General features: G+C 37.6%; 1 long non-coding RNA gene and 1 pseudogene across 1 annotated transcript; both read left to right on the top strand.

Annotated features, from left to right (window-relative positions):
• Positions 1–51,850: 51,850 nt before the first annotated feature.
• LOC129018872 (uncharacterized) lies at positions 51,851–283,907 on the top strand. The gene is made up of 5 exons (XR_008495447.1): positions 51,851–52,093; positions 65,131–65,274; positions 280,867–281,099; positions 281,917–282,191; positions 282,739–283,907. It is a non-coding gene; the product is annotated as an uncharacterized LOC129018872 (long non-coding RNA).
• Positions 283,908–284,378: 471 nt separating this feature from the next.
• On the top strand, positions 284,379–286,546 carry LOC129018776 (keratin, type II cytoskeletal 8-like; annotated as a pseudogene).
• The last annotated feature ends 1,812 nt before the right edge of the window (positions 286,547–288,358 follow it).

The raw sequence follows: 288,358 nt of genomic DNA, 5'->3' as shown, positions 1-288,358 counted from the left end.
GGCCAGAACTATACACAAGATCGTAGGAAATGTAATCCTCTCTTGTACCAGAAGAATAGAGAAGCAGACAAATTTGATGGATAATAGAACCATTGACTACCACAGATGGGCAGCATTTAGGTAGGAGACAATGAGTGGGGAGGGTGAGAGCACCTAAGACCTATTGGAAAAAACCATTGAGAAAACTCAACATTTAGAGACATAAAATGAACTAATTTGTAAAGATGTGTGGGGCTAGATTGGGAAAGTTGTAATAGCAGGCTAAGGAGGTTTGCCTTTTACACACATACCAATGATTCCCAAACTTGTTTTTGCCAACAAAGACAATTTGAAAGCAAATTTGTGTAGATTCCTATACGTAAAATAGAGGAAAAGAATGATCATCTCTGGTGGAAGAGGAGACAAAAGAGCCTTGAGGTTCCCCTTAGCTTCCTCCCTCTATGGGACTCCCATGGATCTTTGCAACACAGATTAAAACCTACAGCTTTAGGATCCTAAAACACTGCCTGGCACATTTCACTACTGAAGAAATGGGAAGTCCTGAGTCAAAGCCATGGTTGGTAACTATCGATTAATTAAAAAGATAGATTAGAATGAGGGAGAAAGTGAGAATAAAGAATTTAATAAAAAGGTGATGAAATTGTAAGATCCTTGAATCTGGGTATTGACAACGGTGAATGTGTATCAAAGAAATATTTGAACAAACTGGTGATTAATTGACCTTGAGTTTCATGGAAAGGGCAGAATCAAAGACAGGAATGTGTTCAAGGCTTGTAAACGGAGGGAATAATGGAGCAATGGATGTTAATATCAAGATGAACAGAAGAGTTTTATGGGTTTAGCCAACAAGTATTCATTTAGTGGCTATTTCATAAAATGAAGTGCTTTGGAGAAAATATAAATTTAATGTTAAATATATTAGCTTTAGGGGGCAGCAGGTTATCCTCAAATGCCTAATACACAGTTGAAAAAATGACACTGGCACAATGGAGAATCCAGGGCTGAAGGTGTGTCTTGGGACAGTCACAGAGAAATGAAGTGGGGTTCACTGGCATTGATAATTATAAGCATAGGCTCATTATACATTTGATTCAAAAAGAGACTCAATGAATGGGATGAATCTTGTCTTTAGCGTCACTAAAAAGATGCTAGTCTCTGTAAAGTTTGGTATGAATACAGAAAACGAGGACAAACTCACAAACTCACAAAACTTCTCAAATGTACAAACTCACAAAGCTGAGGTATACTGAAAAATTTATTCCTCTGGTGGCTTGGATGGCAAGTTCAGCTTTATAGTTCTGAATAATTCAGAATTCAGATGACTTAAATTTTCCTCCTATTTGTGGTCCAAGATAGTTCCCCACATTGGAGCAAAGTGTCCTAGCTTGAAGCAGAAGAGTGGGTATGCCTTATAATGGCCAGTATAGCCCTTGGACTTGCAAGGGATAATAAATGAGCAAACAAATGAGGAAAAAGAACTCATTCTTATGTTTCCAGCGATTAAATTAACAAAGATCCTTCAGAAGTTGAACCTTCTTTTCAACTCTGAGAGTTGGACTGTGCTCCTTTCTCTGCCTGCTCAGCTTCTTAGCTGAGATTGGGGTACAGTTTTTTTTGACACCCTAGTCTTCTGGTCTCATGAAGATGGAGAGTAGAGGAACAAATCCAGGGACCCCTCGCATTTAAAATTTCTGACTCTTTGGTTGTAACCCCAAAACTTCTACTGACCTATCCAAGGTCATGATATCTCATTATAAAAATGAGAAAATGAGGCCTCAAAGAGATTGAATAACTAACATAAGGTTGTGTAGCTAATATAGAATAAAACTGGAATCTAACTCAGTTTTGACTCCAAGGTCCATGCCCTTAATTTTTAATATAGATTTCCCTATGAGAGTTCATGAATCTTTAAAAACCACAGCCCTAAGCAGTATATTCCTTGGTTCCGTCCCAGTCAGAGACTGGCTTGAGAAATTCTGTTCTTTTGGAGAAGAATGTTCTTAATGGTGACAAGTATGTATTTTGAATCTATGCCTATTCTTTGGTTCATCAAAATTTAGAATCCTTGTTTATAAATAGACTCTTAGATTACAATGCCACTGTGCCTTATTTTCAAAATTTCCTAGAGTGAACATTCTAGCCACAGAAAGGCCATCATCCCATCAGCTCTAAAATTACTCCAGGCCTTTATTCAACTTCTGCTCAGGGCCTGCAGGGAAGGTCAGGGAAGGCTGTTGCTGGCGCTCCCTCGCAAGTGCCCCCTAATGAGAAGGGAGTGGTGTCATCTAAGGGCCAAATCATCTCTCAAAAACTTATTAGCTTTCCAGCTGTGACTGCCTCTACAACCTTTGTGTGTATCTACCTGCCTCTCATAAACTGGGGCTTAGAGAATGCTTTGTGGGTTCACATAAAATGGTTTGCTAACCTGCTATTTCTTTGTCCTATAAACTATTTTCCTTAATGAAAAGATAGCACTATTTTATTCCTCGAGCTGTAGACCAGGCCCACCACAATCTGCTTTTCAAACTCATCAGCTGGAGATGAGAACACCTGGCTTCCACTCACATTCTGCCTAGGATGTTTATCACATTTCATGAGCCACTCATTAAGTCTCCCAGCATAATGGGATCTGGGATTGGAAAGAGCTTTGAAGGTCTTCTACCCCATCTTTCTGTCTATTGATTGACTATCCTCTACTTTAGAGATGCTCTTTTTCATCTTGCTATAAATGGAATGCAACCACCCCAGCCCCTCCCCAGGGGAGCTTTTGGGCTTCGAGTTGGGCTGCTGTTGAGTATTGGTGGCAGTGCCCAGGAGTATCCGATTTGGAAGGAAATGAATATGATTCAGCTGTGAAAATTACAAATTAGATTTTGGCTTTCAGGCCATTGTGTATTTTTAGAACCAGAGGAGAATAAAATAAACATTATTTTAGGCCTAGTACAGATTATTAATATTATGTTCAGGAAAAAAATGCCTTCCTGGTGATTGGTTGGAAAAATTTCTCCTAAATATAAATTTTCCCAACTGTGCTAATTTTCTCCAAGATAATACTACAAATCGTTTTGATTAATGCCCACCCCCTTTTTGTAACGATTTCTTTGAGATTGGGAGTAGGGAACTGAATGAGCTCACTTTATTATAGCTATTGGACCTAGCTTTGCCAACCGAAAGCCCCTTGAGAGGAGAGACATTTGTCTTCATTGTTGCGTCATCTCCTGTGTAGCACAGTGGCTGGCACCAGGTAGGAGGACAAATCATGCTTGTGGAGTGACTGAATAATCAGAAAGCATAGGTCCTGATAATACAAGTTAATGACTGAAGTATCTACACTTATTTATTCCCTAACATCCCTTGGGCACTTAACTCTTAGTTAGATACTGTTTAAAACACTTAAAAAGTATTACCTCACAATTACTCTATCCTAAGGTAGTAACTCTATGATCCCAGGTTTATCATTGTGCCACAGGCTTAGGAGGGAGGTCTGACCAAAAACGCAAGACAAAGGAACTTCTGTCCTCCAAGCCACGTCGTTGTAAAGATGCAGCATACCTCTCAGAAATTTAAGTTAACAGAAACATGCACTACATGCTAATGTACATGGAATGTGTGACTAACAGAGAAAAAGTGATACTGTGAGGATGTAAAAAGTGAGCTACCTTGAAAAGTCCTCAAGAAGTAGTGTTAATCGTGAGTACGTCTATGTGATAGCTCCTTCCGGACTTGCTGCACAAACAAAAAGGTATAATGATTTTGGTCCGGGTGGCTTTTTGGTGACCTTCTAATCTCATCATGCAGACTGATAGCCAAATCACCATTCATCCACCATCTGCTGAGCTGGGAATGCTGGTGAGGTTGAGTGAGGTTTGTCAAAAAGTTGCCCACACTATTGTAAATGAGAAAGCAGCCAGGAAGGCGGCAACAGGCAAGGAAGTAAATGGCAGCGATTAACTTCAGAACACAAAGGGAACCCCTAGTGGGCTAAGTGGGTTAATGCATTTTCCTGACTTGGCTGTTAGTAAAATCTAATTAAATCAGATGCTACTAATTTGAAACTCTTGCTTATTTGGACCGGCCTGAGCTAAATGTTGCTTCTACTCTAGCTAGGAAGAAAAAGGTTTTCTTAGCAAATTACTGGGGTAAACAAGATTGCAGATAATTAAAATGCTTAATAGAATAGTAGAGAATCAAATTTGCAAGAAAACAATCATTGTGTTATTTTTAAACTGTTCTTACCTGTTCATTAAAGCAGGCCATTAAAGGATTTCTGCTTCTTAACACTTTGTTAAGCTGGTTTGAATTGTTATGTTTACTAGACAGTGAAGAGAAAGGACTTCTCTAATTCCTACTGGCCTCTTCATAGCCGGGTTAAGTCTGAATTAATGACTTTTTTTAATGGGCAATCTAAGAGAGTCATTTTAGACAGATTGTTAGACTTGTACCTTTCTTACTGGAGGTTGAACTGGGAGTCTGCAGAAGCCACAGTGCACTACACACGTTTCTACATAGAGTCTTCTGAAGGAAACATTCATGGCCATGATTTCCCGAATAGAGACAAGTGGTTAGGACCCATGGTGGAGCATCATCTTCATGAGTGTTATTGACTCTTTGGTTCCTGGGAAGAGAATGGAAGAAAAGAGATGAGCTAGCCTCTGTAGAGGAATTTCAAGTTCATGTGGGAGAACTACAAACATCTGTAGTTGGCACTTTTAAAATGGGCTCTAAAAAATTAAAGATTAAAGAGATTTGCCAACTATCTCTTATTTTTATACTTGTTTTAAAGTGTCTTATTTTAGTCTAATGATCATGTGAATCTAAAGCAAAGACATTCTGGATATTTTGAATGGCTACTTAACTACCTACTCACAATATTCATAGCTTTCTTTCTATTCATGTTTATTATTGCAGTGATACAAAGAACTATCTAATGCTTACCAGTAATAAGAAAAAAAAACACAGAGGTATAAAACATATATAAATTGTGTGCTCCCACCATAAGAAGGCAAACGGCATCCCTAAGAGCTGTGCAAATAAACCCTTCCTGGAATTTGAATAGAAAAAAAATGGTGTGAGGATCGAGTCACCTGTGGCACAAGGTAATAAATTTGTTGAACTGCATTGGAACAGAGCATACCGTATGCACATTGTGAGCAATGATATAATTCCAACAAAATGATATCACATTAAATTAATGTTGTTAATTTTAATTTTATTGGTTTTCTTTGAATTCGTTTGCACATTTGTTTGGTTTTTATAGTTCTATGAGAGTCAGAAGCATAAGGGATTTATAGGTAGTTTTATGTTTATTCATATTTAAGTAACATTTTAATAAATATAATTTAAACCAATACTGGGAGTTCAAGAGTACTTTATTATTATTATTATTTTTATTATTTTTTTGAGACGGAGTCTCGCTCTGTTGCCTAGGCTGGAGTGCAGTGGCGCGATCTCGGCTCACTGCAAGCTCTGCCTCCCGGATTCACACCATTCTCCTGCCTCAGCCTCCCAAGTAGCTGGGACTACAGGTGCCTGCCACCACGCCCGGCTAATTTTTTTGTATTTTTATTAGAGATGGGGTTTCACCACGTTAGCCAGGATGGTCTCGATCTCCTGACCTTGTGATCTGCCCGCCTTGGCCTCCCAAAGTGTTGGGATTACAGGCGTGAGCCACCATGCCCGACCTAAGAGTACTTTATTTTTTAAAAGGAAGTTGGAGAACTAATGATCTATAGAACCACAGATTATTGGAAATTGAGAACTCCTTGGAGATCACTGATCTAGTCCAGTGTTTCTGAAACTGGGTTCCAGGGAACCCTGCATTGAGAGGTGTTCATAGGCGTGCCAAAAAAAAAAAAAAAAAAAAACCAGAGGGGGATTTCTATAATCAAATAAGCCCTGAAAAAACGGAGCAGTATCTTCCTCTTGAAGATCTGCAGTACTTCTTTATGAGATAAAGTCTCAGCAAGGGCTAGTGATAAAGAAACCAGACCAATTTTGTTCAAAGCAGCATTTCCCAATCTTATCAGCACCTGAAACCCCTTGCTATAGAGGACCTGCCCCCATCCCGCAGGTCCAGGCCCTCATTTCACAGGGAAGGCAACTGAGAGGGTATAGAGGGTGGAAGAGTGCCCCACCCTCCCAAATTCATGTTTACCTGGAATCTCAGATGTGACCTTATTTGGAAGTAGGATGCTTGCAGATAAAATTAGTTAAGATAAGGTTGTAATAATTAATTTTATGTGTCAACTTCCTTGGGCTTCAGGGTGCCCAGATATTTGGTCGAACATTATTCTGGGTATTTCTGTGAGGATGTTTTTGGATAAGCTTAACGTTTAAATGGATAGACTGAGTACAGCACATTGCTCTGCCTGATGTGAATGGGCCTCATCTATTCAGTTGAAGGCTGAACTAGAACAAAAAGGCTTACCATCCCTGGAAAAAGGGTGAGTTCCTCTTGCCTGACTGCCTTCCAGCTGAAGCACTGGTTTTTCCCTTTCTTTGGACTCAAACTGAAACATTGGCTTTTCCTGGCTCTGGAGCCTCTTGGCCTTTGGACTAGAACTACATTATCACCTCTCCTGGTTCTTTGACTTGCCCACTGCACATCTCGGGATTTGTCAGCCCTCATAATTAAGTGAGCCAATTCCTTAAACCTCTTTCTGTATGTAGATATATACATCCTAATGGATCTATTCCTCTGGAGATCCCTGACTGATAGAAGGGTCATATTGGATTAAAGCGGGCCCTAAATCCAATGCTTAGTGTCTTTATAAGAAGAGAAAACAGAGACACAGAAAAGACAATCAGGGAAGAGGTCCCATGTGATGACAGTCAAGGATTGGAGTGATGCACTTACAAGCAAAAGAATGCTGCAAACTGGACTGCTGCAACCAGCAGAAGCTAAGAGGAGGCATAAATTCCCCTTCTGAGGTTCCAGAAGGAACTAATGCTACTGACGCCTTAATCCTGTACTTCTGGCTTCCTGAACTGTGAGATAATTTCTGTTGTTTGAAGCCACTCAGTTTGTGGTAATTTGTTATGGCAGCACCAGGAAACTCACACACACACACACACACACACACACACACACAGAGAGAGAGAAACACAGAGATAGAGAAGTGAAGTGGCCTACCCACTAGCAAAGGCAGGACTAGAGACCAAGTCTCTCCGTTTGCAGCCAGTACTCCTTTCATTGCATCTATTCATTTATTTTTATCCCTATTTTGTTCCAGAAAAAAATACACATATCATTTTTTTTCCTTCAGGCAAATAAATACAAGAACTAAAACCAAAATACAAACAACTTACAACAGAGAAACAAGCTCATTTCTAGAAGCAACAGAGCCCTAATTATCTGTATAAAATCTAACTATACTGCCATACGAGAAACTAGATTTTCCCAAGAGTAAGACTATCTATAGAATGTCAGAACTGATGTTAGATGTGTAGATGTTTGTGACAATTATTTTATTTTAGAGAGATATTTTTATAGATCTAGTGTATTAGTTTCTAGTTATTGTTTTAACAAATTACTACACACTTAGCGGCTTAAAACAACATGAATTCATTCATTTATTCATTTAAATTCTGAAGGCCAGGAGTCAAAAATCAGGCTCTGTGTGCTAAAATCAAGGTGTCAGCAGGGCTGGCTGTTTCTTCTGGAGGCTGTAGGGAAAATCTGTGTCTTTGCCTTTTTGGCTGTCCACATTCCTTGACTCATGACCCTGCATCACTCTGACCACCACTTCTAGCATCAACACTTCCTTTACACCTGTGACTCGTCTGTCTCCCTCTTATAAGGATCCCAATGATTACTCAGCTGATTCTGGATAATATCCCTATGTCAAGATCCTTAACATAACCACACCTGCATACTCCTATTTGCTATGTAGGGTCACATATGGAATGCATAAGGTTCTGGGGATTAGGCTGTGAGTATCTTTGGTGGTAGGACTCTGATTAGAATTCAGAGTGGTATGAGCCCCATGCATTACGCCATTATGAAATAATCATAAAAGTAGCCTTATAAGGTATAATAAAAGTAGCCTTATAATTCAAGGTCCTTCTCAGATTTCCAGGTTATACAAAGTCCACATAGGCTTCAATTATGCTTTGAACTATACATAGTGACAAAAAATATAGAAAGCAGAAGTTTAGGAAATACATTATTGTAAATTGGGTTTTGTTATTGCTTTAGTTCCACAAGAAAACAATGGAGCTCAGTCGCATCACCATCTCCCTGTGATGGTCCTAGCCACTCTCCAGGCACAGCAATGGTTTTGTCTATAGAGATCTTGTGAATTTGAGAAGGAACCCAATCCGAGATTGCTCCTTGAGAATGAAATAAGGATATTTTTGTTTGCTCACAAACTTGTGAAGGACAAGGATGTCTATGCTATTTAAAAGTCTTTGCAGGCAGGGTGCGGTGGCTCATGCCTGTAATCCCAGCACTTTGGGAGGCTGAGGCAGGCAGATCATCTGAGGCCAGGAGTTCAAGACCAGCCTGGTCAACATGGCAAAACCCCATCTCTACTAAAAATACAAAAAATTAGCCAGGCGTGGTGATGGGCACCCATAATCCCAACTACACAGAAGGCTGAGGCAGGAGAATGGCGCGAACCCGGGAGGCAGGCAGAGGTTGCAGTGAGCTGAGATCGTGCCACTGCACTCCAGCCTGGGTTACAAGAGTGAAACTCCATCTCAAAAAAAAAAAAAGTCTTTACAGATTACTAAAGCGTATTCATATAGGATATCTCAGATAATTTTGCAATAAGCCAGAGAGGTAAAATGGGGTAATAATTTTATCTCCTTTTACATCTGAGAAAACTGGGGCGCAGAAGAGCTATGGGAATTGCCCAAAGGCCACACGTTTACGAAGTAGTGGATCTGGGACTAATACCCAGATTTCCTGATTACAACTCTCAGGTTGTTCTTTAGATCATCCTAAAGGATATGTCAGAAATCAGGTCCATCAGAGTCAACCAAAAGGGATGACGCATAGATAAGGCCATATTACCAAGGTGAATTAAATGACTGTTACAGAATGGCCATTTTGTGCTTTTTTTTTTTTTTGTCGTTAAAATTTTAAAAAACAAGTCGATGCTATGAAACTCTTTTAAATGTAACAGGAATTTCTGATTAGACTCAGGACTATATGAAATCTCTAAGCATGAACAAACAAATTTTACTCAACAAAGATATATTGAATACTGGAATTTAAGGTTTAAGAAAATATGGTTCTATTAAAAATTGTTATGTGTCCTTCACCCATCTTCCCTTATTTTGACCAAATTTTATTCCACAATGGTTTCTATATATGTATCTGTATATATTTTGCTGGCAGATGCTGAAACTGCACTATGTCTAACATTTATAATAGAAAAGAATAAAAAATATATGTGAGAAATTTCAAGATTTTTTTTTTTTCCAGTTAGGGAAATGAACACTTTTTTCATGCCCTGCCTTTCAGAGTTAGGTTAAGTTCGAAGTGGAATTTCACTGCAAAAGAGTCTGTTTAAAGCAAATTTGGACCAGGTGGTGACTGAGGAAACTTTCTGTGAAAGGGCAGGTGATGTGGTTTTAATAAAAAACCCTGATCTATTTAGGGAAAGGGACTGGCTCCAGCTGTGAGTTGAGAGGGCAACTTCCTCCCTTCTCCCCTCCCACTTTCTTCCCTCCTTCTATCCTCCATTCTTCCTTCCCTCCTTCCTTCTTCCCCTCCCTCCCTTCTTCCCCTGCCTCTCTTCTTCTACCATGAGTCAAGAACTACACTAGGCTTTGAAGTTGCAGAAAACAGTAAGTTATTTCTTTGTGAAATAGACTCTTCCATTTTTGTGTAGCTCTACTTACTTGAAAGCCCTTTCTTATATGCAGCAAAATAGATGTGTTCACAGTTCCTAACAAGTCGTCTCAATTCTGTCCTTTAGAGTCACCTCTCTTTTTTCTCTTTCTTTTCTTGAGGCAGAGTCTCACTCTGTCGCCCAGGTTGGAGTGCATTGGCTCGATCTCGGCTCACTGCAACCTCTGCCTCCCAGGTTCAAGCAATTCTCTGCGTCAGTCTCCCGAGTAGCTGGGATTACAGGTGCCTGCCACCACGCCCGGCTAATTTTTGTATTTTTAGTAGAGACAGGGTTTCACCATCTTGGCCAGGCTGGTCTTGAACTCCTGACCTCATGATCCACCCACCTCAGCCTCCCAAAGTGCTGGGATTACAGGCATGAGCCACTATGCCCAGCTTTTTTCTCTTTCTTATAACAGTCTCTTTATTTGTATTTTCTTTTAATCTTCTAGTCTTCTGGGTAAAGATGCCTATTTGCCTCAGGTTAATCTTATTTGACATGATATTTAGACCTTTCATTGTCTTCTTTTGGCAGGGTATCTTAAAATAGGTTATATTGTGTTCTACCTATAGTCCAGCCATCACAGTAGAACCAGCTATATTGTCTCATGATATTGATTTGATAGATGTGTAAATGTGACTGACCTAATTTTGTGTAAGCCTTTTAAACACCCCCAACTTGTAGTCAAATAATACTGTCACATTTTTGCATGTGAGTATTTCTAAAATAAGCACCATCCTCTATTTGTCAAGTGGATGTTTTGAATCTAAATGTAGGGCTTTACGTTTATTCTACTGAAATGCATTTTGTTGGCTTTGGTTCAGTTACAAGCTCATGATTAACCTACCACATAGTCACCTATGCAGAAGAAATTTTTAAAAATGTAATTATCCCCAAGCAATTAAACCCCAACTTTATCTCTTAATGGCTTTCTATCAGCATAGATTTATCAATTTAATAATGTTTAATAATGTTAAGATTAAAATCTATCGGGGTAAGATATCCAGAATTTTCTAGTTAAAAATGGGAATACTCCATCACAAATGTTCTACTAATACATTAGTCTGAAAAGGTATCTTACTAGTCAAATGCTGGGCCCTAAGAGGATGTCAAAGAGAAAGTTATGTTTTAATGGAATAATGGAATAAGACAGTTTTAGGACAAGAGTCTTTGCTGTGAAAAGCAGGTCTGTTTCCCTAGGAAAAAAAAATTATCAGATTGAATTTTGTTAATATTTACATAAAAACATACATACATGTATATATTTTATATACATTATATGTATATTATATACGTATATATTTATATACATTATATGTATATTATATACGTATATATTTTATATGTGTATATATGTACATATGTATAAAACTGATGTGCAAAAATGTTACTATAATGTACAAAAATGTAGTAGGCATTGGTATAATTTTACAGATTAAGAAACTGAGACCTAGAGAAGGTAACTTTTTCGGGATTAGTAAGTAGCAGAGACAATATTTGAGGTCAGGACTCTCTGACCAAGTCCTCTTCCTTTCTACCTCTTTCCACTCTTCTACAAAACTCAATTTTAATATGAACATCTTCTGAAGGATGAATTATAATTGATTTAAAGATATTCTAGTCAGAAAAAAAGGGGCTGAAACACTTTCAATAAAGTGTTTTCCAGGGATTGGGTGCAGTTTAAAAGTCTCTCTTAGTAAACTTTCTGTACAGTTCCATTTCAAGAGCATGACTGGGAATTGGAAATTGGCTACCAGTGTAGACTGGGAGTTTCTAAATAGCACTGGAAAAGTGAGATTGATTTAATGATAAATACCCTCTTTAGAAGAAAGTTCATTAAATGTCACTTTGTAGTGTCCGAGTTGAAGAAATGGTCACATTTCTTTGGCTCTTCTATGTGTGAGAGAGTCCAACATTGTGGCGAGCACCAGAATGTTGGCAAGGTGTGAAAAATCAATTCATCTCTGGGATGACTAGGCAGAGACTGGTTTATTCATTTGCTTATTTATTTTTCAATCAAGTATTATACATAGCTAAATCAGCTGAAGATATCAAGAAGAATAGGCTGAGAACCGTATTCTCACATGACTTGCAGTCTAATAAAGAAGCCAAAAAAATCATCGATGCTATTCAGAATGTTGTAAGTCTCTCTACAGCCAGCCTCAAGTTCTCATCCAGACTTTCTGGGCTCTTCTTAATTGGAACCTGCACTGCTCATTTTCCCCAATAGCCACTGCTCAACACAGATACACATTGTTCTCACTAGTTTGGTTTCCTCAGTATTACACAAACATGCCTGGACCACTTTGGCTTCCTTTCTCCCCTTCCTCTCTCCCCTCCTCCACATGTTCTTCCTTTCCTTCCTCTCTTTTTCCTTTGATAAATGCTTTTAGCCTCTATAATGTGCTAGCTACTGTGCTAACTGCTAAGGGTCCATCAGAAGATCAGACATATTTTTTACCCTTCCAGGCTGACAGTCAATGTTTTAGGATTTAGCTCCAGGTCACATTTTTCTTTCAAAGTCTTTTCTTGAGTATCCTCATTCTGAATGGTCATTGACTCTTCTGCAACCTGACAGCTCCTACAGTGCTTTTTTTGCAAGTAGGATGGTACCATATTGATTTTCAGAGAAGAGAAAAGTTTTGCAAGAGTTTGAGGAGAGAGTAGTGTCAAGGCCTGGGATGGCCCAGAGAAACTCTTTGTGGAGGTGGTGAGACTTGAAATGGCCACGAAGAAGGAATAGTTAAATTTGGCAACTGAAATAGAGAAAAGTTTTCAGACAGAGAATAGCATGATGACTTTAAAATAGATCAAACTCAGGAGAAGTATTCCCTTTCTCAATACACAGAATTAGTTTCTCGACTCTCATTTTAGGAGATTGTTCAGATTATCCTTGGTGTAAAATCACCATAGAAGGCCATGCTTGACAAGATGTTACTTATTCTTTATTGAGACCTGCTGGTCATAGACTTGTAAGATTTCAGAGTAGCTATGACTTTAGGAGCTTCCAAATGGAAATCCCCCCTCAGCATTGCAGCAATCCTTAACAGGTGGTCTCTGACAATCTCTTCTTAAACAATAATTTCTGCTTGCCACACTCACAAAATAGCTGTTTCCATTCATTGGACCACTTCCATGAAAACACAAGTCTTTCTTACAGTAAGCTGAAGTTGGGCTAGGTTTTTTCAGGCTTTGAGTCTCATTTTAACTTTTTTTTAAAAATTTCATTATTATTATACTTTAAGTTTTAGGGTATATGTGCACAACGTGCAGGTTTGTTACATATGTATACATGTGCCATGTTGGTGTGCTGCACCCATTAACTCGTCATTTAGCATTACGTATATCTCCTAATGCTATCCCTCCCCCCTACCCCCACCCCACGACAGTCCCCGGTGTGTGATGTTCCCCTTCCTGTGTCCATGTGTTCTCATTGTTCAATTCCCACCTATGAGTGAGAACATGCGGTGTTTGGTTTTTTGTCCTTGTGATAGTTTGCTGAGAATGATGGTTTCCAGTTTCATAAAGCTATATAGAATAAGGTTAATTTTTCATCAGTGTGAGAGCTTCTTAAATATCTGTTAAAACAAAAATTACTTGGAAAGTAACTCAAGAGATTCATTCCCTGGTGCAACTGTGTTGAAGTTATAGCTCAAGACAATGAAACAACCAAGATGGCAAAATTGCAGGGTATTAAAATTACAAACCCTAGGTTCAGACTGTCTTGGTTTCAGACTTGGCTACTCCACTTGCTGGTTCCTTTCTGGGCCTCAGGATATTTGCTTGGTAAATGAGTATTACATTAGCATCTCAAAAGCATTCAATGACTTACTTCATTGTGCTGTTGGGAGAGTTAAATAAGATAATACACACAAAGCACTCAGTGCGGGTTTGGGCTCATAATAAGCATTGGATGATAGCTAAGCAAAAAGTAGTTGCACAGTAAATGAGAACACCTGGGCCTAGATGCACCGTTATTTAAAAGTTGGCTGACTAAAGCCATCAGGGATGATCAGGTCATGTGGGACAATTGTGTCCAGGCTGAGGAGGAGACAGGACACATTAGCAGAAAGTCGGTGGGCTGAAAAACAGAAAGCCCAACTTAGGATACCTTTGCTTGCTTCTATGCTTATGGCAGATCACCCACCTGGTGCATCCTGAAGTGCTGTGTCTGGTGTGAGCTTGAATGATGCAAGCAGTACAGTGATCAATTTGTCTCTGCAGAGAAAATTTTGTGGTTTGCCAAGTTATTTTTTATGAGTTTCTTTTTCACCATCTTCTTAAAATTTCCCATTCCTGCATTCTATTCCTCTTAGTTCTAACTCATTGGTAGACCTTAAATGATGTTTATCTTCTTTTGAACTCCAAGTCTGTTTCTGGAGACCCTTAGGGCATTCTTGCTACAGTCTGTAGAAATGGGTTATCCAGTGAGAAGAAAAGTGTTACATTCTAAACCCCTCAGACCAGTGGCATTTGAATGGTATGAACTTTTAAAAATAACCTCATATATTACCTCATTTAGTCTTGTGTAATCACCTATAGCAGATGGTTAGAGTGTGTCAGGTTATTCCCATTATACAGATGAGAAAATCGATGCTCAGAATAATGAATAGCCTTAGGCTGGTAAAATGGCGTAGTGTGGACAGAAAGAAGGCCTGGGGATTCTGAATAGTTCAACTGAGGTTTGGCTGCACTTTGTTGGACCTCCATTTTCTCATCTGTAAAATCTGGAATTTCAAACTGATGATTCCTTTAGTACTAAAATCCTGTGGAGATTATAACGTTCAATGTTGTGCAGTAGTTTAGAGTCAGAGGCAGGACTGGAGCATGAGTGTCCCACATCTAGGCCAGTGCCTTCCCATGATTCCATGCCATTCTGCAACGCCCTGTAACCCCCAGCTTTCCCACCCACCATCACCCTCTTTTCTGCTTTGGCAACCATTTATCAAGTAGTCTCCCAGAATGATCAGTGGTGTAGATAGGAAACTATTTCTTTTCCTCTCTCCTGTGCTTTGGCACACATAGATTTGTTTGGGCAAGTTGTCCCTGTTGTGATCATTATGCACTTTGTTATTTTTGTTCTAGTGCCCAGAAGCCTGTAGGGCATAGATGCCTGGTAAAAGAATTTACAGCCAATTTAGTTCACCTGAGTTAAGTTACACAATCAGCCCACTTGCAGAAAGCTGGTTTCTGTTTCCCTAAAATTGGTCATTTCTGGGGATCAGGTTGGGCCATTTTGAGACTTAAAAGAAAACCACAGACATTGAAACTGAGATTAAAGGGGCTTCATCCATGACTTAGTGGCATTAAGTGTGTAGATTTAAGACCCTGGACTGACACTTACAAACTGTTGAAGCTTGGATGGATTATTAATGTCTCTGTGTTTCAATTGTCTCATCTGTAAGATGAGTTTAATAATAGGACACATGTCATAAGAGGATTGGATGAGATGACTGATGTGTTTAAAACAGTACTTGGTGCATTGTAGGTGTTCAATGAATACCAGCTATTACTATCTTTTAAATTATTTTGTTATTCTCACTTTATAATTACAAAAGATGAGGTCCCAAAAGAAGTCTCTTGCCCATGGTCATGACAAAATCCATAGTGTAGTCATGACTAAAACTTAGTTGTCCTTCCTAATTTCTTTCCACTCAGGTTTCCTTTCACTTTTTTTTTTTTTAAGAATAATGACTTCATAACTGAAATTCAAGAAATGCTTATAAACACTGAAAGATATACAAATGCTCTTCAACTTATGATGAGGTTATGTCCCAATAAACCCACCATAAGTTGAAAAAGCATTTATACACCTTACCTACCAAACATAATAGCTTAGCATAGCCTACCTCAAATGTGCTCAGAACACTTACATTAGCTTACAGTTTGGCACAATCACCTAACACAAGGCCTATTTTATAATAAAGTGTTGAATATGTTATGTAATTTATTGAATATTGTACTGAAAGTGAAAACAAATGGTTGTGTAGGTACTTGAAGTATGGTTTCTACTGAATGTGTATAGCATTTGTATCATCGAAATGTGTAAAAAGTTTAAATCAAACCATTGTATGTCAGGGACCATCTGTAGGTAAGCACTGCTACAATATGGTGTCTATTTCTAAGGAAAGCATGATCAATTAGTAATCTCCAGTGATCCATCTGAATTCTGTGTGCCATACTCCGGATGCCACTCTATTTTTCTTGCCTGTTATGATTGTGCCTACCTTGTCTGCTGCTATGTGGAGCTTGCCTCTCTGGGATCCCATCATTCCAACTGAAATTAGGGAGCACATATCAATGGCAATGCCTTCTACCATCACACCTGGCCTACAAAGGACAAAGATCACATAGCTTTCAACAGTCAGTGTCTCTCTCCCTGATACATTCCTCTATGCCTCCTCTGAACCCTTCTCAGCACATCATTAGTGAGGAATTGATATTTAGGTAGCATATGATGTAAAACTTTTACTGTCTGGCCCCTTACCTTTTGGCTATACTGATTAGAAGGTCTTGGTTCTCACTGGAGGCATGCCTTCACCAGATAAACAACAATAATTTAATGAAACTGAAAGTTAAGGCTGACACCTGGTACTTATGCCACAAAACCAACAGGTAGAGAAGGAATCAATCCACTTTCTGGTTGATTGATCCTGACTACCAAAAGGAAAAATAATTGCTTCGCCATAGTATAATAGAGGAAAATACATCTGAAACTCACGGGTTTCTGAGGGTATCTCAGTCCATATTCACCCATCTATACTCTGTTTCCATGCCCCAATTTAATGGATACATCAACAACCAAATATAGATAAGATTTATCCCCTTCAGAAATGACAGCTTGGTTTACTCCCAAATAAGGAATTCTAACAAATTATGGTAATGGTTCAGGGTAAGAAAAACATGGAATAGGGAGTGAGAGATGGAAGTTGTAATGGCTGCATATCTAGTTACAGTTACATACAATTTTCTCTTGTTTGTTAAGTATATATTAAATGTTTTTTCTTCTCCCTTCTCACTGTTTTATGTAAGAGGCACAGATTATGCTTATTTTTAAAATTTAGTCTTTAGGTGACAGAATAATTTGGGATTGTGACTTAACTACCAATAAAATAACATCATCTGAAGATAGAAACGATTTCCGAGACATTGTGTCATCTTTGGGAAAAGAAGTTGAGAGTATCATTTGCATAAAAGATGGTTGAATCTCATAGGGGGTAAACACATCGTTGTTATTGTCACTGTTTAGAAGCTTAAATAAGTGTAGAAAGGCATGAGTAGACAAAAGGGTAGACTGTGCTGGTTTTTAATTTGTTGTTTCTCGGTCCATATTTACCCATCTGTACTCTGTTCTGTACTATTGTGGTTAAAAGTCTAGAAACTCCATTTTCCAGTCTTCCTAGCCAGTCAGCTCCTTGTTGGTTTCTTGAGTAGCAGGGACTGGTGAGGGGATCAGGCAGTAGAGAAATAAGAAGTGTCACACAGCAATTGTTGACATTAATAGTTAGATTTACCTTGCTCATTTTTGGCTTGGGGCTTACCTTTGCATTAGCTATTCTTCTTATTTAAAATTTTATTCCCCTTAAACTTCAGATGGCTGCTGTCTTCCTCTCATTAGGATCTCAGCTTTAATATCATCTCTTCAGAAAGCCTTTTCCTACTCCCTATCCTCTTAATCTAAAGTAGTCATTTTACAGTCTCTACCTTATGTTAATTCTCTCAATAGCAGTTATCATTATCTTGTAAATTTTTACTTACCTACAATCTATTTGAATGTACTAGAATAAAAGATTCATGGGAGCAGAGGTGTTCTCCTTTCTCCCTCCTCTTTCTCTCTCTTCCTCCTTTCCTTGCCTCCCTTGCTTCCTTCCTTTTATTTTTTTTCTCTTTTACTAAACAATGCCTGTTACAAATTAATTACTCAATGAAGATTTGACAAGTAACTTTCTAAATCAGTTATTAATTTTCTTCTTTTACTGATTTTCCTTTCTCCAGGTTAAATTAACTTTAGATCTTCACGTGGGGTAAGCAAGGCAGAAATTACCATCTCCATTTTTATAGAATTCAGCAAAAACAGGAAACATTTCTGTTTCTGGCTATGATATTATTGCTGGTATTAGCTAAAACCTTCCACCAGGAAATTTATGAATTAGGTGTAGGGGTTGGGGGAGAGAAGCAAAGTGGTTATTTGAAAGCATTAGAAAGAAACTAAAGCAACCAGACATTAAGGTCCAAGATCCTGAAGACAAGTGAATTGTATTGAACTGAGCTTGGCATTTATGGCTGCTTTTTCCCCTCAGGTCCTTGACTGATTCACATATCATGGCAGCAAAGCCAAACAGAAAGTGGCAGCCTAGAGCCTTTGGCAGACTCACCAGGGGTAGGGAGACAAAACTTGGAGTTCAGAGCTATCAAGACAGACATCATTTGAGGAAGAAAGATCCCAAAGAAAAGGAAACCACAGAGAGGTGAACCTGAATGTTTGTTGCACAATTTCCCCTAGAGACATTGTTTACTCCAAAGCAGCACATGTGGCATGTACTCTCAGAAAGAATGCAAAAAGCTGCTGCTCAGAGGCCAAAAATTTCTGAGACTTTGGCAGTCTCCTGGTACCAGAGAGTCAAGGATTAGCATGCAGAGCCCATCAAGAGAGAGGAGCCTATGTGAATACCCCAGGCTTTATAATTAGAAACCTGAAAGGGCTGTACTCAAGAAGTAAAAGCTAACCTGAAATAGACCAGTCCCAACTTCATCAGGCTTATATGCCAATACTCTACCTGTCTACCTGAAGAAAGACAACATCATATCATGTCACTATAATTTTTTTGTAAGAATATTCAGCATTTAATCAAAAGTTTCCAGGAAGACAGGAAACAGGACTGAATGACTGAAAACCAAGAGGAAAAATAGACAATAGAAAGTGAATCACGAGTTGGAATTTTAAGATATAGACAAGATATGGACTTGAATATAATAATAATTAATATATTCAAAATAAAATTCTAGTTTAGCCAGGTAACTGGAATCTATAAAGTAGAATAGTATGGAAATCTGGAACTAAAAATTATAGTAACTAAAATTAAGAATTTAATAGATGGATATATTTTAACAGACATAACAGATTAGATAATTAGAAATAGATTATTAGAAAATACCCAGATTGAAGCACACAGAGAGCCAAAAAGAATGGAAAACACAGAATAAAGTAAGAGAGATATACAGGTCATGGTGAAGAGGCCTAAATCACACCAGCTTCTTAGAATGAGAGAAAAGAGAGAATAGAATAGAGGGAATATGTGAAGAGATAATGTCTGAAAATTTCCCCAGATTTGCCAGACATCAAGTTCTAAATCCCAAAATGCTATAGTCCCCAAGTAAGATAACTACCTAGCATTGATGGTACACTAGCAATCCTGGCCCTTGTAAGAGGCAAGAAAGATGTAAAGAAGTCTATACCTTTGTGTGTTAATTTGCTAGGGCTGCTGTAACAGAGTACCACAAACTGGATGGCTTTAACCATTATAAATTTCTTGTCTTAAAGTTTTGAAGGCCAACAATGTGAAATTAAGATGATGGCAGAGTCATGCTCCCTCTGTAGGCACCGGGGAAAGAATTGTTCCATAAGTCCTTCCTAGCTTCTAGTAGCCTCAACTGCTTCTTGACTTGTAATACATCACTCCAATCTTTCATCTTCGCATGGCATTCTCCCTGTGTGTCTTTATATCATCTTCTTTGTGTGTGTCTGTATATCATCTTCTTTGTGTGTGTCTGTCTCTGTGTTCAAATTTCCCCTTATAAGGACACAAGTCGTCCTAATCACCCTTGTCCTAATCACCTTACTTTTTAAAAAAACTTAATTTTGGATTCGGGGTTATATGTGCAGGTTTGTTATATAGGTAAATTTGTGTCATGGGGGTTTGGTGTACAGATTATTTCATCACCCAGGTACTAAGCCTAGTATCTGATAGTTATTTTTTTCTGATCTTCTCCCTCCTCTTACCCTCCTCCCTCAAGCAGGCCCCAGTGTCTATGTTCCCTACTTTGTGTCCATTTGTTCTCATTATTTAGCTCCTACTTATAAATGAGAATGTGTGGTATCTGGCTTTTTGTTCCTGTGTTAGTTTGCTAAGGGTAATGGCCTCTAGCTCCAACCAGGTTCCTCAAAGGACACAATCTCATTCTTTTTATGGGTACATAGTATTGCATGGTATATATGTATGACATTTTCTTTTTCCAGTCTACCACTGGTGGGCATTTACGTTGATTCCATGTCTTTGCTACTGTGAATAGCATTGTGATTAACATATGTGTGGATGTGTCTTTATGGTAGAACAATTTATATTCCTTTGGGTATATATATACCCAGTAATGGGATTGCTGGGTTGAATGGTAGTTCTGTTTTTAACTCTTTGAGGGATCATCACACTGCTTTCTGTAATGGTTGAACTGATTTACACTCCCACCAACATTGTGAAGCATTTCCTTTTCTCTGCAACCACACCAGCATCTGATATTTCTTGACTTTTTAGAAATAGCCATTCTGACTGATGTGAGATGATATTTCATTATAGTTTTCATTAGCATTTCTCTAATGATTAGTAATATTGAGTATTTTTTTCATATGCTTGTTGGCTGCATGTATGTCTTCTTTTGAAAACTGTTCATATGCTTTGGCCACTTTTAAATGGAGTTGTTTTTTGGTTGTAAATTTAAGTTCCTTATAGGTTCTGGATATTAGATGTATAGTTTGCAAGTATTTTTTCCCCATTCTGTAAGCTGTCTGTTTACTCTGTTGATTCTTTTGCTATGCAGAAGCTCTTTAGTTTAATTAGAACTCATTTGTCAATTTTCGCTTTTGTTGCAATTGCTTTTGGCATTTTCATCATTAAATCTTTGCCAGTTTCTATGTCCAGCATGATATTTCCTAGGTTATTTTCCAGGATTTTAATAGTTTTGGGTTATATATTTAACTCTTTAATCCAATTTAAGTTGATGTTTTTTATATGACATAAGGAAGGGGTCTAGTATCCATCATCTGCATATGGCTAGCCAGTTATCCCAGCACCATGTATTGAATAGGAAATAATGGCCTAATTTTGACTTTATTAATTCAGGAAAGATCATATTTACAAATGAGGTCACATTCTGATGTGCTGGGGGTTAGGTCTTTGCCATATATTTTATGGGGATACAATTAATGGTTGGTTTATCACAATAAAACTGCAGAAAACTAACAATAAGTAAAAGATACCCAAAATAGGCAAAGATTGAACACAGATGACCATCAAAGTAGGAATGATAAAACAGAAAACAGATTTCCAAAAACCTGTTGAATTGTATCTGAAAAACAACCAACTCTAAACCTAGAATTCTATACCCACCAAAAAATTCTTCGAAAATAAATGTGAAATAAACAATTTTTTAGTCAAACAAAACCTTACACAATTTATGGCCAGCAGACCTTTACTAAAGGAAAAACTAAAGGGAGATTTTCAGGCAGAAAAAGAAAAATGCTTATAATGAGCACTGAAAAGAGTAAGTAGAAAAATCTAACAAAATAGTATTATAATAGTATCTCATGAGGTGTGAAATATCTGTGGAGTGAAAATTCATGAAAACCATAATACAGGAGGGGGAAGGAGTACGTTATTGTTTTGCAAGGTCTTTTTATCTTATACACTAATCAGGGAATGGTGCGTATGGCAATCTCTAGAATAACCACTAACATAATAAAAATAAAATAATTAATAACCAGGTAAGAGTAGGGTATATGGAATAATTTAAATATGATGAGTTCAAAGGAAGCAAGAAAGAAGTAGAAAAAAAAAGGGAACAAATTGAGATGTCAATAACATTTAATGCAAGTATAACACATATATTAACAAAAGACTAAGATATTTGGACTAGGTAAAAATGAATAATTAAACAAAAATTAACAATAACCATACTTAAGACCAGATTTTAGTATCTACTTAACTAAAGGGAACCAGGATTCCTTGAAAAATGATAGATTCCAAGACTGGAAAAGAAAAGTGTAAAATAAGCCTGAAACATCTTGCTGCGCAGGAAAATAAATAAATGTTCAAAGAATGATGGTGACATACCAAACAAAACACAAGAAAGGACCATAGGTTCCAGTTTAAAGGAGCTCTCACTGGTCAAATCTGGGACAATTTAAGCCCAAAATCAATAATGATAATACATAATTATTGCCAATTGAATAAAATAAAAATTGACATGTCATATTGTCATACAAATAAGCAAATGATAAATAAAATGATAAAACCTTTCCTTACAGTAGAACACCAATGATTAAATGTAGAAAAAAACAGGAAATTACTGTTTGACAACCATTATTATAATAATATATTGAGGCCAGAATCATCAATGGATAATAAAGCTAATGGGTTAAACTTTGAGGATTAACAAGATTTTTCCATAATCTTAAAATTTAAGATATTTATTAATCACAAATATAAGTACAGTAACTTTTCAGTACAAAAACCTGGCAGACACCATCTTGGTTTAAATTGACATCACTAGTTGCATTTTTGTGTCTCCTAGTATGATGCATTAAAAAAATCACAATGTCATTTCTGTAGTATTCCTCCCAAAAAGCATAACCCAAACTTAATAAAATAGAAACCTTAGCCAACTCAAATTGAGGGGTATTTTGTTCTGTAGTTATAAAAATATCATGGAAAAGCAAAGAAATGCTAGTGAAGAGATAAGGATATTTTCTATACATGTTTTGATTCAATGCATGGAACACATAGCAAGTATAGAGCTTTGCTGATAGTTCTAGCCAGTGCAATAAGGTAAGAAAAAGAAATAAAAGATGTGAAAACTGAAAAGAAGACATGAAACTGTCCTTCTTGACAAGTGCTATGATATTGTTTCTTTAAAAAATCTGTTATCTGCTGTGCTGAAACTCTGCTAGTACTGTAGCCCTGATAGTTACTGGGGGTCCTGATTAAAAGCCTCCTCCCTGATTTTGGCTTAAAATGAAATCATGTCAGCTAGTATTGAGTGGCCACATAGGTTGCTCAAAGTTCATTGAATTTAAGAGAATTTATCTTCACTGATTACTATGAACAGCATGAAGAAATAATCGTAATTTTAATGATGGTACCTGAAGACAAATAATTTAAATAGTAGATTCTGTATTTATTAAAAAAGATTCCCATATATCAACTTAGTTGAATCTCATGGAAACATTGTAAAGTATATATGAAAGATACTACTAGTCTGCTTTCCAGACAAGAAACTGCCACTTAGAGAGCTTGAGAGACTTAAAAAATCATACGGTTGATAAGGGGTAAAACTGAAATCAGAATTCAGTATCATTTGTCAAGCGCTTTTTTTTTTCTGAAATCTTCACTTATTTGAGGTATGAATCAGTACCAATTTCCCCCCTCCACCCATCCTAAAATATAAAATTTAGATACTAAGTACAAAGAAAGACTCTTTGCTGAAGTTGTTTTATGTCTAGTTAGATTATCTGGGATCCAACATAATGTTGTTGATGGAGACATGAAGGTCTAGAAATAAAACATGAAATTATAAAATTACCCAAAGAATATTTGGGCTTCTTTATTTCCTAGACTCAGTATTCTTCATTCCCTTTTAAAAATAATTTCATTTTCCTAAAGCTATCTGAGGGGCCATTCCGTCGTTCGATAAACCAAAATTGAGAATTTTATATGTATTTTAAATAGTACATTATCAATTTTACATTCCAAAATGAACCAAGTGTCTTTATATCTAACAGACATATGAAAATTTAAAAATTTGCTATTTGTCATTTTTTCCCCAGATTTCAAGTTTTTACAATTTTATTTCCTTCACATTCTTGCAATTTTCAAAAGCTTTATATATTTAGGCATGCTTTGTGTGTAAGATGCTCAGCAACTGCTTGAACATGCTCTTTGATCAAAAGTCCAGCTGGGAGAATCTGGCTCAGGGGAGAAACATTATGATATGTGTTATCAGGACACACTAGTTCAGCACTGGATCAAGCCTCAAATCCTGCTTCACCACCTTAAGAGTCTGCTGCTGTTGGACACAGACATGAAGATGCCTTGTGTGGATGATGGGGTGGGAAAGATCCTCATTTGTGAAATGAGATGGGAGATTTGGCTGCTAAGGAAGGACTGAGCTGCTTCAAAGCAAAAGCTCAAGGCACGCTGGAGGGACCCAGAGGCTACTACCTCTGTTGTGTCAGATTCTGACCTTGATTTCGGATTGTCTCTGGTCTTACAGTTTGTGTGCTCTGACTTCTATTTTCCATCTATTTGGGTCATTTTCAATGAGTGAGGATTTTTAAATATTTACTAATATAAAACCACTTTTCATATGTTAACCCTAAATCACTAAATACCCTTGAAAATTCACACAAAGAGAATTGAGGTTCTATCACAACTTTGTGTGCATTCAGTAAATCTTTGACTAGGCTTATACTATACAGATGATGGTTGTTATTGTAACTGTAGACAGCACAGCTGGAGCTAGGCAGCTGACATTAAGTTAACCAGAATTTTTTTTGTCTTTTATAGCTCCTGGATAAAGAGTAAGATATTTTGAGGAATATCCTATTTGCACCTCTGCTGTGAGATACATGTTGTATTTTCTGGCACTGATGTGTACTGTTAAGGCTTGAAGAGTAATACAGAAATAAATTTAGTGATAAAGGAAATACTAAATTGGAATTCACCAACTCTCTAGATTATTGTAAACTCTGGGGACATGCATGAATCCAATAAATAAGTGAAATAAAGAACATTTGGCAAAAAGAAATGAGGAACTAACATAATGGGAGATTCCTGTTCTCAATTACTTCAGGAAGGAAGGGAACTAGCGCGAGAAGCCAAGAAGGAGAGAAAAGGTGAATGAATGTGAGAGAAATTCATAAAACCATCAAGAAGACTTTTGCTGGCAACGTGAATGGATAGAATGATGCCTGATTATTATTTTGTGCTTGTGATAGAAAGCATTAGAAACAAACACTTTAATTGTATATACATTTGAACTAGGCCAATGTTTTAGGCAGAGATAAGGTTAAAATGTGGGTAGCCTGAGGATGCTAAGAAGGTATTCAGTCAGACTCTTGGAAAAATAAATATTTTGGATTAAAATATAACAAGAAGAAATGTGAAGGCAATACAGAAATTTCTGCCTTTTTTCCCCCTGTCTTTACATGGGTGGATAAACTGGTTTCTAGCCAGAAATACAAAATAACAGGTTGCCTTCTCTGAAGTGTAAAGGAGATTATTTAGGACAAATTAAAGGAAAGCCCTTGGTATGAGTTACTATCTTTTTCATGCAAAGAACAACATTCTTCCTTTCTTCTGTAATAAGGTAATATGGAGCCATCCACTGGAAGGCATTTCTGGGCTGAGATCAGGTGTTTAAATCTCTGGCAAAATAATCTTTTCTACATCCCGTCACTGAACTCATGATTTTGCCCTATAAGGTCACTGCCAGCTACTCAGGACATGACAAATAAGGTTAGGAGAAATAAACAACATATCTGAAATCCAATGGAGAATTTGTCCTTGCTGTTGAGGGGAATAGAAGGCAAGATGTTGCCCTTAAGGATGTTAGAAAGGATGGTAAAATGGCAAATAAGCCTGAAAGTGCAGTGCATGCTAATATTTAACTGACACCGACTCCAACACTATGCCAGGCACTTAGATTACAGAAAAGGAAAACATAATTTTCCTTCCAAGAGACATAGGATCTGCTGAAGAATATAATCAAGAATCTGGAAATTCATGATGATATGGGAAAATACACAAGCTTGGGTTTTGGAGTTAGACACGGCTTGGGCTGATTCCCAGTTCTGCTCTTGATTATGAAGTTGGCCAAAGAACTTAACCTCTTCTAGTCTCATTTATCTCATCTGTACGTTTGAGTGTGCAAGTTTGAAAACCAAAGATGATCCCTATAAAGTGCTTTAAAAAGTGTCTAGCACAAAGGATTCTTAACAAATGGTAGTTCTAAGTGAGGAAAGGGTTCAGGTGCTTGTGAAAACATGGGGGCTATTTAGGAAGGAAGCCTCATTTTTTTATGTTGAACAGGCATTTTCATTAAAGGGGGAAAAGAACTTCTTGAGGTGGAACTCAAGATTGGTAGGCTCTGATGCATATGTATTGAGAATGGAAATGCTTCATTAATGGCACTGAAATCAAGTGAGTGGAAAAGAGACAGCATGTCTGTTTCTGTAGGCTCCATCAACATGAGGTGCATGTGTCTCAAAAGCTAGTAAGAAGACCACCAAGGGAAGGAAAAAGATGAGTAAAAAGAAATATCTTGTCACAAATTTGCATCATTATCGTTTATTAGAATAATAACAAAAATATAACTTTAGTAACTGTAGCTAGTATTTTATTTTTTAAAGCATTCTTCTTTGATTGCTTTGGTTTCTCACAGATCTCTGTGAGAGAATGAAGGTAGCCTAGAAATTATTAATCCCATTTTACAGATGAGGACACTGAGGCAGCTGTTGCAGAGAACACTAGACTAAGACTCAGAAGTGTGAGTCCCTACTAATTGTCACCACCTGATGCTGTGTAACCCGGGAAAACACATTTAACTTTACATGACCTCAGTTCTCCTATCTTTCAGTATGGAAATCAGACAATCTCCAAAAATTGTCTTAGACTGAAGATTCTATGAACTTTTTAAAATTTTTGTTTTAAGATCCTATGATCTTTATTAATCGTGATAAGCAGCTGCTACTGGCTTATAGTTAGTGATTGTGATTCCCGCCTCCAGATGTTCATGCCTTTCTAGTCCTCTCCTCTAATGAATGTAGCAAGTGGGATGGGAAGCCATTTCTGAGATTAGGTTATAGCTACTCTGATTTGCCCCTTGTTTTCTGTCTCTCTGGCTCTTCTTTTTTTTGTTTTAATTTTACTTTAAGTTCTGGGATACATGTGTAGAACGTGCAGGTTTGTTACATAGGTATACATGTGCCATGATGGTTTGCTGCATCTCTCTGGCTCTTCTAATGTGCTTGTTGTGATGGACCAAGCTGCAGAGGCCCACATGGAGAAGAACTGAGGGCAGCTTTCAACCACGAGCTGGTGAGACACTGAGGCTCTCAGTTCAACTTTCCAAAAGGAATCGAATCTGCTCATGCTCATGGCAGTGAACCTAGAAGCAGATATTTCTCCAGTGGAGTGTTGAGATGACTGTAACTCTAGCCAGTACCTTGACTGCAGCCTTGCAAGAGACCTGAGCTGTCAGACCTGTGTTGATGAATTCCCGCAGGCCTGAACCAGCCCCCTACTCCCCCTTATTTCTGCAGCAGCAAGAAAAGGTCTGCTCTAATCCAGATCCTCAAGATAGAGGGAGAAAGGGAGAGGTGAGAAATGAGTTGTTTTCCTGCCCAAGTGGATCTATTTCCTGCCAAGTCCATCTCTTTCTTGAGGGATTCCAAACTGTGGGGAACCAGTTACTGTAAAGTGCTGTGGTAATGTATTCCAAGATCAGGAGTATTTCCGGGGTGAAGGTTTGGGGAGTAAGTTAAAGGAGCTTTCACAATGGTCTGAACAGGGTCTGGACCCCTGATGAGCAGGAGTCTGTTTACAAGCCAGCCTGAATCTGTGGCCAAGTTGTGATCACAGGACAGTTGGTCTCAAGGCTCTTTGCCTTGCTGTTCAGATTTTCACCTCACCTCTACTCCACCAGCCACTTCTGAACTACTTCATATCCCACATCCTCTCCTGTGTTTTATTTTTTAGCATTATAAATCTTTTTATATCAAGGATCTGACTAGGATAAAACCTGACATCTTGTCTGTAGAAAAATGCATGTGTGAGTTTAATCTCCTATCACTCCCCACAGAGATGGGAAGGAGGAGTCTGGTGTTAAAACTGAAACTTCGTATGTATTTTCAGGGTTCCTATGTCCCTGGAAATTTATCATCGGCTTATTAAATGTCCAAAAGTCCTTGAGTTACGAATTTTTGCTGTAGAGCCCTGTTCTTAGCTGGGGATTTGGCTAGAACATGGCCTGTTAATGGTGTAGACCAGAAATAACCTCAGGTTGCATCTGTACCCTCTGAAGTTTAGCAGAAAAACTGAAGATTTTAAAACTCAAGGGAATGAATCTTAACTGGTAGGGTTGCAGGCTTTGAGGCATGTAGCTGGGGGAAGAAATCTTAGGTGAAGGGGCCTGTTTGATACCCCCTAAATCCCAGCCTAAAATCCCTCTGCAGATAAGGCTGGCTGGCTCTTAGAATATTCAGCTTCTTATCTGGAGAGCTACTAGGGACCAAGTCCATGGCAAGGGATACTGGGATCAGGCTTAAATTGTGTAGCACCGAGTGAACTGAGTGGCTCTTTACCTGATGCGTGGAAATCTTTGGTTAGCTGAGTTTTCATTATATTGGGGGTTGACTGACATCTATATTAAGAATAAAATTTTTTAGCTTTTACAAAAAAAAATTTTTCTGCTTATACAAGATGCTTTTCTTGCGTAAATATTTATCTTTGTGCTCGAAGAATATAAGACAAAGTGTTGTCCTCTATAATATATTCCATCCTACTTGCAATGATGCTCACATCTCTGTACCTATCACTCTTTAATGGAAAGCTTCGAAGGCTGCTAATAAACAGACAAATGCCACTGGAAGAGGTTAGCTTCCTAAAGCTATTTTCTCCTAGGACTTCCTCATTTAGATTAGTGTATTAGATTAGCCAGGGATAGGAAACACAGGCAAGAAAGCTAGGAGGCTAGAAGAAAAAGAACCAGAAAACACACACACGTATCATTTTTCTGATATTTTGAAATGTGGGAGGTTAGGGCTGAAAGGGCTTAAAAAGATGTTTAAATTTAGTCTAGAGCACTTGATCAACAATGTGCATTCAGGGGAAGGTGGTGGGGCGGCAAAGAGTAATGGAAGTTTTCAGTGAATGGAGGGAGTAGGTTTAGGGGCAGATGCCATGCTTATATCCCAGGCAGAGTGTGGAAAATCAGTTTGGCACTTGTCATATGGGCATATCAAGGATCCTTCTGGGAACAGCAAGCAGAAGGAGAAGTTGATTTTCACCACTTTATGTAAAAATTCCTCTGTAGGCATTATTGTCTTAATTTTTGGTGTGAAACTTCAGTCTCGGGGAAGTTTGATGCCTTTGACTAATTCTCATATTAGTTTTTAGTAGCGTCAAAAATGGAAACAAGACCATTGTATTATGTGTTCTTTTTTATTTAACTTAACGTTAAAAGATATTCCTCGGTAAGGCATAAAAAATGCTAATCTAGGACTTTTGGATTTCTGGAAGGAGTGGTGGAGAGGGCTTGTAGTCCAGGTGTTTGTAGATACAAGAATCAGAAGACAAAATAAGTTTTTGTTTTGTTTCGTTTTTGAGGCAGAGTCGCACTCTCTTGCCCAGGCTGGACTGCAGTGGCACGATCTTGACTCACTGCAACCTCCACCTCCTGGGTTCAAGCAATTCTTCTGCCTCAGCTTCCTGAGTAGCTGGGATTACAGGTGCCCACCCCATGACTGGCTAATTTTTTGTATTTTTAATAGAGACAGGGTTTCACCATGTTGGCCAGGCTGGTCTCGAACTCCTGACCTCAGGTGATCCACCCACCTCGGCCTCCCAAAGTGCTTGGATTACAGGCGTGAGCTGCTGCACCAAGCTGAAATAAGATCTTAAAATAAAAAGCGAGGCCTAGGCCTTGATTTCTTCTGAGTTGTATGTCTGGTCTTGGCCAGAGAGGAAATTCTTGACCATGTTTTAATTTTTATTTTATTTATATGTGATTATTTCCAAATCTGCCATCACAGGGTAGAGCATATTTTCCCTCTCCCTTGAACCCGGGCTGACCTTGTGATTTTCTTTGACCAAAAGAATACAGCACAGCAAAGCTATATGACTTCTGGGGTTAGACCTTAAGGAAATGTCCTATCATTTGCTTTCATTCTTGAAACTCTTAGGTCTCCATGTTCCAAATAAGTCTAGTCTAGTCCATCAAAGGATGATAAGTCTTATGAAAGAGGCACAACTGCTGTTAGCTGGAGCCAACTTCTGGATAAGCCACTGGGTATCTGCAGCCAGCTAAATTAGATGATAATTCCTTATACTTGCCCTAGTACTTTTCACAGTATTTTACATATACTATCTCATATAATCCTTATCTTCATCCTAGGGAGACAGGACAAAAATAACACCACTCAGATTGTTCACCCACAGAATTGAGAGAAAGGCTAAACCTTTGTTAAACAACTAAATGTTGGAGTAGTTCGTTGTACAACAATAGGTACTTGAGACAGCATAAGGTACTCATATAACAATGACATATGTGAGTACGTGTATAGTGTTTTATAGCTTACAAGGGTTTTTCACATGCGATTTTATTTCCCTGGATCCACAGGATAACCTTGCTTTCCAACTCTGTAGAGTAGCTGTGGGGGTTTTCTGCTTTGTTTGGGGATTTAATCTTTATTATATAAAATGAATGTTTTATTCACCTATATTACAAATGAAGAAGCTGAGATGTTGAAAGTTTCCAGGGTTCACTTACAATCACAGGGCTGGTAAGTGAGCAGGAAAGGGCTCCCAAAGAAGTTTTTCTTCTAGAAAGCCTATAAGGCTGTGCCTTAGGCCATGTTGTTGAAAAAGCCAGGGGTATAAGCCTGCTGTTGGAACACACAGCTGTGAGATGGGCTCCTGCAGGGAAGGAAGGCAGGTTTATCATGGACCTAGGCCACTGCAGAATCCACTGTGGGGCCCCGAAGAAGCTTCCCTTTGGTTGTCATGCCAACAGACCTCCTATAGTCTCCAGTAAAACTTCAGCCCAGCCTGCAGGAGTTTGTTAATTCGTGTGTACTTCTCACATGTTTTGTAACTGTTAGTTTAAAAAACAAATACAGTAAAATATACCCTAACTTACCACACTCCCAAATTAGCCCAGGAGAACAGGTCTGCTCTGTGAAAACAGGGGTGGAGGCTCATGTGCATGGTTTCTCAGGTAATGTCCATGCCAAGTAAAATAATTTCTTTTCCATACCCACCTCATTGCCTTCAGTTTAGGCCCTCATCACTTCTTTCCTGGGTTGCTGTGACAGCTTCCTTGTACTCCAGGTACCACAACTCCAGTACCACAACTGGTACTCCTGCTGTAACACAAGCCTCTTTTCCCATTCAACCACATGGCACATTGGCCCCAATTCCATGTCCTAGAGCCACCAGGAAGATTTAGGCTTCAGAATATAAGCTCCATTTCAGCAGCCTTTGTCATCATTTAAAACAAGTGTTGGGAAATAATAGAACTATCATTGATTAAATAACTGTGAGAGCCACCACGCCATAGCCACCACCTATTATCCCATTCTAACTATTGCCACATCTCTTCTCAGGGTAAATTGAGAAACATCTACTTCTTTGGAAGCATTATGACTATGACTCTCCTATCTCATAAACGTAGTTGTGCTTAAACTTTCCCCTTTGTTCTCTACTTCTTCACCAGTTTAACTTCTACCCATAGCCTAAAATGAGGCCCAAGTGTCAACCCTATTTAGAAGCCTTGCAATTTCTTTGAGATATAATATATACATAATAAGAATGAGTCACAAGCACTTAGATACTTGAAGCCTACATAAACAAGGATTCTGTAATGAGGAAGTCCAGTATAGTCATGGCATCAGAAGTTCATAAAACGCAAACTTGAGAGCTACTGGTTTAAACTTTTCATTTACAAGTGATACCACTGAGGCTGGGAGTGAGAAGTAATGTAGGGCATAGTGGTGGGGAGAGAAGGTGAAGTGTAAGGTTTATTTCCCAAGGTCAAGCAATTAGGCAATAGGAGAGGTGGGACTAGAAAGAATACAGATCTCTTGGCTCCTAAACCAATGTTCTTTATGTTTGCCTAGGCTGGAATAAAGAATTTAATTGTGTGGCTGGGCACGGTGGTTCATGCCTGTAATCCCAGCACTTTGAGAGGCCGAGGCAGGTGTGGATCACGAGGTCAAGAGATCCAGACCATCCTGGCCAACATGGTGAAACCCCGTCACTACTAAAAATACTAAAATTAGCTGGGCGTGGTGGCATGTGCCTGTAGTCCCAGCTCAGGAGGCTGAGGCAGGAGAGTCGCTTGAACCTGGGAGGCAGTTTGCAGTGAGCCAAAATCATGCTACTGCACTATGGCCTGGTGACAGAATGAGACTCTGTCTCAAAAAAAAAAAAAAAAAAAAAAAAATTAATTGTGTGAAGGTGATTAAAACTAATCATTAGTGTTTTCAAGTAAAGAAATACATATTTTTTCTTTAAAAAAGAGTTAGTCTCCAGAGCATTATTGGATTAACCAATTGAAGTTAATAAACTTTTCAATTTCATTAAACAACCAGAAATTCAGCCAAGCAATTGACACTTGCCACTGAGTCAATGAATTGTTTGGGTACACAAGCTAACAGCTCAGTGGTGTAGGTGTTGTATAGACAGACACAGTCTGGCTGTTTCTGAAGCAGTAATCCAGTAAACAAATCCAAGAGAACTATGTACACACAGGCTGGTTCCCCCGCATTGCCTACCAACTGAAGCAGATTAAATTAATAACTTTGCTCTGTTTATGGACATGCTAGTTATAAGCAATGTAGGCATCTCGACTGACAGTCAGCCAGGCAGAGAAACCAATTAACTAGTAGATCTAAATCACAAGAAAGAGGAGCCATTTTCGAAATGACCTGGATATATCTTTGGTATAAATTACTAAATTAATTAATGAATAAATCTCAAGTCTTTGTTGGTTAGCAACTTTACTCATTCATCAAATTTTATGAAACATCTCCTCTTTCTGTATGAGACATTGAAAAACAATGGCGAATAAAATATATTTCTTACAACATTAAAGAGAGACAATGTAGTTGCAAGGAAATAATTTTAAGTTCATTTTGTCAAGCATTCCTTGGATCCAAAATCCTGGAAGGTGAAAGAGAAAGGAAGGGGAGGAGAACCATCTTTTTTGAAACCTGATTACACCTGCCTGGTGCTTTCTCATAAAAAACTTTGGCCCTGGGTAAAAGAGAGTTGAAAGCAAGTGACTCAACGTGGATACCATATCCATCTTCAGATAACTATGTTCTCTTCCGCTGTCAGCAACTAAATTAGATGATAATTCCTTATACTTGCCCTAGTACTTTTCACAGTATTTTACATATACTATCTCATATAATCTTTATCTTCATCCTAGGGAGACAGGACAAACACCACTATTTTCATTTTAAAGATGTGGAAACCAAGGCCTACAAAAGTTAACTGATTTCCCAAAGCCACTCTGCTTTCTTTCAAAGCCGTGGTAATCCGTAACTTGAAACTCTTACCAAATGGAGGCAATTTCTTGATTGAACAATATTCATAGAATCACTGAACCTATGTAGGGTAGTGATGATGAAATATGCCTCAATTTTCTTGTTGATATATAATAGACAATGCATCAATATTTTTGCTTCATGCTTCTCCCCTCCTTCTTCCTCTACCTACCTATGTTTTACTATATTAAAGTGTACATCTGGTCTCTGGTAAGCCATGAAATCTTACTTGGCTTCTCAAATCCACACTGTTTAGTGTCTTCCCTGAATTTCTTTAGCAATGCAAAGAGAAAAAGATTTTTTTTTAAGTAGTTCATGGGTTGATTCTTGGATGTGTTAATTAAGATACTATGTGAGGGCTTGAGGCAAAGACAGAAGAGCAATGCCTGTTTACTGCTCCACCAGATCTCGTGGTCTGGTGGGGCAGCAAGAGTCATGGCAGCAGTCCACCACTGCATATATCAGAGGTGTGCTCTGTTGGAGTTCCCAATGCTATGGGGGCTCTAAAGAGGAAAGATCTGTTCTGCATAGAGCATGAAGAATGTAAAGACAGGCAACAATTGGTTAAATATGTATTTGAGCTGTTCTCTAATATTTCATTTGCCTTATCTTTTTAATCTCAACTAGAGTGCTTCAAGTTGGAAACAGTTTTCAACTGGAGAAATGTGCCCAGTCTATTGGTGAAGAGCAAGCACAGGAGTGGTCAAATTATTTAATATAGAATAAAATAAGCATCAGCTACCTACCCTCTAAAAGATGAACCTACTTGAGAGAGGAGAGAACATCAAAGGCTGCAATATGCTGAGCTTTCTAAGAAAACTGCTTTGAAGGGAACAGGTTTTGCTTGGATGGGTAAGTCCCAACATATTTATAAAAATCATTCACATTGTCATTTTTCACATGACCTCAATTCTGTGCCACATACTCATACTAGTTGAGGGTAGGAGTGGGTGAGAAGGGAAGTGAGTGGGGCAGAACTACAAGAAATAAAATGCACAGTCCCTGAACTTTTATTTTAATTGAGGAGACATAATTAACAGTGAAAGGCAGGATATGACTTGGGGCTATAAAAGAGTCATCAATAGCTTGAGGGATTCTATTAGGGTGGGAAATCAACTTGCATATTTGGGTAAATCTTCATGGAAAATGTGGAATTAATTGAATCTTGAAGAACAGGTTGAAATTTGAATGTTAAGAAATCAGGGAAAGATATCACGGAGAGTCTACACTTGGCCAGTTGTGCTTATAAACAAGAATCCTGGGCAGATTCCAATACAGCACTGAGATGGGATCCCCGTGCCCTGCCCCACCTCTGAAACCCAATTGACACCCTGGTGCTTGTTGGCACCAACTAAGCCAAGCAGTCTAGTTATATGGGACGTAGAAAATCCTGTCCCTGCCCTCAAAGTGTTTACCATACAATTAGTCAGAAAATACGAGGGTAAGAGAAAGAAGGAAATGCTTCTAAAGACAAAGTGATTTGAGGGGTTTAGGAAAAGTGGCTATCTACAGGGATCAACATAATAGGTAATTAACCAATCCTCTCTTCTATTTATTACAACAGATGGAGGCCTGGCCTCAAGTTGTAAATTGCCTGAAAGATGCTTCCTGTTGTCATTCTCTGCGGTTGTGCTTTTGCTTCTCTTTAGGGTTAAGAACAGCTGTTCACTAACCCACTCACATATCTGGAAAAACAGCTGTAGTTAATGTGTATCACTTTAATCTAGAAAAATGTTAGTCAAGCCTCATAGGCTCCTGTTTAGGAGAAAGAAGATGGATGGGCAGGATGTCTAGAGACCTGATTTGCCAATATCCAGTTTTGTGATTTTAGGCAACATTCTTGAACTTGGAACATCTGTGTGCAAAATGGGGATAGTAATACTTGCCTACTTATCCACTGGGGCTATTGTAAGGGCAAAATGTGGTCATAGATAAGAAAACATAAACACAAAGAAACCACTGTACGTGCTTCAGGGACATTTAACCACAGTTGGACGTAACAGGGAAAAACTAGAAACATTCGTTTTCTTCCTTGGCCATGAGCTTAAGAAAGAAAGGTACATTAGGGGGTGGGTGGATGGGAATAAAATATCAAGAATTTGTTCCCATTCTTAACTGCATATCTGAGATACCATGAGGAGTGCTTCTGTTTTCAACCGTACCATAAGAATTTTGACATTTTCCATTTGTAAAATGACCCTTATTGAGAAGAAAGGGATATTGCATTTATAAATTGATGATTTTCCAAAAGCAACAATGTGAGAATTAAGCCTTTATATGCTATAAACTTAAATATATACAAAAAGTTTTAAAAAATGATAAGGAGCAAAAATGAACTACAATTTAGTCTCTAAACTTGCGAACACTCTGCCAAACAATGGAAACAGCAACAATAATCTTACAAACTCTGTGCAATGCCTCTAATTCTTTTTGTTCCCTGTACTAAATTATATATACTAAAATGTTGTAACTTAGGTTTGCTAGCCAAACTCTCCACAAATATTCAACTAGAAAAGAAAAATACAATGATCTTTTACACTCAGTGGTGGAAAATTGTTTTGGGAAGATGCACAGGATATTTACAAAGATAATTTAGAGACAAATATGGTAAAATTGAGTTTGCTTAGAAGGCATATTATTAGAATGGTAGTTATCCAGAAAATTAACCTAAGGTACAAAGTAAATAAATGGAGAATAGACTCTCTTTTATTAGCTTCCTCTCTCACCCGTAAATGGCAACTCCCATTTTCTAGTGCCACAGGATTAAAAGCCTGCAATGATGTTGAGCTGCTTCTCTTGTACCCTCATATTTAAACATCAGTTCCCACACATGACTTTGAATTATTACTAATATTAATTAGTACCATTGTGATCCAACTTCTATGATTTTAGATACCACATAAGCTCTCTGAGATTCAAGTTCTCTGCCAGTACCATTGAAATAATGATTTGCTTTCTATTTTTTCAAGAATTAATATGAGATTATGTCTATAAAGCCTTCAGCAATACCTGACACTTTCATAAGCATATGTAGGCATTAAAATATCAGTTACCTTTAATTCTTCCTTATATGCAGATGATTATTTTGAAATAGTTTATTTCTGCCCTATCTGGTTTCAAAGTCTTCCAGTCAGTGAATCCTGAATGCTTCCTCCAAGTTAACACTTTCCTCAGGTGATTTGCCTATTCAGAAAAGCTCTCTGCATTGCCTGCAGGATGAAGGCCAATATTTTTTGAAGACCTTCATAACATAGCCTCGGCATATTTAGCCAAGCTTATCATTAAATTCTTCAGAAAAACTGCACCTTTAGAAAGTCTGAATTTTCTGCTTCTGCAAAGTACACTGTTATTCTGCCACATTTAAAACAAATTTAACACATCATACTTAGCCTTTTGCTTGTGGAGGAGTCTATAATAGTCAATCCATATTTGCTGAACTGAATAGTGGACACATCAGTGCTACTTTTTCATTATGAATTACTTTAAAAAAATTCAAAATGTAAAATATATATATGTCAAGCAGTATACCTAGTCCTGTAAAGAACCCCCTGCTACAACAAAAAGGAAAAAAAAAAAAAAAAGAAAAAGGACAAGTTCTATCCTTAGAGGGGATTACAAGTCTACTAGGGTGATGGATTAGGCCATTCTTGCACTACTGTAAAGAAATACTGGAGACTGGGTAATTTACAAAGAAAAGAAGTTTAATAGGTTCGTGGTTCTACAGGCTGTACAGGAAACACTGCTGGCATCAGCTTGTCATTGGGGAGGCCTCAGAAAGCTTTTACTCATAGCAGAAGGTGAAGCAGGAGTAGACACATCACATGGCCAAAGCAGAACCAAGAAAGAGAGCAGGAGGTGCCACACACTTTTAAACAACTATATCTTGCAAGAATTCACTCACTGTCCGGGGAACAGCACCAAAAGGATGGTGCTAAATCATTCATGAGAAATTTACACCATGATCCAATCACCTCCCACCAGGCCCCACCTCCAACATTGAGGATTATGTTTTAACATGAGATTGGGGTGGGGACACTTCCAAACTCTATCAGGGGATAAGCCTAAGGCAACTTCAGCACATGTGAAACTAGAAAATCATAAAAATTAGAATTCATGTATGCATTTACACATCAGATATTGTTGAAGGCCTACTGTGGTAATGTATTAGGTTGGTGCAAAAGTAATTACCATTATTGCCATCACTTTTTAATGACAAAAACCTCAATTACTTTTGCACCAACATAATATGTACATCAACACTCACTACACTGGGCAATTATACACTGAAGTAATCTCTGAGGATTAGAAGGAAAAGCCTGGAAGAAGATTCAAAACTTCAATAGAGTTTGTAACATATATAGATTTAAACTTAATATAATTTGGAAGTAAAAAAAGAAGAATGAAGGACGTATGTTCCAAACACACACTATTATTTCCATCTTCATAAACATAACTGTAGACCACATAATAAAACTGTCTCCCCTGGACCACTGCATAAACTACTTGTCTCCTGCCTTCCACTGTTGTTGCATCTACAGTCTATTCTCCATACAACAGCCAGAGTGTACTCTTAAAAAATGGAAAACCTGGCTCACCACCTCATATTGCTTGCCACCTCACCAAAGACCCAGCCAGGATCTTTACCTTGACTTTTAGGCTCCAGATATTCTATGTCCGGCCACACCTCCAACCTCATTTTTTCCCCTTTACCCACTACCCTTAGCCACACTCACCTGCTGGCTATAGTGGGGCCACGAGAAACTTATTCTCACCCTGGGGCACAGCTGTTCTCTCTGCCTGAAATCTTTCTTTCAAGCCTCTGCATGGCTGGCTCTTTCATTATTTAGGCCTTAGTGCAAATGGTACAGCTTCAGATAATCCATTCCTAATCACCCAGGCTAGAATAATCCCCTCCTTGCCCATGACACTTTCTATTGGCTTATCCTGTTTTATGTTCTTCATAGCACTTTTCATTTTTTAAATTTCTCATTTGCATGTTCACAAATTGTCAGTCTCTGCTACCAGAATCGAAACTCCTTAAGGGTAGGAGCTTTTTCTGCTTTGCTCACAGCTGTTTTCCTGAAATTAGTATATATAATAATATAATATAGTATTATATATATATAATATACTATATATAATATACATTATATATTATAATGTATATATATTATAATTATATACAATATAATATATAATATAATATGTACAATATAATAAATATAATATAATATGTACAATATAATTAATATATATGTTATATATAATATATATTATAATTATATATTATATAATGTAATTAATATATATGTTATATATATTTATATATTATATATTATATATTATTTATAATATATTATATATTTAATATTTTATATTTATATATAAATATGAAATATTTATATATATTTATATATAAATATGAAATATTTATATATATTTATATATAAATATGAAATATTTATATATATTTATATATAAATATGAAATATTTATATATATTTATATATAAATATGAAATATTTATATATATTTATATAATGTATAATATATAATTATAATATGTATTATATTATATGTAGTATTATATATTATATATAAAAATATATAATATATAATTATAATATATATATATCAAATACCTCATATACATGCACACAGAAAAAAGTTCAGTTGAAATGACTACTTAGTATAGCCAAAAAGATGATAGAGTAATAGCTGCGGGAGATGTTATGAACAAGTTTGAATTTCACCGGAAAGTGAGAATATGTTTCAACATAGAGGACCATTTTGAATTCTCTGAGATAGAAAAGGATTGAATTGAGAGAGGGGTTTGTACTTAAAAACCAACAAATGGATTAAGGGACATTTTATTTTTATTATTATTATTCTAAAGGCAATATAATATAATGATATCTATTCTTATTTTATATGATGCACCAATATTTTAAGGCATCTGCTATGGCACAGGAACTAAAGAGACAGTGTTTGAGCTAAGAGTAATTAGGAGTATTTTTCAGGAATTCAGATACGGGGTTTAAAGTTTATCTAGGATGTTGGATATTGAAATGGAACATAAATAACAACTCAGAGATAGTGTGAAGCCAGAAACAACTGGTTTCTATATCAAGATTCATATTAAAATGTGAAAACCTGGTGGTAATACTATTGACTGAAATGGAAACTTTGAGAGTATACTTTGAGCTACAAGTTACCGTGAAAGTGTTAGTTATTATTATGTTGCCTACTAAATTATGATCTTCTGGAAATAAGGAAGGGCTTGATTCTGGAATGTGTCACCCATTTCCAAGTAAGCGTACATATCACAAAATTATTGATGGGTCTCATTTCATGCACAGTTCTGCTGTGAGGAACTGAGAAGTAATTCTGTCTTCTTTGTCAAGGTCTGGAGGCTATAGAGACGGGTCACAGTTCCTTGATACCCCTGAATGAAAGTCTTTGATTACATCTTCAAGTTCTGGTTCTTTCTTTTGGCCAAGATTTACACTATCCAAATGGAATAAAGACTGGAGATATTGTTTATGTAATTTTTGCTTCAAATCTGATTTATTCCTAATGTGGCTTTGTCATTAAAAAAAGACTGAAGGAATTTTATTTGCATTACCTGAAAGCTTTTAGATTAAAAGATATTATATTCCTATTTATCAGGAATATAGTAATATTTTATTACTAGTAATTTTATACTGGTAAAATTATATTAATTTTATAGTAATGTGAATACAGAAATGTGTGGGTATTTCTTTTTTCTTGTAAAAATCATGCAAAATTAGGGGGAAAGGACAATATATATGCAATTAACAAATTATCCCCCCTCAATTTATATTATATTTATATAATTTTAAAAGAAAAATTTGGACTTTACAACAGTCTTGTAACATGGAAATTTTTTGCTGTTGCTGTTGGTTAGAATATGTTAAGCTGCAGTAAAAAATAGTACCTAAAATTTCAGTGGGTTGAATAATAATAACTGTCTAGGGCTGGTGCTTAGGTTGACACCAGCTTAAAAGAAAAGAGCTTAGGGTAGCTCTTTTCTACACAGAAATTCTGGGGCTCAGATCAATGGCAACTCTGACATTTTCCACCTGTCGGCTGCTAAGACTGTTCTAGTGTTGCCATCAGTTGAAAGGTGGGAGAACATGTAGGCAGTTTTCATTGACCAGGTGTGAAGGTGTAGGTGGCACAGATATCTATTCCCTTTCCATTGGCTTAGATTTCAGTCAAATGACCACAGATAACTGCAAGGGAAGTTTGAAAATGAGATTTCCCTGTGTTTCCGGGAAAGATAGGAAATGGAGAGTGATGAATTGCCAATAGGCACTACTAGTCTTTTCTGTATTTATCAGAAACATAATACTCATGAATGCTCAGACAATTGTCAGATTACTTACCTAACCAGTTTGACATGTAGCTGGGTTTAGGACCTTGGCAAACAGACTTATAATTTGGCTTATTTATTTATTTATTTATTTTGAAACAACATACACTGAGGAGAGCAGGAACTCACATGTCTTTTATGATATATTTCTCCAGAAGCAGATGGTTAGATGATATGGTCAGTAAATGTTTTTGAAGGTTTCCTTTTCATCTCATGAAATGACACCCCTTTTTCCATACCTTACTGTTTTTCCAGGTTCTTATTATAATACTTCAGTCACATTTTGTAGAAAGCACTGATGAATAGAAACAGTTTCCCAGGAGAACTATTGATTCTGAGTGGCTGTTGATTTGTTACAGCTTGTAAGACATTTAATAGCTACCCAGATGTTTTTGTTGGTTTAAGACAAATCACCGCAGATCTAAAGTGACTTTAATTTTTCATTAAACATGAAACGAAGACAAAATTTAGCACTTTAAAAATTATTCAGCATTGATTTTACATTGTTCTTTAGACTTTACAATTTTAAATCAGGGAACAAATATGCCAACGAACAATATTTATCAAACATCAGGACGAAATCTCTTCTGTGCCTGTGGAGGAATTGACAGACACTTAACAAGCTTTCAAGGAATGAATGACAGTCTCCTGGTGCAGACAAGACCAAGTTATGACAGAGCTGGGGTTGTGCAAAACCCCATGTCTGGTTCTAGTCTTGGTTGTGATGTATTATGCAAACTTGGACAAGTGATGTATTTTCTTTGGCTGCAGACTTCTTATTTATAAAAAGTGGAGTGTTGGTCAAGATGAACTTTAAGTATTTTTAAAGTTCTAACATTTTCCAAGTCAAGAATTAAAGAGACATGGGTTCTATAACATAATTGGACTTTGGTGAAAATAGGTCAATATAGTCAAGAATGGCCTAGGAAAATCTGTCAGGAGGATTTAGGATTTAAGCAGGGCCTTGAAAATTAAGAAAATACAGAGAAGAGAAAGAGCATTAATTTTAGAGCAAGAAGCATACGTACAAATTAATTTATAGTTGCAAGAAATATTAGGTATATACTAGATGCTAGGTGCTGTGGATATAGGGTAAATGTGACAAACTTTGGTGCCTGCTTTATGGAGATTATAGTCTAGCAAATAAAGTGATAAGACAGTGACCATCATGCACATTTAATAGTGATCCATTTTGCTTCTTTAAATAGATGTTAATGTGAGAACAATAGGAGATGGGGTTGGATGTATGGAGGGTACCTAGTGATGAAAGTCTTAAATCCCAGATGAAAGAGAGGTTTGGTCTTTCAGTATAGCCTGCCATAGAGGATTTCTGAATTGAGATGAGATATGATAACAGGAATATTAAGGTAAAATCGACATGTGAGATGAGTTGGAACACCTTTTCCTTGAATTTTTATTTAACATTTTGACCTGACATATGCAGGTCAAATTGTTGCATTAGAGCTTACATATGCAGAGTTACTCAGAGATATGTACAGTGCCTCCAATGGTCTCAAATCACCTCTTGTGTTCCCTCTTTACCCATCATCACTTAACCACCAACCCATGACTGATAATTTACAACTTGGTCAGTATTAGGCCTGCTGTTTGCAATCTACGGATGTGGCCCAGTAGACAATTGCAGTTGGCTAACACAAGCAGTTTGATCCATTTCACTGAGACTGCACATGTTTCACGGCAAAGATTAGAGAGTGATTCAGCATTCATGAGAAAACGTAGCAACAAAAGGTTAGTGGAACAGTCCTAGGAGTGGAGCCATATTGGGAGCAATTGCAGAAGGAAATGGTCTGGATTTATTATCTACATTAAAGATATTGTGGGTCCCATGGATACCAGGAGTGTCATGGAGACCCAGCTAATAGGTTTTTTATTGGATTATTGTCAGGCTGCTGCACCTGCTTTGAGAAGGAACGTTTGCTTCATTTTCTGGCAGAGGCTACAAGCTGCGAAGCAGAGAACAATCACTGGGGTTGGAAATGGAACTGATTGTTTTTTAGAACTTTTGCAAGGCTTGCTGGGCTGATCTCCCAACTGTGGAAGTAGATGAGAAAACTAAAATTCCAGAAAATAGAAAATTTAGTTTGGGAGCTCACATTTTGTTTTGGATTCATGATATTCACATAAAAGAAGATTGTCTGGATAAGACCCTGAGACACTAACTGTAGTCAGCCAACCGATTATGAGCCCTTAAGATTATTCTCCAGGCCTCTTCATCTAACTCACTCACATGCTGACTTTTTTTTTCCTTGGACTAAATTTGGTCACTGTTTTCATGTTTTATAGACAGTCAAGGTGCAGTGTAGGCATGATTTATTTTTGGAATTTTGGGGTTAATATGAATGGAGGTTCTGTGCAGTTGGAAGTCTGAAGCATGTTCGGTAATTCTTGCTTTGATCTAGAACAATTACAAAAGTAATTCTAGTTTTTGGTCTACTTTAGTAATTCTAAGAGGTACTCATCTAAATTCTGTAATCACCTCAGTGAAGTGATGGTTCAAGTATCACATACTTTTTTTCTCTACTAATTAAAGAATTATTATTATAATCCATTGACTGAATGAATGAATAAGAAAGTCTGTGATAAGCCACAGTGCAACTGAGATTGGCAGCTCCAGATCATTACAATGTAAAATATATCTATATAGTAATGATAAACAGACACTGATTGCTTTTTAATCATTTTGATGTCTAGCCACAAACCAGTGACTTGTGCCTGAAAGTGGCTAATTTCGAATAAGGCATTAATACACTCATATTCATGGCTTCCATGGGTTATCACATAACAGTAGGTAGTCTCTCAGATTTCTAGCTCCTGAGGCTCTTTTTGCTTTTGGGGAAGGCTTCAGATAACTTGTGCATAAAAGATATGTACTCTTGGAATTACTGTTCTATGGAATGATCTGTTGTTCCGGCAGGTGATTCTACCTCACTTTGCTCTTTGCTCTAAATGTCCCAAGACATTTAGAATGATGGAGCTATTGAGCTTGAAATTATACCAGAGCTTCCTTGCCCAAGTAGCCATTAGAAAAGTGATTCCAAATGGGATCTAATTAAACTAAAGAGCTTCTGCACAGCAAAAGAAACTACCATCAGAGTGAACAGGCAACCTACAAAATGGGAGAAAATTTTCGCAACCTACTCATCTGACAAAGGGCTAATATCCAGAATCTACAATGAACTCCAACAAATTTACAAGAAAAAAACAAACAATCCCATCAAAAAGTGGGCGAAGGACATGAACAGACACTTCTCAAAAGAAGACATTTATGCAGCCAAAAAACACATGAAAAAATGCTCACCATCACTGGCCATCAGAGAAATGCAAATCAAAACCACAATGAGATACCATCTCACACCAGTTAGAATGGCAATCATTAAAAAGTCAGGAAACAACAGGTGCTGGAGAGGATGTGGAGAAATAGGAACACTTTTACACTGTTGGTGGGACTGTAAACTAGTTCAACCCTTGTGGAAGTCAGTGTGGCGATTCCTCAGGGATCTAGAACTAGAAATTCCATTTGACCCAGCCATCCCATTACTGGGTATATACCCAAAGGACCATAAATCATAGTGCTATAAAGACACATGCACACGTATGTTTATTGCAGCATTATTCACAATAGCAAAGACTTGGAACCAACCCAAATGTCCAACAATGATAGACTAGATTAAGGAAATGTGGCACATATACACCATGGAATACTATGCAGCCATAAAAAATGATGAGTTCATGTCCTTTGTAGGGACATGGATGAAATTGGAAATCATCATTCTCAGTAAACTATCGCAAGAACAAAAAACCAAACACCGCATATTCTCACTCATAGGTGGGAATTGAACAATGAGAACACATGGACACAGGAAGGGGAACATCACACTTTGGGGACTGTTGTGGGGTGGGGGGGGGAGGGATAGCATTGGGAGATATACCTAATGCTAGATGACGAGTTAGTGGGTGCAGCGCACCAGCATGGCACAGGTATACATATGTAACTTACCTGCACATTGCGCACATGTACCATAAAACCTAAAGTATAATAATAAAAAAAAAAAAAAAAGTGATTCCAAGAAGGCTCCTTGTAATGACAAAGCCAAGTTCAACTTCAGGGCTTCTAACTCCTGGTTCAGTATGGTTTCTACTATGCAATTTGCTTTGCTCCTTTTTCCCAAACATAAACGTCTTTTTCCTCATGGCCAGCTATGGGGTGACCAACTCATTTCAGTTTACTCGGGACTTTCCTGGTTTTAGCATTAAAAGTCCCATGCCCCAGGACTCACCTTAGACCAAGGCAAACTGGAATGGCTAGTCACCCTAAAAATGGGTGTGTGTGATGTCACCATTACATTTATTCCAAATTGCTTGTTATTCCTTAGGGTAAAGTATCTATTTTGTTTCTGTGCCTTTGTGCATATTGCTTCTTCAGCTTCAAATGCCCTCTTTGTTTCATGATGAGCTTCTCCTTATTTATAAATAGTCTGAGCATCACTTCCTCGGCAAATATAATCTATTTTTTGGAAATTTTCAGGTAGCCCTCATCTGTTTTTTTCATAATTAAAACACTTTTAATATCACCATTAAAACACTTCATTGTGTAATGTTGCGATTATTCACATTTCTTTCCTTTGCTTGTCTAAGATACTCTTGAACTTGAGAACAGAGACCACACCTTATTCATCTTTGTCCTCCCAGCACCTAGCTCAGGCCTGATATATATTAAGTGCTCAGAAAAAGTTAATGACAGATGAAGCATCTTAATTTGAATTCTGATACTTCCATATTCCCCTTTTTCTTTCTCATGTTTCCTAGTAACAAGTGGTCTCCTAAGTTAATCTCATTTCCCTTCCCCAAAGATTTACATTTTATTCTTTACATTTTATTAAATGTAAATAAGGTGGTTCTTAAAATACAAAAGGGCTTTTAAGGATCACAGTAATACATTATTTTAAGTTTAAAATTTTAGAAACTTTGAATTGACACTAGTGGGGATATCTTGGAGCAAGATACCTACTGCTCAAGTCACTCTAGGATAGGCAGTTACCTAACCCGACTTCTTCTGAAGCAGGTACAGGTGAGTAGAAGGAATATATATAACTCATGACAGGTAACCACTTTCAGCATCCCCAGACAAGCGTACAGGAGCAGGCTTTCTGGCTTATGGTCTGCATGGAGCCCGTCTGTCTGCTTATTTGGCATCGCTCCTACAAATACAGTGAGATACCCAGGGGGCCAGCATTGCAATGTGACTCATTGGAATGACTCTGACTCAGAACTTGGGATCACAGGCTCCTAGACTGGCAGACCAGCTTTGGAGTGGTGCCTTGAGGGCTGTTTCCAATTTGTTATTTGTTAAACCTGAGTTTTCCTGCTGACGTGACTAGTGAGAAATTAACGCAGTTACTTTGGTGTATTCTTTGCAATTATATGCTATTCAATGTGTAGAAACATTACTGGACTGGGAGTTAAGAGGTTTGCATTCTTCTACCAAACCTGCTACTGATTAGTTCTGTGGCTTGTGGCAAGTGGCTTCATTTTCCTAGGTCTAAGTTTTTTATAAATGTAAGTGATTGACACTGCTTTACTTTTGTCCCTAGTATCTTCATATATATACGTACACACACACACACAAATTGTAGTAAGAGGATTTAACAGAAGATCTACTCCTTTGACAAAATTTTAAGTACACAGTACAGTATTGTTAACTTTAGTCACAATATTGTACAGCAGATCTCTACAACTTCTTCATCTTCCATAAACTATATATGGAAACTATATATCCATTGAGCAACAACTCCCATTTCTCCCTACTTCTAATTCCTGGAAACTACCATTTAACTCTGTTTCTATGAGTTTGATTTTAGATGTCTCATATAAGGAGAACCATGTAGTATTTGTCCTTCCATGGCTGGCTTATTTCACTTAGCCTTATGTCCTGCAGGTTCAAGTTGTCACATACGAGCAGGATGCAAAACCTCTCTCATTTCATCACTTGATATATCTCTGGGTCACAGACACTTTTAAAGATGAGTATCATGAACACAAATCTGCAATGCTCCCAGAGGTCGCCTCACATCCTTGAGCATGTTACCCTATCAAACTGAAAAACTCTAAGAGGAAGGAAAGAGCCTCCACCTGATTATTGCTCCGCTAAGCTCTCCAGCCACATGTCGACAAGTGACCTTTGTAATCAGTGCTGCCTGAGCTGTTCAGTATATTCTCTGGACAAGTGAGTAGGTGGATGTTAAGAGCCTCCTCACTGATTGCACTGCCTGTTAGCATGGTGTATGCTCTGGTGAGTGCCTGCTCTTAGGGAAGGGAAGGCTCCCAGCAAACTCATGGAAGAGATGCATGGGAAGGAGACTGCACTAAGGGTCAAGAGCACCAGTGTCTAACTCCTTCGAACCTGTGCAATCGTTGTGTGCCTTCAGGGAAATCATCCAGCCTAGGGGACACTCTATTCCAAATGAAGCATGTAATGCATGTGGCATAAGCTTATCAGGAGATTAAAGAGATATAAAATTCATCAGGAGAAAAGTTAGAATGCACAGGGAAACATTCATTTCTATTATAAGAAATCCAGAAATCTTTTAACTTCCCCCCAAATTCCCCAGCTGAAATTTAAACAAGCAGATGTTGTGAGATCTGAAATACATCATAAGTAAGAAAAAAATTACTCTTTGGGCTTAGTAACAGTTCCAATTCAACTCCTCCGTTCTTTATGATTCATCATTGTGTGCGGAGTGCCGAGATTGGACTGGACTCTGTAAGCCACAGAAGGATTCAGGTCCTTCTGACTAGTTTTAGGAGACTTGGAAACTATCTATCCCAGAAACCCCAGGTGTTCAGGGGGAAATGCTTTCCAGGCATTAAAAATTCCTTGAGGGCTTGTTCATTGTTGCTGTTTTAATTGCTTCCTCTCTCTTTCCTTTTGAAAATACTTTAGTAGGGACATCCTCAGATGGGAGATTTTCACAGGGATTTAAATAAAGAGAACATGCCTTAGGAAGGATAGTGTGGATAAAGGATTTGAAGAAAAGAGTAAGCTAGTTTATATCAGAGCAGGTCAGAAGACTTGGTACCCATCGTCAATCCAAAACTCAGTGCCCCAGAACAAAAACTCCTGCTCTGGCCATTCGGATCACATATACAATGTCAAGGCATGGGAAGGCCAGTGTCAGCAGTTCCACCACCTGTGGAATGTCTTTTGCCACCCAAACCCAACATGAAGCCATAGTTGACATAGTTAACGCTCGACATCACCAAACCACTTCCTCTTTCCCTCAAAACCCACCTTTCCCATTTTGAAGAATAATGCCAATATCTACCTAATCTCTTACATCGGACACCTGGAAAGGTTTTAAGACTCTTTCTTTATACTTCATAACTACCTGTTCACCTTAATGCCTCTTTTCTTTTTGCTTCTTTCTATTCTCAGTGCAGTCAACTTAGGTCAGGAGCTATTTGTAATTATTTTGACTTAGATTACTGCATGACTGGGAACAGAAGTGGGGAACAAATTAGAAACATTCTACTCTACACCATCCCCTTCACATCCCTGATTTCATGGAGTTCTCAGACAAGCCTACAAAGGGAGAAGGTACTTATGCCTCCCCTTTCTATGATTATAATGATAATGAAATTAATGCTCATTAAGCATTAATCACGTGCTAAGCACTGTGCACCATTCTACACTTAGAACCTCACTGCCTCATGATGTGCCCCTTTACACTGCTGCCACACTGAGTCTTGTATTCCATTTTTCTGTGTTTCCTCTTGTCATCTTTCCCACACCTTTGCCATTCCATGGGTTCCTTCTACAATCTGGCTTCTATTCCTTCCCCACTTTGGTGCCACGTCCCAAAGCATCTCTATTTACTATCCTCAGGACTTCCTTTTTCTTCTTCTTTCTTCCTCTTTCTCTTACACCACTAACTCTTGCTTTTTGTTAACATTTTTGTTCTTGTTCATTTCCTCCCAGGAGTCTTCCCCATCCTCTCTGTCTCTGTCTCTCTCTCTCTCTCTCTCTCTATATATATATATATATACACACACACACACACACATATATATATGTATTTATACATATAAAATTTTTTTTTGAGACAGAGTCTTGCTCTGTTGTCCAGGCTGGAGTGCAGTGGCACAATCTCAGAGTGCAACCTCTACCTCCACAGTTCAAGCAATTCTTGTGCCTCAGCCTCCCAAGTAGCTGGGATTACAGTAGTGCACCTCCATGCCCAGTTAATTTTTGTGCTTTTAGTAGAGACGAGGTTTCATCATGGTGCCCAGGCTGGTCTCAGATTCCTGGACTCAAGCAATCCACCCACCTTGGCCTCCCAAAGTGCTGGAATTACAGGCATAAGCCACCACGCCTGGCCTCCTCCCTCTATATTCTCATGGTTATTATAGACATCTGTTATTTGCTCTACCTGACAGCCACCTTGATTTAGTGTCATCACCTTGATGTTTTTGTTTTTGAGGAACTGCCTATTCCCTAATAGAAGCAGTCTGAACAGGGTATCTGTAAGGTGAGTTGGTCTTCTTGGAAAAGGAGTCAGCCTAGGACAGAGATTGAGCAGCCAGGGCCTTCTCTTTGGTATTTGTCTTGAAATGGCACATGGAACCAGGAATGATTGGAGCTTGTTCTAATAATTCCTGCTTTTTGGATCCCAGAAACAGACTTTGCTCCTAGTTTTCTGAGGCCTGTTTTGGATCTCCTGAGGCTTCTTTCAGCCATTCAAATAATCCAACCTCTCCCTCTTTGTGTCTATGTAAGCCAGAACTCACTTATGCTGTTTTCAAAGAACTCTGATCAGCACAGGGGCCCTCTTGTGAGCAAAACCCACATGCTCTGCTTATTCTACCATATCCCACATTACATTCTGGTCAGCTGAGCTCAGTCCAACTCGCTCTCCCACTCGACTGCAATTCTGCCCCTAGAGAGTGAACTCTGTGAGGACATGAACAGTGCTTTGTTCATCTTTGGGCCAGCAACTTGCATAAAGAAAATGCTTAAAATTTAATTGATGAGTGAACCCATGGAAAAGAAAGATTATGTGACTATGAGATTGAATGGGAGTTTGAAGAGGAAGACTTTGGAGAAACCGGATACAAATCAGAAACTCATTCAGGGGATGGAGAAGGAGGTCTTGTCCATGACATGTGGAATATGAGGAGTAGAGGAATCACTTTGAGATCATGAGACAGAGTGAGGCAAGTTTAGGATAGATCAGTAGTCATTCCACTAATGACTACTTCATTAATTACCTGTTTACCTTAATGCCTCTTTTCTTTTTGCTTCTTTCTATTCTCAGTGCAGTCAACTTAGGCCAGGAGCTATTTGTAATTATTTTGACTTAGATTACTGCATGAATGGGAATGGAAGTGGGGAAAAAATTAGAAACATTCTACTCTACACCATCCTCTTCACATACCTGATTTCATGGAGTTCTCAGACAAGCCTACAAAGGAAGGAGGTACTAATGCCTCCCCTTTCTATGAAATACAAAAATTAGGGAAGTCTTATCTTCTTATTTCTAGAGAGGAAATGCATTGAATATATGAAAGATCGTTGAAAGACTAGATAAATACCCAGGTGATGAATCAATAAGGGATTTCTAAGGAAGATTTGAGAAATTGGAAGATTTTCTGCCTTTTGAGATTGCAGTGATGCAATCAACCCCTTGTTTGCAGAGGTTTAACCCTGGGCTGCTGCCATTCAGATGGTAGGTTAGAGCCTTGTGTGCAGAGGCTGTGGCCACATAGTCCCAGGAGCTCTGCTTGGGGAGACCAATGCCAGCAGGCCTGGTGTGGCCCTCTCTTGAGTTTATTCATGTATACTAGATCCAGAGGGTATATTGGAAGCTCTATTCTACTGCCTTTCAAACAGTGCAGGGAGTCCTTGTATTCCTCAGGGGTCTCTCAGTTCGTTCACTCCACCATCCCTTCCCAGGCCACCTTCCTAGATGTGCTTGCATCAATCAAGCAGCAAGGATTCAGAACCCTCAGGAATTTAATGAAATTTAATGGCTCCTTTTTTATTTTTGTAACTATGTTCTTACACAAATTCTCCATGGAAAGCATTTTCTTCAAGCATGGTTTCCTAGAAAGAGCATTGGCCGAGCTGTGGCCTGAACTGATTGAATAATTCATTTTACTTCTTAGAGTCTCAGCTTCCCTTTCTGCAAAAATGGGTAATAATCAGTGGGCTACTATCTCATATATTTGAAGGTAAAGTTCAAAGAGATAGATAATGGGAAAACTTTCTGGAAGCAAAGATGTTGTTATTGTCATTGTTATTTCTACTCCCACACTCCCACTCTGATCTGAGTTTATAGCACCCATCTCCTTCAACATTTTATTGTTGAAGATGCATTGCTAACCTGGTGAAACAGACAGGAGAGAACAGAGACTATCTAGGCGTCATAGTCTTCTTCTCCTTTCCGGTTCTTTTCACCAATATAGGCCAGGGACTAATGTCACAGAATCTGCAGAAAGTCGGTTCTGAAACACCTTTCTAGCCTCAGCTTTTTTTATTGCCTTTGAGTGTAAGCTGAGAGTAAGTCCCATCACTTCCATCAGCTCCTTTAAAACAAAAATCTCTGACCTATGTCTTTCTTGACTTGGGGAAATAATCTTGAAAGAGCTCTATGATATATGCTCATGTTATTAGAGGTTTATGGTTTTAATTAGTATCTTTGTCTGTATTAGGGCTGCTATAACAAAAGTACCACATTGGATGGCGTGAGCAACAGGAATGTGTTGCCTCACAGTTCTAGGATTCAGAAGTCCAACATCAAAGTGCCAGCAGGGATGGTTCCTTCTGAGGCTGTGAGGGAGAATCTGTTTCATCCCTCTCTTAGCTTTTGATGGTTTGCTGGTAATCTTTGGCATTCCTTGGCTTATAGATCTTTGCCTTCACCTTCACCTGCATTCTCTGTGTGTGCATGTTTGTGTTCACATTTCCAATTATATAAGGACATCAGTCGTATTGGATTAGGACCCACTCTACTTCAATATGACTTCCTTTGAACTAGTTATATCTGCAATGGCCCTATTTCCAAATAATATCACGTTATGAGATCCTGGGGCTGAACTTCAATATATGAAGCTTGGAGGGACACAAATAGACCGATAACATTACCTACCATCATAATTATCATGTTTGTGAGAAGTGGATTTGCAGAGGTGCTTGGACTCCCAGGGTCTAGCTTTGACATGGCCTCTCTAGTGTTCAGAGGAAAGAGAATCAAAGCTGCTCCATTGTGACATCACAATGCACTTTTCTTTGTGCATTCACACAATACATTTTCTTTTCTTATCACTGAACTGTTTTGAAAGATAAAAGTTACTTCCTGAATATGTGGATGGTGAGCCACGTGAATGGAAGACATGGAGATACGGACTGTTAACACCTTGTCAAACATTTATTGTCCCTTCCACCTCTAAACTTCTGTGATAATAGGTGAACAGGACCCACGTGGTGCAGAATACTGCGATACACACTGCGGAATAATTCAGGTGAAGTTTACAAGCCATGTTTAAACTGGCTTTCATAACTTCTAAAATGAAAACTATAAAGAGTACTGTTGTGTTTTTATGCTAACATGCATTGGGAAGCTGTGAGAGTTAATCTCTTCTTTTTCCCCTTTCTTTTTAGAATATTGTAGTTATCTCCTACGTAGAAGTCTCTGTAGCCCCAAGATGCCAGAGATTGCATCTGCAGAAAGGAAAAGTGAAATCGACACGCCCAGTGGGTCCAGAACCTGACAGCCTGACAGCAAATTGTACCCTGTAGCTTTTGCCTTTGAGTTATTGTAGGCAGGAACATCAGCGAGAGAGTGTGTGTGTTTTCTCTTTCACAACACAATTTACAGAGGTAGTGTGATTGCCACAATGAGCATGTTTGAATGGGTGATTTAAACAATTTTCCATATGAGAATGATGCCTGTGAGTGTTAAGCATGTTGATGATTGCATATTTTGTTTGCTTTCATCAAAAGTTCTTTACAAATTCACTAGAGAAGGAGCATCGACAGGATGCAGGATAGGAAACAGATTGTATATATTATCAAGGTAATGATTACCAACACATACTTCAAAAAATAAAAGTGTAAAAAGCACTAAATATGTCACAAATAACTCTTGCCTAAGTATTTTGTGGAATGGGTCAGAGCAAAAACAAAGCAAAAGAACAAATACATGAGCAAATAAATAAAATGAAACATTACAAACACTTGCAAAACACACCCACGGATTCATAGTCATGTTCGTTTCTCCCTTTCTTCTATTTCACATCTCTCATACCCTTCCCTGTATAATCTTTGGTCTAACGTTGGCAAGAGCAGTCTGGAAACCCAGGACATTGCTAAACCTTAGACAGTTCCATTACTCTGTAAATCATTCTGATTTTCCATTAAGAAAACAATTTCCAGGACCTCACACTATGGGATTTTCTTTGACCATTCAAATTCTGTGGGGAAGGCATTTTTGTCCCGCTATTGTCTAAAAGCAGCCTCCAGGATGCTCTGTGTTTTGTTGGCACCCAAGTGTTTCTGTGCATTTCTGCTGCATTATGCTGGCACTGGCCCCTGTGGCCCTGGCTGACAAGCAAGGCAGGCACTGTATCCAATGGCTCAATCCCATGTTTCCTGTTTGTGACAATGTCCAAAACATGTACACAGACCATTTGAATTCATCTAAACTGTCATGGAACTGCTTTCCAAGGAATCTTTCTGTTTTCAGCAATCATGTTGGAAGCTCTCTCCTCCTAACAGGGTGCTGCCTGCTTCCAAAGGCTTCCTGATAATTCAGGTTACTCAGGGCTTCTGTGTTCAAGTCCCAGGGTGTGTGTTTATTGATATTTGCTTGTTGCTTTGTGGATATACTGAAGTTTTTCAATCCTGTTTTGGCTCTGCTTCCCTCTTGTCATACTGCCTATTTCAATTTCTCCATAAGGCAAGAAAATGTCTTCTGTTTCTCTTTCAGGCTCTATCCTCTTCTCATCTTCCTTACTTTTTCTTTCTTGTGTGTCCACCACTGTTCCAGTCCCTCAGGTTCGAATCCAGAAATAGTTATTTATCTCCCACAGTTCAGTTCTAAAAAACAGAACCTACCCTGGCTAATTTAAGCCATAAGGAGCCAATTATGAGAATATTAAATAACTTATAAAATTTCTCAGAGGGTGGAAGAAACAAAATGTATGTTAAACTTTCAGAAATAACTCCCAAGTCTGCCATACTGTATCTTGCCACCAAGGAAGCTGCGGATTCTTCATGGTAGACAAAGCTACCAAACAGAAAGTGGTCAACACCAGCAAGGTGCTGTAATTAAGAAGCCATTATTGTTGTCAGTCGTATGAACCTGCTATAATCTGCATCAGCAAAATGGGAGCCTGCTTTCTGAATTTCTTTTTCTTTCTTTTCTTTTTTTTTTTTTTTTGAGATGGAGTCTAGCTGTGTCGCCTAGGCTGGAGTGCAGTGGCACGATCTTGGCTCACTGCAAGCTCCACCTCCCGGGCTCACCCCATTCTGCCTCAGCCTCTGCCTCCCGAGTAGCTGGGACTACAGGCGCCTGCCACCATGCCTGGCTAGTTTTTTGTGTTTTTAGGAGAGACGGGGTTTCACCGTGTTAGCTAGGATGGTCTCGATCTGCTGACCTCGTGATCCGCCCACCTTGACCTCCCAAAATGCAGGGATTACAGGCGTAAGCAACCGCGCCGGCCTGACTGGACCCTTTCATCTGCTAAATGCTACCATTAAAACCTGAACATCTCAATGGCCGTGCTTGCCAGCAAAATAGCAGTGGCAGGTAGTTCAGTCTCCACTTCAATTCTTCCTTTAAATAGCATGCAAATGGGTTAGGCATGGGGGTTCACACCTGTAATCTCAGTACTTTGGGAGGCCCAGACGGGTTGATCACTTGAGGTCAGGAGTTGAAGACCAGTCTGGCCAACATGATGAAATCCCATCTGTACTACAAAAATACAAAAATTAGGTGGGTATGGTGGTGCACACCTATAAGCCCAGCTACTTGGGAGACTGAGGCAGGAGAATTGCTTGAGCCAGGGAGACGGAGGTTGCAGTCAGCCGAGATGGTGCCACTGCACTCCAGCCTGGGTGACAGAGTGAGACTCTGTCTCAAAAACAAACAAACAAACTACATAAAATAAAAAAATGAAATATGAATATGCATAAAATTGTCCAAACCTATATCACATCAAGAATCCTAACTGCAAGAGTCCCTGGGAAATGTGTTTTTCATTTTTCCCAACTTTGCAAATGAGGTTAGCACACTGGACAGGAGATGCTAATTGAGGGTGAAATAGATGTGACATACTAATCTATCATATTTTATTTCTTTCTCAATTTTATCCTTTATGATCAATAGGCCACCACTATTACCACATTATTGATTTCCTTAAAAATGCAGATTGCATTTCTCTTTCATTCCTTCTTTCCTTAGTATAGTCTCTTAATTTCAAATCTGTATTATTGTAGCAACTTCATTGCTTGTTATTCTTCTAATATCTTTCCATTAAATCTTATTTCATCGAATACATTGTTCTTCCACTTATATGCTCATTACATTCATTAATCCCTTATTGAGCATACTGTATGCTAATAACTGTGTTCAAAGTGAAATTAGCATGGTGTTTGCCTTCAGGATGCTTAATTTTCTTGTGGTGATGGTAGTAAAGTTGATGGGGTCCTGAAGAGTAAGACCAAATTCCTCATGAAGTTTATGGAGAAAAACAGGTGATAAACAACTAAGAAAATAAATTATTCTTCTACTGTCACATCAGTCCTATGGTCAGGAATCTCAGTGCTCTCTTTAAAATTGGATTAATTTGCCTCCAACTTTCAATATACTATATTTCATGGTCGTTTCTTATTTATCAGCTTCAGCTTCAATACTTGGAGCAACTCAGCACTGCTAAACACCACTTGAGACACTTTAATGTCTTGCCTGCTCTATCGCATTCACTTTTTTTTTTTTTTTTTTTTGAGACAGAGTCTTGCTCTGTTGCCCAGGCTGGAGTGCAGTGGTGCAATCTCAGCTCACTGCAGTTTCTGCCTCCCAGGTTCCCAGGTTCAAGCAATTCTCCTGCCTCAGCCTCCTGAGTAGCTGGGATTACAGGCATGCACCACCACGCCTGGCTAATTTTTTTGTATTTTTAGTAGAGATGGGATTTCACCATATTGGCCAGGCTGGTCTCAAACTCCTGACCTTGTTATCTGCCCGACTTCGCCTCCCAAAGTGCTGGGATTATAGGCGTGAGCCGCTACACCCGGCCTGCATTCACTTTCTAGAAGGTCTATGCCCTTCTATTCTTTGTCCTTAAATTCTCTTTTTCACATACTGGCCAGGGTGATCTTTAAAGGTACTGTCCATATCATATTATTCTCCTGCCTAAAACGCTCCAATGGCTGCATATTAAAAATACAACAAAATTGAAATCCTTTCCCTGTGTCTAGAATCTGCAAGACCCTTGCCAACTATCTCTCATCTCATGGCACTACCTCCATCCAGCCTCTTTCTTGAACACACTAGGCTCATTACCACCATATATAACTTACTCTCTTGAACACGCTAGGCTCATTGCCACCATATGCCTCTTATTGTCTCTGCCTGAGATGCTTTCTCCTGACACCTTTATCTATCTGGCTCCTTTCTGTCTATCAGGATATAGATCAGGTGCCATCTCTGAAGAGATGCCCAACTCCTAACCACACTAGTCTTCATGTCTTATTTCCCTCTTTTATTTTCTAACTAGCAGTAATTATTTGTCAACCAGAATAAGCTGCATCAGGGTCATTGCTTTCTTTTCTGTTGTATCCCCAATGCCAATGTTTAAAACCATGCCTAGCATTCTATAAACATTTGTTGAATTAATGAAGTAATAAAAACTTCATCAATCTATTCTTTATCTCATGTCCTGCCTTCTCTCTAAAACCTTTTTTGATAACACCTACCCACTCTCTTCCTCTCTGAGATTCTGAACTTCCCCTTTGCTGATTGAATATGCCTCTGATCTGGGGTTTGCTTCAGGTACTTTTTAGTGTATTATCTCCAACTGAATTAAGTCCATGTCTTATTTCCCCAATGCTACAGGTTATTTTTGGGAATAATCACCAAGAAGTATACTTTTGCACCCCACTCAGTAAGGCTATGCTCTCTATGAACCAGAAGCCCACTCAGACCTCTGAAGAGATGGATGTTGTTTTGAGCATTTAGCCAACAGTATGTTCTTACTCCTTCTGCATTCTGTTGCCTCTTCATACATAAATACAGAAGATGAAATTGTCTAGTTAGAGACCATACATGGTAAGGCAATCTTATAAGCCTGGCTTGTTGCTTCAGAAAGTTACTGAGGCATCAATAGCCCTATGGACCTCTCTGCTGTGGTTACATAGCACGGGTTCTAGTGAGCTTTCCTGTCTTAATCTCTTATCCTCAGTCTTTGAGGCACCTCTTTAGACTGCACAGATATAAGTTTAGCCCTTTGATCTGGCCATTTGCTTCTCATAACACTCATTGCATTTGGTACAGTTTTAACCCCTATGTCAGCAATCATGAGATAACTTTATCTGACACCAATTCTAGACTGGCCTTATCCCTATCCCAGAGGAGGCCAGTTGGCAGCTAGTAGACAGAACACTTATGTGGATACATTTTGCTTAGCATGACTATATTTTATAAATTTGATCCAACATTTAAAATTAGATTTCACATAAAATTTAGATATCCACGTTGTGTTTAAAAATTAGTTCTAGCAATGATGGGTTCATAATTTCACATGGCAACACATGAAAAGGGGAAGCAGCAACAGTGCTCTTTAAATTCACACATACTTGCGTTCTGTGAGGCCCCTCTAATCTAATAATGCGTTTTTAACACTTACAATCTAGTCCCTCTAGACTTTTGAGTTTGAGACCTCTGCACTACAGTAATCATAGAGCTATACTATGGGGAGCCATTGGGGAGTTTTACACAGGAGAATGATACAATCTGAATTGTATTTAAAAAATATCACTCTGGATGTTTTATGCATAATAGGCTCTACTGTGGCAAGAATGGAAAAAGAGAAACAATATTTAACACTTATTAAGATCCTCTAGGATGATTGCCCAAAAGCCCCAGTCTTGTATTTGATCTGCAGTGATTGCCTGCTCCATGCTGGGCCCTAGGTAGTATTAGGGGCAGTAAATTGGTCAAGCAAGAAGCTTTCATAAATGCTTTCTCCACTTGTGCATATGAAAAAGCTGTAAGTGTTCTAACCTCTGTTTTCCTTTTCTCCTCCTCAACTCTAACCTCTTTGCTTCTGCTCCATTATTGGGCATAGCTTTGCTGCGGGAAATGATGCTACCTCCTCTGCATTGGAGTTCACTGCTCTTCAGACTTCTCCTGGCCTAAGAGTCTTGAATTCATTTTAGCCTTTATTCAGCTGAGGTGAGGTTGGCCTTTTACAACCTGGGGCAGTTTGATCATTGATGATCTGGCTGGCAGAGATGCTCACACATACAGGTGTGTTTCTACTCTTCACCCTGTTGGGTCCATTGGGTCTGAAGCACACTCACCAGTTGCTATGGCTACTCATAGTTTCCTCCCCGGATTCCATCATCAAGTCAGGAACCCATATATTTTTTGCCACACTTGTTGGAAGACCTCTTTCTGATTTTATTTCTGCCTCTGCTATGTGAGAAACTCCGCACTGGATTCCCAGTTCCTTCTAGGGAATTCCCTATATTTCCCAACATCGCAAGTCCTCTCCAACATTCTTCCAGGTGTAATCTCTTGATAAGTATCTTTCTAGAATTCTGCTTCAGGTTCATATAGACAGTGTCACAAAATAATTTACTAGAAGTAAGAACAGGGTTATTCTCTGATACTACTATTTACCTTAGGGCTAGAAACTTAGGCACCCAGAACATTTAACAATGAACCAAATTGCTATCTAAGAAATGCATTTAATGATGATTAAAGCAATAGTAATTAAAGTGAAAAGAGGGCTGTACCCATGCATATGGAACATGAGTGCCCTCAGTTAATCAGCTCATTATTATTAAATATTTATTTGAACACCCACCGTGCAGGAGGCATGAAGTTCTGAGAGAATACACCAAAGACATGGACTTTACCCTTTGGGAACCTGTGATCTAAAGCAATTTATACTTCAACTTGTGACAATATGCTCTGGCTGTGACTCTCTGTAGATAAAACAAAGGTTGAAATTCAAAGCATCTCTAAGCTCCAATTTAATCTACTGTTCCCTACACTACTCATATTTCAAATCCTCTGCTTTACTCTCTGCTAGCTGAAGAGTGAGTCCTCCCCCTATCCTTTAAGATTCAGCAAAGAGCTCACCTCCTCTGTGAAGCCTGCCCTGACCCTCCCAGCAGTGTTGATGCCCCCTTTCATGCTTTTGATAGCACCATATGTGTCTATTAAACTCTTCATAACATTACCTTGTCATTCCTTTTATGCAAGCCTTTTCTTACCAACACTAGGTCCTGAAATGGAGAGCTTGAACCATGTTATTTCATCTTGTATCAGTAATGTTACTCCTTGAAGCCAGATCTCATTCTCAAGAATCTGATAATCATTTAATTAATTTAAAATTTACTCTGTGCTAGGCACTGTTTGGGATATATGCCTGTAGAAATGGCAGACATAAGGTTTAGCATAAGGTTTAGGACAGATTTTTTAAGTGCATCTTGGAGGAGTATATGATGACTGTTATATACAAGCATAAAAGGGCCATCCTGGTTGAAGTATTCTAGGAAGCCTCCCTGCCAGCATGACATGGATATGGGAGTGAGAGGGAACAAGACAAGAGGGAAAGGAGTCAGAAGCCTGGAGTCCAGAAATTAGAGACTGTACCCCCAAAGATTATACCCTGAAAGAAAGGAGATCATTTTGGCTACTATTCTCTGACAAAGATGAAACTCATTCCGTCTTTACAGCTTTGCTTAAGCTGGAAAACTGTTCTCCTCACTGGAAATGTCCTCATACATGCTCTCATGCTCTCAATTTATTATACTCTTTCTCATCCTTCAAAACTGCATTTTAGTCTCTCTTTTCCTCTATGGAACTTTATCTTTTGATTCCAGATCATGTCACTATTGCATTTTTGGGACACCTTTGAACACGCATTATTATTATTTTTTTTTTTGGTAATTTTTTTTTTATACTTTAAGTTCTAGGGTACATGTGCACAATGTGCAGGTTTGTTACATATGTATACATGCGCCATATTGGTGTGCTCGACCCATTAACTCGTCATTTACATTAGGTATATCTCCTAATGCTATCCCTCCCCCCTCCCCCCACCCCATGACAGGCCCCAGTGTGTGATGTTCCCCTTCCTGTGTCCAAGTGTTCCATTGTTCAATTCCCACCTATAAGTGAGAACACGTGGTGTCTGGTTTTTTGTCCTTGCGATAGTTTGCTCAGAAGGATGGTTTCCACCTTCATCCATGTCCCTACAAAGGACATGAACTCATCCTTTTTTATGGCTGCATAGTATTCCATGGTGTATATGTGCCACATCTTCTTAATCCAGTCTATCATTGATGGACATTTGGGTTGGTTCCAAGCCTTTGCTATTGTGAATAGTGCCACAATAAACATACGGAAAATGCGTTATTTAATCTTCTCATTGAATAATCACATTTTGTCATTCATATAATAATATTCATATAACAACTTCCTTTAATTGCCTTTGTTTGCTTTTTGTTGTTGTTTTGTTAATCATCATGAAAATCCCTAATCAACCATGCTTGGTTTCTTTCCCATACCACCCACCCCATTCAGGAAGATTCTTTGCTCTCACAACAAGCAGAGTCAAAAGAAGGAGGAAATGGAGACACCGAAGGCCGTGAGGATAGAAAAAATGAGGCTATTCTTGTCCAAAGCATAGAGGTTGAGCGTGGAGGGAGGGTCAACTAAAGTGGATTCTTATTGGTCTGCCCTTTGAGATCAGACCCTTCAGCACAATCTGTCCTCTTTTTTCTTTTTTCTCCAATTCTGGAGAATTATCATTTATCCTCCCTGCCATGATGTAGATTGTACAGGGTTTGGGACTACTATAGTGCCCCTTTCATAAACCTGAAGTAGAGTTTCTCAGTAACAGAGAATACCTGCCTCTTTCTTTCTCTAATGCTCATAGGGATGATATCATTATGGGCTGTGCTGTACCCGCGTACCATTAAAGATATTAAGTCTTTCACCATGATATGGCAATTTAGTTACACATTAAACAGTTGACATTGTGCAAAGGAGACCTCAGAAACTTTCAAAAAGAGTGAGAAGTTCTCTTGATGGGTACTTCACAGCAAGGACACCTTGTGATGACTCTCCATCCGGCCTTCTCTGATCTGGAGCACAAGATTGAAGCCTGGGATTGCAGATCAAGCCGTAGTCTGTGGCTTGGCTCACCTGACCTTCCAATGCATTCTTGAGGAAATGAGTCCCTTTACATGTCTAAATCTACTTTACTACCTGCTTGAGACCCCAAGTGATGCTCTTTGGCAGCCTGGCCCCTAGCACAATACCAGGGTGCCACCACCCAGGAGCTATCATCACTGCCCTTTCCTGCCAGGTCACCCTCAACTCAGGAAAACAACATCACAGGTCTGTCCCAGCTACAGTGGAAATGAAGCTCTCAGGTCTCCTTCCAAATGCTGCTTATATTTTTATTTACATATTTTATTTGTGCTACCTTTTTCTCTTCTTACTGTATCCTGACTGTATTATGAATTGCCGTATATACAGAGATTGTGTCCCGTCATTTGCTTACATTTTATTGAACATTAAACACTGGTTTTAGCACACTTTAGATGTCTGGTAAATATTTTTCATTGATTTAATACATACAAATTATAACAGGAGACAGAATAAATCTAATCACAGATAAAGACTCTTGTTCAATCTCTTTTAATAGGGATGTACTTTTGAGATAACATATTTCATGAAATGTCTATATCTTTTCAACACCATCTAGTCACATAGAATAGACCAAGCACGTTACAACCCAAAGGTGAGGTCATTCATGAAGCAATCTTAGAATTGTGATCTAGTTTCTAAGAGAAGGCATATGCCCCATTTTGTTGAGACAAATGCTTCTGGTCTCCTGGCTCAGATTACAGAAATATTTTTTTCTAAAGAGAGTCAGGACTTATTTGGATCTGTCCTTGTAGGAGGGAGGCCTGAAGAGACATAAACAACCCAAGTGACAAGATTTTTATTTCCTATGTATGACTAGTTATGGTGTACTTTATAATATGAGTAGCATATCTGCTTCAAATTGAGAAAGACAAAGTTCAAAAAGGTTAAATGACTTGCTTAAAGTCACACAGCAACACATGGCCAGGCTTTGCACATTCTCCAGGTTTGATCAATCCTGTGCATGGATGCCAGCTATTAGACAAAAGGAACCTATGCTCCCCAGAGGGCTTGGGGGAAGAACTTCCCTCTTGTCTGAGTCCTACTTGAGGTTGCACGCATTGTTCCATCTTGCCTTGGAAGGTGATTGTTAGTGAAGCCCCTTCCAAACTATTCTTGTAATAATTTCCATCCTGAATCCCAGAAAAATTGAGAACACCGGGTGGGGTTCTGTCCCTCCTGTAAATCTCCTGGCTTGTTGCTATTTATTTAATGATTAATCCTTCAGCACTGCCTTGTTAAATAGAAGGGTAATATTTTCCTTCTGACTGGGCTGGGTGGGCTCCCAGTTCCAGTCAGGTACCTTTGGGCCATGTAGCTGAAGATGTATAATGTGCCTTTTGTTTTGGCCTCTGGAAACTGAGCTTGTGTGGTGGTGAAGGATGTTCCTAGTAGTGGATTTTCTTCTGTTTTTCAAGTTTATGGTTAAGAGGAGAACTTATTATAAAGGTTAAGCTTTTATAACTGAGAGAACCAAGAAAGAATTAGAGTATCTACAGCCTCATATGCATGTGTTGTTCCTTTAAATATCTGAGATCACTAAAAACATCAAATCTCCCTAATTAGTACTTTTGTAGCTCTGAAATTTGCAAAAAATATTTTTAATGTGATAATCATGGGTGAATTGTCAATATCTATAGTGTGTTTGCATTTGTTCAAAATAATTCAAATGTAACTTAATATTTTCTAATTTACAGTTAATTGACTGCTAACAGGAAGAGGGGGAAGAATAAAAAAAATGATGCCACAAACAATTGGAGAAATGACTTTAAGCTGAGACCCTTAGTGACCTTAGAGACAAAAATCTGAAATTAGGTTGAAGTGAAATAAGAGATTTTCTAATGAGAAACATTAACTTTTTAGGGGATATTGCAGTTTCCCACCTCGCACAAGAATGGCAAACAGTTTGGCTTTGGAGTATTTATATGCATGCATTGGTTTGTGTGTGAGAGTTTGTGTGTCTGGATGCCATGGGCCTGTGTAGTTTTTGTGTGAGTGTGTGATAGGTTTTCCTGAGTTTGTGTCACTATGGCCCTCCTAATCACTTTCTGTGGTCACTCTCACCTTGACAGGCTTGGGTGCTGTTAATTAAATCTTCATATTTTTAAAATCATTTCCTTTTTATATCTTGATTATCAGACTCAGATGGTGATGTTGATGGAAGATTTTCACAAAACAAAAATGCAAACAAAGCAGAAATTTACCACCAAATAAGAAATCTAAAGGTGGAGCTATGTTGTGCAAAACAATCCTATTTGCCATCAAATAAGCCCAGGCTTATCACCTCAGTCAGGGGATATACACCTCCAGGCTGCAGATGGCTGATAAGGAATGTAGCTTGAGGGCAATAGCCTTGATGTAGCATCCTTTTTGATGAGTCTCAAGCTTCGCCTTTTCAATGAAGACCTGCCTACTGTACTATGTGAATCTTTTTTTCCTGAACTCCTATAATCTTTTTAAGCCATACCTGTACTTATTTTTTCATCTTTTATTTTTTAACATGATTTAACAAGAAAGCACCGAGAGAAAATACTTTGTATAAAGATCTTTTATCTCATATAGAACCCAGTGCAAAACCATGCTCATTTTCTTTGCCCAGAAATTATTTATAGTTTTATGATTTGATTGAATTCTATGTCATTAAGAGAATAGTGTTCAGAATCCCAAATACAGTGGCCTAAAACTTCTTTTGTCCTAAATATTTGCAGAAGTTTGTGCAATGTGTTGAGATACAGAAAGAAGTAGATGACATGATTCCTATTCTTGGGGAAATCTGTAAAGGGAATATATTCTGTGTATTTTACCCATCCTTAGAGAAATAGTTGTAGACTTAGTCAGGGAATGAATAAGTTTTTGAAATAAAGTTACCTATTATTACTGTTGGGTCAATATTTCTCTTGGTAGCCCTTGGGTTTATATAATACAGTGAAATTGAGTCTGTTCATTTCAGCAAAGGTGAGAATAACAAGAACAGCTCAAGGAAGCAGATAATATAGTATTTCATTCTGTTTAGTTTGATATATTTAGATATTTGATATCTCATTTAGTGAGTATCCCATGCCAGGTATTGGGTTAGATGCTGAGAATACAGAGATTATTCGGTTACAATCCCTGCCTGTATAGTTATCAAGATATTTTAGTAGGTAGTGAATTTTCCTGTTGTGTTTTGATTGTAGAAGTGGAAACTGAGATCACAGGGATTGTGATAAAGCATGATGGAAATCATGAGAGGATTTACTTATGAGTTTCTGTGCCTCAGTTATTTATTTATAAAATGGGGCTTATGATATCTACCTCTCCCAACCAGCTGGATTATTGTTAGAAGGAAATGAGATAGAGAGATGCCAAAGCTTGCTAAGAGGTTATAAGTTTTCTCACTCATAAGGCATTGTTTTTAGTGTTTTCGGATTTCCACCATTTCAGCAGCCCCTCTCTACAGAAGAATGAGTGGTGTCTGAGACACTGACATTGGGAACTGAATTGGTCCCAGGACCCACAGAAGACTTGAGTCTAACTTGTGGACTAGGAATGAACAAGAGGAAACAGCACCCCTCCTTTAAAGGCCCATGGCCTGTCTGCTTCTCAGAAGTTTCTTGGCATGGTTTCCTGGTGGGATGGGTAAAAGCGCAGACGGCCCCAGAGCAGACAAAGGATACATCTGTGTGTAATGTGATGTAATTCTCCAACATACATACCTATCAGGGATGCATAAGTGTTTCCAAACCACACTGAGGAAAGCCCCATAGGTTTTAAATAAAAATTATGAGAGACATTTTCTAGAAAGTAAAGCCATGTAAATGTGTGTTAAAAACTTACCCCTTATCCTCTCCCTCTGTTAACTACACACTGTGTACTATACATTTGACAAAAAGGGGCAAGTGTCAAGTTATGGCAGCTCATTTTCTGGATCTGATGAGTTGGCATGCCTATTGCATTTATGGATCGGGGAGGACCTAAATGCTGAAAAGATGTCTGGTCCAGGAGTAAGATCAGCAGCAAAGTCTCTCTTACTTGGGATGAGACCAAAGTGGTTACTACATATCCCAGCAAAGTTTGTAAAATTCCTTCTCTCTGCAGTTCAGCCCCTAGACAGTCCCCTACTCCCTCTCCCAGTGCAGAACAACATGTGGATTACTCAGTACAACCTGTTCATCACATCTTCCTGTTCACTGCAGAATTATGGAAATATTCTCTGAGCTGCTTTCCTCCCTGCCCAACGAGTCATCTCTGTGTGAAAGGCCAACCTTATAAATCCTGGTATGTATTGTCCTCTCCCTGTCTCACAGATCTACCGTTGCTAAATTTTCTTCTCTCTTTTCCATTTTAAAACTTATCTTCTTATTTAAAAACGTATGTCTTTAAATAAGATTTTGTCTTTCATAATGTGGAAAAAAGAAAGAAATTACCCTTTGGAACTAATGCTTGCTGATGTCTTACTGATTTACTGGCTCTCTCAGAAGTGCTTTAGATATACAGACTCATTTAATCGTCACTGGGACAGATACTATTAGCTCTATTTTAGAGATGAAGAAGTGGAGGCAGGGAGAGGTAATATTTGAATGCCTAAGGTCGGGGAACTGGTGGGATATAATGGCTCTGAGATGTGAATCTAGGCCGTTTGGTTCTAATTGTCATGTTTTGTAATAACTACATACGTACAGCTTTCTCCCACACCTATTGCCCCTTCCTGCTATTGCTTTCTCTTCAGATTCTCAAGAAACCATCTGCTTTTACAGACCTGACTTTCATCCCACCCTTTTACAAACACTTACTGTCTCATATTCATTACCACAACTCTACTGAGATCTCTTTTTCAAGGTCATCTTTGAAACTCAAGTTGTCTCTTCTCATGGTCAGTTCTAATCCTTCTACAGATATGCAGTATTAGCCTAAGTCCTTCTCTTTAGTTACTTTTGCTTTTACCTAATCACTCCTGGACATCCCCCTAGGGCAACCTAGAAAGAATAATTGCCAGAAGAATATAAGAATTGTAAAGTGAAGGAGACTGACATTCCAACCTAGGATTTTAGTGATATTAATAAGTTCCTGAACTATAATTTAGTTGGAAGTGGTGAGAGGCCACGAGGAGAAAAAGGGGTCAAAGTATGTGTGTAGGGAGGGGTGGGGAGGGGGTGGGTGTGTGTGGGGATATCCAAGGCTGTGGACCTTGTTATAAAGTTAAGAAAAATAAGAAAGTTTAAAAAAGGAGCTGATTTGGGATATAAGTTAAAAATTTTAATTTTTAAATGATATGCTTGAAGTGCTGGCAGTGTATCCAAATGAAAATATTCATTAAGAAGTTGAAATGTGAACTGTAACCTTAGAACCCATGGAAATAGGTGAGATTTTAAGAGGGAGAATACTGAGAATGACATTAACAAAATTTTTTTCACACCAGTCCTTTGCATAAAAGACAAAATCATCAACTTAAAACTTAAAGCCTTTCAAAATCTGGCAACGGACATTTCAATTCCATTCAGGCCAACAATTGAGTGCTTATTATGTCAATAAAAGAGAACAAGAAAAAAAGACACATTTTTTTAGTCAGAGTCCTTGGTTGCAAACAACAGAGACAAAGCCTGAATAAATTAAGCAGAAAAGGAATTTATTGGAAGAATACTGGATAACTCCAAGAATAATTGGGAAGAGTAAAGAACTGGCCTCAGAAAATGAGCAGAAGCTGAAGTAGGCTAGTGTGTGTGCCTGAATTACATCTAAGAAGATGCTACAAAAAGAATCTGACCTACAATACTAGGTCTGGGTATTAGAAGTCACCACTGACATGGTTGCTGGGAGATGCATGCCGTCACCACAGTTAGAGGCATTCCAATTTGCTTCCTGTGTCTTTGCTTTATTTGCTCCCAATTAAAGTCCCAGGGAAAATATGCAATTGATTGAGTTTCAAAGAAGTGCCTGTTGTCTAGCTGCCAGGAGCTAGGGAAAACATATCTGTCCTCCAAGGGAGTGAGTTCCAATACTGAGTAGCCCGAAAAGGCAAATATGCAATTCAGTTGCTATCTTCTTAAGAACTTATAGATCAATTGAATCAGACAGACATATAGTAAAATGTACTAAATTAAATACATTCCATATAGTACAAGTAAAGAAAACATTTAAAAAAAATCTGGCACCTTTACAATTTGACCAATTGATTATAGTTATACTTTTTTCAGTAAATATGAAGAAATTTATCCCTCACTTCTGTCTGTTGGAAATCCATCCATCTCTCTTAAGTTACAACACATATATCATGCCCTCTCTGAAAACTTTCCAGACAGTCCCAGTGACCAATGATCTCCTTCTTTGGTGAAATTTTTGTTTCACTTTTGTGGCACTCATCCTGAAGAGAATATCTGTCTCTTAGATACATTGAACTAACACAGTGTATGCATAACACAAATATTCAATAGACATCAGTTAGGTGACAGAAGGATGCAAAATTTTAAATTGTCAAAAACCAATTAATCACACAATTCTTAATCCTCCCACACATGCAAAAATTACAAAAGATTTGGGAGTTGATGATTTGAGGGTAGATTTTTCAAGATAGGTATTGGTGTCTCTCCACTTGAGCTAAGTGAGAAGAGGTTTGAGGAGACCCACTGCAAAGCTAAAGAAGCTGATCACATCTGCTTCCTCAACTTCAAGATTCATATCTGAAGCACTCTGGAATGGAAGGGAAAGTTTTCATTTTAAAGCCAGTTTTGAGTTTTTTTTTTAAATATCAGATTGGGGATTGTAATTAGTAAATGAAGACTATTTTGTGTTGTATAATTTTTATGACATAAGAATAATCAGTAAAGCCCCTTCCCCCAGACAGATTTAAAGAGACTGGATGAGAGTGATGGAGTGAGGGTGGGGCTGGGGATGGGAGAGAAAAAAGTACCTTGACTTCCAATTACACTTTGTACATCTTGTTTCGTTAATGTAATGGTTACCTTTGTCATAAAGAATTTAATAATCGTGGTTGCAGAACTGTAGTTGAAGCTTGAACAGAAAATAGCCTTTCTGGGGTTATATACCTTATGATTCTTCTCCCTCACCAGTTCCATCCCATGTAACTCTCACTGTCACTATCATACTGTTCATGGGGAACACCATAGCTGATTCTTTGATCTAGGGGCATATTGTATCACTCTTTTGTGGTTTACCATGTTGGACAAAGAGACTGAGCTTAGTCTGGTATCCTTCATTTCTCTGAGCTGTGATCCTAGCCCAAGAGATCCTGTCTACAAGGAGGGACTTCTAAGATTCTGGCAATCTTTTTGTTTCCTCTCTTGATACCGATTTCTGTTTTCATTTTGCTACCAAGAAATTCTTCAATTTTCAAATGCCTTCATGAGCTAATGAATGCTCAATTCTAAAAGGCAATAGTGAAGTCTGTCTCAACTATTCTCTATATAAATGACTTTACATGGCATGTTCATAGAATCAAGCATCTAATCAACATTTGATCTAAGATTTAGGGAATGCTCAAAGTAGAAGAATTGTTAGAGGTCATTAGGCCAGCTGATCTTAACCACAATGTTGACGCAGGTAGGGGAACTATGAGGTGTGTCATAAGTCAACTGTCACTGAAAAGAGTTAAATTCTTAAGTATGTGGATGATATTTCTTTTACACAATAGAGCATTTCAGGGTTGCTTCTGTAAAAACAACTATCGTACTTTTTACAATTTGTTGTGTGCTTTCTTGACTAGCAGAAAAAGGGATAAATGGCAGCCCAACTTTCTGTAATATATGTGGGTTACACCTCATCTTTTCTGTTTTAGACATAATGATGACTGCTGCTGATGAACTATTCAATATTGTGGTGCCAAATCTACTGTGAAATATTTCCAAGTCACATTGCACCTGCTTTCTCCTGATTTCTAGCTCTCCTTGCATGTATAACACATTTAATTTACTGTATACTTCCAGGTGGTAACTGTTATTTTCCTATGTTCTTTAATATGAGTAAGCATTTAATGTTTCTGTATCAGGTCCATTGGACTGAAAACCTTTTAGTGATAAGGTCTATAAATTACAGTATTTCCAGCCCTATAAGTATATAATTGGTTCTTGATAAAATTAGGCATTGGCTAAGTCCTTTGGAAATCTAGTGTAAATATATTTTTCCTCTTCAATTATTTTAATGAGTCAGGCTAGCATCAATGTCTTGAACTAATTATAGAAGTAAATATCTAAGGAATGATGAGACAGAAAACAGTCTTTTTAACCCCCGGCATGCATGACCTAGCCCAATGGAGAAGACAAGATGTATTATGTTCTAAAAAAATTAATCCTTCAAGAGAAGGGTTTGTTTGAAAGAATTTGATTTACATTAATCACTTAAATGTTTCTCTTTTCTGGTCCTTTCCTTCAGATATATCTTTCCTGTTGGCTTCTTATTCTCATAACAATAGCACTCAGCCCCTTTTTTGAACAAACTGTCCACACAGACAGAATGCCAATGCAGCTACCTGTTTAGTGACCTGGAATCAGCTAACTGGATACCTTAGTAGTATAACACTGGTTCTTCCAGCTTTAAGTTTTAAGAAAATTGAAAATGTTCCAGTAAACTAAGCTATGAGTTACTTTCATACTCTTACATTATATCAAACCTAAGTTTGATACACTGACTCTGCCACTTAGATGTTTGACCCAAGACATTGCTGATTCTCTAACCCTCAGAGTCTTCATTTGTCAAAAGGTTTCAGCAATATTTACCTTATTGAGTTATTATAAGAATTAAATAAAATCACAACAATCATATTTAAAACCCTTATATACCCAAACGGCAGGTACATAGGGTGTACTCAGTGCAGAGTGATTACAAATAATAATAGCAAAAACACATTATAGTAAAGGAAAACTATGTTCTTGTTTTAACAACACTACTAATTAGCTGTCACTTTTGTTGTATATTTCCTTTATGTATTTCAATTTATGTTCATATTTAACCCGCTCTATGTATGTTCATATTTAATTCTTTGTTTTCTTTTCCCTTCCCTTTTCTTCCCTTCCCTTTCCTTCCCTTTCCTTCCCTTTCCTTTCCTTCCCTTTCCTTTCCTTCTCTCTTTCTCTCTTTCTCTTTCTCTTTTGCTTTCTCTTCCTTTCCTTTCCTTCTGTCTTTCTCTTTCTTTCTCTCTCTCTCTTTCTCTTTCTCTTTTTCCTTCCTTTCCTTTCCTTTTTCTTTTTCTTTTTCTTTTTCTTTCATGCCAGGGTCTCACTCTATCACCAAGGCTAGAGTGCAGTGGCATGAACACATCTTACTACGGTGTCAACTGCCTGGGCTCAACTGATCCTCCCACCTCAGCCTCCTGAGTAGCTCAGACAACTGGTACGTGACACCACACCTGGCTAATTTTTAAATTTTTTTGTAGAGATGGGGTCTTGCCATGCTGCACAGGCTAGTCTTGATCTCCTAGGCTGAAGCAGTCCTCCTGTTTTGACCTCCTAAAGTGCTGAGATTACAGGCATGAGCCACAATGTCCAGTCTGATGTGTTTCTTCACAAATCATTCTGGACCAAGAGAATTCATGTTTAAAATAGTAATCGGGGGTTCTGGTTCTGGTAATGGTGGAATAGTTTATATGGAACTAATCCTTCAACAGATGATAAGTAGAACTTTTGGGGAAAGTATTTTTAAAAATCCTGGTAATAATGTGCTTAGATAAGAATCATCAATAAATGTTAATGTATGAAAGTTTGAAAATAAAAGGGTATTACTCATCATTTTAACTTTGTCATTATTTGTACTTTGTAGTTATTTGCACTTTAGGAAGTATACTCTGAATATATTTTGATTTCTTTGTACTTTAGAAAATGCATTCTCAATAAAGTATTTAGCACTAAAGCGGCATCATATCAGCAAATTTCTCTCATAAGATTTAGAAAAAAATTATATATGTGTATGTATATATATGTACACATATAAAATACTTATAAATGAATAAATACATGGTCTGGATTATGTATAAAAAAGGAAAGTAAGATGTCTACACTGAAGCCTATAAGATATGCCTTAGATGAATTAAAGAGCTAAACTAATGATGAGATATGCCATGTTCATCGATTGGAAGAGTCAATATTGTAGATATTTCCTGTAGTTGATTTATAGATTCAACAAAATTCTAATAGATCTTTAAAATTTTTTTACAAAATAAAAAGATGATTATACAATTTATATGGGATTGCAAAGACCTGGAATAACTCATAACACATATTGAGAAAGAATAACAGTGTATTTAAACCACTTGATTTAAAATGTTACTACAAAGCTACTGTAATTAAGAACATGTGGTATTTGTGTAAGAAGAGATATATATATATATTATATATATGTATATATATATTTTTTGTTATATATAAAATATGTATATATATTTTGTTTCTTTGTTTTATATATATATAAAACAAAGAAACAAAGTGGAGAATCTAGATGCAAACCCACATATCAATTGACCCATAGTCAATTGGGTACAAGTGGTTTGTTACATAGATAAATTATACAGCAATGAACTCTGAGGTTTTAGTAGATCTGTCAACAGAGTAGTGTACATTGTATCTAATGTGTAGTTTTTTTTTTTTTTTTTAATCACTAGTCCCCTGGCCATGCTCCCCCATCGGAGTCTCTAAGTCCAGTTGGATAAACTTATAGGAAAAAGTGAACATTGACCCCTATCTCACACTACACACAAAAATTAATTAGAGCTGGATCATAAATTGAGACATAAAACTATGTTTTTAAAATTAAAAATAAAACATATTTTGAAAACCAAACATATTTGAAAAAATCAAACACATTTAAAAAATATATTTAAGAAGCAAACATCTTTATGACCTTGAAGTAGACAAGAACTTTTTAGCAACGACACCAAGCAAACAAAACATAAAATAAAAAAATGATCAATTGAACTTCACCAAAATGAAGATCTTACACTCCCAAGGAATAATGATGGTTCATTTCAGAGAGAATGTAAAGGTAGAGAGTTGATTCCTTTGATACTGTGTTATAAACTGGAAGAGACTAGTTTTACTCAAGTTGCTCAGTTTTCCATAATTATTGGAAATGAGAATTGAGGTTTGGGTTAATTTCAATTATAAAGGAATAAAGTTCTAGTTTTACACAGTTTTACTTAGATTTCAAATCCATTATATGAGTTGGAAATAAGCATATTAAGGGGAATATTGTTCAAGGAATGCTGCTTTTGGGCTCAAGATGTGTAGTTGTTGTATATTGCTAGAGAAACACCTATTCCTCTGTAGCTGTTTTCTTGTCCAGTATTCTGGATTTATTGGCCAGTTTACCTAAATACTTGTTCCTTCTATGTTGATATGAAATGAGTCCCATTTCTGCCATTTATCTGGTAATAGATGTGTGCTAAAATGGTCCAAGAAATCCATTTTTATGGCTAAAATTTTCATATGACAGTCCATAATCAGTTAGTTGCAGTAGCATCATTTTCATAAGTTCTTTTTCAGCTATTCATGTTTTTGCAGCAATGTAATAATTTAAATTTAAGGCTTTCCCATGGAGCTCAACTGAAGACTGTGGTTATAAGAACTGTTTTAAAGAAAGTTTCTCTCGGTCATATCCCTGGGATCTGTGGAAAAATTGCTTAAACTTTTAAAAACATTTTTTCCTTACAGTGTGATGTTTTTTTTTTTTTGCCCTGGGCTGACACATTCACAGGGTTTTGGGGAGATTGAAATAAAATATAACTGTCAAGTTATTTTTTAAAAGTCTGAATCATATCAGTAATATCAACTGTTTGTTACATTTTGCTGTTATTGATGTTTCTGCACCCATTCTGCCTGACCCTGGTCCTGGGACCTGATTCTTTTAGGCTTGACTTCTTCCCTACATACCTCCTCCTACTAGTTGACAAGGATTGACTAATTGTTAACTCTTATTACCATTATGCTTTCCAGAACTGGAAAGAACTTGTTCCATGGTCATTGTTTCCCATTGTTTGGTCGTCTGTGTGGGAGATTTTTTTTTTTTTTTCCTTTCACACAAATCTGAAGTGTTTTATTTTAGGGACATAAAGCTTCCTCTGAGTCTTTGCTTTTGGTTACGTCCTTTCAGATTATTTTTCAGATCCAAACTGCTTTGTGATGGGTGTAATTACCTATTTCATTAAAGACTAAATATCACACTGATTTGTAGGACAATTAATTGAGACAATTATGTGAACTGCTTATCTTTATTTTGTGTGATGTAGGCACAGCTGATGTGTCCTCCAGTCTTGGGATGTAAGCAGCGAATTAGGTTTCAGAAGCAGCGAATTAGGTTCAATGATTTTGCTATTTCAGGTGGCAAAACAAAACATACCATCCATTTCTGAGGGAATGGATAGCCCTTTTACATCTCTGCTTTATCCCACACTGATCTTCCTTTTTCTCCAGGTATCAATTTGATTTCAATAGTATGGTGCATATTGAGACACTGCCAGCCTTGGGAAGACCAGGCAATCCACATCCAGTGTGCTCTCTGATTAATTCTCTCATTTGATATACACAATCTTCTGTAGCGTTGTCAATACAGATATTATTCTTCCAAATTTCAGGTGATAAAACTGAGGCTCCAAAGAATAATCTATTAAATGATAATGAATGAGGAAAATAAACAAGCTGGGTATTTGATTCCCGGTCTAGGACCAGTTTCTCCATAATCAACAGATTCCAGTCAAACAGCAAAACAGCAAATATAAGTAAATTAAAAAAAACAAAAACACGAAAATGGTAACACCTTAATTTGAATGCAAAGCCAAACAACAACATTTACAACAATGAAGTTAAGACTCTTAAAGCTTTTCCAGTAAATTGCCTGATTATATTTGATAACTTCTTTCATGCAAGTACATTTTATTTTTACCCTCTACTTAAGTGTCTTTCTAGCTTAATCTTACAAATAGCATATTCAGTTCATACATAGCTAGAAACACTTCTTGTGATTTTCTCCCTCCTTGCTCATGTTTTTTCTGTCTCTCCCTTTTTTTATGATTATGGCAACATTGACAGCTGTGTTCATTGCGATCTATGGCTGCCTATACCTTTAAGTACCTAGCTTGGAAATCATTTTTTCCCTCTAGATTTGAAAAATTACACCCCGTCTTCCAATTCAAGATACACTGAGACAGAGCTGTGCTGTCTGCAAGAATATTAGTTCTGAGAATAGGATTGCTGTTTGCACCACACACTCTGCTCTCTTGCCAGCAATAATCAAAGCGAGCTTGTATTTCTTTAATGACAAAGCCTCCCGGTGTGTTAATTTGGCTCTCAGTGACACTACATCTTGTCAGAGGAGTGAGAGAAATGGGAAAACATACACTAATATCACTGTCAGCCAAGTGGCACATTTTTCTATGTAATCCATCTCTGGAAAGCAAGGGTCTTTGGCTCCCATCTCTTGGTGATTCTCTAGGCTCTGTGAATGCTGCAGACTCAAACTTCTCATTATGTCCAAGGGTAGGACTTTTCCCCTGTGACGGCTCACTCTGGCCCAAAGAAAATTCTGTTTCTTTGCCATAAGAAATGATGATTTAGGGGGCATCATCTCTCTACTGTCCCCTAAATGGGTTTTATCCCATGGTACAGAAGAAAGAGGGGGTATATCATCAGATAGGCTTCGCTGTAACTGACTCCCTGATGGTGGGACAATTATCCTAGTGTCAGTACCCTTGTTTGTAAGATGATGACATTGTTGCTTAACTCTTAGACCATGGTAAGGATTAAGAATAATACCTGAATTGCTTTGTGGCCACAACATTTATCCACTTCTCTTCTCAGAACTGAGGTTGAGTTGTGAAGCAACAAAATAACAACTTAGCTTGGAGGCTATCTTGAGATATATTTCTAGGTATTTCAAATGTGGCTAAAATGGGGAGCTGAGGCCAAGAGTGTCATCCCACACAGTTCCTGGAATATCTGTCTGCTCATATCAAATATTTCAAAACTGGGGACTCATTGAGCCCAACCTGTAAACTTTTAAAGTTCCGATGATCATTCTTTGGCCAGTATAGTCACTTGTGTTGTCAATTAATTTTAAGTACCACCATTCTTCTGGGTTTTGTAGACAACTTTCTTCTACCTCCTATTCTTGGGCAATTCCTTACTCTTCAAGCTTGCATTTTAGCATCAGGTTTCTTTCTCAGATGTTAATGCTTACACTAATGGTTGTTGGTTCTAGAAATCATTATTATTCCTTTGAATTAGCAAATGTTTCCCAAATAGCTTGCTAAAGAGGAACTGGCACTTTCTTTTCCTCTTTCCTTTCTCGTCAAGAATGCTCTGGGTTCACAGCAACCACTGGAGCCTGTCAGCATGCCCATCAGACTGCAAACCAGCCCAGCTGAGGGGAGCACTTGCGGGAAGTTCTCAGGGTCTGCCTGTTTGGTTTGCCTCTTCCTGTTTGCCTTGTAGCTTTAAATAATGCGGTTGCTTCACAACCACTTGTTTTTTGAGTAGGGAACAGGGCATATTTTTCTAGCAGATAAAATGACTTCCCACCATTCACTCTTTGTTATTTCCCCTTTCTGAAGGGCAGTCTGATGAATGCAGGGCAATGTGTAATACACGTTTTCCTGTTTTCTGCTCTTTCTCCATTGGGCTTGTCAGTCAGTAGTGGGCTTGGTTCTGAGGAGGATGTGGCATTCATGAGAAAGAAGTCAAAGAGCGTTTGTGTGATTAACCTTCTCAGAGAGCACATATTCTGACTCTATGTGAAAATCAGGTTCCAGGGACAGTTAACAATACCCATGATGCTCAATATACAAGCCATGAGATGAGAAGTCAGTCATTAATAAAAGGGAGTCATAGAAACTCAGTATTACATCACTATTTCCTGAGATATCATATCAGACAACCTCTGTAGTAACCCACTGGTGAATTGTGATATGATATTGTTGATGAGACACTAATCAAGTGCTTAAATTTACTATGGAGAAAAATAGAGAAAATAATGTGTTTAGGGTCTAGGCCATTTTGGCAAAAATTCTTTGACCATTCATCATTTCTGATCTTACATCCCACAAAGAAAATTTCCCTCTGTATCATTACCCCCATCTTCTTCACTGAAGGCTCAGGATCTAGCCAGCTTTCTATCTCAGTTAAGCTTTACCCTTCTATTAGCAAATTTTGGAGCCCCTTTCTGCCTCTAGAGGTTGGTTAATGTCTACTAGTTCCAGGGGAGAAGATTGATGTTGCCCACCTATCTCATACCAGTGGTATTGAGTGGAAGTAGTTGTCTGTGTAGCAACTAGGAATATAAATTGGTTTTCAGCACTGCATTCATAATGCCAATTTTTCAAATTAAATTTTTATCAAAAAATATCAATTTAGCTTTAATTTATATTTCCTAAATACATTAAAAATAACGTATGGGTAGGTAATGGATTCAGGCCATGGGTAGTTCTAGTTTGTGAAATCATTCAGGGTCATACTGAATAAGAAAATTTTGTTTATGTGGTGGGATCTTAGAAGGCCTCTTAACTCAATATGTCAACAGCCTACCTAGTTTGCAATCATAGTTACCACTTAGTTTATTCTAAAACCTCTTTTAATAATAAAGCCTTTCTCACTGGATATGCAAATATCTTATTATAAATGAACATTTATTTTAGGACACAGGAATAGGACTAGATACGAAGTTGAGTAGTGAGGAAAACGACTAAGGGAAGGGTACTGAGTGTAAAGATGAGGTATATTGGGTGTACAGTTTTTGCTTAATACACATTTTTTTCCAAAAGCTGTCCCCTTGACATATCTTGGCAAGATAAATGCAATGTGGTAATCAAATCAGGTGCTGGGCTCCGAGGCCCCAGATGGAGGGTCATGAGTCAGCCATCATTCCTTGGTCACTCCTGTTGGCAACAAGCAATGAAAACCCATCTTCAAACCCCTTCAGAGGCACCAACTGTTCCCTTTACCTCTTCTAGTGTGAAGGAGCCACATCAGCCAAGTATGATTATCTCCTCCTACTGCTCTGTCATTCTGTTCAGTTGGGATGATCATGAAGGAAAAAGGAAAATCATCTGGGCCCTTGGATTAGCCAGAGCAGATCCCTGGATTTGAGAATCACGAGTTCACAATTTTGAAGTGAGGGATTATTCTGTAGAACCTCCAGTGTGTCAGAAGAAGGGAAAAGGTCTTATAGGAGAAAGAATGAGAGAGGCTAACGTGAGTCTGACTGGCAGCAACTCTTACATTGGAGGCTCAGTGGCCTCCAGCATTTCCCTTGCTCTTGCCTTAAGAGCTATACCTATCCATTGGGAGAGAATGATCCCTATTATCTCCCACTGAGAATTTCATGAAAGCCACAGTAGGGAGGAAGAAGAAGCTGTACAAGAGTTTGTCTACAACTGAAAGGAACATGGACAGACTTCAGCAATGACAACACTGCGACCCGATTCCTTCTCCTAGTATGACAATTAGGATAGGATGTAGGCCTTCATGTATGGCATAGGGTAAAAGTGTGATGCTATCTCAGAAAGACTAATCACCATATAATAATAACATTTGCTTAAGCCGAAACAATATTTTAGGCATGGTATGCATTCTTATGTGGTAAAGGGCATGGGAAGAGCTGATGAAGAAGTTAAAGATGTGTCATTGGCTATAAGCTGCTTGTAGCCTAACTGAGAATTTGAAACTTATATAAAGGAAATAGTTTAGGGACTAAACTATTGAAAAAAGTAACATTGTTAACACCATAAATAATGGCCACAAAACAATGGTTTGTTTAATTTTTTTTTTTTTGGCATTTCCCAAAGCAGCAAAGATTGCAAGAAGGCAGAAAGGGAGTGAAAATAATTTAAGAATGAATGTGAAGAAAGGCAAATTTAAATTCCCCTCTATTCCTTTTTTGAATTGAAAAGTTAACCATTAAGAGGAAACTTTCTCTCACTTTATAGAGCTTAGATTTCCCTCCTACTTCTTTGGTTATCAAAAATTCACAGATCTACAGCAAGTCCTGTCTTTTCTGTGAAGCCTGAGTTTATCATTCTCGCTCACAGAGATGTTTTCCTTTTCTTAAGTTTTTTTTTTTTTCATTTACCTTTTTTCCTATTCTGACTTGGTCCGCAGTTTCTAATGATGGGTGTCAAGCCTCTTAGGGGAGGTATCTGAAGGAGTTTGTCCTTGATGAGAGAGGATCTCAAGGCTAAAAGAGCCATAGATGAAGCCTTGGGGGTTGATATGTTTGTGAAGACAAGACCAGGATGGGAGACAATTGTTTCTTCCAAAATTGAGAGACTGTCACAGAAAGAAGTAAGTAGGTTTCTCCTCCACTGTTCCAGAGCACAGAACTAGGGCTAATAGGTAGAAAGTATTAAAAACAAATTAAAGATTCCAAAATAGAACATAGAATAGTGACCTTCACTTCATCTACAATATTCAAGACAAACAGTTTGTCATCAGTTAGAAACATTTGTGTAGGGAATCCTTAAACTGGTCTCTAGGTTGGAATAGATTAGATTATTTCAATGATTCCTTCTAAATTTAAGACTCTAGGCTGGGTGTGGTGGCTCATGCCTGTAATCCCAGCACGTTGGGAGGCCGAGGCAAGTGGATCACCTGAGGTCAGAAGTTCAAGATCAGCCTGACCAACATGGTGAAACCCCATCTCTACAAAAATACAAAAATTAGCCGGGCATGGTGGCAGGTGCCTATAATCCCAGCTACTCATGAGGCTGAGGCAGGAGAATTGCTTGAACCCGTGAGGTGGAGGCTGCAGTGAGCTGAGATTGTGCCATTGCACTCCAGCCTGGGCGACAGAGTGAGACTCCCTCTCAACAACAACAACAAAAAAGACCCTATTATGTCAAAACTATAGCATGAATTATATATACTTTATATATAGTCTGTATTTATGCTGAAAAATTCAAGTATTGGTAAGAGCAGAGAAAATCACAGGTAAATGACTCATTCAGACTTCAACTCCCTTATATTTTGTATAAATCTTTCCAGAAATTTATTTATATGTAAATTTCCTAAAAATAAATATTTCACATATTATTATCCAGTCTGTTTTTCCATTTCATTAGTATATCATGAGCATCTTCCTTTGCCAAAACATGTAGATCCAAGTCATTTTTATAGTTATGTATTAATCAACTTCCTATTATTGAACATTAAGATTATCTCTAATTGTTTGCTATTGTAAATAATGGCACAGTGCAAATGCTTATACACATATCTTTTAAAATTTGTCAAATCATTTCTTTAATAATTATTAAGTTCTTATTTAATTTAGTAAACCAACTTTATGTAAACTCTTAATATTTTTAAGATATAAAGAGAAATTGCCTTCCGAAAAAGTGTAATAAATTCTTTCAGTGGCTCTATGCGAGAGAGCCTGTTTATCTAAACTCCTGCCAAAAGTGAACAGTATCTGTTTTAGATCTTTGCCAATTTGACAGGTGAAAAATTATATTTTGTTTTAATTTGTTTTTCCTTCATGACTAGTAAAATTGAATGTTTTCTCATGCATTTAAAAGTCACTTATAATTATTCTTCTGTGAATTGCCTATTTATATTCTTTGCTCATTTTTCTCCTGGAGCATTCTTATTGATTTATGACAACTGTTTGTATATTAATGATATTAGTCTTTTTCATTTATGTTGCTCTTATTATTTTCCATTTTGTTACTTGTCTTTAACTTATATCATGCTTTAAAAAAAAAAGTTCTACATTTTTATTTAGTTGAATGTCTCAGTATCTTTTTTTTAAAACTTCTGGTTTCACACCATGGTTTGAAAGTTCTTTTCACATGAAGGTGTGAATATTAATTTTTAAAGGCTTGTTAAAAATATAATTTACTTTATTCTTTACCCTAGAATGTCTCACAGTTCTGGGCTTAATGTTCATTGATTGAGAATCGAGTCACTGGTAAAAATATGCGTATAGTTTAGGCAGAAAAATAGAGTCATTCCTTTTGCTTTTTCTGATCAGAGCGTTTCTTATATATTTCCTTTGTATTTACCTTCTAAAATATGGTTTTAGGTAGACTTATGAAATAAACCTCACTAAGAAATTTTGCATTGTTTGAAAAAGAGGGCTGAATATAGAGTAGTTTTATTATTACAAGATGGATTTTTTCATCTGTGTGTGTGTGTGTATACTTGCATAGGCACATAACAGATATACACATTCACACACAACTGAAACTTATCTATAATTGTTCTCTTAATGTTACTTCTAAGATCTTTGGATTTCTAAAAACATTGCAAGTTCATTTGTGGTAATCACATTCATTTATTCCTCTATAATTTGTAGGCTTTATAAGTATGCACTCATAGTTATTTTGATTATTTAATAAATCTTTATCATTGTAATTGTCAATGGCAAAGTAATTTATTAAGCATTTTCTCTTTGTAAGTCACTATGGAAGGCATTATGGAGATAAAAACTAAAAAAGAAATGTAACTCTCTGGAAGCAGAAGTAAAACACATTGAACAGGGAAGTGGCTAGAGGTTATGAAGCTCCTACAATGATCAGAGAAAGAGGTGACAGGGACCTGAACCATGCCAATGGCCATGGCCATGGGAAAGAGGAGAAAGTATAAACATGAGCTATATTGCAGAAAGAACACTGTCAGTATCATTAAAAAGTCAGTTTCAAGGCATAAGGAGTCAGGCCCATATGTCAGGGGAAGAAAAATCATGCTATCAACAAATAGTAAGGATCATAAAAGGAAAGGTATAGTGAAAGATGAGTTTGATTTTTGACACATTCAATCAAATGAGAACAATGTACATTTGGGAAGAGGATAATATGTGTGTGTTGGCCTGACTGTGAGTCTGGCTTTTGCCACTTAGCATCACACAAGAAGAACCAAATTTCCTACAGTCCTAGAAATGTATACAATAGTTAAAAAATTATTTGCAAGAGAAAGAATAGGAATTTGCTAAGAGGGAAGAAGGAAAAATCACTTTCAGATTAAACATGTAGTATGTATAAAGAGAGGATAAATGAAATAGTATGGCTATTCATAGAGCTACAACCAGGTCAGTATTTATGAAATGGGAAATGGGACTAAGAGCATTGTGAGGGATGAGACTTGATTCTCTGTCTTCTCTGCAAGAACCTGGAGGTTATGCATCTGAGATGACAAAGATGCAGTCGGCTGAACCTTGAGTTATCAATTGGCAGAAAGCTTCCAAATCTACACTACTAACATTTAGAACATTTGTTTCAGCAGCTAGAGTTAAGTACCAAACATGGTACCTACCTCATAATTATTTTAATTTTAAAAGCAGTAACACATGCTAAATGTTCATTATAATATCTAGCACCAGTACATAATTTCAGTAACCCTGTAACAATTACCACTAACAACTGTATTTTATATATATATATGTAATATGATGGTAATTTACTCTTTCTTGAACAATTGAGAAACGGAAAAGTAAATAAAATCCAATGTTCATTATTCACTTTCACCCCACAATCTGAATTAAGAATTCTTCAACTACCTCATCTTACCAGGAATCTTGCTTACAATACTCAACATTATGAATTACACTTATTTATTGTTTCATACAGTTTTTATACCAATTAGACTATATGCTTTGAGGCTGGATATACTGCATTTTATATATCATTACTTCTCTAGAGTCATCCAGCATAAAGTGTGGTACAAAAGAGCAGGCAATAAATATTAATTAGATTAATAAAAGATATAAGTTGGTAAACTTGGAAGAAAGCATAGAGATTATAGACTCAACTCTCTATTTCTTTTTTAAGATGAAAACCTGGGTCCAGAGATGTTAAATAATTTTCTCAGTATCATGCAGCCAGTTAGTGGAATGGCTTAAAATCACATTCAGTTTTCCTGAAATACTGTTTCCACTATATTGTACACTTCTTCCATTAAGTTGGACAACAAAGAATGCTTCCATAAAATAACTGGTGGGATTTTGATTACTCTGAAGGTTTCTGTGAGCTACTGAGTCTTCCCTGTAATAACTGCTAAAGTTAATAAGTTCCCAGGAAGATGAAAGGGCAGCTTACAGGAAACCATAGACAGGAATTGAGCATGGAACTTTTCTTGAAGCTCAGCAGCCTTATATACGCACCTGCAAAGGGGCATCAAAGAGACACTTATAAAACCACAATAAGATTCTTGCTTTTTTCCATTTTTTGAGAGTGTTAGCTTCTGCTGCCTGCAGCTATGAAAAATGAAATAGTTTCCAGGAGACATTGCTTGGGCTAATGAAACTTTAGAACCCAAAACCAAAATTTGCCACAGAGGGAGGGACTTGAGATAGTTTTGTCAGTGCACAGATGTGGCAGGAGTGTTCAAAGGAAGGAAACAAAATTAAGAAACAACAGCCCTCTCCCTTTACCACCAAGCCCCACTGATTTCAAATTTGCTGGGTGAGAGAGCAATTTAAGAAACATCTGGCACATTGGAGGGATATAAGACAGCCAGAACACCAGAGGAGTGAATCTGAGGATCCACCTGGTGGGGCCTACATATAAGTAGGTCATGATGCTTTCGTGTCCAAATAGACACAGCCTCCAAGGCAGATGCAGACATGAACTCCTAAGGCGTCTTAATCTCAAAGCCAGAATCCTAGAGGTGGAAGTGGGAAATCTGTACCTTCTCCTTCATTCACAAGGACACATACACATATACACTGACCAAGGGTACAAGGGCAAGAGAAAGAGGATAAGGAAGCAAGCTGATTCCATTATGTTAAAGACAGGAAGGACCTTATTTTTAAGTGAATTGCGATCCAAATAAAAATGATATTTTGAAATGAAAGAGGAGAGGGGTGAGATTTACATGGCATTAATGCATTGTTAATTTTGTCTTTTCAGATATCCAAGTGTCAAAATGTGCCTTGTGTTTTTTTGTTGCCAAATTCTGTATTTCATTGTTTAATAACTGGAGTGAAGGATGGATGTGTGGGAGTGACGTCTTTGAAGGAAATACACCTATGTTAGTGGTTTAGGCTCCAGGAAGATGGGATAAGAGTAGCTTCAGCTTTAAGTAATTATGTGGAAATACTTTGTTTCATAAGAAAATCAAGTGTGAACTATCACCTTGTCTTATCTATCATAATGGCTTTCTGTGTAGGTCAACTCGTATAGTAAATATAAGACTGTCTTGGAATTCCTAAATACTATATAGATGCTAAGCATAATGCTGAACTCAGAATATCTAAATTTTAAGCTCAGATGATCTAAATTATCTTTGTCATTTCAACTCCCTATTCTTATTCTCCCCTTCCTATTCTATCATCCAAGTAACTAATCATTGAATTAGACTTGTAATCTAAAACAAAGGAGGTGCCATTTTGCTTGGGTCTGTGCTACTCCAACCATATCTAAATAATTAAGTCAAGTTCTTAACAGCATCATTTTAAAGTACATTGCTACCACTAGCAACCTGAATGGTAGAAAATATAACTGTTCAGTCGGAATAAGAAAAGACTATCATTGGTTACTTAAATGACTTCTATAAAAGAGAATGCCAGGTGAAAAATAAACAATGTTTAAGAGAGAGTCCAGCAGTGGACTGGGTCTGACTGAAATGACTTTAAAGGATGTTTCTTTCTCCAGTCTTGACTTTCTATTTGGTTTCTGCAATTTTGAAATTCTACCTCTTGTTTGCAGTGAGGATGTCTATACAGAGGACCTTAATTGAGAAGTTTAACCTTATGATAGATCAGAATTCCAGTTCTTGGAGAAGACCACTTTATGAGTGAAGTGGGAAGACTGATAAATGTAGAGATGTGGGTGTCAATGCACAACAATAAAATGGAGCTTGGGTGAGTCAATAAGGTCTTATCTGAAGTAGTGGATCTTATTCATGAAAACAGTTACCCTGACAGCATCTGGGCTATTTTAGTGACATTCAGAGTAGTAGTACTGCCATTAGTGGTATCAATAGTAGTAATAGCGGAGAGGACAAGCCAATGAAAAGAAGCTCATGATCTCAGATGCACATCCTGTCTGCATTATTCCCACTTCTGTTTTAAATCTAGGTTAATGCTCTGAAAACAGAGACACCCTTTTGAGCTTCAGATTCCATGGAGGTATGTGACCCTACCTAGATCTGGCATGTTTTCTAGACAGCCAGATTCTTTTGTTTCTCAAAAGACCAATCATGTGTCTATGTTTTAGTATGTCTATGTCCTACTATAGCTATGTAGGACATAGGCAAATTGAAATAGACTAAAGTCTATTTAAAACTATAGTACCCTGATCTAGAATTTAGCACCACCAGTGGAGGTTTGAATGCCTAGGGATTCCAAAATCTGAGGCCTTCATAGACAGAATTATTTTGGAAATTGTTTTTGGAGCTTGCTTGGCTCTGTTTGTGTTTGTATGTGTGTATATTATGATCATGTTAATTTTCAGATTTCTGTCTGATGCTCCGTATGTCTATCTGGATCTTCTGCTACTTAAAAACTTCACTCATTGTTTTGTTCTGTTTTATTATTTGCTTCAGGTCTTGGCTGTGCTGACCTGCAACTCTGAATCTTGTTCATTTTTAGATTTATGACACACAATGTTCAATGGCCATTGAAACTCGCCGTTTTCTCTCTGGTAAAGATTATTCTTTGTTGTATTTCAATGAGAGAAGAGACAGTGAGAAAGTCAGGACCTAGGATCTCAAGTCCCTAACTCTCAATTTTGTCCAGTCACATAGCATGACAACAAGCAGATTTAAGAGAGAAAATGTTGAAGAGGAATAGGGAACACATCCATGGCTTATGTCTATACAGCTTTGGTACCAGACCTCACAACTAGGCTGGGCTGTGTCTGAGGGCTCAGTAGCAATGACTAAATACAGCCATCCTGGTTTCCTTCCCTGAACCTTGATGATTTAATATTCTGACAATGAGAAGCAGCAGCAAACACAAAACAGAGGAAAGCTCATCCAGGCATGTGTTTCTTCTCAAAGTATCAGCAGCTGGTTTAGATCTCCATTACCTGCCATTTTTTTATCAGTTCTCTTCCTGATCTGGTTAGATATTGCAAGTGTCAGGACTCCTCACTAGTGGAACACATCTCAGGCTAGATTTATATTAACCCCCAATATATTTCTGAGAAACAGATTTTCATAAAGATGACCAAAAAGCAGGTTCCATAGAAGAAACGATATCTAATAACACAAGAGTTTTTAACCTTCATGATATCATAAACTCTAGGGCCTGGCTGGCACCTAGATGGAAAAGTACAACTGGCCTTAAACCATGCCAGTGTTCCTCCTTCCCAGAGCTTAGCCTGGAATGAAATCTTGAACTACTGTTAGTGAGTGGCTTGTATTGGTTCTACTAACTAAGGCCAGATTCATATAACTGCGTAGTTTAAAGATGCTGTCTACTGAAGATTTTGTGCCATATTAGTCATGTTCTGTTTTATTTTGCTGGTCACATATTGTGAACATGTTTGAGTATGACCAGAGAGCAAGGGATATTTCAGAGGGGAGAGAGTGTCAAAAAAGAGTCAATATCTAAATACATGTTTTTGCAATCTGGAAAAACAATTTCTTTTGGAAAAAGAAACAAATAACTAAACCCCAGAATGTGCAAGTGGGTGATTCATATATTCCATAGAGTGAAAACATTAAATTCTGAAAGCCTTTAGGCTGTGATTTTCTTGTCTTTCCTTGTAACTTAAAATAGATGGAGGAAAAAGACAGCAGAGAGAAGGAGGGGGAGTTAAATGAATCAAGAGGGGGACTGTCAAAGCTGCTATGAAGTCTGCAGGAAGGCAATAGCAGTAAGGAAAAGGCTACAGTCATAAAGATGATGGCATTTGTGAAGCAGCGGAAAGAAATGTCAGGAGGGGTGCTCTCTAAATCTGAATAATATAGGACTTAGGCATTTCACATTCTAAATTATTTTATCACTTCAACCAATCCAGCTTCTACTACATTTTGCATGTGCAAATAATTGGCTTCAATAAAAAGCCTTAGGTAATTCATTTATTCTATTACATGATATTATCATCAAGTATTATCATCACTATTTTAGATTGGGCTAGGTATGTTTCATAAGATTAGCTTTTAAGTTTATCAAAATTTGGTAATCCTCTAAGACAGTGATTTTCTAACCTGGCTGTGCTTTTGGATTGCTTGCATTTTTAAAAAATATGAATTCTCAGGGGATACCCAAAATCTGCATTTAAAATTCAGAATATCGGAGTGATACATCTGGGAACTGGTGACATGATCTGCCACCTTTGGGAGCCATGATTCTAAAACAATGTAAAGAAATAAATCTATTAGTCAATATTTTGTCAACGCTATAAAAAGAGAAAATACATATTAAAATATTTACAATTTCAATATTTAAGGATTTAAACAAATGAGCATACAAAAGAATAATTATTTTGCTTCCCACATGTGCCTGATGATAAGGTATGTAAATTGTGATGAGGTCAGTTTTGGTTAACATAGGTTTCCAATAAATACCTATTGGAAAAAAGACAGTTATGAATATATTAAAAGAGGATAAAAATAGGACTTATAAGTTAAAATGAAAAGGAATAAGCAGCATCATTAGACTAGAAATCAGAAGAAATGTTCTCAATGTCATCTCTAAACTAGAAACTTGCTCAGCTGCTTCTTCTGTAAAATAAGTCAACTTGTTTAAAAAAAAACCTCTAAGTCTCTTCAACTTCTAACATTCTATAATTCCATGATTCTAGAGACCATTGTATTTTAGAGGCAGTATGTAATGAAATAATACATTCATTTGATATCTGAATATATTTTAATATATTTTAAATTACCTCTTGGCTTTTATCAATAATCAGCATTATCTTACTTCAGTGATAAAAATGTCATTTCTTTTCACTCCATCCAAGCTTTGAAGTAAAAGCCTCCTAGAGAGGTGAGCATGTTTTTCAGTTATAGGTGCTTAATGGCCAAGCTTGGTGGCTCATGCCTGTAATCCCAGCACTTTGGTAGGCCAAGGTGGTGGCTGGATCACTTGAGGTCAGGAGTCTGATACCAGCCTGGTCAAAAGGGCAAAATCCCGTTTCTACTAATAATACAAAAATTAGCCGGGCCTGGTGGTGTGCATCTGTAGTCCCAGCTACTCAGAAGCCTGATGCATGAGAATTGCTTGAGCCTGGAAGGCAGAGGTTGTAGTGAGCTGAGATCACGCCACAGCACTCCAGCTTGGGCAATAGAGCAAGACTCTGTCTCAAAAAAAAAAAAAAAAAAAGTCCTTAATGATTTTGCCCGTCTTCAATTTTCTGGATTTTCATGGTTTTTTTTTTTCGTGGTTTTTTTTTTCAAATTTTGTATATTTTAATTTACTTCTTATTTCATTCATACATTGATTCAACAATGTTGAGTGAATACCTAAAATGTGCCACAGTTGTGCTACGTACTAAAGAGATAAGGGAAAGTAAAATCAAGGGTAGTCTCCATTCCCTCAGAGCTTTATGGGCTAGTAGATAAAGAGATGTTAATTACATACTTTTACAATCCATATTAAATTTCCAGCCATTCTGAAGGAGGAAGGGCATTTAACCTATGAACTAAGAGTCAACTGTGTTTTCAGATGGGTAGAACTGGACTAGGCCAAGAGAGATAAGAAAACTCAAGGGAGAGGATCACTTATGTGAGAAAGTCCAGTGGTTGAAAGCAACATGGAAAGTATGAAGGATTTTTAAAAAAGGCTGAGAAGACCAAGGACGGGGAGCAAGAGGGAGATGTTTTACAATTAGGTGTGAGTAATTGTTAGAGGAAGGACCATGTAGAGCCCTGAAGGCCTTGTGAGATAGTCATCTGTGCTGTTGGCTAAATATTTACTGCACTCCTTTTGAGCATAGGCTAGGATCATACCTCCCTGCCCTTTTGGAGTTAGGTGAGGCCCTTTGACCTCCTGTGATTTGAGGCATTCTAACAGGTGTGTAGTGGTATGACACTGTGGTTTCCATTTGTGTTTCTCTAATGAGTAATGATGTTGAACATTTTTCACTTTTTTTTTTCCATCCATCTAATATATTTTTTGGTAGGGTCTATTTAAATATTTTGTCTGTTTTTTTAATTGAGATTTTTGCTTTATACATTAAATTATGGAAACTATATATTATGGGTACAAGTCCTTTAAAAGATATATGTTTTGTAAACTTTCTTTCCTAATCTGTGGCATGTCTTCTCATTTTCTAAACAGTGTTTTTTTGACAATCCAAAGTTACTAATTTCATTTTGTTTGCTTTTTTCAGTCAGCTCATTTATTTATTTATTTATTTGAGACAGAGTTTCACTCTTGTTGCTCAGGCTGGAGTACAATGGTGCTATCTTAGCTCACTGCAACCTCCACCTCCTGGGTTCAAGCGATTCTCCTTCCTCAGCCTCCCGAGTGGCTGGGATTACAGGTATCTGCCACCATGCCTGGCTAATTTTTATATTTTTGGTAGAGACAGGGCTTTGCCATGTTGACCAGGCTGGTCTTGAACTCCTGACCTCAGGTGATCTGCCCAGCTCAGCCTCCGAAAGTGCTGGGATTACAGGCATGAGCCACCGTGCCTGGTCAGTCAGCTCATTTAATAGTAGAAAAAATTTCATTCACATAACAAGAGATTGAATAGTTTGCTTTTTGATATCCTTATGCTTTTGAAAAATCTGTATGATTATCTATTTGCAAAATATGGAATTTCAAACTATTTCATAAATTAACATACTATATTAGTATTAAACTGGATTTTATTAATATTCAGATTAATCAGGCCACATATCAATAAGGAATATTATTCAACTGTATTATACTAGTTTATTAGTAAAATAGAAGTATAAGCTCTCTTCATCTAACTTATTATGGGACGTTTATTCGTGATTTTAGTTTGGACCTTTACATATCACAGAACCATGGGTTTTTCTCTAAATCTAGGTTAGTATTGATCTTCCTGAAATGATCTTAAACACACATCAAAATAATTAATTTTGATGAAGTCTAGTTTATTAAACTATTAGTAAATATCCCATTTATAATACAAATAAAACAATAAAATATCCAGGTATGATATTTAGTAAGAAATGTATAATATCTGTATGAGGAAATATTTAAATATCTTGAAAAGAGACAAAAATAAACCTGAACAAATAGATGCTCCATGTTGAATAATAGATTATTTTTTGGATGCTAGGCCTGTTGATTCTGATATTTATAGGAAAAGCAAGTAGGCAAGACCAGCCAGTAACATTTTGAATAGGTGCAATGATAATATTGATCCTCATTTTAAGTTAAAAATATACATTATCAATATCTCTATTTAAAACACTTTGGTATCAGGATAAGAAAAACTAAATCCATTCATGGAATAGAACAGAAGACTAAAAAAATGAACTTATGGATATATGGAAATTTGGTATATAATAAAGGTGAAATTTCAAATTACTATGGAAGAAATGGAGCTTTTGATAAACAGTTTAAAAAATGTTCAATGGCCATAACATTTTATTACTTACTTTGCACCCATACACAAATAAATTTTAAATAGATCTTAGATAAAAATATAAAAAGTAAGAACATACAAGTGTGTATTAGTCTGTTCTCACACTGCTAATAAAGACATACCCAAGACTGGGTAATTTATAAAGGGAAGAGTTTTAATGGACTCACAGTTCCACATGGCTGGGGAGGCTTCACAATCATGTGGGAAAGCAAAACGGAAGCAAAAGCATGTCTTACATGGCAGCAGGCAAAAACTTTGTGCAGGGGAACTCCCATTTATAAAACCATCAGATCTCCTGAGACTTACTCACTGTAATGAGAACAGTATGGGGAAAACCACCCCCATGATTCACCTGATTCAGTTATCTCCACCTGGCCCCGTTCTTGACACATGGGGATTATTACAATTCAAGATGAGATCTGAGTGGGGACACAGAGCTGATCCATATCAAGTGCAATATAAAAATGGAATTATTTTATAATTTCCAATTGTGGAAAGTTTTTTTCTCACAATGACTCAAAACCCAGAAGCAATAAAGGAAAAATCTTAATACAAAGAATAATGAGAAAAAACCGACATGAGCATAGTCAAAACACAAATAACAAATCAAAAAATAATTCTAAATTATATTAAAGAATATCTACTGAAATGTACAATGTTCTTAAAAAATAGAGATGACAAAACCTGAAAATGTGGCAGAAAAAAGAAACAGGAAAAAGATTTAAACATGGAGTTAATGGGGGTAGGGGGAGTGTGTGTGGGAAGTGGCTCTTAGATATATTAAAAAAGAAATGCAGAAAACTACTTGGAAATACTACTTTTCATCTATTAAATTAGCAAAACCCCTATTACCCACCTGTATTAGTCTGTTTTCATGCTGCTGCTAAAGACATACCAGAGACTGGGCAATTTACAAAAGAGAGAGGTTTAATTGGACTCACAGTTCCACGTTGCTGGGGAGGCCTCACAATCATGGCAGAAGGCAAGGAGGAACAAGTCACATCTTATGTGTTTGGTGGCAGGCAAAAGAGCTTGTGCAGGAAAACTCCCATTTTTAAAGCCATCAGATCTTGTGAGACTCATTCACTATCATAACAGCACGAGAAAGATCCACCCCCATGATTCGATTATCTCCCACCTGAAACCTCCCACAACACATGGGAATTACGGGAGCTACAAGATGAGATTTGGGTGGGGATGCAGAACCAAACCATATCACCACCCTCCAGCCCATTCTCCACTCCCCAGAAAATAAAATGTGTTGGCAAAACTGTTATGAAACGGGCATTGTCACACATTGCTGGATGAAATGAAAAACAGTACAAATGTTATGGAGGAAAATTTCATAACATAAAACAAAATTACACATGTACTTTGCTTTTTAATCAGAAATCTAATTCTTAGGAATCTTTCCTAAAGATATACCTCAATGCATATGAAGAACAAAGACACAAATTTATTCTCGGTCCAGAAGTAGGGAGTGTTTAAATGGATTTTCTGATACTGCTGCAAAATAGAGTACCATGAGGACTTAAGACATAATGAAGATTACCTATATGTGCTTATTTGGAGTCATCTTCAGTATGAATTATCAAAAGGACAAAATCAAGGCTTAGAAGAGTATTCATGTAATGCTTTCATTCCTGTAAGCCACAGGTTCTCAACTTGGGGTGATTTTGACCCTCAAGACGTATTTGGCAATGTCTGGAGATATTTCTAGTTTTTATAACTGGGAAGGTCCTACTGGTAAACAGTGGGAAGAGGCCAGCGATACTCAGAACAACCCCTACAACAAAGAATTAGCAATAAAAACATCTAGCAATCAGATTTTGGTTTCCTCATTAAAAGGAATCATGGATCTTTGGGGAAATGGCTGGTACTCGATCTAAGATAGGGAATATGTAAATTGAGTTTGGAGCATCTTCTTGTGCCAGAAAGCAACGATGCATCCAGAGTCTAGGGTAGGAATATCAAGAGAAATAAGATGCCAGTTTGCAGAGGTTTTCATTGACCAATATGGACAAATTTGAATGTAAAAAGTTGCGTACAAAAAAAAATACCTATAATTGATTGTAAAGATGAAAGAGAGTGAAAGAGTTTTCTCTGCTGCTTCTTATTAGGGCAGCATAATCCCATCATGACAGCTGCATCCTCATGATCTTACTTAACCCTAATTATCTCCCAAAGGCCCCATTTCCAAATACTATCACACTGCTGGCTAGGAGTTCAACATATACGTCTTTGCGGGAAACACAAAAAGTCAATATATAACAGTTGATAAAGGATTTTTGTTTTGTAGAAGAGTACCAGTTAACATAGTTGAAGAAACAATAGATTTAGAAATCAACATTCAGCAAACTTTAAAGAAATAACTGATTTAGGCAAGAATCACCAATGGATACTAAAATGATTAGGTGGAAGTTTGTGGGAAACAGAAAATTTCCAAACTGCTAGGGCCCCACTCTACCATTTATTTATAAGTTGCAAAAGAAAATGATATCTTTAGGATCAAGAGATCTGGTGGTTTTCTCTTAACCAAATAATCAAACTTAGTATTGCTAATAATTGGCGATTTGGTATGTGCATTCTGATGTGGTAACGTGTTGTACATAGCATCACCTCTAGAGGTTTTTTTTTTTGACAAAAATGTTTAATCTGAATTTTACAAAGCCTTTAGACCTAAATTCAGTTTTAAAGAGATACAGATCATATAATAACAGGTTAGCAACATACTGAGGAAACAATCGGGTAACTCTAAAATGTGGAACTGGTTATATAACAACTGACCTATTTTGATAAGGAAAATGAGATTGGCTTAGAAAGAAAAAAGTCATAATCACACTTTGGAGACAATTAGAGAAATTTGAATATCAATTAGATACACACATGTGGAAATGTAGATAAAGGAAATATGGCAAAATGTTAAAATTATCTCGCTTTTAAGATGATTATTTTGAATTTTCCATATATTTGAAAATTTTATAATAAAAATAGAATAAATACCAGAAAGTTGATAGAAAAATAAAGGGAATGAACTCCTGGTCAAGATAGAGTGGTATACACATGCGTTATCTCCCTACCACCCAACTCCCAACACATAAGAATTGTGTGTGTGTGTGTGTGTAAGATACATGATGATAAAATGTGTGTTCCAGTTAGAAGAGAAAACTCTAAATAGTAAGAGCAAAATCTAGTACCAAGAAGAAAGTGGAGGAAAATATAGGCAGAGTGGTTTAGGACTTTTAAAACCATGTGTAAATCATGGCAGAGAACACAGTCTGCATGTTAGAGTTAGGGGCTGGATTTAGTGCTAGTTAGTGAACTCCAGTTCAAATAAATTTTACAACTGTCTTGGGTATGGTCAGAGAAGCACCTCTTGCCAGTGGCCTAGGAAGAAAGAAATGCATCTAAATGCAAACAAACAAGAGAGAAGTGACAAAACAAAAACAGAGTAACAAAAAAGAAATACCAAAAGCTTGCAGAACAGCACTACCAGTTGAGGAGGAAAGGGCAAAATACAAATATAAAACCTGTTGTGGGCTGTACAGACAAGGGGACCAAGATAGTGGTACTAAATAAAAGTTACTGAACACATTATGAAAGATTCAACATACAGAACTCATATGGAAAGAAACATTAAAAATGATGTCATCCAAAAAAATAGTTATTATCTTTGAAAACAAGAGAGAAATTTTCTTTAAAAAGGAATATATGAAAATGAAATGATTGCAGGCATCAGAAACTAATATCATATTTATTAAAATAAAATTTAGGAGAAATATTTAACAGAATGGTACAACTGGAAAGAATTAGTGAATTAAATAGAACTGAATAAAAATTGTTAAAAATTTTTAAGAGGCAGGGAGGAAGGATAGAATGAAAAGTTTCAATATACATCTTATAAGAGATAGAGAAAGTGGGAATGGAGCAGAGGTGTAATAATGGGAGAGAGAAAATAATCGGATTTGAGTAAATATGTGAATGTTTAACAAAAAGTGCAAAATAAAGAGCAGGATATTTGTTCTTTCGTGTTTTGGTGACAACACCCCACAGAACTTTCTGGACCTGGCTGATGCCTCTTTCCAGAAAAAAAATTTGTAAATCTGTGAGTCAATTATTCTAATTACTTTTGATTTATCCAAATATAGTTCTTTCCTTGATTTTCATAATAAAGTCATATTTTCTGTATGAAATCTTATTTTTCATGATTCTTCTTCCCAGTGGTTCACATTTTACTAATGTTTTAAATAACCAACTTTGGATTTTTTGATTACATTAGTTTTGTTTGTTTTTATTATATTAACTTATGCTGTTAATTTTATTTCTTTTCTTATACTTTTAAGTTCTTGGGTATTTTTTTTAATAGTTTCTGAGATTGAATGCTGTATTTATTTGGTACAATTTAGCAACAAATAACCTTACATCAAATATCATACTTATTGTTGAAAATTTAGAAGAGAAATAAAAACGTGTCTGCTATCACTTTATTATTTCACATTTAGAAGAGATCTCAACCAATATAATAGGATAAGACAAATAAATGGGATGTGTGAATATTGCAAAGAAGAGAAGCTTTTCATTTAATTTCTTTCATTTTTTTTTGCTTTCTCTTTCTGTCTCAATTTTTGTATACATCATAATTGTCTACATATATACCCACATGCTGAATTAATAAGCTTAATAAAATAGATGATAAAAACAAATAGCAACCAGGCACGGTGGCTCACGCCTGTAGTCCCAGCACTTTGGGAGGCCAAAGCAGGCGGATCATAAGGTCAGGAGTTCGAGAACAGCCTGACCAACATGGTGAAAACCCATCTCTACTAAAAGTACAAAAATTAGCTGGGTGTGGTGGCGTGCACCTGTAATCCCAGCTACTCAGGAGTCTGAGGCAGGAGAATCACTTGAACCCAGGAGGCCAGTGAGCCGAGATTGCTCTGTTGCAATCCAGCTTGGGTGACAGAACAAGACTCTGTGTAAAAAAAAAAAAAAAAAAAAAAACCAGCACTTTTCTTTAATAGCAACAGTCATAACCATTCACAAAGCAATCAGTTTTTTAAAAATTTAAATAAGGTCATCCGGAACTTCAAGAGAAAATGCAACTGTATAAAAATAGATGTTTAGTTGGGTAAACAGAGTAGCAGTCCATGTTCTTAGATGGCATGACAATATTATAAAGGTATAAATATTCTTCAGTTATTTTATAAATTCAATTCAATACCAATAAAATCTCATTTGATATTTTGAGAAACTTAATAACTTAATTTTAGATTTTATATGGCAGAACTAAAACTCAGAAATACATGAGTAAACATTTGATAGGAAGCATAAAGCATAAAAATAGGGTTATACGTTCTCTGGTAATTTGATATATTATACTTCTCTAGAATTGAAAATAGTGACAATGATGCAAGGGTAAATGAACAGTCTAATGCAAGAGAAAAGAGCTCAGAGGCAGACCCATGTATACATAGGATCTTATTTTATTAAATTTTTACAATATATAGTACATGTATAGAGAAGTATATATAGACAGAGCTCACTTTTTTGCATTAGCTTCACTGTCTTATCATTTAAAAATGTCATTGTCCCCCTTTGTGTTAAGGAAATTGTCATTGAACACAGAATTACAGTTAGGCAGTTATTTTCTTCCTGCACTTCAACAATGTAACTCAGTCATTATTGTTTCTGGCTTGAAGTTAGCTGTAAGTTTTTACTGCTCCTTTTCAGGTACTCTGGGTGCTTTCAAAACTCTTTCTGTTTTTGGGTTTCAGCAATTTTCCTATGATGGGTCAAGTGTTATTTCCTTTATTCTTCTTGGGGTTTGTAGTACCTCTTGAGTTTGTGGCATTGTATATTAATGAGTTTTGAGAAACTTCTCAGATGATGGCTTTTCATTGTTGCTTATACCCCATTCTTTTTCTTCTTTTCTTCTTCCTTAATATAGTAATCACCCATTTATTAAATTATTTCATTTATATATATAAAAATATATAAAATGTAAGTGCATATGTGTATATATGTACCTGCATAAACAATCAGATATTAGATTTAATTTTATTTTTATTAATATATGTACATATTTCCAAGATACATGTGATAATTTAATATATTCACATAATTTATAAAGATCAAATCAGTGTAATTGAGATATCTATCACCTTAAATATTTTTCTTTCTTTAATGCTAAAAATATTCAAATTATTGTCTTCTAGCTATTTTAAAATATACGGGTATTGTAAACTATAGTCCCTCTACTAATTTATAAACACTACGTCTTATGTCTTCTGTCAAACTGTATTAGTCCATTCTCACACTGCTAAAAATAACTACCTGAGACTGGGTAATTTATAAAGAAAAGAAGGTTAATTGGCTCAGAGTTCCACAGGCTGTACAGGAAGCATAGCTGGGGAGGCCTCAGCAAACTTACAATTATGGCAGAAGGTGAAGGGGAAGCCAGCACGTCCTATATAGCTGGAGCCAGAGGAAGGGAGAGAGCAAAGGGGAAGATGCTACACACTTTCAAGGAACCAGGTCTCGTGAGAACTCCATTATGACACAGCACTTGGGAGATGGTGCTAAACTGTAAGAAACCACCCTGTGATGGTGGTTTCTTACCACCTCCCACCAGGCCCCACCTCCAACACCTGGGATCACAATTCAATATGAGATTTGGGTGGGGCACAGAGCCAAACCATATCACAAACTGTATGTTTGTACCCATTAATCATCCTTTTCATCTCTTCCATCCCCATCCTTCCTGGGCCCTAGTAACCACCAATCTACTCTTTATCTTCATGAGATCCACTTTTTTAGCTCCCACATATATGTGAGATTATGTGATATTTATCTTTCTGGCTGGGCTTGCCTTATTTTACTTAGCATAATATCATCCAGTTCCAAAAATATTACTGCAAATGACAGGACTTTATTTTTTTAAAGGCTAATACTCCATTGTCTGTGTGTGTGTGTGTGTGTGTGTGTGTGTGTGTGTGTGTGTGTGTATGTGTACGTATCTTATCACATTTTCTTAACCCATTCATTCATTGATGGGCACTTAGGTTGATTACATAGTTTTGCTATTAAGTTGATTACACATTTTGCTATTGTGATTAGTGCTGCAATAAACATGGGCATGAAGATACCTCTTCAATATATTGACTTCCTTTTTTGTCTGTGTACCTAGGAGTAGAATTGCTGAATTATATGATAGTTCAATTTTTAGTTTCTTGAGAAACCTCCATACAGCTTTTGATAGTGACTGCACTATTTTATATTTCCACCAATCGTATACAAGGTTTCCATTTTCTCTACACACTAACTGGCATTTGTTATTTCCTGTCTTTTTGATAAAAGTCATTTTAACTGGGGTGAGATGACATCCCTTTGTGGTTTTGATCTGCATTTCTCTGATGATAAGTTATGTTGAGCATTTTTTACATATCTGTTAGCCATTTAAATGTCTTCAGAAATATATATTCAGATCTATTATGCAGGTTTAAAATCAGATTTTTTTTCTTAGTTGGTTGAACTCCTTACATATTCTGGTTATTAATTCCTTGTCAGATGAATAGTTTGCAAATATATTCTCCCTTCCTGTGGGTTTTCTCTTCACTTTGTTGATTGTTTCTTTTGCTGTGCAGAAGCTTTTTAGCTTGATGTAATCCCGTTTGTCTATTTTTGCCTTGGTTGCCTGTGTTTTTGAGGTCTTATACACAAAAATCTTTGCCCAGATCAAAGTTGTGGAGTATTTCCCCAATACTTTCTTCTAGTAGTTTAGTAGTTTCAGCTCTTAGGTTTAAGTCTTTAATCCATTTTGATTTAATTTGTACATATGTTCAAAGATAGGGATTTAGTTTCTTCCTTCTGCATATCCAGTTTTCCCACCATCATCTATTGAAGAAACCATTCTTTCTTCATTGTATGTTCTTGAAAGTTTCATTAAAAATGAGTTAGCTGTAGCTGCAGGGATTTATATCTGGGTTCTCTATTCTGCTTCATTGGCCTATGTGTCTGTTTTTATGCCAGTTACCATGCTGAATTGGTTACTAGAGCTTTGTAGTTTATCTTGAAGTCAGGTAGTGTGATGCCTCCAGGTTTCTTCTTTTATCTCAGGATTGCTTTGGCTATTTGGGGTCTTTTGTGGTTCTATATTATTTTTAAGATTGTTTTTTCTAATTTTGTAAAGAATATCATTGGTAGGTAATTTGATAGAGATTGCACTGAGTCTGTAAATTAGTTTGTGTAGTATTGCCATTTTGACAATATTAATTCTTCCACTCGTGAACATAAGATATCTTTCCATTATTTTGGTATTCTCTTCAATTCCTCTTATCATTGTCTTATAGCTTTCCTTGTATAAATCTTCCTCTTCATTGGGTAAATTTAATCTTAGGTCTTTTACAGTCTTTGTAGCTATTGTAAATGGGATTTGCTTTCTCAATTTCTTTTTCACATTGTTTGCTGTTGGCACATATAAATGATGCTAATTTTTGCATTTTGTATCCTGCAACTTTATTGACTTTGTTTTTCAGTGGAGTTTTTAGGGTTTTCTAAGTATAAGAACATACTGTCTGTGAACAAGGATAATTTGGCTTCTTCCTTTTCAATTTAAATGCCCTTTATTTCTTTATCTTACCTAATTTCTATGGCCAAAACTTTCAGTATTATGTTGAATAAAAGTGGTGAAAGTGGGCATCCTTGACTTGTTCTAAATTTTTAGAGAAAAGGTTTTTAAGTTTTCCCCATTCAGTCTGATGTTTGCTATGAGTTTGTCATATTTGGCCTTTATTATTTTAAGGTTATGTTCCTTCTATGTCCAGTTTAAGTGTTTTTATCATACAGGGATATAGAATTTTATCAAATACTCTTTCAGCATCTATTGAAATGATCACATGGGCTTCGTTCTTGGTTCTGTTAATGTGTGTATCACATTGATTGTTTTGCATATGGTGAACCATGTTTTCATTCCAAGTGGAGAGTATCCAGTGGGATATTCCCACTTGCTTATAGTGATTTGGTTTTTTCACTATGTTGCTGAATCTTGTTTGCTAGGATTTTATTGAAGACTTTTGCATCTATCTTTATTAGAGATATTGTCCGTAGTTTTCTTTTTTTATTGTGTCTTTGTTTGGTTTTGGTATCAGGGAAATGCTTGCTTTGGAGAATGAGTTAAGAGGTATGGCCTTTTCTTTATTTTTCTGAAAAGTTTGAGTAGAATTGGTGTTAGTTTTTCTTTAGATGTCTGGTAGCATTCAGCAGTGAAGCTGTCGGGTCCTGGGCTTTCCTTTGATTGAAGAAACTTTATGTTGTTCTGGTTTTCTATTTGTTTGTGGTTCAATCTTGGAAGATTATATTTGTCTAGGAATGTATTTGTTTCTTCTAGGTTTCCCAATTTGTCAGTATATAGTTACTCATAGTAGTCTGTAATAAATTTTTTGTGTTTCTGAGGTTTCAGTTGTTATGTCACAATTTTTTTGTCTGATTTTCTGTATTTGGGTATTCTCTTTTCTTAGCCTAGCTAAAGGTTTGTCAATTTTATTTATCTTTTCAGAAAAACAAATGTTTATTTCTGCTGGCATGGTGGCTCATACCTGTAATGCCAGTACTTTGGGAGGCCAATGTGGGCAGATCACTTTAGGTCAGGAGTTTGAGGCCAGCCTGGTGAACATGGTGAAACCCCTTCTCTACTAAGAATACAAAATTTAGCTGGGTGTGGTGGCAGGTGCTACCTGGGAGCACAGCTACTTGGGAGGCTGAGGCAGGAAAATAGCTTGAACCTGGGAGTCAGAGGTTGCAGTGAGCTGAGATTGAACCACTGTACTGCAACCTGGGTGATAGAGTGAGACTCTGTCTCAAAAAAAACTTATTGCATTGATATACTGAATTTATTTTTGTCCTAATTCCCTTTATTTATGCTCTAATTCATTACTTATTTCCTTCTACTATTTTGGGTTTTGTTTGTTCTTGCTTTTCTAGTTTCTTGAGGTACATAATTAGTTTTTGTATTTGAAGTCTATATATTTTTTGTTATAGATACCTGTTGCTATAAATTTATCTTTTAGTACTGCTTTTGTGTGGTATCCCACAGAGTTTGGTATGTTGTATTTCCATTTTATTTATTTCAAGAAATTTTTGTTTCCCTCATAATTTCTTCGTTGACCAATTGATCATTCAAGAACATGTTGTTTAATTTTTATGTATTGAGTATTTTACAAGTTTTCTCTTGTTATTGATGTCTAGTTTTATTTCATTTTGTCAGAAATTATTTTTCGTGTAATTTCGAGATTTTTGAATTTGTTGAGACTTGTTTTATGGCCTAATATATGGTTTATTCTGGAGAATGTTCCATGTGCTGATGAGAATAACAGGTATTCTCCTAAGGAATCATCAGTTAGGCCTATCTGGCTTCAGGTGTAGTTTAAGTTTGATGTTTCTTTGTTGATTTTTGTCTGGATGATATGTCCATCACTGAGAATGGGGTGTTGAAGTCCCCTACTATTTTTGTATTTCAGTTTATCTCTCCCTTGACATCTATTAATGTTTGCTTTATATGTTCTAGGGCTTCAGTGTTATGTGTGTATATGTTTAGAGTTATTATATCCTCTTGCTAAATTGATCCCTTTATCATTATTTAATGACTTTGCCTATTTTTGCTGTTTTTGGTCTAAAGTCTGTTTTATCTGATGTAAGTATAGCTACTCCTGTTCGCTTTTGGTTTCTATTTGCATGAAATATCTTTTTTCATCTCTTTACTTTCAGTCTGTCTAGGTCTTTATAGGTTAAGTGGGTTTCTTGAAGGCAGCATATATTTGGCTCTTGTTCCTTTATTTGTTCAGCCATGCTATGCCTTTTAATTGGAAAATGGAATCCATTTATATTTAGTGTTTTTATTGATAACTAAGGACTTGCTATTGCCATTTTGTTACTGGTGTTCTGATTGTTTCATAACTCCTCTTTCCTTTTCTTGCCGTATTTTTTTGTGATTGAGTGATTTTGTTTTGTGGTTGTATGTTCTAAATTGTTGTTTTTCATTTTTATTAATTATGAAATATAATAGTTATTATAATTATATGTTCTCATATTGTGGTTTCCATGAGGCTTACCAAAAACATCATATAGGTATAACAAGTTATTATAAGGAGATGACAATTTATCTAAGATCACAAAAAAGGAATAGAAACAAAGAAAAAAAAACTTAGTACTTTAATTCCATCACCCCCACATTTTGACTTTATGTTTTCTCAAGTTAAAATATAAATTAATAAAAATATTGCATATCTTTCAATAGGTTGATGGAGCTATTATTTTGGATAAAGTTGCCTTTTGAGGTTTATATTAAAGTTACCAGTGGATTGGACACTAGAGTAATGTTATTGGAGTATTCTAGGTTTGTCTGTGTATTTAATTTTATCAGTGAATGTTATGTCTTCAAATGTTTTCTTGTTGCATATCAGTGTTTTGTTTTCTTTCATTTTCAGATTGAAGAATTCCCTTTAGCATTTCTTGTAAGATCATTCTGGTGGCAGTGAATTCTCTCAGCTTTTGTTTATCTGGGAAAGACTATCTCTCTTATTTAAAGGATAGCATTACTGGATACAGTGTTGTTGCATGGCAATTTTTTTCCTTCAAGACTGTGAAATTATTGTCTCACTTCCTCTTGACTTGTATGATTTCTATTGAGAAATCTGTTGCCAGAATAATTGGAATAAAATAATTATTAGATGCATTGGGGTGGTCTTATTTGGGTTGAATCTGTTTGGTGTTCTCTGACTCTCCTGTATCTAGGTTTTTATCTCTTTCTCAAGTTTTGGAAAGTTTTCTGTTATTATCTTTTTGAATAATAGCTTCCCATACCTTGCTCTCAATACTTCTTGAAGACTAATAATTCTTAAATTTTGTCTTTTGCAGTAATGTTTTAGGTAAAAAATTTTTAGGCAATTTTTTGTAGGCAATTTTTGTTCCTTTTCATTCTTTTTCTTCTCTGACTATGTATTTTCAAATTCCTTGTCATTGAGCTCATTGCTAACTTTCCTCTTCTTGAACCATTCTGCTGTTGAGTCTTTAATACATTTTCCAGTTCTGCACATGTATTTCTCGGTTGCAAGATTTTTGTTTGATTTTTAAATTATTTCAGTGTGTTTTAAAAATTTATCTGATAAATTTCAGAATTGCTTTTCTGTGTTATGGAGATCACTGCATTTCCTTAAAACTGTTAGTTTGTATTCTTGGTCAGCGTATTCACATACTACCATCTCATTAGGGTCAGTCTTTGGTTACTTATTTTGCCTGTTTGGGAAGGTCATGATTCTCTGCTGCTGTTTTTTGTGGATGTATATTAACGCCTTTGCATTGAAAGATTTGTTATTTTTTCCAGGCTTCTCTATCTGACTTGTTTTGATTATTATTAAATATGTTTCCTTAGAGAAACTTGGCAATTTACCTACTAATTTTCCTTTTTTTTTTTTTTTTTTTTTTGCCCACTAGGTCACTGCCTCCTTTTTGTCAATCGATGGTACCTTAAACCCAGGTTTGCCTTGGTTCTAGTAAACTATCAGAGTTCTGCCCATTCCAAATAGTTGAGGTCCCAAGGGGGAAATCCCAGAAGCATAGGAAGGTTGGATAGATATTTTTGCCCAGGGGACTTATGGACAAACCTCCTACAGTTGTGCTGCTGAGTATGATTTAGCATGTCCTTTGGCTGGGTTATAGAGCAGAATTTCCAGAGCTGAGGATGATAGTTAGCCTACCCCCTTGTCTCTGGCTGTCCTCAGGGATATACTCCCTTCAGGCACTCTCAGTGCTTACTGGAGGTTGAGGCAAAGGCAGGTATCCCACCAAGGAACCAAGATTGTGGTGAAGCTGGTTGTCTGCCTTAATCTTAGTTTTTTCAAGGTTGAACCTGAGTTCGAGGAAATTTTCTGCACTCTTGGTGCTGCAGATTTCTGGGAGGTGCATCTCAGATATGGATGTCCAATTCTCCTACCATCTTCTTAGGGTTTTTTTTTTTTCATTTCTCTGTGGCCCCAGGAAATGTCTCACTCTGACAGGGGAGTTCTGAGATATTGCTGGTAATAAATTCAGCAGTATGTATTTGTTTTTGATTTTCTGTTGAGGGAGAGTGAAGTTAGCTGCTTCTATGCTGCTATTTTGGAACTAGAAGTTCTCCCTTTTATTATATTAATTTGCCTCTTATGTTCTCTTTTACATGTCTGTTATTGTGTCTCTTGAACTTTATTCTTCAGATATTCTTTTGATCCACTTTCCAGATTACCAGTTCTCTTGTGAGCTTGGACTGTGTTTTAAAAAACCCTTTCACTGAATTCTTCATTTTGTTAATTATATTTTAGTATCTAGAATTGTAATTTTTTAATGAATAAATGAAACATGCAATATTTATTCAACAAAACACTATTTAGCATGTAAATAAAAGCTATATCTTTATAAATTATCACTGATATTTCTCAAAAATATGTCTAATAAAAGAGCACTGAATAAAATGTTTAGCATAATATCATTTATATACCATCTTAGACGCATTAGAAAACAATATTCTAAATCACACATGGATACAAGCATACAGACTGAATAGAATGAAATAGAGGCTGAAAATATATACATTGAATCACTATGATTTTGCAGTGGGCAGGAAGAGGATGCTGGGGGAGGTACGAAGGGGGAGACCCCAACTGCATGCTGTGTTTTAATTCCTCAGAAAGTAAAAAAGACTTGAAAGAAATGTAATCTATATTAGCATTTGTCAGTTCTATGTGGTGAATATACAAGTGCTTCTTATATTTGTAGTTTTCTGCAATTATAAGATTTCAATATTTAAATTTATCCCATTGAAGAGTTTGGAAGGAAGTATACAAAATATTAATGATGCTGTCCTCAGGGTGGTAATGTTATAAGTATTTTTTCTTCTTTAAATTTTAGAATTATAATTTTCAATACTTTGTTTTAATCTGCTGTAGTTATCTTGCCTTGGATCCTCTTGAATATTTTAGCATATGTTTTACTTTTATTCCCTTTTCTCCTTATGACTTCATAGAAAGTTAACTGAGATTGTGCTTCAGCAAAATAAAAGATTAAACAAAGTGAAAAAGATAGTGATCCAGAAAGTGAGGGAATTAATACATGAGAGAGGCAATTGAAGTCCCAGGAAGGCAGCCATACCATATGCTTATAAGATAACAGGACAAACAGAATAGGTAAATTGTGGCTTGACAGAAGGTCCTTAGGGAGAACACATTTAATTGGTAGAATTCTAATTGCCTTTGAGGAATTAGAATTTATTACTGATTAATTATTTTTAGGAAAAATGGTGTCAGTTACATAAAATAAAAGCAAATAAAAGATTGAGGCAAATAGATGAAACAAAATGTTAACAAGAAGAAATATGTAATCATAATGTGTTACTTGACTCAGCAGTGAAGGCAAATATTGGTTAACAAATTGTTAAAGGATTCTATTGGGAAGATAAGGAAAGAGGAGAAATACAAATACTTTTATAAGAGTAATAAACATGACTTATTTCCAGACAAGATGTAATCAAATAATGTCTAACACTGACAAATCAAGAAGAAATTTAGTGCCTTATTTAAATATGTGAGTGTTAAAATAATATAAGGAAAAACTTAGAGTTGAAAAGTGTTGCCTCTGTGTAACAGGACTAGCAGATAGCATGTATGAAGCACAGAGTGTTTCATTATATCTTTAATACTAGCAGTATTAATATAATGTAATAATTTTAAATTAAAAATAATGTGCATTTATTACTTTTATAGAAATTAACATTGATTGAAAAGTTGTGACATTGCATCTTATTGTATGCATTGAGGAAAATTACTACAATTCCCTTAGTTTACTCATGTTAAACATCAATGTTACCATCTGATCTTTTACAAACCTGACAAAAACAAACAATGGGGAAAGGATTCCCTATTTAATAATTGGTGCTGGGAAAACAAGCGGCAGTATGCAGAAAACAGAAACTGGACCCCTTCCTTACACCTTATACAATAATTAACTCAAGATAGACTGAAGACTTAAAAGTAAAACCTAAAACAATATAAACCCTAGAAGAAAACCTAGGCAATGCCATTCAGGACATAGGCATGGGCAACGACTTCATGACTAAAACACCAAAAGCAATGCAACAAAAACCAAAATTGACAAATGGGATCTAATTAAACTAAAGAGCTTCTGCACAGCAAAGGAAACTATCATCAGAGTAAACAGGCAACCTACAGAACGAGAGAAAATTTTTGCAATCTATCTATCTGACTAAGATCTAATATGCAGAATCTACAAGGACTTTAAAGAAATTTACAATAAAAAAACTCCATCAAAAAGTGGGTGAAGAATATTAGCAGACACTTCTCAAGAGAATACATTTATGTGGCCAAGAAACACATGATAAAAAGTTCATCATCACTGGTCATTAGAGAAATGCAAATCAAAACCACAATGAGATACTATTTCACACTAGTTAGAATGGCAATCATTAAAAAGTCAGGAAACAACAGATGCTGGCAAGGATGTGGAGAAATAGAAACACTTTTACACTGTTGATGGGAGTGTAAACTAGTTCAACCATTGTGGAAGACAGTGGTGATTCCTCAAGGATCCAGAACCAGAAATTCCATTTGACCCAGCAATCCCATTACTGGGTATATACCCAAAGGATTATAAATCATTCTATAAAGACACATGCACACGTATGTTTATTGCTGCACTGTTTACAATAGCAAAGACATGGAACCAACCCAAATGCCCATCAAATGATAGACTGGATAAAGAAAATGTGGCGCATATGCACCATGGAATACTATCCAGCCATAAAAAAGGATGAGTTCATGTCCTTGCAGGGACATGGATGAAGCTGGAAACCATCATCCTCAGCAAACTACCACAGGAACAGAAAACCAAACACTGCATGTTCTCACTCATAAGTGGGAGTTGAACAATGAGATCACATGGCAAGGGGAGGGAGAGCTTTAGGACAAATACCTAGTGCATGCAGGGCTTAAAACCTGAATGAAGGGTTTATAGGTGCAGCAAACCACCGTGGCACATATATACCTATGTAACAAACCTGCACGTTCTGCACATGTATCCCAGAATTTAAAGTAAAATTAAACAAATCAATGTTTACCAGTGCTTATAATTATTTAATAATTATAGTTATATATAATATTTACTTACATTATTTCTTAAATTTAATTATATGTAGTACATATTATTACATAATGTTGTTAATATCTACCCTTAGATATTAATATATATAAAGTCCTCAGCCATACATCTAGTACTTAATCAAAATTTATTTTCCTACTCATATTGATTTTTCATGTAAAGAATTCTAGGGAGTCATGTTAAAAACTGATAATAAAAACTTTTGGGTAGAGAATTTTTCATGGCATCTTGTCCTCTCCCCCTTCCCATAGTCACAACCTTTTCCCATTACAGTGAAAATTATCTCAAACAATTGGCTGTAATTCAATAGAAAAATCAATATTGCTAAAAGAATACAATATATATGGACATTACCAGACTAAGCACTCAACACATTATTTCTTATAAGGAAGCAATGGTTAGGAAAATATATTTTAAAACAGAATATGTCCTCACAGCAGAATTTCTTCACAACACTGAAAAATGAAATCAGATTAAGTGTTCAAATTGATCATCTGTTAGCTAAGCAGGAAAAATAATTTACTGATGTTGAGTTAATTAAATCATGTTTGATTTACAACATGCAAAGAAATGTATCCAGAAAAAATGGCTTGTTTAAGGTATTAGTATTTTGGTGAAAACAGCTTCTCAAAGAGTTGAAGATGTTTGGAGCAATATTAATAGTCAAATACCAAGACAAAAAGTTTGAGTGGTTGTCTTTGGTTCTTGAATAGTTTGAATAGTTGGCCAATGTTACTAGTAAAACTCAGTTATTTATTTCAGAAGTCAATGCCAAGTTTGAACTGACTGGCGAATTGGACTCTACGAATAATCTGTATGAAACATTTACAAGCAAGACTATTTCTAAAGAATATGAGAAAATAATAATTCAGTAAAACCTGAAGTGGAATCTGCTAAGATGTGTTACAAGTGATACTGCCAAAAATACATGTGAAACAAGAAAAGGCGTATATGGAAAAACTTACAAAGCTTGTGAAAATATAAGGCATTTAATGCCCAAGGTTATTTATCATATTACTCATCAGCAGGCATTTTGCTGAAACTATTTGTGTCTATCATGGCTTATTAAACTTGTAGTCTTGATGATGAATTGCATTGACTTTGTGTGGGCTTAACCATCATTAGTTTTATGGATTTCTGTTGGAAATAGCAGCTGACTATTCTGACTTACCCTGTCCTACAGTGGGTCTACAACTTAACAGTGGTAACATTTTATTGCAATTGGTTGAGTTCAGGGCTGAGATTGAGATTTTTTCTGAATGAGAATCATCCTCAACCATTATTATCAAATACTGTATGGCTTTGGAGATTAGTTTTTGCTTAAGACTTATAATGTTTTTAAATTCTAAAATTACAAATAAAACCGGCATGTATATGTGAAGTGTGTACTATGGTAAATAATTTTGACAACTACTGTTGCTTGAATCACAAGTAATGCCAGGCTGATTTGTAAATTTCTTTTACTGTTAAAAGTTAAGATGAGAAGTGAGATCTTTAATTCCACCCAAATTTGCAGCAAATCTAATTTCCAAGTTCAAGCTACAGTTCTAGCATCTTCTTTCAGACCTCAGTGCAAGTACAAATAAAAATTCCGTACTTCAAAATCCATTGAATGGTACAGTTGAGGAGCTTCCACATAACCTTCAATTAGAAGTGATTCATTTGTAATGTAATGACATGCTAAAAGCCAAATATCAAGAGAAAAATCTAATAGAATTCTATAACTTACTTCTAAATGATGAACATTTTAAATTAAAGTTACATGCTCATGGATTGATGTCTGTATTTAGCAGTACCTTTCTGTGTGAAAAGACATTTGTAAAGTTAAAATATGTAAACTCTCATTACAGATCACATTAACAGATGAACATTTGTAATTGATTTTAGTTAGAAAGAGTACTTTTAATTCTATTTGAGTACACTGTTATCTCCCTCAGAAAAAGAATTCTAGCCTGGGCAACATAGCAAGACAACAACAACAAAATTGCTGGGCATAGTGGTATGTGCCTGTAGTCCTAAGCAAGGAGGGAGAAGGGCTTGATACCAGGAGTTCGAGGCTCTAGTGAGCCATGAATATGCCACTGCCCTCCAGCCTGGGTGATAGAGCAAAACCCTTAAAAAATTCTATTCTCATTAATAGACCAGGAATATAAAAAATGTACTAAATTAGTTTACATTTTGAATTTCTTAGAAGGTTACAAAACATTTTCTTTTCTTGTTATATTATACCTACATAAAGTTCTCAATTTGCCTCTTGGTCCACAAAGCCTGGAAAGCCTAATGTGCCCTTTGCAGATAAGTTGCTGATCCTCACTACAGTTGATTTTTTCAATACCTGATTTGTACTGTACATGATTATCCTGATTCAGGTGGACTGAAATGGGTCTTAAGGGAGGAAGTCTCCTCAAATACAAATTAAGGGTCTTTCTAGAAGCAGAAAAATCTTGTGTGTAAGTAAATTAAAATGGCCACTACTCCAGTCATACCTAGGTTCACCTTATTTCCAGTGGTTCTGAGGGTAGTAATTTTACTTCCAAACAAGTTCTATCTGAAAACCAGACCAATTTCAGGACAGCCCCTAATATGGAGAAGTGGCAGCATAAGAAAAGTAAATATGAAAGAACTCTTTGAAGCTTCCAGCAAGAGGCAGTGATGATGGAGTGTGGCGCTACTCTAGGTACATGTCAAAGTATTGCAGCAGACCTGCAGCTTCCTTGCCATGTCCCCTCTGGCATTATAACCCTAGTGCTCAACTTCCCTAACTTCCAAATCTCTGAGAGTTCTATGTGGCAGCCAGAGCCTGCACATTCTAGGCCCTTGATGGTTGAAGTGTCAGAAAATTAATGTTTCTTGGATCAACCCTCAGCTAAATATCCCTCTGAAAGGATGACTGTGAGATACTTGTGCCACACTGACTTCCAGCTTAGTCCCACTAGGAACTAAGATCCAGTGAATCAACATGACAACATGTCCTTTTCTGTCTTACTTCCCAAATCTTCTACTGGTGCCTACTACTGGGATCAGCCCTCAAAGAAACCACTTGCCTTTGAGCACTTGTTTTCAGGTCTATGATTAATGATATAGAATCCTGGCATTTAAATATTTTTGTGCAAAATATCTGTCCTCTACCAAAGCATTAAAAATATCGATGCCATTTACATAATTCCTTTGTCTAAAAGTACACTTTTTCACATCTTCGATAAAAATTAAAACTGATATATACTTATATGGTTCCAACACATAAATAGTATAAGAAGTTAAAAATATAAAAACTGAGAATCTACACCTGATATCTCCTCCTTTCCACAATTAACTATTATTAATTCCCTTATGATCTCTTCCACGTAAAGGAGAGAGAAAGAGAATGAGAATATCAGTTTTTGTTGAAAAGCTACTAATAACATTAAATCATTAAGTTTCTTTAAAACTTACTCCAAATAATGTCTGTCTGTAAATAATTAACTGTCTTGTAGTAAAGTGATCTGCAATTCATACAGATAGTTTAAGTGGTGGTGTGATGATGTCGTCCTGGTCCCTTTATATGCCATGGATTAACTCACCAGTAAAAATACACATTAAGTCTCTGTTAATTGAGAATAGTGACTAGCACTGAAACTCCCACCCTCACTCCCAGGGGAAAATTTACATTCACAAAATAGCCAACATTTTTACAAATGAGTCTGTTAAAACTCATGTATTTGAGTTTGTCAATCAGTATTGTTGATGGCTTTGAGCCATTCTTACCGAAGTTTTCAACTCTGACGTTAGTATGAAAAAAATCATCTTATGTTTTACAATTTTCTTTTTTGGTATTTGAATCTTTAATTTTGCTGATACTTATTTTTTTGGAAGAAAGAGAGGCCTGATGTAGTTATAGCTGGATTCTGTAGCTTTTCAGGTAGACCACAGATTAATGGGAAAAAACAGCACATAAACAGAGAAGCCCACACAGTATTTTCAGAAGAGAGTTAGCTACCCGGGACAGGAGGAGACACAGTGCTGCTCACAGGCACATCCCTTGGCTTTCAGAGTCTTGAATGATGTCCAGGAGCTGTGAAACATTTGTTTCTCTCAACGGCAGGGCATGCTGAATCTGGAATGCTTAGATAGTGCCATGCCACAACATTTTTTGACTTGCTGTGTATGATCCCTCCAGAGAAATGCACACAACGACGTACAACACACACACAACATATACACACAACACAAACACACACACACACACACCCCCATCCCAACTAGGCATTTTTATTTATTGAAATATATAGAAATATCCAGTTATGCCGTAGAGGCTCTCTGTCAGCTGACCCATATTATCAACTGGGAGAGAACAGTGAGGCCCACATCCAGGTGCTGTTGAACAAACATCTCAGCTTCTCATATCCTATTATTCTGGAAATCTATTTCTTCCTAGCTACCCATTTGTCTCAACACAATATATTGACTGCAGCTTTCTCCTCAATTATTTGAAACACCTCCTCCTGTATCAAAGACAAAATTCCCATGGGCATTTAAATCAATTCTGGACTCTATTCTGTTTCATTTATTTTCCTGTCTAGCCCTGTATTGGTATCCACCTACTTGTGCTAAGGTTGTTATTATATTTTCTCTCTGATGGGCTAGTTTTTTTCCCCCTGACACTTTTGTTTTAGGTATCTTAGGTATCTTCTTGTTATGGATGCATAATTTTTTTCTACATAAACTAGTTTGCTGTGTTCTCTGTCAAGACTGGTTCATTAGTAGAGAAAACATGAGAAAAATCAAAGGAAGAGAATGATACAGTGCTTGATTTACACAATTTACAATCTTAATAATGAATCTGTCAGTACTACAACTCTGTTATATGCCCACTGAACATAGGAAGACAAATATTATCTGTAGGCATATAAAGTAGAGCCTTGGACAACACGAGAGTTAGGAGCACTGGCTACCCTGCCCCCATGCAGTTAAAAATCCACAAATAATTTTGACTTACCAAAAGCTTAACTACTGATAGCCTACTGTTGACCAGAAGCCTTACTGATAACATATTCAATTACCACATATTTTGTGTGTTATATTGATTGTATACTGAAGTATTCATATGATCAAGTAAGCTAGAGAAAAGAAAATATTTAAAAAATCATAAGAAATAGAAAATAGATTTACTATTAAGTGGAAGTGGATCAACATAAAGGTCTTTATCTTTCTCATCTTCATGTTGAGTAGATTGAGGAGGAGGAGGAAAAGGAGGGGTTGAGCTTGCAGTCTCAGGGGTGGCAGAGATGGAAGAAAATCTGCAAGAAAATTTGTGGACCCATGCAATTTAACACATGTTGTTTAAGAGTCACCTGTATACATATCTGAGACACACACACACACATACACACACATATATACATATACATATATGTATATATGTGTATGTGTAAAAGCTTACTAATTGTTTTTAGTAGTTATTGAGAGACCAGTAGAAATTTTGGCTAAAACTCAGGAAATACAATGTAAAAATCAGAAAAGCTTTCACAGGTAAGTAACCAGAGATGTAATTAAAAAAACAGCAAGTGTATTGTTTCTTAGAACTCTAGCTGCCCTCAAAGTGAAGGCCTCACTCAGGCTTCAAATCCAGCTGGGTTTAGGTGGGTAAGTTAGGGTAGAAACTTAGAAGAGCTGAACTACTCTGTACAATTATGAATAAAGTTATGGGGACCTTGAAGAAAGGGACCAGCAAGGTAGGCCACTATCTGGTCAGAGAGGAGAGATCTGAGATGCCTCAGAGACAGAGCAGCCCACAAGATACAAATATTACTAAATTTAAATTATCGCATTGTTTGCCCATGATATGTGCTATCACCGATTTCCCACTCTGTCCCCCTTATAGTAGCTTTATCAGGCTGCATTGCTCACTGTTGTTTTTTGTGAAAGTGGATTCCTTTGCAGAAACTTGAAATGGGAAGCTGAGTTCTATGCCTGGGATGTTACAATGCAAGACCAGATTATGTAGGAAAGCTGAATTTGAGGGCACAGGAAATCCTGAAAAGCCTAAAGATCTGAGAGTTAGCAAAAATCCATGGGACAACTTCAAACTTGGAGGGCTGCAGAATTAGTGACATCCGAGCTGAGAATAACAAAAGGTAAAGCTGGCTGATTTGTATTTGCATAATATAAAATTGCACTAAGCTATATATATGACATGCTATAAATTTGGAGTTGGAAAGTAGCAAAGCCCAGAGAAGGATGGAGGGATTTAGCCATCTAGTCTGTGCTGTGGGGTCTGGATGGTGGGGGCAGAGATGGGAGGTTCAACTTCCACGTTGTGGCCCCTCCCCCATCCTTGAGAGCCATTGTCGACTGTTCCATGGCTCTCTGATGCAAGCCTGAATCTCTAGGCCAAAATACACAGGCTCAGGGCCCAGTGCTCAGGGACCAATGCTCAGTGCTGCTCAAAGCAGCCACATTGTATTAGTCTGTACTTGCACTGCTATAAAGATACTCCCTGAGACTGGGTAATTTATAAAGAAAAGAGGTTTAATTGATTCACAGTTCCACATGACTGGGGAGGCCTCAGGAAACTTATAATCATGGTGGAAGGTGAAAGGGAAGCAAGGCATGTGTTCACAGGGCAGCAGGAGAGAGAGAAAGCACAGGGGCAACTGCCACTTTTAAACCATCATCTCTTGAGAGAACTCCTTATCATGAGAACAGCATGAGGGAAACTGTCCCCATGATCCAATCACCTCCTTTTATTTACACGTGGAGATTACAGGTCCCTCCCTCAACATGTGGGGATTACAATTTGAAATGAGGTCTGGGTGGAGACACAGAGCTAAACCATATCATTCCACCACTGGCCCTTCCCAAATCTCATGTTCTTTTCACATTTCTAAATCAATCATGCCTTCCCAACACTCCTTCAAAGTCTGAACTCATTCCAGCATTAACCAGAAAGTCTAAGTCCAAAGTTTTATCTGAGACAAGGCAAGTCCCTTCCATCTATGAGCCTGTAAAATAAAAAAAAGGAAGTTACTTCCAAGATACAATGGGGGTCCAGGCATTTGGTAAATGTTCCAGTTTCAGATGGGAGAAATTGGCCAAAACAAAGGGGCCACAGGCTCCATGCAAGTCTGAAACCTAGTCAGGCAGTCATTAAATCTTACAGCTCCCAAATCTCCTTTGACTCCATGTCTCACATCCAGGGCATGCTGATGCAAGGGGTGGGCTCCCACAGCCTTGGGGAGCTGTGCCTCTGTGGCTGCACAGGGTACAGCCCCTGTGGCTGCTTTCATGGGCTGGCATTGAGTGCCTGCAGCTTTTCTAAGCACACGGTGCAAGCTGTTGGTAGATATACTGTTCTGGGGTCTGGAGGATGGTAGCCCTAGGCAGTGCCCCATTGGAGACTCTGTGTGGGGGCTCCAACACCACATTTCCCCTCTCCGTTGCCCTGGTAGATGTTCTCCATAAGGGCTCCACCCTGGCAGCAGACTTCTGCCTGGATATCTAGGTGTTTCTATACATCCTCTGAAATCTAGGCAAAGGTCCCTAAATCTCAACTCTTGTCTTCTGCGCTCACAAAGACCTAACACCACATGGAAGATGCCAAGGCTTGGGGTGTGCACCCTCTGAAGCCACAGCCTGAGCTGTACATTGGCCTCTTTTAGCTGGAGCTGGAGCAGCTGGGATGTAATGCACCAAGGTCTGAGGCTGTACAGAGAAGCAGGGCCCTGGGGCCAGTCCACAAAACCATTTTTCCTTCCTAGGCCTCCAGGCCTGTGATGGGATGGGCTGCCATGAAGATCTCTGACATGCCCTGGAGACATTTTTCCCATTGTCTTGGGGATTAACATTTGGCTCCTCATTACTTATGCAAATTTCTGTAGTTGGCTTGAATTCCTCCTCAGAAAATAGGTTTTTCTTTTCCACCACATGGTCAAGTTGCAAATTTTCCAAACATTTATGCCCTGCTTCCTTTTAAACATAAGTTCCAATTTCAGACCATCTCTTTGTGAACACACATGACTGATCGTATGTTTCAGAAAAAGCCAGGTCACCTCTTGAATACTTTGCTGCTTAGAAATGTCTTCAGTCAGATACCCTAAATCATCTCTCAAGTTTAAAGTTCCACAGATCTCTAGGGCAGAGGCAAAATGGCACCAGTCTCTGCTAAAGCATAGTAGGAGTAACCTTTACTCCAGCTCCCAATGAGTTACTCATGTCCATCTGAGACCACCTCAGCCTGGACTTCATTGTCAATATTACTATCAGCCTTTTGGTGTAAACCATTTAACTAGTCTCTAGGAAGTTTCAAACTTTCCCACATCTTTGTGTCTTCCTTTGAGCCCTCCAAACTGTTCCAACCTTTGCCTGTTACCCAGTTCCAAAGCAGCTTCCACATTTTCAGGTTATATTTACAGCAGTACCCCACTCTGCTGATACCAATTCTATTAGTCTGTTCTCATGCTGCTATAAAGATACTATCTGAGACTGGGTAATTTATAAAGAAAAGAGGTTTAGTTGACTCAGAGTTCTGCATGGCAGAGGTGGCCTCAGGAAACTTTTAGTAATGGCAGAAGGTGAAGGGGAAGAAAGGCATGTCTTCACAAGGTGTCAGAAGAGACAGAGTGCAGGGAAAAGTGTCACCTTTAAACCTTCAGATCTCATGAGAACTCCCTCACTATTATGAGAACAGCATGAGGGAATCCCCACCCCTCATTGAGCCAACTGCTTCCCTCCCTGGGTGCTTGGGGATTGGAGGTCTCTCTCTTGACACATGGGGATTACAATTAGAGATGAGACTTGGGTGGGGACACAGAGCCAAACCATATCACAGGCCCTTCTGAAAATGAAGACGGATCTCTGTTTTCTGAATAGCCATGGAGTTCCATGGATGAGCTCAAGTGCAACCTAATGGGTCATTTTATCTATCCTTTTCTTCCTGTGTGATATGTGGCTCTTCCTTCTTTTTCTGCACTCCCTCTGGATAAATCCATTTTTGAAAAAACATGGAAATAAATAAGGTGAGGGAATCCTAGATCCAACCCCCTAGTGTAGATGGGCTGGTGTTTTTCTTATTCCTTTTCCCACTTAACTCAGTCAATTGTATTACTGCAGCAGACATCTGAGGTGGACCCTGTTGGGAAAGATTAGAACATCTTCCTTCTGGAAAACAGGGTGAGGACAGAGGTCTTCTATCCAAAACTCATAAATGAATTTACCTGGGAATGATAGAAGACTCCAGGGTAGAGGATAGAGTCTGAAACCCTGTGATTCTCTGACCCTGGAATGATTATTGAGTGAGTATAAAATGTAAAGTATGTCTAGAGGAACAGAGTCAGACAATGATAACTCATTACTTCTCTTATCTGATGTTTCTGGGCCAATGCTGTGTCTTAGGAATGATTCTTAAGAGCCAGCCTGAGACTCTGAAAGCCTCTGATTAGATGTTCAAAATGGCTCTGGCCTCAGGGAACGGACTTCTGTCTGATGGAGCATATATGCACCTAAGATCAGCAATTCTGTACCTGTCCTCAGCACTGATTGGAAAATTTTTGGAAGCCCATAAGCAGAAAGCCCTTCTTTCTGAGACTTTTGAATAATAAACAGTAGCAAATATTTTTACCTTCTGTGAAAGAATAGGAAGAATGAAACATAGTCTCTCATTCAAGCTAGAAAGTCATGTTATTCATGAATAATGATGGTCTCCAGTTTGTATAAAGAGATGAGAGTGATAACTGAATCCCAGACCCTCATTCTTTCAAGATCAATGCAGTCAAGGGAAGAATGTCCACACCTGACCCCATAACCTCTCAGGAAATCCCTCATCAGACTTGGTTTATCCAGGGACCCTACTGGTCACTTGCTCCCATCATCCACTACTGATCTCTCTACTTCAATACAGTACAGACCATCATAATGCTGACTCAATCTGACTTGCTTCCCTTTCTGTTGTGTACAGTCTCAGAGAGCTCATCTTCAGAGTTTTGGCCTCTTCTTTTGCAACATTCTTATGCCTGGGAATTTCATCACTTGCCATTTCAGCTTCCTACTAGAGGTGCTTGTCTGGTGAGAAATGACTCTCTTCATCTTCCTGCATTGGGTTTTTCACAAAGGCTGTCTTTCCTTGTATTGCCCACTGGCCTTTCTTTTGAAATACTCTGCAATGAGGTTTGAAGGAGGCTAATGGCTTCTTTATTATCTTAAACTTACTATACAGATGCTCCTGGAGATATGAGTCATAAGGAGAATGGATATTCAGATGTGGTTAGATAAATAAAAGCAGGAGAGATCATTTCCAAACAATTGAAGCAGGACTATGAACTGAATTATAAAAAAGCCTTAGAATTACTTGCTGGTGAGCAGGATGCCCCAGCTCCTTATACTTTCCTGAGCTTTGAAGGAAAACCAGACCAATTGTATCGGAAAACCATCAAGATGGAAGTCTACTGCTTGCAAATGCAAATTAAGAGAAAACCTGAGGGCTAGTGGCATTGGGAGTTCTCAAACTCAACATAGAGAAGCGAATAGTCTGGAAGGTCCAGTACTCATTTCCTATACCACTAAGAATTTTGGGAGGGCAAGATCTAAGGGAATCATGTCTGAAAGACCATCTTGGAGAATCAAAGCTCCAATTAAAGGTAGGAACAGAAGGCCATGGCTGCACCTCTGAAGAACCCCTGACCCAGATATTTTGTCTTTTGAGGACTCTGAGCCCCAGGCCCAGAGTGTGTAAAGAAGAGATATGTCCATTTCCAGGGGTACTACATCTACCTGGAGGACAGAGGGAGTGATCTGGTGTGGGAGGAGTACAGGAATTTAAAGGTTCAGGCTCCACAGTGGGGCCAGAACATCAATTTAGACCTAAGTTTAGAAAAGAGTACGCAATCTCCAATCAGAGACTTCAATCCAAAAAAGAATGCAATGTTGGGAACTTCCCTTGCTAGAGAGATGATGATCCATCCTGTCCTGGATGGGGGACCAAGAGGGATGCTATTGACCAAGACACTGTGTCACTATTCCAGAAGGGATAGGCTCCTCAAAAAAGTTAACCCCAGCAAAGGATGAGTCATTGGTTACAGTGGATTTGTCCCAAGAAAAAAGAGAAAAGTCGGCAAGTTCCCCGGAAACAAACTGGATCAGTGTTATTCTCCACAGTCGCCAACTGTGTCAGAGGTCTCCTCCCTCCACATCTTGCAGTGAGCCAGTGTGTTCCATCAAGCCCCACCTGGACAATGCCCAGGGTGCTAGGTCCCATAGGCTGCCATGAGTACTGTCCTCTGCTCTGTATCATTGCATCTGTTTCCACTCAGCCAAAAGCCCTCCCCTATCCATTTAGTATGGTCTGTTTTACCTATTCCTCATTTTTTTTCTTTAAAAATATATTTATATATATATTTTTTCAAATAGGAGAATTAGTGTCTTTTTCTTTGGAGGATTTGGGGCTGAGGTTTAGGGAGTCCCAGTGGCTTGGGCTTAGATTAAAAATGGAAAAACTTTAGCTCCAGTTGAATGCCTGCTTTGGCTTCTAAAAGAAGCTCTGTTTTGTGATGGGTATTCTTGGAAGCTTTATTTTTGCCAATAATTTTGGTTTGTTTGTTTCTGTCTCTATAAAATGTGCCATGGTGGCAGAAGTCTAGTTTTAAATCTTTTGCTGGACATTCTGTGTGGAACACAACTGAGTGTTTTCAAGTCTAGACCATTCCTCCTGGGGATGTTGGAGGGATCAGTAGCAGTGCCATGCCAAACCATATTGGAAACTAATTTTGACAAGATGTTTCAGATGGGCTATGCTAGCTTCTTCTCACTCTTATACCTTTCCTTACATAGTCCTGGAAACCAAAAGTCCAAAATCTTGTTAGCAGGGCAGCTCTCCTTCTGAAATCTCCAGGGGTAAATTCTTTCTTGCCTCTTATAACTTCTGGCAGCATCAAAAGTTCCTTGGCTTAGAGCTATACTACTCCAGTCTCTGCCTCCATCTTCACATGGTCTTCTCTTATGTCATTAAGCATTTAAGCAGTAGACATCTGTATCTATTGGAATGGAACTGCCTGGGAGTCTCTAGGTAAGCAGGCAGCTGAAGTCACCCTGGAGAGGCACAGCACCAATAGGGACTCCCATCACATTATAGAAAGTTTCAGAATTGCCATTGTGTAATCACAAATCTTGAGCCATGGAAAACAGATAATTTACTGACTATTTGCAAAGAAGTCAGCCTGGGCTAAAAATGTGGATAAAACTGATTCATTATTCACTGGAGTCTTTATTTCACATTCCAAGAATATACACATAGCCAAGATGTTTGTAGTAAAGCTGGCAAAATCACCTCTGCAATAAGTCCTCTTCCTCTGGGGTTGCAGGGCTGGTCTACATGAATGAATTCAGTTTTTCCCTTACATTCTAAAACTGCAGTTCCTACACCTTCTTTCAGTGAATGTTTTTTCTTTTCCTTCCTGCTAGCAACAACAACAGAGCAGTTTATCATTGAGTACTTGAGAATGGATCGAATTAATAAGCCATAAAAGCTAACACTGGCACCTACTGTGTGCTCCTCTTTTTCCCCTGATTACTTCCCAGAAGCAACACTCTAGAGCCTGTACTGTGTTTAGGATATGAAGCAATGGATCTGGCAGTTGGTGGAAATATTTCCAAGGGAGGGGAGGCAATTGCCAGCACCCCAACAGCTTGCAAAGCAGGTGGCTGCCTGGCCTGATGTGCTCCCCAGGGATGCTGGCTGTCTGTCCAGCTCTTATTGTGTTTGATGCAATTCAGTCTCCACTAAGCAGTCACGGATCAAAGGGCTTTCGACAACAAATGAAATCAGAAGAGGACAGCAATTTGTCATCCTTCCCTCTAAGCTGACCCCCATGACGCTGACTCATTAATATAAGAAACCACAAAGGTTTCTTATAGGGCCAAGCCTGGGCTAGATGGTGGAGGGGTGCTTGTAAGCAATACCCTGGCTGCTGCTTCTTAAACATAACCCATTGGCCTGCTGCAGCCTAAAATTTTGCCTTTAAGGGATCACTCTTTATCTCCCTAGACAAATAGTTCCTTATGAAAAAACAAACTTCCTTGGAGGGTTAGTACTACATTGTCCCTCACATTTTATCTTGGGTTATATTGTCAGATTTTTTTCAAGATAGCTGGGCAGCACACAGGCAATCAATGGGAATGAAAATATGGAGTGTTGCCTTTCCCAGCCAAGGCAAGAATGGAGTGCCATAGGTTCTGAGGATAGCAGAAGACACTGAGGCATCTGGGTCCCTGGGAGTAACACAGAACAAGAGATGTGTCTAGACAAATCAAATCTGCATGCTGGAAGGGTAACAGGGAGAAAATAAAGGTGAGAGAAAGTGAAAGGATGCAAGACAGAGAAAGAATGAGAACAAGAAAGGAAAATCCACTACTTCAAAGAGTATGGTTGTATCTATCACTGTGCCAGCCACTCCCATATGCATTTTATTTCACTGAGTCTTCACAACAGGTATGTCAGGGCTTTATTATCTTCCTGCTACACAGATGAGGATCTTAGACTGAAAGGAGATTAGGGGCTTGCCCAAGCCGGGGCATGGGATAAGTGGGATAGGTTGGAAGGCCAAACAGAGGTGCTCCCATACTGAGGCACAAGAGGTCCTGCTTACAGGCTGTGGCCATGGGGGTGGGTGGGTGTGTGTGGGGGGAAGTCCAGGAGCATAAAATCCTACCTAAAAAACCCACAGTGATGTGTTTTTCTAGATTACTATGTAAACATTACATACCTATAAATAGGTATGAGTAACACCTTAACTCAGATTATTGGATCAGGCTAGCTCATGTTAGCATAGAGGAACTTAACAATTCTAGAGCTGGGAAATAGAAGGAAAAGTAAGTTTTGATGGAAGGAGGGAGATGAAACAGTATGGAATAGGGGGTGTGGCAAAAAACAGACCTAAAGGGATGGCACAGAACTGGGAAGTCAACTGCTGCAAAGTGACTTGGTCTATACAGTGTCATTTCCTAGATAAGTGTTTTTCAAGTTTTGAATTGTGGTTTAAAATATATGAAAATAAAATAGAATATAAAACAGTAAATTACATATTGTAAAGATAAATATCTCATGAAACCTTGCTTTCAGTTATGAGTAGTTGTATGAATATGCATACTGGATTATGATACTAGGTATACTTTTTGGTCAGATTTTAATGTGTATAGATTTTTGGGGGGAGTTTATTAAAACTTCATGACTGAGCCCCACCTTTGCCAACATAGGAGCTGTGAGATGAGTCCCAGAAATTTGCATTTTTTTTTTGAAATGGAGTCTTGCCCTGTTGCCAGGCTGGAGTGCAGTGGCACGATCTCAGCTCACTGCAGTCTCTGCCTCCTGGGTTCAAGTGATTTTCCTGCCTCAGCCTCCCGAGTAGCTGGGATTACAGGCACACACCACCACGCCCAGCTAATCTTTTGTATTTTTAGTAGAGACACGGTTTCACCATGTTGGCCAGGATGGTCTCCATCTCCTGACCTCGTTATCCACCCGCCTGAGCCTCCCAAAGTGCTGGGATTACAGATGTGAGCCACCTTCGCAGCTGAGGCCAGAAATTTGTATTTTTAATAAGCTCCTCAAGAGCCACACTTTAAGAAATATTGGTCTTGGGACATCTTTGGAGGAAGGAATCTGCTTGAGGATACACTGCAACTCACAGCCAGAGTGGAAATAACTGAAAATATAACCATATGGCATTAAGTTTTGAAGAAATTTCATGTTGACTACTAACTCAACACGTTTCACAAAATATTCCAGGGAGATGAGTTTGGCGAAAGATTTTTTAATCTTTGATGAAGGGCAATTTGAAGGCCACCAGAAGGCTCTTTTCTAATATCCATCTACTAATTCATTAATCTATTCATCATTTATCCATCCAAGGGCTATTAATAGTTATGAATGTGGGCTCTGCAGTCATCCAGCCTGGGTCTAATCCAGCCTCTGTTCTTTATAAACTGTAATTTTAAATTACTTCACCCTTCTTTACCTCAGTTTTCTCATTTGCACATGGATGTAGTACTAGTAGTTTCCTCCTAGGATGGTGAGATTAGGTGAAATTGTATACGTGGAGTGTGGGGAGGCTTGCTGGGCATACAACAACCACTCAGGAAGTGTTATGATTGTTTTCCCTGGAACATTCATTCACTGTTTTCTGTGTGATGAGCCCTCGATTTGCATGCAAAGGGGTGACAGCATAGCCTGCCGACACATGGCTTGATCAGACACTCAGTGGCCCCACATTTCATAAGTTAGCCCTCAGCTCCTGAGCTTGCTCTTCTATCCTTTAGAGGCTGATGACCTGATCTTTCTGGCTTCATCCACTGTAGCCATATAGAGTGTCTATGTATCCTAAAATATACCATTTACTTCCTGGAAAATAAAAACTTACTATTGTAGGACAGGGGAGCCCCAAAATTGGGGTTTAGCCTGGGAGGGTTTTTGGCTTCACCCATGAAACAATTCAAGAGCAAGAAAGTGGTATAAGGTAGCAATCTTTTATTGAATGATACTGCTCCTTGAGAAGCCGGGCTAACTCATAGGCTGTGCACTCAGAGTCCACAATATATAGGCTCTTGGCAACTGTATTTAGACTTGCATAAACCCACTTTCAATTACATGCAAATTAAGAGGTGGGTTAGTGCAATTGAGGGACAGGTTATTTGTTAATAGAACATTCTAGGAAAGGGGTAGCAATTCAATGTCTTTGCCCTGGAAAGGATTAGTAACTTCCAAGTGGTTGCAGTGACATCTGTAAATTGTCATGGAGCTGGTGGAAGTGTCTTATGCCAATCAGTAATGAGGGCAGCCAGAAATCATAGTTGTTGCCATCTGTTGGTTCCTGCCAGTTTTTTAACTTTATCTTGTCTAGACCAGATTCTGTCTTGGTCAGCAGGGTTGTGACCACACAACAAGTCCTACCAATTTCCTCCTGACTACCTGTTATGGAAGGTGAACTCCTATTATGTCTTCAAGAGTTGTCTCAAAGATTATGGAAGGTGAACCACTATTATGTCTTCAAGAATTGGTTCAAAGAAGAGCTTTCCTAATCTTCCTTCCACTCTTCCCTTGGGTCCTTGGTAATCCCCCTCCCAAGGCATTTTCTTTACTCTGTTATAAAGCTTTCCGAATTGATATGATTTGTTTATATTTCAGGCTGAGCCTCCGTTTTCCCTGTAATAGGCATAAATTGTTCATGTGCAAACAAAACACTGGTTTTGTTATCTTGACTACAGTTCTTTTTTGAACTATGAAACCTCGGTTTACTTATATCTGATTACTTTTTCTGTTCTTGTGAATTCAATTTAATTCAGCAGAATTTCAGTTTAATTTGGTTAGTAATAACCAATTTATAATTTTAAACTTACTTTGGCCTTTATCCATTCTTCCTTTATCTTTCTCTCTCTTCTCATTCCCACTTCTAATCTTCACAGGGCCTTTTTCTTTCAGCATATGTGGACTTTGACAGCAAGAGAAAAAATGAAGAATTATGGCATTTTGGGGGTTTATTCAGGAAATATTCAACTTTATTCTGTCTCCCTAGCAAGGAGAACACCTGGAGGTAGTAGCTGGATCTTCCTTTTGTCTATATTAGGTCAATGGTTCCTTTACCTCCTGTCCTTTGACTAACCTCTTAGTACCTTCCCTTGGGGTTATAAGAGCCAGGATGTTCGTCTTTAAATCTCCCTAAGACCCATAGGCAACTAGTATGGGGATATCCTGCCCTCTTCATCCTCTCCTTCCTAACACACTACACTACAATTCCTTCGTGCTCCACTGACACAAGGTGCTCCCATGGCTTCACACTCTCTGAAAACTTCAGAAGAGAGGGAGTGCTGGTCTCTATGCTCACCTAATCTCCGACTTCAGAAGATATGTCCAACATGCTGCTACTTTCATGAGAACAGAGGAAATAGGTCCCTCACACTTTCTAAAATGTGCCATCCTAGTTGCAAAATCTACCCAACCAATTTTGATTTCCTTAGAACGTTGAAGCTGATTAAGGTTTAGTACCCCTCTTCCCCTAAAATAATGTCCCTTGGGAGTTGGCCATTTGTAATTGAGCATCATTTTTTAAATCATAAGATCCCATCATAGTGATCAATGTATCTTTTGCTAGTCATTGGATAGCTAGGTGATACAGGGGATGACAGGGTGAGGAAAAAAGGGTAATGATTAATGTTTTATATATTTATGTAAAATTCTAAGTATCTATAAAATAGGAAATGTAGAATATTTACCTGTGAATGTCACTATAGCTTGACCAGAATGCCTGGCAAACAATTGTAATGCAATAATTATTTACACAATGAAGGGATGCCCTGAACCCTTATAAGTGATGTCCCAAGAGAATGTGACTAGACTTTAAAGGATCTCAGTCAACTATATAAGCTTTGCCATCAGTAGTTGAAGCCAAGGATTCATGCAAAAGAACAGATCCCATAGTTGATGTTACGGGAATAACGATAGATTAGAAGCAAGAAGAACTGTGACCACTGATTAATTAGGGAATCAAGGAAGAGATGCCAACATTTCTCATCCTCAGTTTTCTTTGTCAAATGAATGGTGACATATGATAATTATAAGTTTCCCTTCAAATTTAAACATTTTATGATATACTCAGCTAAATAATGAAGATGCTGAACCTTGTATCTACTTAACCATTTTTTCACTTATTCACCAGCAAGGCTAGGGCTTCTTCTTTTTCTGAAAAAAAAAAAAAAAAAAAAAAAATTCTGGGTAGAGATGATGAGTTTTAGGATTATAATTACAAAGCTGGCATTAACCTACCATTTACATGGGTGAAACCTTTGTTCCAGAGTTAACAGTTGGGCTTTCTGATGCCTTCCTAGCCTAAAGGCAGTGAGTACTACTCTTCACTTGTCCAGGGAGTTAGAGGCCAGTGGAATTGTCTCAGAGGCACAGCTTTCACAAGATGAAAGGCTAGGTGTAGACTCTAGACTCTGTTCCATAATCTAGCCAAAATTGTTCTACTTTCTGTTGGCAGACCCTCATGCTTGGAGTAATCCCAGAGACAATGTAGTTGGAAGTTAGAGAAGGGCTCTCAGCAACATTGACATTAACTCGAGACCTGCTTGGTACAGCTTTTGTAGGTTGATGAATCAGTTTCTCCTCCAACAGGCACTGTGGGTCTTTGGGAGCTATTTTTCTGGCACTTCTCCTTTGGGGCCATGGGAAAACATGTCCACCTGACCCAGGCATTGAGTCTGGGGCATTCTCTTTCATACCACCTTTTCACAAGACTTTGTTATCAGCTCCTCCTGAATCTCCTCCATTGTGACTTGTGTTAATCAAACATTTACAGAACTCTATTATGTGCCAGGTATAGTGTACCATGGAGACAGCAGTAGATGTAAAAATTTTAAAAGACAGACTCCATTTCAAGAAGTCGACAGTCAGAAATAGAGAAAAATGCAAAAACAAGTAACTAAATTACAATAGGAGAGATGCTGTAGTAAATCTAAACAGAGGGTTATAATGATCTAGAGGGTAGATTTGCCAGAAAAGGTGAAAATTGAATGCCAGGTTTTATTTGCATTGGAACTTTCCAGGAAGATAATATGCGAAGGTCCATTCTGGGTTAGGTATAAAGGCAGAGCTGATCACCTGGGTCAGGTGGCCTAGCACACGGTGGCAGTGTCAGGACCTGAACTCGGGATCCAGTTCTAGTCTGTTAGTCTTGTTAATAATACTAATGTCACATTATATTTCACAATCTACTACATGAATTAGCATAATTTTAAATGCACCATTTTAATAAGAAACTGTGATAATTGCTAATTGGAATAAATATCAATAGCCACATTTTATTTTCATAGAATAAGGCTTGAAAAAATATATCAAACTAAAATTTCAGGTAACAATAAAATGTTACTGCTAAAAGAAGCTCTACAGATAGTCTTTACTAACTCCTTGATTTTATAGACAAGAGCTCTAAATAGGTCTAGTGGCTTGAAAAAAAATTAAAAAAAAAGAATCACAGAAAATCCTCAAGGTCATACTGTGAACCCAGTGTGTAGAATCCAGGTTTCCTGATCCTAAGGTTTGAGAGATTTTCACTAAACAACCTGTCTCTCTAGGCACAGGGCTAAACTGTTTCTATTCCTAGGCAGACACTCTTCAAGGATATGTGACAGCAGGTGAACAAATTAAATGCTGTAAAGTGTCTTCACATAGGTCCTTATTTGGAGGAAAGAAGAGGGCAGAGCAGAGGGGAGGAGGGAGAGCACAGAAAGGTAGCTCAGGCAGTCCCTCTACGGAGCTATGCCTGTTGATATCCCAGCTTTTGAGGTCAGCTGTGCTCATCTCCTACTCCAATAGAGGAGCCAGACAGTAAACTACTTCATTTAAATTATGTTCTAATTCCACTGAGCAATGGACACAATTCTCTTGTATTTTCTGATAAGGCTGATAATGAAGTGATCAGTCTATAGGATCCCCGAGTGGCAGTGAACCTGTATTTGCATAATGATATTATAGCATCTGTTGAACCCACTAAGGGTAATCCATCCATATGCAAGAAATATAGGTCAGCAAAGACACAGCAGCAATGAGAGAGGCAGGGCTATTCACTTATTGGAGTAAGGAAGGTCTTCTCTATCCTTTAGCTCAGCAGGACAGAAATAAATGGAATGGAATAGATCAAGGGATTCTATTGGCTTTTGAGCAATAAAAGGAGATGCATCAATTTTGTCTCATGGTTTAAATTCCATTTAAAATGTACTTAACCCTGTCATTTCCATTAGCAGAGTATTCCTCCTACACTTCTCTGCCTAACTCAGAAGAGGTAGTGTGCTCTAACAGCAAGTGTGCAGAGAGATCAGGAGTCATGGTGCCCCATTTAGTGGGGGTTGGGCAATAGGGGTTAAGGAAATTAAGTATCATGGTTCTCCCTTGTGTTACCAGACCCCTATCATCCTTCTTGTTTCAAAGATCTGTGAGATTTCCTGCCCAAACATGTCTTTCCATTTGGGGCCTTTTATTATTCTATTTATTGTCTTTATATTCATTTTAGAACCTCATGTGCTCTTCTATCATACTTTTCCCGTGCTCTTCTTCCCACTGGCTCTCTGAATCTTGTGTGTAAATAGTAGATCTTGCTTCTCTTAATACAACAATTGTGCGTTTGCCAAAGGCAAATCCCTGGCCTTGTTTTTCTTCTGGAACTCACTTACCAAAGCCCCTATTCAGGCTGGACACACATGGAAGGCCTTGTAAGACTCAACTGAATTGCTTTAGATTTATAGTATCACCATAGAATTAACTTCAAGGAGGCTAAGAGACCTTAAGAGATCACATAGATCATCTCAGAGCCAGGCAGTAGTACAACTACAACGTCTAGGGGAAATGGCTGGATGGTTTATTCTTAATTTTTTTTTTTTTTTTTTTTGAGACAGATTCTCACTCTTTCTTCCAGACTAGGGTGCAGTGGTATGATCTCGGCTCCCAGGTTCAAGTGATTCTCCTGCCTCAGCCTCCTAAGTAGCTGGAATTACAGGCGTGCACCACCACGCCCAGCTAATTTTTGTATTTTCAGTAGAGACAGGGTTTCACCATGTTGGCCAGGCTGGTCTTGAACTCCTGACCTCAAGTGACCCACCCTCTTTGGTCCTCTAAAGTGCTGAGATTACAGTTGTGAGCTACCATGCCTGGCCATCCTTAAAATTTTTAAATGATGTATACATTATCTCAACTAAAACCTAACTCTTGTAATAACTATTGTAACACATTTTATTTGGAAAGATGTTTTCAATCAGAATGGCAAGACACTATAATTGTCCTCTAATGATTCAGTGGTTATTAACAAAAAGAAATTGACTTTATATCACTATGTATATATAGATGAAGTGAGATAAAAATATATGTAAGAAAACATCTGTTTATTGGAATGTTCCTTGTGTTCATATTTTATTAAAATGAATGTGTTAAATTACTCTGAAGGAAAATATTTATGCAGTCTACACATATATAATGACCCCACACTTATTCATATACATACTCATACATCTTTTACACCAATTAGACTATGGCCATTTTTGTGTGTGTGATAACAGACATTTTGGGATAACTGGAAGGGAAAATTCCTTATTGCCTGGAAGTGAGTTCAATGTGATGATTTTATGGACAGACTGCAAGTGGCTATGTTGTTTAACACAGGGTTGATTTCAAAGTTAAAATGCTAAGCAAGAAAAGAATCAATCCTAATTCTTGGCTCAACGTGGTAGGGCTATTCAGCCCTTGCTAGCTCAATTTGTGGCAAAGGAAGGAACATGAGGTTTGTCTAGTTCCCAGGAACTCTGGAAGCTGTATTATCCCAAATGAAAGAGTTGGACTCAGATGGAAGACAAAAGTTTATTTCTTTTTTGGTTAGACCTCAGTCTTCTTTGTTCTTGATCTCTGATCTCTGGGCTGCCTTCCCACCATCTCCAGGCTCTGCAGCTCTTGCCAGTCTGGATCTTGTCCACAAACTGGAGTCAGTAAAAAAAAATGCCTGAACCTAAGAAAATCCAAAGCCAAAATATTATAAATCACTGCCACTGAAGGAGAAAGAAATTATATTTTCCCTTTGTGAACTGTGACTGAAGTTTTATGTTGCCTGCCCATCATATTAAACTATGAGATCATGCCTTGGAGTTAGGCATTTTGGCATGTCCTGCAGCTATTGTTTCCATGGTTGTGGTCAAAGCAATTCTGTGGACCCTAATTCACCTTGCTGACCTAGCATCTGGGGTGACTCTCTGCTGATAGGGGGCATTTTGTGAGATACAATACAATTTTAAATGCTACGGTTTTGTTTGGAAAAAGAAGCACACCACCCCTCTCCCCTTGCAAAACATCTTCAAGAAAAATACACATCAGATTATCATGCACACGACAACTATGTAAAACTGGAATGACTATTCCCTTAGTCTGATTGTCTTGTTTTATAGAGCAAATGGGGAAAAAATGGGACTTGAATGCTAGCGAAACCATCTGTTTATTGATTGCCTAAAAGACTAAAAGCACTTGCCCCAGAATCTTGGATAGAAATGAAACTTGGAACATCCTTGTTGTTATCTATTGTGTGTCAGAATTTTTGTGGCAACTGAAATGTCACAATTTTTCTTGGAAAAACATTCTGGCATCATCTGGTTTATTTATTTTAACTGATGATTTTCATTTCTCATTTTGCATCTAACGACTTCTGACAATGTTTCTTGCAGATAAGAACTTCGTGGGAAATTATTTGGTGTATGTGACTTTTTCTTATACAATATGCTCAGTTTATTTGGGGGTAGTGGAATGTGGGAGAAGAGGATGGATGTTTGACTTGTTTTTACTAATGATTGCCTTGGTATTTTACAAGATTGATGGCTTGCTTTCTTCAAAGGCATCGCTGTCCTACTTTCCACAAAGGCAGTTGAAGTCTGACTCAGGACTTTAAGAAATCTCAGTGACCTCATGACTTACCCTGCCTCATTCTTGATCTTTTTGCTGTTATGTTGATGTGGGTGTCACACATTAACATTGAACAAGAATTTTGTTATTGTTGCTGTAAGGTTAGCCCAAGCCAACTCCTTAATTTGTTCCCTTTTGATGCAATATTGACCCACTTTGGATACTTTCATTCTCCCTTTTTACTTTGATTTGATATTAGACAAAAAGTGACACCATTTTTCAAAGTCAATTTTGGGACCCAAAAATATACATTTATATTTGGTACTAAAAGGCATGCTTGCTTTATTTTATTTATTATTTTTGTGGTTTTTGTTTGAGGGGAGTGGGTAGTAGGGGTGGGAGAAACCTGTTAAATTTAAACTATCATGGGTTTCAGAACATGTTATATTAATTATACCATTCAGATTAGTAGCTTGATCACATTAAACAAACTTCTGAACTAATTTGCATGTGTAGACACTGCTTTTTTTGTTGTATTTCTACCGTATGTCCCTTTCCTTTTATGAAAAATAAAATGTAATTAAATAGTGTGGTAGATAAATTCCTGTCAGAACTGTTCTTTAAAAACAAAGAATTATTCAAGACACTTATAAAAATGATTGATTAGTACAAAATAGAAAAGGATACCTGGGACCAATATTTAGGCATGGATAGTGGCTTTGGTAGGTATAGAAGAGAGATCAGCAAATTCACTCATTAGCCTTATGAGTCAAAAGGCAAAATCAAAGCTATTATGTAGTTATTTATGTGACAACAGAATAATGTTTTATACATTATTATTAAAATTTTAAAAATAATTATAATAATTCAGTACAATTTTTAAATAAAATATACGTACTGTAGTGTGTTGAATAGTTAACACTTCCCCTTCCCCCAAAAAGGCACGTTCAATTCTTAATTATCCTAATTATCTGTTAATTGGTTTCTAAACAGTACAAAGAACTAGTTTTCAGATGGTTTATAAAATTCACCAGTTCTTCTGGATAGTGTTTAACTGAACATTCCACACTCCTTCTTTTCTTTTAAAGAGATCTACTTGCTTTAGTTATTTATCAATCATTCCCACTAAAATGAAGTTTTCTGGCCAATTCCAAAAGCTAAAACAGGTCATGATGACCATAAATTTGTAACTGGGGAGATAGTTTTTGGGAAACAGATGTAAAGAAGGCTAGGGGTTATTTCAGGAAAAGCCAGCATTTAATCTTAGAGTTGAATGCCAGGAAACCAAAAAAGATAGAAAAATAAAATATCTGGGCAGGGTGTTAGGGAGAATAATTTTTCAACTAAGAGCAATGCAGAAGTAGATTAGGAAGACTTGCTAGAATACAGCTTTGCTCATGCAATAGTGAGAACAGTTACATTTGAATTCCTAGATTATTGCTCCTGGATTTTCTCTCTAATCCAGAGACTAAAAAAGAGTGAAAGAAATATAGGAATGGGTGTTAAAGGACAGCAGAAAACAGGCTAATAAACAAGGTGACACTACTGGCTTGCTGTGCAGTGGAGGAAGGAGTGGGTTAGCAGCCTTCCCTCAAGGCAGAGTGGAAAAAAGGATCTACTACTCTCTGGTTAGAAATACTTCTGTGTCCCAATTTTTAAATTTATTATTTTACTTATGGAATCTATATATAAGTCCTTTATTTAAGTTGACTGAAATAGTCACCAAGAATACATTAAAAAAAGGCGATAGAGTATTTCAATAAGGGCATAAAATAATAACTTCAAGGACACCATTTGAATGTTATTCATGTCTACTGTTTATTTCTTCAGATTCTCTAAGTCAAACATCTGTACAAAGGTGTGGTACATTCCTATTCACTGTCTGACACCTTTTCTCTTCTCTATTTTCTTTCTTTTCTAAGATCAGTGGCAATAAATGCAAGAGTAAAAACTCTACATCAGGAGGGGTACCAGGGAAAAACGGTTTAACAACATCAGAATCACATGGTCATCATATCTGGAGACATTGTCAGTTATGATTTTTAGTGCTTCTCTGTCATTTATTAAATGCTTCCAAACTGTTTTTGATTAATGTAAAAATTAATTTAGATACTTTTTCATTTTTTTGAGGAGCCAGAAATTCAGGAAAAGGTCCACTGACATTTCTAAGCCACTAACAACCCCCAGCACATTGTAAACAAAACTTCACATTGAGATCTTGCATTAAAAGATTTTAAATTAATTTTCTTAAAAATTACACTTTTTATGGACCAATTAAATATCCTTATGTAATTACAAAGACTATATTTGGACAACTACTTGCTAAATCATCAAATAAATTTTAATATGTGCATGCACAGGATTCAATAGCTTCATTTTCCAGATGAGGCAACCAAGGCCAATGAATTTTAATGATTTTTCCAGATGCAGTTTTAGCCACTTGAAAGGCAAAACTAGAACTCAGGGACACCTTTGCTGCCAGACTTGTACTTTGTTGTACAGCTAGTGGAGGTAGAATTGGGATTTAGGTACAATTAGTGAGGTTTTAAATTCCATGCCCTTAGCCACCACCTTCCACTGCTGCTCTCAATGGAGCCCACCTCTCTCAAATCTGATCTCTTTCACCCCACTACAGACTACTTTCTTTTTGATTGATGGGTTGATTTTCAGCTTGTCTTTATAAAAAAACTATCAACAAAGAAAACACAAATATGAATTGTCAGTAGATAGCTAAATCAAATCTTCTATCAAGAATAGACACAGCTACTTAAGGGAGTTAAGATATAGGACAAAAATCCTAAATTTGAAATACTTTCTTTTTTGAAATTATATTGCTGGATGGTCTAATGAGCCTTTATATCAGTACATGGAGATATTTCAAAAGTGGATGACGCATGTCATTACAACAAATGAATCTGTCTCAGATACTGAACAAGTTCACAGGCTTCAATAAATTGCAGTGTTTTTCATCTCTCACCTGTATTGTGCACACATCACTCCAGTATTCTGGAAGAGAGCTAATTAGCATCTCAGAATAAGACTTTTGTTTTTAAGTTGAATAGTGTTTTTTTTCCTTTTACAAATAATACAGATTAATTTTTCATTAAGTACATATGGAGATATCTTGCAATGATGCTTCAGAAAGCCCCATAGACATAGGATAATTTGCCTCCACTTCATCATCAAATGAAAATGAAATACTTGTTTGGGGACCGAGAAAGATAGATCAGGACAGTTGAATTATTCACGTCTGAAGGTTTCCAGTTCAAATGTTTTGCAAGCTCATTTGCAGCTGGGTTGCAGCAGGCTCCATCCACGTCTGTCTAATGAAACTCATGCTGAAAATCTCAGTTGGAAGTTCAGGGATTCAGAGCCATTCATCAAACCTCGTCATAATTATTTAATAAGCAACATTAAATGTTCAGTCAAGTCTTTAACTCATCAGTTCAGTTATCACAGTTTAGTGCATGCAAACATCATTTACAAGGTTTCCCGCTGAACGATAGAGGATACAAATAAACCCCATAAATTAAACCAACCCTCAAAATGACCTTCTCCTGACTGCCTGCCCCCTGCCTCACCTTGTCAATGCTTGAAATGCTTGAAAAGGGTTTCTCAAACGGGCTCCCTCACTAGAAAGATGGGTAGATGAGTGTTTCTTTTAGCTGGTGTCAGTTTCTGTGTGTGTGCGCATATGCATGCTCTATTGGATCAGCAAAAGTTCACATTTTATCAAGGCTTCATGTGGCTTGCCCCACTCAGTCCTAGCTGATACAGGTATGTTCATCACTAATAAGTAAGCATTTTAAGCATTTAAATATGCATTTAAGAAGTGAACACTTGGCTCTATTTATTTTTCCCATGATAATCAGGACATAATCTAAATGATAGAATTTTATGTAGAGGTGGCACATGAGAGAAAAGAAAGCAAGGAAATTGAGGAGGAGGAGGAGGAGGAGAGGAAAAGGAAAAGTGAGAAGCAGTCATTAACACAGATATTCTCAACTGAGCTTGTAGGACAGATCAGTGTGCTGTTACATGTCATGAGTGTGCCACAGGAAATTTGCCAGTAATAAGAGGCTGCATGTTTTGTAATTTACTCCTAAAATATATTAGAATGGATTCAAGGTTATTCCTGTTACAATGTCACTGACTCATATGGATTCTGTTATGCTTTCTTAGGAGGGAGAGAAATGTTTTGATCACATTAGTGAAGATATTTTTTATAAAACTGTCTCTTTATCTAGGCTGCAGCCCTGGGTATGCTGGCTGTACAGATATCTTATTCCGGTGTGCGTGTATGTGTGTGTGATTGCATGCATGCACACACATGCTCACGCTAACACGTCTGTGCATGCGGATGAGATTTATTGCCTTGGGAAACATATGAAAAGGAAATTAGGTGCTCAGAACTTAGGTTCCTCCAGTGGTTCCACTCAAGTGACTGCAAAATTTCTGGACTGCTGTTTAGGCTGTCGGGGATCAGCAAGCTCCACAGCTTTCTGGGGCAGTGGAATGAATGATGGTTGAGGAGCCCTGAGTTCTAGGTTTTCACTCCACTTTTGTCATTAACTAGTTGTGTACCCATCTGTAAGTCTTGGTTTTTAAAATTGTAGTGGGTATGCCAGATTTCTGTAAAAATTTTATTAAATGAGTTCTTAAATAGGATATCTCCATATGTACTTTAAAAAAATAAAATGTCCTTCAAATTCTAAAGTTTCCAGTTTCTACCTCAAGCATGAATATACATGAATAGATATATATTTATATATACATTCTATATATTCTCTCTCTCTCTTTATATATATCTATATATATGCACACATTCATGCTTAAGGTAGAAACTAGAAACCTTAATATATATATGAATTTATAAATTGAAGAAGTTCTCATGAGCAGGAATGATTAATACTTTAAAACTATACTCATTATGATTTGGGATATACTCCAACTTTTGGGAGGTGCTCCACCCAAATGATGCCAATTCAACGATTATTCATGATCTTTCCGTGGATAAACATAGCACACTGAAATGAAATACTAATATTTTGCACATAATAGTGGACTTGGTGGATATATTGTATTACAAAAGTGCTCTTGAAATTGCTGTTCAAATAATTTCAAGACCTTACGAAGCATATCATATTTCCTTTGCATTTCGTGCACCCACTCACGATGTTACTGGGATTCCTGTAGCTGATCCTCAGGAGAAACTCTCTCAACTTACAAGGTCTTCTAATTATGCTGTTCCTCTCCCTGAGCCATTCTCTCTTTCTGATTCCTCTCAGAACACACATCTGGTCACCTTGCAGTTATAGTTCAGCTCTCACATACACTGACTTTTCTGAAGAAGTCAAATCTACTTCCAGTTCTCAGTATTCTGCAATTACAACACCGTGTTCTCTCCTTCTTTGCACTAATCACAATGGTAAACTTAGATTTATTTTACTACAGCTGTTGATTGTCTGCTCTACTCGTCTATTATAAATGCCCTAAGATCAGAGAGCAAATCTACTTTGCTCACTGCTATTTTCCCAGAGCCTCTCTCGGTGCTTATGATTGTAGATCAGTGAATGTTTGTGGAAAGGATGGTTTGTTCCTGCTCCCCTACTGGCTTAACCAGGGTTATCCAGAGCTAGGAAACAGTACAGTGCTCAAGGAGTGATTCATCACTCAGCTCATTCAGTGCACATGCATCTGTTATGTCTCTGTTCTAGGCCAGCCCATGGAATGTAGTCATTTAGTGAGAAATGAATCACTTTGGGGAAATTTAAATGAATAGGATTTAAATGACCAGAAAGAAAAATCAGAGGGCGGTCTAAGTCAAAGAGGAAGGAAAACATCAGAGAAATGGGAGAGTAAAACATAGTCAAGGGGTAACGCTTCAAGGGCAGTGATGTAAGGAAGACAGAAAATATATGTAAGAATCATATTGTGGGTTATCTACATAGTTACAAGATGATTAGTTGTAACCTTACGGGCATTTGGCAACAGTTGAAATTTTAGTCTTGGCCTAGTCCAGTTGCTTGGAGTTCTTTATAACTTTATTTGTGAAATCTTTCTATTCATAGTCTCACACACTTCATATGTAACATTTAATCCTCAGATCTGCCCTTTGCCTTTTCCAGAGGAGAAATCTGAAACATATAGATGCAAACTAACTTGACCTAGGTCCCTGTGTAGTAAATATTAGAGCTAGACGTTGAGTCCAGGCAGTCTGTCTCCAGAACCCATACCCTTAACTTGGATGTTGAGTTGTTAGATGTCATTTTCATAGGAGGGCCTGAGGTCTCATCATTTCACTTTGTGCCACAGTGCAGATTGTGGCTTCTGTGTGTGACAGACTTATAACAAACTTTTGCATCTCTGAAGGAATTGTAAATTTCATTTAATAAATTTAATTTCAAAAAGACATAGCCCAAGCTTGTGAAAATTATTGTTTTTCCAATCAGGAGAAAAGAGGCAACATATACTACCGGCTTAGGAGCAATTAACACCATTCTAGCTCTGTTGCCGTTCCTAATTATCATGGAAACTGCTCTTTGGCCTGCAGTTTCCTTACCCATAAAGTATCAGGTTCAGCTGGATTATCTCTAAGATCCTGTATCACACTACTTTTATGCTCCTCTTCAAATCCTCTTGGTCTCAATCAGTTCTGGCTTTGGCCTCTGAAACAGGCATTCACAGGCTTTGATCAGCTTCTTGCAGATGTACCTCCCTGGGGCCATGCTGTAGCCCTCTCTGTTTCTGCCCTGGAGCTGTGCTTATACTAGAATCTGCTAGCATGACCCTGCCTGGAACTCAGCATGCACAACTTGGAAGTCCCCTTTCATCCTCTGGAAGATGATTCTGAATGCAATTCATGAGCCTACTCCAAAGCTCTTGCAGAATTGAGAGTGAGCGAGTGGTTCTGTGGTAGCCAGCTTAACAAATCTTTTATTGACTACCCGTCTTTCATGTTTGATTCCCTCTCTTCCTCATTCCTCATAAATTACTCTCACGCAAGGCTTTGTCTTACATTCTCAGTTGAAGATCACACAAGCTAAGAGTGGCGCCTTCCACAGTCAGGTTGTTGACTCTATGATCTAGTAAAAGTGACTCTAAGAACATCTTGGTGGGGCTGAGTTGGCTGAATAAATTCCTCAAACCCTTTCCAGGCTTTCCAGTTTAACTTTCTGAAAGTTGCTAAGATAATTGTTGGATACTCCTTTAGGAAGTGTTGCATATTTACAAAAGTCAGGAAGAATAAAAACAGGCATTTAAAGGGTTATTCTAATCACCCATTAAGGACTACAATCTCACTTTTCTAAAATTAGTTGGAAAGAGATTTTGAACTAAAGAGCTCAAATTTCAAGGCATTGTAATCTTTATCGTGAGTTTTCCAAATACCTGAGAAATTATATGTTCATATTATCTTTCTTAAAGATCATTTCCCAGTAAATGTATATGAGTGTGAGTTTTCAGAAGGAAATATTAAAAATCTAGTGACTTTTGGTTAAGGGGTGATGAAGTTTAGGTGGGAAACATGTGAGGAGGGGAGGGAAGGAAAGGAGATTAAGGAGCCAGTAGGAAGACAGAGGAGACATGATGCTGTGCAGGATTTTAGGATCCCTTGAGACAAATCTTTTTAATGGAAGCTTCATTGACCCCAGTAAAGTATTATTATTTCCAAATTCCAGATAAAATCATCTTCATAAATAAGTCCTCAAATATATTCCACAGCAAAGCAGGAAAATGGAAAGAGCATTTGACTTGCGTGATATTGGGTAGTTCATGAACCTTTGTTTACTTATCCCTAAAATTAAAATGTTGAATCGCTCAGTTCTTCTGACTCCAGTCTAAAAACTAGGTGCTAGAAAACAAACGTCTTTGAGTTTAGACCACTGCTGTCTCTGCTGCTGGTATTTTTTGAATAACATCAACCATTCTTTGTACTTGCATAGCCTTAAGTTACTGGATCAAACCTTGCAGCTTGTGAAGTTGTTGTGAAGATCATATGTAAAGCACATAGAATGATACCTAGTGTACCATGAACCTTTTTGAATTTTAGCATTAAACATCCTTGGAAAAATTAAACATAAATTGCTACTGTCTAAGGTATTCTATTGTAATGAATACGAAAAGTAGAGTAGAATTGTCTAGTTATCAAAATTATTGGCTCAATAAACAAAACCAATGCTGAAAATTGTTTGAAGAAAATACAAAATGTCTTAGTTGTCACTACACTCAGGAAGACTTAAGAGTGTGATGTAGAGGGCAAAATGGCTATTTCATTGCAGGTTTTCTCTTAACTGCATAGTATTAATGATCAAGTACTCACAATGTTCTGGGCATTTCTATAGATACATTACATGAAATCCCACAACAACCTTACATGGTCACTTGCTGCTATCCTGTTCTTAGAGACAGTGAGCTGAGACACAGAGGTTAAGTGTCATGTCCAAAGTAACATAGCTACCAAGTCAGAGAGTTTGGGTTTGAACCTACACAGTCTGGCTTTGGGATAGGTGCACTTAACCAGTATTTTATATAGACTCTAAAGTTGGCCAAATGAAATTTATAAGCATACTCTAGAGAGTATTACTACTCTATAATCAAAGTTCAAGTCACCTTTCCATCCCCATTTTCTATTACACTACAGCCCTACTCCATGCTTCAAGAAATAGAAATGTCTTTCAAAATCTTTTTATTTATTTTTATTTTTTATTATTATTATACTTTAAGTTTTAGGGTACATGTGCACAATGTGCAGGTTAGTTACATATGTATACATGTGCCATGCTGGTGTGCTGCACCCATTAACTCGTCATTTAGCATTAGGTATATCTCCTAATGCTATCCCTCCCCCCTGCCCCCACCCCACAACAGTCCCCAGAGTGTGATGTTCCCCTTCCTGTGTCCATGTGTTCTCATTGTTCAATTCCCATCTATGAGTGAGAACATGCGGTGTTTGGTTTTTTGTCCTTGCGATAGTTTACTGAGAATGATGATTTCCAATTTCATCCATGTCCCTACAAAGGACATGAACTCATCATTTTTTATGGCTGCATAATATTCCATGGTGTATATGTGCCACATTTTCTTAATCCAGTCTATCATTGTTGGACATTTGGGTTGGTTCCAAGTCTTTGCTATTGTGAATAGTGCCACAATAAACATACGTGTGCATGTGTCTTTATAGCAGCATGATTTATAGTCCTTTGGGTATATACCCAGTAATGGGATGGCTGGGTGAAATGGTATTTCTAGTTCTAGATCCCTGAGGAATCGCCACACTGACTTCCACAAGGGTTGAACTAGTTTACAGTCCCACCAACACTGTAAAAGTGTTCCTATTTCTCCACAACCTCTCCAGCACCTGTTGTTTCCTGACTTTTTAATGATTGCCATTCTAACTAGTGTGAGATGGTATCTCACTGTGGTTTTGATTTGCATTTCTGTGATGGCCAGTGATGATGAGCATTTTTTCATAGGTCTTTTGGCTGCATAAATGTCTTCTTTTGAGAAGTGTCTGTTCATATCCTTTGCCCACTTTTTGATGGGGTTGTTTGTTTTTTTCTTGTAAATTTGTTTGAGTTCATTGTAGATTCTGGATATTAGCCCTTTGTCAGATGAGTAGATTGCAAAAATTTTCTCCAATTCTGTAGGTTTCCTGTTCACTCTGATGTTAGTTTCTTTTGCTGTGCAGAAGCGCTTTAGTTTAATTAGATCCCATTTGTCAATTTTGGCTTTTGTTGCCATTGCTTTTGGTGTTTTAGACATGAAGTCCTTGCCCATGCCTATGTCCTGAATGGTAATGCTTAAGTTTTCTTGTAGGGTTTCTATGGTTTTAGGTCTAACGTTTAAGTCTTTAATCCATTTTGAATTAATTTTTGTATAAGGTGTAAGGAAGGGATCCAGTTTCAGCTTTCTACATATGGCTAGCCAGTTTTCCCAGCACCATTTATTAAATAGGGAATCCTTTCCCCATTGCTTGTTTTTCTCAGGTTTGTCAAAGATCAGATAGTTGTAGATATGTGGCATTATTTCTGAGGGCTCTGTTCTGTTCCATTGATCTATATCTCACATGTACCACTCTATCTATCTCTTTTTAAAACATTGCCTCAAATATCCTTTGTAATTGTTTTGCTTAATCAAATTTTACCCATTCTTTAAGGCCTGTCATGTGGCTCAATTATTTCAAAAGACTTTCTTAAACTTTTTCAGCCCAAACTGACACACCACACCTCTCCACTGAACAAACACTACATTTCCAGTTTTTATTGATAATATTTTAAAAATCATCCTATGGGTTTTAATTTCTAGTAGGTCAAATATCAACTGCCATAATCCATATAAACTAAAAGTTGTCTGGCATTCACTTCTTTTGCTTTAAAGAATAAAGAATTCTTAGGACCAAAAAGTGAGAAAACCACTGTGTGAATTGGTCTCAGGCATGATAGGTCCATTTCTTACTGTAATTGTTATGAAATTCCAAGCACGTATATTATTTGTCCCTGGCTGGGCATAGGTTTGTGTTCTAGCTCTAGAAGGTAACTTTTGTTGCCTTGAAGGACTTGATCAAAATTAGCTTGTTCCTTCCTTGGCTTTTCTTCTATTTTGTCTACTTCGTTTTCCCTTTTTCTTTTCTAGTTCTTTTTTTTTTCATTTTTTAAAAATTGAATTCATTAGTATTTGTTTTGTTTATCTCATTTTTTGTCTAATATTGTATTTTGACAACACTGTAGTGATCAGTTCATTAGACAAACTTTGTATCTGGTTTTCTTCTGAGCCAATATGGACCTAGCTTCTTACCAGCTTTTCCCAATTTTAAGCTGTCCGTGGGATAACTTGCCTCTAGAGCCAACAGTAAGTCTAACATGCTAAATGGCCTTTCAGCCATCTCTGCTAAGGAGGAGACCCATATTAGCAACTACTGGCTCCTCAAAATCATTGGCAAGAATAAGTTCACAAAGATGAAGTTGTCCCTGACTACAGGACCTAGCAAAATCAATTAATGTCCCTGGGTTACAAAAGGGAAGATATGCAGGACTCACTGATGGGCCACAAAAACAATGAGGTACTGTCTACCCATCTGTTCTTGGGCTATAAGAAAGTTGAGTTGGAGGACTATATCATCACCTTGAAGTCCCTCCCTCACCTACCAGCATAATTTGTGGTATGGCATGACCCCAGCAATAGCCAGAGCCAGAAGGTGACACTGAAAGATTCTTCACCTTCATCTCCAGACACCCGTGTTTTGGGTCCACCAGAAAGAACTGGCATGAAGCTGAAAGCAGTGTGGAGATGATTGAAACTAATGTGAGGAGCCAAAGTGGCAACAAAAAACAAGAATTAATGTGGGAAGGTCAAGCCATGCTTCCTGAATTTTACATGGGACGTAAAGACCGTGAGAACCAAGGAACCTAGTGAGATAGTGCAAGCTTCTGTGCCCTCTCTGGACATGGCACCCTCAATCTTTTCCACACTTTCATGATTTTTATGTTCAGGAATTTTTTGTGTTCAGGGATTTCTACGGATACTTCATCATGTAGGCATGATCAATTATTAACTCAATCACTAGCATCTCTATTTTTTTCTGGAGGATGAGGCAGCTGAATGTTCTAAGCTTCTAATCATAGCTTGATCCTTTTGGTGACCAGTCCCATCCAGGTGCCCAATAACAGTCTCTTCATCAGAACAAAAGACACCCCAAATCACCTAGGAAATTCCAAAGGATAAGACACTTTGTGTCAGAAACTGGGATCACAGACAGTGTATCCGAAGAAAAGATGCACTTGGTACCCCATCACCCAGAAAATTACAAAGGTTTTAGGAGCTTGGTGGCAGATACTGGGGCAGAGACCATATACATATTTCTTATTATACTACAATAACACATATTTACAGCCAAAAATTATTAAATATGGTTTAGAAGGGATATTTGAAAAGAGATATTACAAGTTGTTTTGAAGGAGCTGGGTTGTGGGGAAGAAATGTAAGAAATTGGGAATTACCCTTCTATACAAATTTTCCTATCAGTTTTGGAAAACTCACAAGAATTTTGGTGCTGCTGACATGTTTTAATTATTGTCAAAAGGTCCACAATAGGATAACGAAGTCCTATAAACCAGACTGTTGGGAATTAGAAACAGTTTGGGTGATGTGATTATGATCACCCAAGTAGCTTGGGGAGTCACTTAACTGTGACCAGATTTTCTGACGGTATATAGCAAGAGTTAGGCCTTCACAGTGAGATTTTTTTTTCTCGTTATAATAGAAGTATGGAGTAGTCACTCTAAAAAAGCTTAATTGAGGCAGGAGCCAGCCTGGATTTCCAAGAGGTACTCCATGGTGAGTCAGATGCCCTGGGGTTCCCAGAGCTAAGATTTATGGCAAGAGACAGCAGCCCAGAGGGATGGAGTGGATGGCAAGAAAAGTGGCTTTTAAAAGCAAGTTCCAGGTTCTCAAGTTCTCATTTCCAATGTAGGCACTGAATTGATAATGTTAGAAACCCATAAGGGAGCTTTGCCAAGGGTTCCTTTGCAGCCTAAGGGGCATCCCACAAAGCCAGCAGGTACCCATCACCCTCAATCTGCCTCCTCCACAGTCTTCCCTGCGTTGATCATCTTGACATTACATAATGTTTTGCATTCTAAGTGCATTTTATGAGCTTTATTCTCTTCCCACACTTGGATCAAAAAGTTGTTGAGTTTAGAATCAAGCTTTATTCATCTTCTCTTCTGTGTACAAAGCCTTGTAAACTTATCTATAGTTAAGACTTAATAAATAAATATTAATAAATTGATGACGCTACTAAACCAAAGGTAAAATATTTTATAGTTATTTATTAAAGACTTGGACTGAGTCTTTGAAGAATGTAGGTTAAATACAAATAGGATGAAGGATGGGGTTGCAGTTTTATCAAAGGCAAAGAAGATGCACGTAAAATGGAAGAGTTGAAGTAGGGGAATTGGGCATGTGATTCAATGAACTTGCTCACACCTGAGTCATAAGGAATATAAAATATGTATAGTTTATTCATATATTGTAAGTCCTACTATAATATTGGTATTTGTGGAAGGTCACAGAGAATGTACATGATCTATTAAGTTGTTTACATTTATAGATATCTGCTGAATACTTGAAGAACATCAGTGAGTCAGGAAATTTATAGATTGAGGTACACTAAAACAACTATAAAACATAGAGGTTTTATAGAGTTGAAGGAAAAGTATAATTTGAAGAGTATCTAGATACCTATTGCTGCACCATCTGTTGCCCAAAACTTAGTAGCTTAAGACAATTCATCTTTCATGATTTTGTGGGTTGACTAGAATCAGCTAAAAGGCTATTATTGCTTGGGATCCATCATGCAATGTCATAAAATGGTGGCTGTACCTGGAGTTGTCTGAAGGTTTGACTCAGCTGTGCACCCAATATGGCTTACTCAGTTGATTTTTGCTGTCAGCTGGGAGCTCAACTGGTCTGCCAACTGGAGAATTTACATGTGGCCTTTTTTGGCAAATTGGCCTTCAGTATTTTGGCGAGCTTCCCGGTGGAGAGCCAAAGAATTTTTTCTAAGATATTTGGATGGAAACTCCAAGTCTTCTTATGACCTTCCAATGAAAGTCTCCAACTTCACTTCTACCACATTACATTGGCCAATACAAGTCACTAAGGTCAGCATAAATTTAAATGGATGGAGACTGAACTCCATTTGATGTGAATAGGAGCAGGCATATAAAGAGAGGGAAGAAATTGATGATGGTCATCTTTTACTATCTGCCACAGAGAATTAAAAAAACATTACTGAATAACTTATTTTTTAGTTTATTGATTTAAGAGGTATTTCTTGACCACCTGTAGTGTTCCAGATTTTAGGAATTGTAATAGAAATATTACAGTGGAAAAAATAAAGGTTTTGACTCCGTGAAGATTGTATCCAAGTACGGAGAATAATTAGAAGCAAATAATCCATGGTCAGAGAATGATGAATGCTATGAAAACAAATAAGATAGGGTAAAGAATAGAGAATAATGGGGATAGTAACTTAGAGGGAGTTGTCAAAAAGACCTCTCTTAGAAAGTGAAATAAGAATAGATTCTTGATTGAAGTAAGGGAGTGGGCTGTGTTATTATCTGGGGAAGGGCAATATAGGCAGAGAGGTAGGGATATGCTTGGCAGAGCATCAGGGCAGCCAGCATGGTTAGAATGATATGAGAAAGGAGAAAGAAGTTAAAAGTGAATTTGGTGAATTTGGCAGGAACCAGATAATTTAGCATCTTGTAATCCATGAAGAAAAATATATTTTGATTTTGATTTTATTCTGTGCAGAGAAGCCATTGAACGGGGGAGACCTATGGTCTGACTTTATATGATTTAATATAGCTGTTGTGTACAGACTAGACTATGGGGCTGAAAGGGGTGGGTGGGCATCAGGGCAAAAATGGAAGCCAAGAGAACAATTAGGAGGTTTGCAGTGGTTCAGGAAATAGTTGATGGTGGCTTGGCTTAGAATATTGGTAATGCAAAACTTAAAACATAATTTATTCAATTATATTTTGAAGGTATAGACAACATTATTTGTTGATAAACTGGAGTGGTAAGTCAAAGATGACTCTAAGATTTTGGCCCTGAGTGAATAAGTGAATAGTGGATTTTTTCTGAGACAGCATTGCTGAGGAAACAACAGCATTGAAGGGATAGAAAGCAATTGATTGCTTTTTTCTTCCTTTTTACTTTACATACAATGAAATGCACAGATCTTAAGTATACTTTCACTGAGTTTTGACAATTGCATACATCTGTTTAACCTAAACTCCTACAAAACATGAAACATGACCTTCACCTTAGACTGTTTCCTCACTCCTTCCCAGTTCATCTTCATTCTATCCACACAAACAACTACCTTGACTCTTTTTTCCACATTTGAAGCTCCTTTCACTTGTTCAAGAACTTTATATAAGTAGAATCACATGACTTCGCTTACTCAGGAGAAGGTAAGTGGCTTTTTGAAATACTATGTTCAATATCTTCATTAGATATCCATGTGAAGATGCCATGCAAGCAGGATCAAGTAAAGACACTCAGTAAGGAGACTTATTGACAAAGGTAGTAGGACAAGGTCTAAGTAAAAATGTAGGAGAGGAGTCTTGCAGGAGGTGAGTTTTGAGAATAGTTTTCTGAGATGGTGCTTTTTAATTGGTAGAATATTTGGGAAATGACACCAGGATGGCGACATGTTTTGTCAGAAATCTATATTAGGAGGAGCAAAAAATTGGGTGAGCCTTTCAATGACAGGTCTTATAAATTAAAAAAAAAAAAGGACAAAGAAGAGTAAATTAAATCTCTTAGGCAATGTCAGTAGATCAACAAAAGACTGTGTAGGGAAATTATTCCTGCAAACTTTTATTCCAGCATTGATTTGATAATCTCAGGCTAGTTGTGGAGTACAAAACTCAGCACATGGAACTTTGTGCTTTCAACATAGTCTTGTAAAACCATGGTGAGTGGCTGCAGTTTGACAGCACCCTTGTTATGTGAAAGAAATTGCAATTTTTAATCACTTGCCTTGGGTGATACAGTGGATAACCAACTCAGAAGAGACGGTTGTTATTTATTGCAGTTTGTGGGTGGTCTGTCTGCTTGGCACAGTCAATCTGACTGGAGCTCTGAACATAAGCCAGAGGAAGGTTTCATTTTGCTTTTTTTCTCTTTTCAAAGGCAATTGAAGAGTGGGTCCTAATCCTGGTACTGATATCACAGAAAGTCACAATGTTGCCCTTTTCTCTTAAGATATAAAACAGCAAAAGAAAGCCCATTTAAGAATATATTATCTATCAGACAGATGTCTGTAGAGAGTGATTTGATGGGTCCTGGAAAACTCTTCTGCCCCAAAATATCTCCTCCTCCTTGAAATCTGTCGTGCTTTACTTTGGAGTGTGAAGGCTTTGGGGATTCCGAGAGTCTCTGCTGCCTTTGTAAATACCTTGGGGAGGGAGAACATATTAAGTTCTCATCAGCTGGAGGATTTATTTCATTTATCTTGAGGGCAAAGCCCTGTGGTAACAGAAAGCAGAAGGGAGGTGGTGATGCTAAATGAAATAGAGCCTTGAAATGGGGGCGGTTTGTAAGGGCACACCCCAGGGAGGTCTTGTTGACTTCAGCATTTCACCAAGGTCTGGGTGTGCCCATCTCACTGCACTCGGATCCCCTTCTGAGGCTGTTCACTTATTTCTCTCCTTCCCCTCTTTAATATGTTGCAAACTCTACCTCTTAGCCATTATCCAAAGCACTTATGCATACTCATCCATCAGGAAGCGTACCTTTCTCTCTTTTGCCCTCTCTCTGTCCTTTTGGCTCGCCTTCTTTCTGCTCCATTTAGAAATGTTGACAAGGCATTGTTCGCTGCTGACTAGTTTGGTTTTTAAGTTTAGTTATTAAGCGGCTCTTTTGTTGTTATTGTTGTTTTCTGCAGCATTGGATCTTAATAGCTGCTGAGCTGCAAATAATGGAAAAAGCAAACAACTAGAAAAAGAATGTTGAGAAGTAATATTTCCCAAATAATGACACCTGAGCTGGCAGAGCAGGGGACATTTCAGTAGCTTGGGTTGTGGAGGAGATAACTGTTAAAATCGTTGAGGCTGGAATTCCATTAGGTGCAGTGGGGAATTAGGAAGTTTATGTGTCTCCTATTTTTAGTGGAGAAAACTGAGAGACAGTAATAGCACTAGCTTGCTACATGTTTGAAATATTCACAGGTATTAGTAGAGAAAAGGGTTTAAGTAAAGAATAATATTGGAAAAAGAGGGCAAAGTATGGTGTGCAAGTGTGGGGAGGTGTTTGGGCTCAGGGAAAAAAGGAGATGTTGGCAGTCTATAAATTACCTGATGATGGTGGTAAAAATGTGTACACAATCTTATACATTTCCCCATTTGACTGTGGTTAAAGACAAATAGGGGAATATAGAGAATGCAAGTAAGCCTTAACCAATTTAAGAATCAGTTTTCTATTCATCTTTCTCTAAAACTTTGTTTTTATGATCATGAAGAATCAATGATTTTGGGATTTCAAAAGTCATATATGTCCCATAGAGAGGGAAGGCTCATAGTTCAATCTTCTTATTAGGGTGTGGAGTAATTCGTCTAGCAAGCACAGGATATGTACAAACAGTTACTTTGCTAATTGTTCTTCCACAGCAGCTGAGAGTAACCAGCTTTCTTTAGCCTGGTATGGGACAGATGATAACTTGCCTCACTACACGAAGTAGTCTTGCTAGATTTAGAATTGTTCCTCAGTCAAGAATTAACGAAGCCTGGCCATGACCACTAGGCCAAGGACAACTGTGATACATCACTTCAGGATTTAGGATTATTGTAAGACAGGCCCATAATCACCCTGGTAAAGATAGATATGGTACTTTGATTTAACTTCAGAAAAAGAAATGACATTGGAAGCCCTGGAAATGGATGGCCTTGCTTTATTGATGCCTCCAGGTGTTCACAGCATCCAGAATCAGAGACCTACAGAACTACAACTAATCCTTATCTCTGTGAAACTTGAGACTGGTATATGATTTCTATTTGCTCAGGAACTTGTTCCAGCCTGGCTAATTAAACCCAGTGTTTCCTTAGCACATCTGGCTGGAAGGAAGAACCTTGGAATGCAGAGAGATGCAGATTCTGGGAAACATATTCTCATGGAGCATAACAGTGAAAAACAGAAATAAGAGCCAGTTATAAAGCACTTTTATGTACCAGACTCCATCCAAGTGCTTTTGTACATTTTCTCATTTAGTTCTTATAATCATTATGTGAGATACGCATCAAGAATCTCACTTTCATGTTAAGAAAACTGCATTCAAAGAAGTAGAACAACTTGTCTACTTAGAACACAATTTTTATATATATATATATTTTTATTATACTTTAAGTTCTAGGGTACATGTGCACAATGTACAGGTTTGTTACATATGTATACATGTGCCATGTTGGTGTGCTGCACCCATTAACTCATCATTTACATTAGGTATATCTCCTAATGCTATCCCTCCCCCCTACCCCCACCCCACAACAGGCCCCGGTGTGTGATGTTCCCCTGCCCGTGTCCAAGTGTTCTCATTGTTCAATTCCTACCTATGAGTGAGAACATGCGGTGTTTGGTTTTTTGTCCTTGTGATAGTTTGCTGAGAATGATGGTTTCCAGCTTCATCCATGTCCCTACAAAGGACATGAACTCCTCATTTTTTATGGCTGCATAGTATTCCATGGTGTATACGTGCCACATTTTCTTAATCCAGTCTATCATTGTGGGACATTTGGGTTGGTTCCAAGTCTTTGCTATTGTGAATAGTGCCACAATAAACATACGTGTGCATGTGTCTTCATAGCAGCATGTTTTATAATCCTTTGGGTATATACCCAGTAATGGGATGGCTGGGTCAAATGGTATTTCTAGTTCTAGATCCCTAAGGAATCGCCATCCTGACTTCCACTATGGTTAAACTAGTTTACAGTCCCACCAACAGTGTAAAAGTGTTCCTATTTCTCCACATCCTCCCCAGCACCTGTTGTTTCCTGACTTTTTAATGATTGCCATTCTAAATGGTGTGAGATGATATCTCATTGTGGTTTTGATTTGCATTTCTCTGATGGCCAGTGATGATGAGCATTTTTTCATGTGTCTGTTGGCTGCATAAATGTCTTCTTTTGAGAAGTGTCTGTTCTTATCCTTCACTTTTTGATGGGGTTGTTTGTTTTTTTCTTGTAAATTTGTTTGAGTTCATTGTAGATTCCGGATATTAGCCCTTTGTCAGATGAGTAGATTGCAAAAATTTTCTCCAATTCTGTAGGTTTCCTGTTCACTCTGATGGTAGTTTCTTTTGCTGTGCAGAAGCTCTTTAGTTTAATTAGATCCCATTTGTCAATTTTGGCTTTTGTTGCCATTGCTTTTGGTGTTTTAGACATGAAGTTCTTACTCATGCCTATGTCCTGAATGGTATTTCCTAGGTTTTCTTCTAGGGTTTTTATGGTTTTAGGTCTAACATTTAAGTCTTTAATCAATCTTAAATTAATTTTTGTATAAGGTGTAAGGAAGGGATCCAGTTTCAGCTTTCTACATATGGCTAGCCAGTTTTCCCAGCACCATTTGTTAAATAGGGAATCCTTTCCCCATTTCTTGTTTTAGTCAGGTTTGTCAAAGATCAGATAGTTGTAGATGTGCGGTATCATTTCTGAGGGCTCTGTTCTGTTCCATTGGTCTATATCTGTTTTGGTACCAGTACCATGCTGTTTTGGTTACTGTAGCCTTGTAGTATAGTTTGAAGTCAGGTAGCATGATGCCTCCAGCTTTGTTCTTTTGGCTTAGGATTGATTTGGCAATGGGGACACTCTTTTGGTTCCATACGAACTTTAAAGTAGTTTTTTCCAGTTCTGTGAAGAAAGTCATTGGTAGCTTAATGGGGATGGCATTGAGTCTATATATTACCTTGGGCAGTATGGCCATTTTCACGATATTGATTCTTCCTATCCATGAGCATGGAATGTTCTTCCATTTGTTTGTGTCCTCTTTTATTTCGTTGAGCAGTGGTTTATAGTTCTCCTTGAAGAGGTCCTTCACATTCCTTGTAAGTTGGATTCCTAGGTATTTTATTCTCTTTGGAGCAATTGTGAATGGGAGTTCACTCATGATTTGGCTCTCTGTTTGTCTGTTATTGGTGTATAAGAATGCTTGTGATTTTTGCACATTGATTTTGTATCCTGAGACTTTGCAGAAGTTGCTGATCAGCTTAAGGAGATTTTGGACTGAGACGATGGGGTTTTCTAGATATACAATCATGTCATCTGCAAACAGGGACAATTTGACTTCCTCTTTTCCTAATTGAATACACTTTATTTCTTTCTCCTGCCTGATTGCCCTGGCCAGAACTTCCAACACTATGTTGAATAGGAGTGGTGAGAGAGGTCATCCCTGTCTTGTGCCAGTTTTCAGAGGGAATGCTTCCAGTTTTTGCCCATTCTGTATGATATTGGCTGTGGGTTTTTCATAAATAGCTGTTATTATTTGGAGATACGTCCCATCAATACCTAATTTATTGAGAGTTTTTAGAATGAAGGGCTGTTGAATTTTGTTGAAGGCCTTTTCTGCTTCTATTGAGATAATCATGTGGTTTTTGTCTTTGGTTCTGTTTAAATGCTGGATTATGTTTATTGATTTTTGTATGTTGAACCAGCCTTGCATCCCAGGGATGAAGCCCACTTAATCATAGTGGATAAGCTTTTTGATGTGCTGCTGGATTCAGTTTGCCAGTATTTTTTTGAGGATTTTTGCATCAATGTTCATCAGGGATATTGGTCTAAAATTCTCTTTTTTGGTTGTGTCTCTGCCAGGCTTTGGTATCAGGATGATGCTGGCCTCATAAAATGAGTTAGGGAGGATTCCTTCTTTTTCTATTGATTGGAATCGTTTCAGAAGGAATGGTACCAGTTCCTCCTTGTACCTCTGGTAGAATTCGGCTGTGAATCCGTCTGGTCCTGGACTTTTTTTGGTTGGTAAGCTGTTAATTATTGCCTCAGTTTCAGAGCCTGTTATTGGTCTATTAAGAGATTCAACTTCTTCCTGGTTTAGTCTTGGGAGGGTGTATGGGTTGAGGAATTTATCCATTTCTTCTAGATTTTCTAGTTTATTTGCGTAGAGGCGTTTATAGTATTCTCTGATGGTAGTTCGTATTTCTTTTGGATTAGTGGTGATATCCCCTTTATCATTTTTTATTGCATCTATTTGATTCTTCCCTCTTTTCTTCTTTATTAGTTTTGCTAGCAGTCTATCAATTTTGTTGATCTTTTCAAAAAACTAGCTCCTGGATTCATTGATTTTTTGAAGGGTTTTTGTGTCTCTATTTCCTTCAGTTCTGCTCTGATCTTAGTTATTTGTTGCCTTCTGCTAGCTTTTGAGTGTGTTTGCTCTTGCTTCTCTAGTTCTTTTAATCGTGATGTTAGGGTGTCAATTTTAGATCTTTCCTGCTTTCTCTTGTGGGCATTTAGTGCTATAAATTTCCCTCTACACACTGCTTTGAATGTGTCCCAGAGATTCTGGTATGTTGTGTCTTTGTTCTCGTTGGTTTCAAAGAACATCTTTATTTCTGCCTTCATTTCGTTACATACCCAGTAGTCATTCAGGAGCAGGTTGTTCATTTTCCACGTAGTTGAGCAGTTTTGAGTGAGTTTCTTAATCCTGAGTTCTATTTTGATTGCACTGTGGTCTGAGAGACAGTTTGTTATAATTTCTAGAATATAACTTATAAGTAGTCAAACCAGGTCTCAAACCCATACCTGTCTGACCTGAAAGACCATGTTATTAATTGCAGAGTTTATTCTTTTATGAAGCAAAAGAATGAACGCAACATTTGTTTTAGTTTTTCACCCCAGATCAACACGTTTGAGAAATGTTTTACACTGTTATATTGCATGCTGCCTTGTATGCTTTGAACATTTATGCAATTTGAGCCAGTTATATTTTGATTCATCTATCCTAATCTTTCCTAGAGGAAAGAGGGAGGGGTGATTGGTAGGGGAAATCACACATTTACCATTAATTTGTGTAAAAAATTCAGTTTTAAATGTCTAACAAATTGAATTAAATTGAGAAAGGTCATAAGAGCTTATCAGTTGAGGTCGTCATGACAGCAGTAAAGAAAGTAGTTAGGAGGCTGATTTTATATTAGCTGGCAAGCCAGCCAGGTCACTTTATTAAAATTCTAAGAAAGCCTACATGGAAATGCTATTCAATGTGACAGTTAAATGTAATATGTAATTTACTCCACTACCCATTACACTGATGGGCTGGGGTAGCCACTAAAAATGAAAGCTACAGGAACGATTAATACAGTATAGTACAGCAGGCATATGGTGGGACCATGTGGTTTGTTTCATTAAAACATATTAGTCCATGCTATTTTCCTCTCTTTGGTGGCCAAGCCTTAACTTTCAGCTGTAAGCTCAGTCTTAATACATTTTTCCAACCTTGTTTATCATCCATATATAATCAGCGATTATAACTGGTTCCCCTGTTTTCTAGCATTGAAATGCCATCCAGTCATTCACATTTCAAGGGTATTGTGTATACAATTATGTTACTTGGCAGTTTAAAGTTACATATGCATGTATTTTTATCTTGAGCAAGCAAAGAAGCAGGCTGACTGGAAGCCCTCTTTGTGAACGTCCACTGGCTTGACTTGGAGTCAAGAGGGCTAGTGTTCATTGTCAGCTCTGTGGCTCACTGGCTGTAGCATGTAGAGGCAGTCACACCCTCTCCCTGGGCTTTAGTTTGCTGTCTCTGTAAGGCTTCTCTAATTCCAAAAGGCTCTTCTGCATGAACATCCAAATGGTCCTTGAGTCTAATAAGGGAGAATATAACCAAGGAGTGCCATTCAATCCCAGGTAATAAGAACTATATATCAGAAACAACATGAGCACTTCTCTGAATGAGAAAATTCAAACTTCTAAATTGGATGTGGCAATAAGAGATATGGGACTATTTTAAAGGAAACAAAATTATATTTGTACTTTTTTTTGCTAACAATAAGCAAGAGGAAATAATTTCTTTTTTTTTTTTTTTTTTTTTTCTTTTATTATTATTATTATTATTATCATTATTATACTTTAGGTTTTATGGTACATGTGCGCAATGTGCAGGTAAGTTACATATGTATACATGTGCCATGCTGGCGCGCTGCACCCACCAACTTGTCATCTAGCATTAGGTATATCTCCCAATGCTATCCCTCCCCCCTCCCCCCACCCCACAACAGTCCCCAAAGTGTGATGTTCCCCTTCCTGTGTCCATGTGTTCTCATTGTTCAATTCCCACCTATGAGTGAGAATATGCGGTGTTTGGTTTTTTGTTCTTGCGATAGTTTACTGAGAATGATGATTTCCAGTTTCATCCATGTCCCTACAAAGGACGTGAACTCATCATTTTTTATGGCTGCATAGTATTCCATGGTGTATATGTGCCACATTTTCTTAATCCAGTCTATCATTGCTGGACATTTGGGTTGGTTCCAAGTCTTTGCTATTGTGAATAATGCGGCAATAAACATACGTGTGCATGTGTCTTTATAGCAGCATGATTTATAGTCCTTTGGGTATATACCCAGTAATGGGATGGCTGGGTCGAATGGAATTTCTAGTTCTAGATCCCTGAGGAATCGCCACACTGACTTCCACAAGGGTTGAACTAGTTTACAGTCCCACCAACAGTGTAAAAGTGTTCCTATTTCTCCACATCCTCTCCAGCACCTGTTGTTTCCTGACTTTTTAATGATTGCCATTCTAACTGGTGTGAGATGGTATCTCATTGTGGTTTTGATTTGCATTTCTCTGATGGCCAGTGATGGTGAGCATTTTTTCATGTGTTTTTTGGCTGCATAAATGTCTTCTTTTGAGAAGTGTCTGTTCATGTCCTTCGCCCACTTTTTGATGGGGTTGTTTGTTTTTTTCTTGTAAATTTGTTGGAGTTCATTGTAGATTCTGGATATTAGCCCTTTGTCAGATGAGTAGGTTGCGAAAATTTTCTCCCATTTTGTAGGTTGCCTGTTCACTCTGATGGTAGTTTCCTTTGCTGTGCAGAAGCTCTTGAGTTTAATTAGATCCCATTTGTCAATTTTGGCTTTTGTTGCCATTGCTTTTGGTGTTTTAGACATGAAGTCCTTGCCCATGCCTATGTCCTGAATGGTAATGCCTAGGTTTTCTTCTAGGGTTTTTATGGTTTTAGGTCTAACATTTAAGTCTTTAATCCATCTTGAATTGATTTTTGTATAAGGTGTAAGGAAGGGATCCAGTTTCAGCTTTCTACATATGGCTAGCCAGTTTTCCCAGCACCATTTATTAAATAGGGAATCCTTTCCCCATTTCTTGTTTTTGTCAGGTTTGTCAAAGATCAGATACTTGTAGATATGTGGCATTATTTCTGATGGCTCTGTTCTGTTCCATTGATCTATATCTCTGTTTTGGTACCAGTACCATGCTGTTTTGGTTACTGTAGCCTTGTAGTATAGTTTGAAGTCAGGTAGTGTGATGCCTCCAGCTTTGTTCTTTTGGCTTAGGATTGACTTGGCGATGCGGGCTCTTTTTTGGTTCCATATGAACTTTAAAGTAGTTTTTTCCAATTCTGTGAAGAAAGTCATTGGTAGCTTGATGGGGATGGCATTGAATCTGTAAATTACCTTGGGAAGGATGGCCATTTTCATGATATTGATTCTTCCTACCCATGAGCATGGAATGCTCTTCCATTTGTTTGTGTCCTCTTTTATTTCCTTGAGCAGTGGTTTGTAGTTCTCCTTGAAGAGGTCTTTCACATCCCTTGTAAGTTGGATTCCTAGGTATTTTATTCTCTTTGAAGCAATTGTGAATGGGAGTTCACTCATGATTTGGCTCTCTGTTTGTCTGTTATTGATGTATAAGAATGCTTGTGATTTTTGCACATTGATTTTGTATCCTGAGACTTTGCTGAAGTTGCTTATCAGCTTAAGGAGATTTTGGGCTGAGACAATGGGGTTGTCTAGATATACTATCATGCCATCTGCAAACAAGGACAATTTGACTTCCTCTTTTCCTAATTGAATACCCTTGATTTCCTTCTCCTGCCTAATTGCCCTGGCCAGAACTTCCAACACTATGTTGAATAGAAGTGGCGAGAGAGGGCATCCCTGTCTTGTGCCAGTTTTCAAAGGGAATGCTTCCAGTTTTTGCCCATTCAGTATGATATTGGCTGTGGGTTTGTCATAAATAGCTCTTATTATTTTGAGATACGTCCCATCAATTCCTAATTTATTGAGAGTTTTTAGCATGAAGGGTTGTTGAATTTTGTCAAAGGCCTTTTCTGCATCTATTGAGATAATCATGTGGTTTTTGTCTTTGGTTCTGTTTATATGCTGGATTACATTTATTGATTTGCGTATATTGAACCAGCCTTGCATCCCAGGGATGAAGCCCACTTGATCATGGTGGATAAGCTTTTTGATGTGCTGCTGGATTCTGTTTGCCAGTATCTTATTGAGGATTTTTGCATCAATGTTCATCAAGGATATTGGTCTAAAATTCTCTTTTTTGGTTGTGTCTCTGCCAGGCTTTGGTATCAGGATGATGCTGGCCTCATAAAATGAGTTAGGGAGGATTCCCTCTTTTTCTATTGATTGGAATAGTTTCAGAAGGAATGGTACCAGCTCCTCCTTGTACCTCTGGTAGAATTCGGCTGTGAACCCATCTGGTCCTGGACTTTTTTTGGTTGGTAAGCTATTGATTATTGCCACAATTTCAGCTCCTGTTATTGGTCTATTCAGAGATTCAACTTCTTCCTGGTTTAGTCTTGGGAAGGTGTATGTGTTGAGGAATTTATCCATTTCTTCTAGATTTTCTAGTTTATTTGCATAGAGGTGTTTGTAATATTCTCTGATGGTAGTTTGTATTTCTGTGGGATCGGTGGTGATATCCCCTTTATCATTTTTTATTGCATCTATTTGATTCTTCTCTCTTTTTTTCTTTATTAATCTTGCTAGCAGTCTATCAATTTTGTTGATCCTTTCAAAAAACCAGCTCCTGGATTCATTTATTTTTTGAAGGGTTTTTTGTGTCTCTATTTCCTTCAGTTCTGCTCTGATTTTAGTTATTTCTTGCCTTCTGCTAGCTTTTGAATGTGTTTGCTCTTGCTTTTCTAGTTCTTTTAATTGTGATGTTAGGGTGTCAATTTTGGATCTTTCCTGCTTTCTCTTGTGGGCATTTAGTGCTATAAATTTCCCTCTACACACTGCTTTGAATGCATCCCAGAGATTCTGGTATGTTGTGTCTTGGTTCTCGTTGGTTTCAAAGAACATCTTTATTTCTGCCTTCATTTCGTTATGTACCCAGTAGTCATTCAGGAGCAGGTTGTTCAGTTTCCACGTAGTTGAGCGGTTTTGAGTGAGATTCTTAATCCTGAGTTCTAGCTTGATTGCACTGTGATCTGAGAGACAGTTTGTTACAATTTCTGTTCTTTTACATTTATTGAGGAGATCTTTACTTCCAAGTATATGGTCAATTTTGGAATAGGTGTGGTGTGGTGCTGAAAAAAATGTATATTCTGTTGATTTGGGGTGGAGAGTTCTGTAGATGTCTATTAGGTCTGCTTGGTGCAGAGCTGAGTTCAATTCCTGGGTATCCTTGTTGACTTTCTGTCTCGTTGATCTGTCTGATGTTGACAGTGGGGTGTTAAAGTCTCCCATTATTAATGTGTGGGAGTCTAAGTCTCTTTGTAGGTCACTCAGGACTTGCTTTATGAATCTGGGTGCTCCTGTATTGGGTGCATATATATTTAGGATAGTTAGCTCTTCTTGTTGAATTAATCCCTTTACCATTATGTAATGGCCTTCTTTGTCTCTTTTGATCTTTGTTGGTTTAAAGTCTGTTTTATCAGAGACTAGGATTGCAACCCCTGCCTTTTTTTGTTTTCCATTTGCTTGGTAGATCTTCCTCCATCCTTTTATTTTGAGCCTATGTGTGTCTCTGCACGTGAGATGGGTTTCCTGAATACAGCACACTGATGGGTCTTGAGTCTTTATCCAATTTGCCAGTCTGTGTCTTTTAATTGGAGCATTTAGTCCATTTACATTTAAAGTTAATATTGTTATGTGTGAATCTGATCCTGTCATTATGATGTTAGCTGGATATTTTTCTCGTTAGTTGATGCAGTCTCTTCCTAGTCTCGATGGTCTTTACATTTCGGTATGATTTTGCAGTGGCTGGTACCGGTTGTGCCTTTCCATGTTTAGCGCTTCCTTCAGGAGCTCTTTTAGGGCAGGCCTGGTGGTGACAAAATCTCTCAGCGTTTGCTTGTCTGTAAAGTATTTTATTTCTCCTTCACTTATGAAGCTTAGTTTGGCAGGATATGAAATTCTGGGTTGAAAATTCTTTTCTTTAAGAATGTTGAATATTGGCCCCCACTCTCTTCTGGCTTGTAGGGTTTCTGCCGAGAGATCCGCTGTTAGTCTGATGGGCTTCCCTTTGATGGTAACCCGACCTTTCTCTCTGGCTGCCCTTAACATTTTTTCCTTCATTTCAACTTTGGTGAATCTGACAATTATGTGTCTTGGAGTTGCTCTTCTCGAGGAGTATCTTTGTGGCATTCTCTGTATTTCCTGAATCTGAATGTTGGCCTGCCTTGCTAGATTGGGGAAGTTCTCCTGGATAATATCCTGCAGAGTGTTTTCCAACTTGTTTCCATTCTCCCCGTCACTTTCAGGTACACCAATCAGACGTAGATTTGGTCTCTTCACATAGTCCCACATTTCTTGGAGGCTTTGCTCGTTTCTTTTTATTCTTTTTTCTCTAAACTTCCCTTCTCGCTTCATTTCATTCATTTCATCTTCCAGGGCTGATACCCTTTCTTCCATTTGATCGCATCGGCTCCTGAGGCTTCTGCATTCTTCACGTAGTTCTCGAGCCTTGGTTTTCAGCTCCATCAGCTCCTTTAAGCACTTCTCTGTATTGGTTATTCTAGTTATACATTCTTCTAAATTTTTTTCAAAGTTTTCAACTTCTTTGCCTTTGGTTTGAATATCCTCCCGTAGCTCGGAGTAATTTGATCGTCTGAAGCCTTCTTCTCTCAGCTCGTCAAAGTCATTCTCCGTCCAGCTTTGTTCCGTTGCTGGTGAGGAACTGCGTTCCTTTGGAGGAGGAGAGGTACTCTGGTTTTTAGAGTTTCCAGTTTTTCTGCTCTGTTTTTTCCCCATCTTTGTGGTTTTATCTACTTTTGGTCTTTGATGATGGTGATATACAGATGGGTTTTTGGTGTGGATGTCCTTTCTGTTAGTTTTCCTTCTAACAGACAGAACCCTCAGCTGCAGGTCTGTTGGAGTACCTGGCCGGCCGTGTGAGGTGTCAGTCTGCCCCTGCTGGGGGGTGCCTCCCAGTTAGGCTGCTCGGGGGTCAGGGGTCAGGAACCCACTTGAGGAGGCAGTCAGCCGGTTCTCAGATCTCCAGCTGCGTGCTGGGAGAACCACTGCTCTCCTCACAGCTGTCAGACAGGGACATTTAAGTCTGCAGAGGTTACTGCTGTCTTTTTGTTTGTCTGTGCCCTGCCCTCAGAGGTGGAGCCTACAGAGGCAGGCAGGCCTCCTTGAGCTGTGGTGGGCTCCACCCAGTTCAAGCTTCCAGGCTGCTTTGTTTACCTAAGCGAGCCTGGGCAATGGCGGGCGCCCCTCCCCCAGCCTCGCTGCCGACTTGCTGTTTGATCTCAGACTGCTGTGCTAGCAATCAGCGAGACTCCGTGGGCGTAGGACCCTCTGAGCCAGGTGCGGGCTATACTCTCCTGGGGCACCGTTTCCTAAGCCCGTCGGAAAAGCACAGTATTCGGGTGGGAGTGGCCCGATTTTCCAGGTGCCGTCTGTCACCCCTGGAAGGGGAACTCCCTGACCCCTTGCGCTTCCCGAGTGAGGCAATGCCTCGCCCCTGCTTCGGCTGGCGCACGGTGCGCTCACCCACTGACCTGCGCCCACTGTCTGGCACTCCCTAGTGAGATGAACACGGTACCTCAGATGGAAATGCAGAAATCACCCGTCTTCTGCGTCGCTCGCGCTGGGAGCTGTAGACCGGAGCTGTTCCTATTCGGCCATCTTGGCTCCTCCCCCTCAAGAGGAAATAATTTCTAACACATTTTGTAGAGAAGAAATTATTATCCATGATATACAAAGAGCTATTAAAATAAATGGGAAAACCATGGTCAGCTCAACTGAAGAAAAGGCACAAATACGGTTATTAGTTGTAAAAAAAAAAAGAGAAAAATATCAATAATACATTTTATCAAAATTTCAGAGTTTACTAATGTGAAATATATCATACCTTTTAAGGAGTATATATTATTACAATTATTATTCAGTAGCACCACCTATCTTAAGAGTGAAACCAGTACATTCGAAACTTTAGTATACTCTTTTTAAAATTTTGTTTGCTAGAAGTAACCGCTACTTTCAATTTTATGTGAATCACCTACCTTGCTTTTGTGGATTATGTAGCTCCATGTGTACACATGGCTTAACAGTGTATTACCCAGGTTTGCCTGTGTTTTCACTCCATATGAATAGAACATACTGTGTGTATTCTTCAGTCACTTGTTTATGTCACTTAAATTTGTTTTTTTGATCCATCTGTGTTGTGAGTAAAGATGTATTCATTTTATTTTCTTTCTACGTAGGCTTCTAGTATAAAAACATATCCTCCTTTATCTAACCTTTCTATTGAACATTTAGTTGGATTTCAGGTTTCACAATTCCAAATAATGCTACCAAAAGCACTCACAGAGTTAATCTGTATACGTGAACAAGAGATTTTCTCAGATAAATGTATCCAGAAGGAGAATTGTTGGCCACAGATACGATGATCATTTAGTATATTATTCAAATTGGAATATTTTAAAAACTTGAAGAGGATAATGTTGGCAATTATTCTAAAGTAAGTAAAGTGGACATACTAGGATGCATGGTTACACAAGTACAGTATATGAGTATGTTCAAATTTGGTGGGTAATGCTAAATTATTTTCTTAAACTGTACCAATTTAAACTCCCATTTGCCATGTCTGAGAGTTATCATTGCTCTTCATCTTTACCAATGATTGGAAGTGGGTTATTTTCCTGACAATTACTAAGTTTAAATTTTTTTGTTTTGACATTTATTAACCATTCATTTTTACTCTTCTCTGAAATATTTATGTAAAACTTATTCGTATATTTTGGCCATTTCTTTATTAGAATGCTTACCTTATTCCTTATTATTTTATAGTAGTTCAATTATAAAGTTTCCCTGTATGTATAAATATATTTCTGAGCTCCTTATTCTATTTTATTGGTCCATTTGTCTATCTCTCCAACAATTCCACACTGCCTTAATTACTATATTATTGTAGAAAGCTTGATGTTCTGCAGGATTGCTATGACACATTTGGAAGCATATGTATGTATTTTTTTCTGTTTATCTTGCTAGGGATTCACCAACTTTGTGAGTTTAATGTTAGGTGCCATTACATAGTTATGAAAAAAATCTCAGTTAATATCTCTCCAAATGTTACTTATTCCTTACTCTGTTTCTCTGGAAATTCAATCAGATGCATGTAGGGTGTCTTCATCATTAAGTAATTTCTCATCCCTTGTTTCCCTCCCACCCTTCTACCTTTCCGAGTTTCCAATGTCTGTTATTCCACTCTCTGTGTTCATGTATGTACATTATTTACCTCTCATTTATAAGTGAGACATGCAGTAATCAACTTTCTGTTTCTGAGTCATTAAATTTAAGGTAATGGCCTCCAGTTTCATCCATGTTGCTGCAAAAGACATAATTTTATTCTATTTTTATATCTTGAGTGGTATTCTGTGGTATAGATATACCACAATTTCCTTATGTAATAATCCATCAATGGACACTTAGGTTAATTCCATAACTTTGCTATTGTGAACAGTGCTGCAATAAGCATGAAAGTGTAGGTAGCTTGTTGATATAATACTTTATTTTCCTTTAGGTAGATACCTAGTACTGGGACTGCTGGATCCAATGGTAGCCAGTACTGGGTCTGCTGGATTGAATGGTAGCTCTATTTTTAATTCTTTGAGAAATATCCATACTGTTTTCCACAGGGGTTTTACTGATTTATATTCCCACCAACAGTGTATAAGCATTTGATTTTCTCTGCATCCTTGCCAACATCTGATATTTTTAAAAAATCAACAACTATTTTGATTAAAACAAACAAAAATCTATTAGCATACCATTAATATAAAAGATACTACATGATTCCTATGGAAAGCATAATAGTTAATGATAAAATATATAAACAAATTATCTTATTGATTTGTTTAAGTTCTTTATAGATTCTGGATAGCAGACCTTTGTCGGATGTATAGTTTGTGAATATATTCTCCCACTGTGTAGGTTGTCTGTTTATTGCTTGGCTGTTTTGCTGTGCAGAATTCTTTAATTAATTAGGTCACACTTCTCAATTTTTGTTTTTCTTGCAATTGCTTTTGGGGGCTTAGCCAAAAACTCTTTGCCAAGGCCCATGTTGAGAAGGGTATCTCCTAGGGTTTCTTCCAGGGTGTTTATATTTTGAGGTCTTACATTTAAATCTTTAATGCATCTTGAGTTAAATTTCCTATATAGTGAAATATAAGGGTCCAGTTCCATTACTTTGTATATGGCTAGCAAGTTGTCCTAGCACCATTTATTGATTAGGGACTCCTTTCCCCATTGCTTGTTATTGTTGGCCTTGTTGAAGATCAGATGGTTCTAAGTGTGCAGCTTCATTTCTGAGTTTTTATTCTGTTCCATTGGTCTATTGGTCTGTTTTTGTACAGTACCATGTACCAGTACCATGCTGTTTTGGTTGCTGTAACCTTATAGTATAGTTTGAAGTAGGGTAGTGTGATGTTTCCAGCTTTGATCTTGCTGGTAATGATTGCTTTGACTGTTCTGAGTTTCTTTTGTTTTCATATGAATTTTAGAATACTTTTGTGTCATTCTGTGAAGAACGACATTGGTAGTTTGATAGGAATAGCATTTAATCTATAATTTGCTTTAGGCAATATGGTCATTTTAATGATATTGATTCTTCCAGTCCATGAGCATGGAATGTTTTTTGATTTATTTGTGGTGTCTCTGATTTCTGTTTTATAATTCTCATTGTTGAGATCTTTCACCTTCTTGGTTAGCTTTTTCCTAGGTATTTATTTTCTTTCTAGCTGTTGTGAATAGGATTGTGTTCTTGATTTGACTCTCAGCTTGGACATTATTGGGGTCTAGAAATGCTACTGATTTTTGTGCATTGATTTTTTATCATGAAACTTTACAAAAATAATCTCTCAGTTCTAGTAGCCTTTTGGCAGCCTTCAGCATTTTCTAGGTATAGAATCATATCAGTGAAGAGAGTTTAGTTTCTTCTTTTCCTTTTTGGATGCCCTTTTATTTCTTTCTCTTGCCTGATTTTTCTGGCTAGAACTTCTAGGACTATGTTAAATAGAAGTGGTGAGAGTGGGCATTTTTATCTTGTTCCAGTTCTCAAAGGCAATGGTTCCATCCTTTGCCTGTTTAGTATGATGTTGGCTGTTTTTTTGTCACAAATAATCCCATTTAAAAAATAGACAAAGGACACAAACAGGGAACAAGAAGACAAGACATACAAGCAGCCAAGAAACGTATGAAAAAACGCTCATCATCAGAAATCATGAGAGAAATGCAAATAAAAACCACAATGAGATATTCTCTCATTATCAGAATGGCTGTTTCTAAAAAGTCAAATATAACAGATGCTGGTGAGGTGGAAGAGAAAAGGCAACACTTATACATTGCTGTTGGGAATGTAAATTAGTTCAGTCACTGTATAGAAAGCACGTGTTAATTTCTCAAAGAACTTAAAAAAGAGCTACCATTTGACCCACCAATCCCATTACTGGGTATATACCCAAAGAAAAATAGATGATTATACCAGAAAGACACATGCACTCATATGTTCATGGCCATGCTATTCACAATAGCAAAGATATGGAATCAACCTAGGTGCCAAACAATGGTCAACTGGATAAAGAACATGTGGTACATATATACCACCAAATACTACACAGCCACAAAAAAGAATGAAATTGAGGCCAGACATGGTGGCTCACACCTGTAATCCCAGCACTTAGAGAGGCTGACGTAGGGGGATCATTTGAAGTCAGGAGTTCATGACTAGCATGACCAATATGATGAAACCCCCGTCTCTACTAAAAATACAAAAATTAACCAGGCATGGTGGTGCATGTCTGTAATCCCAGCTATTTGGGTGGCTGAGGCTGGAGAATCGCTTGAACCCATGAGGCGGAGGTTGCAGTGAGCCGGGTTTGCGCCACTGCACTCCAACCTGGGTGATAGAGCGAGACTTCCTTTGCAGCAATGTGGATGGAGCTGGAGGCTATAACTCTAAGCAAACTAATGTAGGAAGAGAAAACCAAATATCACATGTTCTCATTTATAAGTGATAGCTAAAAATTGAGTACACATGGATATAAACAAGGGTACAACAGACACTATGGACTATAAAGGGGGAAGGGAGGGAGGCAGGTGGGTGTTGATAAACTACTATTGTGTACTATGCTTACTGCCTAGGTGCAATATACCCATGTAACAAACCTGAACACATATCCCCCACATCTAAAATAAAAGTAGAAATTAAAACAAAACAAGAACAATGACAACAACAGCAAACATTCTCTGAAATTTAAGATGAGACAAAGGAATCTTATATCATCACTCCTATTCAATGTGTCCTGCAGTTCTAAAATTGTTGTTCACAGATGCCATATTGTGCATATACATATAATCTCAAAGAAGCTATAGATAAGGAATTAGATTTGAACTTAATTAAGTTTATTTTATATAAGATTAATAAAGAGAAATCAATTGTATTTCTATATACCAGAAATAAACATGTAGAAACAAAGTTAAAACCAGTACTCTTTATAGTAGTGCATACACACAAATTCAACTAACTAGAAATAAATCTAATTAAAGTAGCTCAAGAATTCTATACAGAAATCTAAGAAATGTTTTTGAGAGAATTAAAGTAAGTGAATAAAATATTCATGAATTGGAAGAATAACAATTATGAAACTGTCTGAAAAAGTTTTTTGTAGATTCTATGTAATCCCAGTAAACATTTCAGCATTTTGTCACTGTGATTCTACAATTTATCTACACACACTTTTGGTTTTCAGTTTGGCAGGTAAGGAGCTTGAAAGTTGACACTCCATCCTAACAAGGCATAAAAAGTTGAACAAACTGAAAAATCAATAATTCTTTTTAGATCCATAAGAGATAGGAGGTCACGGGGCAAACTGCTGCTCCACAAAATTGTAGAGACAGACAGACTAGATAGAGAGAATCACAACTTACCAGAGCAGAAGCCCACAAGAAGAAATCTCCATAGTAACCAGAGCCAGGAGAAGAAAACTTGAGTTGTAATTGATGAATTGCTGGAGGCTCAGTGTGGACAAGTCTGAGAGAAAAAAAACTCCAGGAGGACACAGTCATGGGGTGGTGAGGGCCCCACACTTTTGTGAATGTTACTTTCAGGAGCTTTTCCAGATTCTCATAGTGAAGATTGGAGAAAAATACCCTAGTGCTTCTGTCAAGGGGAGGGGAAAAGAACAATTTTAAAATATACTAGTGCATTCTGTTCATCTTAAGAAGGCCTGCCTCAGGAGAAGCTATTTTACCAGAGCTTCAAGTATTGCTTTTAAGACTCTAACTTACCTGAGGAAAGAAAACACTCAACTTTATTCACTCCCACCTAAGGGAGGCGATAAAAAACTGAGAAGCACTTGTGGAGTTACAGTCCTGAGGCACAGGCTCACGAAAAGACTGAGACCTAATCATGGCACTATGAAACATTTCCTCTCCCTCTACACCTCACCACATTATTGAAGTCCTATTTACATTAGAGAACTCAGAGAACCCCAAGCAAGAAAAATGCCAAAACCCCACTATTTCTTTTACCCAATATATCATGTCAACTATCAAGAAAAAATTGCAAGTCATACTAACAGGCAAAGAAACATAGTTTGAAGAGACAAAGAAAACATCAGAACCAGAATCAAATATGGCAGAGATGTTGGAGTTTTCAGACTGAGAATTTAAAACAATATGCCAAGGGCCATTATGAATAAAGTAGACAGCATGCAAGAACAGATGGGCCATGCAATCACAGGATGCAAATTCTAGAAATAATAAAAAAGAATTGCTAGAGATCAAAAGCACTATAAAAGAAATGAGTAATATATTTGATAGGCTTGTCAGTAGACTGGGCACAGCCACGGAAAAAAAAAAAAAAACTTTGAGCTTGAGAATATGTCAACAAAATCTTCTTAGAAAAGCAAAGAGAAAAAAACACTGAAAAAGAAAACCAAACAGAATATCCAAGGAATGTGGGACAACTACACAAGGTATAACATATACATAATGGGAATACAGAAGAGGAACAAAGAGACAAGGTAACAGAAGAAATATTTGAAGCAATAATCATGGACAGTTTTTTCAAATGAATGTCAGGCACTGCTATAGATTGAATGTGCCCTCCTCTGCCAACGTTGAAGCCTAACCCTAATAGGATGGTATTTGGTGGTAAAGCTTTTGGGACGCAATTAGATCTTAAGTGTAAAGCTCTCATGAATGAGACTGGTATTCTTATAAGAAGAGATACAAGAGAACTTGCCTTATTTCTCTTTTCTTTTTGCCATGTGAAGATACAGTAAAACATGACAGTCTTTAAACCCAGAAAAGGGCCTTCATAAGAAAGTGACATATTATTACCCTGATCTCAGATTTCTAGCCTCCAGAACTATGAGAAATAAATATTTGTTGTTTAAGCCACCCAGTCTATGGTAGTCTAACAGTCAAACTATGGAAGATACCAAACCACAGATCCAGGGAACTCAGGGAACACAAAGAAAAATAAATGCCAGAAAAATCACTATACCTATGCATATCACATTCAAACTATAGAGCATCAATGATAAAGAATAAATATCAAAAGAAGTCAAAGAAAGTAAACACCTTACAAACTGAGGAACAAAGATTAGAATTACATTTGATTTTTAGAAGCCATGCAAGCAAGAACAGATTGGAGGGAAATATTTAAAATGTTGAGAAAAAAAGAAATCACCAACCTAGAATTCTGTATCCTGAATCATGAGGAAATAGACAATCTGAATAGACCAATAACAGGTAACAAAATTGAATGAGTAACAAAAAGCCCCCCATCAAAGAAAAGCCTAAGACATGAAGTTTTCATTGCTGAATTCTACCAAACACTTAAAGAAGAACCAATATCAATCCTGTTCAAACTATTCAAAAAATTGAAGAGGAAGGAATTCTTAACTCTTTCTATGAGGTCAGCATTACCATGATACTAAACCAGCTAAAGACACAACAGAAAGGGAAAACTATAGGCCAATATCCCTGATGAACATGAATGCAAAAATCCTCAAAATATATTAGCACCCTGAAATCAACGGCACGTTATGAAGATCATTCACCATGGCCAGTTAGGATTCATTGCAGAGATACAAGAATTGTTCAACATCTGCAAATCAATAATACATCATATTACAGAATTAGAAGGAAAAAACCATGATCATTTTAATAGATATCCAAAAGGATTTGATAAAATTCATCATCCCTTTATGATTAAAAACTCAACAAATTATATATTGAAGGAATGTATCTCAACACAGTAAAGGTCATATATGACAAACCCACAGCTAACATCATATTTAATGGGTAAAAAACTAAAATTCTTTCCTCTAAGATCTGGAAAAAATGAAGGAAACCCACTTTCACTACTTCTATTCAACAGAATACTGGAAGTCCTTGCCAGAGCAATTGCACAAGTGAAAGAAATTAAGGGCATCAATATTGAAAAGGAGGAAATCAAATTATTCCTGTTTGCAGATTACATGATTATACATATAGAAAACCCTAAAGACTCTACTGAAGAGAGTTTAGTTCAATAAAATGGCAAAATACAAATCAACATACAAAAATCAGTAGCATTTCTTTTTTTTTTTTTTTTTTTTTGCAACCTATTTTTTTTTTTTTTTTTATTAAGTTCTGGGATACATGTGCAGGACGTGCAGGTTTGTTACATAGGTACGCACGTGTCATGGTGGTTTGCTGCACTCATCAACCCGTCATCTACATTAGGTATTCCTCCTAATGCTATCCCTCCCCTATCCCCCACCCCACGACAGGCCCCGGTGTGTGATGTTCCCCTCTGTGTCCATGTGTTCTCATTGTTCAACTTCCACTTATGAGTGAGAACATTCAGTGTGTGGTTTTCTGTTCCTGTATTAGTTTGCTGAGAATGATGGTTTCCAGCTTCATCCATGTCCCTGCAAAGGACATGAACTCATTCTTTTTTATGGCTACATAGTATTCCATGGTGTATATGTGCCACATTTTCTTTTTTTTTTTTTTAAGAGAAAAACATACAAATTTATTACTCCTATGCACACAGGGAAAATCGGAGAGATTGGCCATTTCTATAAGCCAATAGTGTCAAAAAAGAAATTAAAAAATGCAATGCCATTTACAAAGCTACAAAAAGTAAAATACCTAGGAATAAATTTAATTAAAAAGGTGAAATATCTTGACAATGAATAGAATATCTTTACAATGAAAACTATAAAACACTGATGAAATTAACTGAGGAAGACAAAAGTAAATGGAAAGATATTACATTCTTACGAATTGAAAGAATTTATTTTGCTATTAATAAAACCTCACTACTACCCAAAGTGATCTAATGCAATCACAATAAAAATACTAATGACATTCTTCACTGAAATAGAAAGAAAATCCTAAAATTAATATGGAACAGCAAAAGACCCTGAATAACCAAAGTAATCTTGAACAAAAAGAACAAAGCTGGAGGCATCACACTATTTGATGTCAAAATATACTACAAAGCTATAGTAACCAAAACAAGACAGTACTGGCATAAAAATAACACATAGATCAATGGAACTGAATAGAGAACACAGAAATAAACCCACATACTAACAACCAACTGACTTTCAAAAAATACACCAAGAACACACATCAGGGAAAGAACAGTCTCTTAAATAAATGGTGCTGCAAAAATGGATATCCAGATCCAGAAAAATGAAAATAGACTCCTATCTCTCAGCATATACAAAAATCAATGCAAGACAGATTGAAGACTTAAACATAAGACCTGAAACTTTAATACTAGTAAATAAAAATAGGGAAATGCCCCAATTAAAAGACACACAGACTGGCAAATTGGGTAAAGAAGACCCATCTGTGTGCTGTATTCAGGAGACCCATCTCACATGCAAAGACATGCATAGGCTCAAAATAAAGAGATGGAGGAGTAGTTTCCAAGCAAATGGAAAGCAAAAAAGAGCAGGGGTTGCAATCCTAGTCTCTGATAAAACAGGCTTTAAACCACAAAAGATAAAAAAAAAAAAATGAAGGGCATTACATAATGGTAAAGGGATCAGTGCAACAAGAAGAACTAACTATCCTAAATATATATGCACTCAATACAGGAGGACCCAGATTCATAAAGCAAGTTCTTAGAGACCTACAAAGAGACTTAGATTCCCACACAATAATAGTAGGAGACTTTAACACACCACTATCAATATTAGACAGATCAACAAGACAGAAAATTAACAAGGATATTCAGGACTTGAACTCAACTCTGGACCAAGTGGATGTGATAGACATCTACAGAACTCTCCACCCCAAATTAACAGAATATACATTCTTCTCAGCACCACATAACACTTATTATAAAATTGACCACATAATTGGAAGTAAAACATTCCTCAGCAAATGCAAAAGAATGGAAATCATAACAAACAGTCTCTCAGACCACAGTGAAATCAAACTAGAACTCAGGATTAAGAAACTCACTCAAAACCACACAACTACATGGAAATTGAACAACGTGCTCCCGAATGATTACTGGGTAAATAACAAAATGAAGGCAGAAATAAACATGTTCTTTGAAACCAATGAGAACAAAGACACAACATACCAGAATCTCTGGGACACATTCAAAGCAGTGTGTAGAGGGAAATTTATAGTACTAAAGGCCCACAAGAGAAAGCAGGAAATATCTAAAATCGACACCCTAAAATCACAATTAAAAGAACCAGAGAAGCAAGAGCACACACATTCAAAAGCTAGCAGAAGGCAAGAAATAACTAAGATCAGAGCAGAACTGAAGGAGATAGAGACACAAGAAAACCTTCAAAAAATCAATGAATCCAGGAGCTGGATTTTTTGAAAAGATCAACAAAATAGACTGCTAGCCAGGCTAATAAAGAAGAAAAGAGAGAAGAACCAAATAGATGCAATAAAAAATGATAAAGGGGATATCACCACTGGTCCCACAGAAATACAAATTATCATCAGAGAATACTATGAACACTTCTATACAAATAAACTAGAAACTCTAGAAGAAATCAATAAATTCCTGGACACATACACTCTTCCAAGACTAAACCAGGAAGAAGTCAAACTCCTGAATAGAACAATAGCAAGATGTGAAATTGAGGCAGGAATTAATAGCCTATCAACCGAAAAAAGTCCAGGACCAGACGAATTCACAGCCGAATTCTACTAGAGGTACAAAGAAGAGCTGGTACCATTCCTTCTGAAACTATTCCAATCAATAGAAAAAGAGGTGCTCATCCATAACTCATTTTATGAGGGCAGCATTATCCTGATACCCAAACCTGGTAGAGACACAACAAAAAAAGAAAATTTCAGGCCAATATCCCTGATAAGCATCAATGTGAAAACCCTCAATAAAATACTGGCAAACCGAATCCAGCAGCACATCAAAAAGTTTATCCACCACCATCAAGTCAGCTTCATCCCTGGGATGCAAGACTGGTTCAACATACAAAAATCAATAAGTGTAATCCATCATATAAACAGAACCAATGACAAAAACCACATGATTATTTCAATAGATGCAGAAAAGGCCTTTGAAAAAATTCAACAGCCTTCATGCTAAAAACTCTCAATAAACTAGGTATTGATGGAAAGTATCTCAAAATAATAAGAGCTGTTTATGACAAACCCACAGCCAATATCATACTGAATAGGTAAACACTGGAAGCATTCCTTTGAAAACCTGCACAAGACAAGGATGCCCTCTCTCACCACTCCTATTCAACATAGTATTGGAAGTTCTGGCAAGGGCAATCAGGCAAGAGAAAGAAAAAAAGAATATTCAAATAGGAAAAGAGAAGTCAAATTGTCTCTGTTTGATGATGACAGAATTGTATATTAAGAAAACCCCATAGTCTCAGCCCAAAATCTCCTTAAGCTGATCAGCAACTTCTGCAAACTCTCAGGATACAAAATCAATGTGCAAAAATCACAAGCATTCCTATACACCAATAACAGTCAAACAGAGAGCCAAATAATGAGTGAACTCCCGTTCACAATTGCTACAAAGAGAATAAAATACCTAGGAATCCAACTTACAAGGGATGTGAAGGACCTCTTCAAGGAGAACTACAAACCACTGCTCAAGGAAATAAGAGAGGAACCAAACAAAGGGAAAAACATTCCATGCTCATGGATAGGAAGAATCGATATTGTGAAAATGGCCATACTACCCAAAGTAATTTATAGATTCATTGCTATCCCCATCAAGCAACCGTTGACTTTCTTCACAGAATTGGAAAAAAACTTCTTCAAATTTCGTATACAACCAAAACAGAGCCCACATAGCCGAGACAATTCTAAGCCAAAAGAACAAAGCTGGAGGCATCAGGCTACCTGACTTCAAACTATACTACAAGGCTACAGTAAAAAAAACAGCATGCTACTGGTACCAAAACAGATATACAGACCAATGAAACAGAACAGAGGCCTCAGAAATAACACCACACATCTACAGCCATCTGATCTTTTACAAACCTGACAAAAAAAAGCAATGAGGAAAGGATTCTTTATTTAGTAAATGGTGCTGGGAAAACTGGCTAGCCATTTGCAGAAAACTGAAACTGGATCCCTTCCTTACATCTTATACAAAAATTAACTCAAGGTGGAATAAAGACTTAAATGTAATTCCTAAAGCCATAAAAACCCTGGCGAAAAACCTAGGCAATACCATTAAGGACATAGGCATGGAGAAAGACTTGATGACTAAAACACCAAAAGCAACGGCAACAAAAGCCAAAATTGACAAATGGGATCTAATTAAACTAAGGACTGCTGCACAGCAAAAGAAACTATCATCAGAGTGAACAGGCAACCTATAGAATGGGAAAAAATTTTTGCAATGTATCCATCTTTCAAAGGTCTAATATCCAGAATCTACAAAGAGCTTAAACAAATTTATAAGAGAAAAACAACCCCATCAAAAAGTGGCTGAAGAATATGAACAGACACTTCTCAAAAGAAGACATTTATGCAGCCAACAGACGTACGAAAAAATGCTCTTCACCACTGGTCATTAGAGAAATGCAAATCAAAACAATGAGATACCAGCTCATGCCAATGAGAATGGCAATCATTAAAAAGTCAGGAAACAACAGATGCTGGAGAGGATGTGGAGAAATAGGAAAGCTTTTACACTGTTGGTGGGAATGTAGATTAGTTCAACCATTGTGGAAGACAATGTGACAATTCCTCAACCATCTAGAAATAGAAATACCATTTCACCCAGCAATCCCATTGCTGGGTATACACCCAAAGGATTATAAATCATGCTACTATAAAGACACATGCTACTATAAAGAAACGTAATGTTTATTGAGGCACTATTCACAATAACAAAGATTTGGAACCAACCCAAATGCCCATCATTGTTAGACTGGATAAAGAAAATCTGGCACATATACACTATGGAATACTATGCAGCCATAAAAAAGGAGGAGTTCATGTCCTTTGCAGGGACATGGATGAAGCTGGTAACCATCATTCTCAGCAAACTAACACAAGATCAGAAAACAAAACACTGCATGTTCTCACTGATAAGTGGGAGTTGAACAATGAAAACACATGAACACAGGGAGGGGAACATCACACACTGGGGCCTGTTGGAGGGTGGGGGGACTACGGGAGAGATAGCATTAGGAGAAATACCTAATGTAGATGACAGGTTGATGGGTGCAGGAAACCACCATGGCACATGTATACCTATGTAACAGACCTGCATGTTCTGCACATGTACCCCAGAACTTAAAGTATAATAATAAAAAAAGAAATAAAACAAAAGAGCAAATAATATGTTTTTAAAATAAGCAAAGGACTAGATAGACATTTCTGAAAAAAGAAGACATACTAATGGCCAATTGGTATGAAAAATTGTTCAACATCACTAATCATCAGAACAACATGAATCAAAACCACAAGAAAAAGTAACAAGTGCTGGTGCAGATGTAGAGAAAAGAGAACACTTATACACTGTTGTCTGAAATATAAATTGATATATCGATTTTGAAAAAGATTATGGAGGTTTCTCAAAAAATTAAATCATAGCTACTATATGATCCAGTAATTTCTTTACTGGGTGTTTATAAAAAATGAAATCAGTATATCAAAAAGATATCTGCACTCTTTCATGTTTGTTATAGCACTATTCACAATAGCCAAGATATGGACGAAATCTAAGGATCTATCAATAAAGGAACTGATAATGGAAATGCAATATATATACACAATAGAATACTTCGACATAAAAATAAAACCCTGTCATTTGTAGCAACATGGATAAACCTGGAGGACATAATGTTAACTGAAGCAAGCCAGGAGTGTGCATGCACACACACATGCATATATTGCACAATCTCACTCATATGTGCGATGTAACAAAGATGGTCTCAGAGAAGGACAGAGTTGAATAATAGTTATGAGAAGCTGGAGAAGGCAGAAAAAATATGATGGGGAAGAGATTGGCCAATAGGTACAAAATTACAGTTAGATAAAAGAAATAATTTCTGGTGTTCCATAGCACAACAGGATTACTACGGTAAACAATAATACTGTGTGTATTTCATGAGAGGATTTTGAATGTTCTCACTACAAATAAAAGATAAAGGTTTGAGGTAATGGATGCACTACCTACCATGATTTGATCATTACATAATGTATACATGTATCAAAACATTATATTGTACCCCATAAAATATGTATAATTATGGTGACAATTGACAACAAAATAAAAATAATACAAATTAAAATGTGAAGAGGCTATGAAGACTTCTTCAGAGAAATAAAAATTGCAAGGATTTGCTACTAGTAAACCTGCTTTATAAGAAATGTTAAAAGAAGTACTTCACAGAGAAGGGGAAATATATAGGTCAAAGCTCAAATTTGCATAAAGAAAGGGAGAATATCAGAGAAGGAATAATTGAAGGCAAAATGAAAACTTTCATTTTTCTAATTCTAAATTGATTTAACAGATAAAGTTGTTCAAAATAATAGCAACATTAGGGTACCAAAACAGACATATAGACCAATGGAACAGAACAGAGGCCTCAGAAATAGCACCACACATCTACAACCATCTGACCTTCCATAAACCTGACAAAAACAAACAATGTGGAAAGGATCTGCTATTCAGTAAATGGTAGTGGGAAAACTGGCTAGCCATATGCAGAAAACTGAAACTGGACCCCTTCGTTACACCTTATACAAAAGGTAACTCAAGATGGATTAAAGACTTAAATGTAAGACCTAAAACAATAAAAACCCTAGAAGAAAACCTAGGCAATACCATTCAGGACATAGGCATGGGAAAAGTCTTCATGACAAAAACTCCAAAAGCAATGGCAACAAAAGCCAAAATAGACAAATGGGATCTAATTAAACTAAAGAGCTTTTGCACAGCAAAAGAAACTATCATCAGAGTGAACAGGCAACTTACAGAATAGGAGGAAATTTTTGCAATCCACCCATCTGACAAAGGTCTAATATTCAGAATTTACCAGGAATTTAATTTACAAGAAAAAACAACCTCATCAAAAACTGGGCAAAGGACATGAAAATACACTTCTCAAAAGAAGACATTTACATGGCCAAGAAACATATGAAAAAAAAGCTCAACATCACTGATCATCAAAGAAATGCAAATCAAAACTGCAATGAGATACCATCTCATGCCAGTCACAATGGAGATTATTAAAATGTCAGGAAACAGTAGATGCTGGCGAGGCTGTGGAGAAATAGGAATGCTTTTATACTGTTGGTGGGAATGTAAATTAGTTCAACCACTGTGGAAGACAGTGTGGCGATTCCTCAAGGATCTAGAACTAGAAATACCATTTGACCCAGCAATCCCATTACTGGGTATATACCCAAAGGATTATAAATCATTCTATAAAGACACATCCACACATATATTTATTGCAGCACTATTTACAATAGCAAAGACTTGGAACCAACCCAAATTCCCATCAATGATAGACTGGATAAAGAAAATGTGATACATATACACCATGGAATACTATGCAGCCATAAAAAGGAATGAGATCCTGTCCTTTGCAGGGACATGGATGAAGCTGGAAGCCATCATCCTCAGCAAACTAACACAAGAACAGAAAACCAAACACTGCGTGTTCTCACTTATAAATGGGAGTTGAATATTGAGAACACATGGACACGGGGCCGGGGTTGCGGGGGGCAGGGAACAACACACCAGGGCCTATTGGTGGGTGGGGGTTGGGGAGGGAACTTAGAGAATGTGTCAATAGGTGCAGCAAGTCACCATGGCACATGTATACCTATGTAACAAACCTTCACATTCTGCACATGTATCCCTTTTTTTTTTTAGAAAAAATAAAACAAAATAGCAACATTATGTATAAGTGAAATGAATGACAGCAATAATATAAGGGATAAGGAAATACTAAGAATATTTAGTTATTTTAAGCTACTTCCACTACCTTTAAAGTAGTATGGTGTTATTTGAAAGTGGACTTGAATTAACTGTAAATGTATATTACAAACTCTAAGGCAACCATTAAAAAAAGTAAAAAATAATAAAGTATAAGCTAACAATAAGCTGACAAAGAAGAGAAAATATGATCATATAAAATGCTCAATACCATAAAAAAGCATAAAAAAGGAGACAAAAATAAAAACAACAGCAGCAAATTTTGAAAGCAGTAATAAGTATGGTATTAATCCCAGTATATCAATATTAATTTGTGTCAATAGTTTAAATACATCAACTAAAAAAACAGAGATTGTTAAAGAACAAGACCCAACTGTATATTGTCTACAAGAAACCACTTTAACTATAAAGATGTATATATATTAAAAATAAATGGGTGAGGAATGATATGTAATGCAAACACATTCTCAAGCTCACATGGGACATTCACTAAAATAGATCACATTCTGGACCAGAAAACACACCTTAACAAATTTTAAAAACAGAAATCATACAATGTTTGATTTCAGATCACAATGGAATTAAACTAGAAATAAAAGAAACCTGGAAAATCCAAGAATACTTAAAAATTAAGCAACAGCTAAATAACACACAGGTCAAAGAAGAAACTTTAAGAAACATTTGTAAAATATTTTGAATTTAATGAAAATGCAAATGCAAGTTATCAAAGTTTGTGATATACAGCAAAATAAGTACTTTCAGAAAATTTTTAGCATGGGATGCATATAAAGAAAAAAAGAAAGATCTAGAATCAATAATCTAAACCTCTACTTTAGAAAATTAGAAAAAGGAAAGCAAATGAATTCCAAAGCAAGAATAAAGAAAATAAAAATAAGAGGGGAAATCAATGAATGTGAAACAGGAAATCAACAGAGAAAATCTACAAAACCAAAGCTATTCTTTGAGCAGATCAATTAAATTGATAATCCTCTAGCCGGCTGATTGAGATAAAAAAGAGAAAACACAAATTATGAAGTAAAAGTGGGGATATCACTACAAATTCCATGGACATTAAAAAGATAATAAAAAATAATATTAGGACTGGGTACCGTGGCTCATACCTTTAATACCAGTACATTGGGAGGCTGAGGTGGGTGGACTGCTTGAGCTCAGAAGCTTGAGACCAGTCTGGGAAACATGGCAAACCCTGTCCTTACAAAAACTACAAAAATCAGCTGGACAGGGTGGTGCATATCTGTAGTCCCAGCTACTTGGGAGGCTGAGGCAGGAGGATTGCTTGAGCCCAGGAGGTTGAGGCTGCAGTGAGCCATGATTGTGCCACTGCACTCCAACCTGGGTGATGGGGTGAGAACCTGTATCAGAAAAAAAAAAAAAAAAAAAGGATCGCTTCAAAGATGGCCGAATAGGAATGGCTCCAGTCTACAGCTCCCAGTAAGATTGACACAGAAGACAGGCAATTCCTGCTTTTCCAACTGAGGTAACTTGTTCATCTCATTGGGACTGGTAGGATGGTGGGTGCAGCCCACGAAAGGCAAGCCAAAACAGGGTGGGCATCGCCTCACCTGGGAAGTGCAAGGGGTCAGGGGATTTCCCTTTTCTTTCTTGTTTTAGTTTTTGTTTTTGAGACAGAGTCTCACTCTGTCACCCAGGCTGGAGTGCAGTGGCGTGACCTTGGCTCACTGCAAGCTCCGCCTCCCAGGTTCACACCATTCTCCTGCCTTAGCCTCCTGAGTAGCTGGGACCACAGGCACCAACCACCACAGGCACCCACCTGGCTAATTCTTTGTATTTTTAGTAGAGACGGGGTTTCACCATGTTAGCCAGGATGGTCTCAATCTCCTGATTTTGTGATCCACCTGCCTTGGCCTTCCAAACAGCTGGGATCACAGGCATGAGCCACCGCACCTGGCTGGGATTGCCCTTTTCTAACCAAGGGAAGCCATGAGTGACTGTACCTGGAGGAATGGTACACTCCTACCCAAATACTGTGCTTTTCTCACGGTCTTTGCAACCGGCAGACCAGGAGATTCCCTCCTGTGCCTGGCTCAGTGGGTCCCACACCCACAGAGCCTTGCTTGCTGCTACTGCAGCAGTCTGAGATCAAACTGGCATGCTGGAGCTTGGCAGGGGGAGGGGCGTCTGCCACTGCTGAGGCTTGAGTAGGCAGTTCTGTGCTCACAGTGTAAACAAAGTGTCAGGGAAGCTCGAACTGGGTAGAGCCCACTGCAGCTCAGCAAGGCCTACTGCCTCTCTAGATTCCACCTCTGGGGGCAGGGCATATCTGAATAAAAGGCAGCAGACAGTTGCTGCAGACTTAAATGTCACTGCCTGACAGCTCAGAAGACAGCAGTGATTCTCTCAGCATGGCGTTTGGGCTCCGATAACAAACAGACTGCCTCCTGAAATGGGTCCTTGCCCTCCGTGTAGCCTGACTGGGAGACACCTCCCAGTAGGGGCCAACAGACACCTCATATAGGCGAGTGCCCCTGTGGGACAAAGTTTCCAGAGGAAGGATCAGGCAGCAATATTTGCTGTTCTGTACCTCTGCTGGTGATACCCAGGTAAACAGGGCCTGGAGTGGACCTCCAGCAAACTCCAACAGACCTGCAGCTGAGAAACCTGTCTGTTAGAAGGAAAACTAACAAACAGAAAGGAATAGCAACAACATCAACAAAAAGGACATTCACACCAAAACTTCATCTCTAGGTCACCAACATCAAAGACCAAAGGTAGATAAAACCACAAAGATGGGAAAAACCAGAACAGAAAGGCTGAAAGTTCCAAAACCAGAACATTTCTTCTCCTCCAAAGGAACACAACTCCTCACTAGCAAGGGAGCAAAACTGGACAGAGAATGAGTTTGATGAGTTGACAGAAGTAGGCTTCAGAAGGTCGGTAATAATAAACTTCTCCAAGCTAAAAAAGCATGTTCCAACCCAATGCAAGGAAGCTAAATCTCCTCCAAGCTAAAGGAGCATGTTCTAACCCAACGCAAGGAAGATAGAAAAAGGTTAGACAAATGGCAAATTAGAATAACTAGTGTAGAGAAGAGCTTAGATGACCTGAAAACCACAGTACGAGAACTTCATGAAGCATACACAAGCTTTAATAGACAATTCGATCAAGGGGATGAAAGGATATCAGTGATTGAAGATCCAATTAATAAAGTGAGAAGAAAAGATTAAAGAAAAATCAGTGAAAAACAAAGAAAGCCTCCAAGAAATATGTGACAAGACCAAATCTACATCTGACTGGTGTACCTGAAAGTGATGGGGAGAATGGAACCAAGGTAGAAAACATTCTTCAGGATATTATCCAGGAGAAGTTCCCCAACCTAGCAAGGCAGGCCAACATTCAAATTCAGGAAATACAGAGAACACCACAAAGATACTCCTCTAGAATAGCAACCCCGAGACAAATAATTGTCAGATTCACCAAGGTTGAAATGAAGGAAAAAATGATAAGGGCAGCCAGTGAGAAAGGTCAGGTTACCCACAAAGGGGAAGACCATCAGACTGACAGCGGATCTCTCAGCAGAAACCCTACAAGCCAGGAGAGAGTGGGGGCCAAAATTCAACATTCTTAAATAAGAGTTCTCAACCCAGAATGTCATATCCAGCCAAACTAAGCTGCATAAGTGAAGGAGAAATAAATTCCTTTAAGATAAGCAAATGCTGAGATTTTATTACCACCACAGCTGCCTTACAAGAACTTCTGAAGGAAGCACTAAACATGGAAAGGAACAACCGGTACCAGCCACTGCAAAAACATATCAAATTGTAAAGAACATTGATGCTATGGAGGAACTGCATCAAATAATGGGCAAAATTACCAGCTAGCATCATAATGATAGGATCGAATTCACACATAACAATATTAACCTTAAATGTAAATGTGCTAAATGCCCCAATTAAAAGACACAAACCAGCAAATTGGATAAAAAGTCAAGATCCATTGGTGTGCTGTATTCAGGAGACCCATCTCACATGCAAAGACACACATAGGCTCAAAATAAAGGGATGGTGGAGTATCTACCAAGCAAATGGAAAGCAAAAACAAAACAAAACAAAACAAAACAAAAAAAAGCAGGGGTTGCAACCATGCTCTTGGATAAAACAGACTTTAAACCAATGAAGATCAAAATAGACAAGGCCATTACATAATGGTAAAGGGATCAATTCCTCAAGTAGAGCTAACTATCCTAAATATATATGCACCCAATATAGCGGAACCCAGATTCATAAAGCAAGTTCATAGAGACCTACAAAGAGACTTAGACTCCCACACAATAATAATGGGAGACTTTAACACCCCACTGTCAACATCAGACAGATCAACAAGATAGAAATTAACAAGGGTATTCAAGACTTGAACTCAGCTCTGGTCCAAGTGGACCTAATAGACGTCTATAGAACTCTCCATCCCAATCAACAGAATATACATTCTTCTCAGCACCACATCAAACTTATTCTAAAACTGACCTCAAAATTGGAAGTAAAACACTCCTCAGCAAATGTAAAAGAATAGAAATCACAACAAACTGTCTCTCAGACCACAGTGCAATCAAATTAGAACTTGGGATTAAGAAACTCACGCAAAACTGCACAACTACATAGAAACTGAACAACCTGCTCCTGAATGACTACTGGGTAAATAAGGAAAGGAACGCAGAAATAAACATGTTCTTTGAAACCAATGAGAACAAAGACACAACATACTAGAATCTCTGGGACACATTTAAGGCAGTGTATAGAGGGAAATTTATAGTACTAAATGCCCAAAGGAGGAAGCAGGAATGACCTAAAATCGACACCCTAAAATCACAATTAAAAGAACTAGAGAAGCAAGAGCAAACAAATTCAAAAGCTAGCAGAAGACAAGAAATAACTAAGATCAGATCAGAACTGAAGGAGATACAGACACAAGAAAACCTTCAAAAAATCAATGAATCCAGGAGCTGGTTTTTTGAAAAGATCAACAAAATAGATAGACTGCTAGAAAGACTAATAAGAAAAGAGAGAAGAATCAAATAGATGCAATAAAAAATGATAAAAGGCATATTGCCACCGATCCCAAGAAATACAAACTACCATCAGAGAATACTATAAACACCTCTGTACAAATAAACTAGAAAATCTAGAATAAATGGATAAATTCCTGGACACATACACTCTCCCAAGACTAAACCAGGAAGAAGTTGAATCTCTGAATAGACCAGTAACAGCTTCTGAAATTGAGGCAATAATTAATAGCCTACCAACCAGAAAAAGTCCAGGACCAGATGGATTCATAGCCGAATTCTACCACAGGTACAGATAGGAGCTGGTACCATTCCTTCTGCAACTATTCCAATCTATAGAAAAAGGGGGAATCCTCCCTAACTCATTTTATGAGGCCAACATCATCCTGATACCAAAGCCGGGCAAAAACACAACATAAAGAGAGAATTTGAGGCCAATATCCCTGATGAACATCGATGCAAAAATCCTCAATAAAATACTGGCAAACCGAATCCAGCAGTACATCAAAAAGCTTATCCACCATGATCAAGTGGGCTTCATCCTGGGATGCAAGGCTGGTTCAACATACACAAATGAATAAACATAATCAATCACATAAACAGAACCAATGACAAAAACCATATGATTATCAATAGATGCAGAAAAGGCCTTCAACAAAATTCAACATACTTTCATGCTAAAAACTCTCAATAAACTAGGTATTGCTGGAACATATCTCAAAATAATAAGAGCTATTTATGACAAACCCACAGCCAATATCATACTGAATGGGCAAAAACTGGAAGCATTCCTTTGAAAACCTGCACAAGACAAGGATGCCCTCTTACCACTCCTATTCAACATAGTATTGGAAGTTCTGACCAGGGCAATCTGGCAAGAGAAAGAAATCAAGAATATTCAATTAGGAAAAGAGGAAGTCAAACTGTCTCTGTTAGCAGATGACATGATTGTGTATTTAGAAAACCCCATCGTCTGAGCCCAAAATCATCTTAAGCTGATAAGCAACTTCATCAAAGTCTGAGGATATAAAATCAATATGCAAAAATCACAGGCATTCCTGTACACTGAGAACAAATAGCTAAATCATGAGTGAACTCCCATTCACAATTACTACAAAGAGAATAAAACACCCAGGAATCCAAGTTACATGGGATGTGAAGAACCTCTTCAAGGAGAACTACAAACCACTTCTCAACAAAATAAAAGAGGACATAAACAAATGGAAGAACATTGCATGCTCATGGATATAAAGATCATTATCATGAAAATGGCCATACTGCCCAAGGTAATTTATAGATTCAATGCTATCCCTATCAAGCTACCATTGACTTTCTTCATAGAATTAAAAAAAAGCTACTTAAAATTTCATATGGAACCAAAAAAGGCCCATATAGCCAAGACAATCCTGAGCAAAAAGAACAAAGCTGGAGGCATCATGCTACCTGACTTCAAACTATGCTATAAGGCTACGGTAACCAAAACAGCATGGTACTGTTACCAAAACAGATATATAGACCAATGAAACAGAACAGAGGCCTCAAAAATAACATCATACTTCTACAACCATCTGAACTTTGACAAACCTGACAAAAACAAGCAATGGGGAAAGGATTCTATATTTAATAAATGGCGCTGGGAAAACTGGCTAGCCATATGTAGAAAGCTGAAACTGGGCCCCTTCCTTACACCTTACACAAAAAATAAGATGGATTAAATACTTAAATGTAAGACCTAAATCTTTAAAGAGCCTAGAAGAAAACCTAGGCAATACCGTTCAGCATATAGGCATGTGAAAGACTTAATGACTAAAATACCAAAAGCAATGGCAACAAAAGCCAAAGTAGACAAATGGGATCTAATTAAACTAAAGAGCTTCTACACAGCAAAAGAAATTACCATCAGAGTGAAAAGGCAACCTCCCTATCTATCCATCAGACAAAGGGCTAATATCCAGAATCTACAAAGAACTTAAACAAATTTACAAGAAAAAACCCCGTCAAAGGATATGGGCAAAGGATAGGAACAGATACTTCTCAAAAGAAGACATTTATAACTGCCAACAGACATATGAAAAAATACTCTTCATCACTGGTCATTAGAGAAATGCAAATCAAAACTGCAGTGAGATACCATCCCATGACAGCTAGAATGGCAATCATTTAAAAGTCAAGAAACAACAGATGCTGGAGAGGATGTGGAGAAACAGGAATGCTTTTACACTGTTGGTGGGAGTGTAAAAAAACCATTGTGGAAGACAGTGTGGTGATTCTTCAAGGATCTAGAACTAGAAATACCATTTGACCCAGCGATCCCATTACTGGGTATATACCCAAAGGATTATAAATCATGCTACTATAAAGATACATGCACACGTATGTTTATTGTGGCACTATTCACAATAGCAAAGACTTGGAACCAACTCAAATGTCCATCAATAATAGACTGGATAAAGAAAATGTGGCACATCTACACCATGGAATACAATGCAGCCATAAAAAAGGATGAGTTCATGTCCTTTGCAGTGACATGGATGAAGCTGGAAACCATCATTGTCAGCAAAATGTCAGAAGAACAGAAAACCAATCACTACATATTCTCACTCATAAGTGGGAGTTGAACAATGAGAACACATGGACCCTGGGAAGGGAACATCACACACCGGGGCCTGTTGTGGGGTGGGAGGCTGGGGGAGGGATAGTGTCAGGAAAAATACCTAATGTAAATGACAAGTTAATGGGTGCAGCAAACCGACATGGCACATGTATAACTATGTAACAAACCTGCATGTTTTGTACACGTACCCTAGAATTTAAAGTATAATGAAAAGGGGATATTATGAACAACTCTATGCCCACAAATTTGATAACTGAGATAAAATGGATCAATTATTTGAAAGACACAATCTGCCAAAACTTACACATGCAGAAATAGACAATCTAAATTAGCCTGTATTAATAACCTTCCAAAACAGATATCACCAGACCCAGTTGGATCCACTAGTGAAGTCTACAAAACATTTAAGGGAGAAATAATGTTAATTATCTTAGAATCTTGTACAGAAGACAAAAGCACAGGAGATACTTCTTGTGTGGCCAGCATTATGCTAACATCAAAGACACACAAAGACTTTACAAGAACAGAAAACAAAAACTAATAACTCTCATATAAATAGATAGATATAAAAATCCTCAATAAAATATTAGCTAATCAAATTAAACAATGTATACAATATATACCATAACCAAGTGGGATTCATGTCTAGTATGTGGGGCTGGTTCAACATTTGAATATTGATTTATGTAATCTGTCATAATAATAGGCATATGAAAAAAATCACATGATCATACAAATAGATTCAGAAAAAGCATTTGACAGAATCCAACACCTATGCATGATAAAAACTCAGGAAACTAGGAGTGAAGGGGAACTTTCTCAATTTAATAAAGAACATCTATGAAAAACCTACAGTTAACATCACACTTACTGGTTAGAAACTGAAAACTTTCTCATCAAAATTAGGAACAAGGCACAGAGGTACCCTCTCAGCACTCCTTTGAAAATTGTACTGGAAGTCCTAGCTACAGCACTAAGACAAAAAATAAAATATATAAAATCTGGAAAGAAAGAAAACTTTGTGCACAAATGTCATAACTGTCTATGCAGAAAATCTGAAAGAATCAACAAAATACCTCCTGAAGGTGATAATGATTATAAAAAGGTTTCAGGACACAAAGTTAATATATAAAAGTCAATCACTTTTTTTTGCATACAGAAATGAACAAATGAATCTTGAAATTAAAAATCAATATTATCTATACAGCACCCCTCCCAAATGAATTACTTAAGTATAATCTAAGGAAATATGTAAAATATCTCTATAAGGAAAACTACAAAACTCTGATGAACAAAATTAAAGAAGCAGTAAATAAATGGTGAGATTGTCTGTGTTCATGGAGAGGAAGACTCAATAATGTCAAGATGTCAGTTCTTTTTAGCTTGATTTATAGGTTAAAGACAATTTCATTCAAAATTCCGGAAGTTATTTCGTGGATATTGATAAACAGATTCTAAAGTTTTTATGGAGGGGCAGAACACCCTGAGTAGATAAAATAATTTTAAAGAAGAAGAACAAAGTCATAGAACTTATACTACCTAGCCTCAAAGCTTACTATGAAGCTACAGTAACAAAGACAGTGTGATTATTAGCAAACTTATAGCCAAACAGGTTAATAGAAGAGAATAGAAAGACCAGAAATAGACCTACATACATACAGTCAACCGATCTTTGACAAATAAGTGAAAGCAATACAACGTAGCACAGATAATTTTTTTTTTCCCCTGGAGACAGAGTCTTGCTGTGTAGCCTAGGCTGGAGTGTAGTGGCATGATCTCAAATCACTGCAACTTCCGCCTTCCGGGTTCAAGCAATTCTCCCTGCCTCAGCCTCCTGAGTAAGTGGGATTACAGGTGGCCGCCATCATTCCCAGCTAATTTTTGTGTTTTTTAGTAGAGACAGGGTTGCGCCATGTTGGCCAGGCTGGTCTTGAACGTCTGACTTCAGGTGATCTGGCTGCCTCGGCCTCCCAAAGTACTGGGATTACAGGAGTGAGCTACTGCGGCCAGCCTTTTTTTGTTTGTTTGTTTTTGTTTTTGTTTTTGTTTTTGAGACAGGGTCTCACTTTTTCACCCTGGTTGGAGTACAGTGGTGCTATCTCATCTCACTGTAATGTCTACCTCCTGGGCTCAAGCCATCCTCCAGCCTCAGTTCCCAAATAATCTGGGACTACAGGTGCAATCTCACCACGCCTGACTGATTTTTGTAGAGACTAGGTTTCACCATGTTGCCCAGGCTGGTCTTGAACTCCTGCGGTCAAGCGATCCATTCACCTTGGCCTCCCAAAGTGCTGAGATTACAGGCATGAACCACCATTCCCGGCCAATAATCTTTTCAACAAATGGTATTCAAACAACTGGACATCCACATAAAAAAAAGAAAGCTGGACATAGAACTCATGCCCTTCACAAAAATTAGTTTAAATGGATCATAGACCTAAGTGTGAAATACAAAGCTATAAAACTCTTAGAAGACAATGTACAAAAAAAAACCAAGATGATTTTGGGTATAATGATTACTTTGTATATACAGAAAAAGCACAATTCATGAAAAAATATTTTATAGGCTGGATTTCATTAAAATTAAAAACTCTGCTCTGTGAAAGACAGTGTCAAGAGAATAAAAAGATGACGGAGACAAAGATGAAATACTTTCAAAAGAGATTTGATAAGAAGTATATAAAATATAACTTATTATAACTAAACAATTAAAAAATCTGATTAAAAAATGGGCAAAAGACCTGAATGAACCCTGACGCTTCACTGAAGAAGACACATAAATGGCAAATAAGCATATGAAACAATGCTCAACATAGTATGTCATTAAAGGATTGAAAATTAAAACAACAATGAGACACCATTGCACACCTATTAGAATGGCCAAAATCCAAAACATTGACAACACCAAAAACTGACAAAGATAGGGAACAACAGGAACTCCCATTCATTTCTGGTAGGAATGCAAAATGGTACAGTCACTTTGGAAGACAGTTTGGCAGTTTCTTATAAAACTAAAACATACTCTTACCACATGTTCTAGCATTTGTGCTTTTTGATATTTGCCCAAAGAAGTTAATAACTTGTGTGTACAAAAAAATGTTCATAGCACCTTTATTCATAATTACCAAAACTTGAAAGCAACCACGATGTACTTCAGTAGGTTAATGGATAAACTGTGGTACATCCAGACAATGAAATATTACTCAGCACTAAAAAGCAATGAGCTATCAAGCCGTGAAAAATCATGGAGGACTCAAATGCATATTATTAAGTGAAATAAACTATTATGAAAAGGCAACTTACTATAAAATTTTGATTATATGACATTCTGGAAAAGACAGTATTATGGACACAGTAAAAGGATCAGTAGTTGCCAGGGTTTAGAGGGAGAGAGAAAGATGAATAAGCAGAGCAGAGAGGAGTTTTAGCTTGGTGAAACTAGTCTGTATTTTTTCCATAATGGGGGATACATATGATTATATATTTGTCAAAACTCATAGCATATACAATACCAAGAGTGAACCATAAACTATGGACTTTGGATGATAATGATGTGTTGATGTAGGTTCACTGATTCTAACAAACATACAACTATCGTGTAGGATTTTGATGGTAGAAGACGCTGTGTATATGTGGGGGAAGGGAGTATACAAAAAAATCTCTGCACCTTCTGTTCAATTTTGCTGTGAATCTAAAACTTCTCCAAAAAATTCTATTACAAAAAAATTTATATGGACATAGGGTCAAGGAGAGTTAACACAGTGTTGAAAGTGAAAAAAAATACTCTATCACATATAGAAACACTATAAATTTTTAATAAGACTGCTGTTGGTAGAAGAATAGGTTATTAATATAAGTGGACATAATAAAAAGCTGAGAAACAACCTATTTATAAATTGACTTACAACATACAACTCATACAAGGAAAGTAGCACTGCAAAGAGTAGGAAAGACATTCCCTCCAATAGTGTTGGTTCAGCTAGGTTTCCCAACAAATAGAAATGGAAGAAAACCCAGAGACTTGAAAACTACTTCGTGCTAACAAATATCTGTCTTAGACTATTGTAAATCTAAATGTGAAATGTGAGACGTGCTAACAAATATGTCTTAGACTATTGTAAATCTAAATGTGAAATGTGAGACAAAGAAAAATATTTTATAATGTATGAGAATATTCTTATTAACTTGGAATAGGGAAAGGTTTATCAAACAGGTCACAATAAATGCCAATGATAAATGAAAATACTGCCAAAGTAAAATAAATTAAGATTGGGAATTTTTGATCATTGAAAGACAAGTTGAAGAAAGTGAAAAAGTCCTAAGAGCAGGGAAAGTTATTTTGCCACAAATGTATACAAAGTAGATAACTTCTTCCTACCAATAAGGAAAAGGCAGACAATAAAAAAAATGGACAAGAGAATCAGACACTTCACAAGAGAGGATATCTAAACAATCAGTAGAAATACAGTGCTTCTCATTAGTCAAGAGAAATGCAAACTAAAACTATAATGAGATGCTACTACACACCTATCAAGATGATTGGTGGAACTGTAATTGTGGAAGTGTAAACTCTTCTGTTTGATATTTGCTCAGGTACATACCCAACAGAAAACTGTCGTATGTGTTAAGAATAGGCAAGTAAAAGAATATTCATAGTAGTACAATGCTTCATAACCACAAATTGGAAACATCTCTAATATCTGTTGAGAATATAATAGATAAATATAACTGATATAATTTACAATTGACTCCTAAACAGCATTTAAAGTGAATAGATACATGCAATAAAGAATGAATCTCTTATCTACATAAAATTTTTAAAATGAGCAAAACTGATGTATGCAGATATAAGTCAAGACAGTGTTTAATTCTGGAGAGATGAGAGGAATTGTGACTGGTAGTGGCCAAGAAGCTCTGGATGTTGATAGATGTTAAATTTCTTAATCTGGGTGGTATTTTCACTTTATGAGAATTTATTAAGCTGTTCATATATAAATCCTGCACTTGTCTCTTTACATGTTATACTTCTACTGAAAAAAGTTAAATAAAACAAATCAATTTTTTTAAAGGTTATTTGTTCCCAGCTTAGTTGGTCCAGTATTGGATCAACTAATCAGTCACCACATGACTTAGTATATCATCAGCAGCAACATTATTAAAATATTGGTAATCTGGACAGGATCAATGCTTAATCTGAAAAATAAAAAAATTACAAATCTGATTTTCTGTCCTTGAGTAGTATAGTTAGGGACAAAATCATAATGTGATTTTAAAAATTTCCACTTAATTCTTATTATTTTCAAGTTTCTACTGTTGGATAGGAGTTGACATAATATAACCCAGTACTACATCTGTGATAAACTTTCTTATTGCTCTTTCCCATTTTTAAAAACTGATACATAAGAGGTGTACACATATTTTGATACGTTTATGCAATATTTAATGATCAAGTCAAGATAATTGGGATAGCCACCTCAAACATTTATCTTTATGCTGGGAACATTCGAACTTTTCTAGCCATTGAAATATACAATAGAACATTGTTTACTATAGTCACCCTATTGACATACTGAATACTACATCTTACTCCTTCTAACTGTATTGTATCCATTAATCAACCTCTTTATCCACCACTACTCTATACTCTTCCCAGCCTCTTATAATTACAAATATACTTTCTATCTTCATGAGATCCACTTTTTTAAGCTCCTACGTAGAAGTGAGAACATGTGATATTTGTCATTCTGTGCCTGGCTTATTTTATGTAGCATAATGACCTCCAATTCTATTTTTGCTGTTGCAACTAACAGAATTTCATTCGTTTTTAAGGCTAAGTAGTATTCCATTGTCTATATATACCACATTTAAGAAAACATTTATCTGTTCATAGAACTTAGGTTGATCCTATATGTTAGCTATTGTGAATAGTGCTGCAATAAGCATGTGAGTGCAAATATATCTCTTTGATATATTGATTTCCCTTCTTTTGGATATATATCCAGTAGTGGGATTGATGGATCATGGTCATTCTATTTTTAGCTTTGCTCGCACCCTTCCATCAATGCTGGCCTCACTGCTATTTCTCAACTGTTTCTGGTTTTACTTTCTGTCTGAAATGCACTTCACTCATATATCAGAATGCCTGGTTCTTTCATTTATTGCAGATTTCTGCTCCAATATCATCTCAGAGCAATGTTTTTGGCTACCCCATTCCGAAGTAGCATTCTTCTGGTTTCTGCCCTTTAAGCTCACTTCATTTGTGATAGTAACAGTTACTACAACATGACATTTTATTATGTATTCATGTGCTCTGTCTATAATTTGGCTTCTAATGTAAACTCCGGGGGGCAGGAACTTTTTTTGTACTTATTGTTACATCTTCAGCAACCAGAACAATTTCCAGCACATACTTAGGGCTCAATAATTGTTAAATGCATGAGTGCATGAATAGTTTGTGTTAATGGCCAATGACAAACCATATAGACAAATTATTTAGTTGATTGGTGATAATATATTTGAATTAACATCACCAGACTCTGGACAACTTTGTGATTAACCCACTTTTGGTTTATTTGGGAAATTTTAAACCCCCAAACCTAGGCTTAACCATCTTCCTCCTTTATCCTGTTGTACATATTCTACTGAGTTGCACAGTCCCTGGCAGGGAAACATTAAACAAACAGAACCCAGGGTTGCTATGCTGTTAAAGCCAGAAGTACATCATTCATTATGTGAATAAAATACGTAGAGAATAAAATAGCCACAGAGTAATGGGAGTTTTACTCTCTCTCTATTCCATTTCACTCCTTCTCTATTTTACTTACGTTATGAAATGATGCTCCCGCCGCTGGCTGATAAATGTTGATTAATCTGATGGAGAGTTGGATTTATCAGCAGGCAAAAGCAATGTAAATAAATCGAACAGGTGAACTGGAGTTCACAGTGTCATTTCTGAGATTAAAGAGCCTGTCTAGCCCTCCAAGCTCACTTATTACAATCAGGATGCATGTTCTTCTTGTAAACAGACCTAGTAAGCCCCTTTAAGCAGCTCAGCAGGCCTCCTTTTGTTTTTCCTACTGACTGTCCCTTCAGCAAGTTTCATCTCCTGGGAATTGCCTATGATGTTAATTTTTGTTTTTTTTCCAGGGACTGGGAGTTGGAGAGGGGGGACTGGAGAGGGTAGAAAGGGCAGTTTTTCTTTTTGGAAACCATTGCCATCAGCCAGTCAATAATTACACAGAACTTACAATATGCAAGGCTCTGAACGAAATGCTTGCAGATTAATAACAATAAAGACAATGATGATTTTTTGTTCTTGCGATAGTTTACTGAGAATGATGATTTCCAATTTCATCCATATTCTCACTCATAGATGGGAATTGAACAATGAGAACACATGGACACAGGAAGGGGAACATCACACTCTGGGGACTGTTGTGGGGTGGGGGGAGGTGGGAGGAATAGCATTGGGAGATATACCTAACGCTAGATGACGAGTTAGTGGGTGCAGTGCACCAGCATGGCACATGTTTACATATGTAACTAACCTGCACATTGTGCACATGTACCCTAAAACTTAAAGTATAATAATAATAAATTAAAAAAAGACAACCATGAAAGCAGCAATACTCATTAACACCTATATAGCAATTTACTGTTTATAAAGCACTTTAGGTAGTATTATATTGGTTGATGCTCAAGGTAATCCTAGGCGTAGGGATTATCGTTTTATCCAGGTCACCCAGATGTCAGCTGTGTCACCCTTCCTTGTAAATACATTTACGTACTTTAAAAAAAAAAATTTACTCTAAGTTCTGGGATACATGTGCAGAACTGCATGTTTGTTACATAGGTACACATGTGCCATGGTGGTTTGCTGACATTTATGCACTTTTGTAATGGATTGATCTCCCTGTTTTCAGCTCTGCAGGAGGTCCAATGTCTTCCTCAAATTTTGTTGTTAGTTCCCAGGCAGCTTATGGTCTTGTCATTTTTGGCTCTGGTATTGACTCTGCTAAAAAATTATCCTCCCTTTCACCTTCCCACTCCCCACAGTTCCATAGCTCTGTTCTGTGATTGTTTCCTTTTCTTCTCTTCCACATTGGCTTAGACACTGAACTGAGATCTGTTTCTGCATTTGTACTCCAGGTAATAAAACACAGCTCTTGAACACAGCTCTGGAGTGTATTCATGCCATATCTTAGAAGTCTTGGCTCCTACTTCCCTTGAAGGCTCCTAGCATAGCTTCTAAATACAGTTATGTTAATCCCAAGGCAAGAGATCCTGTCACCATATTAAAAAGAGGACTACCTGACTGCCACATGTTCTGCTTACAAAGCCACTTTTGTTGCTTTACATTGTTATGTAGACAGGTTTTAGTCCTAACTGTTGTTTGGCCTCTGATGTTCACAATTTGCCTCAGGTGAACTCGTATTAAAAATGATGGCTGTCATGTAATTGCTGTATACTGATAACTATAGTAGTGTGATGCAGCAGAAGTTTTAAAAGAAATTTTCCTGTTCCTAAGGCCAGATAACATTCTCAACCAGTGTACCCCCACTTTTTTTCTCCTGAACAACTTTAGAGTACAGCAACTGAAATTGGTTGGTTAAGAGGGTGCTTCTGGTGTCTTATCCTTCTGACAAAATTTGACTGTACTGGCTACCAGCCACGTGACCCAGGTCCCCAGTGTACAGTTGCTCAGTCTTTGTCCTGAGACTCCCAAGGAAACAATCCTAGAACAGAGCTCTGGGAATGTGGGAGGTGGGAAGGGGCAGGGGAGGATATGTTTTCAGCAGAGTCCATACCAGAGCCAGAAATGGCAAAGACTCCTGAGCTGCAAGTGCACATGAGAATAGAAATATAGCTTGATCCCTAGTCATTGAGACATCAGCCTTGAGGTAAGACTAGTTTGGCAAAAAGGAAGGTTCACCTTTTAGAAGTTGAGATACACTCTTTTGAATTTCAGCAATGGCACTATAACTACTAATAGTTGTCCTAAGGGTGGGCTTTGAAAAGTCACTTATTTGTTCTGTGCCTCAGTTTCTTTCTTTGCTTTACTTTTTTTATTATACTTTAAGTTCTGGGATACATGGGCAGAACATGCAGGTTTGTTACATAGGTATACACGTGCCATGGTGGTTTGCTGCACCCATCAATGTGTCATCTACATTAGGTATTTCTCCTAATGCTATCCTTTCCCTAGTCTCCCACCCTGCAACAGGCCCTGGTGTGTTATGTTCCCCTCCCTGTGTCCATGTGTTCTCATTGTTCAGCTCCCACTGATGAGTGAGAACATGCAGTGTTTGATTTTCTGTTCTTGTGTTAGTTTGCTGAGAATGATGGTTTCCAGCTTCATCTGTGTCCCTGCAGAGGACATGAACTCATCCTTTTTTATGGCTGCATAGTATTCCATGGTGTATACGTGCCAGATTTTCTTTATCCAGTCTACCATTTATGGGCATTTGGATTGGTTCCAAGTCTTTGCTATTGTGAACAGTGCTGCAATAAACATACGTGTGCATGTGTCTTTATAGTAGCATGATTTATAATCCTTTGGCTATATACCCAGTAATGGAATTGCTGGGTCAAACGGTATTTCTGGTGCTAGATCATTGAGAAATTGCCACGCTGTCTTCCACAATGGTTGAACTAATTTACACTTCCACCAACAGTGTAAAAGTGTTCCTGTTTCTCCACATTCTCTCCAGCATCTGTTGTTTCCTGACTTTTTAATGATCACCATCCTAACTGGTATGAGATGGTATGTCATGGTGGTTTTGATTTGCATTTCTCTAAAGACCAGTGATGAGGAGCTTTTTTTCATATGTTTGTTGGCTGCATAAATGTCTTCTTTTGAGAAGTGTCTGTGCATATACTTTGCCCACTTTTTGATGTTTTCTTTTTCTTTTTAATTTATTTAAGGTCTTTATAGATTCTGGATATTAGCCTTTTGTCAGATGGATAGATTGCAAAAATTTTATGCCATCCTGTAGGTTGCCTGTACACTCATGATAGTTTTTTTTTGCTGTGTAGAAGTTTTTAGTTTAATTAGATCCCATTTGTCCATTTTGGCTTTTGTTGCTATTGCTTTTGATGTTTTAGTCATGAAGTCTTTTCCATGCCTATGTCCTGAATGGTACTGTCTAGGTTTTCTTCTAAGGTTTTTTATGGTTTTAGGTCTTACATTTAAGTCTTTAATCCATTTGAGTTAATTTTTGTATAAGGTGTAAGGAAGGGGCCCAGTTTCAGTTTCCTGTACGTGGCTAGCCAGTTTTCCCAACACCATTTATTAAATAAGGAATCCTTTCCGCATTGCTTGCTTTTGTCAGGTTTGTCAAAGATCAGATGATTTTAGATGTGTGGTATTATTTCTGAGGCTTCTGTTCTGTTTCACTGGTCTATATATCTGTTTTGGTACCAGTACCATGCTGTTTTGGTTACTGTAGCCTTGTAGTATAGTTTGAAGTCAGGTAGTGTGATGCCTTCAGCTTTGTTCTTTTGGCTTAGGATTGTCTTGGCTATGTGGGCTCTGTTTTGGTTCCATATGAAATTTAAAGTAGTTTTTCTTTTTTTTAATTCTGTGAAGAAAGTCAATGGTAGCTTGATGGGGATAGCATTGAATCTATAAATTACTTTGGGCGTATGGCCATTTTCATGATACTGATCTTTCTATCCATGAGCATGGAATGTTTTTCCTTTTGTTTGTGTCCTCTCTGATGTACTTGAGCAATGATGTGTAGTTCTCCTTGAAGAGGTCCTTCACTTCCCTAGTACATTGTATTCCTAGGTATGTTATTCTCTTTGTAGCAATTATGAATGGGAGTTCACTCATGATTTGGTTTTCTGTTTGTCTATTATTTGTGTATAGGAATGCTTGTGATTTTTGCATATTGATTTTGTATTCTGAGACTTTGCAGAAGTTGCTGATCAGCTTAAGGAGATTTTGGGCTGAGACTATGGGGTTTTCTATATATACAATCATGTCATCTGCAATCAGATGCAATTTGACTTCCTCTCTTCCTATTTGAATACACTTTATTTCTTTCTCTTGCCTGATTGCCCTTGCCAGAACTTCCAATACTATGTTGAATAGGAGTGGTGAGAGAGGGCAGCCTTGTCTTGTGCTGGTTTTCAAAGGGAATGCTTCCAGCTTTTGCCCATTCAGTGTGATATTGGCTGTGGGTTTGTCATAAATAGCTCTTATTGAGATACATTCCATCAATACCTAGTTTATTGAGAGTTTTTAGCATGAAGGCTGTTGAATTTTATCAAAGGCCTTTTCTGCATCTATTGAGATAATTGTGTGGTTTTTGTCATTGGTTCTGTTTATGCGATGGATTACATTTATTGACTTATGTATGTTGAACCAGCCTTGCATGCCAGAGATGAAGCCTACGTGATTGTGGTGGATAAGCTTTTAGATGTGCTGCTGGATTCGGTTTACCAGTATTTTATTGAGGATTTTTGCATCAATGTTCATCAGGGATATTGGCCTGAAATTTTCTTTCTTTGTTGTGTCTCTTCCAGGTTTTGGTATCAGGATGATGCTGGCCTCATAAATTGAGGTAGGGAAGAGTCCCTCTTTTTCAATTATTTGGAGTTGTTTCAGAAGGAATGATACCAGCTCCTCTTTGTACCTCTGGTAGAATTCAGCTGTGAATCCGTCTGGTCCTGGGCTTTTTTTGGTTGGTAGCCTATTAATTACTGCCTCAATTTCAGAACTTGTTATTGGTCTATTCAGGGATTCAACTTCTTCCTGGTTTAGTCTTGGGAGGGTGTATGTGTCTAGGAATTTATCCATTTCTTCTAGATTTTCTAGTTTATTTGCTTAAAGGTATTTATAGTATTCTCTGATGGTAGTTTTTGTTTCTGTGGGATCAGTGGTGATATCCCCTTTATCATTTTTTATTACATCTATTTGATTCTTCTCTTTTCTTCTTTATTAGTCTGGCTAGCAGTTTATCTGTTTTGTCGATCTTTTAAAAAAACCACCTTCTGGATTCATTGATTTTTTTGAAGTGTTTTTCATGTTTTCATCTCCTTCAGTTCTGCTCTGATCTTAGTTATTTCTTGTCTTCTAATAGCTTTTGAATTTGTTTGCTCTTGCTTCTCTAGTTCTTTTAATTGTGATTTTAGGGTGTTGATTGTAGATCTTTCCTGCTTTCTCCTATGGGGATTTAGTGCTATAAATTTCCCTCTAAACACTGCTTTAGCTGTGTCCCAGAGATTCTGGTACGTTGGTCTTTGTTCTCATTGGTTTCAAAAAACTTCTGATTTCTGCCTTAATTTTTTTATTTGCCCAGTATCATTCAGGAGCAGATTGTTCAGTTTCTATGTAGCTATGCAGTTTTGAGTGAGTTTCTTAATCCTGAGTTCTAATTTCATTGCACTGTGGTCTGAGAGACTGCTATGATTTCTGTTCTTTTGCATTCACTGAGGAGTGTTTTACTTCCAATTATGTGGTCAATTTCAGAGTAAGTGTGATGTGGTGCTGAGAAAAATGTATATTCTGTTGACTGGGGTGGAGAGTTCTGTAGATATCTATTAGGTCTGCTTGGTCCAGAGCTGAGTTCAAGTCCTGAATATCCTTGTTAATTTTCTGTCTCATTGAGCTGTCTAATATTGACAGTGGGGTGTTAAAGTCTCCCACTATTATTGTGTGGCAGCCTAAGTCTCTTTGTAGGTTTCTAAGAACTTGCTTTATGAATCTTGGTGCTCCTATATTGGGTGCATATAAATGTAGGATAGTTAGCTCTTCTTGTTGCATTGATCCCTTTACCATTATGTAATGCCCTTCTTTGTCTTTTTTATATTTTGTGATTTAAAGCCTGTTTTATCAGAGACTAGGATTGCAACCCTGCTTTTTTTTTCCTTTCCATTTGCTTGGTAAATATTCCTTCATCCCTTTATTTTGAGCATATGTGTGTCTCTGCATGTGAGATGGGTCTCCTGAATACAGCACATTCAATTTGCCAGTTGACTCTTTATCCAATTTGCCAGTCTGTGTCTTTTAATTGGGGCATTTAGCCCATTTACATTTAAGGTTAATATTGTTATGTGTGAATTTGATCCTGTCATTATGATGCTAGCTGGTTATTTTGCCTGTTAGTTGATGCAGTTTCTTCATAGAGTCAATGGTTTTTACAATTTTGTATGCTTTTCCAGTGGCTGGTGCCAGTTTTTCCTTTCCATGTTTTGTGCTTCCTTCTGGAGTTCTTGTAAGGCAGGCCTAGCAGTGACAAAGTGTCTCAGTATTTGCTTGTCTTTATGGGATTTTATTTTCCTTTGCTTACGAAACTTAGTTTGTTGGATATGATATTCTGGGATGAAAATCCTTTCCTTTAAGAATGTTGAATATTGGCCCCCACTCTCTTCTGGCTTGTAGGGTTTCTGCAGACAGATCCACTTTTAGTCTGATGGGGTTCCCTTTGTGGGTAACCCAACCTTTCTCTCTGGCTGCCCTTAACATTTTTTCCTTCATTTATCCTTGGTGAATCTGACAATTATGTATCTTGGGGCTGCTCTTCTTGAGGAGTATCTTTGTGGTGTTCTCTGTATTTCCTGAATTTGAATGTTGGCCTGTCTTGCTATGTTGGGGAAGTTGTCCTGGTAATATACTGAACATTGTTTTCCAACTTGGTTCCATTCTGCACGTCTTTCAGGTAAACCAATTAAACGATGATTCGGTCTTTTCACATAGTCCCATATTTCTTGGAGGCTTTGTTTGTTCCTTTTCATTCTTTTTTCTCTAATTTTGTCTTCACACTTTATTTCATTAAGTTGATGTTCAATCTCTGATATCCTTTCTTCCGCTTGACTGATTTGCCTGTATATACTTTTGTATACTTCACGAAATTCGTGTGCAGTGTTTGTAAGCTCCATTAGCTATTTTATGTTCTTCTCTAAACTGGTTATTCTAGTTAGCAATTCCTCTAACCTTTTTTCAAGGTTCTTAGCTTCCTTGCATTGGGTTAGAACATGCTCCTTTAGCTTGGAGGAGTTTGTCATTACCCATCTTCTGAAGGCTACTTCTGTCAATTCGTCAAACTCATTCTCTGTCCAGTTTTGTTCCCTTGCTGGTGAGGAGTTGTGATACTTTGGAGGAAAAGAGGCGTTCTGGTTTTTGGAATTTTCAGCATTTTTGCAATGGTTTTTGTTCATCTTCATGGATTTATCTACCATTGGTCTTTGATGTTGGTGACCTTAGGATGGGGTTTTTGTGTGGACATCCTTTTTGTTGATGTTGATGCTATTCCTTTCTGTTTGTTATTTTTCCTTCTAACAGTCAGGCCCCTCTGCTGCAGTTCTACTGGAGTGTGCTGGTGGGCCAGTCCAGATCCTGTTTTCCAGGGTATCACCAGCAGAGGCTGTAGAACAGCAAAGATTGCTGCCTGTTTCTTCCTCTGGAAGCTTTGTCCCAGAGGGGCACCAGCCAGATGCCAGCCAGAGCTCTCCTGTATGAGGTGTCTGTCAACCCCTGCTGGGAGGTGTCTCCCAGTCAGGAGGCATGGGGGTCAGGGACCCACTTGAGGAGGCAGTCTGTCCTTTAGCAGAGCTTGAGTGCTGTTCTGGGAGATCTGCTGCTGTCTTTAGAGCCAGCAGGCAAGAATGTTAAATCTTCTGAAGCTGCGCCTACAGCCACCAATTCATCCACGTGCTTTGTCCCAGGGAGATGGGAGTTTTATCTATAAGCTCCTGACTGGGGCTCCTGCCTTTCTTTCAGAGTTGCCCTGCCCAGAGAGGAGGAATCTAGAGAGCCAGTCTGGCTACAGCAGCTTTGCCACACTGCAGTGGGCTCTGTCCAGTTTGAACTTCCTGGTGGCTCTGTTTACACTGTGGGGGAAAACCGCCTACTCAAGCCTCAGTAATGATGGGCACCTCTCCTCCCACTAAATTTGAGCATCCCAGGTCAACTTAGACTGCTGTGCTGGCAGCAAGAATTTCAAGCCAGTGGATCTTTGCTTGCTGGGCTCCATGGGGGCGGCATCTGCTGAGCTAGACCACTTGGCTCCCTGGCTTCAGCTCCCTTTCCAGGGAAGTGAAGGGTTCTGTCTTGCTGGCATTCCAGGTGCCACTGGGATATGAAAAAAAACTCCTGCAGCTAGCTCGGGGTCTTCCTAAATAGCCGCCCAGTTTTGTGCTTGAAACCCATGGCCCTGGTGGTGTACGCACCCAAGGGAATCTCCTGGTCTGTGGGTTGCAAAGACCACGGGAAAAGCATAGTATCTGGGCCCGAATGCACCATTCCTCCTGGCACAGTTCCTCACAGCTTCCCTTGGCTAGAGGAAGGAGTTCCCCAAACCCTTGCACTTCCCAGGTGAGGTGACACCCCACCCTGCTTCAGCTAGCCCTCCATGGGCTGCACCCACTGTCTAACCAGTCCCAATGACATGAGCTGGGTACCTCAGTTGGAAATGCAGAAATCACCTGCCTTCTGTGTTGATCTCACTGGAGCTGCAGACCAGAGCTTTTTCTATTTAGCCATCTTGCCAGACACCTCTTTTCTTTTCTTTTTTTTTCTTATATACCTGGAATCGATGTGATTTATTTTTCCAAAGAAGCCATGTTTAATTACATATTGTATTCTGAAGTAAGAAACTTGTACAAAATAAATTATAGGCATGCCAACATTAACAGGTGAAAAAATAAAGCTGTAGATATATACCCTAGGATCCTGGATATAATAAAATTATCCTCCAAGCCAAATAAGAAATATCCTTAAATACTGTAATTGTAGATACCTAAGAGACTGAAGCATATATAGCACATAATACTCTTCTGTGTTTTTTACCTACGATTAATATGCTGGCTATAATAAACAGTAAATTGCTCTTTAACAAGAATCACACTTATATCCTAAGAATTTAGAAATATTTATTTGGGTAATTTGGAATGCTTAGATTTTTTTTTCTGATATGGTATTTTTTAAAATTTTTATTGTACTTTAGGTTTCAGGTTACAGGTGCAGATTGTGCAGGTTTGTTACATAGGTCTATGTGTGCTATGGTGATTTGCTGTACCTGTTGACCCATTCTCTAAGATCCCTTCCCCTGTCCCCCAGTCTCCAACAGGCCCTGTTGTGTGTTGTTCCCCTCCCTGTGTCCATATGTTCTCATTGTTCAACTCCCACTTATGAGTGAGAACATGCGGTGTTTGATTTTCTGTTCCTGTGTTAGTTTGCTGAGGATGATGGCTTCCAGCTTCATCCATGTCCCTGCAAAGGACAGGATCTCATTTTTTATGGCTGAGTAGTATTCCATAGTGTGAATATGTGCCACGTCTTTATCCAGTCTATCACTGATGGGAATTTGGGTTGGTTCCCTGACTTTGTTATTGTAAATAGCATGGAAATAAACATACGTGTCCCTGTATTATTATAGTAGAATGATTTATATTCCTTTGGGTATATACCAGTAATGGGATTGCTGGGTCAAATGGTAGATCCTTGAGGAATCACCATACTGTCTTCCACATGGTTGAGCTTATTTACATTCTTAGCAACAGTGTTAAAGTGTTCCTATTTCTCCACAGCCTCACCAACATACAATGTTTCTTGATTTTTTAATGATCACCATTCTGACTGGTGTGAGATAGTATCTCATGATGGTTTTGATTTGCATTTCTGTAATGAACAGTAATGTTGAGCTCTTTTTCATATGTTTGTTGGCTGTGTAAATATCTTCTTTTGAGAATTGTTTTTCATATATTTTGCCCACTTTTGATGAGTTTGTTTTTCTTGTAAATTAGTTTAAGTTCCTGGTAAATTCTGGATATTAGACCTTTGTCAGATGAGTAGATTATGAAAATGTTCTCTCATCCTGTAGGTTGCCTGTTCACTCTAAAAATAGTTTCTTTTGCTGTGCAGAATCTCTATAGTTTAATTAGATCCCATTTGTCAATTTTGGTTTTGTTGCTATTGCTTTTGGCATTTTTGTCATGGAGTCTTTGCCCGTGCTTATGTCTTGAATGTTATTGCCTAGGTTTTCTTCTAGGGTTTATATGGTTTTGGGTTTTACATTTAAGTCTTTAATCCATTTTGAGTTAATGTTTGTATAAGGTGTAAGGAAGGGGTCCAGTTTCAGCTTTCTGCATATGGCTAGCCTGTTTTCCCAGCACTATCTACTGAATAGGAAATTTTTTCCCCATTGCTTGTTTTTGTAAGGTTTGTCAAAGATCAGATGGTTGTAGATGTGTGGTGTTATTTCTGAGGCCTCTGTTCTGTTCCATTGGTCTACATGTCTGTTTTGGTAACAGTACCATGCTGTTTTGGTTACTGTAGGCTTGTAGTATAGTTTGAAGTCAGGCAGTGTAATGCCTCCAACTTTGTTCTTTTTACTTAGAATTGTCTTGGCTATACAGGGTTTTCTTTGATTCCATATGAAATTTAAAGTAGTTTTTTTCTAATTCTGTGATGAATGTCAATGGTAGTTTGATGGAAATAGCATTGAATCTATAAATTACTTTTGGCAATATGGCCATTTTCACCATACTCATTCTTCCTATCCATGAGCATGAAATATTTTTCCATTTGTTTGTGTCCTCTCTTATTTCCTTGAGCAGTGGTTTGTAGTTGAAGAGATCCTTCACATCTCTTGTTAGCTGTATTCCTATGTATTTTATTCCTTTGTAGTGACTATGAATGGGAGTTCATTCATGATTTGGCTCTCTGCTTGTCTATTGTTTATGTAAAGGAATGCTTGTAATTTTTGCACATTATTTTGTATCCTGACACTTTGCTGAAGTTGCTTATCACTTGAAGGAGTTTTGGGGCTAAGACGATGAAGTTTTCTAAATACAAAATCATGTCATCTAGAAACAGAGACAATTTGACTTCCTCTCTTCCTACTCGAATACCCTATGTTTCTTTATCTTGCCTGATTGCCCTGGTCAGAACTTCCAACACAATGTTGAATAGGAGTGGTGCGAGGGCATCCTTGTCTTGTACCGGTTTTCTAAGGGAATACTTCCAATTTTTGCTCATTCGGTATGATATTGGCTGTGGGTTTGTCATAAATAGCTCTTATTATTTTGAGATTTGTTCTATCGATACCTAGTTTATTGAGAGTTTTTAGCATGAAGGGTTGTTGAATTTTGTCAAAGGCCTTTTTCTGCATCTATTGAGGTAATCATGTGTTTTTTGTTTTTGGTTCCATTTATGTGATGGATTATGTTTATTGATTTGCGTATGTTGAAGCAGCCTTGCATCCCAGGGATGAAGCTGATTTGATCATGGTGTATAAGCTTTTTGATGTGCTGCTTGATTTGTTTTGCTAGTATTTTATTGAAGATTTTTGAATTGATGTTCATCAGGGATATTGGTGTGAAATTTTTTGTATCTCTGCCAGGTTTTGGTATCAGGATGATGCTGGCCTCATAAAATGAGTTAGGGAGGAGTCCCTCTTTTTCAATTGTTTGGGATAGTTTCAGAAGCAATGGTACCAGCTTCTCTTTGTACCTCTGGTAGAATTCAACTGTAAGTCTGTCTGGCCCTGGGATTTTTTTGGTTGGTAAGCTATTGATTATTGCCTAAATTTCAGAACTTATTTGTCTATTTAGGTCTATTTGACTTCTTCCTGGTTTAGTCTTGGGAGTGTGTCTGTGTTCAGGAATTTATCCATTTCTTCTAGATTTTCTAGTTTATTTGCATAGAGGTGTTTATAGTATTCTCTGATGCTAGTTTGTATTTCTGTGGGGTCAGTGGTGATACTCCTTTATTATTTTTTGTTGTGTCATTTTTATGTGTAGCTCTCACGTGGGCCGCTGCGCCACACTGTTCTTCCCTTCTCCCAGTGGATCATACCAGCTGCCTGGTCTGTTCTGATGGGAGAACCTGGATACCTTGGTTGCTGGTGAAAGATTCACACACTTATTATGGTTCTTTTCCATGGAAGCCTCCAATTGCTGTTGTTTCTAGTTAGCCATCTTGGCCCTGCTCTGCCTTCCCTCAGTTTCCTCATTGGTAAATGGGGGTTGTTGAGAGGACTAAGTGAATTGATGTATGTAAAATGCCTCACACTGTCTAATACTGAAGCACTCCTTGCTCTCTGGCAGGTTCAACAGCTTTCTTTAAGCTCCCATGATCCTTGAGCCACCTTATACTAAGGAGCAGGATGACAACAGTTTTTGCCAGTGCACTGTGAGGGAATGCGGGGATTCTATGCCAGCCCTTTAAAATGGACAGTCCTGGCCGTCATGCTCCTCCCTTTGCTCTTCCCCTTTTTCTTGCCTGGGATGGAGATGTGATCCCTGGAAGCATAGCATGTAACCTCTGGCCTAGGGGAAAGCCACAAGAAGATAGGAGGAGCCTCTGTCTTTAACGACAGGATTGGGATACAGAACCATTTCTGGAAGGCCTGCCCTGAAATTTTTGTTCAGTGAAACAGATATGCATACAAGTTCCATGTTTTAGGCATTTTAGTGGATTTTTCTGTTATTTGTAGCTGAATGTATTTGTGACAGTACAGCTCCTCCTCCTCCTTTTCCTCCTATACTGTCATTATCATTATTTTCTGTGAGAAGGAAAGCAATTCTGTGTAAGCAACCTCCACAAATTGAGGGATGTAATTTGTTCTTCCAGTTACACCTAATTTACAGGTGAAAAATCTGAGTAAATTAAATTCCCCAGATTTCCCAATTTGTAACCAAGCAAGTCATAATACACATCCATACACTGCCAGCAAATTTGTTGCTTTTCTACTATTGCATGTTGTTGCCAAGTTTCCATCCTGTGACTGTACTATAAAAATACCACCTAATCCTCTTAATTTCAGACTTGTTTTAGGTCATCCAGTCTGTTGAGAACTAGTTGAACTTTGATGGTGTCATGTAATGTATTAATTACATGCTCTAGTTATATAGAATCTTTAAATTTAATCTAGGATCATTCTAATGCATAATGTAATAATTTAGAATTATTGAACAGTACAGGGCCAAATTCAGCCTGAGACATGTGATCAGAGGATAACATAGTTACATTGTAATTCACAGTTAGAGATGTATCATCCACTAGTCATCAACTGATTATTTATTACCTTTAACTAGTGTTGTTGGTTATAGGAGGAAAAACATTAACAAACAAAAGTTTTCTTTCCCCACATTGTTTCCCCTCCTCTTCCTTTCTTCTTCTTTTCTTTTTTTTTTTGTTTTTTAAGAGATGAGGACTGGGTATGTTGTCCTTGGCCTCCCAAAGTGCTGGAATCTCAGGCATGAGTGCCGGGCCACTTTCCATACTTTCAATTGGCTATGCACTCTTTCAAATTTTTTATATATATTATTTAAGTTAATCTTCACAGAAAGCCATGAAGTGACGCTATCATTATTTTCATGTTTTATTTGTGACAAGCACAAAGGTTGTTTTTTAGAGATAAACAATAGACTAGGTTATAATGCAGGCACACTTGGAATAGTTTTCAATAGCTACATGGAAAGATACATTACACTGGAAGATAGTACATGATACCTCCTCCCATTCTGATTGACTTGTTTTGGCAGGAAGGCATCCTGAGATGATAGTAAGATGCATTCCCTTGAATCTGGGGTAGGAGTTTCTTCTCTGTGTGTAAGGCATATGAGATCAAAGCTCCAGTATCAGATATGGAGAGGGCCTGGGGAGGGATATCCAAAACATATCTCAGAGAAAGAAGAGCTTCACATTAGCATCCCTCTAGTACTGGCCGCATGTACAGGGAACCTTGGGATGGGGGGCAGTTCTGATCTACAGGCCCTATAAACCACATTTACACACTATCTGGTCCTGCTTTACCTTCCTATTTCTGTGAATGTCCTGACATACTTCTAACAAGGACGTCAATTGAGCAACTCTCCACACTCACTCATCTTCCTTTTTTTAGCAACTTTATTGACTAATAATTCAGACCATACAATTCACCTTTCTAAAGTATAGAATTCAATGGTTTTTATTATATTTATTATTTGCAACCATCATCAGTCAATTTTAGAATATCAAATTTAGAATGTCACCTCAAATAGAAACTTCATACTATATACCTATCATTCCCCATCCTCTCATCCCTTCAGACCAAAACAATTACTAACCTACTTTCTGTCTCTTTATATAGTATTTACTTCTTCTGAACATTTCCAATAAATAAAATCATATAGTCTGTGGTCTTTTCTGACCTGATTTTGGTATCAGGGTATTACTGGCTTTAGAATTATTTGGAAAGTGTTCCCTCCTCTTCTTTTTTGGGAAAAATTTATGAAGAATTACTGTTAATTATTTTTAAATGTTAGAATTCACCAGTGAAACCATCTGGGCCTGAGATTTTCTTAGTGGGTAGTTTTTTTTTATAATAAATTCAATCTCTTTGTTATAGGCTGTGATGGTTAATTTTATGTGTTAATCAGATGGGGCCAAATGATGTCCAGGTATTTGGTCGAACATTATTTTTCTGTGAGAGTGTTTTTGGATGGGTTTGATATTTAAATTGATAGATTGAATAAAGCAGGTTGTCCTCTAAAGTGTGAGTGGATCTCCTCCAATCATTTGAAGGCCTGGATAGAACAAAAACCCTGGCCCTTCCCCGAGTAAGAGAGAATTCTTCCTGCCTAATGGTCTCTGGACTGGAATATTGCCTTTTTTTCCTGCTCTCAGACTTGAACTGAAACATCATCTCTGCTTGAGTCTTGAGCCTGTTCGCCTTGAATTGAAGCAAAACTATTGGCTCTTCTAAATCCCTGGTTGGACAAGTCACCCTGCATGCATATGTTGGGACTTGTCAGCTTTCAAAATTCCATGAGTCACTTCACACACATATACATGTATATTTTATTCATTCTGTTTCTCTAAAGAACGCTGATGAATACATATGTCTGTTAGATTGTGTATTTCTTTTTCAGTCAATTTTAATAGGTTTTGTGTTATGGACTGCATGTTTGTGTCCTCCTAAAATTTATATGTTGAACCCCCTAATCCCCAGTGTGATGGTGTTGGGAGATGAGGTTATAACCTCTGAGAGGTTATTAGGTTTAGGTGAGATGATAAGGGTGGAGACCCCATGATAGGATGACTGTCCTTTTAACATGAGAAAGAGAAACGAGTACTTCTTTCCCTGCCATGTGTGGATTCATCAAGAAAGTCTGCATATCAGGAAGAGGGCCTTCACCAAGAACTTCCCCATGCTGGCACCCTGATCTTGGACTTCCCAGCATTCAGTACTATGATAAACAAATGCATGTTATTTAAATCACCCAGTTTTTGGTATTTTGTTATAGAAGCACCAGCTGATTAAGAGATTTTTGTCTTCCTGGGAATTAGTTCATTTAACTTAGCTAATTGGTACATATTTTTTTACAGCATTTCTTCATAATCCTTTTTATTTCTGCAAAGAAGTCCATAGTGATATCTTTCTTTCATTTTTGATTCTCTTCTTCCTTTTTTGCTTGGCCAATATTTCCAAAGATTTGTGAATTTTGCTAATACTTTTCAAAGAAACAACTTTTGGTTTTGTTTTCGTGATTACTTTTCTAGACCGTATCAATTTCTGCTCAAATCTTTTTATTTTATTCCTTCTACTTCCATAGGTTTAGTTTGCTTTTTTTTTTTGTCAGTGCCTCAAGGTGGCAGTTTAGGTTATTATCTTGAGAATCTTAATATATAGTCTTACAGTTATCACTTCTTCTTGAAGCACTGCTTTACTTGGATTCCATAAGTTTTGGTAGATTATGTCTTCCTTTTCATTTATTTTAAATATTTTCTAGTCCTCCCTCTTGATTTCTTCTTTGATCCTTTCCCCCCCACCATTTAAGGGTGTGTTGTTTAATTTCCACATAATCTGTGATTCTCAAAACATTCTCATAGGTATTTACTTACGATTTCATTCCATTGTTGTATCAATCTTTTAAAATTTGTGGAGGTTTATTTTATGACCTAGCATATACCCTATCTTGGGAGATGTTCTGTAAGCACTTGAGAAGAATGCATATTCTGCTGTCGTTAGGTGTGGCATTCTGTAGGTATGTTAGGTCTAGTTGCGTTCTGTTATGGACGTGTTTCATTTCCTTCTTGTTCTTCTGCCTGGTTTCTTTCTCCATTATTGATAATACAGTATGAAAATTTTAAACTACTATTGTTAAATTTTCTATTTTCCCTTTCTGTAAAATTTTGATTTATATATTTCGGTGCTGTTATTAGGTATATATGTGTGTATAATTATTAGATCTTCCTGATGGATAGACCCTTTTATCACAATAAAATGTTTCTCTTTAACTCAGTAATTTTTTTTTTGTTTGTCTTAAAGTCTATTTTGTCTGACATTAATGTAGCTACTTGGGCATTCTTGTTGTTGCTATTGGCCTTATATGTTTTTTTTTCTCTTCTTTACTATCCATCTATATTGTCTTTGAATCTAAATTATGTCTCCTGTGGATAACATAGAACTGGATCTTCTTTTTTCATCCAGTTTGAAATTTTCCTGCCTTTTGTTTGGGTTTTGGAATCTATTCACGCTTAACACTATTATTGACGTAGCTGGATTTATACCTGCACTTTATTTTTTAAGATCTCATGTCTTATTTTTCCTTTTTTCCTCTTTTACTACTTTTTTTTTCATTAAGTGAACATTAATTAATTTCTTTAATGATTAAAAACATTGTAGGTTTTTCCTTAGTGATTGCTCAAGGGCTTACCTTATGCACCTTAATTTATAAGAATCAGCTTCAGATTTATGCTACTTCTAGTGAGATGTAAGAACATTACTCCTACATAGCTCTATTCTTGTCCTCCCTTTTTGTGATATTATTGTTATATACATTTATAAATGTTACAGATGTAACAATGCATTGTTAAAATTATTACTTTATATAATTTTATGACCATAAAGAAGAGAAGAAATATAAACAAGTAAATACTTGTAGATTTGTTACTATTAACTTTTTAAAATAACATTTCTTGGCTGGGTGCGGTGGCTCAGGCCTGTAATCCCAGCACTTTGGTAGGCTGAAAAGGGCAGATCACGAGGGCAGGAGATCGAGACCATCCTGGCTAACACGGTGAAACCCCGTCTCTACTAAAAATACAAAAAAAAAATTAGCTGGGCATGGTGGTGGGCGCCTGTAGTCCCAGCTACTTGAGAGGCTGAGGCAGGAGAATGGTGTGAACCCGGGAGGCGGAGCTTGCAGTGAACCGAGATCATGCCACTGCACTCCAGCCTGGGCGACAGGGTGAGACTTTGTTCTCAGTCACCTCTTTCTCTGTTATTGACAAATATATTACATTTCTATATATTATAGGCTCAGTGCATTATATACATATTGTTCAATACAATTGTTTTTTCAATTACTTGAGAGTAAAGGGAAAGAAATATGTATTTATGCTCTCTTTTATAATAATTTACATAATTACCTTTACTGATGTTCTTACACACTCTGTGTGTGTGCATGCACGTGTGTGTGTGTGTGTATTTGAATTACTGCTTGGGGTCACTTGCTTTTAACATGAAGAATTTTAGTATTTCTTGTAAGATAGATCAGCTAGAAAAAAATCCTGTCAGTTTTTGTTATTGGGAAATGTCTTTCTTACACCTTCATATTTGAAGGTTAGCCATACTGGATATAGAAATCATGGTTGGCTTTTTTTTTTATTGCACTTGAAATATTTTATCCCACTGCCTTTCAGTCTTCATTGTTTTTGACAAAAAGTTAGCTGCTAATCTTAATGGAGTTCCCTTGTGAATAAGTCATTTTTCTCTCACTGTTTGTAAGATTTTGTCCTTGTTTTTTGCATCCAGCATTTTTACTATGACATGGCTTTTTTATGAATGTGTGTTTATCCTTTTTAGAGTTTATTGATTTTTCCCAAATGAGGAAGGTCTTTTTCTTAAAATGTGTGTAATTTACAACAATTATTTTATTGAAAAAATATATATACATATAATTTGTCTTCTCCCCTCCTCATATTCCCAATATATGTTCTTGCACTGATTGATGTTTCACACTTCTCTGAGACTCTGCTCATTTTTCTTTATATTGTCCTCTCTGTTCTCTGGATTTTATAGTCTATTGCTCTGTTTTCAAGTTTTCTAATGCTTTCTTATGCCAATTGAAATCTATAGTCTCACTAGTAAATTATTTATTTCAATTTCTATACTGTCTAACTCTAGAATTTCCATTTGGTTCTTTACTATAATTTTTATTTATTGATATATTGTATTTGACCCAACATTTTTGTCATACCTTCTGTTACTTCTGTAACCATATTTTTTATTTCTTTGAACATATTTCTAATGGCTACTTTGAAGTATTTTCCTGTTAAATCTGACATCTGTACACTGTTACAGGCAGTTTCTGTTGCCTACTTTTATTCCCCAGTGTATGGGTCATACTTTCTTAAATTGGACATTTTAGATAATATATTATATCAATTTTAGGTACTAGACTCCCCTTCCTGGACTTGTCATTGTTATTCACCTTTTTGTTGTTGTTGTTATTGTTCAGTTACTATGTGTATAATTTTAATTTTAGTGAAGCCTATTTCACTCCAGAGAAAAAACCTTTGATGGTCCTCCTCAGAAGGCAACAACCTTGGGTGTGTCCACAGTTGCTCTGGAATTATAGTGTTTTTGGCAGAGCTGTCTCTTTTACTGTCACTTTCCCTGACCACACCTACTTGTTAAGCTCCATTAATTATCTGCCAAATGCCCTAGTGTGTTCAACAATGCTTTTGAGGCATAAATTGTTCTGTAGACTAATCTAATCAAATCTACAGTCCTTTGAAGAGATAGCTTCCAAGGTCAGTCTTTGATATTTTTCAAATAACAGTTAAACTTCTTGATGTCTCCTTCCTTGGTTCTCTCTGATAAACTAATCAGGCTACAGTTTAGCCTATATCTTCAATGAATCTACCAGTTTCCTCTCACTATGGTTCATTTTTTTAATCTATATTTATGTTTATATATTATTACCTCCACTTTTTTTTGTTTGTTTGTTTGTTTGTTTTTTGAGATGGAGTCTCGCCCTGTCACCCAGGCTGGAGTGCAATGGCGCGGTCTCAGCTTACTGCAACCTCTGCCTCCCAGGTTCAAGCAATTCTCCTGCCTTAGCTTCTTGAATAGCTGGGATTACAGGTATGCACCACCATGCCTGGCTAATTTTTTGTATCTTTAGTAGAGACAGGGTTTCACCATTTTGACCAGGCTGGTCTCGAACTCCTGACCATGTGATCTACCCGCCTTGGCCTCTCAAAGTGCTGGGATTACAGGCAAGCCACCATGCCTAGCCACCACACCCAGCCACCACCACTGTTTTTGATAGTTCCCTTAGGCTTGAACTTCTCTGTATTATGTTGCAAATTAAATTAGTTTCTTACAGAAAAGTTTAGGAGCTATTGGTGTTATGGCCTGCTTCTCACCCCAGGCAAAATTGTTGAGCCTCAGCTTTGGAGTTGGGGATGAGGACAATGGCATATTTCTCTCTAAATGATATGCCTTTATTAGGAGATGAACACTAGATGGGGGATGGCAGTAGTCTGAGATCCTCTTAGCCTGGCTTTCCTGGCATTCACCCTCCACCCTATGAACCACGGTAAGGATGATTAGGGTCCCAGTATTCTAGATTATGTTTTTATCTAACCTATATTTTATGAATTGGGGCTGGGCAGAAGAAGGGAAGCCCCCAAATTTGGCCACACCCATAATTTAGCCTCAAAAAGATAAGTGGTGGCAGGATGAAAACCGCTGACATTCTGTTCCTTCTTAGAGGTTATCCTCCCAACTAGAAGTTGGTGAGAGTAGGAGCCCTGTGTTTCTGACTGCACTAGTCTGAAATAGAGTCTCTACCTCCCTGAGTGAGGGGTAGGAGATTGAACAGTGTTAGTCAAAATACCACAGACTCTCAACTTTCTTACCGAATTTCAGTAGACATTCTTGAATAGATATTTCTTTATTTGCTGTATGCCCTTGAGACCATTTCTGGAGACTTTAAATGGTTGTTTTATTAAATTTTCTCTAGATTCTCTGTGGAGATTGCCTACAGAACTTCTCATACCGCCATGCTGGAAGTTAATCTCTTCTCCATTCTCTCATAATATCAATTTTTCCATTTTACTGAATCATTTTTTACCAGTATACACAGTAACTGTTTTCTTTTCTCACATTAAAAAATAAAATACAGTAAAACTTTTCAGCCCACTTTTCAGCTATTACCACAGTTTTCTTTTTTTCATGTGAACAGTTCCATAAAACAAACTTATACATGCTTGCCTCTAATTCTTCTCCCATTTTTCTTTTGAACCCATTGCTATAGTATGACAGGTCCCTGACCAGGTAACTTGAGCGTTTATGTCTCTTAGGTTGAGCCAAAGGCATAGTGCCCATCCAAGGACCAGGTGTCCCTGAGAACCCAAACATATCAGAGAGTATCTGAGAGGAAAACAGTCCTATAACACATACACAGCAGACAAAGAGCCAGAAAATTAGCTTAAAAGCCGCTTGGAGACAGGAGGCAGGGAGGATCTCTAAATTTGTTCTTCTGCCACCCAGGAGCGCCTTGTATATAAGTCCTAGTAAACTCATCTACTCACCAAACTGGACTTGCCCCAGTCACTCTTTGGTCTCTCATCTCCCTTCCAGTTTGGGGAAAGGATTTTTAAGATGATTCCAGGTTGTTCTCGTTACAATTATTATGAGGATTTTGTCTCTCCTCCTATTCCCCACTTCGTTATTTTAAAGCCCTTGGTGATGGCCATGTTATATTTAATGATGAATCATTGGTGTCATCTTAATTGACTTTTGTGAAGTACTCTCTTGTTTTCGCTATTCCACACCACATTCTCCATCTTAGCTTTGACTGCTAATTCTTTCCCATCTCCCTAACTTCTAAATATTGACTGGTTCAGAGCTCATTTCTTGGACTTTTTCCCTTTTTTCTTTACACTCATTCTTTGGTTATCAATTTAGTCTCATAGCTTTAAATATTAACTAAGTCTAGTGACTCTTAAATTTATATCTTCAGCCTAAACCTGTCTTCTCAATACCAGGCTAACATATACAACTGCCTTCTTTAAATCTCTACTTGGATGTTGTAGTATGCTTTCTTATTATTTTCATTACTATTACTGCCACCATTATTGTCATCATCATCATCATAATTGGCTTTCTCCCTAAGAGAAAATTACACCACTTCATCACTTTGATGATAGTTCTAACCTTATGACTTCTTTTGGCCAATTAAATGTGGCATGCACAGTTTAAGTAGGTTTTAAGATGCAGTGTGTGAACTCTCATATCTTTTTTACATCTACCACAGTGATTAGGAGCATTCTGGTTACAGAGGCTGACCATAAGCTTTGGTCCCAAAGACAAGAAAACAGAAGCAGAGTGGTATCCAATTCCATAGTGTGTATGTAACTTGATAAGTACATAAACTACATTGCTGTAAGTGATGAAAATTTGGGGATAAATTGTTACTTGGTGTACAGTTATCACCAGCTTAACATGTCCCAAAGGGAATGCCTCAGTCTCAAATCTGACTCTTAGTTATTCCCACTGAAGTAAAAATGTTTTATCCCTACAGTTTCTCATGATCCTTGACTCATTCCTTTCTGAAACATTATAGGAGATTTCACTGTCTCATCATTCAAAATATAACAATAATCAATCATTTTAATCACTGTATCTTTCATTATATCCCAGGACATCATTCTCTTTTGTTTCAGTTAGCTCAACAGCCTCCTTCCTGAGCAGTCTCTCAGCTTCCATCCTCACCTGTTTTGTCTTTCCTCAACTCAGTAGCAACTATCATCTTAAGATGTAAGAGAGATCATGTCATTTGTGTGATCAGTACTCTCTGATGGTTTTCTTCCTCAGCAGGAAAAAAAGCAAACAAAACAAACCCAAGGTCCAAACAATAATCAGTAAGTCCCATCCACTGCCCCTCACTTTCTGACCTCCTCTCCTAATACTCTGTTACTCACTGCTTGTCAGTTAAACTGGCTTCCTCACAGTTCATTGAACATAACAGGCATCCTTCTGCACCAGGGCCTTTGCATTTCATTCTTTCTCCTACCTAGAATGCTCTTTCCCTCAATATATATGGCTTACTCTCGCACTACTTTCTTGATATAAACCTTTCTCACATTCCTATGCAAATTCTAAAATTGCTTCTTCCCCCATTTTTTTTGTATTCCCAGTCCCTGTTTTGCATTCTGCCATAGCACTGTCTACTCTCTAACATAACACAAATTTACTTCTTTAGCTTAGTTATTGTTTGTTTCTCTCAGCAGAATACATGCTACATGAGGGCAAATATTTTTGTCTGTTTTTTTCTAGATTTAGTATCAAAAAGAATGCTTCACATGTGGTAGATACCACATAAATATTGGTTAACAATTAAATACCATGAAAATTGTATCATGTGATTCTAGAAAATGGACCTACTTCTCATAACTGGAATTTAGAATGTTCCTAGAGTCCATTTTATGAGTGGATTTGTTCTATTTAAGGGGATCATGCCTTATCAGACATCTACTGAGAATTTTCCTTTCTTTCTTTTCTTTTTCCTCCTCTTGTAACCAAATCCCCTTTATTTTTCTTCTTTCTGCTATACATACTTTTTATTTAACACCTATTTTTAGAATGTTATTTACAAAAAATTTTTCTGCTTCCTGTTGAATTACATATTCAAAACTTTGGGAGGGCTTCTTTTCATTACTCCCTGAATCTTTTAAGAAAAATTCCATCTTTCCAGGAGCTCCAGAAAATAACAGCTTTTAATATTGTATTATCTTCTTTCATAATTTATTTCTTTATCCATCTGTATTTATAGAAATAATGACAAACTATTTAGGCTTATTTATCTATAAAGATTCTTACCTAGAACTTCAATGGTCATGAATCCTATTTTTTCTGATGTATGCTATGATTTTCAAAAGACATCAGAAATTGGCAGGTTCAGTGGACTATATAAGTTGTCAAAATCTTGGTCATATTTCAGGTTTATTTTCTAAAAATAAAACTGATTTCAATTAGCTAGATCAGTAGAAAGTTACGAGCTCTCATTATAGGATTTAATATAGTTTATTTTAATCAGATTACTTTCCTTCTAAAAGCTGGCACAGTAGGGCAAGGAAGTAGAATAAGACTTTGATTGGTAGAAAGAAAGACGGGTAAGTGTTGAGTATACTGCTTAGCTTGAGGAGAATGGCTGGGTAGAACCCTTGTAATTAGGGTCTTGAGTTGGACTGATCAATGGGTTGCACAGGTGTCTGGACTCTTGGAGCATGCAGGATGTCAACTGTGAGAAGAAAATTGATATGAAAGGGAAGAAGAACTAAAAAGAAACTCTGTTAACTACACAGTTCTAGAAAGAGTCATCACTGCTCTGTGAGTTCTCTTAGAAATGGGCTTTTCCACAAAACCCAGCAGGGTCGTTGGATAGTTAGGATTAAGTTACTTAATTATAATCTTTTGTGTGTCATGCAGTTTACACATTCATGCAGGGACTGGGTGATTTTGCCTATGGCATCTTCACAAATGTTGAAATAATAGGCAGTAAAATAATAAACTTCAAGCTCCTTCTTTGTCACATTTGTTGCATTGTTTATCACATCTGTTGTTTTTCCCCCCGAACAGTGAGATGATCAATTATTCATGACAGAATGATAGCAGTTTCATAATAATCTCACTTGTGGATGAAACCACCATGTCCATTTAGGCACCCATAGAATCTGTATCACCAGAGGAATAAGTCACTATTAAGCACCCACCTGCTCTGAGCATTTCTCTTCATCTTATTTGTTCAGGCTTTAAAAAATTACTGCAGAAAATTCTGCAATAGTCACTTATGCAGATTACAGCAGTAGACACTATGCAGTGCCTAATAAATGACCCCATTACAATCTTTCAGTCAATAAATATAATGAATACTGAGAGAAACTGAAAATTCTTTTTATTTTTAAAAGAGGGTGTAAATGGGCCAGTTGCAGTGGCTCACACCTGTAATCCCAGCACTTTGGGAGGCTCAGGTGGGTTGATCACCTGAGGTTGGGAGTTCAAGACCAGCCTGAGCAACATGGAGAAACCCCATCTTTACTAAAAATAAAAAATTAGCCGGCTTGGTGGCTCATGCCTATAATCCCAGCTACTTGGGAGGCTGAGGCAGGAGAATCCGTTGAACCCAGCAGGCAGAGGTTGCAGTGAGCCAAGATTGTACCATCACACTCCAGCCTAGGCAACAAGAGTGAAACTCCCTCTCAAAAAAAAAAAAAAAAAAAAAAAAAGGGTGTAAATGTCATTTAATTGCCTATTCTTGATTGGTAGGTCAGGGATAAGGGAGAGGTTGGAATTCCATCTCTGAAGAACCAATGACTAACTGAAGTTCACAGGTGATAGATGTCTAATGAGCTAGTGGAAATAAAGCTGGTTTAAGTGACGCCAATGAGGTCTGGTGGAGTTCAGGGTAATTCTTCAGAGATCAGGAGAATCACCCTCACTGCTAAATTGAACTGAGGTCAGAAACAACACTGGTGATGAGGGATGAGGAGCAGTACTGTATTCTAAGGGAATAAGCTTGAGGCATTTTTAAATTTCTGGCTTGTGTTTGTGCTTGTGTTATTTGGCATAATTTTCCCAGCTCCAAAATTGACTATAGTAATTACCTAAACTAGTTTTCCCTGATATTTTTTTAAAAAATGATATTGTGTTTAAATTTACAGTAGTCTTTACAAATCTTTGAAATCAACATCAAAGTTTGGAAGCTAAATTTCTCTTTTTCTTTTTCTAATATGCTATGGACTTATTTCTGAGATTTCTGGTACTAGAATTCTTCAGGGTATTGGGGAAGTGCCAGCTTCCGGTAAAATGTGAAGCTGATAAAACTGTTTTGGTTTCTGAGTCCTCTGTTTTTATGTCATTTCTGTATCTGTTCATTAAATGTGTCTTGGGAACCAAGAAGCCCCAGATTCTATTTCTATAATCAGCACTTCTTCTCAGATACTTTTAACTAAGGTATAATAATATATTTATATAATTTCAAAATTATAAGGTATCATAAGATCATTTTATAATGGTCACAGATAACTACATAAAGTGTTACTTTTCCCCCTAGGGGCTTTTGTATTTAAATACTTAAATAACAAAATTGTCACAATAAAATTTTAACTTCATGAAACTTGGGAAGGCTATGTTTTTACATGTCACCTCCTGAAGCCTTTTCAGTAATACTACATAGGAAATCACCTGCTTACAAGCAGAATTGATGAAGGTTTTCAGTTATACAAACAGCCTCACATTTTTTTAAAATAGACTAACCACATCCTCTGTTTCTGGATTTTGTATTTCATTATGGAAGTTGTTTCTCCAGGGATTCTTTTTCTGAACTTCAGAAGATGTTTTCATACTATTTTTTATGCTGCAACATCTAATAAACTCAGTAATACCTTAAAGAGTGTTTGTTTCCAGGAGGGGAAACAAACAGATGTTTTATATGAGATATCAATTTCAGTTCAGTCACATGGAATTATTGAGCAATATGTTGGAATAGAGTGTCAAGGCATAGATAATAGAAAAAGAGGTGGTTAGAGATAAAGAGGACAAATCATGAGTTTTTTTTACACCTTGTCATGGGATGATTATGGTCTGTAAGGGTAAATATGTGAACAACCTTAAGTTTAGTTTCTTATATGAGAAGAACCTTGAAGGTTTATTTACTCACTTCACCCTTAATAAAATAGAATATTTTGAGCACTAAAGTGGAAACTAAAGTTTTGAAAAACATGGACTGATCTCTATAGTTGATTCATATCATCTACTGCATCTAATGCGAGGCAAATATCATCATCATCATCATCATCCTTGATTAAATAGCATGGAGAGATATGTTCAAAATTGATGGTTTAGTAAGGTCATTTAAATAATTTCAAATACTCTTTTAATTCTTTCTGGTAATATTGGATAATATTGAATTTAAAAGTTAGAAATAAGACCTTGTATTTGATAGCACAACAGGGCAACTATAACCAATAATAATTTAATCATACATTTAAAAATAACTAGAAGGATATAATTATATTGTGTGCAACACAAAGGGTAAGTACTTGAAGGGAAGAATTCCCCACTTACCATGATGTGGTTATTACGTATTGCATGTCTGTTTCAAAGTAGCTCATGTACCTCATAAACATATACACCTACTACGTACCAACAAAAATTAAAAATTAAAAAAGAAAGTTTACAGTCACAGATGACTGGAAAATGATGCAAATGTATCCCTGAGGGTGTATTAACATGTGGGTCTATTAACTTTAGAGAAATGGGGTGAGGGTGGAGCTTTATAACTCATATGAAACTCTCCTGGGCTGTTTGGAGTCTGGGAACAAAAACCAAAGTCAGATTAAATACAGATCATAAATGTCTCAAAATTAAATGAGAAAGAGAATTAATTGCACTAGTCACACATTTCAATCTGAAGTTTCCTTCTGCAAAAATAATTTTCTATTTAGTTATTTTAATAGATTAGTTTTGAAATCTAATTGAAGAGGGGGATAAACTCTCATTTGCAGATTAATTTTTCAAACAATACAGCCAAGATATCAGTGCTCATTCAGATGTATCTGACTTGCAAATAGAAATGTACAAAGTGATAATTATAATGTCCTTTCAGAATTCTTCACAAATTTCAGTGAAATCTATAACATTATCAATTAAAATATAGAATTAATTTTATCTTTTAGATCTACAATACAATTATCAAGCCATTCTAATAAAGTAAATTAAAGTGCTCTACTAAAGGAGAGTAGAATTGCAGGAAGAATAAATTCTAGTAATTATAAAGAGAAATATAATGAAATTAAGGATTAGGCTACTAAGGAAGTTTACATCTGGAGAAAGTGTTTTAATAAAAAAATATTTACAAACATAATTCTGGAGATACATGCAGGTTTACTGAGAATTATTCAACCCTAAGAACTCTATAATCACTAATATTTAAAAAAGAGATTATTCTGAAAAATGTGTCTTAGAAAACATGATCATACATAGGAATTAAAATTTAATATGCAATATGTCCATTTCTTCACAATTGATTCTCATAATCCTAATGGGTTTAATAAACAGGAACATGTTTGCATATTTTTACAAATAAATAAACTTTCAGAGTTAGATAATTTTAACCATGTGAGTCGCAGAACCGAGGTAGCCCCTGTATGACAGATTCGCCACTTGTGGAAGATACATGCCAGGGTGATTTCTAATATTCCACATTGGTGCAGTCACATGTCGATGTGTGTAATTCCAGCTTTGATGAAAGCAACAGTGACAATTCCATATGGGCTGCATCCAGATTTCCTGGAGCTTAACTAAACTGTTAACTCTTCTACAGAATGGATCAGACTCTATTTCTAACAAGTCTGGCATTTCTCCTATTAGGAGGCTGATGTTGAAAGTAAAACAATATTTAAGAATCCTCTGTCAAGTTTGTGTGAAAACAGTAAAGTGAAGGCATTGGTATGGTTCCTTTTATGTCATCATTTTGGGCCAGAAAGCAACTACTCTTTTCCCTTAACTCTTCCTTCACACCTGCTGATGGGGCAGTGAGAGCTAACAGTGTGAAAAAGCTGCAAACTGCAGAGGGAGGTTGCTCCCACACACCTCATTAGGCCTTTAACACATTTGACTTTGTCTTTCCCTAGCACAGTGCATATTACAATTAGAAGCAGTTGGGTACTTCCTATTTTTCTCTGAAAGGTGTAATTGGGTAACCAAGGAGCTGTCACTTTCTGGACATTGCCAGCTTTGCCATCTGCCTTTGGAGTATCAATTTACTGGCTATTTCTTTAAGAGGTTTTGACTCATGGAATATTCCATTTTAAAAGAACTCACCAGTTCTTTTGTTTAATCTCTTATTTTACAGATGAGGAAATTGAGGCCAGGAAGATTAAATGTCTTACACATGGATACACAGTTACTGGATTTATTTCAAGTTGCCTGGTTTAAAGATGAACTATCTTTACACAAAACCATCTTTAATATATCCATGATCCCTTTATTTTCTCCAAACCTGGCAACTTCATGAGTCTAACAGGTTAAATTGGCTCATTTTACATTTGGAAATAATGTAGCCCATTTAGGTATAAAATACAAGACAAATGGGGAGAACCAGGCTATTATGGAAAAGCTCCAGGCTGTAGCTTCAAGAAGCTATACATAGCTTCAAGAAATTGTTTGCTCCTCATTGTTCGCCATAGTTATAAAATATTGTTCTGTAACTATCATGGGTGAGAGCAAATGGGGCAAAAGAATTGGACAGTACAGGCAAATTTTAGTCTAGACTGTCATCATCTTGAATGTTTCTCTTCTATAAGACTGTGCTGGAGCAACAGAAATAAATTTGGACTGAAACAAAGGAGTCTGAGGTCTTGCTACATGACTAACTGGCAGTATGTATCTATGAACAAGACATTTAGCTTACTGATTATTGGTTGTTATTATGTCATATCTCAGCAAGTTTTAGGGTTTGTGTATAGCTTAGGCTCTAAGCAACAGGCAAATAGCCAAGAACTGTGAATGTCATGTGTTTTTTAAATTGATTTTTCACCTAAACTGTAATTCATCATATATAAAAAAATAATGAGTTAAGCTTTAGTAATGTGAAGTTGTAGGATTGCTACGTTTTGAATCATGCCACTGCCACCATTCTTTCATCCTCTTCCTGTGTACTCATCAGGCTCATAATTCTGTCTCTTCCACCTAAGCCTGACATCTTGCAAGTCTTTATCTTCCTTCCTCATGACAATTAATAGGGAGGTTTAGAGGCTCCTTATTGCAAAACTCTAGATATAATGAAATATTGACCTCCTTCAGATGGGCAAAATTAGAATCAAGAGTAAGGATAAAGGTCCAAAAAGTATGCATTTAATTCTCTGTCTCTCCATTGTCAATTTGTAGCCATTGTAAAAAGAATCTGGGTAAGAGAGCTGGACATCTGGGAATGTTTGTCAGCCAGTGAGAGAGTAATATGACCTTAAGCTTCCTATTATTACCTGTCTCCTTCCTGGGGCATGCATCTCTAATATACCCAGAATTCCAGAAATATAGAATTTCTGCACTTACAGGAGCCCTGCTTAGAAAATAAAGTTATTTTGAGGTCATTTTTTCTGCTTTGAGAGGTTTCAATGGTAACTGAGAAATATTATTATTACTTTGACATATTTTTTTCAATAACCTTGAAGCTCTTTGTAGCTCTCTTCCTACACTCTAATACATTCTATAGTCTCCTGTCATATCAAACTTCTTAAAGTGAAACTTTATTTTATCACTTCATTTCCTTGATATCATCAATGACTCTGTTGCCAATTACATTAAATCTGGAGTTCAAAGCTCTTTATAACCTTTCTGTCCAGATTCATCTCCCAGTATTATACTGTTATTTAAGTATCAATCAGACCAAGCCACTCAAATTTTGCTGAATAAATGGCCCATTTCCTCATCTTTTCCTTTGCTAATGTCCATGTTCATGTCCATTTACTTACCACACTCTTCCACACTCGTTCACACTTGCTTATTTTGCCTGCTCACAGAGCTGATCTCAGTTTAGAACCAAGCCTGACATGGTACCTTTCTCAAGCCACTTCAGCCCCATCTTAACTCCCATGCATCTCTGTTTCCCAGGGATACAAGTCTCTATTGGTTCAATACTAAACATATTATAGACATGAAACAGCTATTGAGTTGAAGCATTAATAATTATAATCTAATAGCGAGTATTTATTTAGGACACCTATTTGTCAGGCACTGTGTGATGTATCTCATTTAGTCCTTACAACAATCGTGTGTTGTAAATATAAAATAACCCATTCAAGGAAATGGACTCTGAAGCTTAGAGAAATTAAATACATTGCCAGGATTATATAGCTAGTGACAGAGTTGAATGCTTATTGTCTGTCTGCTTCCAAACCCTGTGCTCTCCAGGTTCTGCTCCCTTGCCTCTAATTAAATGACACTTAGGAGAATTTTAAAATTATATTTCAAATATGTAAGTTTCAAGGTTTTTTGACACAATGCACAACTGTGGGGAAAACATGTTTTTATTGACGTTAAAGGAAACCCATGCCTACATTTGTGATAAATTGTAGAACTGTTAGCTTTTTGCTGTAGTCTATATTTGGGGTCTGAAGGACTTGTCAGTGTCTCTTTAATAATATCACTGTTTTTTTTCCTTCAGACTGAATCTCATTGTCTCTAATCACTGGTTTTACTTGTATGTGTAGCTTCCAGTCTTCAATTTTCCTAAATGTCATGTAGATAAAAATGTAAGACTCAATTGCTCAGCCTGAGTTTTTGTGTCTTGACGGACAGTTAGGCGGGGGAGGCAGAGAATGCTTGGTGTTGGGTTTCACCCTAATTTTGTGGGTATTTTGTGCAAATAAGAACTGAAGCATATTTTTGTTCTTGTTTTTTTTTTCCACATATAAATATATTCAGGGAAACTGGAAATGAAAAGAAAAACACTGAGCTGCACAGTTTCAAGTCAGAGACAAATTATCTCAAGGTAAAAAGCTTGGCCAGGTTGCATATAATGACTGAATTACAGCCTTTTTTTGTAAGATTAATATCAATGTTGACTAAAAGAACATTGGGCTTTCAATACAAAAAGGCTCAAATTAGAAAAGTACATTGGCATTTTCTAAAAACCCACCACAAGGTATGGCCTTGTGCCCAGATGATGTAGGTGTCATTGCACCTAGGCAGCACAACTAAAGATTAACTGAGAGACTGTTTCCAGGCAAACATGTTCCTCCTTGCTCTGTTACACAGTATTAAAAGTCAAATTGTAGAGACTAAAGCCTTTGATTTAAAGAATTAGCCTCCCCCATCATTTATTCACTACTGTAGAACAAAATCTGGGAGAAGAGTAACACATAAAACATTTTGGAGTCATTATTATTTAGTGGCAGAGCTTCTTTTGACAACTAATTGAATGTTGCAGATAAGAAAGAGGCATGTCTTTCTGAGACATGGGTATTTGTATTCAAATACTGCTTGTAAGGAGAAGGCAAACCTGTCTTGGGAACTCTTCCTGAGGTCATGTTAAGATTGGAGTCAGGGAAGTGCTGAGAAGAGAAAACCATACATCATTTATTCCCCACTTTCAGAAAATTGGCATTTTATATTGTTATCACCTATACTGCAGAATGAAGGCTGGGTTGACTAACTGGTTCCCCAGGGTCACTGTGCTAATCTAGATTTTTCAAATTCCTACCTCTTTGAGCAGGGAAATGCAGCCACAATGGTTTGAAAAGGCCCAGAGTTGTTGGTATTTGATGCAGTAACTCCTCTTCTTTCCAGAGACTCTGATTAGTTAAGAACCTAACTAATTGGTTGGAGGCCATAGAGATACTCAGGACAGTGGAGTTCTTATAATGAGTGTCCTCACTTACTTCTCTCTTCCATAATTATTGTTTAGATGATAATTAAAAGTAAAATATAGTTGCAGGGCATAATGTCAAAATTGTCCTATTGTGTTTTTTTAGTTGATAAAAATTTGTACACAGTGTATGCTTCCTATATTTGGAATACATTTTCCTTATTTGTAAGATAATTTGTTGAGCAGATAATCTCTGCACTTCTTTCTATAGCAACATCAATAATTTATATTTTAAATTTATGGGTTCCTAAGTCTGATTACTTTAGTCCCAGGTAACGTTGAAAAAAAACCAGAATGTATGGATACTCAAGAGAGCTAAGATTTCATAAAATTTCTTTTAATATACTCTTTTTGCTTGCTTTTTTCATTTTTGGAAAAAAATATTAAAGCACCTATAAAAAGAAAAGTTAGACTATGCATACCAGTTTTTAATTCTTGGAATTAATAGAAGGGATGCTGTGACTTTAGTAGCAACATATAACTGAGATTCAGAAAATCACAGCACGAAAAAAAGCAATACAAGTTGTTATTGATAGCACCTGAGGAGCATTATTAACCAGCTTCACACAGTGCCTTTAGAAGACATTAAAGTCAGCTTCTACATTCATAGTCTGCATTTTAAACTTAGAAGGAACTATAGACATCATGAGCCCACAAATTATTTTCAAATAAAGAAACTGAGCTCCAGGCATAGGAAGTGCTTTGCTCAAAGTCATGCCACAGGATTTAGTTATCTCAACTTCCAGTTTTGGAGTGAGGCTATAAATTCAGTAGTGGCTTAAAGATTCCTTTTGGTATATGATAAAATTATAACCAACTGGGAATAGAATAGGATTATCATGGTCTACAGAAAAGAAATGGAGGACGGTAAGAACATGTGAGCTATGTGAATTTTGGAAGCCAGCAGCAGAGACACTGGGAATCTCATTTTCCCCAAAAGATGGGGCTATCTGCAACAGCTGGGCTAAAGCCCTTGGCTGGGAGGAGCTCCTTAAGTAAGGTACTCCATTAGATTAAAACTAAGTAGAGGGTAAATAGTCTCATGGGCTATAAGACTTATAAATCAGGAAGTCTTGGACGTTTCCTCAACCCTGAAATATACTAGGTGACCACAGGAAAACCACTTTTCCCTTCTGGCCCTCAGTTTCTTCATTCTCAAATTAGAGATGATGCTCCCTCCTCTGTCTACTACACAGAGTTGATACCAAGATCAAATGTAAAAGTGGATGTGACAGTATATTAAATGTGTTTTAAAACATAGACAAATTGGAGTGATTATTCTTTTAATACCTTTACTCCTCATCAGATCCTAATTCTTATTTGAACAAGATTGCCCCTTTTGGGTCTCGTAATTGTAAAGGACCTGCAAGGGACCTGCTTTCTTTCTTTTACCTGTCCTGTTACTTCCTGATTGACCTTAGACATCTCAGGAATATACAATGGGTTCTCAGTTATTGGGTTTCTTGGTTCTATTCTCAGCTTTGTAAGAGGAAGTGTGTGCTCTAGGAAGAGCCACATCAATTTTTAGACCCCTTAGGTATTGCCTCAAGCTTCAAAGAGCCAACTTGTCTAAGGCTTATATTTCTTCTGAGTGTGGCCAACACCTAGTGACTGATCAATGTAGGTGTATAAAAAGGCTCAGCCAACAGGGGGCAACTCTGAAGCGGCAGTAGTTTCATATCGCCCCAAGGGGCTGGTCAAGCCTGTCAGTAGTCTTGCAGTGTAGCTTGATTTTTTTTCCTCCCATCCAACTTTCTTCCCCTTTTTTCTACAGGCATTGGTACCAAGATAATTATCTAATAAACATCTGACATGCAAAACACTGTGTCAGTATCTGGTTCCCAGAGAACTCAAGCTAAAACATGCATGTTTCAGCACATTTTCTTATTATTTCCCCTTGAGGGGGAGAATCAGTCTGGGACATGCAGACCTGAGTAGCTCTATCCATCCAATAGAAAGAATGATAGCCAGGCCCAGCATCCCCATTCTACCTCTAATTCCTATCTACACACTATTGACTCTCCTTGTAACCTCAATCTCAGTTTTCCAACTTTGGATAAGATTAAATTCCATGATAAAAAGTAAATACATTGCACCTAGCGGAGCTCAAAAGATCATGTTTGCTCTGTGATTTTATTGTTCATTGCAAAGCATTGGGATGTAATTAACTTTTAAAATTCATGCCAAAGAATGTCATTTACAATTACCAAATGAGCCAGCAAAACCAGAAACAAACAAACAAACAAAACCAGTATCTAAATGCCTGCTGACCCTTGTCCAGGCTCATGGGGAGAAATATTATTTGGATAATGAAAACTATTGAGCCATTTCTCATCTAGTCAACTCATTCCCTTTCTTGAATTTCTGCCTACATGGTGATTAAATGGCCTCTGTGTTTTGGTCTCATTGTCTGTACTGGAATTTGGCCTAAGAGGGCCTAATCCTGTAACTCTTTGGTAACTGCTCAGACTTTAAATGTCTTCTTTCCTATGCATGAAAGAAGACAAATTAAGATTCCTTGATTAAAGGCCTGTCACATTATTTGTGTTTCTTTTATTTCTTAAATTTTCTTGCCTGTTAAGAGTGAGATCTTATGCTTGATACTAGTGAGTAGGTGGTGGCTGTGATCAAATCAGTCCCTGCCTTTGCTAAGCTTAGAGTCAAATGGAGGAGGCAGAAAAATAGACAATTATAACTTAGTGGAGTAGAACTCAGTAATGGAAACGTCAGAGTGCTCTTGGAATTGGAGAAAGAATACAGAACAGGGCTTTGTAGGTCAGAGAAACTTTCATTTATCCCAGCTTTCTCTGTTTGAGTGCTCATTGAAATGTTAACCTTGTTTTTCTCCGGGTATGGGGAAAAGGGCTGCTGTTCACACTCTCTCAGGACGTGGGGAATTATACACTTTGGGCAGGCCAGCTCCCAAGGCACCTGGTGATCTAGAGCAGGCCTGAATCTAATTTGGTTTCCAGTGACAAGGAAGGGGAACTCTGTCCAGTGCTACAAGGAGGTGACAGTTCTGCATAGAAGGTGCTCAGGTCTTTGTATTTGGCTCCTCAGACACTGAGTTTAACTAATTACCTGATTCCAAAGATAATGAGAGAAATTACCTGGCTGTTTAATGGAAGTCATCTCTTTTCTTCCCAAGTACAAGCCATTGCTTAAACTTTCACATTCTGTTTCCTCTGTTTGGAGAAACTATGGTTTTTATTGCACATATTCAAATACTTCTGTGCCTTGTTCTCTAAGGGATTTAAAAGAGAAAAAATGGGCTCCATCCTATAAAAGCATGTAGTTTTGTTGAGGAAAGGATAGGATAGATTAAAAATGAAAAATGTCGCCAAAATCATACATTTTAAGAGATACATTTACAATATAACCAATAATTGTAATGTTACTTACCTAATAATAGTGACACTTGGCAGTAATTTGGTATAATGCAAAGAAGAAGCACAAGGTCAACCTGCCGTTCAGCCTAAGATTCTCTCCCCCTCTTCCATTCTTTGTCTCACTGACTTCCATTCATTATCGGTTCATGTGCCACCTACTTCATGGAGCCTTCCATTTTTCCACTCCCTGACCTCTGCCTAAATGCTCTGGCTCTGTCCTGCCGAGCTCTATAATCATTCATGTAATTTTTTATGATAGCTACATACATATATGTTGATCTTTCTTATTAACCTGTGAATTCTAGGATTGTTCCTTTCCAGTATGCAGAAAAGATTTATGGAACTTTCGTGTGTCCTGAATGTTGAAACAATAGCAGCCTATTTATCTGCCTTTAAATAGGTGTATGATTTTGAGGGAGAATGTCTTCTAGGACTACTACAGTTAGTTATGTATTCAGCAGATAAGAGGTGGCAATAAAAAGGCATTAGAGTTAGGCACTAGTATATTCTCATTGTAAACCATCTTCTGGAAAGTTACAAATGCTATGGAGATAGAAGGGGTTCCTTCAAATTAAAAAAAAATGTTACACTCAATTTAAAATATTAGTGCTTAAATATTGACCTAGATTTGAAACCATGAACACTCTATACTTTCATGATGTTGGGGGCAGGAGGTTAAAAAGATGGCCTCTAAGATACTTCTATGCTTCACTGAGCCCTCTACCAGATTTACTTGCTTATATTACTTCTAGGGAAGTATATTATTTTATGTCCACAACCAATCCAATTTCAAATGAATTCCAAAAGTTATAAAAACTTTAAAAAGCCAAAGCATCAATGACTTTAAGGAACTTTGAGTAGGTAGCAAATGGAACTCCATGAATGCTAAGGGACCCTGACATCAGACATTTTTCTAAGAGCAAATCAGAATTTAGAGTCACATATTCAAAACTGTACTTCTAGCCTAGTGTGAAGCTTCCTGAAAGATTATTCTATGGTGAAATACTTTTGGGAGCTTTGCCTACAATATCCCCCTCTTGGAATATCATCGTGCATTTTAGCTATTAAATGTTCTGCCAAGCTCTGCAATAAAATAACCAGTTAAACTTTGTTTAACCTCTCTTTTTCTGAACTAATTTGATCTCAGAATCTTTTTTGTGTCTATTATCAATTATAATTTCATGGAACTAGACTTCTAAGGAACACAGTTTGAAAAAGGCTGACCTGGGCTCTTTGCACTGCTGCTCTTTAGTACAATGTTAGGCCCATATCTAGAAGTCAATATTTCCCCTCACTCTAACCAACTTCTTCCTTAAGACTTTTTAAAAAATATTTTTGTACAGAACAAGATAGAAACTGGCATGGTGTCCATTTTTAACTTTGGAATGTAGCTTCCAGAACATTTTCCTGAACTTTTTTCATGGAATAATAATTACAGAATAACAACCATTCTATGAATGATAAAAATAAGTAGAAAATAACCCTTGCCTTAAGGAAATGCCTAGTTGTGCCAGGAACTGTGGCTAAGGACTGTAATCTCAGTGACTAGGGAGGTTGAGGCAGGAAGATTGCTTGAGGTCAGGAGTTCAAGACCAGCCTGGACAACATAGTAAGACCCCATCTCTAAAAATGTTAAAAAGAAAGACATACCTAGCTATGTAGGCATAGAGAAAGAAATAAAAGTGGGTATTAACACCAACTAATATAGACCATGGGCATTATAATTTCCGAGAGACAGCAACCAATAATTATGAGAAGGATAAATTAAATCTTCTAGGAGACAAAATTGGAGCCAGCAGTTGAGACAATTAGAGGAATGAGCTGGGTAACACCAAAGAAGTTAATCCAGACTAAATTCATAAGTGAACCCAGGCTCAAGTCATAAATGATGATTCTAATTAGGTTTAGGTTTACTGCCATGTAGGTTACTACTGAGCCAGCAATTATGTAGTTTGGGAAGGAACACATAGATAATATTATACATCAGTATTTAAGGCTCTCTCATACCTCCCGTGTTTCTCAGAGACATTGCCTGAACTGACATTCGGTGGTTTCAGCATCCTGCAGGAGTGGGAGTTCTCCCAGATCGGAGAAGCTCAGTGCTTCAGGTTCTCTGTACTTTTTTTTTTTTTTTTATTCTGGCAAGGCCATATCAGGGGGCAAGAGTATCACTCTTACCAAGTAGGAATTCATTAGTAGATCACAGCTATGAGATTTCATGTTCTATTTCTGTCAACATCACTGGGTTAGCAGTAGGTAGGGCCATGGCCTCTCACAGAGTTGATGGAGAGTATTTGAAACAAACAAAAAAAATTTAAAAACTCACAAAATTAGGAAACCAGGAAGAGAGCTTTTACGAGGTCAAGTTCTTATACTTTTAAGTACTTGAATTGAAAACTATGTACATGTATGTATGTTGGTGTGGTCCTTTATTTAAAACCCAGGAGAACATTACCTCTCTAAGTTTTTGAAGAGAGGAAAGGAAGGTGGTAGCTTGGGCTGCCCCAAAGCCTTAGACACAATGATCACATCCCTGTTTCTATTTCCCGGGTTCTCTTGACAGCAGAAGCCTGCTGGAGAAAATAAAGTGTTCCCATTAAATCTTTATAATTTCAGAAGGGATTTGGTATATTATCAAAGCCTTCATCAGTGGCTTTTTAAATGGTAGATGAGGTTATCCTTCTGCATGTTTTATAAAGTTATCTAGTTTGCATTAAATATGTATTATGTACATTCTGTTATTTTACACCAACAAGTCGATGGTGCCAGTAATTTTGCCTTTTCTCTGAGGTCCCATGCTCTGTCCCTCCCGCACAGTACACAGCTCCCTCTGGGTTCCAGGGAAAATTGGGCAGCAGTACAATCAAAATGATGCGTTTCCCCAAGTCTCATTTTTAAGGAGGCTTTATCAGGTTTAATTAGACAGCTGCCATCTCTCGTGGCTTGCAGTGTATATTTAAGGAGAGAAACATGAGTCGTCCTCTGTGAAATGAAAAACAATGTCATCAACACTGTCTCTCTGATGCTCTGCTGGCTCTTTACCCATAGCCTAGAAACACGTTTGAGCTCTTTCCAGGGCTCTGTGGAGAGTTTTTTTCTCAGTAAAGATGTGCAGATTGCGTTAGCTTTGAAAGCAGTGTTTTTATAGGAAAATGCCTAAAATGGATTGAACATTTCAGGTAGGAAATATGTGGGCACAAAAGGTGTAGACTGTTTTTTCTCTGGAGCATGAGAGAGGCTTGACCCCAAAAAGGCAAAGCTAAATGTAATGTATTTTCCACTCTACATTCAATTCTGATCTTCAGTAGTCATCGAGTATGTTTTGGGTCCTGAAGCTAAGTAGGCAAATGTGCAGGTAGGGGAACAAATGATAGCAGAGAGCAAATGATAGGCGAGAACAAATGATAGGAGGGAGAAAGATGGAGTGAAAAATCTCTGTGACTTAGCATACCATGAGGTGCTATGGAAGATGGTGCCTTTTCCTACTCTCCTACTCATACTTAAGTGACATACTATCCTATTTTATTTATTTTCCTTCCCTGCCCGTCCTTGATGTTACCTTTTTCCAGGATTCCCTGGATAACAATATTGACGTGTGGGCAGTACATTTTGTACCTGCCAGGTATTATGCTCATGCTAGACAGGTATCTAGAAGAGATGGTCCCTCTGACACCTTTGGTTTTTAATTTTTTTGTTTGGCTATGATTCTGTGTTATTACCATTTCTGAAATAAACTTCAGCAAGACAAATATCTATTGGGTCTTTCAGTTAGTTTGCATTCTTCCAGCAATATAGGGGGAAAAACATGCAGACGCTTCCAGGAATCTCTAATCTTCCCTATAGAATGACTTGGTGATGTCTGAATCCCTCTAGTGTCCCTATGAAGCTGAACAAATCTCTAGCCAATATTTTAGAAATTAGCTGCAAATTAACTTTTCTTCCTTAGGTCTTTCATCATTTCATTCAGCGTTGGCTTCCATCCTCACCAATTTCTCTGATATCCTGTGCATCCGTGGAGCCAGGAAGTGCCAATTAGGAGGTTTGTGACTATATTCCAGGCCTTGATGCTACTCAGGATCCAGACATTGAAGTCGTAAAATGTGCGTAGCAAGGGATGAGAGCCTAGGATGTATTTGGCTTAAATATGAATCATCAGAATGAAGTAGAAAGTGAAGAATTGTTAAGAAGCATATGGGTAGCAATTTTGGTTGCTTCCAATGTACCAGTCACTGTGATAAATTCTGCACATAAACTTTTTTTTTTTTTTTTTTTTTTTGGTGAGATGGAGTCTAGCTCTGTTGCCCAACTGGAATGCAATGATGTGATCTTGGCTCACTGCAACCTCTGCCTCCCAGTTTCAAGCGATTCTCCTGCCTCAGCCTCCTGAGTAGATGGGATTACAGGTGCCCACCACCATGCCCAACTAAATTTTTTGTATTTTCAGTAGAGACAGGGGTTCTCTATGTTGGCCAGGCTGGTCTCGAACTCCTGACCTCGTGATCCACCCACCTTGGCCTAAACATCTTATATAATCCTCAAAATCATCCTATGAGGACTTACGTTACATACAATGACATGTAACTAAAGGTTCAGTACACATTAGCACATTTTATTATTTATTTATTTATTTATTTTGAGACGGAGTCTTGCTCTGTCCCCCAGGCTGGAGTGTAATGGCATGATCTCGGCTCACTGCACCCTCTGCCTCCCGGTTCAAGCGGTTCTCCTGCCTCAGCCTCTGAGCAGCTGGGATTACAGGCATGCACCATCATGCCCAGCTAATTTTTGTATTTTTAGTAGAGATGGGGTTTCACCATGCTGGCCAAGCTGGTCTCAAACTGCTGACATCATGATCTGCCAGCCTTGGCCTCCCAAAGTGCTGGGATTACAGGCATGAGCCACTGCACCCAGCCAGCACATATTATTTCTACTAGCTGTTTGCTCTCCATGATATCAGTTATATGAATTGACCGATTACTTTGTCAAACTATTTTGATCTCATATACTTCAAGTAAGAAATCAGTTGGTTCTTCAAAAAATAAGGATGATGTTTTTTTCATTGGATTTTGAGGATAAAATGAGATGATAATTCATGAAAATGGAACATAGCTGTTGTAATCTATAGGAATTTTCCACTAGTTAATGTATTTTCTTCTTATTCTATCACTGATTAGAGTGTGATGTTAATATGCAATTCACAATTGAAGACTGATGATTGTTGAAAATTTCTGATGATCATTTGGCAAACATTTATTGAGAAACTTTAATTATCCTAAATGTTATATGCAATACTGAACTAAATAAATTCTCTATCTACAAGGTGTTTATAATCTAGTAGTTTAAATAAAACATGAAGAAGCGTTCGAAACTTTCCCCAACACATTATCTTTTTCTCCAGATTTCCTCTTTGTAAATGTATGCATGTGCCTGAGTGTGCACACACACATATTTTTAGGTGGAAGTACAAAAAAATGAAGGGTATTGAGGTATTTTTGAAAATGCTATGAATAGCTTCCTTGCATCAAGAGGAAGAGGGCCCTTTGTTCCTCTGATGATAATAGATTATTTTTTGAGGTATACTTTGTGTCCTTTCATCTCTGGGTGGTCTGCTAGTATGTACTACTGAGACATGTAGTTGCCAAACTCAGCATTCTTTGCTAAAACATCTCCCCTCAATTCTTGTTGGCCTTGCAGATACTGGTGAATCAGTGGCTCAATTTTTATATTTGTTTCCAGATAGCATTGCCCTCTGTTTCCCTGGGCAGACTTAATGGCAAGCCCATTGTCTCTCAGTTCAACATCAGTGCCACATGGGAAGATGCATTAACCTTGTAAACACAAATTTACCTCCCCTTTTATGCCAGGCCATGCTGTTTCATCGTCTTGAACTATTCTGGGGCTGCTTCATTTTAGGGTATAGCTGCCTGCTGTGGAGGTTTCCTCCCAGAGTTCTAGATGGGGAGCCAGTCAAGAACTCCCTTGACATTTCTGCTATCTAGCAATGCCCTTTTCTGCCTAGGCTCTGAATCACTTTGGTGAGGAGATTAGGACTCACATTTAATTAACTTCTTTCTTTTTTCTCTCCACAAAATAGCAGACTGAAAGAGTACATTTTCTTTTTCTCAGTGTGTGACTCTTCTTACTCTAGTGCTCCAGAACTTCTGGACTAGCTTTCATGATGGAAAAAGTGTTCTCTTCATATTACCAAAAAACATAATGAGCTGAGATTCCAGTCATAGTTCTTTAGGATCCACAGCACGACTTGCAGTAAATGGCGCTAGGTGATAAAAATACGGTATTACCAAAAATACAACGTAAATTATATAAACAACAAAATACAAATGATGTAATGAGTTCCATATGTGACATAAAGAAGTAGGCGATTTCATAGGAAGTGAAGACAATTTCTGGCATAAGAAATCCCACGCTTTTTTTGAAGAAGAAGAAGATTAATCTGGTTTTAAAAATAATAAGGTATTAATAGGTGAATATGGAGGCACAGATTTTTTTCATTTAGTGGAAATGGCTTGAGTCGTAGTTCATAGGCATTATGTAACTGAATGGCTTTAAAAACATTTTCCCATGCTTAAGCTGTGATGATGATATAACACCTTTTGTAAGGACAAAAAATGTAGATAATATGAAAAGAAAGATAAAATTTTTTTTTAAAATGAAATTAAAAACAAAATAAACATTTCCTTGTATCAGCAGTGAAACCAAAATACCAAATTATAATCAAGGCTAGACTCTGAGCCTCATAGGATCTGGTTCATAGAGCGATATGGTTTGGCTTTGTGTCTCCCACCCAAATCCCATGTTGAATTGTAATTCCCAGTGTTGGGGGAGGGACCTGGTGGGAAGTGATTGGATCATGGGGGTGGATTTTCCCCCATGTGATTCTTGTGATAGTGAGTTCTTATGAGATTCAATGGTTTAAAAGGGTATGGCACTTTCCCCCTCATATTCTCTCCTGCTACCCTGTGAAGAAGGTTTTTCCTTTCCATTCACCTTCTGCCATGACTGTAAGTTTCCTGAGGCCTCCTAGGCATGCTTCCAATTAAGCCTGCGAACTGTGAGCCAATTAAAACTCTTTTATTTATAAATTACTCAGTCTCAGGTAGTTATTTATAGCAGTGTGAAAACAAACTAATATAGAAAATTGGTACCAGTAGTGGGGCATTGCTATGAAGATACCTGCAATGTGGAAGCAATTTTGGAACTGAGTAATGAGCAGAAGTTGAAACACTTTGGAGGGCTCACAAGAAGAGAAGATGAGGGAAGGTTTGGAACTTCCTAGAAACTTGTTAAATGGTTGTGACCAAAATGTTGATAGTGATATGGACAATGAAGTCCAGGCTGGGGTGGTCTCAGATGGAGATGAAGAACTTATTGGGAACTGGAGTAAAGGTCACTCTTGGTAATTTGGGAGGGGCCAGGGTTGGAATGATATGTTTTGGCTCTGTGTCCCCACCCGAATCTCATGTTACATTGTAATTCTCAGTGTTGGGGGAGGGACCTGGTGGGAGGTGATTGGATCATGGGGGCAGATTTTCCTCATGCTGTTCTTGTAAGAGTGAGTGAGTTTTCAAGAGATTTGATGGTTTAAAAGGGTGTAGTACTCCCCCCCTCACATTTTCTCTCTCTCCTGCCACCATGTGAAGAAAGTCCTTGCTTCCCCTTCACCTTCTGCCATAATTGGAAGTTTCCTGAGGCCTCCCAGTCATGCTTCCTTTTAAGCCTGCAGATTTGTGTGTCAATTAAACCTTTTTTATTCATAAATTACCCAGTCTTAGGTAGTTCTTCATAGCAGTGTGAACATGGACTGATACTTAGGAGGAGGAAGAGGCAACCAGAAGTTATTTGTGGGAAAGGAGACAAAAGTGACTGAGAACAAAACTAAGTTCAGGACTACATGGCAGCAGTTGGTGTAGCGTTGGATTTGGATAACCAGGGAATTAAGTAGATTGTCAACGAACTGCTACTGAAAGGACTTTAGGGAGAGTGGTTCCTAGGGAAGCTGGAGAGCATAAACAAGGACTCATGACCAGCCTAGGATAAGCCTCTTGCCAGGTCTGTTCATGGATCTGTACAATCTTCAACAGGAATAGAGCATAGGACTTTGAACATATTACGGCCATTTTAATAGCCAGGCTTTTTAATTTTATTATACATGTCATTTCTGTGTTTCTTTTTTTAAAGAAAGTTAATAATACAATAGATGTGAGACAAAAGATCTAAAAGATGGTAAATAGGGGGTGCATTTGTGTTATGCTTATTTTTGTTCCCATTTCAGTGCTCAATCACTGTGGCTTCTAGTAAATAAAATTATCAGTTGCTAACATTTAAATCAAATTTCAGTGAGTGGAAATATTACTTATTTGTGACAGTTTTGTTTAATCTTCTTTTTTTTCTTAAGTTCTGGTATACATGTGCTGAACATGCAGGTTTGTTACATAGATATACATGTGCCATAGTGGTTTGCTGTGCCTATAAACCTATCATCTAGGTTTTAAGCCCCATGTGCATTAGGTATTTGTCCTAATGCTTTCCCTACCCTTGCCCCCCACCTCCCAACAGGCCCCGGTGTGTGATGTCCCTTCCCTGTGTCCATGTGTTCTCACTGTTTAACTCCTGCGTAAGAGAACATGTGGCGTTTAGTTTTCTGTTCCTGTGTTTGCTGAAGATGATGGCTTCCAGCTTCATCCATGTCCCCGCAAAGGACATAAACTCGTTCTTTTTATGGCTGCATAGTATTCCATGGTGTATATGTGCCACATTGTCTTTATCGCGTCTATCATTGATGAGCATTTGGGTCAGTTCCAAGTCTTTGCTATTGTAAATAGTGCCACAATAAGCATATGTGTGCAGGTATCTTTATAGTAGAATGATTTATAACCCTTTGGGTATATACTCAGTAATAGGATTGCTGGATCAAATGGTATTTTTGGTGTTAGATCCTTGAGGAATTGCCACACTGTCTTCCACAATGGTTGAACTAATTTACACTCCCACCAATAGTGTAAAACTGTTCCTATTTCTCCACATCCTCACCAGCATTATGGTTTCCTAACTTTTTAATGATCACCATTCTAACTGGTGTGAGATGGTATCTCATTGTGGTTTTGATTTGCATTTCTCTAATGACCAGTAATGGGCTTTTTTTTTCATATGTTTTTGGCCACATAAATGTCTTCTTTTGAGAAGTGTCTGTTCATATCCTTCAGCCACTTTTTGAGGGGGTTTCTAAGTTCCTTGTAAATTTTGCATATTACACCTTTGTCAGATGAATAGATTGCAAAAATTTTCTCCTATTCTGTAGGTTGCCTGTTCACTCTGATGATCGTTTCTTTTGCTGTGCAGAAGCTCGTTTGTTTAATTAGATCCCATTTGTCAATTTTGGCTTTTGTTGCAATTGGTTTTGGTGTTTTAGTCATGAAGCCTTGCTCATGCCTATGTCCTGAATGGTATTGCCTAGGTTTTCTTCTAGGGTTTTTATGGTTTTAAGTCTTTAACTATCCTGAGTTAATTTTTGTGTAAGCTGTAAGGAAGGGGGTCTAGTTTCAGTTTCCTGCATATGGCTAGCCAGTTTCCCAACACCATTTATTTAAATATGGAATCCTTTCCCCATTGCTTGTTTTTGTCAGGTTTGTCAAAGATCAGATGGTTGTAGATATGTGGTGTTTTTTCTGAGGCCTCTGTTCTGTTCCATTGGTCTATATATCAGTTTTGGTACCATTAGCATGCTGTTTTGGTTACTGTAGCCTTCTAGTATGGTTTGAAGTCAGGCAGCATGATGCCTCCAGCTTTGTTCTTTTTGCTTAGGATTGTCTTGGCTATACAGGCTCTTTTTGGTTCCATATGAAATTTAAAGAATCCTTTTCTAGTTCTGTGAAGAAAATCAGTGGAAGCTTGATGGGGATAGCATTGAATGTATAAATTACTTTGGACAGTATGGCTATTTTCATGATATTGATTCTCCTATCCATGAGCATGGAATATTTTTCCATTTGTTTGTGTCCTCTCTTATTTCCTTAAGCAGTGGTTTCTAGCTCTGCTTGAAGAGGTCCTTCACATCCATTGTAATTTGTATTACTAGGTATTTTATTTTCTCTGTAGCACTTGTGAATGGAAGTTCACTCATGATTTGGCTCTTTGCTTGTCTGTTATTGGTGTATAGGAATGCTTGTGATTTTTGCACATTGATTTTGTATCCTGAAACTTTGCTTAAGGAGTTTTTGGGCTGAGACAATGGGGTTTTCTAAATATACAATAAGTTGATCTGCAAACAGAGACGATTTGACTTCTTCTCTTCCTATTTGAATACATTTTCTTTATCTTGGCTGATGGCCTTCTCCAGAACTTACAATACTATGTTGAATAGGAGTGGTGAAAGAGGGCATCCTAGCCTTGTGCCGGTTTTCAATGGGAATCCTTTCAGCTTTTGCCCATTCAGTAAAATGTTGGCTGTGGGTTTGTCATAAATAGCTCTTATTATTTTGAGATATGTTCCATCAATACCTGGTTTATTGAGATATTTGATCATGAAGGGTGTTGAATTTTATCAAAGGGCTTTTCTGCATCTATTGAGATAATCGTGGTTGTTGTCATTGGTTCTGTTTATGTGATGGATTATATTTGAAGATTTGTATATGTTGAACCAGCTTTGTATCCCAAAGATGAAGCCGACTTGGAGAAGCTTTTTGGTGAGCTGCTGGATTCTGTTTGCCACTACTTATTGAGGATTTTCACAAGTATGTTCATGAAGGATATTGGCATGAAATTTTCTTTTTTTGTGTTGTGTCTCTGTCAGGTTTTGGTATCAGGATGATGCTGGCCTCTTAAAATGAGCTAGGAAGGAGACCCTCTTTTTCTGTTGTTTGGAATAGTTTTAGAAGGAATGGTACCAGCTCTTCTTTGTACCTCTGGTAAAATTTGGCTGTGAATCCTTCCGGTCCTGGGCTTTTTTTGGTTTGTAGGCTATTAATTACTGCCTCAATTACAGAACTTGTTATTGGTCTATTCAGGAATTTGACTTCTTCCTGGTTTAGTCTTGGGAGGGTGTATTTTTCCAGGAATTTATCCATTTCTTCTAGATTTTCTAGTTTATTTGTGTAGAAGTGTTTATAGTATTCTCTGATGGTAGTTTGCATATCTGTGGGATCAGTGGTGATATCCCCTGTATCATTTTTTATTATGTCTATTTGTTTTTTCTCTCTTTTCTTCTTTATTAGTCTGGCTAGCAGCCTATTTTGTTAATCTTTTAGAAAAAAACTCGCTTCTGTATTGATTTTTTTTTTTTTTTTTTTTTTGAGATGGAGTCTCGCACTGTCGCCCAGGCTGGAGTGCAGTGGTGTAATCTTGGCTCACTGGAAGCTCTGCCTCCTGGGTTCACGCCATTCTCCTGCCTCAGCCTCCCGAACAGCTGGGACCACAGGCGCCTGCCACCACGCCCAGCTAATTTCTTGTATTTTTTAGTAGAGACGGGGTTTCACCGTGTTAGCCAGAATGATCTCGATCTCCTGACCTCGTGATCCACCTGCCTTGGCCTCCCAAAGTGCTGGGATTACAGGTGTGAGCCACCACGCCCAGCCTGAAGGGTTTTTTGTCTGTATGTCCTTAAGTTCTGCTCTGATCTTAGTTATTTCTTGTCTTCCACTAGCTTTTGAATTTGTTTTCTCTTGCTTCTCTGGTTCTTTTAATTGTGATGTTAGGGTGTCAATTTTAGATCTTTCCCACTTTCTGATGTGGGCATTTAGTGCTATAAATTTCCCTCTAAGCACTGTTTTAAATGTGTCCCAGAGATTCTGGTTCTTTGTCTCTTTGTTCTCATTGGTTTCAAAAAACTTCCTGATTTCTGCCTTTTTTTTTTTTTTCCCAGTAGTCATTCAGGAACAGGTTGTTCAGTTTCCATGTAGTTTTGCAGTTTTGAGTTGGTTTCTTAATTCTGAGTCCTAATTTGATTGCACTGTGGTCTGAAAGACTTATGATTTCTATTCTTTTGCATTTGCTGAGGAGTGTTTTACTTCCAATTATGTGGTCGATTTTACAATACATGCTATGTCACACTGAGAAAAATATATATTCTGTTGATTTGGGGTGGAGAGTTCTATAGATGCCTATTAGGTCCTCTTGGTCCAGAGTTGAGTTCAAGTGCTGAATATCCTTGTTAATTGTCTGTCTTGATCTGTCTAATATTGAGAGTGGGGTGTTAAAGTCTCTCACTATCATTGTGTGAGAGTCTAAGTCTCTCACTATCATTGTGTGAGAGTCTAAGTCTCTTTGTAGGTCCTTTAGAACTTGTTTTATGAATCTTGGTGCTCTTGTATTGGGTGCATATATATTTAGGATAGTTAGCTCTTCTTATTGCATTGATCCCTTTACCATTATGTAATGCCCTTCTTTGTCCTTTTTGATCTTTGTTAATTTAAAGCCTGTTGTTTTATCAGAGACTAGGATTGCAACCCCTGCTTTCTTTTGCTTTCTATTTTCTTGGTAAATATTCCTCCATCTCTTTATTTTGAGACTGTGTGTGTCTTTGCACTACAGCACATTGATGGGTCTTGACTCTTTATCCAATTTGCCAGTCTCTTTTATTTGGGGCATTTAGTTCATTTACATTTAAGGTTAATATTGTTATGTTTGAATTTGATCATGTCATCATGATGCTATCTGGCTATTTTGTTCAGTAGCTGATGTAGTTTCTTCATGGTGTCGATGGTCTTTACAATTTGGTATGTTTTTGCAGTGGCTGGTACCAATTTTTCCTTTCCATATTTAGTGCTTCCTTCAGAAGCTCTTGAAAGGCAGGCCTGGTGGTGACAAAATCCCTCAGCATTTGCTTGCCTTGAAAGAATTTTATTTCTCCTTCACTTACGAAGTGTCATTTCGCTGGATATGAAATTCTGGGTTGAAAATCCATTTGTTTTAAGAATGTTGAAGCTTGTAGAGTTTCTGCAGAGAGATCAGCGCTAGTCTGATGGGCTTCCCTTTGTAGATAAACTGACCTTTCTCTCTGGCTGCCCTCAACATTTTTTCCTTCATTTCAACCTTGGAGAATCTGGTGATTGTTTCTTGGGGTTGCTCTTCTCAAAGAGTATCTTAGGGGTGGTTTCTGCATTTCCTGAATTTGAATGTTGGCCTGTCTTGCTAGGTCGGGGAAGTTCTGGATAATAACCTAAAGTGTGTTTTCCAACTTGGTTCCATTCTCTCGTCACTTTCAGGTACCCCAATCAACCGTAAGTTTGGTCTTTACATGTCCCATATTTCTTGGAGCCTTTGTTCATCCTTTTTTTTTTTTCTTTTTTCTCTAATTTTGTCTTCACACCTTGCTTCAGTAAGTTGTTCTTCAATCTCCGATATCCTTTTGAAAAAATAGGATTGATTCGGCTATTAATACTTGTGTATGCTTCACAATGTTCTTGTGCTGTGTTTTTCAGCTCCGTTTATGTTCCTCTCTAAACTGGTTATTCTAGTTAGCAGTTCCTGTAACCTTTTGTCAAGATTCTTAGCTTCCTTGTGTTGGGTTAGAACATGCTCCTTTAGTTCAGAGCAGTTTGTTGTTATTACCCACCTTCTGAAGCCTACTTTTGTCAATTAGTCAAACTCATTCTCTGTTCAGTTTTGTGTCCTTGCTGGAGAGGGGTTGTGATCATTTGGAGGAGAAGAAGCATTCTGGTTTTTGGAATTTTTCAGCATTTTCGTGCTGGTTTTTCCTCCCCTTCATGGATTTATCTACCTTTGATCTTTGAGGCCGATGACCTTTGTATGGGGTTTCTGTGTGGGGGTCCTTTTTGTTGATGTTAATGTTATTGCTTTCTGTTTGTTAGTTTTCCTTCTAACAGGCCCCTCTTCTGCTGCAGTTTGCTAGAGGTCCACTCTAGACCCTATTTGCCTGGGTATCACCAGTGGAGGCTGCAGAACAGCAAAGATTGCTGTGTGCTTCTTCCTCTGGAAGCTTCATCCCAGAGGGCCACTGGCCTGATGCCAGCCAAAGTGCTCCTCTATGAGATGTCTGTCAACCCCTGCTGGGAGGTCTCTCCCAGTCAGGAGGCACGGGGACCAGGGACCCACTTGAGGAGGCAGTCTGTCCCTTAGCAGAGTTTGAGCACTGTGCTGGGAGACCCCTCTTTGTCAGGATCTGCTGTCCTGATCCACAGCCAAAGCCCACAGCCAAAAACGTTTAAGTCCACTGAAGCTGCACCTATAGCCATCTCTTCCCCACAGTGCTCTGTCCCAGGTAGATGGGAGTTTTATCTGTAAGCCCCTGACTGGGGCTGCTGTCTTTCTTTCAGAGATGCCCTGCCCAGTGAAGAAGAATCTAGAGAGGCAGTCTGACCACAGCTGTTTCACATGCTGTGTTGGGTTCTGCCCAGTCCGAACTTCCAGCCCTTCTTAGCACTGTCAGAGGAAAACCGCTTACTCAAGCCTCAGTAATGGCAGGCACCCCTCCCCCAGACTAAGCTCTATCATTCCAGGCCAACTTCAGACTGCTGTGCTGGCAGTGAGAATTTCAAGCCAGTGGTTCTTAGCTTGCTGGGTTTCATGGGAGTAGGACCTGCTAAATGAGACCACTTGGCTCCCTGGCTTTAGCCCCATTTCCAGGTTCTGTCTCACTGCAGTATGAAAAAATACTCCTGCATCTAGCTTGGTGTCTTCCCAAAAAGCCACCCAGTTTTATGCTTGAAACCCAGCGTCCTGGTGATGTAGGGATATGAGGGAAATTCCTGGTCTGTGGTTTGCAAAAACTATGGGAAAAGCATAGTATCTGGGCCACATAGGAGAGTCCTCACAGCTTCCCTTGGCTGAGAAAGAGAGGCTCCCCACTCTTTGCACTTCCCAGGTGAGGCAATGCCCCACCCTGCTTCTGCTCACTTTCCATGGGTTGGACCCACTGCCTAACCAGTCCCAGTGAGATGAACAGCGTACCTCAGTTGGAAATGCAGAAATCACTCGCCTTTGCACTGGTCTCACTGGGTGCTGCAGACTATAGCTGTTCCTATTCAGCCATCTCCCCAGATCCCACACTTGTGTTTCTATTGACATATTTTTCTCCTGGTTATGGAGATGTGTCCTGCTATTTCATTTGTCTACCAATTTTTATTTGAATGCCAGATGTGACTATAAGGTTTGCAGTGCTGGGTCATGCAGATTCCTGGAGCTCTTTCCCCATGTTGCTCCCTCTTCTGAAAGACTTATCCCCACAATTTTATAGGTCACCATTTAGTATAATTAGCTTTTTGGTTTTATTTTTAGCCATTCTAATATGTGTTAGTGATAGCTCTTTTTATTTTTTTGCATGCCCTTCGTTATGAATAATATTAAGCATCCTTTGATACACCACTTTGTCATTCATATATCTTTGGTAAAGTGTCTATTCAAATGTTTTGTTTATTTGTAAAGTAGGTTGTCTATTTTTTATTTTGAAGGATCCCCTTGAAATAGTTTGGTTGTTCTAGATCATTTGTGTTTCTATGTACATTTTAGAAAAACATTGTCAAGGCACATTCTTGGGGGATCAATCCAAGATGGCTGACTAGAGGCAGCTGTGGTCAGCCCACCTGGGAACAGCACAGAGCCCCCCCACCCCCAACCAAGGGAAGTGGTGAGTAATTGCACAACCCTACCTGGGAAACCATGCTTCTCCCATGGATCTTTGCAGCCCACAGATCAGGAGATCCACTCATGAGCTTATGCCACCAGAGCCTTGAATCTGATACACAGACCTGTGTGGAGTATTGGCAGAGCAACTGCTCAGACACACACACAGAACTGGGAGTTTTGCATACTTCACCCATAGGATCCTGGGCAAGATGGGAAATTCACCTGTAAATGTCCTTAAGAAGGGGGGCCACATGGTTTTGTTGGCCCCACATGCTTCCACAGCACCTCACAAGTTAAGTCCCACTGCCAATGGCAGTAGGTTGGAGTCCAACTCAGATGGGTTCAAGTTCCTGGTGGGGAGAGGCAGCCACCATTTCTGTGGTTCAGTCTACTCAGACGATCCAGCCTGCTGGATATGGAGAATACAGGCAGTCTGGACAAGGAAGGGTCCACCTCCAAAGTAGCACACCTGTTGTACCCAAAACCTGTGAGACTGCTTCTTTAGGCAGGTCCCTGATGCTGTTATTTCTGACTGGGTGAGACCTCTGAACAGAGTCGAAGAAGCTGGCTGCCATCTTTGCTGTTTCATGGCCTTCAGATGTGATACCTCCAGAAAACTGCAGCAGCCCTATGATAGAGTAGCCTGATGGTTGAAAACAACAACAACATCAACAAGAAAGACCCAACTAAAATCTCATTCAAAGATGAGAAACCTCCAAGATTGAGGGTAGGTAAGCCCACAAAGATGAGTAAGAATCAATGCAAAAATGCTGAAAACTCAAAAAGCCAGAGTGCCTCTCCTCCTCCACATTACTGTGACACCTCTTCAGCAAGCACACAAAACTGGGCTGAGGCTGAGATGGCTGAATTGACAGAAGTAGGTTTCATGAGGTGGGTAATAATGAGCTTTGCTGACCTAAAGGGGCGTGTTGTAACTCAATGGAAAGAAGCTAAGAATTCTCATAAAACAATGCAGGAGCTGATGGCCAGAGTAGCGAGCTTAGAGAGGGACATAACCAATTTGATGGAGCTGAAAAACACAACATGAGAACCTCACAATACAGTCATATGCATCAATAGCAAAATAGACCAAGCAGAGAAGAGAATCTTCGAGCTTGAACAGTATCTTTTCAAGACAAAAATAGAGACAAATGAATGAAAACAAACAAACAAAACATCCAGGAAATATGGGACTATGTAAAAAGACCAAATCTATGACTGATTTGGATACCTGAAAGAGACAAGGAGAACAAAACTAAGTTGGAAAATATACTTCAGGAAATGCAGAAAACTCCAATAAGATACTCCACAAGAAGATCAACAACCCCAAGACACAAAATCATCAGATTCTTTAAGATTGAAATGAAAGAAAAAATGCTAAGGGTAGCCAGAGAGAAAGGCCAGGTCATCTACAAAAGGAAACCCATCAGACTAACAGCAGACCTTTCAGTGGAATTCCTACAAGCCAGAAGACATTAAGGACCAATATTCAACATTCTAAAAGAAAATAATTTTCAACCCAGAATTTCATATCCAGCCAAACTGATCTTTATAAGCAGAGAAATAAGATCCTTTTCAGACAATCAAATCCTGAGGGAATTCATCACCACTAGGCCTGTCTTGCAAGAGCCCCTGAAGGAAGCACTAAATATGGCAATGAAAAACTGTTACTAGCCACTACGAAAACACACTAAAGTATACAGACCAGTGGCATTATGAAGCAATTACATGAACAAGTCTGCAAAGTGGCCAGCTGGTATCATGACAGGATCCAATTCACACATAACAATTAACTTAAAATAATAGGCTAAATGCCTCAATTAAAAGGCACAGAATGGCAAGCTGTATAAAGAGCTAAGACCCATTGGTATGCTGTCTTCAAGAGACCGGTCTCATATTCAAAGACACACATAGGCTTAAAATAAAGGGATGGAGGAAAATTTACCAAGCAAATGGAAAACAGAAAGAAGCAGGGGTTGCAATCCTAGTTTCTGGCAAAACAGACTTTTAACCAACAAAGATAAAAAAAGACAAAGAACAGTATTACATAATAGTAAAGGGATCAATTCAACAAGAAGTGCTAATTATCCTAAGTAGATATGCACCCAATACAAGAGCACCCAGATTCATAAAGCAAATTTTCAGAGATCTACAAAGAGACTTGGACTCCCACACAATAATAGTGGGAGACTTTAACACTCCACTGACAATTTTAGACAGATCATTGAGACAAAAAATTATCACAGATATTCAGGACCTAATCTCAGCTCTGGATCAATTGGACCTGATAGATATCTACAAAAATATTCACCCAAATTCAATAGAAAAGAGGAAAATTTATACACTAAATGCCTACATAAAAAAAGCTAGAATGATCTCAACTAAAAGAACTAGAGAACCAACAGCAAACAAATCTCAAAGCTAGCAGAAGTCAAGCAGTAACCAAGATCAGAGCGAAACTGAAGGAGATAGAGAAACAAACCCTTCAAGAAATTAACAAATTCAGGAGCTGTTTTTTTTAAAGTTAATAAAACAGACCTCTAGCTAGACTAAAAAAGAAAAGAAAGAAGAATGAAATAAATACAATAAGAAATGATAATGGGGATACCACCACTGACCCCACAGAAATACAAACAAGAATCTGAGAATACTATAAACACCTCTATACATATAAACTAGAAAATCTAGAAGAAATGAATAAATTCCTGGACAAATACACCCTCCCAAGACTGAACTAGGAAGAAATTGAATTCCTAAGTAGACCAATAATGAGTCCTGAAATTGAAGCAGTAATAAATAGCCTAAAAACCAAAAAAGCCCAGGATTAAATGGATTTACAGCTGAATTCTACCAGAGTTACAAAGAGGAGCTGGCACCATTGCTACTGAAACTATTCCAAAAATGGATTAGGTTGGGCTCCTCCCTATGAGGCCAGCATCATTTGCTACCAAAACCTGGCAGAGATACAACAAAGAACCTTCAGCCCAATATACTTAGTGAAGAGCAATGCAAATGCCCTCAATAAAATAAAATACTGACAAATGAAATCCAACAGCACATCAAAAAGCTTATCCACCACAATCAAGTTGGCTTCATCCTCGGGAACCAAGGTTGGTTCAACATATGCAAATCAATAAATGTGATTCATCACACAACAGAAATAAAGGCAAAAAACACATGATTATCTCAATAGATGCAGAAAAAAAATTTAATTGAAAAATTGAAAATGCATCATAGTCTTTAACAGTGAAATTTATCAAGCAGAATAATGAATTAATGACTTTAAAGATAGGTTACTTGAAAATACAGAGGCGAGATGAAAGAAAAAAATAAAAAAGAATGAAGCACACCTACAAGGTATAGAAAATAGCCTAAAAAGAGAAAATCTAAGTAAGTTATTGGCTTTAAAGAAGATTTAAAAAGATCAGGTTAGAATGTTTATTTGAAGGGATAATAACGGAGAACTTCCCAAACCTAGAGAAAGATAATAATATTCAAGTACAAATAGGTTATGGAACAACAAGCAGTTTTAACCCAAATAATATGACCTCAAAACATTTAACCAAACTTCCAAAGGACAAGAGAAAAGGAACAAATAACACATGAAAAAGCTCTAATATGTCTGGCAGCAGATTTCTCACTGAAAACCATACAAACCAATAGGCAGTGGTATGATCTGTTTACAGTTCTAAAGAAAAAAACCTTTTATGCTAGGATAGTATATCCAGTGAAAATATTCTTCAAACATGAAGGACAAATAAATACTTCCTAGGCAAACAAAAGATGAGAAATTTCATCAGCACCAGACCTGTACTACAAGAAATGCTAAAAGGAGTTCTTCAATTGGAAAGAAAAAGGATGTCAATGCACAATAAGAAATTATCTAAAGGTTTAAAACTCACTGATAATAGTTAAGTACCCAGAAAAACACATAACATTATAACACTGTAATTGTGATGTGTAAACTACTTTAATCTTAAATAGAAAGACTAAAAGATGAACCAGTAAAAAATATAACTACAGGGGAGGGAGAGCATTAGGACAAATACCTAATGCATGTGGGGCTTAAAACCTAGATAATGGGTTGATAGGTGTAGCAAACCACCGTGGCACATGTTTGCCTATGTAACAAACCTGCACGTTCTGCACATGTATCCCAGAACTCAAAAAATAAACAAAAAAAACTACAACAACTTTTTAAAACACAGACTGTATAATATAATATATAAATAGAAACAACAAAAAGTTAAAAGCGGGGAGATGAAGTTATACTATGGAGTTTTTGTTTGTTTATGCAATCAGATTTAAGTTGTTATCAGTTTACAATAATGGGTTATAAGATGTTATTTGCAAGCCTCATGGTAAACCTAAATCAAAAAAACCTACAGTAGATACACCAACACAATGAAAATCAAGAAATTAAATTGTAAAACCAAATAAAATTACTTTCCTAAAAAGAAAGGCAGGAAGACAGGAAGGGAAAAAGAGAAGATCAAAAACCAACCAGAAAACAAATAACAAAATGACAGTGGTAAATCCTTACTTATCATTAATATTAAATGTAAATGGAGTAAACGCTCCAGTCAAACTACACAGAGTGGCTGTATGGATAAAAATACAAGCCTAGGCCGAGGTGGGCGGATCACGAGGTCAGGAGATCGAGACCATCCAGCCTAACATGGTGAAACCCCATCTCTACTGAAAATACAAAAAAATTAGCTAGGCATGGTAGAGGGTGCCTGTAGCCCCAGCTACTTGGGAGGCTGAGGCAAGAGAATGGCGTGAACCTGGGAGGCAGAGCTTGCAGTGAGCCAAGAGCCAAGATCATGCCACTGCACACCAGCCTGGGCGAGAGCGAGACTCTGCCTCAAAAAAAAAAAAAAAAAAAAAAAATACAAGCCTAAGGGAGTCCCAGCCAGAACAATTTGGCAAGATAAAGAAATGAAAGGTATACAAATAGGAAAACAAAAAGTCAAACTTTCTCACTTTCATGATCATGGCATTCTATACCTAAAGACTCCATTAAAAGAGCCCTGAAACTGAGAAATGAATTCAGTAAAGTTCCAAGATACAAAATCAATGTACAAAATCAGTAACATATCTATACAACCAATAATATTTAAGCTGGTAGCCAAATCAAGAACACGACCTGATATACAATAGCTATACACCCACATTAAATATATCTAGGAATATTAATCTTACCAAGGTGGTAAAAGATCTCAACAAGGAGAACTACAAACACTGCTGAAAGAAATTAGAGATATGACAAATAAAAGGAAATACATTCCCTGTTCATGAATTTGAAGAATAAATATTGTTAAAATGGCAATACTGCTCAAAGCATTCTGCAAATTCAATGATAGTCCTTTATTTATTTATTTATTTATTTATTTTTTTTGAGATGGAGTCTCACTCTGTCACCAGGGCTGGAGTTCAGTGGCACGATCTCGGCTCACTGCAACCTCCGCCTTCTGGGTTCAAGTGATTCTTCTGCCTCAGCCTCCCGAGTAGCTGGGATTACAGTTGCCCACCATTACTCTGAGCTATTTTTTTGTATTTTTAGTAGAGACAGGGTTTCACCATGTTGACCAGGTTGGTCTTGAAAACTGCAAGTGTCATTTTGCACAGAATTAGAAAAAGCTGGAACAAAAAAGATCCCAAATAGCCAAATAATCGCAAGCAAAAAGAACAAAGCTGAAGGCATCATACTACCCAACTTCAAAATATATTGTAAAGCTACAGCAACCAAAACAGCATGGTACTGGTACAAAACCAGATAAATAAACCAATAGAACAAAATAACCCAGAAATAAAGCCATACTGCTACAGCCATTTGATTTTTGACAAAGAAAACAAAAACAAAAAATGGCAACAGGACTCCCTATTCAACAAATGTGTTGGAATAGTTGGCTAGCCAAATGTAGAAGAATGAAACTGGATCCCTGTGTTTCACCATATATATAAACTAACAATGAATTAAAAAATTAAATGTAAAATATCAGACTAAAAGAAATCTAGAAGAAACCCTAGGAAACACCAATTGCCACAAAACAAAAATTGACAAGCGACACCTATTTAAACTAAAAAGCTTCTGCACAGTGAAAGACACTATCAGTAGTGTAAACAGAAAACTTACAGAATGGGAGAAAATATTTGTATACTGTGCATCTGATAAAAGTCTAATATCCAGAATCTATAAAGAACTTAAACAAATTAAACAAATTTACAAGCAAAAAGCAAACAAGTCCATTAAAAAGTAGGCAATGCACAGGAACAGACACTTTTCAATAGAAGACATATACATGGCAAACGAGCATATTAAAAAATGCTCAAAATCACTAATCATTAAATAAATGCACTTGAAAACCATAATAACATACCATCTCACCCCAATCAGAAATAGCTATCATTAAATAGGCAAAAAATAACAGATGTTGGCAGGTCATAGAGAAAAGGTAATGCTTATACAATGCTGGTGGGAATTAGTTCAGTCACTGTGGAAAGCCATTTGGAGGTTTCTCAAAACATAATGATTGAGGGTGGCTAGAAAGATGGCTGAATAGGAACAGCTCTGGTCTGCAGCTCCAGGAAGATCAATGCAGAAGGTGGGTGATTTCTGCATTTCCAATGGAGGTACCCAGCTCATCTCATTGGGACTGGTGAGACAGTATGTGCAGCCCACGGAGGGTGAGCTGAAGCAGGGTGGGGTGTTGCCTCATCCAGGAAGTGGAAGGGGTCGGGAACTCCCTCCCTTAGCCAAGGGAAGCTTGAGGGACTGTGCCATGGGAACAGTGCACTTTGGCTCAGATATTATGCTTTTCCCACAGTCTTTACGACCCACAGGCCAGGAGATTCCCTTATGGTGCCTACGCCACCAGGGCCCTGGGTTTCAAGAACAAAAACTGTGCAGCTGTTTTGGCAGACACCGAGCTAGCTGCAGGAGTTTTTTTTTCATACCCCAGAGGCACCTGGAATGCCAGTAAGACAGAACCGTTCACCCCTCTGGAAAGGGGGCTGAAGCTGGGAGGCCAAATGGTCTAGCTTAGCAGATCCCACCCCCACAGAGCCCAGCAAGCTAAGATCAACTGGCTTGAAATTCTCACTGCCAGCACAGCAGTCTGAAGTCGACCTGGAATGCTTGACCCTGGTGGGGGGAGGGGTGTCCCCCCATTACTGAGGCCTAAGTAGGTGGTGTTCCCCCACAGTGTAAACAAAGCTGCTGGGAAGTTCAAATTGGATGGAGCCCACTACAGCTGGGCAAAGCCACTGCAGCCAGGCTGCTTCTATAGATTCCTCCTCTCTGGGCAGGGCATCTCTGAAAGAAAGTAGCAGCCCCAGTCAAAGACTTATAGATAAAACTCCCATCTCCCTGAAACAGAGCACTTGCAGGAAGGGGCAGCTATGGGCCCAGCTTCAGTAGACTTAAATGTTCCTGCCTGCTGGCTCTGAAGAGACCCAGCACCATGCTCAAGCTCTGCTAAGGGACAGACTGCCTCTTCAAGTGGGTCCCTGACACCTGTGCCTCCTAACTGGGAGACACCTCCCAGCAGGGGTAAACAGCCACTTCACACAGGAGAGGTCTGACTGGCATCTGGCAGGTGCCGCTTTGGGACAAAGCTTCCAAAGGAAGAAACAGGCAGCAATCTGGTGATATAGGCAGGGTCTGGAGGGGGACCTCCAGCAAATTCCAGCAGAACTGCAGCAGAGGGACATGTTAGAAGGAAAACTAACAGAAAGGAATAGCATCAACGTCAACCAAAAGGACATCTACACAGAAACTCCATCCGAAGCTCACCAACATCAAAGACCAATGGTAGATAAATCCAAGAAGATGAGGAAAAAACCAGTGCGAAAAGGCTGAAAATTCCAAAAACTAGAATGCTTCTTCTCCAAAAGAACACAACCCCTCGCCAGCAAGGGAACAAAACTGGACAAAGAATGAGTTTGACAGAAGTAGCTTTCAGAAGGTGGGTAATGACAAATTTCTCTGAGCTAAAGGAGCATGTTCTAACCCAACACAAGGAAGCTAAGAACCTTGAAAAAAGGTTACAGGAACTGCTAACTAGGATAACCTGTTTAGAGAAGAACATAAATGACCTGATGAAGCTGAAAAACACAGCACAAGAACTTGGTGAAGCATACACAAGTATCAATAGCCGAATCAATTAAGCAGAAGAAAGTGTATCAGATATTGACGATCAACTTAATGAAATAAAGTGTGAAGACAAGATTAGAGAAAAAAAGAATGAAAAGGGAACAAACAAAGCCTCCAAGAAATATAGGACTATGTGAAAAGACCAAACCTACATTTGATTGGTGTACCTGAAAGTGATGAGGAGAATGGAACCAAATTGGAAAACACACTTCAGGATATTATCCAGGAGAAGTTCCCCAACCTAGCAAGACAGGCCAATATATAAATTCAGGAAATACAGAAACTACCACTAAGATACTCTTTGAGAAGAACAACCCCAAGACACATAATGGTCAGATTCTCCAAGGTTGAAATGAAGGAAAAAATGTTAAGGGCAGCCAGAGAGAAAGGTCCTGTTACCTACAAAAGGAAGCCCACAAGACTAACAGCCAATCTCTCTGCAGAAACCCTACATGCCAGAAGAGAGTAAGGGCCTATATTCAACATTCTTACAGAAAAGAATTTTTAACCCAGAATTTCATATCCCTCTCTGCAGAAACCCTACATGCCAGAAGAGAGTAAGGGCCTATATTCAACATTCTTACAGAAAAGAATTTTTAACCCAGAATTTCATATCCAGCCAAACTAAGATTCATAAGTGAAGGAGAAATAAAATCATTTCAAGACAAGCAATTGCTGAGAGATTTTGTCACCACCAGGCCTGCCTTACAAGAGCCCCTGAAGGAAGCACTAAATATGGAAAAGAAAAACTGGCCACCTCAAAACCAGCCACCTCAAAAACATACCAAATTGTAAAGACCATCGACACTATGAAGAGACTGCATCAACTAATGGGCAAAGTAACCAACTAGCATCATAATGACAGGATCAAATTCACACATAGCAATATTAACCTTAAATGTAAATGGGTTAAATGCCCCAATTAACATACACAGACACAAATTGGATAAGTCAAGACCCATTGGTGTGCTGTATTCAGGAGACCCATCTCACATGCAAAGACAAACATAGGCTCAAAATAAAGGGATGGAAGAAAATTTACTAATCAATTGGAAAGCAAAAAATAAAAAATCCAGGTTTGAAATCCAAGTCTCTAATAAAACAGACTTTAAACCAACAAAGATTAAAAAAGACAAAATGGGCATTACATAATGGTAAATGGATGAATGCAACAAGAAGAGCTAACTGTTCTAAATATATATGCACCCAAGACAGGAGCAACCAGATTTCCACTTAAATTTAGACTCCCATACAATAATAGTGGGAGATTTAACACCCTAATGTAAATATTAGACAGATTAATGAGACAAACAATTAACAAGGATATTCAGAACCTGAACTCAGCTCTGGACCAAGTGGACCTAATAGACAACTACAGAACTCTGCACCACAAATCAACAGAATATACATTCTTCTCAGCACCACAACACACTTATTTTAAAATTGACCACATAATTGGAAGTAAAACACTCCTCAGCAAATGCAAAAAAAAAAAAAAAATCATAACAAACTGTCTCTCAGACTTCAGTGCAATAAAATTAGAACTCAGGATTAAGAAACTCACTCAAAATCATACAACTACATGAAAACTGAACAACTTTCTCCTGAATGACAACTGAGTAAATAACAAAATTAAGGCAGAAATAAATAAGTTCTTTGAAAGCAATGAGAACAAAGACACAACTTACCAGAATCTCTGTGACACAGAAAAAGCAGTGTTTAGAGTGAAATTTATAGCACTCAATGCCCACAGGAGGAAGCAGGAAAGATCTAAAATCAACACCCTAAAATCACAATTAAAAGAACTAGAGAAGTAAGAGCAAAAAAATTCAAGAGCTAGCAGAAGACAAGAAATAACTAAGGTCAGAGTAGGACTGAAGACAATAGAGACATGAAAAACCCCTCAAAAAAATCAGTGACTCCAGGAGCAGGTTTTTTGAAAAGATCAACAAAATAGACCGCTAACCAGACTAATAAAGAAGTAATGAGAGAAGAATAAAATAAACACAATAAAAATTGATAAAGGGGGTATCACCACTGATCTCACAGAAATATAAACTACCATCAAAGAATACTACAAACACCTGCACACAAATAAACTAGAAAATCTAGAAGAAATAGATAAATTCCTGGACACATACACCCTCCAAAGACTAAACCAGGAAGAAGTCAAATACCTGAATAGACCAATAACAAGTTCGGAAATCGAGGCAGTAATTAATAGCCTATCAACCAAAAAAAGCCCAGGACCAGATGGGTTCACAGCCGAATTCTACCAGAGGTACAGAGGAACTGGTACCATTCCTTCTGAAACTATTACAAACAATAGAAAAAGAGGGAATCCTCCCTAACTCATGTTATGAGGCCAGCATCATCCTGGTACCAAAACCTTGTAGAGACACAACAAGAAAAGGCTATCTCAGGCCACTATCCCTAATGAACATCAATGCAAAAATTCTCAATAAAATCCTGGCAAACCGAAACCAGCAGCACATCAAAAGCTTATCCACGATGATCAAGTTAGCTTCATCCCTGAGATGCAAGGCTGGTTCAACATATGCAAATCAGTAAACACAATTCATCACATAAACAGAACCAATGACAAAAACCATGATTATCTCAATAGAAGCAGAAATGATCTTTGATAAAATTCAACAGTGCTTCTTGTTAAAAACCCTCAATAAACTAAGTATTGATGTGTGGTGGTATTTCGAAGGCCTCTGTTGTATTCCACCATAGGAACACAACAATATCTCAAAATAATATCTGAAATTAATAAGAGCTATTTATGACAAACACACATCCAATATCATACTGAATGGGCAAAAGCTGGAAGCATTCCCTTTGAAAACCAGCACAAGACAAGGATGCCCTGTCTCACCACTGCTATTCAACATAGTATTGGAAGTTCTTGCCAAGGCAATCACGCAAAAGAAAGAAGCAAAAGGTATTCAAATATGAAAAGAAGAAGTCAAATTGACTCTATTGCAGATGACATGATTGTATATTTAGAAAACCTCATCATCTCAGCCCAAAATCTCCTTAAGCTGATCAGCAGCTTCAGCAATGTCTCAGGGTACAAAATCAATGTGCAAAAATCACAAGCATTCCTGTACACCAATAATAGAGAGCCAAATCATGAGTGAACTCCCATTCACAATTGCTACAAAGAGAATAAAATACCTAGAAATACAGCTTACAAGGGATGTGAAGGACCTCTTCAAGAAGAACTACAAACCACTGCTCAAGGAAATAAGAGAGGACACAAACAAATGGAAAAACATTCTGTGCTCATGGATAGGAAGAATCAATATCATCAAAATGGCCATACTGCCCAAAGTAATTTATAGATTCATTGTTATCCCCATCAAGCTACCATAGACTTTCTTCACAGAATTGGAAAAAACTACCAATCCTAAGTAAAAAGAACAAAGCTGATGGCATCACACTACCTACTTAAACTACACTACAAGGCTACACTAACTAAAAGAGCATGGTCCTGGTACCAAAACAGATTTTACATATATATATACACACACACACATATATATATACACACATACACACACACACACACACAAAATGGAACACAATAGAGGCCTCAGAAATAACACCACACATCTAAAACCTTCTGATCTTTGAGAAACTTGACAAAAACAAGAAATGGGGAGAGGATTCCCTCTTTTAAAAATGTTGTTGGGAAAACGGGCTAGCCATATGCAGAAAATTGAAACTGGACCCCTTTCTTATACCTTATACAAAAATTAACTCAAGATGGATTAAAGACTTAAATGTAAGACCTAGAACCATAAAAACCCTAGAAGAAAACCTAGGCAATACCATTCAGGACATAGGCATGGGCAAAGACTTCATGACTAAAACACCAAAAGGAATGACAACAGAAGTCAAAATGGACATATGAGACCTAATTAAACTAAAGAGCTTCTGCACAGCAGAAGAAACTACCATCAGGGTGAACAGGCAACCTAGAGAATGGGAGAAACATTTTGCAATCTACCCATCTGACAAATGGCTAACATCCAGAATCTACAAAGAACTTAAACAAATTTACAAGAAAAAAAAACCCATCAAAAAGTGGGCAAAGGATATGAACAGACACTTCTCAAAAGAAGACATTTATGTGGCCAACAAACTTTGAAGAAAGGTCCTCACTACTGGTCATTAGAGAAATGCAAATCAAAACCACAATGAGATACCGTCTCACGCCACTCAGAATGGCAATCATTAAAAAGGAAACAATATATGCTGGAGAGGATGTGGAGAAATAAATAGGAATCCTTTTACACTGCTGCTGGGAGTGTAAATTAGTTCAACTGTTGTGTAACACAGTGTGGCGATTCCTCAAGGATCTAGAACCAGAAATACGATTTGACCCAGCAATCCCATTATTGGGTATATACATAAAGAATTATAAATCATTCTATAAAAACACATGCACACACACACATATATATATGTATATTGCAGCACTGTTCATAATAGCAAAGACTTGGAACCAACCCAAATGCCCATCAATGATAGACTGGATAAAGAAAATGTGGCACATATATACCATGGAATACTATGTAGTCATAAAAAAGGATGAGTTCATGTCCTTTGCAGGGACATGAATGAAGCTGGAAGCCATAATTCTCAGGATACTAACACAAGAACAGAAAACCAAACACTGCATGTTCTTACTCATAAGTGGGAGCCGAACAATAAGAACACATGAACACAGGGAGGGGGACATCACACACTGTGGCTTGTCAGGGGGTGGTGGGGCAAGGGGAGGGATAGCATTAGGAGAAATACCTAATGTAGATGATGGGTTGAGTGGTGCAGCAAACCACTAAGGCACGTGTATACCTACGTAACAAACCTGCATGTTTTATATATGTATCTCAGAACTTTCTAATAATAATAATAAACAGAATGCCCATTTGACCCAGCAGTCTCATTATTGGGTATATATTCAAAAGAAAAAAATTATTTTACCAAAAAGAAACATGCATTTCTATGTTCTTCACAACACTCTACACAATGACAGATATGGAATCAACCTTGGTGCCTATTAACAGTGGATTAGATAATGAAAATTCGGTACATATTCACCATGGGCTATGACATAGCCATGGGGAAAAAAAATCATGCCATTTGCAGCAACTTGGTTGCAGCTGGAGACCTTTATCCTAGGTAAACTAACACAGCAACAGGCAACCAAATACCACATGTTCTCACTTACAAGTGGGAGCTAAATATTAGTTACTCATAGACATAAAGATGGCAACAACAGACAATGATGACTGCTAGAGGAAGGAGCTGGGAAGGGGGCAAGGGTTGAAAAGCTAACTATTATGTTACCTAGGTGACAAAATCATTAGTATAACAAACCTCAGCATTATGCAATATACCTTTGTAACAAACATGCACATGTTTCACCTGAATTTAAACTGAAAGTTGAAACTATAAAAAGGCAAAAGGTAAAAACAAACATTTAATGAATTAAATATAAAATGAAAAAACACTCAGCTATCTGATTTTTACAAGAAACAGTTTACCTATAAAGATACACGTTGACTGAAAATAAAGGAATAGAAAAAGGTATTTCATGCAAATGAAAACCAAAAAAGATCAAGAATAGCTCTACTTATAACACATAAAACAGCTTTCAAGACAAAAACCAGAAAAAGAGACAAAGAAGGCTATTACATAGTAATACTAATAATAACAAAGGGATCAATACTGCAAGAGAATATAACAATTATATATATACCCAATGATGGAGCACCCAGATACAGAAAGCAAATACTATTAGAGTTGGAGGGAGAGATAGACACCAATACAGTAATAACTGGAGACTTCAACACTCCACTTTCAGCATTGAACAGATCATCCAGAAAGTAAATTAAATAAGAAACATTGAATTTAGTATGCACTATAGACCAAATGGATACAACAGATATTTATAGGATATTTTATCCAACAGCTGCAGAATACACATCCCTTTCCTCAGCAAATGGGATATTCTCAAGGATAGAACATATGTTAGGTTACAAAACCAGTTTTTCTAAAAAATTAAAAATTGAAATTATATCAAATATCTTTTCTGACTAAAATGCAATGAAACTAGAAATCAATAACAAGAGGAATTTGGAAACTACATAAACATGTAAAAATTAAACAATTTGCTTCTGAATGACCAGGGGGTTAGTTAAGAAATTAAGGATTGCTGGCAAGATGGCTCAATAGGAAGAGTTCCAGTCTGCAGCTCCCGGTGAGATCGATGCAGAAAGCAAGTGATTTCTGCATTTCCAACTGAGGTACCTGGTTCATCTCATTGGGACTGGTTGGACATTGGGTGCAGCCCAAGGAGGGCGAGCCACAGCAGGGTGGGGCGTCTCCTCACCTGGGAAGTGCAAGGTGTCCGGGAACTCCCTCTCCTAGACAAGTGAAGCCATAAGGGACTGTATCGTGCACTCTGGCCCAGATATTGTGCATCTACCACAGTCTTTGCAACCTGCAGACCAGGAGATTCCCTCCGGTGCATATACTATCAGAGCCCTTGGTTTCCAGGACAAAACTGGGCGTCCATTTGAGCAGACACCGAGCTAGCCACAGGAGTTTTTGTTTGTTTGTTTGTTTTGTTTTTTTGTTTTTCATGCCCTAGTGGTGCCTGGAATGTGAGCAAGACGGAACTGTTCACTCCCCTGGAAAGGGGGCTAAAGTCAGGGAGTCAAGTGGTCTGGCTCAGCGGGTCCCACCCCAACATAACCCAGCAAGCTAAGATCTACTGGCTTGAAATTCTTGCAGCCAGCACAGCAGTCTGAGCTGGACCTGGGATGTTCGAGCTTGGTGGGGGGAGGGGCGTCCGCTATTGCTGAGGCTTGAGTAGGCGGTTTTCCCCTCACAGTGTAAACAAAGCCACTGGGAAGTTCGAACTGGGTGGAGCCCACCACAGCTCAGCAAAGCCAGACTGCCTCTCTAGATTCCCTTTCCCTGGGCAGGGCATCTCTTAAAAAAAGGCAGCAGCCCCACTCAGAGACTTATAGATAAAACCCCCACCTCCCTGGGACAGAACACCTTGGGGAAGGGGCAGCTGTGGGTGCAGCTTCAGCAGACTTATATGTCCTTGCCTGGCAGCTCTGAAGAGAGAAGCAGATCTCCAGCACAGTGTTTGAACTCTGATAAGGGACAGACTGACTCCTCAAGTGGGTCCCCGATCCACATGTATCCTGACTGGGAAACACTTCCCAGTAGGGTCCGACAGACACCTCATACAGGAGAGCTCTGACTGGCATCTGGCAGGTGCCCCTCTGGGAAGAAGCTAACAGAGGAAAGAACAGGAAGCAATCTTTGCTGTACTGTAGCATCTGCCAGTGTTACCCAGGAAAACAGGGTCTGGAGTGAACCTCCAGCAAACTCCAGCAGACCTGCAGCAGAAGAACCTGACTGTTAGCAGGAAAACTAACAAACAGAAAGGAATAGTATCAACATCAACCAAAAGGACTTCCACTCAGAGACCCAATCAGAAGGTCACCGACTACAAAAACCAAAGGTAGCTAAATCCATGAAGATGGGGAGAAACTAGTGCAAAAAATCTTAAAATTTGAAGAACCAGAACACCTCTTCTCCTCCAAAGGATCACAACTCCTCACCAGCAAGGGAATGAAACTGGACGGAGAAAGAGTTTGATGAATTGACAGAAGTAGGCTTCAGAAGGTGGGTAATAACAAACTCCTCCGAGCTAAAGGAGCATGTTCTAACCCAATGCAAGGAAGCTAAGAACTTTAAAAAAGATTACACAAATTGCTAACTACAATAACCAGTTTAGAGAGGAACATAAATGACCTGATGGAGCTGGAAAACACAGCACAAGAACTTCATAAAGCATACACAAGTATCAATAGCCAAATTGATCAAGTGGAAGAAAGTATATCAGAGATTGAAGATCAATTCAATGAAATAAAGTGAGAATAAAATATTAGAAAAAAAAAAGAGCGAAAAGAAACAAAGCCTCCAAAATATGGGACTATGTGAAAAGACCCAATCAACGCTTGATTGGTGTACCTGAAAGTGACAAGGAAAATGGAACGAAGTTTGAAAACACACTTCAGGACATTATCCAGGAAAACTTCCTCAACCTAGCAAGACAGGCCAACATTCAAATTCAGGAAATACAGAGAACACCACAAAGGTACTCCTGGAGAAGAGCAACCCCAAGTCACATAATTGTCAGATTCACTGAGGTTGAAATGAATGAAAAAATTTCAAAGGCAGCCAGAGAAAGGTCAGGTTACCCACAAAGGGAAGCCCATCAGACTAACAGCAGATCTCTCAGCAGAAACCTTACAAGGCAGAAGAGAGTGGGGGCCAATATTCAACATTCTTAAGGAAGAGAATTTTCAACCCAGAATTTTATGTCCAGTGAAACTAAGCTTCATAAGTGAAGGAAAAATAAAATCCTTTACAGACAACAAATGTTGAGAGATTATGTCACCACCATGCCTCCCTTACAAGAGCTCCTGAAGGAAGCACTAAAAATGGAAAAGGAAAACCAGAACCAGCCACTGCAAAAACATACCAAATTGTAAAGACCATCGACGCTATGAAGAAACTACACCAACTAACAGGCAAAACAACCAGCTAGCATCATAATGACAGGATCGAATTCACACATAACAATATTAACCTTAAATGGAAACAGGCTAAATGCCCCAATTACAAGACACAGACTGGCAAATTGGATAAACTGTCAAGACCCATTGGTTTGCTGTATTCAGAAGACCTGTCTCACATGCAAAGACACACATAGGTTCAAAATAAAGGGATGGAGGAATATTTACCAAGCAAATGGAAAGCCAAAAAAACAACAACAATAAAAAAGCAGGGCTTGCAGTGCTAGTCTCTGATAAAGCAGGCTTTAAACCAACAAAGATAAAAAGAGACAAAGAAGGGCATTACATAATGGTAAAGGGATCAATTCAACAAGAAGAACTAACAATCCTAAATAGATATGAACCCAATACAGGAGCACCCAAATTTATAAAGCAAGTTCTTAGAGACCTACAAAGAGACATGGAATCTCTCACAATAATAGCGGGAGACTTTAACACCCCACTTTCAATATTAAATCAACGAGACAGGTAATTAACAAGGATTTTTAGGACTTGAACTCAGCTCTGGACCAAGTGGCCCTAACAGACATCTACAGAACTCTCCACCCCAAATCAACAGAATATACATTCTTCTCAGCACGTCATTGCACTTATTCTAAAATTGACCACATAATTGGAAGTAAAACATTCCTCAGCAAATGCAAAAGAATGGAAATAATAACACAGTCTCTCAGACCACACTGCAATCAAATTAGAACTCAGGATAAAGAAACTAACTCAAAACTGCAAAATTACATGGAAACTGAACAACCTGCACCTGAATGACTACTGGCTACATAACAAAATTAAGCCAGAAATAAAGATGTTCTTTGAAACCAAGGAGAACAAAGACACAATGTGCCAGAATCTCTGGGACACATTTAAAGCACTGTGTACAGGGAAATTTATAGTGCTCAGTGCCCAAAGGAGAAAGCAGAAAAGATCTAAAATCAACACCCCTAACATCACAATTAAAAGAACTAGAGAAGCAAGAGGAAACAGATTCAAAAGCTAGCAGAAGACAAGAAATAACTAAGATCAGAGCAGAACTGAAGGAGATAGAGACACATAAAACCCTTCAAAAGAATCAATGAATTACGAGCTGGTTTTTTAAAAAGGTAATAAAATAGATGATAGACTGCTAGCCAGACTAATAAGAAAAGAGAGAAGCATCAAATGGATGCAATAAAAAATGATAAAGGGGATATCACCACCAATCCCACAGAAATACAAACTACCATCAGAGAATACTATAGACACCTCTATGCAAATAACCTAGAAAGTCTAGAAGAAATGGATAACTTCCTGAAAACATACACTCTCCCAAGACTAAACCAGGAAGAAGTCGAATCCCTGAGTAGACCAATAACAAGTTCTGAAATCGAGGCAGTAATTAATAGCCTACCAACCAAAAAAACCCGCAGGACCAGACAGATTCACAGCTGAATTCTACAAGACGTACCAAGAGGAATTGGTACCATTCCTTCTGAAACTATTAAAAGCAATTGAAAAAGAAGGAATCCCCCCTAATTCATTTTAGAAGCCCAGCATCATCCTCATACCAAAACCTGGCAGAGACACAACAAAAAAAGAAAATTTCAGGCCAGTATTTCTGATGAACATCAATGTGAAAATCCTCAATAAAATACTGCAAACCAAATCCAGCAGCACATGAAAAAGCTTATCCACGATGATCAAGTTGGCTTCATCCGTGGGATGCAGGGCTGGTTCAACATACACAAATCAGTAAACATAATGCATCACATAAACAGAACCAATGAGAAAAAACACACGATTATCTGAATAGATGCAGTAAAGGCCTTAGATAAAATTCAACCTTTCATGCTAAAAACTCTCTGTAAACTAGGTATTAGTGGAACATATCTCAAAATATTAAGAGTTATTTATGAAAAACCCACAGCCAATATCATACTGAATGGGTAAAAACTGGAAGCATTTCCTTTGAAAACCAGCACAAGACAGGGATGCCCTCTCTCACCACTGCTATTCAACATAGTATTGGAAGTTCTCGCTAGGTCAATCAGTTACGAGAAAGAAAGAAAGGGTGTACATTTGGAAAAGAGGAAGTCAAATTGTCTCTGTTTGCTGATGACATGATTGTATATTTAGAAAACCCCATCGTCTCAGCCCACAATCTCCTTAAGCTGGTAAGCAACTTCAGCAAAGTCTCAGGGTACAAAATCAATGTGCAAAAATCACAAGCATTCCTATACACCAATAACAGACAAACAGAGAGCCAAATCATGAGTGAACTCCCATTCACAATTGCTGCAAAGAGAATAAAATACCTAGGAATCCAACTTACAAGGGATGTGAAGGACCTCTTCAAGGAGAACTACAAGCCACTATGCAAGGAAATAAGAGAGGACATAAACAAATGGAAAAACATTCTATGTTCATGGATAGGAAGAATTAATATCGTGAAAATGCCCATGCTGCTCAAAGTAATTTATAGATTCAGTGCTATTCCCATTAAGCTCCCACTGAATTTCTTAACAGAATTGAAAGAAACTACTTTAAATTCCATATGGAAAGAAAAAAGAACCTGCATATCCAAGACAATCCTAACCAAAAAGAATAAAGCTGGAGGCGTCATGCTACCTGACTTCAAACAATACCACAGGGCTACAGTAAAAAAACAACAGCTTGCTACTGGTCCCAAAACAGATATATAGAACAATGGAACAGAACGGAGTCCTCAGAAATAACACCACACATCTACAACCATCTGATCTTTGACAAACCTGACAAATACAAGCAATGGTGAAAGGATTCCCTATTTAATATGTGGTTTTGGGAAAACTGGTTAGCCATATGCAGAAAGCTGAAACTGGATTCCTTCCTTATACCTTATACAAACATTAACTCAAGATGGATTAAAGACTTAAGTGTAAGACCTAAAACCACAAAAACCCTAGAAGAAAACCTAGGCAATACCATTCAGGACATAGGCATTGGCAAATGCTTCGTGACTAAAACACCAAAAGCAATGGCAACAAAAGCAAAAATTGACAGATGGGATCTAATTAAACTAAAGAGCTTCTGCACAGCAAAAGAAACTATCATCAGAGTGAATGGGAGAAAATGTTTGTAATCTATCCATCTGACAAAGGGCTAATATACAGAATTTACAAAGAACTTAAATAAATTTACAAGAAAAAAACAACCCAATTGAAAAGTGGGAGAAGGATATGAACAGACACTTCTCAAAAGAAGACATTTTTGCAGCCAACAAACATATAAAAAAAAGCTCATCATCACTGGGCATTAGAGAAATGCAAATGAAAACCACAATGAAATACCATCTCTCTCCAGTTAGAACAGCAATCATTTAAAAATCAGGAAACAACAGATGCTGGAGAAGATGTGGAGAAATAGGAAAGCTTTTACACTGCTGGAGGAAGTGTAAATTGGTTCAACTGTTGTGGAAGACAGTATGGAAATTCCTCAAGGATCTAGAACTAGAAATACCATTTGACCCAGCAATCTCATTACTGGGTATACAACCAAAGAATTATAAATCATTCTACTATAAAGACACATGCACATGTATGTTTATTGTGGCAGTGTTCACAATAGCAAAAACTTTGAACCAACCCAAATGCCCGTCAATGATAGACTGGATAAAGAAAATGTGGCACATATATACCATGGAATACTACGCAGCTATAAAAAGGGATGAGTTCATGTTCTTTGCAGGGACATGGATGAAGGTGGAAACCATCATTCTCAGCAAAGTAACACAAGATCAGAAAACCCAACACTGCATGTTCTCATCATAAGTGGTAGTTGAACAATGAGAACATGGACACAGGGAGGGGAACATCACACACTGGGGCCTGTTGGGGGGTGGGGGGCTAGGGGAGGGATAGCATTAGGAGAAATACCTAATATAGATGACACATTGATGGGTGCAGCAAACCCCCATGGCACATGTATACCTATGTAACAAACCTGCATGTCCTGCACATGTACCCCAGAACTTAAAGTATAATTAAAAAAAGAAAAGAAATTATGAAGAAAATTTAACAATTTATTGAAACAAATGAAAATGGAAATAACATACCAAAACCTACGGGATACAGCAAAAGCAGTAAGAGGAAAGTTTATAGCAATGAGTGTCTCCATCAAAAAAAGTAGAACATCTTTTAACAAATAAAGATGAATCTTAAATATCTATAAAGCAAGAGGAAACAAAAAAATTAGTAGAAAAAAGGTAGTAAAGATCAAAGCATAAATAAAACTTATAAGAAAAAAGTACAAAAATCAATTAAATAAAAAGTTCACTTTCTAAAAAGATAAAACAAAATCAGTAAGCCTTTAGTACTCTAAAAAAAGAGAGATGACCCAAATACATAAAATCACAAGCAAAAGAGAAGATATTACAATGGATACTGAAGAAATTCAAAGGATCATTAAAGGCTACTGTAACTACTATGAGCAACTGTATGACAATAAATTGGAAAACCTAGAATAGCCAAATTACTAGATGCATTAAACCTATCAAGATTGAACTATGAAGAAATCAAAAACCTTAGTAGACAAATAACAAGTAATAAGATCAAAACTTTAATAAAAACTCTCTAAGCAAAGAAAAATCTGCAAATTAATGGATTCACTTATGAATTTTACTAAACGTTTAAAGAAGAACTAATACCCATACTACTCAAAGTATTGTGAAAAATAGAGGAGAAAGAAATACTTCCAAACACATTTCACAAGGCCAGTATTATCTTGATACCAGAAGCAGACTAAGAGACATCAAAACAAAAAAACTACATGCCAATTTATCTGCAATGAACATTGATATAAAAATCTTCAGCAAAATGCCAGCAAACTGATATCAGCAACATATTGTGAACATTATTTATCAAGACTATGTGGGATTTGTTCCAGGAATGCAAGAATGGTTCAACATACATAAATCAATCAATGTGATACATTGTATCAACAGAGTGAAGGACAAAAACCGTATGATCATTTCAATAAATACTGAGATAGCATTTGATAAAATTCTACATCCCCTTATAATAAAAACCCTTAAAACACTGGGTATAGAATGAACATATGTCAACACAATAGAAGCCATATATGACAGGCACTCAGCTAGTATTATACTTAGCAGGGAAAAAATTGAAAGCCTTTCCTCTAAGATTGGGAACATGACAAGGATGCTAACTTTCACCACTCTTATTCAACATAGATAGTGCAGAAAGTCCTAGCAAGAGAAATCAGACAAGAGAAAGAAACAAAGGGCATCCAAATTCAAAAGAAGAAATTCAAATTATCCTGTTTGCAGATGATGTGATCCTAATTTTGGAAAAACCTAAAGACTCCACCAAAAAACTATTAGTAAAGTTTCAGGATACAAAATCAATATACAACAATCAGTAGCATTTTTTTTTTTTTAGATGGAGTCTCACTCTGTTGCCCAAGTTGGAGTGCAGTGGTGTGATCTTGGCTCACTGCAACCTCTGCCTCCCACATTCAAGTGATTCTCGTGCCTCAGCCTCCCAAGTAGCTGGGACTACAGGCATGCGCCACCATGCCCGGCTAATTTTTTATTTTTCTAGTAGAGACGGGGTTTCACCACATTGGTCAGGCTGGTCTCGAACTCCTGACCTCAGGTGATCTGCCGCCTCGGCCTCCCAAAGTGTTGGGATTATAGGCGTGAGCCACTGTGCCCAGCCAATCAGTAGCATTTCTACATGCCAACAATAAATAATCTAAAAAAAAAAACCAAAAAACTCAAGAAAGTAATCACATGTACAATAGCTACAAATAAAATACCTCGAAATAAACCAAAAATGTGAAAGATCTCTATAATAAAAACTATAAAATATTGATGAAAGAAATTGAAGAGGACACACACAGAAAGGAAATATATTCCATGTTCATGGATTGTAGAATAAATGTTGTTAAAATGTACATACTACCCAAAGCAGTTTATAAAGTCTATGCAATCCCTATCATCACAAACTGGTGCCTGTCAGAGGATGGGATGAGGGGAGGGAGAGTATTAGGAAAAATAGCTAATGCATGCTGGGCTTAATACCTAGGTGATGGGTTGATAGGTGCAGCAAACCACTATGGCACACATCTACCTATCTAAAAAACCTGCACATCCTGCACAGAACTGGAAATAAAAAAATTAAAAAGCAAAAAAAAAAAAAAAAAAACTATGGTGGTCAGAATGCAATGGCATGACATACTAAAAATGCTGAGAGAAAAAACCATCAACCAAGAATTCTACACTCAGCAAAAGTATCCTTTGAAAATGAGGGAGAAATCAAGACATTTTCAAATAAACACAAAAACTGAGGTAATTCATTAGTAGCAAATTTGCTCTTCAAAAAAATACTCAAGGAAGTCTTTCAGGCTAAAATGGAAGGTCAATAGACTGAACTTGAAACCCCATGAAGAAATAAGGAACACTGAAAAACATAACTATATAGGTAAATAGAAAGCACAAATTTCTTTTTGTTTGTAACTCTTTATCTCATTTGAAATACAACTTTATAAAGTAATTATAAAAATACAATAAGACAAAATACCAATGACATTGTTCACTGAAATAAAAAAAATCCTAAAATATATATGGAATCACAAAAGACCCGAAATAGCCAAAGCCACAAAAACAACTAAAAAAGAAAACTTCAGGTATCACATTACCTGACTTCAAATAATATTATAGAGCTGTAGTAACCAAAACATCATGGTACTGGAATAAAAACAGGCACATAGACCAATAAAACAGAATAGAGAACTCAGAAATAAATCTATAACATATATAGTGAACTCATTTTTTATAAAGGTGCCAAGAATATACACTGGGGAAAGAACATTCTCTTCAATAAAAGGTGATAGAAAAACTGAATTTTCATATGCAAAATAAAGATACTAGACCCTTATTTCTCACCATATGCAAAAATCAAATAAAATTCATTTCATCTAAGACCTGGAAATATAAAACTACTAAAAACGAACATTGGAAATATTCTCCAGGACACTGTTCTGAGCAAAGATTTCTTGAGTAATACCGCAAAAGCACAGCCAACCAAAGCAAAAATAGATAAAAGGATTCACATCAAGTTATAATGCTTCTGCATAGCAAAGGAAATATTCAATTAAGTGAAGAGACAACTCACAGGACTGGAGATAATATTTGCAAACTATCCATCTGACAAGGGATTAATTACAGAATATGTAAGGAGCTCAAACTACTCAATACAAAAAACCCTAATAATCTGATTTTAGGAAATCAGTATGTCAAAAAGATAGCTGCAATCCCATATCTATGTTCAGCACTATTCGTAATAGTCAAGATATGAAATAAACTTAAGTGTTCATCAACTGCCAAATAAAGAAAATGTGGTGCAAATATACAATGAAGTATTATCAATCCATAGAAAATAATGAGATCCTGTAATTTGCAACAACATGGATGAAACTGGAGGACATTATGTTAAGTAAAATAAGCCAGGTACAGAAAGATAAACTTTTCATGTTCTCACCTATTCATAGGAGATAAAAATTAAAACAACTGAACTCAAGGATAAAGAGTAGAATGATGGTTAGCAGAGGCTAGGAGGGGTGGTGTCTGTGTGGGGGGCATGAGGTGGTGACTAATATGTACAAAAATAGTTTGATATAATGAATAAGATCTAGTATTTTATAGCACAACGTGATGACTACAGTCAACAATAATGTACTGTACATTTAAAAGTAACAAAAAAGTACAATTTGACTATTTATAACACAAAAGATAAATGCTTGAGCTGATGGATAACCCATTTACCCTGATGTAATTAGTACACACTGTATGACTATATCATGTATCCTATACATATATATACTTACTGTATACCCATAAAATTAAAAATTAAAAAAATAAACTTATAAATACATTTTTATACCTTTTGGTGTGGTTCCCACATCTGAGCATACCTTCTAAGAGAGTAATTTTAAAAAGTACAAATGCTGTAGGTGTATGTGTAGATATTAAAATGTTATTTATAATAGCAAAGATTGGGGTCATCTGTGACACTGACAACAGAGGAATGTTGGATACATTTTAATACTGTGTTTCTCCATGCACCATCTAACCAAACACTTAGTGTATATCTATAACAGATAAAGATATTTTTTAAATCACAACTTCAATATCTTATCAAAACCAATACAATAAAGGTCATTTAGAAATATCTTCAAATCACTTAATAGAAGTCTGTTTTAAATTTTCCTTAATTTTCACAGAAATATCTGTTTAAATCAGGTTCCAAACAAATTTTATGCATTATTGTTGAATATCCCCCTAAAGTCTTTTTAACTTATAACAAGCTAAAACTGACCCTGTATTCTGTGTCATTTTCTTTCAAATGCCAGTTAGTTATTCAAAAAATCTGGGTCATTTGTCATATAGAATTTCCCACATTGTATTTGGCTAACTCTTTGTGGTTATCATTTAACATGTTTTTCTAAGCTTCATTTTTTCCTGAAAACTGGCAGTTGGACCTAAAGGCTTAGTAGGATAAAAGCTTATTATTATTATTTTTTTTACTCCAGCAAGAGCAAGGCAGAGATGGTACTGTATGCTTCATATTGCATTATATCAAAAGAAATGAAATCTTTGCTTTTCCTGCCTTTAGTAACAGTAGATTTCAATGATGAAAGTGGAATTCATTTTTAAATGAAGGTCCCAATTAGCTTTCATCTGAAGGGTTAAACAGCCATTCATGACTAATACTTAGATCCACTGTTTCTTTATTTTCTTTCTATTTTTGTTGAGGTAGGGTCTTTCTGTTGCCCAGGCTGGTCTCAAACTCATGGTCTCAAGTGATCCTTCCACTTCTGCTTCCCAACTGGCTAGAATTACAGGTGTAAGCTATGCCTCCAGCTATTATTTCATTAGGAAAAAAATTATATAACAATCTTACTTCATTTATAAGCTGTATTTATACTCCAAAGAATAACTGTTTCTTATTCCTTTCCTGGTTTCACTGAAATACAATCCATGCAGAGTAAATACATAATATTTTCCAATTTTCAGAATAATGAGTTAGTTCCTGTGAAAACCCCAACTTTGATGAGAATTTTTAAAAGATCATGAACACATGTATTTTTAATGTTTTGATGTGTTTCAATTCATTGAAGTTATTACTATTTAGATAGTTATGTTTGGCCCCTATTTTTGGCCAGTAAGCTTCCCTAAAAGTCAATTTGTATGTCCTTCTGACATTACCCCACACTTTGCATATCTCTTGGCTTTTAGAGACAACAAGATAACCACACTCATTTTGGAGTTGTCTTGCCCTAGAGAGGAACTACAATCTCCTTCATTCCAAATTTCGGCAGAAGAAGAAGAGTGTTTCATACTGGTGTGTCTGCAGGCAAGGACGAGGGAAGAGTCCAAAATTGGGAGTAGGGGGAATGGAGATAATACTTCTGTGGATTTTAATGAGAACTGGCTCTGTAGGAGGTTTCTCTCTGTGTATTTCTTTCTCTTATTTTTTGAAAGCCTAAGGGCTTTCATCATTGACTTCTTGAATGATTATGTCACATTTATCTCACTACTTTCTAGTTTGTTTTTACTAAATTTGAGAAATAAAGTTTGGAGCCAGAAAGCACTTTTAGCCAAGAGTCAAAACACTTGGATTCTCAGAACCTGCTAACTATGTGGCCATAGACAAAACCTAAAAATGCTCTGGCTCTCATTTTTTTTTCACTTACAAAATGAGGATTATAATAAGTGCCAACTTAACTTTCAGAAAAGATGTGCAAATATTACTAAAACAAAAGTGGGATGGCTTCAAAAAACACAAGTGTACAATTGTGTGTTGCTTAATGACAGGGATTCACTTTAAGGAATACATTGTTAGGTGATTTCATTGTTGTGCAAACATTATAGAGTGTACTTTACATAAACTGAGATGGTACAGCCTACCACATACCTAGGCTGTATAATATAGCCAATTGCTCCCAGGCCACAAACCTGTATAGCATGTTGCTACACTGACTAGTGTAGGCAATTTTATTTATTTATTTATTTATTTGACAAGAATGAGACTTTAATCAGTTGTAAGTGGAGTTTATAGTGTAGACAGTTTTAACACAATGTTAAATATCTGTGTATCTAAACATATGTAGATGGAGAGGACAGAGCAAGATGGCCTAATAGAAGCCTTCATTGATCATCCCTCCCATAGGAACACCAATATAACATCTACACAAAAAAGCACATTCACAAGAACGAAAAATTATGTGAGGTATCACAATACCTGGTTTTAACTTCATATCACTAAAAGAAGCACTGAGGAGGGTGGGGAAAACAGCCTTAAATGCCACCCTTCTTCCATACCCCCAACAGTGGCCATGTGGCCAGGATAATCTATGTGTTTGGGTGAGGGAGAGTGTGGTGAACGAAGTGCTGCTCTGTCACAGCAGAAAGGAAAACATGGCTAAACTCAGCTGATGCCTACACATGGAGGGGGGCACATTTAGACCAGCTTTAGTCAGAGGGGAGTTAGCTATCCCAGTGGTTGAATTTGAGTTTTGGGAAGCCTTGCCCATGAGGGCTAAGGGGTTCTGGGGTCCTAAATACGCTTGAAATGCGGTCTAGACTACAAGGACTTGCAATTTCTAAAAAGTCCTAGCACCGTACTGGGCTCAGAGCTAGTGGATGTGGGACACCAGCCAGGGTGACTAAGGGAGTGCTTGTCCCTCTCCCCCCACAAACCAAGCAGCACAGCTTGCAGCAACAAAAGTGACTCCTTCATTTTGCTTGAGGAGAGGAGGAGGGAGAGAAGAGTAAGGGGGACTTTGTCTTGCATCTTGGATACCAGGTCAGTCATATTAGGATAGGGCACTGGGAAGAGTCATGAGTCCCCCATTCCAGGCCCTAGCTCTGAACAACATATCTAGACATACCCTAGACCAGATGAGAACTTGCTACCTTAAGGAAAGAAGCCAGTCTGGCAGGATTAATCACCTGCTGACAAAAATGCCCTTGGGCCTTGAAGAACCAGCAGCAATACCCACATAGTTAGTCATGGGCCTTGGGTGAGTCTCTGAGATATGCTGGCTTCAGGCACCAGCTTGGCCACATTGGGTAGAGCACAAAGAGGGCTACTGAATTCCCTGATTCTAGGCCTTGGCTCTTGGGTGGCATTTCTCAACATGTCCTGGGCCAAAGGGGAGCCCACTGCCCTGAAGGGTGAGTCCCAGGCCTGATGGCTTCACAAAAGGCTGACTGAAGAGCCCTTGTGGTCTTTAAGTGAACATCTGTGATAGCCTGGTAGTACCTCTCTTGAGTCTCTGGTGGTGGTGGCCATGAGGAAAGGCTCCTCTGCCTGGGGAAAAGGAAAAATATTATCTCATGGTTTGAGTGACACCTTAGCTTCAATACAATAGAACACCAGGCAGATTTCTAAGGTATTTGATTCCAGTCCCTGACTTCCAGACAGTACCTGTGGACCCACCTGGGGACTGAGGAAACTCACTACCCTGATGAAAAAGACAAGCCTGGTTGGTTTTGTCACCTGCTGATTATAGAGTCCTAGGGCCTTGAGCAAACATAAGCAGTAGACAGGTAGTGGTTACACTGGGCTTTGGGTGAGACCAAGTGCTGTGTTGGCTTCAGTTCTGACCCAGTGCAGTCTCAGTGGTAGTGGCCACAGAGGTGTTTATGTCTAGCTTCAGGCAGCTCAGCAGGTAGAGAGAGACTCTCTTTGTTTGGGAGAAAGTAAAGGAAGAGAACAAGAGTTTCTGTTTCTGCCACTTTCAATTTTCCCCCCTAAGTATAATGTTGACTATGAGTTTATCATAGATGGCTTTTATTACCTTAAAGTATGTCCCTTCTATGCCGATTTCGCAGAAGGTTTTAATCATAAAAGGATGCTGGATTTTGTCAAACGCTTTTTATGCATCTCTATTGAGGTAATCATATGATTTTTGTTTTTAATTCTGTTTATGTGGTGTGTCACATTTATTGACTTGCATATGTTAAACCATGCCTGCATTTCTGGTATGAAACCCACTTGATCATGGTGGATAATTTTTTTGATATGCTATTTGAATACTCACAGTCAACTGATCTTCGAAAGAGCAAAAAAAAAAAAAAAAAACCAACAACAACAACAAAACAAACAAACAAACAAAAACATAAACTGGGAAAAGGCCCCCCTGTTCAACAAATGATGCTGAGATAACTGGCAAGCCATGTGTAGAAGAACAAAATTGGATCCTCATGTCTCACCTTATACAAAAATCAACTCAAGATGGATCAAAGACTTAAACCTAAGACCTGAAAACATAAAATTTCTAGAAGATATCAGAAAAACTCTTCTAGACATTGGCTTAGGCAGAGTTTATGACGAAGAACCCAGAAACAAATGCAACAAAGATAAATAGATGGGAGTTAATTAAACTAAAAAGCTTCTGCACAGCAAAAGAAATAACCAGCAGAGAAAATAAACAACCCACAGAGTGGGAGAGAATTTTCATAAACTATGCATTAAAAAAGGACTAATTACCAGAATCTACAAGGAACTCAAACAAGTCAGCAAAAAAACCCAAATAATCCCATCAAAAATTGGGATAAGGACATGAATAGGTATTCTTGAAAGAAGACATACAAATCACCAAAAATTATATGGGAAATGCTTAACATCACTCTTTATCAGGGAAGTACAAATCAAAACCACAATGAGATATCACCTTACTCCTGTAAGAATGGCCATAATCAAAAAATTAAAAAATAATAGATGTTGGCATGGATTTGATGAAAAGGGAATGCTTTTACACTGCTGGTGGGAATGTGAACTAGTACAACCAATATGGAAAACAGTATGGAGATTTCTTAAAGAACTAAAAGTAGATCTACCATTTGATCCAGCAATTTCACTACTGGATATCCACCCAGAGGAAAATAAGTCATTATATAAAAAAGACACTTGCACATGCATGTTTATAGTGGCACAATTCACAATTGTAAAAATATGAAACCAGCCCAAATGCCTATCAATCAACAAGTGGATAAAGAAAATATGATACACACACCATGGAATACTACTCAACCATAAAAAGGAATGAAATAATGACATTTGCAGCAACCTGGATGGAGGTGGAGACCATTATTCTAAGTGAGGTAACTTAAAAAACAGAAAACCAAACATTGTGTGTTCTCACTTGTGAATGAGAGCTAAGTTATGAGGACACAAAGGTATAAGAATTATAAAATGAACTCTGGGAACTCCAGGGGAAGAGTGGAGGGGGAAAGGTTAAAAGACTACACATTGAATACAGTGTACACTGCTTGGGTAATAGGTGCACCAAAATCTCAGAAACCACCACTAAAGAAATTATCCATGTAACCAAACACCACATGTTCCCCCAAACTATTGAGATTTTTTAAAAATACAAAATAAATTAAGATAACACAGAAAAGGGATTCATAATTCAATTAGATATATTTAATAAAGAGATTGAAATAATTTAAAAGAATCAAGCAAAAATTCTGGAGTTATAAAATGCAACTGACATACTGAAGGCATCAGAATCCCTTATTGGCAGAATTGATTAAGCAGAATAAATAATTAGTGACCTTGAAGAGAGGGTATTTGAAAATACACAGTCAGAGGAGACAAAAAAAATAATAAAGAATAAAGCACACTTACAAGATCTAGAAAATTCTCTCAAAAGATCAAATCTTAGAGTTATTGGCCTTAACCATTTATGGGTTAACTCATTATGGGAAGGGGTAGAGAAAGAGATAGGGGTAGAAAGTTTTTTCAAAGAGATAACAGAGAACTTCCCAAACTGAAGAAAATATATTAACATTCAAGCACAAGAAGTTTATAGAACACTAAGAAGATTTAACTCAAAGAAGACTACCTCAAGACATTTAATAATCAAACTCCCAAAGGTCAAGGATAAAGAAGGATTCTAAAAGCAACAAAATGAAAGAAACAAATAACTCACAAAGGAGCTGCAATATGTCTGGAAAGTTTAAAGGCCAGGCAAGAGTGGCATGACATATTTAACTTGCTGAAGGAAACATCTCTTAACACAGAATATATCTGGCAAAAATGTCCTTCAATCATGAAGGAGAAATAAAGACTTCCTGACAAACAAAGCCTGAGGTATTTTATCAACACCAGACTTGTCCTATGAGAAACACTAAAAGGAGTTCTTCAATCAAAAAGTAAAGAACATTAATGAGCAATAAGAAATTATCTGAAAGTATAAAGTTCACTGTAAATAGTAAGTACTCAGGAAAACACAGAATATTATAACACTGTAATTGTAGTGTGTAAACTACTCTTAAGTAGAAGAACTAAAAGATTAACCAAGCAAAATAATAACTACAACAACTTTTCAAGCATAGACAGCATAATAAGATATAAGAGAAACAGCCAAAATTAAAAAGGGGAGAGATAAAGTGTAGAGTTTTTATTGTTTTTTTTTTTGCTTGTTTGTTCATTTGTTTATGCAATATGTGTTAAGTTGTCTTCAGTTTAAAATAGTAGGATATAAGATAGTATTTGCAAACTATCTTATATCATGGTAATGTCAAATTAAAAACCCTACAACAGATACACAAACAATAAAAAGTAAGAAATCAAATCATACCACCACAGAAAATCACCTTCATTGAAAAGAAGGAAGGAAAGAAGGAAGAGAAGACCACAAAATTACCAGAAGAAAATGGTTATTTTCTTCTAATGGCAGGATTAAGAGTTCTCACTTATCAATAATAAAATTGAATGTAAATGAACTAATTTCTCTGATCAAAAGATATAAAATGGCAGAATAGATTAAAAAAGAAGACCCAGTGATCTGTTGCCTACAAGAAACACACTTTATCTATAAAGACACACACAGACTGAAAACAAAGAGATGGGAAAAGATATTCCATAACAATGAAAACCAAAAAAGAGCCAGAGTAGCTATACTTCTATAAGAAATAATAGATTCAAGTAAAAGACTATAAAAAGAGACAAAGAAAGTTACTATATAATGATAAAGGGGTCGATTCAGCAAGTGGATATAACAATAGTAAATATATATGCACCCAACAGTGTAGCTCCCATATATAGAAAACACATATTATTAGAGCTAAAGGGAGAGATAGGCCCCAATATAATAATAGCTGGAGATGACAACACATCACTTTCAGCATTGAAGAGATTTCCAATTTAAAAAATCAACAAAGAAACATCAGACTTACTCTGCATTATAGATCAAATGAACCTAGTAGATCTTGACAAACATTTTATTTTGTGACTGCAGAACACACATTCTTCTCTTCAGCATGTGGTTCATTCTCAAAAAAAGACCACATGTTGGTACACAAAACATGTCTTAAAACATTCAAAAAATTGAAATAACATCAATCATATTCTCTGGTTACAGTGCAGTAAGACTAGAAATTGATAACAAGAGGAATTTTGGAAGCTACACAAACACATGCAAATTAAACAATATGCCCCTGAATGACCAGTGGGTCAATGAAGAAATTAAAAATAAAATTGAAAAATTTCTTGAAACAAATGATAATGGAAACAAAACATATCAAAACCTATGGGATACAGTGAGGGCAGTACTAAGAGCGAAGATTATATCTATAAGTGCCTACATCAAAAAACTAAAATAACTTCAAATAAATAACCTAACAATGCATCTTAAATAACTGGAAAAGCAAAAACAAACCAAATCAATAATTAGTAAATAATATCAGAGCATAAATAAAATTGATACGAAAATACAAAAAACAATAAAATAAAAAGTTAGTTTTCTAAAAAGATAGAGAAAATTAACAAACCTTTAGCCAGATTAACTAAAAAAAGAGAAAAGACCCAAATAAAATTACTGATGAAAAAAGAAACACTAAAACTGATACTAAAGAAATTCGGAAAATCATTAGTGGCTACTATGAGCAACTATATGACAATATAATGAAAAATTAAGAAGAAATGGATGATTTTCTAGACATATGCATCCTACCAAGATTGAACCATGAAGAAACCCAAAACCTGAATAGACCAATAACAAGTAATGAGATTGACTCTATAATAAAGTCTCTCAGCAAAGAAAAGCCTGGGACCCAAGAGCTTCAATGCTGAATCTTACCAAATATTTAAATAACTAATCCCAAAAACTACTCCCAAAACCAGAAGAGATAGAAACACTTTCAAACTCATTCTATGAGGCCAGTATTAATCTGACATCAAAACCACAGACACATAAAAAAATACTACAGGCCAATGTCCCTGATGAATAATGATGCAAAATCTTCAACAAAACGCCCACAAAATAAATTTGACAACACATTAAAAAGATCATTCATTATGACCATGTGGGATTTATCCCAGGGATAAAGTTTGGGTCAACATATGCAAATCAATCAATGTGATATATCATATCAACAGAATGAAAGACAAAACAATATCATCATTTTAATTGATGCTGAGAAAACATTTGATAAAATTCAATATCCCTTTATGATAAAACCCCTCAAAACACTGGGTATTGAAGAAGAAATCTACCTCAACAAAATAAAAGCCATTTATGACAGATGCACAGCTAGTATCATACCGAATAGGGAAACACTGAAAGCCTTTCCTCTAAGGTCTGGAACACAAAGATGTTCACTGTCATTCAAGATAGTACTGGAAGTTCTACCTATAGCATTCTGACAAGGAAAATAAATAAAGAGCACTCAAACTGGAAGGAACAAAGTCAAATTATTATTGTTTGCAGATGATACAATCTTATATTTTTAAAAACCTAAAGACTCTATGATATGGGTTGGATCTGTGACCCTGCCCAAATCTCATGTCAAATTATAATCCTCAGTTTTGGAGATGGAGCCTGGTAGAAGGTAATTGAATCATGGGTGAGAATTTCCCCTTTGGTGCTATTCTTGTAATAGTGAGTGAATTATAGTGAGATCTGGTTGTTTAGAAGTGTGTAACACCACCTGCCTCTCTCTCTCCTGTTCTAGCCACGTGAAATTATAGCTCCCTCTTTGCCTTCTGCCATAATTGTAAGTTTCCTGAGGCCTCCTCAGAATTTGCAAAAATGCTGTAATGTTTCCTGTATAGCCTGTGGGATCATGAGCCAATTAAACCTATTTTCTTTATAAATTACCTAGTTTCAGGTATTTTTTATAGTATAGCGGTGAGAGCATAGACTACACTCCACCAAAAAAATTAGAACTGATAAATTCAGTAAAGTTGCAGGATACAAGATCAACATTCAAAAATAAGTAGCATTTGTATATGCCAACAGCAATCAATCTGCAAAAGAAATCCCACTTTCAATAGCTACAAACAAAATACAATACCAAAGAATTAACCAAAGAAGTAAAAGCTTTCTGCAATGGAAGCAATAAACACTGATGAATGTCTAACTACCCAAAGCAATCTACAGATGCAATGCAATCCCTATCAAAAAACCAATGACATTCTTGAAGTAGAAAAAAAAAAATCCTAAAATTTACATAGAACCACAAAAGACCCAGAATAGCCAAAGCCATGTGGGGCAAGAGAACAAAACTGCAAGCATCACATTACTTGAGTTCAAATTATATTACAGAGTTATAGTAACCACAACATCATGGTACTGACATGTAAGCAGACATATAGAGCAATGAAACAGAATAGAGAACCCAGAAATGAATCCATACATTTACAGTGAAATTTTTTACAAATATGGCAAGAACATACACTGAGGAAAGGATACTCTCTTCAATTAATGGCGCTGAGAAAACTGGTTACTCATATGTCTAAAAAGAAAACTACATCCGTATCTTTCACCATATGCAAAAATCAAGACAAAATTTATTAAAGACTTAAATCTAAGACCTCAAACTATGAAACTACTGCAAGAAAGAGAAACTTTAGGACATTGGAGTGGGCAATGATTTGAGTAATACCCCACAAGCCTAGATAACAAAGCAATAATGGACAAATGGGATAACCTTAAGTTAAAAACCTGTACAGCAAAGAAAATGATCAAAAAATTGAAGAGACAACCCATAGAGTGGGAGAAAATATTCGGAATCTGTCCATCTGACAAGGGATTAATAACCAGAATATATAAGGAGCTGAAACAAGCATATAGAAAAAAATCTAACCATGTGATTTAAAAGTGTACAAAATATCTGAATATATATTTCTCAAAAGAAGACATACAAATGGCAAATATGTATATGAAAAGGTGCACAACATCATTCATTATCAGATAAATGCAAATCAAAACTACAATGAGATGTCTTCTCTCCCCAGTTAAAATGGCTTTTATCAAAAAGGGAGGCAATAAAAAATATTGGTGAGGGTGTGTATAAAAGAGAATCCTCATGTGCTATTGATGGGAATGTAAATTAATACTACTATGGAGAACAGCATAAAGGTTCCTCGAAAAACTAAAAATAGAGCTACCATATGATCTGTGGGTATATACCCACCCCCCCGCTCCACCAAAAAAAAGAAATCAGTATATTGAAGTGATGTCTGTACTCCCATGTTTATGGCAGCACCATTCACAGTAGGCAAGATTTGGAAGCAACTCGTGTCCATCAACAGATGAATGGATAATGAAAATGTACATATACATAATAGAGTGCTATTAATCCATAAAAAATAATGAGACCCTATCATTTGCAACAACATAGATGGCACTGGATTTCCTCATTTTAAGTGAAATAATCTCAGGCTCAGAAAGACAAACTGCATCTTCTCACTTATTTTTAGGAGCTAAAAATTAAAACAATTGAATTCATGAAGGTAGAGAGTAGATAAATGGTTACCAGAGGCTGGGAAGGATAATGAAGAATGAGGGGAAAGTGAGAATAGTTAATTCATGTAAAAAAAGAAAAGAATATCCAAATAAATGCAATCTTTAATGACAAGGGGCATTACCATCAACTCCATGGAAGTTCAAAAAAACCCTTAGAGACTACTACTGACACCTCTCTGCACACAAACTGGAAAATCTAGAAGAAATAGGTAAATTCCTGGAAACTTACAACCTCCTAAGATTGAACCAGAAAAAAATTGAATCCCTGAACAGAGCAATAGTGAATACCAAAATTGAATCAGAAATAAAAAGCCTTCCAACTGGAAAAAAGCCCAGGACCAGACAGATTCACAGCTGAATTCTACCAGATGTATAAAGAAGAGCTGGTACTATTCCTACTGAAACTATTCCATAAAATTGAGGAGGAGGAAGTCCTCTTTAACTCATTCTCTGAGGCCAGCATCATCCTGGTGGGAAAACCTGGAAGAAAGGCAGAAACACAACAGAAAAAGAAAACATCATGGCATAACCTTGATGAACATAGAAGCAACAATCTTCAACAAAATACTCTCACACCAAATCCAGCAGTACGTCAAAAAGCTATTCCACTATGATCAAGTAGGCTTTACCCCTTTGATGCAAAGTTGGTTTGAGATATGCAAATTAATAAACGTGATTCATCACATAAATAGAACTAAAATTTAAAAAATCATATGATTATCAGAAAAGTCATTTGATAAAACTCAACAATCCTTCATATAAAAAAATCCTCAATGATAATAGCCATCTATGACAAACCAATAGTCAACATCATACAGAATGGGCAAAAGCTGGAAGCGTTCTCCTTGAGAACTGGAACAAGGCAAGTTTGGTAACTCTCACCACTCCTATTTAACGTAGTATTGAAAGTTATAGCCAGAGAAATCAGGCAAGAGAAAAAAGTAAAAGGCATCGAAATGGGAAGAGAGGAAGTCAAACTATCTCTGTTTGCAGATGATATGATTCTATACCTAGAAAACCCACAAGTCTCTGCCCAAAGGTTTCTAGATCTGTTAAACAACTTCAGCAAAGTTTCAGAAAACAAAATCAATGTACAAAACTCAGTAGCATTTCCATACACCAACAATGTCCAAACTGACAGCCAAATCAAGAACACAATTCAATTCACAATAGCCATAAAAAGTATAAAATACCTAGGAATAGAGCTTAACAAGTGAAGTCTAAGTTCTCCACAACTAGAATAATGCAACACTGCTCAATGAAGTCAGAGATGATGTAAAGAATTGGACAAACATTCCATGCTCATGGATAGGAAGGATCCATGTTGTTAAAATAGCCATACTTCCCAAAGCAATCTAGAGATTCAATGTTATTCCTATCAAACTACAAATGACAGTCTTCACAGAATTAGGAAAAAAACCATTTAAAAATTCATATAAAAGCAAAAAAGGAGCCCAAATAGCCAAGGTAATTATAAGCAAAAATAACAAAGCTCGAGGTATCTTGTTAATGGCTTCAAACTGTGCTACGAGGCTACAGTAACCAAAACAGCATAGTACTGGTACGAAAACAGACATTTAGACCAAAGGAATAGAATAGAGAGCCCAGAAATAATGTCAGACACCTATAATAAGGTGTCTATGACAAGGTTGGCAAAAATAAGCAATGAGGAAAGGACTCCCTATTCAATAAGTGATGTTGGGATAACTGGCTAGCCATATGCAAAATATTAAAACTGGACCCTTTCATTACACCATATATAAAAATAAACTCAAAATGGATGAAAGACTTAAGTGTAAAACGTAAAGTTATAAAAACTTTGGAAGATAACCTAGGAAACATCATTCTGAACATAGATCTTGGCAAAGACTTCACAATGAAGATGCCAAAAGCAATTGCAACAAAAACAAAAAGTGACAAGTGGCACCTAATTAAACTAAAGAGCTTCTGCAGAGCAAAACAAAACTATCAAGAGCATAAACAGACACCCTACAGGATGGGAGAAAATATTCACATACTGTTCATCTGACAAAAGTCTAATATCCAGAATCTATAAGGAAGTTAAACAAATTTACAAGTAAAAAGCACACAACCCCATTAAAAAGTGGGCAAAGCATGTGAACAGACACTTTTCAAACGAAGACATGCATGTCGACAACAGGCATATGAAGAAATGCTCAAAATCACTAATCATTAGAAAAATACAAATCAAAACCACAAAAAGCTACTGTATTAGGGTTCTCCAGAGGGACACAACTAATAGGATATATATATACACATATGAAAGGGAGTTTACTAAGGAGAATCAACTCACAGGATCACAAGGTAAAGAAATCCCACAATAGGTCGTTTGCAGGCTGAGGAGCAAGGAAGCCAGTAGTGGCTCAGTCTGAGTCCCACAGTCTCAAAATTAGAGAAACCAACAGTGTGGTCTTCAGTCTGTGGCCAAAGGCTCAAGAGCTCCTGGCAAACCACTGGTGTAAGTCCAAGAGTGCAAATGCTGAAGAACCTGGAGTCTGATGTTCAGGGACAGGAAGCACCCAGCACAGGAGAAAAATGAAAGTTAGAAGACTCAGCAAGCCAGATATTTTACTTTCTTCCGCCTGCTTTTTCTAGTCACACTGGTAGCTGATTGGATGCTGCCCACCTACATTGATTGTGGGTCTTCCTCTCTCAGGCCAGGAACTCAAATGTTAATCTTTTCTGGAAACACCCTCACAAACACAGCCAAAAACGATAATTTGCATCCTTCAATCCAATCAAGTTGACAATGTTAACCATCGCAGTTACCATCTCACACCAGCCAAAATGGCAATTATTAAACAGTCAAAAAATAACAGATGCTGGCAAGGTTGTAGAGAAAATGGAATGCTTATACACTGCTGGTGGGAATAAAATTAGTTCAGCCATTGTGGAAAGCAATGTAGTAACTTCTCAAAGAACTCAAAACAGAATTATCATTCAACCTGGCAATCTTATTCTTGGGTATATACCCATAGGAATAAATCATTCTAGCAAAAAACATATGCATGAATATGTTCATTGCAGCACTCTTCACAATAGCAAAGACATGGAATCAACTTAATGCTCATCAATATAGACTGGATAAAGAAAGTGTGGTACATACACACTATGGAATATTACGCAGCCATTAACAATGAGATCATGTCATTTGCAACAACATGGATGCAGCTGGAGGCTATTATTCTAAGGAAACTAAAAGAAACAGAAAACAAAATACCACATGTTCTCACTTATAAGTGGAAGCTAAACATTGAGTACACATGGATACAAACAGGAAACACAATAGACTCTGAGGCATACTTAAAGGTAGAGCATGGGAAGAGAGAGGATCTAAAAACTATTTATGAGATACTATGCTTATTACCTGGATGATGAAATAATCTGTATGCCAAACCCCTGTGACATGCAATTTACCTATATGACAAACCTACACATGTACCCCTGAAGCTAACAATTAAAATAGTAACTACAATAATAATATATAGCAGCTTAAAATAAAAGGAAAGAACTGATATATGTTTCCTGATACCCATTGCACATTTCTTTTTTTTTTCCTTTCACATTTTGTTTGTTTTTTTATTTTTTGTGTTTTTCTTTTTTTATTACACTTCTAGTTTTAGGGTACATATGAACAACGTGCAGGTTAGTTACATATGTATACATGCACCATGTTGGTGTGCTGCACCCATTAACTTGTCATTTAACATTAGGTATATCTCCTAATGCTATCCCTCCTCCCTCCCTCCACCCCACAACAGGCCCCAGTGTGTGACGTTCCCCTTCCTGTGTCCATGTGTTCTCATTGTTCAACTCCCACTTATGAGTGAGAACATGTGGTGTTTGGTTTTTTGTCCTTGAGATAGTTTGCTGAGAATGATGGTTTCCAGCTTCATCCATGTCCCTACAAAGGACATGAACTCATCATTTTTTATGGCTGCATAGTATTCCATGGTGTATATGTGCCACATTTTCTTAATCCAGTCTATCATTGTGGGACACTTGGGTTGGTTCTAAGTCTTTGCTATTGTGAATAGTGCCACAATAAACATACGTGTGCATGTGTCTTTATAGCAGCATGATTTATAATCCTTTGGTTATATACCCAGTAATGGGATTGCTGGGTCAAATGGTATTTCTAGTTCTAGATCCCTGAGGAATCCCCACACTGACTTCCACAATGGTTGAACTAGTTTACAGTCCCATCAACAGGGTAAAAGTGTTCCTATTTCTCCACATCCTCTCCAGCACCTGTTGTTTCCTGACTTTTTAATGATCGCCATTCTAACTGGTATGAGATGGTATCTCATTGTGGTTTTGATTTGCATTTCTCTGATGGCCAGTGATGATGAGCATTTTTTCATGTGTCTTTTGGCTGCATAAATGTCTTCTTTTGAGAAGTGTCTGTTCATATCCTTCGCCCACTTTTTGATGGGTTTTTTTTTCCTTGTAAATTTGTTTGAGTTCATTGTAGATTCTGGATATTGCAAAAATTTTCTCCCATTCTGTATGTTGCCTGTTCACTCTGCTGGTAGTTTCTTTTGCTGTGCAGATGCTCTTTAGTTTAATGAGATCCCACTTGTCAATTTTGGCTTTTGTTGCCATTGCTTTTGGTGTTTTAGACATGAAGTCCTTGCCCATGTCTATGTCCTGAATGGTATTGCCTAGGTTTTCTTCTGGGTTTTTATGGTTTCAGGTCTAACATTTAAGTCTTTAATCCATCTTGAATTAATTTTTGTATAAGGTGTAAGGAAGGGATCCAGTTTCAGCTTTCTATATATGGCTAGGCAGTTTTCCCAGCACCATTTATTAAATAGGGAATCCTTTCCCCATTTCTTGTTTTTGTCAGGTTTGTCAAAGATCAGAGGTTGTAGATATGCGGCATTATTTCTGAGTGCTCTGTTCTGTTCCATTGGTCTATATCTCTGTTTTGGTACCAGTACCATGCATGCACATTTCAATCATGGTAAATTACTGAGGTTTGAATCTGGCTTGATATAAAGATGTGAACTCCTTGGTTGCAGAAACTGCATTTATTTTTCACTACTATGGACTTGTTTACCCAGTAGTCAGTGGAATACCTGGCACATGGCTATGGTTAAGTAAATACATGTTGAATAAATAATTTTCTTTTGAAAGAAAGTTGATTAATGTAAGAGTTTGATGTATCACTGGCTCCCGAATGGGACAGGCTTTGATTCATGCACCAACAGGGTGGGACATAAACAGAAGTATAGCTATATTCATATTAAAAGCCATCACTCTAATGTTATGGCCATATTCATTGACTATTTCCATTCTACTCCCACCCAACCCCCAGAAAAAAGAAACAAAAGAACAGATCAGCTTGGATTCTATTACAGTGCTGATGGTAACAGCATCTTTGTAACCTACCTAATAGGTTGGTGCAAAAGTAATTGTGGTTTTGCCATTTTAATGGCAAATTTTAAAAACTGCAATTACTTTTGCACCAACATAATAGTATGCCAGAACTTTTCTTCATGTTTGCTGAGTTTGCTTTCCCTTGAGCTTGTAACAAGTATTGTTTTCTGCAACATTTTATTAGAACTTGATTTCACATGGACTGTGGACGGATATATCCATACTTATTTCAATCAGCTTATAAACTATTATTTTTTAAAATAAAGACATAGACCTAGATTCATATTCTTTTCTTTTCATTTGGGGCAGTAACTATTATAATATGCCTTTTGAGCATATCCAGTAATTTTAAAGCTTTACTCCCATGTACTAATATATTTTAAAAAATCTCTTTAAGTAGTATCTATTGCCCTTAGGACCATTTAATGTCAAATTATAATTTTTTGATAATCATTCTCTTATGTAATTTTTGAGATAGAAGCTGTGATATTATTTGGGGAGCTGGGAGCAATTTGGGGCTTGTTATAGGCATTTTTCCTCAATAAATTATTGAAAGGAGACTAAGGAAAAAATTATGACTATTATAAAATTGCTGATTACATGATAATAAACAAGGAAGTCATCTGGTTATCTTTGTTTTTCCTTCTGATAGTGCTTCAGATTTCTATAGATACAAACATCTAGGTGACTGTATGAAATTGTCACCATTTCCAAAGTATTTTATCAAAAATATATGATGCAGGTTCAATCAAGCCTATGATGATAGGCTTCATTTGTGTGGGAGTGACTAGGGAGGGAGAAAATATCAAAGTACAAAATAGAACATTTCTGAATAGAGCTACACATGCTTCGATTAGACAAATCCTAAGATTTTTGTACCATCTTCACATTCCCAATAATTCCGTTTCTACAGACTCCTGTAAAAGGAAGAAATTGGTTGGCGTCTCTGCAAGCCCCTCCTAGCCAGAGCAGTCAAGAAAATGCCATACAATGTATCCCCTTGTTTATTCTACTCAACATGTGCAGATCTTTGAATTTGTGTCTTTTATTAACTTGGCTTTTTGATAATATGGTCATGCACCACAAAACAATGTTTTGTTAAATGATAGACCTCATAGATGACAACAGTAGCCCTATAAGATTGTAACAGAGCTGAAAAAGTTCTATTGCCTAGTGACATCATAGCATAATTACTTTATTTTAAAAATAAATTTAGTGTAGCCTAGGTGTACAGTGTTTATAAACTCTATATTAGTCTCCAATAATATCCAGGGCTTCACATTCACTCACCTCTCCCTCATTGACTCATCCAGATCAACATCCAGTCTTGCAAGCTCCATTTATGGTAAGTGTCCCATCCAGTTGTGCCATTTAAACATTGTTTTGACCATATCTTTGTTATACCTTTCCTGTTTAGTTACACAAATATTTATCATTGTGTTATAATTACCTACAATATTTAGTACAGTAACATGCTGTATAGGTTTGTAGCTTAGGAGCAATAGACAACACTATCTAGGTTTCTGTAAATACTCTCTATGATGTTTGCAAAATAACAGAATTCTGTAAAAATGCATTTCTCAGAATGTATGCTATCATTAAGCAACATGTGACTGTATATGGTAACAGGACACACTTATAAATAAAAGAGATAAAATGGTAAAAATCTTCAGTAGCCTTTCAGAACAAACTGCTGAGAGAAAAATACATTGTGCATTGTGTGTTTGTAAATTTCCAAAGGAAATATATCATGAGGACAAATTGATAGAAATGATCAGGGTTTTTTTAAAGCGTAACTGGATTGGTGTATAAAGGAATATGTAGGATTTGAATTAATTATTTAACAAAATGGATACATGTGAAAAAGACAATGGCTTTTTTTTTTTTTTTTGCCTTTCTTTGAAGGACAACTGTTGCAGATGCTCTTAGATTTTACATACAACATGGAAAAACTTAAATCATCTTTAATTCTTGGGTGCAATATTTACAAACAGTAATAGCTCATATTTATATCACTCAAAGGTTTGCAAACCTTTTTTCTACATAGTTATTACCTTTATCCATATTAGTATATGGTAGGCAGATGAGAATTTGTCTTTTTTTACTTAAGGGAAATTAGCTCCAAGAGATTAAACAGTTAATGGGGCAGTATAGGAACCTGGCCCTCTGAGCCCCTGTGCAAGGGTTTGCCTCTTATTCACCACACATCTTCTGGGCTCTGGGAGTGAATGCTTCTTATGGCACCATCTTGAGCAAATAATTTCAGTTTTTCTGTTTTTTTTTTCTTCATTTGCCCCCATATCAGATGGATGATGTTTCAAGAATTCTTAGAGATTTACACATAATTTCTGTGTTTTCTGTTTTGCAGAAGAAAGAGACATACAAATGTGAGCTGTTGTCACAACAATGATAAGAAATCAGGAGTCGAAAGATGTGGAGTAAGGGGGAATTTCAGAGAAAACACAAAACACAAAATAGGAAACAGAGACAGGAGAAGATTGCTATGACAAAATTGCAGAAGGTGAAATCTTTGGCAGCCTCTTATTTCTCTGGAGAATATGATATTGTCAGGCTGAGGTGGAAGAATCACATGGTCATACTGTAAGTGCTATGGTTCCAAGTGGTAATGTTATTGATCAATTTTCAACCTGAAATTTGTAATGATAATCCCCACAAGTTGCTTGAGATCCTTAACAGTGAGGTTTTTAGTGAGTTTAACCAACTGTCAGTGCTTGAAAACTTGCCTACAGAGGGCAGCACAAATACAACTAAACTTAGGGGTAAAGCATGAAATGCATCCAGATTCACAATTGTTTCAGGATCCGCTTGCAACTGAAGCATTGGCTGCACAAGATTCGGCTGAGGGAATATATATAAAACAGAATATTCCTATATGATGTTAGTTTTAAAGGTAGATTTTTGGCAGTGGGAGGGTTAGCATTAACATTCATAATATCACCTGTAATATATGTGTTATTTTGACATTTTAATATTTTAGAATACAGATATGAATATGCTAATACCATTTTGAAGAGACAATGCCCATATATATATCACTTGGAATTGTTAGAAATTGGTTGAGAATAAAAGATGATCCCTTTTTATGAACTTGGAATTGTTAGAAATTGGATAAAAATTAGAGATGATCCCTTTTTATGACTTCAGCCTAGGAGTACATTGTAGAAAGCCAGGACCAAATCTGACACACTGAAACTTTGATTCCTGATTTTCAAACAAGAAAAAATACTAGGTGATGTAAACTGGCTTAACAAGAAGTTATGAATCCAGAACCTGGATGTCAGATATTGATGATCTAGGCTGAGGTGCCTATTCTCTGCCCTTGCCCTATCCTAAAACCGTATGGATGGAAATGAGCCCACCTTTTGCTCTGAACTGGTGCATTCCTTCCTCACTGCAGGTTGAAGAGGTCTTGAAACATTGAGCTTTCCTCTACAAGCAGAAGGATAGCACTGGCAGCCATCCACTGGCCCAGCAATATCCTGGATTGAGACGATATCATTTGCATTACTTGCTGAATGAAACAGTGAAAATGACTGCAGATAACCTCAACTAAGTCCAAGACATCATTTTCAAATCTGGACCAGCCCTTGCCATCTAGACTGAACAGAGATTGCAGTTTCCAGGAGAGTAGATGGAGTAATGATAAAAGCACCTCCCAAAACTTTTGCCTTGGTAGGTTTTGGATTTAGGAGATATCTGGGTTTCCATTCTCTTCAAATTTTCAATGACAGTGACTTCCAGTTCCCCACAAATTTCCCTTGATTTCCTGACCGTAGAGCCACATATTCATGTTCTTTCCATCCATATATTAATACATGGGTATAAGCCAAGATATAGGACTTCAAGCACTTTGCATGGATGCCCAGTCCATCTCACTGACTGTGTATTCTCTAAGCTTACCACTGGGCCTTAAGCCCTTTATTGAACGTAAAGCATTCAGTAAAGAGTTTAAGGGCTCTTTTCTTTATTTCTGCCACATCCAGAATGCTTGGTTTAGTTAGAATCTGAAAAGGAATTGTATTTAAACTTCTCATTTAGACCCTTCTAAGGAAAATGCCAAGAAAAGAAGGTTGTGATCTTTTTCTTGGTAGTTTCATAATAGAAAGTCTTAAGAACAGTTACAGTTGTTGAAATCCACCCTCTCTCTGATTCATTGAATTGGAGATAGCTATCCAACTACTAGTTGTCCTTTCTCACTAACTCTCTTAATTATTTCTAGGTGCTACAGAGTGGCACATAACTAAATATTATCAAAGAATTTTACAGTCCTAGGCCTTCTATTACTGTGTATTACAGTCTGCTGTAATCATTCTAATGGTCTAAGATGTTGCAACTAATTTACCCAAGGCCTGAACACCAGAAGTGCCAAAATTGTCTGGGAGTTTTATTCTGCATCCAACCATTACCAGGAAGGAGGATGTATTACTTCTCTTTTCTTTACAAGTGTCAGTGCAAATCCAGCCATCAAACAAAAGTTAGACCTAAAAGCTTTTAGATTACAGCGATTATTACAGATTTTACATGAGATAAAAATGTAATTGCTCCATTTCCTTTATTCTTTCTTTCATTTTCTTCCCTCTCACTGTATATTTTAGATTGTCCTGCTTGACTGCCAGGTCAGACCCAGCACACAAAGATATCTGTTATAAGACTGGGGAGCTGCAGTGTTCTTTTTCATAAGAAATGAAATGCTTGGAATTTTTCTTCCAAATGAATCACAAAACTTCCATGGTCATTTTCATTTTAAATTATTTTATGTCCATGTAAACTCATGCATTACCTATAAAGGAATAATATTTCCAGCCATGTGGATAGTGACAGAGAATGAGCTGAAGGCAGCAATCCTTCACAGGCAAAGTGGTGCATGCATTTTTTTTCATCTTCTTTTTTCCTTTTCCATATTCACTCATCCTTTTAAATTCTTTGAATCTACTTTTTCCTCCCTCGCTCCCTTCCCATCCTCCATCTCTATCTTTGTAATTTATTAATTCCTTTTCTTCTTTTTTCTCCAGACTTGGATACTTGTCCATCCTCTCATCATTCTCTTTCGTACACATTCTCTGACTTGTAGGTCCTAAGATTCTCATATTCTGAAATTAACCCTCTGCTTAACAGGGTATGTTTATAAACTATTTGACTGAAAAGGAATTGCCCAAGTTATCAAAGACATCCTGTCAGGAATGTCAGCCTTTTACTCTCATTCATGCTCAGAGAAACAGTGCTTCAGGGATTATAGCCCGGAATATGGCAGACTCCGATTTTAAATTTGTTTGCCCTTTGCCTCCTAATATCCATTTTCCCCTAAGTTTAACTGGGCATATTTCCCAGTTTGCCTTGCAAATGTGTTGCCATATAACTGCACTTTGTCTAATAAAATGAAACTGAGTATGTTTTGTGTAGTTTCTGGGAAGAGTCCTTAAATAGAGAAGGAACTCTGTTCTTATTATCTACCTTATGTCCTGAAATGCTTGCATGATGGCTGAAGCTCCAGCAGTCATTTGTAACCATTAAGACAAGAGTCTTTTCCTAGGGAGGATGAGATACAATAAACTGATAACTTTGTGGATTACTCATAATAGTCCTGAATTGCCTATATTTGTGCTTTTTTGTTAAAAAAAAGTGAAATAGATCAACTTTTATTATGTTTAAACTACTTTTTTATGGAAGTTAGCTATTCTATGCAGCTGAATCTGATTTTAACTGATGCACCCAGATTTTCCTAATTCCTGTTTCTACCCCAGATGCCCTGCTGCTTATCTGAGTTTCTGGAATGATTTCTCATTTGATTACTTCCTACATGTCCCTGTTTCCTAATGCATTAATATTGGGTTTGCCAATAAGAAACTTTTGAGTTGGAATATGGCTGATCATTTCTGTTTGCTAGATTTTGGTAACCAAATCATTTTGACTTCTAGGATCAGCCATTATTCTGATCCAGTTTTGATCCATGTTCTATTCTGCCTGTAAAATGTGCCCCAAAGTCATGTACATAACCTTGACCTTTGGGTTTTGGTGATTTGAGACCATTTCATTGATATTTCTCAATATCAATGAAAATTCTAGATGTTAATTCTTCATATTTTAAAAATTTTCATGTTGATTCTCACTTTTTTCCTTTGCTAAAGTTTCTCTCTTTATTTCTATTAACATTTTTTTCTATTAGTGTGTCCTTGTTATATGTTCAAAAAAAAATACTGAACAACTTAATTTACATATATTTTATAATGTAACTTATATCTGACAGTTTAATCTTCCTTAGTACTTCTGGTGAATGCCCTTTAGAATTAGAAGGAGGAAAATTTTACCTAATTATAATAGTTTACATATGCAAATGTTATCAGATTTAATAATCATGTTTCCCTAGAAATGATGAACAAAGCCACATGTGTTTTAAGTGGATCATAAATCTTGCTGATTAAGTTACTGTCCTGAGTCATTTACTATAAAGAACTTATAGTCATTAAACCTCTAAACTTTAGCTTAGCTCATTTATCAAGCAGATATTTCTGTGTTTAAGATTTAAACATGGAACTAGAAGCAGCTTCTCCACTCCTTCTCGAATCTCTGCCTGGTTCAGCCTGCCCGCCTCCACTCCTGCCTCCACCATTTCCATCAGGGTGACCCAGAAGTCCTACAAGGTGTCCACCTCTTGCCCCCTGGCCTTCAGCAGCCACTCTTACACGAGTGGGCCCGGTGCCCCATCAGCTACTTGAGCTTCTCCTGAGTGGGCAGCAGCAGCTTCACGGGTGGCCTGGGCGGATGCTATGGCCGGCCAGCAGTATGGGACCATCACTGCCGTCACAGTCAACCAGAGCCTGCTGAACCTGGAGGTGGACCCCAACAACCGGAGCATGTGCACCCTGGAGAAAGAGCAGATCAAGACTCTTAACAACAAGTTTGCCTCCTTCATCAACAAGGTACGGTTCCTGGAGCAGCAGGACAAGATGCTGGAGACCAAGTGGAGCCTCCTGCAGCAGCAGAAGACAGCCTCAGAGCAACATGGACAACATGTTCCAGAGCTACATCATCAACAACCTTAGGTGGCAGCTGGAGACACTGGGCCAGAAGCTGAAGCTGGAGGCAGAGCTTGGTAACATGCAGAGGCTGGTGGAGGACTTCAAGAACAAGTATGAGGATGAGATCAATAAGCCTATAGAGATAGAGAATGAATTTGTCCCCATCAAGAAGGATGCGGATGAAGCTTACATGAACAAGGTAGAGCTGGAGTCTCGCCTGCAAGGGCTGACTGACGAGATCAACGTTCTCAGGCCGATGTATGAAGAGAAGATCCGGGAGCTGCAGTCCCGGACACACCTGCGGTGCTGTCCCTGGACAACAGCCGCTCCCTGGACATGGACAGTATCATCTCTGAGGTCAAGGCACAGTACAAGGAGATTGCCAACCGCGGCCAGGCTGAGGCTGAGAGCATGTACCAGATCAAGCATGAGGAGCTGCAGACGCTGGCTGGGAAGCACGGGAATGACCCGCGTCGTACAAAGACGGAGATCTCCGAGATGAATTGGAACATGAGCCAACTCCAGGCTGAGACTGAGGGCCTCAAAGGCCTGAGGGCTTTCCTGGAGGCCGCCATCGCAGATGCCGAGCAGCGCGGGGAGCTGGTCGTTAAGGATGCCAACACCAAGCTGTCTGAGCTGGAGGCCGCCCTGTAGCAGGCCAAGCAGGATATGGCATGGCAGCTGCGTGAGTACTAGGAGCTGATGAACGTTAAGCTGGCCCTGGACATTGAGATCGCCACCTACAGGAAGCTGCTGGAGGGCGAGGAGAGCCAGCTGGAGTCTAGGATGCAGAACATGAGTATCCATACGAAGACCAGCAGTGGCTATGCTGGTGGGCTGAGCTCAGCTTATGAGGGCCTCACAAGCCCTGGCCTGGGCTCCAGCTTTAGCTCTGGCATGGGCTCTAGCTCCTTCAGCTGCATCAGCTCCACCAGGGCTGTGGTTGTGAAGAAGATCGAGACCTGCAATAAAAAGCTAATGCCCGAGTCCTCTGACGTCCTGCCCAAGTGAACGGCCATGGCAGCGCCCCCGTCAGCCTACCCTTCCTGCGGCTGTCCCAGAGTCCATGAGAAAGGCTGCTGTGCAGGAGAGCACAGGGAACACGAGACCCACCTGAGGTTTAGCCCTTGCCCTCAGCCCACCCGCAGGGGAGTTTACTGCCTGGGGTACCCCTCTTGCCCATGCCCCCAGCTACAAAACAATTCAATTTTTTTTTTTTTTTCCAAAAGAAAACCTCAGCTGGCTCTGAAAAAAAAAAAAAAAAGTAAACGTGGCTTACAATGAAGAAATCAATTAAAAATTTAGAGAAAATAGGCCGGGCGTGGTGGCTAACTCCCGTAATCCCAGCACTTTGGGAGGCCAAGGTGGGCGGATCACGAGATCTGAAGATCGAGACCATCCTGGCCAACATTGTGAAACCCGGCTGTACTAAAAATACAAAAATTAGCTGGACGTGGTGGCACGTGCCTATAATCCCAGCTACTCGGGAGGCTGAGGCGGAAGAATCACTTGAACCAGGGAATCGGAAGTTGCAGTGAGCCAACATCAGGCCACTGCAGTCCAGCCTGGCAACAGTGCGAGACTCCGTCTCAAAAAAAAAAGAAAAGAAAATTTAGAGAAAATAAGCACAAATTAGATGCCCCCAGACTCTTAGCAATTGTTTTTTTCTCTTTGGCTTTAATATCATACCTTATTGCTATGAACTCATTTACACTGAAGATAATTTTAATATGGATTAAGAATAAGAAAAGTATAATACCTTGTATGATACATAAACACTCAGGTTCAGATGAGTGAACAAAATAACTAGAGTGAGAGAATACTGTATCACATGGCTTGATTAAACTTAGCCCTATATGCTTCCTAAGGGAAAAGAAAGGTAGCTGGATTAAACAGAGCAGTGGAAATTAGAGAGAACTTGACTTTAGCACTGAAATATTTCACTGAATAAAATCTAATAAATATGAGAACAATGAAAGTTAACTTCTCCAGGAAAATAAAGATGGACTATTTAGTGTGAATTAAGACTCACTAGCAATGTCTTCTATTTGCAGTGTATATAAGAGTCGAAAGTACATTCACACAGATCCTCTCAATGTAATTCATGCAAGAACCAAGGGAAAGGTGTAACAAATATATCCTTATCTATATTATACAGATTTGCAGCCCAAGTCTCCAAGGTTCAGAGATATAAGTGATTTGGCATTAGGAAGTGACAACTAAGACTGGAAAATTGAACCCAGGCTTTCAGACTAAATGACAGTGCCATGTCACCCCATACTGCACAGTCAACTGAAAGAGTCAGCCTGACCACACAAAGGGGCTGTCAGTTGAAGGGAGAGAGTCAATTCATTCTCTATTGCACTGGAAATCAGGAAGAGGACCAGTGAGTGGGATTTACAGGGAGGATGATTTTGCCTCAATTTGAGGAAGAACTTCCCAACAATTATAGCTGTCTAACCAAGGAACAATCTGCCTTGTCAAATAAATAAGCAACCTGTTACTGAAGGCATTTAAGCCTAAGCCTATAGACCACTTCTCAGGAATACTAGAGGAAAGATGACTTAAAGGACACATTTAACATCTAAGATTGTATTCAACCTAAAGATTCTGTAGATGATGTAGGATGACATTTGAAGATGATCTACTTGGAAAGATGCTTGTGGGCATTAGAAACAATATAAGGAAAATATTGTTATTGCACCTTGGACTTCAAAATCTTCAGGTTATATCTAAGCAATCCTGATGTGCTATGAAACGATGCAATTGATGTGCAACTCTGATATTTCTTGCAGAAGCTCCTTTTAGCCGGATTTTCAGTTC

This window comes from Pongo pygmaeus, chromosome 17, assembly GCF_028885625.2.
Source record: "Pongo pygmaeus isolate AG05252 chromosome 17, NHGRI_mPonPyg2-v2.0_pri, whole genome shotgun sequence".
Classification (NCBI taxonomy): Eukaryota; Metazoa; Chordata; class Mammalia; order Primates; family Hominidae; genus Pongo; species Pongo pygmaeus.
This window is presented reverse-complemented; position numbering and strand designations above follow the sequence as displayed.